At 40.2% G+C, this 288,358-nt stretch overlaps 3 protein-coding genes and 3 pseudogenes across 5 annotated transcripts; all 6 read left to right on the top strand.

Annotated features, from left to right (window-relative positions):
* The first annotated feature begins 10,173 nt into the window (after window positions 1-10,173).
* FAM205C (family with sequence similarity 205 member C) lies at window positions 10,174-25,788 on the top strand. The gene is made up of 5 exons (XM_037798363.1): window positions 10,174-10,320; window positions 10,978-11,023; window positions 20,824-20,884; window positions 21,872-21,978; window positions 25,359-25,788. The coding sequence occupies exons 1-5, from the start codon at window positions 10,174-10,176 to the stop codon at window positions 25,772-25,774; spliced, it is 777 nt and encodes a 258-aa protein (XP_037654291.1). The 3' UTR covers window positions 25,775-25,788.
* Window positions 25,789-50,611: 24,823 nt separating this feature from the next.
* Window positions 50,612-115,341, top strand: LOC119545261 (protein FAM205A-like). The gene is made up of 8 exons (XM_037850781.1): window positions 50,612-50,755; window positions 51,247-51,292; window positions 51,819-51,879; window positions 52,895-53,391; window positions 55,285-55,325; window positions 56,151-56,593; window positions 109,587-109,632; window positions 111,487-115,341. The coding sequence occupies exons 1-8, from the start codon at window positions 50,612-50,614 to the stop codon at window positions 115,210-115,212; spliced, it is 5,004 nt and encodes a 1,667-aa protein (XP_037706709.1). The 3' UTR covers window positions 115,213-115,341.
* An 11,848-nt stretch (window positions 115,342-127,189) lies between these two features.
* On the top strand, window positions 127,190-128,237 carry LOC119545260 (annotated as a pseudogene).
* A 9,332-nt stretch (window positions 128,238-137,569) lies between these two features.
* On the top strand, window positions 137,570-143,337 carry LOC119545259 (annotated as a pseudogene).
* On the top strand, window positions 141,100-278,601 carry FAM205A (family with sequence similarity 205 member A). Of its 3 annotated transcripts, XM_037798234.1 has the most exons (6): window positions 141,100-141,266; window positions 235,745-235,790; window positions 236,044-236,126; window positions 272,840-272,885; window positions 273,388-273,448; window positions 274,709-278,601. In XM_037798234.1, exons 2-6 carry the CDS (start codon window positions 235,745-235,747, stop codon window positions 278,430-278,432), a joined length of 3,960 nt encoding a protein of 1,319 aa, XP_037654162.1. In that variant the 5' UTR covers window positions 141,100-141,266; the 3' UTR covers window positions 278,433-278,601. The 3 variants fall into 3 exon arrangements, with proteins under 3 accessions (XP_037654162.1, XP_037654163.1, XP_037654164.1); XM_037798235.1 differs by lacking the exons at window positions 141,100-141,266; window positions 272,840-272,885 and having other exon boundaries at window positions 235,752-235,790; XM_037798236.1 differs by lacking the exons at window positions 141,100-141,266; window positions 235,745-235,790; window positions 236,044-236,126; window positions 273,388-273,448 and having other exon boundaries at window positions 272,862-272,885.
* Window positions 249,874-250,839, top strand: LOC119505443 (annotated as a pseudogene).
* Window positions 278,602-288,358: the final 9,757 nt, after the last annotated feature.

Below are 288,358 nucleotides of genomic sequence, written 5' to 3'. Positions count from 1 at the left end.
ACTAAAAACCCTACATTGGTAAATTACTATTGTCTAAGCTTCACATTTTATTCAGATTTCACTAATTTCCCCCCAATATCCTTTTGCTGTTCAAGAATACCATTCAGGGTACCACTTATATTTTACTCATCATGTCTCCTTAGCCTCCTCTAGTCTGTGACCGTTTCTCAGACTTTCCCTGTGTTTGATGACCTGACAGTTTTGAGGAGTAATGGTGGAGTGTTTTGTAGAATACCCCTGAATTAGGGTTTGTCTTATTTTTTTTTTTTCATGTTGAGACTAAGGTCATGAGTTTTGGGGAGGAAGACTGCAGAGATGAAGTACCATTATCATCACATCACATCAAGGACATGTGCTGTCAACATGCCTTATCACTGATGATGTAACCTTGATCACCTGGCCGAGGGAGTGTTTGCCAGATTACTCCACATACACACCTCTATACTCTGTTCTTTAAAAACAAGTCACTAAGCACAGCCCCCATACAAGAGGGAGAGAGTTTCTCTCTACCACCTAGAGAAGGGAGTATCTAACCTAAATTATTTAGAATTCTTCTGTAAGGGAGATTTGTCTCTTCTCCACCATTTATTTATTTATTCAATCATTTATTTCATTGTGGACTCTTGAATATTTATTTTATACTTTGAATTATAGTCTAACACTCCATTATTTATTTTGCTGCTTAAATTGTTCCAGCTTTGGTCATTGAGAGTTCTTTCAGGTTGGCTCCTTTGTCCTCTGATATATCCTTTGTTTTCTGAGCACTTCCTTACTTTCTGTTTCTGCAAAATGGTCTAATCACATCTTGCATATTCCATGCCCCAACCTTAGAAGCAGCCATTTCTCTAAGGAGCCCTGGTTCCCTTTATTGAAGAATGGTATTGGAAACCAAGATTTGAGGATTGGGTGTGCTTATTGTTACTGGGATGTCACTGCTTCTAGGCCCTCTCAGCAGAGAGCTAGGAAGTATATGTATGTATGCTAACCCATGTATACACACATATCTATAATTATTTCTGTATCTATCCATCTGTATTTTTATTTGAGCTAAACATAAGTTAAACTTACCTCTAACTCTAATCACAGTCACATGACTCAAGTAGCCTTTCTCATTTGGTTATCTGTAACTTCCCTCTCCAACACAGAGAAACCTAGTTCCTACCATTTATAATCTATTTACTTATTAGTTCACCCCAAGTATATATTAAAACTGCTATAGAATTGTTAACCTATACGCCTGTGTGCTGGTTTGAAACTGTTATGTACTCTAGAAAAGTTCATGTTCTTTTAATCCATTCCTGTGGGTGCAGACTATTGTGGGTGGGACCTTTTGGTTAGGTTATTTCAATTGAGATGTGATATACCCAATTCAAGGTGGGTCTTAATCCTTTACTGGAGACCTTTGTGATAGGATAAAAGGCAGAAAAAGCTGAGAGGGCTTAGAGAGAAAAGCCCCTGAGATGCTAAGAGAGGACTCACAGAAGCTCAGAGAGGAGACCACTGGAACCAGGTGCCGAAAGCAATGAAACCTGGGAGTGAAGGACCGGTTATCTGACAGAGGAACCCCGGATAACAGTGGCCTTTCTTCAGAGAAGGTATTGTCCTGGGGATGCCTTAATTGGGACATTTTCATAGCTTTAGAACTGTAAGTTTGTAAACGAACAAATCCCCATTATAAAAGCCAGCCAATTTCTGGTATACTGCATTCCTGCAGCTTTAGCAAACTGAAACCCCGTGAGAGTCAACTTTACCAACTAAAATACAGTATTTATATACAGTTCATTTTGTCTTTAGTTCTGCAATTCCCAGTCAAAATATTTCCCAAAGTTATTTATTTATTACCACCTCCCACCTCCTACAGTGGTTATGTCATACATTTGTAATATGGTTAGGTACTCTCATCACAGTCTCTATTCCATTCTGGGATTCCCTGAACTCCTAGTTGATTTTTTTAAAATGTGCATACATTAAGGGTCACACTCTTTGTGCTGTAAAGTTCTATGGGTTTTAACAATGAATAGTGTCACGTAACCACTTTTACCCAGAATCATATATGTTAGTTGTCACTCTGAAAAAAATCCCTTATGATTCTTATAATGGAATATTTCTCCTTTTCCAAACAACTGGCAACCACTGATCTGTTAATTAATCAATGTAATTCAATAAAGTAAGAAACTGAAAAGGAAAAACCATATAATCATCTCAGTAGGTGCAGACCAAACATTTGACAAAATCCAACATGGATTCCTGATAAAAACTCTAAGAAAACTACAAATAAAAAGTGTATTAGTTAGGGTTCTCTAAGGAAACAGAATCAATGAGACGTATCTATGACTATAAAATTTATAAAAGTGACTCATGCAACAGTGGATATGCACGAGTCCAAATTCTGTAGAGCAGTCAGCAAACTGTCAACTCCAAGGAAGATGTCCGATGAACTCCTCAGGAAACGAACCGGCAACTTCGAGGAACTCCTCAGGAAATGCTTCACTGGGTAGCCGAAGAAGAAGTGAAGGTCCTCTATCTGTCTCACTTATAAGTCTTCAACTGATTAATTGGATTAAATCCAGCCAATTGCATCCTCTCATTGTGGAAGACACGCCCTTTGGTGAGTCATCAGTCACAGCTGCAGTCAATTGACTGATGATTTAATAAACCAGCCTGTTGGTTTATTAACCAGCCACAAACATCCTCTCAGCAATTGTTAGGCCAGTGTTTGCTTGACCAGACAGCTGGGTACTAACACCTGGCCAAGTTGACACATGAACCTAACCATCACAGAAAGGAAACTTCCTCACCATGATAAAGGAAAGCTACAAAACACCTTCATAAACATGATAACTTAATCATGAATGACTGAATGCTTTCCCCCTAATGTCAGGAGAAAGACAAGATGTCCACTATTACCACTTCAATCCAACATTGTACTGGGCACTTTAACAATAGGAAATTGAAAAAAAAAAATAGGAAATTGAAATTTAAATGTGCACAATTTACAATAGTATCAAATTCACAAAATACCTAGGTATAAATCTAACAATGTATATTCAAGATATTTATGCTGAAAACTATAAGATGTTGATGAGAGAAATCAAAGAGGAAATAAATAGCTGGAAAGATAAATACCTTATGTTCATGGATTGGAAGGTTAAATATAGGTAAGATGTCAACTTTACCCAAATGGTCTATATTGATTCAGTGCAATGGCAGTCAAAATCTCAGTAGGATTTTTAATAGAAATCAATAAGCTAATTTTAAAATTTATATAGAAAGGCAAAAAACTATAATGTCAAAATAACATTGAACAGAATTGGCAAACTCACAGTATCTGATTTCAAGATATCCTGTAAAGCTACCATAATTGAGTCAGTTTTGTATGGAGAAAGGATAGACATAGAGACAGTGGAACAGAATGGATAATTCTGAAATGGATCAGTGTTTATATGGTCAATTAATTTTCTACAAAGGTGCAAACACAATGGAGAAAGGATTGTTTTTTTAAAAAAACGGAGCTGAACAACTGATTATCCATCTGCAGAAGGTATCTCAATTCATACCTGGCATTATATACAAAAATTAACTAAAAATAGATCATAGCTCTAAATGTAAAACATAATACTATGAAACTTCTAGAAATAAACATAGGAGAAAATATCTGTGACATTGGGTTAGTCAAAGTTTTCTTAGATATGTCCCTAAAAGTACAATCTATTAAAAAATGGATAAATTGGACTTTATCAAAACCAGTCACTTCTGCTCTTCGAAATACAGAGAATGAAAAGACAAGCCACAGACTGGGAAAAAATATTTGAAAATCACACAGGTAACATACGTGTTATACTCAGAATATATTAACAATACCCCAATCTCAATAAAAATGCAAACTTCACAATAACAAAATGGGCAATATATTTTAAAAGACACTTCACCAAAGAAGACATGCAGATGCCAATAAACAAATGAAAAGATGCTCCACATCATTAGTCGGTAGAGGAATGCAAATTAAAACCACTGTGAGGTCCCATTTATCTAGTTTTCCTTTTGTTGCTTTGCTTTGAGTGGAAAGTCTAAGAAACCATTGCCTAAAACAAGATCCTGAAGATGCTTCCCTACATTTTCTTCTCAGAGTTTGATAGTTCTGGCTCTTAACATTTAGAGTTGATTTATTTTTGTGTAAGGTGTGAGGTAGGAGTCCTCCATTTTTTTTTTTTTTTTTTGCAAATGCAGAATGATTATACTACTAACTATATGTAGTCTAATCACCATTATTTTAAGTACATTTTAATTGTGAAATTTAACATATATACGTAACAGTGATAACTTTCAAAGTATGATTTAACAAGTAGTTAGAGAGCAAATTTCAAAGAATGTTATGGGTTACATTTCCACAATTTCAGTTATTTCCTTATTGTGAAATATATATACAGAAAGGTGATAATTTTCAAAGTACAATTTAACAAGTAGTTATATAGGTAATTTCAAAGAATGTTATGGGTTACAGTTTCATAGTTTCAGTTCTTTATTGTGAAATATAAGATATATACAGAAAGGTGATAACTTTCAAAGTACAATTTAATGAATAGCTCTAGAGCAAATTTCCAAGAATGTTATGGGTTGCAGTTTCACCATTTCAGTTATTTCCTTCTAGCTATTCTAATACCCTAGTGTCTAAAAAAAATTTATATAAAGATTCAGTATGCATAATCCTTTGTTAAATCCTATCTTGTCTGTTGCTGCCCCTTCCTCTTGTTTAATCACTTTCTCGATCTTCAGTGGTGTCAAGGCAGTGACCACCCTAACTTGTTCATATTGAAAAGGGGTGTCGATATTATGGGAAAGGGGGCTGCATCCAGTTGTTCTTAAAGAGGCTGTTGCCTCTGGGTTTTAGGACATGTCTGGCATAGGAACACTCTGGTGGATTTAAGTTTCTGAGAGATAAATTTAGTGAGTGAAACTTTCATAGAATCTCAGGCAGGGACCTAGGTATTTGGGGACTACTTTTGATAAGAGCTTGGCATACTAAGGCCATTTGGGATATCTAGCTGGAGCCTGCATAAGAGTAACTTCCAGGATAGCCTCTCGACGCCATTTGAAATCTCTTAGCCACTGTAACCTTATTTTGTTATCTTTCTTTTCCCTCTTTTGGTCAAGAAGGCATTTTCAATCCGTCGATGCCAGGTCCAGGCTCATTCCTGGGAGTTGTGTCCCATGTCACCAGGGAGATTCACTCCCCTGGGGGTCATGTCCCACGTGGGAGTTAATGAATTTATTTGCTGAGTTGGGCTTAGAAGGAGAAAGGCCACAACTGAGCAACAAAAGAGGATCCCTGGAGGTGCCTCTTAGGCATAATTATAGGAAGGCTTAGTCTCCCATTTACAGCTCTAAGCTTCACAAGAGCAAGCCTCAAGATCGAGGGCTTGACTTATTAAGTAGGGGGTTCCTAATTTCACATAGCATATATTCTTCTAAGATAATCAGTGTCTCATATTATTTTCACTTTGTTGTACAATCATCATCCCTCTCAATTTTAAACAATTATCATAACACAAAACATCCCAGAGCTCCTATCAGCTGTTAATTATTCATCCCTAGTATTAGTGTAGAAAGCACCATTATTGAAGAGACTATTCTTTCCCAATGAGTGGTCATTGCCTCCTTGTCAAAAATCAGTTGGCCATAAATGTGAGGGTTGATTTCTGAGCTCGTAATTTGATTCCATTGTTCTATGTGTCTGTCCTTGTGCCAGTATCATGCTGTTTGATTACTGTGGCTTTGTAATAAGTTTTAAGTGTAGTACCTCAAATGACTTTATCATGAAAGTAAAATGACAATTTACACAATGGGAGAAAATATTTGGAAGCCACATATCTGATAAAGGTTTAATATCCAGTGTGTGTGTGTATATATATGTATATATGTACATAAATATAAAGAAATCCAACTTAACAATAAAAAGACAAAAAATCCAATTTAAAAATGGGCAAAAGGCTTGAATAGACATCTCTCCAAAGAAGATAAATGCAAATGGCTGAAAAGCACATGAAAATATGCTCAACATCATTAGCTGTCAGAGAAGTGCAAATCAAAACCACAATGAGAAACCATTTCATACCTACTAAAATGGCTATTAAAAAAAGCAGAAAATTACAAGTGTTGGAGAAGATGTGGAAAAACAGGAACACTCATTTATTGCTGGTGGCAAAGTAAAATGGTGCAGCTGCTGTGGATGACAGTTTGGTGGTTCCTCAGAAAGTTAAGTATAGAATTACCATATGAACAGACAATCCCACTTTATATATTTACCCAAAAGAAAGCAGGAACTTGAACAGATATTTGCACACTGATGTTCTTAATGGCATTATTCACAATTGCCAAAAGGTGGAAGCAACCCAAGTGTCCATCAACCGATGTATGGATAAAAAAAATGTAGTATATACACGCAATGGAATATTACTCATAGAAAGGAAAGACGTTCGGATACATGAGACAACATGGATGAACCTTGAAGATATCATGTTGAGTGAAATATGCCAGACCACAAAAGGACAAATATTATATGATCTCACTGATGTGACATAATTAGAAAAGCAAACTCATAGAGTCAGAATCTAGAATGTAGGTTACCAGGGGATGGGGTGAGAAGAGGGAATAGGGAATGAAGGCTTAAAATGTACAGAGTTCCTATTTGGAAAGATGGAAATGTTTTGGTAGTGGATGGTGGTGATGGTAGCTCAACATTGTCAACGTAATGAACAGCATTGAAATATATATCAGAATGTGGTTAAAAAGGGCAAATGTTTGGTTGTATATATGTTACTAGAATAAATTAAAAAAAAATCCATGGAACTTCACTACACAGTTAACCCTAGTTAAATCAGGACTATATAGTTAATAGTTTAATCATAAAATGAGCTTTTATCAATTGTAACAAATGTATCACATCAATGCAAGGTGTTAATAACAGAGTGGTATCCTATTATACAGGTGGGAATCCTGTATGTTATGCGTAATTGTTCTGTAAACCCACAACTTCTCTCCTAATAGGGAAAAAAAGCTGCAATGAAATGCCAGTATATACCTATTAGAATGGCTTTTAAAAAACAAGACCAAAAGAAGTACTGACAAGGATGTGAAGCAACTGGAGATATCATACATTGCTAATGGGAATGCAAAATGGTAGAGCCACTTTGGAAGACACTTAAGCAGTTTTTGTAAAGTTAAACATACACTTACCATACTGTCCAGCAGTCTCACTCCTAGATATTTACCCAAGTGAACTGAAAGCCTATCTTTCCACAAAAATCTGTATCTGAATGTTTAGGAAACAACCCAAATGTCCCTCAACTAGGGAATTGATAAACTGTGGTGCATCCGTGCGATGGAATCCACTTAAAAAGTAGAAAGAATGCAATACTGATACACAGAACAAGGGGATGAATCTCAAATGAATTATGATAAATGGAAGAAGTCAGATACCAAAGGCTGTATACTGTATGATTCTATTTATGTGCCATTCTGGAAAAGGCCAAGCTATAGAAACAGAGAATAGATTAGTGATTCCCAGGGGCTAGAGTAAAGTGAGGGTCTGACTGGAACTTTTGGTTTGATGGGTGTGTACTTTCTGACTGATTGTGCATGCAGAACTGCACACTAATTTATTGTATCTAAATTATACTTTAATAAAAAGTGTGAAAAATTGCTTGGAAAATGTCTCTGTGCCTTTCAAATGGAGGAATGGATGCTGGAAGGGATGCTAGAGACCGAGACCCTTAGCCCAAGAATTCTTTGGTTGAGAGTCATTCTCAGCAGGACAAGATCTTCATATGAAAATTTAGACATTCTAGTATTAGAGGATTATCCACAAGATGGATAGAGACCAAGCAGGTAACATAAATGTTTGAATTAGGGAGAGATGGTAGGAAATTGAGTTCTGAAAAAGAATTGGAAAGCACCTGCCCTGCTTAAAAGTGTTTGTGGTAGGCAGAGTTCTAGCATGGCTCCAAGATCCATCTCCCCCCGGTGTGTACACCCTACATAATTCCTTTCCCTTGGGTGTTGGTGGGACCTGTGACTATGATGGATGTCACTCCATAAGGTTATATATGGCAAAGGTGAATGGATTTTGTGGATGTGAAAAAGATCAGTTTGATTTTGAGTTCATCAAAAGGGAGATGATTGTGGCTGGGCTTGACTTAAATCAGGTGAGACTTTAAAAGAGGACTTAGGTTCTCTGAACTCAAAGACTTGAGCAACAGAGACCCTGTTCTGCTATTCCTGAAGAAGCAAATATACATGAGTTCTGCAGCTACAAGGAAATCTGTTCTCCTAACAACCACATGAGGTTGGGAGAGAACCACCCCCCCACCCCCCATCAAGCCTCAGCTGAGAGTACAGCCCAGATGACAAGTTGATTGCCGCTTTGTTAGACCCTCAGCTGAGAACCCAGTTAAGCTGCGCTCATACTCCTGACCCGTTGAAACTGTGGAATAATAAATGGGTGTTGCTTAAAGCTGCCAATTTTGTGGTAGTTTGTTATGCAACAATAGAAAACTAACATAGTATTCAAATTCAAGTTTAAAATCTCCCATGTTTTCAACCATATAATAGTAAGTCCCCAGTTTGTGGTCCTTAGTCAGAAGTCTGGCCAGAAACCCATCTCTGTAGGTAGTCATCTCCCTGAGCAGGCAGAGTGCTGTAACTTGGGTTGAGAGATCACTGTAAAGAAAACCAAGCCCTGAACAGACCTCTAGAAGTAAGCCTAACTGATGTGCCTCTATAGAAGGCAGTATTTATAATCTCTTCCCACCCAACTGCAAGCTTGACCTCACAGAGTAGGAAGCATCCTTTCTTTTCTCCCACAACATCATTAATCCTTGGCCTTTCCCTTCCACATCAGCCATGGTCTTTTTCCTGCACTACTGCTTACCAATCACCCACTGCCTGTATTATCAAAGCTGTTTCCAAGCCTTTGCCAGACTCTGCCACCCTAACCTCTTCTGTGCTTTTTCAGATATGTGTCCAGTTCTAGTGGGGAAGTTGGAGATTCCTCTGTATCGGCCACTCTTTCTTTTCTTTCTTTCTTTTATTGTGATAAAATATATATATAACTTTAAATTTACTGTTTTGATCATTTTTAAGTTTACAATTCAGTGGCATTAAGTACATTAACAATATTGTGTAATCATCACCATGATTTCCAGAACTTTTTCATCATCCCAAACAGAAACTCTGGAAACTCTTATACCCATCAAGCAGTAACTCTCTCTCCTTCCCTCCAGCCCTTGGTAACCTCTATTCTACTTTCTGTCTCTGTATACTTGTTCTAGATACCTCATATAAGTGGAATCATACAATATTTACTCTTTCGCATCTTGCTTATTTTACTCAACATAATGTCTTCAAGGTTCATCCATGTTGTAGCATTTATCAGAACTTCATTCCTTTTTGTGGCTGAATAATATTCTATGTATATTACCACGTTTTGTTTATTCATTCTTCTGTTGATGGATGCTTATGTTGTTTCCACCTTTTGACTATTGTGAATAATGCTACTATGAACATTGGTGTACAAGTACCTGAGTCCCTGTTTTCAATTCTTTTGGTTATATACCTAGGTGTGGAATTGCTGTGTCCTGTGGTACTTCTATGTTTAACTTTTTGAGGAACCGCCAAACTGTTTTCCATAGTGGCTATGCTATTTTACATTCCCACCAGCAGTGCATGAGGGTTCCAATTTCTCCACATTCCCCAGATCACTCCTTCTTATAAGGTGCCTTGTGTGCCTAAACACTCAGTTCTCTGGGATGGGTGACCAGACTATTGTTATAATGGAGACAGAGGAGCCATCAGGCTAGTGTAGGGTGTGGAGAGTGAAGAGATAATGGAAGTATAGACGCTGCCTGTGACCATGGCACTCCAGGCTTTTTAACCCTCACAGATAACCAGATGCCCTCATCTACAAACTGAATCACCACAAGAGCTTCCCTAAGACAGGTAAAGAGAGACCCTACACCTGTCTTGTGAAACAGGAGGGCTTTGTGATGCAGTCTGGTAGCCTGGTTCCATCATCTGTGAGGTGGAGATGACAATATCTAACATCTGGAGGCATCAGGACAAGACCTTTATCCCAGGAGTATGGATTGTTGGTCTCCTCATGCTGATGGGGTTTAGACCATGTTGAGCCCTACATATGTCCACTGGGATATAACTGAATATTCCTTATATAACTTTGGATCCATCTTCATTATTGTCCTAATTATTTGGCAGGTCAAAAGGATTCACCATGGATTAAGGTTGAGACATAACAGGAGCTGCTGCTGGGTAGGAAAACATTGTGACCACAATTGGCCTGGTAAAGCCTTAGACAAGAAATTTTTATTCCTTTGATTTCTCTCCTTACCCCACTTTCACAACCCAGCCATTTTTGGTTTTATTTTTGTCTTAACGGTACACTTTGTTACTCTTGTCTAGTCTGTTCTTTTCAGAGCCTGGAAATAATTCCTTACCAGGCTCTCCCTGCAGTGTACTCTAATTGAAAAGCCAAGAACCTGACTTAGGTTGAGGCCTATAGGGTATGAGTTCTTCCTCACTGGATCTCAGAACCCCTCCCCATTTGGGTGATTTTTTGACTTAGTGTTCCTTGAGGGCCTTTGAGAGCTAAAACTCTTTGACTCCTAGAACCACTCACCCTTCATTTAATGTGCTCCACTTCCACCTGTCTCAGCCTAAGCACCTTCCAACCAAATTCTCCTGGGAATGGTGTAGTAGGTCCTAAGGAGTTTGAAAGAGCCTTAACGTGAGTTAAAAATGAACAGAGATGAACATGTTGGGGTGAAAAAGGTAGATTTGGAAAAGGAAATGTAGGAGAGTGTATAAAATTGGTTTATAGAAAATGGGAAAAGAGAATGGGGTTGTCCCATTTTAGACATGATAAGAAAATGGTGTCTCAACTTCACACTTTAACTTTTTGTCTTTAAGCGTCACCGAAAAGTGAGACAAAGGGCTAGAGATGCAGCATCAAGAGGTAAAATTCCAATCTTTCTTCTGACTCCTTTCCACTGTGTGTGAGGTTCCCATGGATCCTGAACTTCTTTGACCCTGGGTTGCTCAGGATCCAGGTGCTCTCACCATTGACAAATTGATAAATTGTCACAGAAACTTTTTTGGATGGGAAATCAGAGTCCGGGAATATTCCAAAATTCTCTACCGTACTCCCCTAGGAATGAAGAAACAAGGAAATAAAACAGAAGTCCTTAACTGTGTTATATACTAGTTTTATGACCCTATGAAAATCACATCATCTCAGTCTTGTTATTGATACACTAAATTTAACATTGACACTCCAGCCTTACTCACACTGTGGTTGTGAAGATCAAATGAAATTACAAATGAGAGAGCACATCATGAATGTTTAAGTTATACACAGACATCCCTTAGAACATTGACTCTTGAGGTTTTCAGTCTCCTTTCACTCAGAGTCAAAGGCCTTACTATTCAGTATCCTAGAGGATGCCCCTTGTAATGGGTTGAATTGTGTCTGCCAAAAAGATATGTTGGAGTCCTAACCCCAGTACCTTATAATGTGACCTTCCTTAGAAATAGGGTCATTGCAGATGCAATTAGTTAAGAGGAAGTCACACTGGAGTAGGGTGGGTCCTTAATCCAATATGACTGGTGTCCTTATAAGAACAGGAGGAGAGACACAGACACACAGAACACCATGTGAAGATGGAAACCGAGATTTGTGTGATACATCTGCAAATCAAGGAGTGCCAAAGGATTGCACACAACTCCAAACTAGGAGAGAGTCATGGAACAGAGTCTCCCCAGATGCTCAGAAGGTGCATAGCCCTGCCCACTCCTTGATTTCAGATTTCTAGCCTCCAGAACTGTGAGAAAATAAATTTCTGTTGTTTTAAGCCAACCAGTTTGTAGTAATTTGGTATTGCAGTCCTAGGAAACTAATACAGGTTTTGGTACCAGGAAGTGAAGTGCTGCTGTAATAAATACCTAAAAATATGGACATAGCTGTGGAATTGGGTACTGGATAGAGATGGAAGAGCTTTAAGGCACTTGATAGAAAAAGCCTAGATTCCCTTGAAGAGTTGGGTTGGTAGAAACATGGATGTTTAAGGTGCCTCTGATGAGGTCTTAAAAGGAAATGATGAACAAGTTATTGGATACTGGAGGAAAGGTGATCCTTGTTAACAAGTGGCAAAAAAACTTGGCTAAATTATGTTCTACTGTTTTGTGGAAAGTGGAACTTGTAAGCAATGAACTTGACTATTTCACTGAGGAGATTTCCAAGTAGAGTGTGGAAGGTATGGCCTGTTTTCCTCATAAAATGTGTGAGGAAAGAGATAAATTGAGAATAGAATTGTTAGGTAAAAGGAACTAGCACTTGATGATTTGGAAAATTCTCAACCTATTCCCATATAGTGTGCTCTGGAAACAGGGCCAAGGGTGTGGCGAGACAACCATTTGCTGAAGAAATTTGGCATGTGACTTCAGAGCCAATCAACCATCTCAGCAGAAACACTGGCAGCTTGGACTGACGGAGACAGAGATGGAGCTAAATAAAGGCTATCAGACTTCTGTGATTCTATAGGCATGAAACAGGCTGATAGAGCTACTTGGTTGTGAACATATGTTAAGTTATTCTTCAAGAAAAGGGAAGAATGTCTCAGTGTAGCTCGGAGGCCACTGGGGCTGCCAGTACCACCATGAGCTTAAAAGGTACAGGCCCAGGGGGAAAGGCCACTTCCCCTTTAGTTGCAGAGGTTGGGCCACTGCCTTGAGTGTAGGTGGTGGAATCCTGGCTATGGAAGGCCCAGAGGACAGAGCATCAAGTCACAGAGAATTACTCTCACATCTAGCAATCTAATGGAATTTGTCCTTACAACATGCTGAGGACTAGTGGCTCTGTTTTTACTTCCAATTTCTCCTTTTTGGAATGGGCATTTCTGTCTTATGCCTGTCACATCATAGTATTTAGGGAACAGATAACTTGTTTTACAGGTTTCACAAGTCCACTGATGGAGAGGAATTTTGCCCCAGGATAGACATACCCAGAGTCTTATCCATACCTGATTTAGAAGATAAGATTTGGGACTTTATTTTTCGTTCTTTAACAGCTTTATTCATATATAATTTACATATCATAAAGTTTATCCATTTAAAGTATATAATTTAATGAGTTTTTAGTGTATTAATGCATTGTTGCACTATAACTATCACCATAATCTAACCTTAGAACATTTGCATCACCCCCAAAAAGTGACCCTTTAGCAGTCACTCCCCATCTTACCCCCTTTTAGCTCCTGGCAGCCCTAATCTTAAAAAAACTTTTTTTTCTATTGATGCTTAGTTTTATTTACACTTCTTCTAAATAATTTATTCTACTCTTACTTGTGCACTATAATTTTTTTCTCAAAGTTTTTATGTTGAAATAATCTCAAACTTACAGGAGAGTTGCAAAAATAAGAACTCCAAGATATTCGCCCCCCCCCCCCGCCCAGATACCCAGATCCACCATTCTCAACATTTTGACACATTTGCCCTTCCTTCCTCTCTCCCACCCTCTCTCCCTTCCTTCCTTATCTATCATCTATCAGTCAAATATCTTTTTCTATTTTCTAAACATTTTAGAGTAGACTATATACATCATGCTCCTTGAACACATAATATGCCCATATACATTTCCTAAGTACAAGGTATTCACTTACATAACCACCTTAAGAACAGTTATCAAGTTCAAGAAATTTAACATTGATATAAAACTTACAGTATATTATAATTTTTCCATAAATCTTAAGAGTATCCTTCTGGATCTTTTCTCCTCCATTATCATTAAATCTAGTCCAGGACCATGTATGCATTTAATTGCCATTGTCTCTTTAGTTGGTCTCTGTATTAAACTGTGGAAACATATATACAACATAAACTTTCCCATCTCAACCACTCTTAAGCATACAATTCGGCATGATTAATCACATTCACAGTGTTGTGCTACTCTCTCCACCATCTGTTACCAGAACTTTCCCATCCCCCCAAACAGGAACCTGACATCAATTATGCATTAACTCCCCATTTCTTCTCCTCCCAGCCCCTAGTAATCTGAAATGTACTTTGAGTTTAATATTTTAGCTTTTTCATATAAGTGGAATCAAACAATATCTGTCCCTTTGTGTCTGACTTATTTCATTCAACATGATGTTTTCAAGGTTCATGCATGTAGTGGCATGTATCAGAACTTCATTTTTTTAAGGCCAAGTAATATTCTATTGTATGTATACACCATATTTTCTTTATCCATCCTCTGCTGATGGACACTTGGGTTACTTCCATGTTTTGGCTACTGTAAATAATGCTGCTATGGACACTGGTGTACAAGTATCTGTCCAAGTCCCTACTTTCAGTTCTTTAGAGTATATACCTAGCAGTGGGATTGCTGGGTCATTATGGTAGTTCTATGTTTAAATTTTTGAGGAACCGTCAAACTGTTTTCTACAGCGGCTGCACAATTTTCACCAATAATGAAGAAGTTTTCCCATCTCTCTGCATCCTTGCCAGCTCCTGTTTTTGGTTTTGTAAATAATAGCCCTTCTAGTGGGTGTAAAGTGGTATCTCATTGTGGTTTTGATTTGCATTCCCTAATGGCTAATGATTGAGAAGCTTCTCATGTGCTTATTGGCCATTTGTATATCTTCTTTGGAGAAATGTCTATTCAAGTCCTTTGCCCACTTTTTTTTTTTAATTTTTATATTCATTTTATTGAGATATATTCACATAACCATGCAGTCATACAAAACAAATCGTACATTCGATTGTTCACAGTACTATTACATAGTTGTACATTCATCACCAAAATCAATCCCTGACACTTTCATTACCACACACACACAAATGACAAGAATAATAATTAAAGTGAAAAAGAGCAATTAAAATAAAAAAGAACTCTGGGTGTCTTTGTTTGTTTGTTTCCTTCCCCCATTTTTCTACTTATCTATCCATAAACTAGATAAAGGGGAGTGTGGTCCTTATGGCTTTCCCAATCCCATTGTCACCCCTCATAAGCTATGTTTTTATACGATCGTCTTCAAGATTCATGGGTTCTGGGTTGTAGTTTGATAGTTTCAGGTATCTACCGCCAGCTACCCCAATTCATTAGAACCTGAAAAGGGTTGTCTAAATTGTGCGTAAGAGTGCCCACCAGAGTGACCTCTTGGCTCCTTTTGGACTCTCTCTGCCACTGAAGTTTATTTCATTTCCTTTCATTTCCCCCTTTTGGTCAAGAAGATGTTCTCCATCCCACAATGCTGGACCTAGATTCCTCCCTGGGGTTCATATTCCACGTTGACAGGGAGATTAACTCCCCTGGGTGTCTGATCCCATGTAGTGGGGAGGGCAATGATTTCGCCTTTCAAGTTGGCTTAGCTAGAGAGAGAGGGCCACATCTGAGCAACAAAGACCTTTGTCCACTTTTAACTGGGTTGTTTCTCTTTTTGTTATTGAGCTGTAGGAGTTCATTATATATTATGGATATTAAACCCTTATCAGATAATATGGTTTCCATATTTTCTCACATTCTGTTGGTTGCATTTTTAATTTCTTGTTAATGTCCTTAAATGCACAAAAACTTTAAATTTTGATGAAGTCTGATTTATCAATTTTTCTTTGGTTGCTCATGCTTTGGGTTTAAAGTTTAATTAAGAATACATTGCCTAACACAAAGTGCTGCAGCTATTTCCCTATATTTTTTTATAAGAAATTTTATTTTGAGATAAATTCAAACTTACAGGAACAGTTGCAAAAACAGTACAAACCTCATACATAGAACTCCAGCATACCCCGACCCCCCCTCCTCTGATACCCCATCCACCACCGTTAACATCCTGTCACACCACCATTTCTTTCTTTCTCTCCCTCCCTCCCTCTCTCCCTCCCTATCATCCATCATCTATTGCTCTGTCTTCTGAACATATGAGAGCAAGCTGCACATGTCCTTGAAAAAACAATATAATTCACATATACATTTCCCATGAACAAGAACATTCTTTTATGCAATCCCATTAAACGCAGCTAAGAAGTTCAAGAAATTCAACCTTGATACAAAGCTTACATTCTATATTTCCTTTTTTTTTTTTCCTTATGTCCCATCTGTGTCCCTTTGAGTCTCCTCTCCTCCATCCTCAGATCCCATACAGGATCATCCTTGGCATTTAATTATCATCTATTTAGACTGTCTTTTTTTTTTTTTTTTTTCAATCGTGGTAACATATATACAGCCTAAATCTTCCCATTCCACCCCCTCCCTAGCATTTGATTAGTGGGATTAATCACATTTAGAATCTTGCAATGCTGTCACCTTCCCACCATCCATTTCTAGAAGTTTCCCTTCACCCCAAACAGAAACCCTACACTCATTTCTTAACTCCCCATTGCCCCTTCCCCCACTTCTCGGAACCCCCCTACTCTACGTTTCATCTCTATGGTCATATTCTCTGATACTTTCTTTGTGTTTACCATGGGGCTTAAATTTAACATCTTAAATCTATAACAATCTTGTTTTTCTTCGATACCAACTGAACTACAATATGACACATAAACTGTGTTCCTGTACTCCCTCATTCCCCCACTTTTATGTAGTTCTTGTCAAAAATTACATATTTTACATTGAGTCCAAAACCACTGATTTATCATTACAGTTTATGTATTTTAGATCCTGTAGGAAGTAAATAGTGGAGTTACAAATCAAAAATACAGTAGTATTGGTATTTTTATTTCCCATGTGATCTTTAGTGGTACCTTTTATTTCTTCATGTAGTTTCAGTCAATTGTTTAGTGTCCCTTCCTTTCAGCCTGCTCAACTCCCTTTAGCATTTCTGATAGGACTGATCTACTGGTGGTGAAGTCCCTCAGCTTTTTTCTCTGTCGGTAGGACTCCCTTTAGTATCTGAAGTAGGGCAGGTCTTTTATTAGCAAAATCTCTCAGCATTTGTTTGTCTGTGAAAAATTTAAGCTCTCCCTCAAATTTGAAGGAGAGTTTTGCTGGATAAAGTATTCTTGGTTGGAAATTTTTCTCTCTCAGAGTTTTAAATATGTCATGCCACTGCCTTCTTGCCTCTATGGTGGCCGTTGAGTAGTCACTACTTAGTCTTATGCTGTTTCCTTTGTATGTGGTCAATTGGTTTTCTCTTGCTGCTTTCAGAACTTGCTCCTTCTCTTCAGTATTTGACAGTCTGATCAGAATATGTCTCAGAGTGGGTTTATTTGGATTTATTCTATTTGGAGTTTGCTGGGCATTTATGCTTTGTGTATTTATATTGTGTAGAAGGTTGGGAAAGTTTTCCCCAACAATTTCTTTGAATACTCTTTCTAGACCTTTACCCTTCTCTTCCCCTTCTGGGACACCAATGAGTCTTAAATTTGGACGTTTTATTTTATCTATCATATCCCTGAGATCCATTTCGATTTTTTCCCCATTCTTTCTTTTGTTCTTTCATTTTCTGTTCTGTAGTCCTTGAGGAGGCTGAGTTGTTGTTCAACTTCCTCTAATCTTGTATTATGAGTATCCAGAGTCTTTTTAAATTGGCCAACAGTTTCTTTTATTTCCATAAGATCTTCTATTTTTTTATTTACTCTTGAAATTTCTTCTTTATGCTCTTCTAGGGTCTTCTTTATGTCCTTTATATCCTGTGCCATGCTCTTCTTCATATCCTTTATATCCTGAGCCATGCTCTCATTGGCTGTCTGTAATTCTTTGATGAGTTGTGCCAAGTACTGTGTGTCTTCTGATCTTTTAATTTGGGTGTTTTGGTTTGGGTTCTCCATATCATCTGGTTTTATCATATGCTTTAAGATTTTCTATTGTTTTTGGCCTCTTGGCATTTGCTTTACTTGATCCCTAATTTGACAGAACTGCAGCTTGGTGGTGTACACTTTCTCTAACTAACCAGCAGATGGCGTCCGTGAGTAACCTATTCCCCTCAAGTCAGTTCTCCCTCACTTTGTCTTTGTGGTGTATGGAGGTCTGATTCTTGTGGGGTCCAGTTGGTGCACCAAGTTTGGGTGTGTTGCTGGTGCTGTCTGCCCTGAATGTGGGGCGTGTGTCTGGGTGGTTAGGCAGGCAGGGCAGCTTTAATAATCAAACCTCCCAGGTATTCCCGGAGATTTAAGGCTGTTGCCAGAGCCTAAGCCTTCATTTCAGTCTTTCCACGGATTGGCTCTGCCACTGACCCACAAGTCCTTGGTGTTCGCTTAGGGTCCCTGGAATTTCCAAGCGGTTCCCCCTTCCCAGCTGTGTTCTTCCAGGACCTCTGCTGAGGGAGGGTCACGCCGTGTCACTAGTGCGCGCCAGCCCGCCAGGGAAGCCCTGGGTCACTGGGCTGTGCAGGGGCGCTCCCAGCCCGCTTCAAGGATGGTTGAATGGGACACGTTAACTTCCCCCTTTTCGCACTGCTCCGCCCTCCCAGCTCTGGGACAATCAGCTGTGGGTGTATTAAAGGCCGCTGTCCACGGCTGATATTGTGGCTTGTGTGTAGTGCTGTGGGAAAGATTCCCCATCACACTGGGTTTCTTGGCGTGGCTCTGGGCTGTGGATCTGGCCCTGGGCAGGAGCGTCCCCCACCCGCTGGGGAGATGGCTGCAAGGAATGCAGTTTTTTTCTCCTTTTGGCTCCCCTCTGCTCCTCTGGTCTTGAGACAATCAGCAGCAGGTGTGGGAAGGGGTATTCTCCATGCCAGACACCAAGGCATTAGCCCAGCCTGCTCCCACCGTGCTTCACTGAGCAGCTCTCCCCATTGTATCTGCAGCCGCTCCTGGGCTTTTTTTTTAAAAGAACTAGTCCATCTCCAAACACCAGCCCACCATTTCCCCACACCACAGCGTGGCCATGGGACTTTCAACTGGCTCACTCATTCGTTGCAGAATGCAGGCTCCTGGTTTCACCAAATGCACGTTCCCTTAGCAGACCTTGTCCGGCTGGTTCATCGCTAGCAGTGGTGTTCTGGGTCACTTTCTGGTTTTTATCTAGTATTTTTCATGGAGGTGTTTTTTTCCCCTGTCTCACCTAGCTGCCATCTTAGGTTCTCTTTCCCTATGTTTTATCCTAAGAGTTTTACAGTTTATATCTTATATTCAGGTAAATGATCCATTTTGAGTTAATTTTTGTGTACAGTGTTGGGTAGGGGCTCACTTTCATTCTTTTGCATGTTTTCCCAGCACCAATTTTTGAAGATACTGTTCTTTAGACATTGTGTGGATTTGCCTCTCTTGTCAAAATTCAATTGGCCATACATGTGTGGGTTTATTTCTGCACTCTCAATTCTATTCTGTTGGTCTGTGTGTCTATACATGTACCAATACCACACAATTTTGATTACTGTAGTTTTGCAATAGTTTTGAAATTGGGAAGTGTGAGTCCTCTAAGCTTGTTGTTCTTTTACTTTCAGATTCTTGAATTTACTTTCAGATTGTTCATTGCTGGTGTATAGAAACATGACTGATTTTTGTGTACTGATCTCATACCCTCCACTTGAAGTTACTAGCACTACTAGCTTTCTTGCAAGTTCTTCTGGATTTTCTCTAAATAGGATCATGTCATCTGCAAATAAGGAAAGTTTTACATTTTCCTTTACAATTTGCATGCCTTTTATTTCTTTTCTTTTTCCAGCTGCTCTGCTTAGAACTTCAGTACAAAGTTGAATAGCAGTGGTCATAGCAGGCATCCTTGTCTTGTACCTGATATTAAGGGGAAAGATTTCAGTCTTTCACCATTGAATATAATGTTAGCTGTGAGTTTTTCATATATGTCCTTTAACATGATATGGAAGTTCCCTTCTATCCCTATTTTCTAGTATTTTAATCAAGAAATGGTGCTGATTGTGTCAAATGCCTTTTCTGTGTCAATTGAAATGATCATGTGGTTTTTTTCTCTTTCATTCTATTAATGTAGTGTATTTACATTGATTGATTTTCGTATATTAAACTATCCTTACATTCCTGAGATAAATCTCACTTGATCATGGTCTATAATCCTTTTGGTGTGCTATTGGATTAGGTTTGCTATATTGTTGAGGATTTTGCATCTATATTCATAAGGGATATTGGTCTGTAATTTTCTTTTTTTGTGATACCTCTATCTGGCTTTGATATTAGGATGATGCTGGTTTCATAGAATGAAGATTTGGGACTTTTTGAGTTAAATATATTTTGATGAGATTTTAGGCCTAGAGTTAATGCTGGAATGGGATAAAACTTTTGGGGATGTTGGGATTAGCTGAATAAATTTTGCACTTGGGAAGGACAAGAATTTTGGGAGACGTGAGGATGGACCTTTATGGGTTGAATTGTGTCCACCAAAAGATATACTGAAGTCCTAATCCCAGTACCTCAGAATGTGACCATATTTGGAAATAGGGTAATACAGGTGTAATTAGGTAATTTGAGGTCATATTGCAGTAAGGTGGGCCCTTATTCCAATATGACTAGTATCTTTATAAGAAGAGGAGAAGAGAAACAGACACACAGGCAGAACACCACATAACAATGAAAAAGAGATAGGGGTGATGCATCTACAAGTCAGGGAATGCCAAAGGACTGCCTATAACCACCAGAAGTTAAGAGAAAATCATGGAACAGTCTTCCCTAGACCCTCAGAGGGAGCATGGCACTGCCCATACCTTGATTTCAGACTTCTAGCCTCCAGAATTGAGAGAGAATAACTTTCAGTTGTTTCAAGTCAACCAGTTTGTACTAATTAGGAAACAATCACATGTCTGAATCCTCTCCTGTCCCATGTAACACTGTCCCCTGGTTTCTCAGCTAGGAGAGCTTCCCAGAAAGAAGCTGAGAAGCCACGGAAGCTGCTCTTTCTCATGAAAAGGTAATCTTTTGCTTAGGCTGTCTTCCAACCCCCATCCTGACCTGTGATTAGTTCTCACCTAGGCCTGGGGCAGGTATGAGGAGAGGGATGATGGCTGGGAAGGAGCCATACAGAGTAGAGGTTGGTTCAGAGTTTGAGGGGGTTTTCAGTACAGAGGGGTTTAGACGTCTCAGGAGGGAAGTCTCCCAATTCCACTCCTGGTGCTGGAACCACAGTATTCCTGGAATTCAGGGGCTGACTAGTACATACTTCACAAAAGACTCTATGGGGGTTTTAACTCAGCCATGACACAGTTATCCAGTCAAGAAATGGATTTTACATATACTTTTTTCCCTATACCTTTATAAGGGTAGATTCTTCTGAGTCCGACTAGACCTTGATGACATTCCTTTCTCTGGTCAGTCTTTGGCAAGCCAGTTCCTGAGACTGCCCTCAGAAAGGAGCCTATTATCTTATCCTCATCTTAATATTTCTAGAAAACTGAATTGGTTCCCAAGATATGCTGTAAACAGGACCAAGGACAGCCCCCAGCCCAGAATGCAGAGTTCTCATGCAACAGTCTCATTTTCCATAGTATAGAAACGTTGAATCCAGGCTTTGTTTCTTAACCCCAAAAGAGACTGACCGCAGGTTCTGCCTGGTGATGTTCCTGGTTATGCCCCATCAGCTAACCACGTGGCTCTTCCATCATCCTGATATACTTCTCTTAACTTCAGCTTCTCAGCAAACAACTGTCCCCCAACACCTAGTCCTGTATGAAAGCCCTGCCCTCCCCTGGGTTTTCAAGACCTTCTCCAGCAAGTCCTGACTAGCCCTAACCCTCCGAATGCCATTATCTTAGGGAGAAAAGCAAAGGTGTAGGGTACTGCGGGGTAGGCCTTAGGGCTTACAGGACTAGGGGAGGGCAGCACCTATCCCCCAGGCCACACCCTTCCAAGGAGGGAGAGGGCACTGCTTCAGTAATGGTTTCTCTGTTGCCCTTCCCAGCCAGGGCTGGCTTCCCCAGGAGGGAAGTGTGCGGCGGCTTCTGTGTGCAGATCTCAGCTGCCATGTCTGCAATGCTGTGGCTCTTGAGATCCAGCACCTGCTAGTGGGTGAGAAAACTATGATCTCCCCCATTTCATCGGAGGCATCACTGGTCTCTTCTTGCCTAGAGATTTTGTCCATGTCTAATGGCTCTTTTGAGCAGAGTCTGGAACAGCCTTCCCAGCAGTCTAGAGAGCTTTCACTGACATCTCTAACCTCCACACTGTCACAATTAATGGATCAGAAATCCTTAAGCCAGACAGCTGCCAAGTCACCCAGTATGGTCAGCATCCAAGATTACTGCACTGAACACCTACGGCACAGGCCACTGTCACATGTATGCTGGGGCACAGAAGCTCTGTCTTCTTCAAGACTTGAGGAGCCTAGGATTCCTGTCAACCAGCAGAAGAGGAGGAAGAGCAACTCTGAATTTGTCCAGGAGAAACAAGGTTAGCAGCCCTTGCCTTCTCTGAACCCAGAGTTCACTAGCCTAAACACCCTATGAACCTGAATTCACTGCTCACTTACTTTCCTAGTTCCCAAAGACCTGAGGTTTCACAAGTACATAAATGGATGATGCATTTCCACACTGAGGGCTCCCTAGTTCTTGGAGGAGTTCCTTTGGCAGCTTACATCACCCCCCCCACCACTCTTCAAAACCTGGGAAAAAAAACCAGGTCTTCCCTCTTGAATGCTGCCTCTTAGCCTCTCTTGAAAACATGGGATCCTTTTTTTCCCCTGAGCTTGGTGGGGTTCATAAGAGACTGGCCAGCCTGCACAAGCTTCCAGGCTTTGAAAGGATCCACTATGAACCTAGAACAAAAATATCAAATGTGAGCAATCCCAAATTTCATAGCTGTGTCTCTATCCTCTCCCACTCTTCAGCTTCTAAAAGCCTTGGTCTGATGCCTGGAGACATGCTGAGACCTCAGTGCCACACACAGGAGAAACACAGCCACCTCTTCTGTGGTTTCTCTTCTCTGCACATTGAGTCCTTGGTCTCCCTCTGGAGATTAAGTCCATGAAAGGGAAACCCCAGTTTCTTTCTCTTCAGTGGTTTCTCCTTCACCTCCATACTGCCTAAAATTTCCCACCACTCCAATCAGCACTACCTTCTTACTCACATTCCCCAATTTGGGCTTCTCCAACTGTCCATAAATAAGCCCAGATCAATGCCCTATTTCTCACTGTTGCCATGTGTGAACTTGGAATGGAAACTGCTGTAGAGGGAGCTCCATCTTCAGTGGGGCTTTCCAGCTGCTGTCCAGAGATCTCTGCAGACTCAGAGAACTGTACAACATAAGCCCTGAGACATACTGCATTCCCTTCCCCCAGACCCAGGCCTTCCTAGTATGGAAGCCCATTTTAGTCCTCAAAATGGAACTAGCTTTTTCCTGGAGGATGCCCAGAGGCTGCTGGAATACCACTTCGAGAAGCAGTTGATCTGACAGCCCATCCTGTCCTCTGCTGACCTGCTCCCGCTGCCCAGAGTAATATAACCCTGACCAGTGTGAGTCTCCCCAAGCCTGTAGCCCCAGAGGCCAGTGGGAATAGTGATTTGTTCTGACCCATTGTGGCTGAGGGTAATTCCCCATGCTGCAGATTCTCGTCTAGGCCACTGTTGCAGAGTCACAGTGAGTCAAATGGGGGGAGATCTGCTAGGGTACTGTCTTGCCTATATCTACAGCTGTTGGGACTGAAGAATCACTGAGGACTGAAGTATTATGGGCTCCTGGCTGTGAATTGTTCTCTTTACATCCTATAAAGCAAGCGCTTAGACTTAGGCACAGCAATCAGTCACTACATAGATTAGGAAGTGACACCCTGAATACTGACAGACCTTGGCCAGCAGCAACAGGCCACACCAGATGCTATCCTTGATCACCCTGTGTTGCTCCAGTCCTGTCCACGGGAGCCATTGAGAAGCTAGAGACCAGTTTTGGTTATCTGTTATGGCTGCCTTACTCCCTATTATGTGACTCCAAGGATATGGCCCCAGGAATCAATAGCCAAAATACAATGCAAGAAGTAGTGCCTGAGCCTGTCAGGACCCTTACAGAGCCTCTGACTCAGTATCATCTCAAGAGCAGTATATAAATCCTGAACCAGATTCTCAAAATGTGAATGACACTTGCACAGACAGTGCATAAGAATTCCAAACTTACATGCAGATGGATGGAGATGAAGCCTCTAGAGAGCTAGATAGATCCTGCTAGCTCCTACTCCCTCAAGATGCCCATCTAAGCCAAATTAAATTTCATCCTGAGAAGGAAGACCCTGTGATACATTTGAGAAGTCCCATAAAGTCAAAGGTGTCCAGTGAACAAATTACAGCAGTCTCAGAGAAGTTCGTCACCAAGGGGTCCTTTATGAGTCTAAACAACCAAGAAAAAAGACTGCTTTAGGAACCCACCATCCAACCAGGCATCCCGTGTGCCCCACATTCAGAATAGACCAGCCTTAAAGAACAGCTTTCCAATGAGCAGAAGGCAGTGCAGCAGAGCTAAAGGCAAGCTAGTTTGAGAGAGTGCCCATGGTTCTGCCCAGTGGACTTCCAAGACATCACAGCCCAGGGGGGACATGACAGGAACCCAGACATTTCTGTTTATTTGGAGGCCAGAATGAATAGTCCCAGCCAGGGAGAACAATGCACTGCTTAATCCCAGACCTTTGCAAGTGTAAGGACAAGTCCTTAATACCAGTTTTAATCCAGTAGAGAAGATAGAGAACACAGGGAAACTTAAAGCAGCAGAAGACCACAGAGACACAGGATTAGGGCTCTCCCTAACCAGAGAGACTAGCCAGTTCACTGAGGTTCAGGGGCCAGAACAGTACCTCAAAGCAGAACCCCACATGTACTTCCCAAATGTATCTCCAGGATCTTCTTTCTCAGGTAGAAATTTAGTTTGGCCAAGGTAGGTACATTGAGTTACAAGGGACGAGTCTAGCTCACTAGAGGTACCATGTCCATCCTCAAAGCTTTCAGCTCCCTATCAGCACCTTCACCAGTTCCCCCCTTCATGTTAAAGTCCCAGAGCTTCCCCCAGGATTCCTTGGGGCAAAAGGACCTGATAAGAATTGACATGAAAACAGTTATACCAAGCTAAATGACCTCTCAAACGAGATTATTGAGAATACCAAACGTGGGCTGCCCCAGGCCTGAAAGGACCAGCTCATACAGGACCAAAATATTAGACGATTATATGCTGTGCCAAAATTTTCAGCTTTTGAAGTGCCACATGTTTTTTAGGGCCAAAATTCTTGGAGTCATATGTTTTAGGGCTACAGAGCCAGGCCTTATATGGCAAAACTAGGCCAATATTTTTAGGGCCAGTCTTTAAAAGGTCTAGTTTTCCAGGGTCAGGTTTTACACAGTCAACATTTTCAGGCCCAAGAGTTGCAGGTTTTAATAAGGGCAGCCCATACTCACAGAGCCTTACCCTTCCAGAATCTCCAGAAGCTGGCTTGGGAAATGAGCTGAAGCACTTCCTGCACTGGATTAACCCTGAGATAAAAGGCCAAGAGCACGAGGAATCCACTGTCTACTCTAAGGCTGAGACAGAGACCAAAGCCAGGATGAAAAAGGTTGAAAAGAGCCTGGCCCCCACCAAAGACCCTGCAGGGGAAGCTAAGTTGGAAAACACACCAAGGAACCCCAAGGCCCAGCCTCCCCGCACTGAGGGGGAGAGTCAGACCGTTTTCAACACCCTCCAGTTCCCAGATAATCAGCACCAGCGATGTTCCCTTCAGTCCATCTTTCCTGGGTCCTTGTCCTCAACTGACTTGTGCCACCCAACCAGAAAATCCACTCCAGGTCTCAACTGTTACCTCAGTGGAAGGCATGGATCTACACAAGGAGAATAATCAGTTCAAGCAAAAGGAGGTTGTAGGTTCCCAAACCTTGGCATCCCCCTGGAAATGGCTGCCACTGTCATTTCCATTAATGTGTAGGGGAGGCAGGACTCTCCCAAAATATACTCTATACCTCAAAGAGCCACCTGCTTGTGCCTCCTTATTTTCAATGTGGCATATGATGGAGTGTGTAGGGGAGGTAGAAAGTATTTCCCATCTGGTATAGCTTAAACCCGCATTTCGTATGTGTCAGCATTCCCCACAACTCCCCCCAGCCTCATGCTGGACTATGGAAAAAGAGACTTGAGCAGAGAAGCAAGGCCCTTGCCTAAGGCACACTGAGGTTAGAGGTCAGCCTGGATTCAGTCATGGCTTCCCACGATGTCCCTGGGCCCAAGACAGTGTATTGGCAAGAGGGAGTAGCTGGAAATCCTTTGCATTCTTAGCCCATCCAAAGGCAAAATTCATTCACTAATTCATACCCACAATATGGAGGGAAGATTTTTAGTGGAGTGCTATGTGCTCCATTCTTGAGGAAGTGCTTTTGTGTTTATTGAACACGCATAGTTAATATGACAGATGTTAAAACCAAAATCTCCCCTCTCTGCCTCCTGTTGGTATTGACAGGATCTTTAAGGGTGCTCCCTCTGGGAGCTTGCTGCAACCCTGATGCCTGTTTTCCACTTCCACTGCCTGGCAGCTGCATGAAATGAATGCCTCCTAGAATGAAGACCAGTTGACAAGGAGGTCTCCAAAAGGGTCACAATGAAAATGACTCTGAACTGAGTCTTGAATTCAACAATTCAAATGTTTGATTACTTGCTATGTGCCAGGTACTATGCCATACACCAGGCACTGCAGTGAACAAGACACAGGCCTTGCCCCCATGGAGCTCTTGGTTTCATGGGGTAGATGGTCAAATAAAAAGTCATTATAAAGCAATGTGATAAAAGCTGGTTAGAGGAAGTAGGTGAAGAACACAAGAGGGCACTTACCCTATTTTTTTTTTTTGGGGGGGGTGGTTCATAGAAAGTTTTCTGGAAGAAGCAGTACATCACCTGAGTTTCAAAGGATGAGAAGGAGCTAGGCAGCAGTGGGTGGGGAGTGGTGAGGGTTTTCCAGGGTGAGAGTACAACATAAGAAAAGCATGGTGTTGGGGAAATGGCATGGTATGCGAGAGAGTGGTGACTAGCTGGAGAAGTCCCTGTAATAATCACAAAAATACATGAAATGTTTGAGGGTTCAGAATGAGGTTGCCAAGCTGGAGAAGGGATGGCATACATTCACCCATTCTTTCCTTCCTTCCGCAATTATTGAATACTTACTATATGCCAGACACTTTTATAGACACTGGGAATACAGCAGTTAACAAACAAGTTAAAAAAAACATGTCCACAATAACTTTACATTATGAGTCGGCTAGGGAGGGAGAAAAAGTAAAAATAAAAAATACAGTATATAGAATGTGATCAGATATATGCAAAAATCAGGGTAAGTGAGTTGGGGAGTGTGCTGGTTTGGAGCTGTTATGTGCCCTAGAAAAGATTATATTCTTGTAATCAATTTTTATGGTGGCAGACCTATTGTGGGTGGGACCTTTTGATTAGGTTGTTTCCATGGGGATGTGACCCACCCTATTAAAGGTGGGTCTTAATCCACTTGCTGGAGTCCTTTATGAGAGGATAAAATGAAGATGAAACTCCAAGAGCACAGAGAGAGATTTTGGAGAGACATTTTGGAGACAGCCATTGAAATCAGAGCTTAGGAGAGAAGAACAAGCAGACATCACCATGTGCCTTCCTGTGTGACAGGAACCCCGGATGCCATAGGCCTTTCTTCAGAGACACTGGGAATACAACAGTTAACAAACAAGTAAAAAAAGTATGCCCACAATGACTTTCAGAGAAGGTATCATCCTGTTGATGCCTTAACTGGGACATTTTCATGGACTTAGAACTGTAAATTTGTAACCTAATAATACACCATTGAAAAAGCCAACCCAGTTCTGGTATATTGCATTCTGGCAGCTTTAGCAAACTGAAACAGGAAGGGATTGTGCAGTTTTATATTAGGGAATTAGGGCAGTTCTCACTAGGAAATCAGCATTTGAGAGAATAAATCACACGGACAACTGGAGGAAGAGCATGTTTATCTAATGCAAATGTCTTGGGAGGGTGGAGCATGGTTAGCCTGTTCCAAGGATCAAGGAGACCACTGAGCCTGAAGGAGAATAAGCAAGGGAGAAAGTGACAGAGGATGAGGTCAGTGCAGTAACAGGGCCAAGAAGGTATAGGGCCTGGTATTCTATTACAAGGACGTTGACTCTCAGTCTCAGTGAAATAGGGTAGCTATTAGTGAAACCTATTAGTGAAATAGGGTAGCTATTGCTTTGCTCTGCTCAGCAAAGGATATAAACTGACTTTTGTTTCAGGTTGCTATGTTTAAAAAAAAAAAAACTGTTGGGGCGTGGACTTGGGTAGAAGTGGGATAATTAGATATGAGGCTACTGTAGTAATGGTAGCAGCAGAGGAGATGAGAAATGAGATTTTAGGTTCACTTTGAAGGTAGAGACAACAGGATTTACTGATGGATTGAATGTGGATGGTTAGAAAGAAAAGTCAAGGATGACACCAATGTTTTTGGCTTCATCAACTAGAAAGATGGAGTTACTATTACCTGATGTGGGGAATACTGCAATTGCAGCAGGTTTGGCATGTGTGATTGGGTAGTGGTGGGGGTGGGAAATCAAGAGTTCACTTTTATACAGTTTGAGATGAATATTGGACATCCAAGTGTATATGTTGATTAGGCAATTTGGGCATATGAGTATGCAGTTCAGGAGGGGTCCAGGCTGCAGATAGATAGATAGATGTATTTGAAACCATGAGAAAGGATAAGGTCACTCAGGGAGTGAGTGTAAATAAAGGAGAGGTGTATGGACAGACTCTGGGACTGTCCAATGTTAAGGAATCAAGGAGAAAAGGAGGAACCAATAGTGGAAGAGAATGAGAAGCAGCTGCCAGGGAAGTAGGAAGAAAATTAAGAGTGTGGTATACTGGAATCCAAGAAGAGAACATATTTGAAGGAGAAAGTAATAAACTAAATGAAAAGTTGCCAATCAGGTTAGATGAAGACTCAGAATTGACCATTAGATTTAGCAACATAGAGATCATTCATGATCTTGAAAAGGACAGATTCAGGTGAGTGATGGAGATGAAAGAGTGACTGGAGTGGTTTTAAGAAAGAATTGAAGAGAAGTTAGTGATAGTTAGTGTAATCACTGCCTTCAAGGAGTTTTGTTCCACAGAGGGACATAAAAACGATGCAATAGCTGGAGGGGGAGGTGGGATCAAGAGAGAGGAGTTTTTTAAAAGATGGAAGATATGGTAAGTTAAATGTTTGTTCTGGTTTGCTAATGCTGCCATTATGCAAGACACCAGAAATGGATTGGTTTTTATAAACTGGATTTCTTTGGTTACAAAGTTACAGTCTTAAGGACATAAGGCATCCAAGGTAAGGTATCAACAACAGGGTACCTTCACTGAAGGATGGCCATTGCTGTCTAGAAAACTTCTGTTAGCTCAGAATGCATGTGGCTGGTGTCCGCTTGCTCCCAGGTTGTGTTTCAAAATGGCATTCTCCATAATGTTGCTTTTGGGGCATTTTGTCCTCTCTTAGCTGCAGCTCTCTCCAAAATGTCACTCTCACTTGCTTGGAAGTCCTTCTGTTTGTGAGCCCCTTTATAAGACTCCAGTGAACCAAGCAAGACCCACCCTGAATGGGCGGGGCCACATGTCCATGGAAACATTCAATCAAGAGGTCGCACCCTAATCAAAGGTGTCATACAGTTGGGTGCATCACATCTCCATGCAAACTCTCAGTCAGAAGATTCCAACTTAATCAACACTAATATGTCTCCCCCAACAAGACTGCATTAAAGAATATGGCTTTTTCTGGGGGCACAATATATACAAACCAGCATAATGTTGATGGAAAAGATCTAGTAGAGAGGATAAGTTGATGATGCAGGAGAGAGAAAGGGGAGAATTGCTGAGCAATGTCATGTTGTAGAGGTGTGAGAATTGGAGCAAGTGCCCAAATTGAAGGGCACTTAGCTAAAAATACTTCACTAGAGGTAAGTAGAGAGAAGGTAATGTTAATAAGGGAGTACTTTGTGGATCAGGAAGAGAAAGGTTTTCCCCACATGTGAGAGTGTGGGTAAAGACCAGCACAGTGTGTGAAGGACTGGGAAGAGTCCATGGCTGGAAAGGGCATTGGTAAGGAAGAGCCAAACCTGGACCCAGAGATGGTAAGGGATTCTGAAAGTTACCACAGCAAGTTTCTATTAGGTCCTGAGGAGTAGCTGAGAGCACAGTTGGGTATGAAAAGGTGGTAGAAGTTGCTGATCATGAGTGTGAAGCACGTACTCTTGGAGCACTGGAGCTGGGGGAGACATTGCTGAGAAAGCTGGAGGAGCATAGTCTGAGGAAGAGCGTGGGGCTGGAGAAGAGGAAACAGGGCAGATGTGGCATCCTAGTGTTCAGTGAGGGGCCAGGGAGATTTGAGGTGAGAACTGGGAAGCAAGAAGACAAAGAGGCTGCCTTGGGTGGATGGAATGGACCTCTGTGTTGGCCACCTAGTATCCCTCAGAAGGTACGACCTCTGTATCCTCCTTCTGACCTGCCACAGAGTAGCCAAGAGCTGGAGAAAGGGTAGTGTTCCAGTTTGCTAATGCTGCCATCATACAAAATACCAGAAATGGATTGGCTTTTATAAAGGGGGTTTATTTTGTTACAAAGTTACAGTCTGAAGGCTATAAAGTGTCCAAGGTAAGGCATCAACAATTGGGTACCTTCACTGAAGGATGGCCATTGGCATCTGGAAAACTTCTGTTAGTTCTGCAGGTATGTGGCTGGCATCTGCTTGCTCCCAGGTGGCATTTCAAAATTGCATTCTCCAAAATATTGCTCTTGGGGTGTTTTGTCCTCTCTTAGCTGCAACTGTTCTTCAAAATGTCACTCTTGCTCTCAGGTACCTGTTTGTGAGCTCTTTTTATAGAACTCCAGTGAACTAATCAAGACCCACCATGAATAGGCGGGTAACACCTCCATGGAAAATATCCAATCAAAGGTCTCACCCACGGTTGATTGAGTCACATCTCCATGGAAACAATCAATGGGTTCCAACCAAATCAACACTACTATGTCTGCCCCCACAAGATTGCATCAAAGAACATGGTGTTTTGGGGGACAAAATACATCCAAACCAGCACAGGCAGGAAGTCCTGTGCCTTCCTTATGAAGTGATATAGGGCACTATGGAATGTGGCTGCCTCGTTGCTTCTTAAGGAAATCCAGGACTACTCACCATCCTATCCAAAAAAGTTTCTCAGGGCTTCCTCTGATAGGACCTCAGGGCTTAGCATAATGTGCCTGCAGATAGGTTGCAGAAAAACCAGGATGGGAAGAAGCATGGCTGTGTCCCTGCTGTGAGTGGTGATTCTGTGTTAAAGGGATGGGGACCCAGACCCTGATATGGTCTCCCCAGGGTGGTACCCACACAATCCAGGTGTTTTCCTAAAGAGTCCCCACATGAAATGAAGGGAGATTTTGTGGCAGGCACATCCTGCCTGCCTGATGGGAGTTGGGCAGAGAGCCACAGAGTAGGGAGAGGTTAGAATAACAGCTTGGAGTGAAGGGAAGTGACTGGGAAGGGTCACAAAAGCATCAGGTGGGAAGCCAGGGTTAGTGCGCACATATCCTGACTTAGGAGGAGCAGTTCCTTCCCGTGGTCCCCCACAAGATCCTCCCTACGCCAGCAGATTTCTGGCATAATTTCAGGCACCTAACTACCATGATTGCTCAAATTTTTTTACCTACTCACTCTACCTAGCTGGGAGGTCACAGAATATACAAGCACAGGAGTGAGCGGGTGAAGACAAATCTCCTTGCTTTTGTTCAGTCCTGTCATGACAGCCTTTTGCCACCAGGGGTCTGAGACACCCTAAACATGAGCAGAAGCCTGTACTGCTGGAAATCCCAGTCTCTTGGAGATCCTCAGACACAAGGGCTCAATTATCTTTCTGCCCCTCCTCTCAAATTCTAGTGCCTTTCTTCTGAGGGCCTTGGGGTAAAACAACCCCTCTCACTTGCCCCTAAATCCCCCATCCCCAATCCCTGCATTTTCTGAATGCCATCGTTCTTCATCAGCCCCATCTCTAGCCTATGGAAAACCTTCCCATCACCATCCCATATTTGCCTCTCCCTGTTCAGGCTAAATCTCCGGAAAGATGTTAAGAAAGTATGATCATAGTAGTGAAAAAAGCAAAAATATATTATGATCTCATTTTTGAAATAAAATATGTATTTATTTTTAATCTTTTTGTTAAGGCATTTTCTAATTTTTCTATATTAAAAATTGATTATATAATTTATTAATAATTTTTAAAAATCCAGAGTTGGCAACATTGTAACTTCTGTTAGTTCTATATCTGCTGCTCTGGGCTTCAGTTTCCCTATCTGTTACTAAGTGTAGGAGCAGAGAGGCACAGAGTTCCTTTTTGTTGTAAACATCTGGAATGCTCATGCTTTGTTTCAAATTCTTACAAAAGTTCATGGACTTAAACGGAGCAGGGGAGTGTGTGTGTGTGTGTGTGAGAGAGAGAGAGAGAGAGAGAGAGAGAGAGAGAGAGAGAGAGAGAGAGAGAGAGAGAGAGAGAGAGAGAGAGAGAAAGAGAGAAAGGGAGAAAGAAAGAAAGAGAGAGAAACCTTTGGCTGAGGCTGTTGACCCAGGAGGTTCTTGAAGTAGACTGGATCTATACTGCCCAGATTCCTCAGGAGCTCCAGCTGTGCACTACGATTAGGTGGGAAACGATGTCCCCCATTTACAGTGAGAGGGACAGACAGACAAGAGGGAGAATGCAAAACTGACAAACCACCTTTCCCTGCACACCGCATGACTAGTGACTATTCCCAGGCCCACAGTGTTTCCTCAAATCTTTTGTGGTATGTTTTTCAAATTTTTGACTTGACCCATAGTAAGAAATACAATTAATGACATGTCCCTGTTCACACATATATGTGTTTATAGATCTGTAACTGAACAAACAGTTTTGTGGAACAATCCTATCTTTGCTACATGTGATACTCCCAAATATTTCCTTATATAGGATATCATCTCTATCCTATTTCCTTAAAACAATCCTGATGGTGACTCTCTCAAATGATTTCATGACCTACTAATGGATCTAGACCTGCAATTTGAAAAGCACAGCCATACGATCATTCAAAGTTTTTGGTTAAGAACTACACTTTTTTTCTTTTGATTTAAAGATGGTCATCTCTATGAGATAAGGTATGTAAGGTAAGCTTTGCCCTTGTGGTTCAAGATGAAAAGTATTCTCAAGCTTGTCCTGAGAGTCTGTGTGGTTGGAAGATCTAGCAGAAATGGACAGCTACTAATAAACCTCTGATTGAAGAAAAACTACTCTTTGAACTATAGGTATAAACTACAGGTATAAGAAAAATTTTACTGAAGCATTGTTTACAGTAATGTAAAGGTGGAAACAATCTTAATTAGAGAATAACTTGTGATATATTCATGCTCTAAAATAAAGAAAAAACCTCTAACAGGAACACAAAGACTAGAACAGTGATTCTCAAATGGTATATGGGGTGTATCTTGGGGTGCGTGGGGGTTGTATATCAGAAACTCTGGATGGAGAAAAATGAGTGGATCAAGAAAGCATATCAGTGATATATATATATATATATTTGAGAAAACAAATGTTAAAAGCCATCACAGTTTTTTGGGGTAATACTGACAAGAGAGCTTGACATTATCTTCTTGGTTCTTGGTACAAAAGGTGCTAGTTCTTCAAATAGTTGGGGACAACCCTCTCCCAGAAATTTTGTCAGAATTTTTAGGGAGCCATCATAAGACTTTTACATTTATCAGAAAAAGAATATAGGTTTTTAAAAATTGAGAAACACCTATTAGAAGACCTGGAGTAAACATATTAAGTTCATTTTTGAAAGAATGACTCATTGGAGAAAAATTAATGGTATATATTTGGTTTTATTGGATTTTTCAGATGATGTAAGAGTTATTGAACAAGGTCCAGCCAATTAGGAGGGTGGCTCTATAAGTGAACTGACTCATCTGAATAACTAGCTAACTAACTAACTAACTAACTAACTAACTAGTTTGCATCAGCAAACTAACCATAGGAACATCCCAACACAATACAGTCCTGTTATAACCCATTATTCTCTGTAAGGATAACAAGAATCACTTTAAGCTATTTCAATTGTTAACAAGTTCATCACCTGGTTTTGGCAGTTTGTCCTTAACCTGACATCCACCAGTAAGACAAACAAACATAAAATCCAAAAATACCACTTTCCAGCCCTGACCACAGGCTCTGGGATCACTTCTGTTCCTTTTACCTGTGACAGCTCATTTTCTAGGCCCCTTTATATCTGTAAGGGCAGAAAATATTATAGAGTAGAGCCATTAAAAGGAAAACATCTAAATCCAAACAAGATCCCAAGTCATTTTTTGGATTGAAGTGGCTTTGATTTTGAGAGTAACTTGTGAGGATGCAACAGAATTAAGCTTCACAAATGAACTAAAGTCCTTAATACTTAATGGAGGAGAAGATCAAACATGCGTACAAAGGACACCTTGATTAAAAGGGAGTGTTCTCAAATATCCATGATGTGCCCTGGGTTGTCTGACATATTAACAAAATCAGCTCTAATTTCTAGAGAAACAAGCTTTAGTAATTAGTAATAAGTAAAAAAAAAAAAAATGCCAGTAAGAAAAACCTGGCCTCCCCTGTGCTGGAAGAAGTTCTAGGAAAGAGAGTGAGTTATAAAGATATCAAGTCAAGAATGTGCCACAAATTACAGCTAATGATTACTTCTTTGGTTGGAAACTGGGAATTTATGCTAGCCTAACAAGGATGAAAAGAGAGATAAAAAGATATCACAAGGATAATGTGAATACCAGAGATTTATGATATCTTGGGGAGGTCTTGAAAAGGTCCTCTGGGACAGAATAGGCCCATCCAGCTGTATGAGTAGAGGAAGTCAAAGCGATGACAGTTGCAGCCAAGAACACTGTCTAGATGTGTTTGTCAAGTAGAAAGAATTAATAGATAACATGTGAGTAATTGTGTGGGTACGAAACACATTCTCTGCAGAGAATTTGCTTACGATACAGTGGGATTATTTACAAGGACAAAGTGTAAGGAGGAGGGGGATGCTTTACAGCAGGAGTTAGGAAAGAGAGGGTAGGAAGGCAACTAGGGAACCTCTCTCCCTTAGCTGTCTGAATAAAGATATTAGCTGCAGAAGGTCTGTGGAGCAGCTTCCTTTTTAGACAGGAGCCAGAGCTCTCTCATCCTGCTATGTCAAACGCAAATGTAAAGGATGAGTTTGGTTTCATTTAATTCTTGATATGGGAGTGTTTACATTCTAAGGAAAAAGCTCACAAGTAAATAATATTTTGTTTTCCTTCTGTGTGTGGGCGTTCCCTGGTCTGGCAGACCCCTGAGGGTACAGCATGGACTCTGGCAGTGGTTTCAGCTCTCCCTGCTGCAGCTGCTTCTGGACTCACACCAGCAGCTACCAGGACTTAAAGACCCAGTGCACTTTTTCATTGGTTGAGTTCTTCTTTCTCTTCCCTGTGTTGTTTGGTCTCGTGCAATGCTGAGGGCCCAGTGCAGAGGCCACATCTCATGGCCTTCTACCAAGCATCTATGGGAACATAACGAACCAGTGCACTTCTTTCACTTTTTTTCTTCTTTTTATTTTTGGTTGGTGGTTTTTTGTGTTTTTTTTTTTCTTTCTCTGTTTTATATCTTTGCATCTGGCAGATGCCTGAGTAACAAGCAGGGATGCTGGTCTTGGTTTTGGCCTCAACAGCAGCAGCTTCTGACTTCCTACCAGCACTTAACAAAAGACTTAGAGAGGTATAGAGAGGCAGTGTACTTCATTATTTTTCTTGTGTGTGTGTGTGTGTGTACATGTACACACTTATTTTTTGTGGGTGTTTTTGTCTGTTTGCTAGTAATTGTTTCCTTTTCTTTTTCCCCCTCTCTTTCCTTCCTTTTTTCTTCTTATTGTTCTTAGTCTGGTGGACTGAAGAGTGGGAGACATAGATTTTCAGAGTGATCACAACATTAATACTCAGAATGTCCAGTTCTCAACAAAAACTTACAAAACATGTAAAGACACAGGAGAGTTCGGTCCAGTCAAAGGGAAAAAAATAATTCTATGGAAAATATTCTGGAGTAAGCACAGTCTCTAGAATTACTAATCAAAGATCATAGAACAACTCTCATAAATGGGATCAATGAACTAAAGGAAAACATGGACAAAACTAAAGGAAATCAGAAAAACAATATATGAACAAAATGAGAATTTCAATAATGAAATAGAAATTATAAAGAACCAAATGGAAATTCTGGAACCAAAAGTGTAAGTACTGAAGTGATAAATTTAATAGAACAGTTCAAGAGCAGATTGGAAGAGGCAGAAGAAAGGATCAGTGCACCTAAAGACAAAACATTTGAAATGGTTCAGGGTGAGGAGCAGAAAGAGAAAGGAATGAAAAATAAATGAAGACACCAACAAGCATATCAATATACACAGCGTAGGAGTCCCAAAAGGAGAAGAGAGAGATAAAGGGCTAGAAAAAATATTTGAAGGAATAATGGTAGAAAAATTCCCAAATCTGAAGAAAGATATCAGCATACAAATCCAAGATGCTCAATGAACACCAAACAGAGCTACACTGAGACACATTATGACCAAATTCTCCAGCACAAAACAACTCAAATGTGTATCAACAAATGAACAGATAAACAAATTGTGGTGCATAATTCAACAGAATATTATTTGGCCATAAGGAAAAATGAAGTTAGGAGACAAGCTTCAACATGGAAGAACCTTGAAAACATTACACTTAGTGAAACAAGCAAGACACATAAAGACAAAAATTATATGATATTGCTTGTAAGAAATGACTAGAAATAGCATATTCACAGAGATAGAAAGGACATTAGAGGTTGGGGGGGATGGGAGTGAGGGAAAGATGAATGTTTCTTTGTAAAAATACAAATTATGCTGATAAAGTTTTTAAAAAAGAGTAAATAATAGTGACCTGGAAAATGAGAGGGCTCCATTAAGCAGAAAGGACAGGGGATGCAATCAAAGAGGGTTAAAAAAAGGTAGAAAAGAAGCCCCAGTTTTTCTCTGAGATCAGGAGGGAAGACAAAAATTTAGATAGCTCCTGCTGCCTTCCTCAGAGCATGTGTTCTATTGCCTCTTTGTTGAATGAATGTTGCAGAAGTGACTGGGCAACATAAGTTTATTTGAGGACAGGGTGTTAGTACCCTTCCTTTTCCTCAAAATGGCTCTGAGGGACTGATCAGACCAAATCTTCAGAATCTATGCCTTCCCCAGCTCATCACGTCTACTCTGCTTCCCCAGAGGTGCGGCCTGAGTGGTGAATTGGAGAGCAGGAATGACAACAGGTAACCCACACGGTAAGCCATGTGTGATTTCTCTGACCACAGGGAGAGCTACTAAATTTTGGAATTTAGCCAATTTCCACAACCACAGTGATAAGAGAGACAAACCACTAAAATCAACCATCCCATGTTTGCTATGGCCTGTGGCACTGTGGCCTGGCCCCCAGGAGAGTAACTGCACTAAAGACACATGTTGGAAGTTTGAAATGCATCTCCTTGGTACTGTGTTTGAACTGGAGATATCAGCAAGAGCAGAATATGTTCATAAGGTGAAAAGTTGCAGGAAAAGCGATATACTTAACATAGGAAGTGATCTTCTGCAAGGGTGTAGAAAACCAGCAGAACCAGGGTCTGTAAATAAATGCAGAATATATTGCATTTCATTATTATTGACTCCTTAGTCTCTCTTTTTTAAAATTGTAGTAATATGTACAACATAAAATTTCCCATCTCAACCTCTCCCAATCATATGATAAGGCATTAATCACATTAGGAAAAGATGCCTAAAAGGACATTATTGGGATAACTGAAAAAATTAGAATATGGTTTCTATGCTTTATATCAATGTTAAATTTCCTGAACTTGATAGTTGTACTTGAGATGGTTACACACGTGAAAGTCCTTGTTCTTGGGAAATGTACATAGAAGTGTTAAATGTTAATGGAGTATGATGTTTGCAACCTACACTCAAAGTTTTAAAAAACAGGAAGACAGACACATAGATAGAATGATATAACAAATGTAGTAAAATGCTAATAGTTGATACATTTTGATAACTGGGTGGGAGGGTATGTTGGAGTTCTCTGTATTGATTTTGTATTATTTTTGTAACTTTCTTATAATGTTGAGGTTATTTCAAAATAAAAAGTTTTTTAAAATGCAGAACGCACCTGCAGACACACTGAGCTCACTGCACATCTGGATGTCACTTAACAGTGATGAGACTCGAAACAAAATGCATAAAATAGAGAGTCCCCTTATGCCCTACATGGGAATCTTGGTCTTTGAGAAAGCCCAGGCCCCAAATGGTCCGCATGTTCTCCAGTGACCAGCTATTTCTCTAGGAATCCATTGCCTCACTATAGCGCTCTTGGACCCTGTTGCTACCCAGCCATTTTGTCATCCGATAGTAGCCTACATGTTATTTTTTTTAGTTCATTTTTATTGAGATATATTCACATACCATGCAGTCATACAAAACAAAGTGTACATTCAGTTGTTCACAGTACCATTATATAGTTGTGCATTCATCACCAAAATTAATTTTTGACATTTTCATTACCACACACACAAAAATAATAAGAATAAAAATTAAAGTGAAAAAGAACAATTAAAGTAAAAAAAAAAAAAAAACACTGGGTGCCTTCTTTTTTGTTTTTTTGCTTCCCCCATTTTTCTACTCATCCATCCATAAACTAGACAAAGGGGAGTGTGGTCCATATGGCTTTCCCAATCACATTGTCACCCCTCATAAGCTACATTTTTATACCAATCGTCTTCAAGATTCATAGGTTCTGGGTTGTAGTTTGATAGTTTCAGGTATTTACTACCAGCTATTCCAATTCATTAGAACCTAAAAAGGGTTGTCTATATTGTGCGTAAGAGTGCCCACCAGAGTGACCTCTCGGCTCCTTTTGGAATCTCTCTGCTGCTGAAGCTTATTTCATTTTCTTTCACATCACCCTTTTGGTCAAGAAGATGTCGTCCATCCCATGATGCTGGGTCTAGATTCCTCCCTGGGAGTCGTATTCCACGTTGACAGGGAGATTCACTCCCCTGGGTGTCAGATCCCACGTAGGGGGGAGGGCAGTTGATTTCACCTTTCAAGTTGGCTTAGCTAGAGAGAGAGGGCCACATCTGAGCAACAAAGAGGCATTCGGGAGGAGGCTCTTAGGCACAATTGTAGGGAGGCCTAGCCTCTCCTTTGCAGCAACAGCCTTCCTGAGGGCAAGTCCTGTGGTAGAGGGCTCAGCCCATCAAACCACCAGTACCCTATGTCTGTGAGCACATCAGGAACCATCGAGGTGGGGAAGCCCAACGCTCTTGCATTCTCCATCAGCTCCTCAAGGGGGCTCTGCATATTTTTTTCATTTTTTTTATTTTTATTAACTCTTTTTTCTTTTAAATCAACTATATTAAAAATTTTTTTAAATATACAATAAAAAAAAAACATTTCAAACAAACCATAACAAGGGTGTAATAAAAAGACAACTAACCTAAGATAACTGCTTTACTTCCAACATGTTCCTACTCTACCCCAAGAAAATAACCTAATATAGCAACATTTCTGTGAACTTGTTCCTACCATACCCATCAGAAAACAACAGACCATAGCCATTCCTTGGCATTCCAAGAATGTTAAATTTACCCATGATAGCTTATCTGTTCTTGTGGGTTATCATTTCCCCTTCCTTAATTGCTCTCTATTGCTAGTTCCCCTACATTCTACATTATAAACCATTTGTTTTACATTTTTCAATGTTCACATTAGTGGTAGCATGTAATGTTTCTTTTTTTGTGCCTGGCTTATTTTGCTCAGCATTATGTCTTCAAGGTTCATCCATGTTGTCATAAGTTTCACAACATCGTTCCTTCTTACAGCCGCACAGTATTCCATCGTGTGTATATACCACATTTTATTTATCCACTCATCTGTTGAAGGACATTTGGGTTGTTTCCATCTCTTGGCAATTGTGAATAATGCTTCCATGAACATTGGCGTGCAGATATCTGTTTGTGTCACTGCTTTCAGATCTTCTGGGTATATACTGAGAAGTGCAATTGCTGGATCAAAGGGTAACTCTATATCTAGTTTTCTAAGGAAGTGCCAGAGTGACTTCCAGAGTGGCTGAACCATTATACAGTCCCACCAACAATGAATAAGAGTTCCAATTTCTCCACATCCTCTCCAGCATTTGTAGTTTCCTGTTTGTTTAATGACAGCCGTTCTAATTGGTGTGAGATGGTATCTCATTGTGGTCTTAATTTGCATCTAATAGCTAGTGTTCTAGTTTGCTAATGCTGCTGGAATGCAAAACACCAGAAATGGATTGGCTTTTATAAAAGGGGGTTTATTTGGTTACACAGTTACAGTCTTAAGGCCATAAAGTGTCCAAGGTAACGCATCAACAATTGGGTACCTTCACTGGAGGATGGCCAGTGGTGTCCGGAAAACCTCTGTTAGCTGGGAAGGCATGTGGCTGGCATCTGCTCCGGAGTTCTGGTTTCAAAATGGCTTTCTCCCAGGACGTTCCTCTCTAGGCTTCAGCTTCTCTCCAAATGTCACTCTCAGTTGCTCTTGGGGCATTTGTCCTCTCTTAGCTTCTCCAGAGCAAAAGTCGGCTTTCAAAGGCCGTCTCCAAAATGTCTCTGTAAGCTGAAGCTCCTCTCTCAGTTCCAGTGCATTCTTCAAAGTGTCCCTCTTGGCTGTAGCTCCTCTTCAAACATCACTCACAGCTGCACTGAGTTCCCTCTGTCTGTCAGCTCATTTATATGGCTCCAGTGACTCAACTTAGACCCACCCCAAATGGGCGGAGCAACACCTCCACCACAGCTGGGTGGGGCACAATCCAAAGAAACACTCAAAGAATTACAGTCTAATCAACACTGATAATGTCTGCCCAGACAAGATTACATCAAAGATAATGGCGTTTGGGGGACACAATATATTCAAAGTGGCACAGCTAGTGAACATTTTTTCATGTGTTTCTTGGCCATTTGTATTTCCTCTTCAGAGAACTGTCTTTTCATATCTTTTGCCCATTTTATAATTGGGCTGTCTGTACTACTGTCATTGAGTTGTAGGATTTCTTTATATATGCAAGATATCAGTCTTGTCAGATACATGGTTTCCAAAAATTTTTTCCCATTGAGTTGGCTGCCTCTTCACCTTTTTGACAAATTCCTTTGAGGTACAGAAACTTCTAAGCTTAAGGAGTTCCCATTTATCATCTGATAGTAGCCTACATGTTATTTTTAAAATTATTTTTATTAGAGAAGTCATTTGTTTATAGAAAAATCATGCATAAGATACAGAGTTCCCATATAACATCCTATTATTAACACCTTGTGTTAGCATGGCACCTTTGTTACAGTTCATGAAAGAACATTTTTATAATTGTACTATTAACTATAATCCATTGTTTACAATAGGGTTCACTGTGTTATACAGCCCTATGTGTTTTTTTTTTTAATTTTTATTCTAGTAACATATATACAAACTTAAAATTTCTCCCTTTAACCATATTCAGATATATAATTCTGGACTGTTAATTATGTTCACAATGTGGTGCTACTATCACAACCATCCATTAACAGAACGTTTCCATAACCCAAACAGAAATTATACAATTTACCTATTAACTCCCTAATTTCTACCCCCACCCTCTCCCCTAGTAATCTGTATTTTAGATTCTGACTCTATGAGTTTGTTTATTCTCATTTTTTCATATCAGTAAGGTCATACAATATTTGTCCTTTTGTGTCTGGTTTATTTCATGCAACATGATGTGTTCAAGGTTCATACATGTTGTTGCATTACATGCTATTTTTAGTTTCCTATCTCGTGTAGACCCAGAATGTCTCCATTCACCCTGCTTATTGAACATAGCAGCAATAGTCTTAGTCACCCCAGGAAAACATGGCCACCCTAAATTAACTGAGCTATTCTGGGGTTTCCAGGAACAGAGTAAATTGACTTCCTGGCCTCAGCTCAAGGGGATGAGGCATGGAGAAGGTCCTGCTGTTGTTTAATATGTAATGAAATTCCACAAAGCTCTAATATTCATGAGAACAAAATTATGGCATGATCTTTGGTAGCTGGAAGCCTGGGCTGAGTCTCCATTAAAAGCTACAGTGCTGACATCCCACAGGAGGAGGGTGGCAGTTAAGGAACATCACACCATTAGTGACTGGCTGGTGGACTGCATTTAGCAAGCAGAGCTTCTCAGCAAGATGGAGAGGCACACCTTGTTCTCTGCTATGAGCCCCAGAAGCAGAGTCAGCCCCATTTAATGCAATTATTACACCTTAATTATCATTTACTTGTGTGTTGATTTTACAGACATTTGCTGAGCACAGCCTATTATTTTGAGACACAGATCAGGTGCTTAATAACTGTTGGAAGAATGAACAAATGGAACCTCACTCAGCCTGTAAGACAGCAGTGTGAATATGTGCTTCGTATGGGGCATAACTGGAGGATTTTTTAAAAAAGTGTTGTATAAGCTAAATCTTGAAAGATGTGTAAGTTTCTCCACTGGGTAAGGGAAAAAAGGTCATTCCAGAAGCCAGTAAAAGCACAAAGATAGGTGCATAGCTCTATGGGAACCCTATCATGGCTCAGATTGTATGAAGCCATCCTAGGTGCTGGACAGACATGGGTAAGGAACTCTGCTTTCACATCAGAATTATCAGTAGCTAAATAATTGGTTGGAGAGGGTATGTTCAAAGAATTTCCTCAGAAGGTTGTATTTCAGGGAGAAAAAAAAACTGAGCCAGAGAACTGGATTTTCTCTAAGATGGCTCCCACTGAACCCTGCATCCTGATATTTATGTCATTGTATAATTCCTAGTCCTTGAGTAACTTGTTTCTAGCCAACAGGATATGACAACATTGAAGGGAGGTCACTTCCGAGATTAGGTTACAAGAGATTATTACTTTGTATTGCTAGCAGATTCTGTTGCCTTCTGGCTTGCATGCTTTTATGAAGGAAGATGCCAAGATTACAAAGCACTGGGGGTAGCCAGCAAGGAACTGAAGTCCTCAGTCCAACAGACCATGAGGAGCTGAGTGGTGCCAACAACCACTTGGAAGCAGATCATTCCCCACTTAAACCTGCAGATGAGATTGCAGACCCTGGGATGATACCCTGATTTCAGCCTTGTGAGAGACCAGGAGGCAGAAAAGCTAGTTAAGCCATGCCTGGATTCTTGACCCATAGGTACAATGAGAGAATAAATGTGTACGGTCCTAAGCGTCTAAGTTTTGGGGTAATTGGCTATGCAGGAATAGTAATATAGCCAGGAAGCAGGGAAGCCCTAAGTTCTAGGGCCTCCAGTGAGGAATTACACTGTAATCTTTCCAGAAACCCTGGAACACACAGGAAAATCCCTGCCTCACCACTTCTTTGTGACGTGTGTGAGCACATCTTTTGCTCATTTTTAATTGGGCTGTTTGCTTTCTCATTGAGTTTTGAGAATTCTTTATATATTCTGAATATAAGTCCTTTTTCAGATATTATATGCAAATATTTTCTCCCAGTCTGTGACTTATCTTCCCATTCTTTAGCATGATCTTTTTTTTTATTGAGATAGTTCACATACCATAAAATTATCCAGAAGTCCAAAGTGTACAATCAGTTGCCCACGGTACCATCAAACAGCTGTGCATCCATCACCACAATTAATTTTTTTAATTTTTAGAACATTTTCATTACTCCAGAAAAGAAATAAAGATAAAAAAAGGAAACTCAAATCCTCCCATACCCCTAACCACCCCCACCTTCATTATTGACTCATAGTGTTGGTATGTACATTTGTTAATGCTGATGAAAGAATGTTAAAATACTACTAACTGTAGTATATAGTTTGCAATAGGTATATTTTTCCCTATATGCCCCTCTATTATTAACTTCTAGTTATAGTGTCATACATTTGTTCTAGTTCATGAAAGATATCTCTAATATTTGTACAGTTAATCACGGACATTGCCCACCACAAGATACACTGTTTCATACATTCCCATCTTTTAACCTCCAACTTTCCTTCTGGTGACATACATGACTCTGAGTTTACCCTTTCCACCACATTCACAGATCATACGGCACTGTTAGTTATTCTCACAACATGCTACTGGCACCTCTGTCCATTTCCAAACATTTAAGTTCAACCTAGTTGAACATTCTGCCCATAATAAGCAACTGCTCCCCATTCTTGAGCCTTGTTCTATATCCTGGTAACTTATATTTCATGTCTATGAGTTTACATATTATAATTAGGTCAAATCAGTGAGACCCTGCAATATTTGTGCTTATGTGCCTTACTATTTAGTATCAGGTTTCCCTGAGGGTGAGACTTCTTCCCTGTGAGGCCTCTAGCTGCTGTGCTTTTCCTAACCTGCCCAGCAGGTGGTGCCTGTCAGCCTGTCTCTCCTGACAGGTGTAAGGAGATGTGGCCTGCTTAGTTTCTGTTTTGGCTGTTTTCTCCCAGGCTCTGGGGTCTGGTTCTGAATGGGAGGCTGGTAGTAGAGCTGGGCACCACCTCCTTCCTCTTAGGAAAGATACACCCCCCTAGGGAGTTATCATCTGCATTTAACTAGGTTCTTTGTCTCCTGACTCTGCTATCTTCACCCTTGTCTGGATCAGAGCGCTGTGAACTGAAAATGGCTGTGGCTTTCTCCATTGAGCCACCCAGGTTGAGAGAGAGAAAAAGGGAAAGAAAGCCCCCCTTCAGGGCCAGTCCATGGCCCCCACCAGTTTCACCTGTCATCCAGAGATGGCATCTGATCCTCTGGGCTCCCCCTCCCAGGACAGAGAAGTCCTCCAGTTCCTTAAGGTCAGTCATCACTAAAAGCCTCTGTCTGCTTGTTGGGGATTTGTAGCTTGTATTTAGCAGTCCACGTTTGTTAATTAAAACCCCAGTTGGAGCTGGACTGAGGTATATTTGCTTGTTCAGAGAGTGCTGCTTTCTACCACAGCGAGGTTTTGCGGTTCGGGCTGCCATGGGGGTGGTGGGGAGATCCCGGCTCAGGTTCACAGTTTTTACTTATAGATTTTATGCTGCAATCTCAGGCATTCCTCCCAGTCCAGGTTGGTGTACAATGTGTGGACAGTTATGGTTGTCCCCCTGCAGTTATTCCAGATTATTTACTAGTTGTTCCTGGTTGTTTATTAGCTGTTCCAGGGGGACTAACTAACTTCCACTCCTCTCTGTGCTGCCATCTTCTTGGTCCTTAGCATGATCTTTTGAAGAGCAGAAGTTGTTAAATTTTTGATGAAGTACAATTTATCCATTTGCTTTACAGATTGTAATTTTGGAATTGTTTATAAGAAATATTTTCCTAACCAAAAGTCACAAAGGTTTTCTCATTTGTTTTCTTCTGTGAATTTTATAGTTTTAGGTTTTATATTTAAACTGTGATCCATGATGAGTAGGCTCCAAGTACAACAGATTCAAAGAGATCTAAACCAAGATACATTATAGTGAAATTGTCAAAATCCTAGGACAGAGAATTTTAAACCAACAAGAAAAAAGCAACTTGTGATGTACAAGATATTGCCAATAATATTAACAGCAGATTTCTCATCCAAACCCATGGAGGCCAGAAGAAAGTAAGATGACAGATTTATAAGTCCTTAAAGAAGAAAAAAACTGTCAACTAAGAATTCCATATCCAGTAAGGTTATCCTTCAAAAATTAAGGAGAAATAAAGACATTTATAGATAAACAAAAGCTGAAAGAGTTCATTACCAGAAGACCTGCTCTACAAGAAATGCTAAAGGGAGTCCTTCAGGCTGAGATAAACAGATACTAGACATAGCTTGAGGCCATAAAGGAAAAAAAGAACATTAGAAAAGGTCTACATAGATAAATATAAAATCCAGTATTATCATACTTTGGGTTTGTAACTGCTTCTCCCCCCTCCCAATATGACTTAAAAGACAAATGTATAAAACAATAATTAAAATCTCTGTTAATGGGCATAGTATTTATAAAGATGTAATCTGAGACAATAACAATATAAGGGGGAGGTTGGAGATATATAGGAGTATAGTTTTTCAACTAAATATAAAAAATGTCAGGTATGGAATAATTGAGGAACAAAAACATACAAGACATAGAGAAAACAAATGGCTAAAAGGTAAAAGTAAATCCTTATCAGTTATTAACTTCAGTGTCAGTAGATTAAACTCTTCTATTAAAGGGCAGAGATTGGCAGATTAGATGAAAAACATGATCCATTTTATGCTATCTACAAGAACATCATTCCTCTTTAAGACTGAGTAATATTCCATTGTATGTATATACCACAATTTGTTTATCTGTTCATCTGCTGTTGGATATTTGGGTTGCTTCCACCTTTTGGCTATTGTGAATTATGCTGCTCTGAACATCAGTGTACAAATATCTGTCCAAATCCTTGCTTTGAATTCTTTTAAGTATGTACCTAGGGGTGAAACTGCCAAGTCATATGGTAATTCTAGGTTTAACTTCTTAAGGAACCACCAAACTGTTTTCAGTAGTGGCTATACCATTTTAAATTCCCACTAACAATATATGAGGGTCCCTAATTCCTCTGCTTCCTTGGCAGCACTTGCTACTTTCTGTTTTTAAAATAATACTCATTCTAGTGAGTGTGAGGGAATACCTCATTGTGGTTTTGATTTGCATTTTCCTAATGATCATCTTTTCATGTGCTTATGTGTCATTCATATATATTTTGGGGTGAAACATCTGTACAGATATTTTTCCCATTTTGTTAACTGTCAAAAATTTAGTCATTAGGAAACGCAAACTAAAACCACAATTATACAAGGGTCGGCAAAGATGTAAGAAAAGTGGAACTCTCATATATTGCTGGTAGGAATATAAAATAGTACAACCCAGAATAAAATTATATATGTGTTCATGTTCATCAATTCCTTAGATTTGTTTCTCTAAGGAAATTAAAGAATAACAAATATTTCAAAAAAATGGTAAAACCTTGGAAAACAGTTTGGCAATTTCCTAAAAAAATTAAACATATACCCACTATATGATCTAGTAATTCCATTCCTGAGTATTTACCCAATAGAATAGGGAATATATATGTCCATATAAAGACTAGTACCCAAATAGTCACAGCAGCATTATTTGTAATAACCAAAAATGGCAATAACCCAAATGCCCATCAGCTAGTAAATAGATAAATAAATTGTGGTACAGTCATACAATGGAATACTAATCTGCAATAAAAAGGAATGAACTTTGATAAACATAACAATATGGATATATTTAAATAATTGTGCTGAGTGAAAGAAGCCAGACATAAATGTACATACTATATGATTATATTTATATAAAACTCTAGAAAATGCAAATTAATCTATAGTGACAGAATGTAGATCAGTGGTTGGTAAGGAAAAGGGGAGAGGTAGAATGGAAGGATTACAGAAGGGGCATGAGGGAAGTTTTGGGGATGATGTATTATTTACCATCTTGATTTCAACGATGATTTCAAAGGTGTATACATGTGTTAAAATTATCAAATTGTTCTCTTTAAATATGTGTAGTTATTATATATCAATTATACCTCAATAAAGCTGTCTTAAAATAACTAAAGTTTAGAAAAATCAAAGATTTAAGCAAAAGAAATCAAACCATGAAACTACTCTGAAGAAATACAGTAGGAAGAATTTCTGTAATGTCAGAAGGGGGAAGACCCTTCTAATTGTGACATAAAACACTAAAGATATAACATAAAAGGTTATAAATTAACCATGTAAAATTTTAAAACTTATGAATGGCCAAAATCATCACAAACATCAAAAGACAAATGAAAAAGTGAAAAAAAAGTTTGCAATACATATAACAAAGGGCTTATTTTCTTACTATATAAAAGTACGTATTAATCAGTAAGAAAAAGACAGATAATCTAATAGAAAGATCAGAAAGAAATATGAACAGATATTTCATAGAAAGGTAGTAAATATTCAAAAAGATATACAATCTCCTGTAAAATAAATTTATACAAATAAACTTATACTACAGATAATATTTTTTACCTCTCAAGTGGCCAAAGAGAAAGATTTGGGAAAACTAAATCAATGAGGATATGAGAAGGGAGGCATTTAAAAAAATTTTTTGAGGGTGTGAATTTATACAATTGGAGGACAATTAGACAATATTAGCATTTAAAATACACACTCCATTTGACCCAGCAATTTTACTCTTAGGAATTTTTCCTATAAATATATCCATACATGAGTACAAAGACTTATGAGGTTTATGTCAGCATTATTAGTCAGGGCAAAGACTATAACTAAATATCCATAAATGTGGATACTGAATATAATAATAATCTGAATACTAACTATGCTGAGTGAGAGTATGGTTGAAAGGGGGAAGGCTAGGGTCATGTATGTCACTAACAGGAAGGCTAGAGGGTAAAACATGGGACTGTATAACATAGCGAAACCTATAGTGGGTAATGACTGTGGTTAACTGTACAAGTTTAAGAAAGTTCTTACATGAACCAGAACAAATGTACATCCCTATTACAAGGTATTAATAACAGGGTGGTATATGGGAAAAAGTACAATTAATGCAAACTAAAGACTATAGTTAAGAGTGACATTGTAATATTCTTTCATCAGTTGTAACAAAGGCACTATACCAAAGCTAAGCATCAATAACAGGGTAGGAGGGATATGGGAATTGTTTTTTCAGAGAAATGACAATGTTCTCATATTGATTGTGGTGGTTAACGCATAATGGTGATTATACCAAGAGCCACTGATTGTATACTTCGGATGGATTGTATGGTGTGTGAATAAAACTTTAAAAAAGCTGAAAAAATAGAGCATTGAAGGTAAATTGTGTTACAGCCATATCAGGGAAGAGAGTACAGGAAAGAAAATGATATGCATTACATATATTTATGTTAGTAAATGAAATAAGAGAGAAGGAAATGAGTGTCTGTAGTATGCCTCCATTTGTGAAGAAAAACATGAAAATTCATTTCTTTTTCTCTATGCTAGACTACTTTGGAAAGATACACAAGACTCTAATAGGAGTGACTGGATCCAGGGTATAAAAATGGGAGGTGGGAGACAAGGATAGGAAGGAAATATACTATATACTCTCTTGTGCTTTGTGAATTTTCTACTATATATAGGCATGTTTACTTTTAAGAAATCAATTAATTTCAGTGGTTGAAATAAAATGAACACCAGAGTCTTCCTTCAAGAGGCCTTATGCCTGCTCCTCCAATCTTTTCTTACAGTTCCTCTCCAATTTATCCAAGTGCACCTCTGCTTAGAGATAAACTGCATTTCTCATTGCCAAAGGAAATCCGTTAACCATGCCTCAGTTTTTGTATTTGTTGGTAAGTTTCTCTCCCATCTGGAATGCTCTCCTTTTCCCCACAGCCTGAACTTTAAGACCCACCCTGATTCTCTGAGCTTTCTCTTTCTTAAAAGGCTATATTTTAGACTTGAGCCTCAAAAGTGAAGTAAATTGTTGATTCTTGCTTCATGTGAATTAGTCCTGTGTTTGAAACTAGATTTTTAAGTGTCCTAAGAATAAGCATGCAATAAACTCATCTTTGTACCCTTGACACTGCTCAGCTTAGGGCTGAACACATATTGAGTGTTCACCATGTCTGTTGGGTAGGGGACAAAGGAACAAATAGCCTCTTCAGAGATGTTCAGCCTAAGAATTTTTTGGTTCTGGGATCACTCTATGGACGGATGACCTTCTCAAGGAAATTCAGAAATCGGGAGGTGTTGGGGGTATATCACAGTGTTGACAGGGGCTATAAGTGAACAGTACTGTGTAAATTAGTAGACATAGGAGTGTTAAGGTATTGGATTTGAACAGGAAAAACCCTGCCACACTTAAAATGTTCTAATTCAGATCTTCAAACTCTTTTAGCCAAACATTATAATCATTGCAGATTTGATCAAAGAGCCACAAATTTGCCCTTTAATTAAAAGCCTTGTCAGTAAGGACTGGTACCTTGTTCTTGCGTTGCTACATCAGACATGGTCCTCTTCCTGAACCTCTCAACACTGACACACATTGCCTATGACATCAAAACTCTGTTTCCAAGACTTAACAAGATGCTACCTGCCTTATACTCATGTGTTTTACAATTATCTTCCCTGTACAGGTGATGGAGTTGCTGGAGTTCCTCTAAACTCATCAGTAGCTCTCTTAAAGGGCAAACTGTGTGCTTAAAGACTCAATTATCTGGGATGAATGACTATACTATTGTCATAAAGGAGAGAACTGAGCCATGAGGGTGTGGAAGCATGAGAGGGTGTACGCTACCTGTGACTATGGTACCTTTAGTCCCAGGCTTTGCAACCCACACAAACAACAAGACACCCTCATCTAAACACTGAATCACCACAGGAGCTTCTCTAAGACAGATAAAGGCAGGTGATGCTATGTCTGCCTTGTTAAAATATTAGGACTTGATGATGCTGCACTCTTGTGGCCTGGTTCCATCTTCTGTGAGGCAAACATGACAAGATCTAGAATCTGGAGGCCTTAAGTTCCAAGACCCTAGAAGGCTAGGAAGATGGATAGCTAGTGAGGTTTAGATCATGTTGAACCCTACATTTGTTCTGTGGGATGTTGGATATCCCTTATATACCTATGGCTCCATCTTCATCATTATCCTAATTATTTGGAAAGTGAAAAGGAGCCCCCAAGGATTAAGATTGGGACCTGCCAGGAGCTGCTGCCAGGTAGGGAAATGCTTTAATCATGACTGAACTGATTCTCAAACTAGAAAATTATTATCCCCTCACTTTCACTTGTTACTCTTACCCAGAGCTTTTTTGTGGGGATTTCCATACTGGGTCCCAGAAAACTGCCCATTTGGGTGGTTTTTTTTTTTTTTTTTTTTTTTGGTTGATAGAGGTTTGATGACGTCATTTGGCTTCTTACACTGACTTTTTATTCTGTTCCACTTTTCCTACTACCTCATTCTAAGCCCCTCTGCAGAACTTGCCTTGGGTAGTGGGAGGTATGGAGTATAGAAGAGCATCGAAGTGAATCAGAAAAATCAGAGAAGTGAAATGAGGTGAAAAGGGAGGAAGAGGGAAAGGTAATGCAGGAGAGTATATAAAATTGGTATATTAGAAAAGGATTATGTACTGTTTATGGATTTTGTCTCATTTTACACATGAAAAGGAAATGATGTCCCAGCTTCATATTCTAACTTTTTGTCTTTAAGAGTCACCGAAGAGTCAGACAAAGGGCTAGAGATAGAACATCAAGAGGTAAAGTCCCAATTTCTCCTCTGACTCCCCTCCACTGTGGGTGAGGTTCTTATGGATTTCTGACCCTTGGGTGTCAGGAGTCAGGTGTTCTAACCACCGAAAGTTCCAAGTCCCCAGATTGGAAACTTATTGAAAAAACTTCTTTGGATGGAAATCAGAGCCTGGGAAGATTCCAAAATTCTCTACCTTACATCACTGGAAGGAGAAATGAAGAAATAGGGCAGAAGTTCTTAACTGTGTCATTTATTAGTTATATGACACTATGGAAGTCACTTCTAATCTCAGACTTGTTATAGGCACAACTCTGAAGATCCTATCTCATACACACTATGGTTGTGAAGATAAAAGAAGATTAGGAATGACCACACTGTAAATGTTAAATTGTACATAGACATGCCTCAGAGCGTTGACTCTTGGGGTTTACAGTCTCATTTCACTCAAAGTCAAAACTCTTACTATTTAGTTTCCTATAGTGTGTCCATTAATTCTCTCCCATCTCATGTAACACTGTCTCCTGCTTTCTCAGCTGGAAGAGCTTCCCAGGAAGAAGCTGAAAAGCCACAGAAGCTGCTCTCTCTCCTAAAAAGGTAATCTCTTGCTTATGGCTGTCTCTAACCCCCATCCTGGCCTGTGATTAGTTCTCAGCTTGGAGGCCTGGAACAGGGATGAGGAGAAAGATAATGGCTGGGAGGAAGCCACTCAGTGGAGGCTGGTTTACAGGTTAAGGGGGTTGCCAGGATACAGAGGTCAGACATCTCAGGAAGGAAGATTCTCCCAATTCCACCCTTGGTGCTACAGCTGCATTAGACTAGAAATTCAGGTCTGAGAAGTGCATAATTAATAAATGCCTCTATATGGGGTTGAATTCAGCCATGACACAAGTTATCCAGTCAAGAGAATGGATTTCTCACAAATAAGTCTTCATTGTTGTATTCACTTCTCACCTATTCCCTTTCAAAGGCAGGTGGGCTCACCTGAGTCTGGCTGGACCCTGCTGACATTAATCCTCTGGTCAGTCTTTGGGGAAGACACTTCCTGGCACAGCCCTAGGACAGGAACCTCTTATTCTCTTCATAAGACCTTGAGAGAACAGGATTGGTTCCCAAGAGATGTTGTGTACAGGACCAGGGCAAGTCCCCAGCCTGAGAATGCAGAGTTCTCATGAAAGGATCTCATTTTTCATAGTATGGAAAGGCTGAATTCCAGGCTCTGTTTCATAACCTCAAAAGAGACTGACCCCAGGTACTACCTGGTGGACACTGCATCAGCTAACCACTTGCCTGTTCCATCAGCCTGATTCCCTTCTAATTAAGCTTCTCAGTACAGGTCCGCAAAAACTGATCCCCAACTCTCAGTTTTCAGTTTTACCTGCCCTCCTGGGTAATCTGAGACCTTGTGCAACAAGCCCCAGATCCTCATTCAAGGCAGCCCTAACCCACAGAATGCCATTATCTTAGGGAGAAAAGCAAAGGGGTAGGGTACTGTGGGGTAGGCCTTAGGACTTATAGGACTAGGGGAGGGCAGCACCTATCCCCAAGGCCACACTCTTCCAAGGAGGCAGAGGGCACTGCTTCAGTAATGGTTGCCATTTTCCCTTCCCAGTCAGGGCTGGCTTCCTAAGGAGGGAAGTGTGCGGCGGCTCCTGTGTGCGGATCCCAGCTGCCATGTCTGCAATGCTGTGGCTTGTGAGATTCAGCAACTGCTGGTGGGTGAGAAAACCCTGATCTCCCCCATTTCATCAGAGTCATCACTGGTCTCTTCTTGCCTAGATATTTTGTCCATGTCTAATGGCTCTTTTGAGCAGAGTCTGGAACAGCCTTCCCAGCAGTCTAGAGAGCTTTCACTGGCATCTCTAACCTCCATACCCCCACAATTAATGGATCAGAAATCCTTAAGCCAGACAGCTGCCAAGTCACCCAGTACAGACAGCATCCGAGATTACTGCACTGAACACGTGCAACACAGGCAGGGATTTCGACTACCAGATGTGTCTGGGGATGCAGACCCGCTGTCTTCCTCAAGCCTTGAGGAGCCTAGGATTCCTGTCAACCAGCAGAAGAGGAGGAAGAGCAACTCTGAATTTGTCCAGGAGAAACAAAGTTAGCAGCCCTTGAATACTAGGTTCCCTTGCCTTCTCTGAACCCAGAGTTCACTAACCTAAACACCCTATGACCCTGAATTCACTGCTCACTTACTTTCCTAGTTCCCAAAGACCTGAGGTTTCTCAAGTACATAAATGGATGATGCATTTCCACACTGAGGGCTCCCTAGTTCTTGGAGGAGTTCCTTTGGCAGCTTACATCACACTCCCCACACTCTTCAAAACCTGAGAAAAAAACAAGTCTTTCCTCTTGAATGCTACCTCTCAGCCTCTCTTGAAAACATGGGATCCTTTTATTCTCCTGAGCTTGGTGGGGTTCATGAGAGACTGGACAGCCTGCACAAGTTTCCAGGCTTTGAAAGGATCTACTATGAACCTAGAACAAAAATATCAAATGTGAGCAATCCCAAATTTCATAGCTGTGTCTCTATCCTCTCCCACTCTTCAGCTTCTAAAAGCCTTGGTCTGATGCCTGGAGACGTGCTGAGGCCTCAGTGCCACACACAGGAGAAACACAGCCACCTCTTCTGTGGTTTCTCTTCTCTGCACATTGAATCCTTGGTCTACCTGTGGAGATAAGTCCATGAAAGGGAAACCCCAGTTTCTTTCTCTTCAATGGTTTCTCCTTCATCTCCATACTGCCTAAAATTTCCCACCACTCCAGTCAGCCCTACCTTCTTGCCCACATTCCCCAATTTGGGCTTTTCCAACTGTCCATAAATAAGCTCAGATCAATGCCTTATTTCTGACTGTGGCCATGTGTGAGCTTTGACTGGAACCTGCTGTAGGGGCAGCTTCAACTTCAGTGGGGCTTTCCAGCTGCTGTCCAGAGATCTCTGCAGACTCAGAGAACCTTACAACATAAGCCCTGAGACATACTGCATTTCCTTCCCCTAGACCCAGGGCTTTCCTAGTTGGAGGCCATTTAAAAAAGAAATTCAAATTTATTGAGATATATTCACATACTGTACAATCATCCAAAGCGCAGAACAGTTATTCACAGTAGCAACATATAGTGCATTCATCACCACAATCAATTTTTGAACATTTTCATTGCTCCAAAAAAAAATTAAAATAAGAATAAAAATTAAAGTAAAAAAGAGCACCCAAAACATCCCATCATCCCTTTTATTCATTTAATTTTTGTCCCCATTTTTCTACTCATTTGTCAATACACTGATAAAGGGAGTATGAGCCACAAGGTTTTCACAATCACATGGTCACACCGTGTAAGCTTTATAGTTATACAATTGTCTTCACGAATCAAGGCTACTGGGTTACAGTTCAACAGTTTCCTTCTAGCTGTTCCAATACACTAAAAACTAAAAAGGGATATCTGTATAATGCATAAGAATATCCTCCAGGATGACCTCTTGACTCCATTTGAAATCTCAGCTCCTGAAACTACTTTGTTTCATTTCTCTTCCCCCTTTTGGTCAAGAAGCCTTTCTCAGTCCCACCATGCTGGGTCCAGGCTCATCCCCAGGAGTCCCATGTCCTGCCTTGCCAGGGAGATTTACAACCCTGGGAGTCATGTCCCATGTAGCAGGGAGGACAGTGAGTTCACCTGCTGAGCTGGCTTAGAGAGAGAGAGGTCACATCTGAGCAACAAAAGAGATTCCCTGGGGGTGATTCTTAGGCACAATTTTAAGTAGTCTTAGCCTGTCCTTTGCAGTAACAAGCTTCATAAGGCCTGGGAAGCCCATTTTAGTCCTCAAAAGGGAACCATTTTTTCCTGGAACGTGCACAGAGGCTACTGGAATTCCACCTCCAGAAGCAGTTGATCTGACAGCTGCTTCCCAGAGCAGTAGAACATTGACCAGTATGAGTCTCCCCAAGCCTGCAACTCCAGAGGCCAGTGGGAATAGTGACTTTTTCTAATCCATTGCAGCTGAGGGTAATTCCCTGTTGCAGATTCTCATCCAGGCCAGGGTAATGTTGCAAAGTCATACTGACTCAAATGTGGGAAGATCTGCCAGGCACCATCTCTTCCCACAACTGCAAATGAAATTTAGTTTGGCCAAGTGAGTGCCTGGAGTTAGTAGGGGCTAGCGAGTCTGCCTAGCTCTCTAGAGGCAACATTTCCATTCTCCTGTCAGCACCTTCAATAGTTTCTTTCTCATCTCGAGGTCCAATAACATCTTCTAGGTTTACCTGGGGCAAAAAGACCTGATAAGAATGACGTGCAAATTAACTCTAAAATGGTTCAGAGAAAAAAAAGGGAAATAGTATATACACATATATACATATTGATATTAAACAAATGTGGCAAAATTTAACTATTACTTAATTTGAGGAACAAATATAGGCATATTGGTTGTCCTATTCTTACAATGTTACTGAATTTGAGGAACAAATATAGGTTTATTGGTTGTCCTATTCTTACAAATCTATAGGTTTGAAATTTATCAAACTATAACACTGAGAAAAATGAAACAAATCCCCCCACCCCACCCCAAAAAAAGAATGACATGCAAGACAGTTAAACCAAGCTAAATGACCTTTTCCAAACAAAGAATCAGAGAAATGGTAAATCTGCAGTGCCCAAGGCCTTAAAGGGCCAGACTTTACAAGGCTAACTTGCCGGGCCAAATTTTGCAGGTATAGCATTTGAAGGTACCAATTTTCCAGGGTCAGTTATTTCAGGGCTCACAACTGAAACTTTGCTGGGACAATTTTTGCAAGGCCAGTCTTTAAAAGGCCTAGTTTTCCAGGCTCAGGTTTTACAGTCAACTTTTGAATGGTCACACTTTCTAGACTCAAGAGTTGCAGGGTGTGGTAAAGGAAACCCATACTCACAAAAGCCTCACCCTTCCAGAAGCTGATTTGGGAGATAAGCTGAAGCATTTCCTGCACTGGATTAACCCTGAGATAAAAGGCCAAGAGCACGAGGAATCCACTGTCTACTCTAAGACTGAGACAGAGGCCAAAGCCAGGATGAAAAGGGTTGAAAAGAGCCTGGCCCCCACCAAAGACCCTGCAGGGGAAGCTAAGTTGGAAAACACACCAAGGAACCCCAAGGCCCAGCCTCCCCGCACTGAGGGGGAGAGTCAGACCGTTTTCAACACCCTCCAGTTCCCAGATAATCAGCACCAGCGATGTTCCCTTCAGTCCATCTTTCCTGGGTCCTTGTCCTCAACTGACTTGTGCCACCCAACCAGAAAATCCACTCCAGGTCTCAACTGTTACCTCAGTGGAAGGCATGGATCTACACAAGGAGAATAATCAGTTCAAGCAAAAGGAGGTTGTAGGTTCCCAAACCTCGGCATCTCCCTGGAAATGGCTGCCACTGTCATTTCCATTAATGTGTAGGGGAGGCAGGACTCTCCAAAAACATACTCTATACCTCAAAGAGCCACCTGCTTGTGCCTCCTTATTTTCAATGTGGCATATGATGGAGTGTGTAGGGGAGGTAGAAAGTATTTCCCATCTGGTATAGAAGCTTAAACCCACATTTCGTATGTGTCAGCATTCCCCACAACTCCCCCCAGCCTCATGCTGGACTATGGAAAAAGAGACTTGAGCAGAGAAGCAAGGCCCTTGCCTAAGGCACACTGAGGTTAGAGGTCAGCCTGGATTCAGTCATGGCTTCCCACGATGTCCCTGGGCCCCAGACAGTGTATTGGCAAGGAGTAGCTGGAAATTCTTTGCATTCTTAGCCCATCCAAAAGCAAAATTTATTCACTAATTGCATACATACCCACAATATGGAGGGAAATTTTTTAGTGGAGTGCTACATGCTACATCCTTGAGGAGGTGCCTTTGTGTTTATTGAATGCAGATAGCTAATATGACAGATGTCAAAATCAAAATCTCCCCTCTCTGCCTCCTGTTGGTATTGACAAGATCTTTAAGGTTACTCCGTCTCGGAACTTGCTGCAACCCTGATGCCTGTTTTCCACTTCCACTGCCTGTCAGCTGCATGAAATGAATGCCTTCTAGAATGAAGACCAGTTGACAAGGAGGTATCCAAAAGAGCCATAGTGAAAATGACTCTGAGCTGCGTCTTGCATTCACTGATTCAAATATTTGATTACTTACTATGTGCCAGGTACTATGCCAGACACTAGGCACTGCAGTGAACAAGACACAGGCTTTGCCCCCATGGAGCTCATGGTTTCATGGGGTAGATGGTAAAGTAAAAAGTCATTATAAAGCAATGTGATAAGAGCTGGTTAGAGGAAGTACATGAAGGAACACAAGAAGGCACTTAACCTAGTTTTTTTTTTGGAAGGGGGTTCATGGAAAGTTTTCTGGAAGAGGCAATATGTCACCTGAGTTTCAAAGAATGAGAAAGAGTCAGGCAGCAGTGGGTGGGGAGTGGTGAGGATTTTCCAGGCTGAGAGTACAACATGAGCAAAGGCATGGTGTTGGGGAAATGGCACGGTGTGCCAGAAAGTGGTGACTAGTAGAGAAGTCCCTGTAATAATCACAAAAATACACAAAATGTTTGAGGGTTCAGAATGGGGTTGCCAAGCTGGAGAATGAATGGCATCTATTCACCCATTCTTTCCTTCCTCACAAATATTGAGCACCTACCATATGTCAAGCATTTTTAAAGGCACTAGAGATACAAAAGTGAACAACTTTATTGTAGGGATACAAAAGTGAACAAACAGAATAATAAATTGCCCCAAGGAGCTTACATTATGAATATGCTAGGTGGATAGACAAAATCAGCTGAGGTAAAATATGGTGTATAGACTGTGATCAGATATATGCAAAAATCAGGATGAGGGGTTTGGGGAGGACTTAAATGGGGTGCAGTTTTTAAATGGAAGTCTGGGGAAATTGTCACTAAGAAATAAACATTTGAGCAAGGACTGGAATGTGGTGAGAGAGCAAACCACATGGATAACTGGGAGAAAAGCAAGGAAGACTGAAGCTGACATCCACCAGTAAGACAAACAAACATAAAAACCTAAAAAACTCACATTCCAGCCCTGATCAGACTCTGGGAGCACTACAATGGCTCAATTTTCTAGATTGGTTTATGTCAGAAAGGGCAGAAAATATAGAGTGGCACCATTGAAAGGAAAACATTAAAATCCAAACAAGACCCCAGGTCATTTTTTAATTGAAGTGGCTTTGATTTTGAGAGTAAATGTAGGGATGCAATAGAATTAGGATTTATTAATGAAGCTAGAGTCCTTAATATTTCTTACGGATTGAATCATGGCCTCCACAAAGACATGTTCAAACCCTAACCTCCAATCTTCTGAATGTGAACTCATTTGTACATAGGATCTTCAAAGATCCTATTTTTTTAGGTGAGACCACACTGAGTCAGGGTAGGCTTTAATCCAATATGACTGGAAACCATATAAGCAAAGGAAATTTTGACCTTGTCAGTATATGAGATGGGAGGAGACTGACTAGCAGAGAGATGGCTATGTGGATTGCCAGCAAGCCTCCATCAGAATTTGGAGAAAGCATAATACTGCTGATTTCTAGTCCCTCAAACTGGGGCAATAAATTCCTGTTGTTTAAGCCAATTAGTCTGTGGTATTTGTTATAGCAGCCTGGAAAACTAAGACAATGCTTAATGGAGGAGAGGATCAAACCTGCATATGAAGGGTACTTTGATTAAAAGTGAGTGTATTAGTTAGGGTTCTCCTTGAAAACAGAATCAATGAGAGATGTCTCTGATTATCAAATTGTAAAAGTGACTCACGCAACTGCGGGAGCGCACGAGTCCAAATTCTGCAGAGCTGTCAACAAGCTGTCAACTCCAAGGAAGATGTCCGATGAACTCCTCGGGAAACGAACCGACAACTTTGACGAATTCCTCAGGAAACGAACCGGCAACTTTGACGAACTCCTCAGGAAACAAACTGGCAACTTTGACAAGCTCCCCAGGAAATGCTTCGCTGAGCAGCTGAAGAAAGAAGTGAAGGTTCTCTAACCGTCCAGCTTATAAGCCTCCAACTGATCACCTGGACCAAATCCAGCCAATTGCATTCTCTCACTGTGGAAGCATGCCCCTTGATAAGTCATCAGTCAGCTGCAGTCAATTGACTGATGATCCGACAAACCAGCCTGTTGGATTATTAACCAGCCTCAAATATCCTCACAGCAATCGTCAGGCCAGTGCCACCTAGCCAAGTTGACACATGAACCCAACCATCACAGTGAGTATAGTGGAGAACCTAAGATGGCGGCTAGGTGAGACAGGGTAAAAAAACACCTCCATGAAAAATACTAGATAAAAGCCAGAAAGTGACCCAGAACACCAGTTCCAGTGATGCACCAGCCAAACAAGGTCTGCTAAATCCACAGGGACCATGCATTTGGTGAAACCAGGAGTCTGCATTCTGAAACGAGTGAGTGAGCCAGCTGAAAGTCTGGCGACCACGCTGTGGTGTGGGGAACCATGGGTTGGCATTTGGAGATGGACTAGTTCTTTTTAAAAAAACAAAACAAAAAAAACCCAGGAGTGGCTGCAGTTACGACAGTGAGAACCATGCAGTGAGGCACAGCAGGAGCAGGCTGTGCCAACCTCTTGGTGTCTGCCGTGGAGGATAGCCCACTGCTGATTGCCTCAGGGCCAGGGGGGCAGAGGGGAGCCAAAGGAGAAAGAAACTGCGCCCCTTGCAGCCATCTCCCTGGAGGGCTGGGAATGCTCCTGCCCAGGGCTGGAGCTATAGTCCAGAGCTGCACCAAGAAACCCAGTGTGACGGGGAGTGTCTCCCACAGCACCGTGCACACACCACAATATCAGCCATGGACAGTGGCCTTTAGTGCACCCACAGCTACCAGAGCTGGGAAGACGGAGCTGTGCGAAAAGGGGGAAATTAACACACCCCATTCAACCATCTTTAAAGCAGGCTGGGAAGGCCTCTGCACAGCCCAGCAGCCCAGGCCTTCCCTGGAGGGCCGGTGTGCGCTTGTGACGTGGCACAGCCTTCCCTCAGCAGAGTCCTGGAAGAGCACAGCTGAGAAGGGGGGCCCGCTCGGAAATCCCAGGGATCCTATGCCAATACCAAGGACTTGTGGGTCAGCAGCAGAGACAATCTGTGGCAAGAATGAAATGAAGGCTTAGACTCTTGCAACAGCCTTAAATCTCTGGGAACACCTGGGAGATTTAAAGCTGCCCTGCCTCCCTAACAACTCAGACACATGCCCCTCATTCAGGGCAGACAGCACCAACAACACACCCAAATTTAGTGTACCAATTGAACCCCACAAGAACCAGATCCCCACACATCAAAAAGACAAAGTTGGGGAGAACTGACTTGAGGGGAATAGGTGACTCACAGACACCATCTGCTGGCTAGTTAGAGAAACAGTACGCCACCAAGCTGTAGGTCTGACAAATTAGAGATCAGTGTTTTTTATATCCAGAAAGAACCCTATCAAGTAAAGCAAATGCCAAGAGGCCAAAAACAACAGAAAATCTTAAAGCATATGATAAAACCTGATGATATGGAGAACCCAAACCCAAACACCCAAATCAAAACATCAGAAGAGACACAGTACTTGGCGCAATTAATCAAAGAACTAAAGTCAAACAATGAGAGCATAGCACAGGATATAAAGGACATGAAGAAGAGCATGGCACAGGATATAAAGGACATAAAGAAGACCCTAGAAAAGCATAAAGAAGACATTGCAAGAGTAAATAAAAAAATAGAAGATCTTGTGGAAATAAAAGAAACTGTTGGCCAAATTAAAAAGACTCTGGATACTCCTAATACAAGACTAGAGGATGTTGAAAAATGACTCAGCATCTTTGAGGACCACAGAATGGAAAATGAAAGAACAAAAGAAAGAATGGGGAAAAAATTGAAAAAATTGAAATGGATCTCAGGGATACAATAGATAAAATAAAACATCCAAATTTAAGACACATTGGTGTCCCAGAAGGGGAAGAGAAGGGTAAAGGTCTAGAAAGAGTATTCAAAGAAATTGTTGGGGAAAACTTCCCAAACCTTATACACAATATAAATACACAAAGCGTAAATGCCCAGCAAACTCCAAATAGAATAAATCCAAATAAACCCACTCCAGGCATATTCTGATCAGACTCTCAAATACTGAAGAGAAGGAGCAAGTTCTGAAAGCAGCAAGAGAAAAGCAATTCACCACATACAAAGGAAACAACATAAGACTAAGTAGTGACTACTCAGGAGCCACCATGGAGGTAAGAAGGCAGTAGCATGACATATTTAAAATTCTGAGAGAGAAAAATTTCCGACCAAGAATACTTTATCCAGCAAAACTCTCCTTTAAATTTGAGGGAGAGCTTAAATTTTTCACAAACAAATGCTGAGAGATTTTGTTAATAAAAGACCTGCCCTACTTCAGATACTAAAGGGAGCCCTACTGACAGAGAAATGAAGAAAGGAGAGAGAGATACAGAGAAATTTAACAGACATACATAGAAAGTTACATCCCAAATCACCAGGACACACATTCTTCTCTAGTGATCATGGATCATTCTCTAGAATAGACCATATCCTGGGACATAAAACAAGCCTCAATAAATTAAAAAAATTTTTTGAATATATTCAGAGCACTTTCTCTGACCACAGTGGAATACAAATAGAAGTCAATAACCATCAGAGACTTAAAAAATTCACAACTGGAGGGTAAAAATGGGGAGATGAAAACATTCCCAGATAATCAAAAGCTGAGGGACTTCATCACCAGTAGATCTGTCCTATAAGAAATGCTAAAGGGAATTGAGCAGGCTGAAAGGAAGGGACACTAAACAATTGACTGAAACCACATGAAGAAATAAAGATTTCCAGTAAAGATCACATGGTAAATATAAATGCTAATACTACCGTATTTTTGATTTGTAACTCCACTATTTCCTACCTACAGGATCTAAAATACATAAACTGTAATGATAAATCAGTGGTTTTGGACTCAATGTAAAATATGTAATTTTTGACAAGAACTACATAAAGGTGGGGGAATGGAGGAGTATAGGAACATAGTTTATGTGTCCTATTGAACTTAAGTTGGTATCAAAGAAAAACAAGATTGTTATAGATTTAAGAGGTTAAATTTAAGCCCCACGGTAAACACAAAGTAAGTATCAAAAAATATGACCATAAAGATGAAAAGTAGAGTATGGGTTATGAGAAGTGGGGGAAGGGGCAACGGGGAGTTAAGAAATGAGTGCAGGGTTTCTGTTTGGGGTGAAGGGAAATTTCTAGTAATGAATGGTGGAAGGTGATAGCATTGCAACATTCTAAATGTGATTAATCCTACTAACGGAATGCTAAGGAGAGGTTGGAATGGGAAGATTAAGGCTGTATATAGGTTTCCACAATTAAAAAAAAAAGACAGTCTAAATAGCTAATGACAATTAAATACTAAGGATGATCCTGGATGGGATCTGAGGATGGAGGAGAGGAGGCTCAAAGGGACACAGTTGGGACATAAGAAAAAAAAAAAGGAAATATAGAATCTAAACTTTGTATCAATGTTGAATTCCTTGAACTCCTTAGGTGCGCTTAATGGGATTGCATAAAAGAATGTTCTTGCTCATGGGAAATGTATATGTGAGTTATATTGTTTGTTCAAGGACGTGTGCAGCTTGCTCTCATATGTTCAGAAGACAGAGCAATAGCTGATCGGTGATAGGGAGGGAGGGAAAGAAAAATGGTGGCATGACAGGATGTTAAAGTTGGTGGATCAGGGTATTGGGGTAGGGGGGTCGGGGTATACTGGAGTTCTGTGTATGGGGTTTGTATTGTTTTTGCAACTGTTCCTGTAAGTTTGAATTTATTTCAAAATAAAATTTTTAAACAAAGTGAGTATAGTTGGGTGATGAAAAGTTTTGTAATGGATTGTGTTATGGTAGCAAAACACTGTAAATGTAATTAATGCCACTGAATTGTACATTTAAAAATGGTTAAAATGATAAATTTTATGTTACATATATGTTACCATATTTTTTTTTTTAAAGTAAGTGTACCCAAATATCCAACAAGTGAAACTGGGATGTCAGGGAAAATTAACAAAATCAGCTCTAATTTCTAGAAAAATAAGCTTTACTGATTAGTCAGAATAAATGCCAGGTAAGAAAAACCTGGCCTTCCCTTTGCTGGAAGAAGTCCTAGGAAGAACAGTGAGTTATAAAGAAATCAAGTCAAGAATGTGCCACAAATTATAGCTAACAATTACTTCTCTGGTTGGAAACTGGGAATTTATGCTTCTCTATAAAGGATGAAGAGAGATAAAAAGATGTCACAATGATAATGTGAATGTCAGAGAATTTGTGGTATTTTCAGGAGGGCTTGAAAAGTACCTCAGTGGAACGAGAAGGCAGAATAAGGCCATCTGGCTGTATGCACTAGAGGAAGTGAAAGCAGATGACATTATCTTTCAAAGAGCAGAAGTTTCAAAATTTTGATGAAATACTATTTGTCCATTTTGTATTTAATAGAGTGTACTTTTGGAATTGTTTATAAGAAATCTTTGCCTAATATAAGGTAACAAAGTTTTTCTTCTGTATATTTTGTTTTCTTCTGTAAATTTTGTAGTTTAGGCTTTATATTTAATCTATGATCCATTTTTTCCATTTTTTTATTGAGATGGTTCACAGTAAATGTGAACCATACCATACAATTATCCAAAGATCCAAAGTGTACAATCACTTGCCCATGGGACCAACATACAGCTATGCATCCATCATCACAGTTAGTTTTTTTTTTTCTTTCAATTTTTAGAACATTTTCATTACTCCAGAAAAGAAATAAAGATAAAAAAAGGAAACTCAAATCCTCCCACACCCCTAACTACCCACCCTCCATTACTGATTCATAGAATTGGTACATTACATTTGTTACTGTTCATGAAAGAATGTTAAAATACTACTAACTGTAGTATATAGTTTGCAGTAGATATATATTTTTTCCTGTATGCCCCTCTATTATTAACTTCTAGTTATAGTGTCATACATTTGTTCTAGTTCATGAGAGAGATTTCTAATATTTGTACAGTTAATCACAGACATTGTCCACCACAAGATTCACTATTTTATACATTCCCATCTTTTAACCTCCAGCTTTCCTTCTGGTAACATACGTGATTCTGAGGTTACCCTTTGCACCACCTTCACACCCCATTCAGCACTGTCAGTTATTCTCACAATGTGCTACCATCACCTCTGTCCACTTCCAAATGTTCAAGTTCACCCTAGTTGAACATTCTGCTCATAATAAGCAACTGCTCCCCATTCTTTAGCCTCGTAACTTACATTTCATATCTATGAGTTTACATATTATAATTAGTTCGTATCAGTGAGACCCTGCAATATTTGTCCTTATGTATCTGTCTTATTTCACTCAATGTAGTGCCCTTAAGCTTTCTTCATCAATCCATTTTTTAAGACAGTTTTGTTCACACACCATACATTCCAAGTAAATAATCAGTGGTTCACTGTATAGTCACATATTTATGTATTCACCACCATCACCACTATCTGTATAAGGGCATCTCTGTTTCTTCCACCAAGGAGGAGGAAGAGTCAAAGAAGGTAGAGAGACAGGAGAAAAAGAAAAGAAAGAGAGGAAAAAAAGAAAAGAAAAAGACAGCTAGGAAGCAACAAAGGGAAAGACAGCATTAAACTAAAGTAGAATAAGGAGTCAGACAACATCACCAATGCCAAGAGTCCCATACCCTTCCCCTATGTCCCCACCATATGCATTTTGCTTTGGTATATTGCCTAAGTTATATTAAAGGAAGCATAATACAATGTTTCTGTTAACTGCAGTCTCTAGTTTGGATTGATTGTATTTTCCCCCAATCCCACCCTATTTTTAACACCTTGCAATGTTGACATTCATTTGTTCTACCTCATGTAAAAACATATTTGTACCTTTTATCACAATCATTGAGCACCCTGGGCTTCAATGAGTTATACAGTCCCAGTCTTTATCTTTCCTCTTTCTTTCTTGTGTTCCATATGCTCCTAACCTTCCTCTTTCAACCATACAGTTATTCAGTGTACTTACATTGCTGTGCTACTGTCTCCCAAAGTTGTGTTCCAAACCTCTCACTCCTATCTTTTCCTTTCTGTCTGTAGTGCTCCCTTTAGTGTTTTCCTGTAGAGCAGGTATCTTGTTCAAAAATGTCATTGTTTGTTAGAGAATATTTTAAGCTCTCCCTCATATTTGAAGGACAGTTTTGCCAGATATAGTATTCTTGGTTGGCAGTTTTTCTCTTTAAGTATCTTAAATATATCACCCAACTTCCTTCTTGCCTCCATGGTTTCTTTTGAGAAATCCACACATAGTCTTATCAAGCTTCCTTTGTATGTGATGGATCACTTTTCTCTTGCTGCTTTCAGGATTTTCTTTTTATCTTTGACATTTGATAATCTGATTATTAAATGTCTTGGCATAGGCCTATTTGGATCTATTCTGTTTGGGGTATGCTGTGCTTCTTGGATCCATAATTTTATGTCTTTCATAAGAGATGGGAAATTTTCATTGATTATTTCCTATATTATTGCTTCTGCCCCTTTTCCCTTCTCTTCTCCTTCTGGGACACCAATGACATGTACATTCCTGCATTTCATTTTATCCTTAAGTTCCTGGAGATGTTGCTCATATTTTTCCATTCTTTTCTCCATCTGTTCTTTTGCATGTAGGCTTTTAGGTGCCTTGTTCTGAGTGTTTTCTTCTGCCTCTTGAGATCTGCTGTTGTATGTCTCCATTATGTCCTTCCTCTTGTGTGTAGTGCCTTTCATTTCCATAGATTCTGTCAGTTGTTCTTTCAAACTTTCAATTTCTACCTTATATATGCCCAGTGTTTTCATCATATGCTTCATCTCTTTTGCCATATCTTCCTTAAACTTTCTGAATTGATCCAGCACTAGTTTAAATTCCTGTATCTCAGTTGAACTGTAAGTTTGTTCCTTTGACTGGGCCATAACTTTGCCCCTCTTAGAGCAGGTTGTAGTTTTCTGTTGTCTAAGCATCTGGCCTCATTGGTTACCCCACTCAGGTTTTCCCCCCAGACCAGAATGGGCTCAGGTCTTGGAAGGAGGCAATAGTTTCAGGTCTCTCTGAAGGTGTCTTAGAAGATTGATGCACCCTGTGAGGCCTCAAGTCACTGTGCATTTCTGCCCTGCAGGTGGCACCTGTCAGCCTGTACCTACAGACTGGTATAAGGAGGTGTGGCCTGTGGCTGTTTTCCTCCAGGCTCTGGGGTCTGGTTCTAAATGGAAGGAGGGTAGTAGAGCTTGGCACCACCTCTTTCCTCTTAGGGAAGATATACCCCCTGGGGAGAGGTCATTAGCATTTGAATAGACTCTGAGTCTGCTATCTCCACACTTGCCTGGGTCAGAGCACCGGGAATTTAAAATGACAGGCTTTCTCCACTGAGCCAAAAAAGGGACAGAAAGACCCCCTTCAGAGTCAGTCTGCAGTCCCCCGCAGTTTCACCCATCAGCCACAGACAGCACCTGGTTCTCTGGACTCCCACTCCCTCCCAGAGAGGTCCTCCAGCTCTCCAAGGTCAGTCGTCAAAAGCCTCTGTCTGTTTGTTGGGGATTTGCAGCTTGTATTGAGCATGTGCTAATTAAAACCCCAGTTGGAACTCAGCTGAGCTATATTCGCTTGCTCGGAAAGTGCTGCCCTCTAGCACAGCGAGGCTTTGCAGTTTGGGAGTGCTGCTCTCTAGTGCTGTGAGGCTTTGCAGTTTGGGCTGTGAGGGGAGAGGGCTCCTGGCTCAGGTCCGCAGTTTTTACTTACAGATTTTATGCTGCAGTCTTCGATATTCTTCCCAATTCAGGTTGGTATATGATGAGTGGACAGTCATGTTTGTCCCCCCGCAGTTATTCCAGATTATTTTCTAGTTGTTCCTTGTTGTTTATTAGTTGTTCCAGGGGGGGCTAACTAACTTCCACTCCTCTCTATGCCACCATCTTCCTCCTCTCTATGATCCATTTTTAATAGTTTTTGTATATGGTATAAAATATGTATCAAAGTTCATTTTTTGCATATTGATAGCATCATTTATTGAAAAGACTATATTTTATACACCTTACTCTTTTGCTGAAAATCAGATATCCATATATGAGTGTATATATCTAGATTTTCCATTCTATTCCATTGATCTATTTGTCAGTCATTATGCCAGTACCATACTGGCTTGCGTACTGTAGCTTTATAGTAAGTATTAAAGTCAATCAGCATTAGTTCTCAAAATTAATTCTTTTGCAGAGCTTCTGTAACTAGTCTGGGTCCTATATATTTCCACATGAATTTCAGAATAAGTTTGTCAATTTCAAAAACATGCTGGGATTTTGATTGAAACTGCCTTAAGTATGAATTTAGGGAGAAGTTATAAACAATATTGAGTTGTTTGACCCATGAACAAGGTGTATTTCTCCATTTGTTTAGGTTTCCTTTAATTTCTCCCAGCAGTGTTTTGTGGTTGCAGTGCATTAGTCTTGCACATTTTTATTAGATTTATACCTAGGTATTTCATGTTTTTAATATTTTTAATGATTATTTTTTTAAAAATTCATTTTCCAACTGTTCATTGCTAGTATATGGAAATACAATTGAATTTGTATATTTACAACCTGCAACCTGGCTAAATTCATTTGTTAGTACTAGTACCTTTTTTAATTGCAGATTCTATAGGGTTTTCTACATAAACTATAATGTCATCTGAAAATGAAGACAATTTTACTTCTTCCTTTCCAACCTGGATGGCTTTTATTTCTTTTTCTTACCTTACTGCACTGGCTAGAACCTCCAGAAAATTCTGAATAAAAGTGCTAAGAATCAATATCCTTGTATAATTACTAATTTTAGAGGACATGTGTGCCGGTTTGGATGTATTATGTCCCCCAAAATGACATCTTCTTTGATGCAATCTTGTGGGGGCAAATGTATTAGTATTGATTGGGTTGAAGTCCTTTGTTTCCATGGAGATGTGACTCAATCAACTTTGGGTAAAAGTTTGAATTATTTCCATGAAGATATTGACCCTGCCTATTCAGGGTGGGTCTTGATTTAATCACTGGAGTCCCTCACAAATAGAAGGACCTCAGAGCAGCTGAGAGTGACGTTTTGGAGATGGCCAATGAAAGCAGACTTTTGCTGAAACTCTGGAGATGTTAGCCAAGTGTTTGCTCCAGAGAAGCTAAGAGAGGACAAAACACGCCAAGAGCAACATTTTGAAGAATGCACAGGAGCTGAAGGAGGAGCTGGAACACAACCTGGGATCAACAGACAGCAGCCACATGCCTTCCCAGCTAACAGAGGTTTTCTGGATGCCATTGGCCATCCTTCAGTGAAGTTATCATCTGTTGATGCCTTAGTTTGGACACTTTTATGGCCTTAGAACTGTAGATTTGTAACTTAATAAATCCCCTTTATAAAAGCCAATCCATTTCTGGTATTTTGCTTAATGGCAGCATTAGCAAACCAGAACAATATGCATACAGTCTTTCCCCATTAAGTATAATTTAACTGGGGGGTTTTGTAGATGCCTTTTATCAAATGGAGTAATTCCTTTCTATTCTTAGTTTGTTGAGAGTTTTTATCAGGAATAGATGTAGAATTTTGTCAAATGATTTTCTATTGATCAGATATTTTTTTCTTTAGTTGGTAATATGAACTACATCAAATAATTTTTTTTAATTTTTCTTAATGCATTTTTAATTGTGAACTTTAACATATATACATAACAGTGATAACTTTCAAAGTACAGTTTCACAAGTAGTTAGCAAATTTCAAAGAATGTCATGGGTCACAGTTCCACAACTTCAGCTATTTCCATTATTGTAAAACATAACATATAAACAGAAAGGTGTTAACTTTCGATGTACAGCTCAACAAGCAGTTCTATAGGTAATTTCAGAAATTGTTATGGGTTACAGTTCCACAATTTCAGGTCTTTCCTTGTTATGCAATATAGGGTGTATACAGAAAGGTGAAGACTTTCAAAGCACAATTCAATGAGTAGCTATAGAGTGAATTTCGAAGGATGTTACAGGGTACAGCTCTGCCATGTCATTTACCTCCTTCCAGTTATCCCAATACCACAACATCTAAAGTATATAGATAAAGTTTCAGTATTCATAGATCTTTGTTAAATCTTATCTTGTTTGTTACTACCCCTTCCTCTCACTGAATCTCTTTCTCCATCTTCAGGGGTGTCTAGGCAGTGAGCATCCTAACTTGTTCATATTGAAAGGGGGTGTTGACAATATGGGGAAGGGAGCTGCATCTGATTGTTGTTCTTAAAGAGGGTGTTCCCTCTGAGTTTTAGAACTTGTCTGGCATAGGAACACTCTGGTGGATTTAAGTTTCTGAGAGAAAAAACTTAATGAGTGAATCTTTTATAGAATCTCAGGTAGGGGCCCAGGTATTTGGGGACTACTTTTGGTAAGGGCATGGCATACTTTGGCCATTTGGGATGTCTAGCTGGAGCTTGCATAAGAGAAACCTCCAGGATAGCCTCTTGACTCTGGGATCTCTCAGCCACTGTGACCTCAGCTTGTTACCTTTCTTTTCCCCCTTTTAGTCAAGTAGGCATTTTCAATCCCTCACTCCTGGGGCCAGGCTCGTTACTGGGATTCATGTCCCATGTTGCCGGGGAAATTCATTCCCCTGGGAGTCATGTCCCTCATATCGGGGGGGTGGTGTGGGGTTAATGAATTTATTTGCTGATTTGGGCTTAGAGAAAGGCCACATCTGAGCAACAAAAGGTTCCCTGGAGGTGCCTCTTGGGCATAATTATAGGAAGGCTCAGCCTCCCATTTACAGCCGTAAGTTTCACAAGAGCAAGCCTCAAGTCAAGGGCATGATTTATTAAGTAGTGGGTTACTAAGTCCACTTAATATATATTCTATCCCAAGATAAATGGTCAGCTTATTACATTATCTTCACTTTTCTTAGGGAAGATATGCTCTTTAAGGAGTTATCTTCTACACCTGAATTCCTCCTTTGTCTCTCTGACTCTGTTAACTCTACCCTTGCATGGGTCAAGGCTAACAACTGAAAATGCCTTTTTCTAATGAGCTGCTTAGAATGAAAGAGGAAAAAAAAGGAAAAAGGCAAAAGCCCCTTTTCAGAGCCAGTCCCCAGCCCCCAGTTTCGCTGGTTGACTGGCATTGGTATCCAGTTCTTTATGCCCCTTTTCTTATGACAGTTGTTTTCCAGTATTCTGCACACAGCCATCTCCAAAAGCCTCTGTTTTCATTTATTTATGTATTTTCTTCCCTTCAGCCCTGCCTCCTCTCTACTGGGAGAAACCTCAGGTTTGTTTTCTATTTGCTCCAGGTTTATCTGTGCTTATACCTTGCATTCAGTAGTCCAAATATGTTAATTAAAACAATTGGAGCTTGGCTGAGTTACTTTCCCTCACTCCAGGTAACCAGCTTTTTTTTTCCAGAGGGAAGTATTTTAGCTCAGCCTGCCATGCTGGTGGGGGAGGGGCACCAGCTCTGAATTGGAGGAGGTTTACTTAGAATTCCATGCTGCAATCTCAGCCATTCCACCCATTCCAGGCTGGTATATGATGTCCCCCACCAGTTGTTCCAGACTATATGCCAGTTGTTTCTGGCTATTTACTAGTTTCTCTGGAGGACTAACTAAATCCCACACCTTTCTATGCTGCCATCTTGCCCCACAATACCATGATGTTTTGCCTACTGTGGCTTTATAGTAGGCTTCAAAGTCAGGAAGTGTAAGTCCTCCCACTTCGTTTTTCTTTTTTAGAATGTTTTTATCAATATGAGACCCCTTTTCCTGCCAAATAAATTTGATACCTAGCTTTTCCAAGTCTGAAAAGTAGGTTGTTGGAATTTTAATTGGAATTGCGTTGAATCTGTAGATTAGTTTGGGTATGACCGATATCGTAATGACATTTAGCCTTCCTATCCATGAACATGGAAAATCTTTCCATTTCTTTAAGCCCCCTTTTATTTCTTTTAGCAAAACTATTTAATTTTCTGTGTAGAGGTCTTTAACTTCCTTGGCTAATTTTATTCCTAGGTACATGATTTTTTTCATTGCTATTGTGACAGCAGTTTTTTTCCTGATTGTCTCTTCAGTTAGGTCATTTCTAGTGTATAGGAATATTACTGACTTATGTGCATTAATCCTGTATCCTGCCACTTTCCTGAATTTGTTTATTAGCTCAGGTAGCTGTGTTATTGATTTCTCAGGGTTTTCCAAATATAAGATCATATCATCTGAAAATAATGACAGTTTTACTTCTTCCTCTCCAATTTGGATGCCTTTTGTTACTTTGTCTTGCTAGACTGCTCTGGCTAGAACTTCTAGCACAATGTTGAATAATAGTGATAACAGCAGGCATCCTTGTCTCATTCCTGATCTTAAAGGGAAGGTTTTCAGTCTCTCACCATTGAGTGCTATGCTGGCTATGGGTTTTTCATATAGGCCCTTTATCATATTGAGGAAGTTTCTTTTAATTCCTACCGTTTGAAGTGTTTTTATCAAAAAAGAGTGCTGAATATTGTTGAATGCTTTATCAGCATCTATTGAGATGATCATTTGATTTTTCCTTTTTGATTTACTAATGTGTTGTATGAGTTGATTGATTTTCTTGTGTTGCAACACCCTTGCATGCCTCAGATGACCCCCACTTAGTCATGGTGCATGATTTTTTTAATGTGTCTTTGTATTCAATTTGCAAGTATTTTGTTGAGAATTTTTGAATCTATATTCATTAGGGAGATTGGCATTTCGTTTTCCTTTCTTTTAGCATCTTTATCTGGTTTTGGTATTAGAGTGATGTTGGCTTCATAAAATGAGTTAGATATTTGTGTTGGTTAGGTTCATATGTCAACTTGGCCAGGTGATGGTACCCAGGTGTCTGATCAAGCAAGCACTGGCCTAATTACTGCAAGGACATTTGTGGTTGGTTAATAAACCAGGCTGGTTTATTAAATCATCAATTGGCTGCAGCTGTGACTGATTACACCAATGAAGGGCATGTCTTCCACAATGAGAGAATGCAAGGAGCTGGATTTAATCCAATCAATTGAAGACTCTTAAGCAAGACAGACAGAGAACCTTCACTACTTCTTCAGCTGCCCAGTGAAGCGTTTCCTGAGGAGTTGCCAGTTTGCTGCCTGAGGAGTCCATCGAACATCTTCATTGTAGTTGCCAGTCTGCTGCGTGCCCTATGGAATCTGGACTTGTGCATACCTACGGTTGTGTGAGATACTTTTATAAATCATATATTTATAGATATCTCTTGTTGATTCTGTTTCCCTAGAGAACTCTAACTAATACAACTTGGTATTGGGAGTGGTTCTTGAGAAACAGAATCTTAAAATGGGCAATTACAATTGGTTTTCTATTCTGATTAGATTCAAAGGCACTGATGACTCCATTTCCAGTAATCAAGATGGCACTGACAGTCCATGGCATGAGTTGGCAATGGAGATATGCAAAACAGCACCATTTGATTCTCCTGATCATACTCTTATATGAAGCAAGGCTCTGGGTGACAGTGTTTTTGACACTTTAACAGAGTTTTGCAGAGTTAAGAGGTATAATGATGTTGGCTGGTTGCTCTTAGATACACTGGATAAAGTTATAAGAGAAAGGGACGAGCAAAAGTCTTCAAATTTAAAACTTAAGCACTGTTACGACAGATGTAAAGGTTTCTATGTGTGTCTTGAAAGAAAATCTAATTTCCTATAGCCACAGACTTGAGATTTCTGACAACCAGACCCAGAGTCTCATTGTGTGAGTAGAAAATTTACAATGTAAACTAAAATCTCAACCTCGCAGGGTGTCTGTTGTTAAAGTAAAGGCATTGTTTGGAAAAGAATGAGATCCTGAAACATGGAAAGGGGACATATGGATTGATAATAATGGAAGTGAGGACATTGGAACCCTGGATTCTGCTGAGTCTTTGTTAGATATACCTGCAGTGGTCTGTCCTGAGGAAGCAGCCCTTACTTCTCTGGAGAGAGTAATCCTGTTTCATGAGATGAAACTGCAACAGAATGTCCTGAGGTAAATGGCTTGAATGATACTTCTAATTCTTTTAATGACCTACCCCCCACCAGCAGTCTTTGCTTCAAGACCTATAATTAGACTAAACTCCCAACAGGCCCCAAAAGGTGAGGTACAAAGTGTGACCCATGAGGAAGTATGCTATACTCCAAAGGAACTGTATGAGTTTTCCAACTTATACAGACAGAAATCAGGGGAATATGCATGGGAATGGATATTAAAGGTGTGGGATAATGGTGGAAGGAATATAAAGTTGGATCAGGCAGAATTTACTGATATGGGCCCATTAAGCAGAGATTCTGCACTCAATGTTGTAGCTTGAGGAGTTAGAAAGGGTGTTAACAGTTTGGGTGGTTGGCTGAAACATGGATCAAAAGGTGGCCGGCAAAACCTGAGTCAGAATGCCAGAACTGCCCTGGTACAATGTACAGGAGGGGATTCAATGGCTTAGAGAGATTGGAATGTTTGAGTGGATTTATCATGGAAGACCTGCTCACACACCCTTGAAATGTCCAGAGGACACACCTTTTACCAGGACTATGAGGAATAAATTTGTGAGACTAGCTCCATCATCCCTGAAGAGCTCTGTAGTCACCCTTCTCTGTAGGTCAGATATTGCTGTGGGAACTGCTGTCACTGAGCTGGAATCCTCAAACACAATGGGAATAACTGGATCCCTAGTCGGCAGAAGCCACATGGCAGCAGTTAATTGTCAAATACAAGGTGGGCATGGCTACCATAATGGAAAACAGGCTCAGGGCAGCAGTCAAAATAATCTGACTCGCAGAGACTTGTGGTGTTGGCTAGTAGATCGTACCTAGCAGTAAAATTGATGGGCAGTCTACTAAATTCTTGTTTGAGCTATTTAAGCAGAAAAATTCCAGGTCAAGTGAACAAAAGTTTCCTTTGAGTTACAAAAACAGAGTCATGGCCCCTTAATCAATTCCCAGACTTGAGACAGTTTACAGATCCAGAGCCCCTTGAATGAGGGGAAAGCTGTGTACCCTTGGGGAAGGACCCTGCTACACTGCCAAAAATGTATACTGTTAATCTTTCTCCCAGCCTTCCCCAGGGGGACCTGTGCCCTTTTACCAGGTAACTGTGCATTGGGGAGAAGGAAATTATCAGATATTTTGGGAATTATTAGACACTGGTTCAGAAGTGACATTAATTCCAGGAGACACAAAACATCACTCTGGTCCATGAGTCAGAGTTGGGGCTTATGGGAGTGAGGTGATGGAGTTTTAGCTCAGGTCCATCTCATGGTGGGTCCAGTGGGTCCTTGGACCCATTCTGTGGTTATTTCCCCAGTTCTGGCATGCAGAATTGGAATAGACATACTCAGCAACTGGCAGAATCCTCACATTAGTTCCCTGACTCATTGTCCTAGTTTGCTAATGCTGCTGGAATGCAAAACACTAGAGATGGATTGGCTTTTATAAAAGGGGGTTTATTTGGTTACACAGTTACAGTCTTAAGGCCATGAAGTGTCCAAGGTAACACATCAGCAATCAGGTACCTTCACTGGAGGATGGCCAATGGTGTCCAGAAAACCTCTGTTAACTGGGAAGGCATGTGGCTGGTGTCTGCTCCAGAGTTCTGGTTTCAAAATGGCTTTCTCCCAGGATGTTCCTCTCTAGGCTGCAGTTCCTTAAAAATGTCACTCTTAGTTGCTCTTGGGGTGTTTTTCCTCTCTCAGCTTCTCTGGAGCAAAAGTCTGCTTTTGATGGCTGTCTTCAAACTGTCCCATCATCTACAGCTCCTCTCTCAGTTCCTGTGCATTCTTTAAAGTGTCCCTCTTGTTGTAGCTCCTCTTCAAAATGTCGCTCACAACTGCACCGAGTTCCCTCTGTCTGTCAGCTCATTTATATGGCTCAACTGATCAAGGCCCACCCTGAATGGGTGGGGCCATGCCTCCATGGAAATATCTCATTAGAGTTATCACCTACAGTTGGGTGGGGTGCATTCCAAAGAAACAAATATTCAAAGAATTACAATCTAATCAACACTGACAATGTCTGCCCACACAAGATTACATCAAAGATAATGGCATTTGGGGGACACAATATATTCAAACTAGCACACTCATGCAGTGAGGGCTATAATGGTGCAAAAGGCCAAGTGGAAGTCACTAGAACTACCCCTGCCTAGCAAAATAGTAAACCAGAAGCAATACTGGATTCCTGGAGGGTTTGCAGAGAATAATGCCACTCTTAAGGACTTGGATGCAGGAGTGGTGATTCCCACCACATCACCATTCAACTCTCCTATTTGACCTGTGCAGAAAACAGATGGGTCTTGGAGGATGACAGTGGATTATTGTATGCTTAAACAGGTCATAACTCCAATTGCAGCTGCTGTTCCAGATTTGCTTGAGCAAATCGACACATCCCCTGGTACCTGGTATGCAGCTACTGATCTGGCAAATGCCTTTTTCTCAATAGCTTTTAGTAAGGACCACCAGAATCAGTTTGCATTCAGCTGGCAAGGTCAGCAGTTTACATTCACTGTGCTACCTCGGGTATATCAACTCTCCAGCCCTATGTCATAATACTGTCCACAGGGATCTTGATCATTTCTCCCTCCCACAAGACATGACACTGGTACATTATATTGATGATATGTTGATTGGACCTAGTGAACAAGAAGTAGCAACTACTCTAGATTTGTTGGTAAGGTATTTGCATGGCAGGGGAAGGGAGATAAATCCAACAAAAATACAGGGCCTTCCACCTCAGTAAAATTTCTAGGTGTCCAGAGGTGTGGGGCCTGTCGAGATTTCCCTTCCAAGGTGAAGGATAAGCGGTTGCATCTGGCCCCTCCTATGACCAAAAAAGAGGCACAATGCTTAGTTGGTCTCTTTGGATTTTGGAGACAACATATTCCTCATTTGGGTGTTCTACTCCGGCCTATTTACTGAGGGACCAGAAAACCTTCTAGTTTTGAGTGGGGAGTGGAACACTGAGGCTCTGCAACAGGTCCAGGCTGCTGTGCAAGCTGCTGTCCTGTTTGGACCACATGATCCAGCTGATCCATTGGTGCTGGAAGTGTCAGTGGCAAATAGAGATGCTGTTTGGAGCCTTTCACAGGCTCCTATAGAAGAATCATAATGCAGACCCTTAGGATTTTGGAGTAAAGCTTTCCCATCCTCTGCAGATAACTACTCTGCATTTGAGAAACAGCTGTTGACCTGCTACTGGGCCTTAGTAGACACAGAATGCTTAACCATGGGCCACTAAGTTACCATGAGACCTGAGTTACCTATCATGAGCTGGGTGTTGTCTGACCTGCCAAGCCATAAATTTGGGCATGCACAGCAGCACTCCATCATAAAATGGAAATGGTATGTACAAGATAGAGATTGAGTGGGTCCTGAAAGCACAAGTTACATGAGGAAGTGGCCCAAATGCCCATGGCCTCCACTCCTTCCACCTTACCTTCTCTTTCCCAGCCCACAGCTATGGCACCTTGGGGGTTCCATACAATCAGTTGACTGAGGAAGAGAAAACTCAGGCATGGTTTACAGATCGTCCTGCACGATATGCAGGCACCACCTGAAAGTGGACAGCTGCAGCACTGTAGCCCCTTTCTGGGATATCCCTGAAGGACAGCGGTGAGTAGAAATCCTCCCAGTGGGTAGAACTTTGAGCAGTGCACCTGGTTGTTCACTTTGCTTGGAAGAACTGGCCGGAGGTGCATTTGAATACTGATTCATGGGATGTTGCTAATGGTTTGGCTGGATGGTCAGGGACTTGGAAGGAACATGATTGGAAGATTGGTGACAAAGAAGTCTGGGGAAGAAGTATGTGGATAAACCTTTCTGAGTGGGCAAAAAACATGGAGATATTTGTGTCCCATGTGAATGCTCACCAGAGGGTCACTTCAGCAGAAGATTTTAATAACCAAGTGGATAAAATGACCCATTTGGTACAAACCAATCAGCCTCTTTCCCCAGCAACTCCTGTCATTGTCCAATGGGCTCATAAACAAAGTGGTCATGGTGGTAGGGATGGAGGTTATGCATGGGCTCAGCAACATGGACTTCCACTCACCAAGACCAACCTGGCCACAGCCACTGCTAATTGCCCAATCTCCAGCAGCAGAAACCCACACTCAGTCTCTGATATGGCACCATTCCCTGAGGTGATCAGCCTGCTACCTGACGGCAAGTTGATTACATTGGACCACTTCCATCATGGAAGGGGCAGCAGTTTGTTCTTACTGGAATAGACACATACTCTGGATATGGGTTTCCTTTCCCTGCATGAAATGCTTCTGCCAAAACTACCATCCATGGACTTACAGAATGCCTTATCCACCATCATGGTATTCCACACAGCATTGCTTCTGACCAAGGAACCCACTTCACAGCAAATGAAGTGAGGGAATGGGCACATGCTCATGGAATTCTCTGGTCTTACCATGTTCCCCATCATCCAGAGGCAGCTGGGTTGATAGAACGGTGGAATGTCCTGTTGAAGACTCAACTATGGTGCCAACTAGGTGGCAATGCCCTGCAGGGCTGGGGCAGTATTCTCTAGGAGGCTCTGTATGCTCTGAATCACTGTCCACTCTATGGTGCTGTTTCTCCTATAGCCAGGATTCATGGGTCCAGGAATCAAGGGGTGTAAATAGGAATGGCACCACTCACTATCACTCCTAGTGATCCACTAGATAAATTTTTGCTTCCTGTCCTTTCAAGCTTAAGCTCTGCTGGTCTACAAACCTTTGTTCTAAAAGGAGTGCTTTCACCAGGAAATGCAACAATAATTCCATTGAACTGGAAGTTAAGACTGACAACTGGCCACTTTGGGCTTCTTATGCCTCTGAATCAACAGGCAAGGAAGGGGATTACTGTACTGACTGGGGTGATTGACACTATCAAGGGGGAATAGCACTGCCACTACACAATGGAGATAAAGACTTTTCCTGGAATACAGAACACCTAGGGTGTCTTTTAGTACTACCATGCCCTATGATTAAAGTCAATGGAAAACTGAAACAACCCAATCCAGGCAGGAATACCAATAGCCAAGAAACTTCAGGAATGAAGGTTTGGGTCACCCCACCAGGCAAAGAACCATGGCCAGCTGAAGTGCTTGCTGAGGGTAAAGGGAACATGGAAAGGGTAGTGGAAGAAGGTAGTGATAAATATGAACTATGGCCATGTGACCAGTTACAGAAACGAGGACTATGTTGGCATAAATATTTCCTCCTTGTTTTATGAGTATGTTTGTATTTGTAAAGCAAATATCTTTGCTTTCTTCTCTGTCTTATTCCCTTATCTTATGATATAAGCTGTATTGTTAATTTTGTAGTATTTAAGTTAAAGGAAATCAATTTTAAGAGTTATATGTCACCCAAGGACTTGCACCCTATTCTGGAGAGATTTAGTGCATTTTTGGTTGTATGCAGGACAGTGGAATATTGTTAGGTGAAATATATGTCTGTTATTGTTCTCTTCTTAGAGATAAAGTATGGTTTAAGGTGATGTGTATAACTGCCAAGTTGACAAGGGGTGGACTGTGATGGTTAGGTTCATGTATCAGCTTGGCCAGGTGATGGTATCCAGGTGTCTGGTCACACAAGCACTGGCCTAACCGTTACTGCAAGGACATTTGTGGCTGGTTAGTAAACCAGAAGGCTGGTTTATTAAATCGTCAGTCAATTGGTTGCAGCTGTGACTGATTACATCAGCAAAAGGCATGTCTTCCACAATGAGAGAATGCAGTCAGCTAGATTTAATCCAATCAGTTGAAGACTTTTAAGTGAGACAGATAGAGGACCTTCACTACTTCTTCGGCTGACCAGCGAAGCATTTCCTAAGGAGTTCATCGAAGTTGCCAGTTCATTGCCTGAGGAAATCATAGAACATCTTCATTGGAGTTACCAGTCTGCTGCCTGCTCTATGGAATTTGGACTTGTGCATACCCACAGTTGTGTGAGACACTTTTATAAATTGTGTATTTATAGATATCTCTTGTTGATTCTGTTTCCCTAGAGAACCCTAACTAATACAGTAGTCCATTTTCTTCAATTTTTTGAAAGAGTTTGAGTAAGAATGGTGTCAGTTCTTTTTGGAAAGTTTGGTAAAATTCCCCTTTGAAGCAATTTGGCCCTGGGCTTTTATTTGTAGGAAACTTTTTGATGACTCATTACTTGTGATTGGTTTCTTGAAGTCTTCCATTTCTTTTCTGGTCCATCTAGGTTGTTCATGTGTTTCCAGGAAATTACCCATTTCCTTTAAATTGTCTAATTTGTTGGCAGTTATTCATACTATCCTCTTATGGTTTTTTAAACTTCTTCTGGATTCTCAGTAGTGTCCCCCCTCTCATTTATTATTTTGTTTATTTGGGTCTTCTCTCTTTTTTACTTCGTTAGTTGAGCTAAGGATTTGTCAATCTTGTTGATCTTCTCAAAGAACCAACTTTTGGTTTTACTTGTTCTCTCTGTTTTTTTGTTTTTGTTTTCCATATCAATTATTTCTGCTTTCATCCTTGTTATTTCTTTTCTTCTACTTGCTTTAGGATTAGTATGCTGATCATTCTCTAGCTTTTTCAGTTGTTCCATTAGTTCTTTGATTTTAGTTCTTTCTTTCTTTTTAATGCATGCATTTAGAGCTATAAATTTCCCCCTCAGCACCACCTTTGCTGCATCACAAAAGTTTTGATATGTTGTTGTTCCAGTTTGCTAATGCTGCCTGTGCCGGTTTGAATGTATTGTGTCCCCAAATGCCATTATCTTTGTGGTCTTGTGGGACAGACGTTTTGGTGCTGGTTAGATTTGCTTGGAATGTGCCCCACCCAGCTGTGGGTGGTGACTTCGGTGGGATACTCCTATGGAGGTGTGACCCCACCCATTCAGGGTGGGCCTTGATCAGTGGAGCCATATAAAACATGCTGACTCAAAGAGACTGAACGGAGTGCAGCTGTGAGTGACGTTTTGAAGAAGAGCAAGCTTGCTAGAGAGGAATGTCCTGGGAGAAAGCCATTTTGAAACCAGAACTTTGGAGCAGACGCCAGCCATGTGCCTTCCCAGCTAACAGGTTTTCCGGACGCCATTTGCCATCCTCCAGTGAAGGTACCTGATTACTGATGTGTTACCTTGGACACTTTATGGCCTTAAGACTGTAACTGTATAGCCAAATAAACCCCCTTTTTATAAAAGCCAGTCCATCTCTGGTGTTTTGCATTCTGCAGCATTAGCAAACTAAAACACTGCCTTTTCACAAAACACCAGAAATGGATTAGCTTTTATAAAGGGGGTTTATTTGGTTACAAAGTTATAGTCTTAAGGCCATAAAGTGTCCAAGATAAGGCATCAACAATTGGGTAACTTCACTGGAGGATGGCCAATGGCACCTGGAAAACCTCTGTTAGTGGCGAAGGCACGTGGCTGGTGTCTGCTCCTGAGTTCTAGTTTCAAAATGGCTTTCTGCCAGGATGTTCCTCTCTAGGCTGCAGCTCCTCAAAAATGTCATTCTTAGTTGCTCTTGGGGCATTTGTCCTCTCTTAGCTTCTCCAGAACAAAAGTCTGCTTTCAAAGGCTGTCTCCAAAATGTCTCTGTAAGCTGCAACTCCTCTCTCAGCTCTTGTGCATTCTTCAAAGTGTCCCTCTTGGCTGTAGCAAGCTTGCTTCTTCTGTCTGAGCTTATATAGTGCTCTAGTAAACTAATCAAGGCCCATGCTGAATGGATAGGGCCACACCTCCAGGGAAATTATCTAATCAGAGTTATCACCTACAGCTGGGAGGGTCACATCTCCATGGAAACACTCAAAGAATTACAAGCTAATCAACAATATGTCTGCCCACACAAGTTGCATCAAAGATAATGGCGTTTAGGGGGACATAATACATTCAAACTGGCACAGTTGTGTTCTCATTTTCATTTGTCTGTAGATATTTAGAAATTTATCTTGCAATTTGTTCTTTGGCCCACTGATTGTTTAGAAGTATGTTGTTTAACCTCCAGATATTTGTGGATGTTCTAGATCTTTGATAGTTATTGACTTCTAGTTGCATTCCTTTGTGGTCAGAGAATGTGCTTTGAAAAAGTCTTTTTAAGTTTATTGAGGTTTGTTTTATGCCCCAGCATATGATCTAGTCTGGAGAAATTTCCATGAGCACTATAGAAGAATGTATATCCTGGTAATTTGGAATGTAATGCTCTCTATGTCTGCTAAGTCTAATTCATTTATCACATTGTTTAGGTTCTCAATTTCCTTCTTGGTCCTCTGTCTGGCTGTTCTATCTATAGGAGAGAGTGGTGTATTGAAGTCTCTCATGATTATTGTGGAAACATTTATTGCACCCTTCAGTTTTGCCAATGTTTGTCTCATGTGCTTTGGAGCACCTTAATTGGGTGCATATACATTGATGATTGTTATTTCTTCTTGGTGAATTGTCCCTCTTATTAGTGTATAGTGTCCTTTGTCTCTTATGACATCCTTGCATTTAAAGCCTATGTTATCTAAGATTAGTAATGCTACCCTTTCTTTTGGCTGTAGAATGTGTGAAGTATTTTTTCCCATCCTTTCACTTTCAATCTCTTTGTTTTGCTGGGTCTAAGATGAGTCTTGTAAACAGCATATTGATGGTTCATGTTTTTTAATCCATTCTGCCAATCTGTATCTTTTATTTGGGGAGTTTATTCCATTCACATTCAATGTTATTACTGAAGGCAGTTTTTGAATCAGCCACCCTATCCTTTGGTTTTTATTTGTCAGATCTTCCCCCCCCTTTATTTCCTTTAATTTACCCTTACTAATACTGTTCAATTCTGTGCCCTTCTCCAAGCCTCTCTCTCTTGTCTTTTTTTTTCTTCCAGCCAGTACAGCTCCCTTTAGTATTTCTTTTAGGGCAGGTATCTTGTTAACAAATTACCTCAGCATTTGTGAAAATTTTAAGCTCTTAAGCTCTCCCTCAATTTGGAAGGAGAGCTTTGCTAGATAAAGAATTCTTGGCTGGCAATTTTTCTATTTCAGAATTTTAAAGATGTCATACCACTGCCGTCTCACCTCCATGGTGCCTGCTGAGTAGTCAGTACTTAGTCTTATGTTGTTTCCATTGTATGTGGTGAATCACTTCTCCCTTGCTACTCTCAGAACTTTCTCCTTCTCTTCAGTATTTGACAATCTAATCAGAATATGTCTCAGAGTGGGTTTATTTGGATTTATTCTATTTGGAGTTCATTGGGCATCTTTGATTTGCATATTTATGTCATTTGGAAGGGTTGGGAAGTTCTTCCCAACAATATCTTTGAATACTCTTCATAGACATTTACTCTGCTCTTCACCTTCTGGAACAACAATGATTCTTTTTTCTTTCTTTTTTTTTTTTTTTTTACAGTTTATTTTATTTTATTTTGATATAAATTCAAAGTTACAGGAACAGTTGCAAAAACAATACAAACCCCATACACAGAACTCCAGCATACCGTGACCCCCCTCCCCTGATACCCCAATCCACCAACTTTAACATGCTGTCACACCGCTATTTCTTTCCCTCCCTCCCTCCCTCCCTATCACCCATCATCTATTGCTCTGTCTTCTGAACATATGAGAGCAAGCTGCACACATCTTTGAACAAACACTATAATTCACATATACAATTCCCATGAATGAGAACATTCTTTTATGCAATCCCATTAAACACAGCTAAGAAGTACAAGAGATTCAACAATGATACAAAGCATACATTCTATATTTCCTGTTTTTTTTTTTTTCCTTATGTCTCAACTGTGTCCTTTTGAGCCTCCTGTCCTCCATCCTCAGATCCCATCCAGGGTCATCCTTGGCATTCAATTGTCATCTATTTAGACTGTCTTTTTTTTTTCTCAATTGTGGAAACATATACAGCCTAAATCTTCCCATTCCACCCCCTCCCTAGCATTCCATTAGTGGGATTAATCACATTTAGAATGTTGTAATGCTATCTCTTTCCCACCATCCATTACTAGAAATTTCCCTTCACCCCAAACAGCAACCCTACACTCATTTCTTAACTCCCCATTGCCCCTTCCCCCATTTCTCTTAACCCATACTCTACTTTTCATCTCTATGGTCATATTCTCTGATAATTTCTTTGTGTTTACTGTGGGGCTTAAAATTAAACTCTTAAATCCATAACAATCTTGTTTTTCTTTGATACCAACTTAACTTCGATAGGACACATAAACTATGTTCCTATACTCCTCCATTCCCCCACCTTTGTATAGTTCTTGTCAAAAATTACATATTTTACATTGAGTTCAAAACCACTGATTTGTCATTAGAGTTTGTGTATTTTATATCCTGTAGGAAGTAAATAGTGGAGTTACAATTCAAAAATTATTGACTTCTATTTGTATTCCATTGTGGTCAGAGAATATGCTTTGAATATATTCAATTTTTTTTTAATTTATTGAGGCTTGTTTTATGACCCGGCATATGGTCCATTCTGGAGAAAGATCTGTGATCACTAGAGGAAAATGAGTGTCCTGGTGATTTGGGATGTAAGTTTCTATATATGTCTGTTAAAATTCTCTATATCTCTTTCTCCTTTCTTTGTTTCTCTGTCAGTAGGGCTCCCTTTAGAATCTGAAGTAGGGCCAGTCTTTTATTGGCAAAGTCTCTCAGCATTTGTTTGTCTGTGAAAAATTTAAGCTCTCCCTCAAATTTGAAGGAGAGTTTTGCTGGATACAGTATTCTTGGTTGGAAATTTTTCTCTCTCAGAATTTTAAATATGTCATGCCACTGCCTTCTTGCCTCTATGGTGGTCGCTGAGTAGTCACAACTTAGTCTTATGTTGTTTCCTTTGTATGTGGTGAATTGCTTTTCTCTTGCTGCTTTCAGAACTTGCTCCTTCTCTTCAGTATTTGACAGTCTGATCAGAATATGTCTCGGAGTGGGTTTATTTGGATTTATTCTATTTGGAGTTCACTGGGCATTTATGCTTTGTGTATTTATATTGTGTAGAAGGCTGGGGAAGTTTCCCCAACAATTTCTTTGAATACTCTTTCTAGACCTTTACCCTTCTCTTCCCCTTCTGGGACACCAATGAGTCTTAAGTTTGGATGTTTTATTTTATCTATCGTATCCCTGAAATCCATTTCGATTTTTTCAATTTTTTTTCTCCATTCTTTCTTTTGTTCTTTCATTTTCTGTTCTGTGGACTTCTAGGACACTGAGTCATTGTTCAACTTCCTCTAATCGTGTATTATGAGTATCCATAGTCTTTTTAGTTTGGCCAACAGTTTCTTTTATTTCCATAAGATCTTCTATTTTTTTATTTACTCTTGCAATGTCTTCTTTATGCTCTTCTAGGGTTTTCTTTATGTTCCTTATATCCTGTGCCATGGTCTTCTTCATGTCCTTTATATCCTTTGCCATGTTTTCTTTCCTCGATTGTAGTTCTTTGATTAATTGTGCCAAGTATTGTGTCTCTTCTGATATTTTGATTTGGGCTTTTGGGATTGGGTTCTCCATATTGTCTGGTTTTATCATATGCATTAAGATTTTCTGTTGTTTTTGGCCTCTTGGCATTTGCTTTGCTTGATAGAGTTCTTTCAAGTTGTAAAAAAAAAAAAATACCAATCTAATTTTTCAGAAATACAAGTTGGTGGCATACACTTTCTCTAACTAACCAGCAGATGGCATCTCCGAGTCACCTGTACCCCTCAAGTCAGTTCTCCTCAACTTTGTCCTTGTGGTGTGTGGGGAAATGATTTTTGTAGGGTTCAGTTGGTGAACTTAGTTTGGGTGTGTTGCTGGAGCCATCCACCCTGAATGTGGGGCGTGTTTCCCAGTGGCTAGGGAGGCAGGGCAGCTTTAATATTCAACCCCCCTAGGTGTTCCCGGAGATTCAAGGCCACTGCAAGAGTCTAAGCCTTCATTTCAGTTCTGCCCCCAGACCCTCTCTGTTGCTGACCCACAAACCACCGGCATTGACGTAGCGTCCCTGGGTTTTCCAAGTGGGCCCCCCTTCTCAGCTGTGATCTTGCAGGACCTCTGCTGAGGGAAGGCTGTGCTACATCACAAGTGCATGCCATCCCTCAAGGGAAGCCCCGAGCCGCCGGGCCGTGCAGGGGCTCTCTCAGCCTGATGCAAAGATGGCTGAACAGGGAGTCTCAACCCCCCCCTCCTCACACAGTTCCTCCTTCCCAGCTCCGGGACAACTGGTGCAGCTCTGGGCTGTGGGCACGGCCCTGGGCAGGAGTGTCTGCAGCCCACCGGGGAGCTAGCTGCAAGCAGCGGGGTTTCTTTCTTCTTCTGGCTCTCCCCTCTGCTCCCCTGGCCCTGAGGGAATCTGCAGCGGGCTATTCTCCATGCCAGACACTGAGAGGTTGGCTCAGCTTGCTCCTGCCGTGCTTCACTGCACAGTTCCCACCGTCAACTGCAGCTGCTCCTGGGTTTTTCCCTCTTTTTTTTTTTTTTAAAAAAAAGAACCAGTCTGTCTCCAAACACCAACCCCTGGCTTCTCCACACCGCAGTGCAGCCGCGGGTCTTTCAGCCAGCTTACTCACTTGTTTCAGAATGCAGACTCCCAGTTTCACCAAGTGTGTACAGCCCCTGTGGTTCTAGCTGGTGCTAGACCTTGTCCAGCTGGTGCATCGCTGAAACCGGTATTCTGGGTCACCTTCTGGTTTTTGTCTAGTATTTTTCATGGAGGTGTCTTTTTTGCCCTGTCTCACCTAGCCACCATCTTAGGTTACCAATGATTCTTATATTTGTGCACTTCATGTTGTCCATCATTTCCTTGAAATCCATTTCAAATTTTTCAATTTTTTTCACCATTCATTCTTTTGTGCTTTCAACTTCCATCATCCTGTCCACCAGGTCACTAAGTCATTCCTCTACCTCTTCAAATCTGGTGTTATGTGTCTCAAGAAGATTTTTAATTTGATCAACAGTATCTCTTATTTCTATAACATCCATTATTTTTTTTTACTATTGCAATGTCTTCTTTATGCTCTTCTATGTTCTTCTTCATATCCTTTATATCCTGAGCCATGACATTGTGTTTGCCTGTACTTCTTTGATTAATTGCTCCAAGTTCCGTGTCTCCTCTGGCTTTTTAATTTGCATGTTTGGGTTATCCACATCTTCTGGTTTCTTCATATGCTTTATAATTTTCTGTTGTTTTTGGCCTCTTGGCATTTGCTCATCTTGATAGGGTTCTTTTAGAATATGTAGTATTATTTGAAGATTTATCTGTAATTTGACAGAGCTACAGCTTTGTGAAGGGCACTTTCCCTGATCCACCAGCAGATGGTGCTCCTGAGCTACCTCTTATGCTCAAGCCAGTTCTCCCCAACTTCATCTATGCACTGAGTGGTGGTCCAAACATTGTGGAGGTCCAATCAGTGCACCAGTTTTCTCTGTGCACTGGGGACTGCCAGACCTGTGGGTGGGGGCATGTCCTGTGCAGTTTGGCAGGAGTCCACTCCAGGACACAGTGGTCCTGGCCATTCCTGGAGCTGTGAGTGGAGTAAGGCTAAGATCCACATCCTTTGGTGAATGTAGGAATAGTGCTCAGAAATGATTGTGAATTCCATGTCAGCCTGCAGAACTGTGCATCTCACCTTCTAGCTCAAATGCCTTGACCCCATGAGTCCCTGGGATTGGGGGAGGGCTCCTGGGACTTCCATGCTGTGTCCTTATCTCTAGGTTGTGCACACCATGGGCTTCCATGGAGAAAGAGTGGATACTGTCACAAGCCCACTGAATCTTGAATTCCCTCAAGGAAGCTCTCAGCCACGGGGCTGTGAAGAGTTATCTCCCCAGCTAACTACAAAGATGGCTGCATGGGGCATGGAAAGCTGCCCCCTTCCACACTTGTCTGCCTGCTCCAACCACCAATCCCTGCCATGGGAGTTCCTGACCATGAGTCCATGAAGGGTTATCACCTAAGCCAAATGCTGAGGAGGGTGCATGGGGGATGAAAGGCTGCTCCCCTCTATGCTCATCAGCTGGCTCCAAATGCCCATTCCCTGGCAGCATTCTGGGCCAAACACTCACTGGTCTTAAACACAGTCTCTCAGTTTCTCCAAGTACATACTCACTATGGGTGTAGAAATCCCTGCCCAGCTGGTGGAACCCTGGAACTGCAGTTGTGGAGTGTTTTCTTTCCTTTATCTAGTGTTTTTCACAGAGGAGAGTTCTTCTCTGCCTCTCATAATCCACCATCTTCCCAGAACCAGCAACTCATTTTTGAATGTTAAATCAATCTGGTATTCCTGAGATAAACCCCACTACATCATGATGTATTATACTTTTCATATTGTTTTTGCTTCAATTTGATTGTTAAGAATTTTTGCACTATGTTCATTAGGGATGCTCATAGTTTTGTTTTCTTGTACTTAGCAAAAGTGATTTTGTAGATGTAATTTTTTAAGAGTTTTGAGATGGGGAGATTATTCTGGGGTATCTGGGTGGGCCCAATGTATTCACAAGGGTCTTTATAAGAGGAAAGCAGAAGGGTCAGTGTCAAAGAAGATGTGATCATGAAAGCAGAGACTGGTGATGTGGGCAGAAGCCAAGGATTGCTGGCATCCTCTAGAAGTTAGAAAAGGCAAGGAATGCATTCTCTCTTAGAGCTTCTAGAAGGAACACAGCTCTGTCAATACCTTAAATTAGCCCCATAAGACTCTTTTTGAACTTCTGACCTCCAGAAATGTAAGATGATAAAGTTGTTTAAAGTTTTTAGTATTTGTTACACCAGCACTAAGAAACTAATGCACCATGATCCATAAATACTTCTGTAAACTAGACACTTGTACCTGCCTTAGAAACAGTCTGTGTTATTGGAGGTCTAGTACTTCTTCCCCTCATACTGAATCTCCCATCTTTGGTCCTTTGGGTTGGTATTTGGAATGGAGTAAAGGGTGTAGCAGGTAGCTGTGGAAAAAATATATATATTGGACACTGTACTGGGTTGAGTAGTGTTCTTCCAAAATTTATGTCCACCAGAAACCTGTGAATTTCACCTTATTTGCAAACAGGGTCTTTGCTGGTGCAATCAAGTTAAGATAAAATCATTATGGATTAGGGTGGTCCCTAAATCCAATGCTTGGTATCCTTTCAAGGAGAGAGAGATTTGGAGACAGACATACACACAGAGGGAAGACATCTATGTGAAGATAGAGGCAGAAGTTGGAGTGATGGAGGCATAAGCCAAGCAATGCCAGGATTGCTGGCAACCACCAGAAGGCAGAAAGAGGCAAATAAGAATTCTCCCTAGAAACTGCAGAGGAAGGATGGCCTGCTGACACCTTCATTTCATATTTCTAGTAACCAGAACTGTGAGAAAATAAAGTTCTTTTGTTTTAAGTTCTTTTTTGTTTTGTTTTGTGGTACTTCATTACAGCAGCCATAGGAAACCAATACAAACACTATCAAAAGTTATTTTTTTTAAATCAACTGTATGAAGAATAAAAAAACAAAAAACAAAACAAAACAAAAAAAAATTAAAAAAAAAACATACAATAAAAGAACATTTCAAAGAGACCATAACAAGGGAGTAAGAAAAAGACAGTTAACCTAAGATAACTACTTTTCTTCCAACATGTTCCCACTGTACCCCAAGAAAGTTACCTAATATAGCAACATTTCTGTGAACTTGTTCCTACTACACCCATCAGAAATTAACAGACCATAGTCATTCCTGGGCATTCCAAGAACATTAAATTTACCCATGGTAGCTTATCTGTTCTTGGATTATTGTTCCCCCTTCCTTAATTGCTCTCTATTGCTAGTTCCCCTACATTCTACATTATAAACCATTCGTTTTACATTTTTCAAAGTTCACATTAGTGGTAGCATATAATATTTCTCTTTCTGTACCTGGTTTATTTCACTCAGCATTATGTCTTCAAGGTTCATCCATGTTGTCATATGTTTCACGACATCATTCCTTCTTACTGCCGTGTAGTATTCCATCGTGTGTATATACTACATTTTATTTATCCACTCATCTGTTGAAGGACATTTGGGTTGTTTCCATCTCTTGGAAATTGTGAATAATGCTGCTATGAACATTGGCGTGCAGATATCTGTTCGTGTCACTGCTTTCTGATCTTCCGGGTATATACCGAGAAGTGCAATCGCTGGATCGATTGGTAACTCTTTATCTAGTTTTCTAAGGAACTGCCAGACTGACTTCCAGAGTGGCTGAACCATTATACAGTCCCACCAACAATGAATGAGAGTTCCAATTTCTTCACATCCCCTCCAGCATTTGTAGTTTCCTGTTTGTTTAATGGCAGCCATTCTAATTGGTGTGAGATGGTATCTCATTGTGGTCTTAATTTGCATCTCTCTAATAGCTAGTGAAGCTGAACATTTTTTCATGTGTTTCTTGGCCATTTGTATTTCCTCTTCAGAGAACTGTCTTTTCATATCTTTTGTCCATTTTATAATTGGGCTGTCTGTACTATTGTCATTGAGTTGTAGGATTTCTTTATATATGCAAGATTTCAGTCTTTTGTCAGATACATGGTTTCCAAAAATTTTTTCCCATTGAGTTGGCTGCCTCTTTACCTTTTTGACAAATTCCATTGAGGTACAGAAACTTCTAAGCTTGAGGAGTTCCCATTTATCTATTTTTTCTTTTGGAGCAACACACTCTTAAACAACCAGTGGGTCAAGGAAGAAATTACAAGAGAAATTGGTAAATATCTTGAGGCAAATGACAACGAAAACACAAAATATCAAAACTTATGGGATGCAGCAAAGGCAGTGCTGAGAGGAAAATTTATTGCCCTAAATGCCTATATTAAAAAAGAAGAAAGAGCAAAAATCGAGGAATTAATGGGCTCACCTGGAGGAACTAGAGAAAGAACAGCAAACTAACCCCAAAGCAAACAGAAAGAAATAACAAAGATTACAGGAGAAATAAGTGAAATTGAGGACATGAAAATAGAATCAACAAAACCAGAAGGTGGTTCTTTGAGAAAATCAATAAAATCAATGGACCTTTAGCTAAACTAGGAGAGAGGAAGAGAGAGAGAGAGAATGAATATGCAATAAATAGTATCAGAAATAGGAAAGGGGACATAACCACTGACCCTGCAGAAATAAAGGAGATAATGAGAGGATACTATGAGCAACTGTATGCTAACAAACTGACCATTTAGATGGATGGACAACTTCCTAGAAAAGCATGAACAATCAACATTGACTCAAGAAGAAATAGATGACCTCAACAAACCAGTCACAAGTAAAGAGATTGAATCAGTCATCAAAAAGCTCCCAAAAAAAGAAAAGTCCAGGATCAAATGGCTTCACATGTAAATTCTACCAAGCATTCAGGAAAGAATTAGTACCAATCCTGCTCAAACTCTTCAAAAAAAATTAAGGAGGAGGGAAATCTACCAAACTCATTCTATGAAGTCAACATCACCCTAATACCAAAGCCAGACAAAGATACTACAAAAAAAAAAAAAAGAAAAGAAAATTATAGACCAATCTCTTTAATGAATATAGATGTAAAAATCCTCAACAAAATACTTGCAAATTCAATCCAGCAACACATTAAAAGCATTATACACCATGATCAAGTGGAATTTATTTCAGGTATGCAAGGCTGGTTCAACACAAGAAAATCAATTAATGTAATACACCACATCAATAATTCAAAGTGGAAAAAACACATAATCATCTCAATCAATTCAGAAAAGGCATTTAACAAAATCAAGCATCCTTTCTTGATGAAAACACACAAAAGGATAGGAATAGAAGGGACTTTTCTCAATATGATAAAGGCAATACATGAAAAACCCACATCTAACATACTCAATGGGGAAAGACTGAAAGCTTTCCCTCTACAATCAGGAACAAGACAAGGATGCCCACTCTCATCACTGTTATTCAACATTGTGCTGGAAGTTCTAGCTAAAGCAAATAGGCAAGAAAAATAAATAAAAGGCATCCAAATTGGAGAGAAAGAAGTAAAACTTTCACTGTTTGTAGAACATGATCATATATTTAGAAAATCCAGAAAAATCTACAGCAAAACTATTAGAGCTAATAAATGAATACAGCATAGTGGCAGGGTACAAGATCAACAAACAAAAACCAGTAGTGTTCCTATATACCAGTAATGAGCAACATGAAGAGAAATCAAGAAAAAAATTCCATTTACAATAGCAACCAAAAGAATCAAGTATTTAGTAATAAACTTAACAAAGCCACAAAAGACCTATACACAGAAAACTACAAGAAAATGCTAAATGAAATCAAACAGTACCTTAAAAAAAAATGGAAGAACATACTGTGTTCATGGATTGGAAAACTAAATATAGTTAAGATGTCAATTCTACCTAAACTTATTTATATATTTAATGCAATACCAATTAAAATCCCAAAAACTTACTTTGCAGAAATAGAAAAACCAATACCCAAATTTATTTGTAAGGTCAAGTTGCCCCAAATAGCCAAAAATATCTTGAGAAAGGGGAATGAAGTGGGAGGTCTCACACTACCTAATGTTGAAGCATATTACAAAGCTACAATGGTCAAAACACATGGTACTAGCATAAAGATAGATACGCCGACAAATGGAATCAAACTCAGTGTTCAGAAACAGATCCTCTCGTACACAGACAGTTGATCTTTCATAAGGCAGTTAAGCCATCACAACTGGGACAAAGCAGCCTCTTCAATAAATGGTGTTTGGAGAACTGGATATCCATGTCCAAAAGAATGAAAGAGGACTCCTATTTTACACGGTATACAAAAATTAACTCAAAATGGATCAAAGACTGTTTTAGTTTGCTAATGCTGCAGAATGCAAAACACCAGAGATGGATAGGCTTTTATAAAACGGGGGTTTATTTCACTACAAAGTTACAGTCTTAAGGCCACAAAGTGTCCAAGGTAACACCTCAGCAATCAGGTACCTTCACCGGAGGATGGCCAATGACGTCTGGAAAACCTCTGCTAGCTAGGAAGGCAGCTGGCATCTGCTCCAAAGCTCCGGCCTCAAAACGGCTTTCTCCCAGGACGTTCCTCTCTAGCAAGCTTGCTCCTCTTCAAAACATCACTCCCAGGTGCACTCTCTTTCCTCCCCCCGGAGTCAGCTCATTTATATAGCTCCACCGATAAAGGCCCACCCTGAATGGGCGGGGCCACGCCTCCATGGGAACATCTCATCAGAATCATTGCCCACAGCTGGGTGGGGCACATTCCAAGCAAATCCAACCATCACCAAAACGTCTGCCCCACACAAGACCACAAAGATAATGGCATTTGGGGTACACAATACACTCAAACTGGCACAAAGACCTAAACATTAGAGCTAAGACCATAAACCTTTTAGAAGAAAATGTAGGGCAATATCTTAAAGATCTTGTGATAGGAGGTGGTTTCCTAGACCTTACACCCAAAGTGTGAGCAATGAAAGAAGAAATAGATAAATGGGATCTCCTCAAAATTAAACACTTTTGTATTCAAATGACTTTCTCAGAAAAGTAAAAAGGCAGCCTATGCAATGGGAGACAATATTTGGAAACCACATATCAGATAAGGGTTTAATATCCAGAATATATAAAGAGACTCTACAGCTCAACAACAAAAAAGACAAACAACCCAATTAAAAAATGGGCAAAAGATATGGACAGACACTTTTCTGAAGAGGAAATACAAATGGCTCAAAAACATATGAAAAGATGCTCAACTTCACTGGCTATTAGGGAAATGCAAATCAAAACCACAATGAGATATCACCTCACACCTACTAGAATGGCCGTTATTAAAAAAAACCAGAAAATTGCAAGTTCTGGAGAGGATGTGGAGAACACTTATTCACTGTTGGTGGGAATGTAGAATGGTGCAGCCACTCTGGAAGATAGTATGATGGTTCCTCAGGAAACTAAGTATAGAATTGCCATGTGTCTGTTATTAGGTATATACTCAGAGGAAATGAAAGCTTAAGGCACAAATGGACATTTGTAAACCGATGTTTATAGTGGCATTATTCAGGATTGCCAAGAGATGGAAGCAGCCCAAATGTCCATCAACAGAAAAGTGGATAAACAAACTGTGGTATATACATACAATGGAGTATTATGCAGCTGCAAGACAAAATAAAAACAGAGTATATAACAATGAGAATGAATCTTGAGGACGTTATGTTGAGTGAAATTTGCCAAAAACAAAAGGACAAATACTGTTTGGTCTCACTAATATGAACTAATATTAATGAGCAAACTTTGAGAGTTAAAGCTGAGAACACAAGTCATCAGGAGATAAAAGAGGGTAGAGATCAGGCCTTTGATGCTGAAGGAGTATAGAATGTTCAACAGGATTGACCATATAAATCCAGGAATGGATGGCACAACACTGTGTGGTGGTAGGACAATATTGTAAGTACACTGAACAAAGATGACTGTTAATAAAGTTGAAAGAGAAAGGCTAGGGACATGTATGACACCAGAAGGAAAGATAGAAGATAAAGACTGGGACTGTATAACTTAGTAAAATCCATAGTGGTCAATGATAGTGATTGAATGTACAAATATATAAAAATGTTTTTACATGTGGGATAACAAATGAATGTCACCTTTGCAAGGTGTTAAAAATAGGGTGGGATTGGGGGAAAATATAATCAAGGAAAATGAGAGTATGTAGTTAACAGTAACATTGTAATATGATTCCATTAATTGTAACAAAGGCAATATACCAAAGCTAAATGTCATAAGAGGGGGATATAAGAGAGGGGTATGGGATTCTTGGTGGTGGTGGTGTTGTCTGACCTTTTTATTTTATTTTTAATTTTATTTTATCCTTTTTATTATTCTTATTTTAGTTTGTTTTTTTTGGGGGGGGGTAATGAATGTGTTCAAGGGCTGATTGTGGTGATGAATGCACAACTATATGATGATACTGTGAGCAACTGATTGTACACAATGGATGATTATATGGTATGTGAATATATCGCTATAAAATTTCAGGGGAAAAAATAAACAGGGATATAAGTGCTGGAGAAAATGTGTAGAGAGGGATGTACCTATTCACTGTTGGTAGGGATGTAGAATGGTACAGCCTATCTGGAGGACAGTGTGGTGGTTCCATGAAACTAAGCATGGGGTTGCCATAAGATCCTGCAATGTCATTACTGGGTATATACTTGAAAGAACTGAGAACAGGGATTCGAATGGACATTTGCACACTGGTGTTTATGGTGGCAGTATTCATGATTTGCAATGGATGGGTGTGGCCTAAGGGTACATCGACTGATGAACAGAATGGTGAACTGTGGTGTATGTATACAATAGAATACTGAGTGGCTGCAAGAAGGAATGAAGTTGTGAGGCATGCAACTAGGTAAATGGATCTTGAGGGCAACATTTTGAGTGAAATAAGCCAGAAATGAAAAGTCAAACATTATAACACCTCACTAATACAGACTAACTATCATGTGCGAACTCAAGAATTGAATCTTAGAGCACAGGTTATCAGGGGAAGGCTTATTATAAAGGTCCCTAGATTATAAGCTCTTACAGCAGTCACATGTATTCCTGAGTTGTAATGGTTATCTCTAAATTCTGAGATGCTGAGCTCTTTGTGTATAACCTGGTTTGTCCCTAGAACTTTGAGTATCTGTATGACACCTGAGACTCAGAGTTAGAGTTAGACAGCTATGAATGTCAGTATTATCCCATACAGCAACTGTTAAAAAGCTGAAAAAGAGTTCATAATTCAATTAGATATGAATGAATTGGATCTAGTTAGGACTAAGGGAAGTCAGACTAAAGGGTAAAGGATGATATTGATTGTTTTAAAACTTCAAACTTTGTGTGAGACCAAAGGAAGATATATTTATTTGGTGCAAAATCTACATTTTCTATATAACACCAGATAATTTAACTTGTACTGTCAGTTTATTCAAATACCATAATTACATGGAACTTTGAATAGGGAGTGAGATCTAGTTGGTTTGTACAGGTTAGTGTGAAATCCTGATATATCCCAAAGTAATTTGGGCAGAGAATAAAAATGTATTTGCAAAGTGTCTCTAAGGGATGGGGGGGATATGTGGAAATATTAAACTTCTCCACCTGGGAATTACTGATATTCTCACAAGCATTGAGGACTACCAATTCAGAAGGCCAAGCCCTCGATCTTGGGGCTTGCCGTTATGAAGCTTGTTACTGCAAAGGACAGGCTAAACCTACTTATAATTGTGCCTAAGAGTCACCCCCAGAGAATCCCTTTTGTTGCTCAGATGTGGCCTCTTTCTTGAAGCCAACTTGGAAGGTGAACTCACTGCCCTCCTCCCTATGTGGGACATGACTCCCAGGTGTGTAAATCTCCCTGGCAATGTGGGAGATGACTCCCAGAGATGATCCTGGACCTGGTATCATGGGATTGAGAAAGTTTTCTTGACCTAAAGGGGGAAGAGAAATGAAACAAAATAAAGTTTCAGTGGCTGAGAGATTTCAAATAGAGACGAGAGGTCATTCTGGAAGTTATTCTTTTGCATTATATAGATATCCCTTTTTAGTTTTTGGTATATTAGAATAGCCAGAAGGAAATACCTGAAACTGTTGAACTGCAACCCAGGAGCCTTGATTTTTGAAGATGATTGTATAACTATATAGCTTACACTAAGTGACTGTGTGATAGTGAAAACTTTGTGGCTCCCACTCCCTTTATCCAGCATGTGGATAGATGAGTGGAAAAAGGGAGACAAAAATTAGATGAAGAATAGGGTGGGATGGAGGGGATGGAAAGATTTAGGTGTTCTTTTTTTGCTTTTATTTTTTATTTTGTAGTAAGGAAATTGTTCAAAAATTGATTCTGGTGATGAACGCACAACTATATGATGGTGCTGTGAATGTACACTGTGGATGACTGTAGGGTGTGTGAATAATCTCAATTAAACTGTATTTTAAAAAAGTAAATGGACAGTGTGGGGAGGATGGGAATGGGATGTTTTTGATGTTCTTTATTTTAATTCTAATTTTATTTTTTGGAGTAACAAAAATCTTCAAAGTTTGCGGTGATGAAAGCACAACTATATGATGATACTGTGAACAACTGATTGTATACTTTGAATGATTGTATGTTATGTGATTATATCTCAATAAAATTTCATAAAAAATCAAAGGCAAATACTTTTTCAGATACACAAGCTGAAAGAATTCATCACCAACAGACTTCACTAAAAGAAATGCAAAGTAAGTCCTTCAAGCAGAAGGAAAATAATAGCATATGGAAACCAGAAATTAAGACAAAGGAATGAAGTGAACCAGAAATGTACATGTGTAAATATAAGGACTGCTTTTCTTAATAATTTAATCACCTTTAAAAGATAATTTTCTATTTGAGAAGAAAAATAATAACAGTATGTTGGGGGTTTATAATACATGTAGCAGTAAAAATCTAAAAACATTTTCACAAAGGCCAGCCTGTTATAAGGTTCTTACATTATAGGTGAAGTGGTATAATAGCACTTGAAGATAAACTGTGATAAATGGAAGACATGCCAACATATTCTATGAAGCCAGCATTCCCTGATACCTTCTTGTGCCTTTTGAATTTTCTATGTATAGGCATATTTACATTTTTTTAGAGAAGTTGTAGGTTTAAAGAAAAAATCACATATAAAATTCAGAGTTCCCATATAACACCCTATTTTTAACACTTTTTATTAGGGTGGCACTTTTGTTACAATTCATGAAAGAACATTTTTATAATTGTACTATTAACTATAGTCCAACATTTAAAATAGGGTTCAGGTGCATTTACTTTGAAAAATAGATTAATTGTACTCATTGAAATAAAATAAATGCCAAGGCCCTCTTTCAAGTTGCCTTATGCCTGCTCCCCCAATCTTTCTTGACAATTCCTCTCTTCTCCACCCAACTGCACCTCTGCTTAGAGGTAAACTGCATTTCTTATTGCCAAAACAAATCCATGTGCCATGCCTCAGTGTTTTTGTTTGTTGATAAGTTTCTCTCCTACCTGGAATGGCTTCCTTTCCCCCACAGCCTGCACTTTTAGAACCCTACTCCAATGTCATTTTTCCCAGTACCCCTTTCTGGTCACCCTGATTCTCACTGAGCTTTCTCTCCCTTGAAAGATTATGATTGAGACCTGAAACTCAAAAACGAGTAGAGAGATGAGTTGGAAGAAGATGGCAGCATAGTGAGGAGTGGAAGCGAGTTAGTCCCCCTGGAACAACTAATAAACAACCAGGAACAACTAGTAAATAATCTGGAATAACTGCAAGGGGACAAACATGACCATCCACTCATCATACATCAACCTGGATTGAGAGGAATGCCCAAGATCACAGCATAAAATCTAAGTAAAAACTGTGGTCCCACAGCGAGAGCCCCTCCCCCACAGCAGCCCAAACTGCAAAGCCTTGCTGTGCTAGAGAGCAGGACTCTCTGAACAAGCAAATATACCTCAGCCCAGCTCCAACAGAGGTTTTAAATAATAAATGTTGACTGCTCAATACAAGCTATGACTCTCTAACAACCAGACAGAGGCTTTTGGTGACAACTGACCTTGGAGAGCTGGAGGACTTCTCTGGGAGGGAGGGGGAGCCCAGAGGACCAGGTGCTATCTCTGGCCAATGGGAGAAACTGAGGGTGGCCACAGACTGGCCCTGAAGGGGGGCTTTCTGTCCTTTTTTCAGCTCAGTGGAGAAAGCCAGAGCCATTTTCAGTTCCCAGCACTCTGACCCAAACAAGGGTGGAGATAGCAGAGTCAGAGAGACTATTCAAATGCAAATGATATCTCCCCAGGGGGTGTATCTTCCCTAAGAGGAAAGATGTGGTGCCAAGCTCTACTACCCGCCTTCCATTCAGAACCAGGCCCCAGAGTCTGGGGGAAAACAGCCACAGGCTACACCTCCTCACACCGGTCTGGACCAACAGGCTGACAAGCACCACCTGCTGGGCAGAAAATCACAGTGGCCTGAGGCCTCAAAGGGTGTATCAATCTTCTAAGACACACTCTTTGGGAGACCTGATACTATTGCCTTCTTCTGAGACCTGGGCCCATTCTGGTCTGGGAAAACCTGACTGGGGTAACCAAGGAAACCATGCCTAGACAACAGAAAACTATAGCCTAACACTAAGAAAAACAAAGTTATGACCTACTTCAACTGAGATACAGGAATTGAAACAACTAATGCTAAGTCAATTCAAAAAGTTTAGGGAAGATATGGCAAAAGAGATGGAGCACATAATGAAAACACTGGGCATACATAAGGTAGAAATTGAAAGTTCAAAAAAACAACTGGCAGAATCTATGGAAATGAAAGGCACAACACAAGAGATGAAAGACACAATGGAGACATACAACAGCAGATCTCAAGAGGCAGAAGAAAACACTCAGGAACTGGAAAACAAGACACCTGAAAGCCTACACACAAAAGAACAGATAGAGAAAAGAATGGAAAAATATAAGCAATGTCTCCGGGAACTGAATGACAACATGAAATGCAGGACTGTACATGTCATGGGTGTCCCAGAAGAAGAGAAGGGAAAAGGGGCAAAAGCAATAATAGAGGAAATAATCAATGAAAATTTCCCATCTGTTATGAAAGACATAAAATTACAAATCCAAGAAGCGCAGCATACTCCAAACAGAATAGATCTGAATCAGCCTACGTCAAGACACTTAATAATCAGATTATCAAATGTCAAAGACAAAAAGAGAGCCCTGAAAGCAGCAAAAGAAAAGCAATCCATCACATACAAAGGAAGCTTGATAAGACTATGTGCGGATTTCTCAGCAGAAACCATGGAGGCAAGAAGGAAGTGGTGTGATAAATTTAAGATACTGAAAGAGAAAAACCACCAACCAACCAAGAATCCTATATCCAGCAAAACTGTCCTTCAAATATGAGGGAGAGTTTAAAATATTCTCAGACAAACAGACAATGACAGAGTTTGTGAACAAGATACCTGCACTACAGGGAACACTAAAGGGAACACTACAGAAAGAAAGGAAAAGACAGGAGTGAAAGGTTTGGAATACAATTTTGGGAGATAGTAGCACAGCAATGTAAGTACACTGAACAAAGATAACTGTGCATATGGTTGAAAGAGGAAGGTTAGGAGCATGTGGGACACCAGAAGGAAAAAGGAAAGAGAAGACTGGGACTGTATAACTCAGTGAAACCTAGGGTGCTCAACAATTGTGTTAAAAGGTACAAATATGTTTTTACATGAGGGAGAACAAATGAAGGTCAACATTGCAAGGTGTTAAAAATAGGGTGGGATTGGGGGAAATTACAATCAATGCAAACTAGAGACTATAATTAACAGAAACATTGTATTATGCTTCCTTTAATGTAACAAAGGCAATATACCAAAAAAAAAAAATGTATGTGGGGGGAGACATAAGGGAAGGGTATGGGACTCTTGGCATTGGTGATGTTGTCTGACTCTTTATTCTACTTTAGTTAATGCTATCTTTCCTTTTGTTGCTTCCTAGCTGTCATGGTTTTTTTTTTCATTTCTTTTTCTTCTTTTGTTTCTCTACCTTCTTTAACTCTTCCTCCTTCTTTGTGGAAGAAATGGAGATGTCCTTATATAGATAGTGATGATGGTGGTGAATATATAAATACGTGACTATACAGGGAACTATTGATTGTTTACTTAGGATAGAATGTATGATGTGTGAACAAAACCATCTTAAAAGATGGGTTGATGAAGAAATCTTGAGGGCACAATATTGAGTGAAATAAGACAGACACATAAGGACAAATATTGCAGGGTCTCACTGATATGAATTAGTTATAATATGTAAACTCACAGACATGAAATGTAAGTTACCAGGATATAGAACAGGGCTAAAGAATGGGTAGCAGTTGCTTACCATGAGCAGAATGGTCAACTAGGGTGAACTTAAACATTTGGAAGTGGACAGAAGTGATGGTAGCACATTGTGAGAATGATTAACAGTGCTGAATGGTCTGTGAATGTGGTGGAAAGGGTAAGCTCATAGTCATGTATGTCACCAGAAGGAAAATTGGAGGTTCAAAGATGGGAATGTATAAAACAGTGAATCTTGTGGTGGACAAAGTCTGTGAGTAACTGTACAAATATTAGAAATCTCTCTCATGAACTAGAGCAATGTATGACACTTTAACTAGAAGTTAATAATAGAGGGGCATATAGGAAAAAATATACCTATTGCAAACTATATATTACAGTTAGTAGTATTTTAACATTCTTTCATCAACAGTAACAAATGTACTACACCAATACTATGAATCAATAATGGGGGGGTGGTTAGGGGTATGGGAGGATTTGCGTTTCCTTTTTTTGTCTTTATTTCTTTTCTGGAGTAATGAAAATGTTCTAAAAATTGAAAAAAAAATTGATTGTCATGGTGGATGCACAGCTGTATGATGGTACCATGGGCAACTGATTGTATACTTTGGATCTTTGGGTAATTGTGTGGTTTGTGAACAATCTCAATTTTAAAAAGTATTTAAAAAAATGAGTACAGAGGTGATATCATCAACAGGGCAACATAATCAGCTACTGAGAACCTCTGCCCAGAAATTCAGAGACTAAAAGGACAATTCTCACTTGTTCAGAATTCTGGAGGAAGGTAGGCTGGAGAAGGATCCCACAGATGCTGAAGCAAAGAAAGAGAAAAATATCAGGGAGGAAACTTCCATCCTCAACAAGCCAGTCCTCTCCCCTTCCCCTCACTCGGTCCCACACAGCTTGGTCCCAGAGGAAGCAGCCCAGATCCTTCCCACCTCCCACCAGGGACACAGACTATAAAATATTTCACAGAAGTGAGACAGATCCCCACCTATATCCAGACACAGAGATCCAAACCCACAGGGACCCATGGCAGGACGTGAGCTGTGGGGGAGGGCAGAATACAAAAGGGAAGCAAGGAAGAGTATCCAAAATGGAGGATCAGCGAGGGAACTGCAAAATCTTCCCTAAAATCAGCAAGTAGCAAGGCAGAAACTACCCAAATCAACTGTTTGGGGACTTGAGGGACAGGGTAGGACATTTCAAGGCCTAGGTCAGTGAGGGACGAAGAGTTTGAGAAAATGTGGACAGAGACTGTGTTTCCAGCCCCAGGTCCTAGTGGCCCACCCCCCCACACACACTGAGGAAAACAGCAGCTGGAGGCCTGATCCTTGCCGGGGCAGGGGGGGGGGGGTGCTGGAGACTGGGGCAACTGGGGGAATCCTCCACCACAAGTAGTGGGAGATACAGCCCTACATTGAGTCAGATTTTGGCTGGCAAAGTGAGGGCACAGGAACCTCACAGTTTCAGGCCCTCCTGGTCAGATGCTGCCAGGGCTTCAGGAGGTTAACAGCTTCTGAGGACAATTAAGTCACCGAACAGTGTCATCTGCTGGGCAGGCTGGAAAGTGCAGGGGAAATGCAGGGCTTTTCAGAGCCTCTCCAGACCTTATCCGAGGCCTATGGAGCTGGTCTGAACCCCCTGCATGGGTTCTCAGCCTTGTTTTGGCTGAGGAATATGGACAACCCAACTGTCAAAGCAGTACTCTAATACAAACCCAGGCAACAACTAAATCCTAGACAAGAGAGAGAAATTGACCTTCAGAATAGACCTATCAAGATAATCAGATGACCAAATATCAGCAAAAATTATAAGGCATACTAAAACTAAATATGAAATGGCCCAGTCAAAGGAACAGATCAAAAAGTTGGAGGAGATACAGAATCTGGAAAAACTGATCAAAGACATGCAAATAAATATCCTGAATCAATTCAAAGAAATGAAAGAAAATGTATATAAAGAGATAAAGGATATTAAGAAGACACTAGAAGAGCATAAAGAGAAATCTGAAAGAATACATGGAAAAATAACAGATATTATAGAAATAAAGACACTGTAGATGAAATTAAAAATATACAGGAGACACACAACAGCAGATTTGAGGAGGCAGAAGAAAGAATCGGTGAACTAGAAGGCAGATCAACCAAATCTGAATGGACATATAACAATTGGAGAAAAAAGTGGAAAAATTTGAGCAGGGTCTGGAAAAGATTGACAATACAAAGTACACAAATATTTTCATCATGGGTGTCCCAGGAAATGAGAAGGGGAAAGGGCCAGGAAGAATATTCTAAGAAATAATGGTGGAAAATTTCCCAACCCTTATAAAAGATGTAAATATGCAAACCCAAGAAGCCCAACATACTCCAAACAGAAAAATATGAATAGACCCACTCCAAGAGACATAGTAAACAGGTTGCCAAATGCTGAAGAGAAGGACAAAATTCTGAAAGCAGCAAGAAAAAAGTGATTCACCACATACAAGGGAAGCCAAATAAGACTAAGTGCTGATTTCTCACCAGATATCACGGAGGTGAGAAGGCAGTGGTATGATATATTTAAGATACTGAAAGAGAAAAATTGCCAGCCAAGAATTCTCGAACCAGCCAAGCTGCCCTTCAAAAATGAGGGAGAGTTTAAAATATTCACAGATAAACAAAAGCTGAGAGAATTTGTTAATAAGAGACTGTCCCATGAGAACTACTAAAGGGAGTCCTGCCAGAAGAAAAGGAAAGACACGAGAGAGAGGTCTGGAGGAGGGTACAGAATTGAAGAATATTAGTAAGGGTAACTTAAAGGATAAAAAGAGAGAGAGAAAATAGAACTGATAAATAAAAACAAAAGGATAATATGGCTGAATCAAGAACTGCCTTTACAGTAATAGCTTTGAATGTTAATGGATTAAAATCGCCAATCAAAAGACATAGTGGCAGAAAAGATTTAAAAATACGATCTCTCTATATACTGTTTACAAGAGACTCATTTTAGACCCAAAGATGAAAATAGGTTGAAAGTGAAAGGATGGTAAAATATATTCCACGCAAATAGTCACCAAAAGAAAGCTGGGGTAGCTATACTAATTTCAGACAAAATAGACTTTAAATGCAAAAATGTTGTGAGAGATAAAGAAGGACATTATATAGTAATAAAAGGGGCAATTCAACAAGAAGAAATAACAATCATAAATATCTATGCTCCTAATGAAGGTACCCAAAGTACATTAGGCAAACACTGACAAAACTGAAGGGAGTAATAGACAACTCTACCATAATAGTGGGAGACTTCCACACACCACTTTCTCCAATTGATGGAACAACTAAACAGAGGATCAATAAAGAACCTAAATAATATAAATGAACTAGACCTAAGAGACATGTATAGAACACTGCATCCCAGAACAGCAGGATACACATTCTTCTCGAGTGCTCATGGAACACTCTCAAGGATAGACCACATGCTGGGGCACAAAACAGGTCTTACTAAATTTTAAAAGATTGAAATTATACAAAGTACTTTCTCTGATCATAATGGAATGAAGGTAGAAATCGACTGGAAAATACACAAATAAATGGAGATTAAACAATACACTCAAACAAACTGTGGGTCAAAGAAGAAATTGCAAGAGAAGTCAGTAAATATCTCAAGATGAAAGAAAATGAGAACACAACATATCAAACCATGGGATACAGTGAAGGCAGTGCTGAGAGGGAAATTCATAGCCCTAAACACCTAATTAAAAAGTAGGAAAGAGCTAAAATCAATGACCTAATCGAACAACTGCAGAAAGAACAGCAAACTAATCCCAATGCAAGAAGAAGGAAAGAAATAACAAAGATTAGAGCAGAAATTCATGAAATAGAGAATTAAAAAATAAAGAGACTCAATAAAACCAAAAGTCGCTTCTTTGAGAAGAGCAATAAAATAGACAAACCCTTAGCTAGACTGACAAAGACAAAAAGAGAGAAGCTTCAAATAAATAAAATAAAAAATGGGAGGGAGGGCATTACCGCAAACCCCGAAGAAATAAAAAAGATCATAAGTGGTTACTATGAACAACTGTATGCCAACAAGCTAGACAACTTAAATGAAATGGACAACTTCCTACAAATGAAATGGACAACTTCCTACAACTTCCTACAAATATACAAACAACCTACACTGACTCAAGAAGAAACAGAAGACCTCAACAAACCAATCATAAGAAAAGAGATCAAATCAGTCATCACAAACCTACCAACAAAGAAAAGCTCAGAACTGGACAGCTTCACAGGTGAGTTTTACCAAGCATTCCAAGAAGAATACCATTCCTGCTCAAGCCTTTCCAAAAAATTGAAGAAGGGGGAACCCTACCTAACTCATTCTGTGCAGCCAACAACAAGCTTGGACAGGCCTAATACCAAAGCCGGATAAAGATACTACCAGAAAAGATTTCAGACCAATCTCTCTAATGACTATAGATGCAAAAATCCTCAACAAAATACTTGCAAATAGAATCCAACAGCATATTAAAAGAATTATACACCATGACCTAGTGGGTTTTATTCCAGGTATGCAAAGATAGTTCAACACAAGAAAATCAATGTAATACATCATATTAATAAATTAAAAGGGAAAAACCACACGATCATTTCAATTGATGCAGAAAAGGCATTTGACAAAGTTTAGCATCCTTTCATGATAAAAACACTTTGAAAGGTAGGAATTGAAGCGATACAGGGTATATATGAAAAACCTCAACATGATAAAGGGCATATATGAAAAAACCCACAGCTAACATCATACTCAATGGTGAGAGCCTGAAAGTGTTCCCTCTAAGACTGATAACAAGACAAGGATGCTTACTGGCACCACTGCTATTCAACATTGTCCAAGAGGTTCTAGAGAGAGTGATTAGGCAAGAAAAAGAAATAAAAGGCATCCAAATTGGAAAGGAAGAAGCAAAACTTTCATTATTTGCAGACAACATGGCCCTATATTTGGAAAATCCAGAAAAAACAACAGCAAAGCTACTTGAGCTAATAAGTTAGTTCAGCAAAGTAGCAGGATATAAGATCGACATGCAAAAATCAATGGTGACTCTATACACTAGTAATGAGCTATCCAAGGAGGTAATCAAGAAATAATTCCATGTACAACAGCACTTAAAAGAATCAACTATCTAGGAATAAACTTAACCAAAGATGTAAAGTACTTGTAGAGAAATCAAAGAAGAGTTCATAAATGGAAATATATTCTATGTTCATGGATTGAAAGATTAAGTGTCATTAAGTTGTAAATTCTACCCAAATTGATCTACAGATTCAATGCAATACCAATAAAAATTCCAACACACTAATATGCAGAAATGGAGAAGCTAATTATCAGTTCTATTTGGAAGGGTAAGGGGCCTCAAAAAGCCAAAAATCATCTTGAAAAAGAAGAGTGAAGTGAGAGGTATCATGCTTCCTGACTGTAAAACATATTAGAAAGCCACAGTGGCCAAAAAAGCATGGTGCTGGCATAAAGATCAATGGAATCGAATTGAGAGCTCAGAAATAGACCCTCAGATCTAAGGTCAATTGATTTTTGACAAGGCTCCCAAGCTCACTCAACTGGGACAGAACAGTCTCTTGAATAAATGATGTTGGGAGAACTGGATATACAGAACCAAAAGAATGAAAAAGGACCCCAACTCACACCCTATTCAAAAATTAACTCAAAATGGATTAAAGACCTAAGTGTAAGAACTAGTAAAATAAAACTCTAGAAGAAAATGTAGAGAAATATCTTTAAGATCTAGTGATTGATAGGCTTTACACCCAAAGCACAAGCAATGAAAGGAAAAAATAGGTAAGTGGAAATTCCTCAAAATCAAACACTTCAGTGCTTCACAGGATTGTGTCAAAAGGTGAAAAGGCAACCAAGTCAATGGGAGAAAATATTTGGAAACCACATATCTAATAAGGGCTTGATATTCAGTATATATAAAGAAATCCTACAACTCAACAACAAAAGGATAAACAATCCAATTATAAAATGGGCAAAAGATATGCATAGACATTTCTCCAAAGAGGAAATACAATGTCTAAAAAGCACATGAAAAGATGTTCATCTTCATTAGCTATTAGGGAAATACAACTCAAAACCACAATGAGATACCATCTCACACTATAAGAATGACCACTATTAAACAGGAAACTGCAAGTGTTGGGGAGGATGTGGAGAAATAGGAACACTTATTCACTGCCGGTGGGAATGTAAAATGGTACAGCCGCTGTGTAAGACAGTTTGGCATTTCCTCAGAAAACTAAATATTAAATTGCCCTATGACCCAGCAATTCCACTACTCATTATATACCCAGAAGATCTCAAAGCAGGGACACAAACAGACATTTGTACACCAATGTTCATAGTGGCGTTATTCACAATTGCCAAAGGATGTCCAAGTGTCCATCAACAGATGAGTGGATAAACAAAATGTGGTATATAAATACGATGGAATACTATGCAACAGTAAGAAGGAATGAGGTCCTGAGGCATGTGACAACATGGATGAACCTTGAGGAAATAATGCTAAATGAAATAAGACATACACAGAAGGACAGATATTCTATGATTTCACTAATATGAACTAACTAGAATATGGAAACTCAGTCTGGAAACATAGACTATAGGGTACCTAGAGATAGACAGAAGCTAGAGAAGGGGGAGTGGTTACCTCATATGTACAGAATTTTAACAAGGTTGAACGTAAACATTTGGAAATGGAAGAGGTGACAGTGGAACGTTATTGTGAGAATAATTAACAGTGCCAAATGGTGTGTGAGTGTGGTGGAAATGGAAAGTTTAGAGTCATGTACGGCACCAGAGGGAAAGTTGGAGGTTAAAACATAGGTATGTATAACAACAGTGAAGCTTGTGGTGCGCAATGTCTGTGATTAACTGTACAAATATAAAAAAGTTCTTTCATGGACTAGAGCAGATGTACAACATTATTACAAAAGAGTTAATCATAGAGGGTTATATGGGGAAAATGTACCTATTGCAAACTATGGACCACAGCAAACAGTAATATTTTAATACTCTTTCATCAGTAATAACAAACGTACTACACCAATACTATAGGTCAATAATATGGGGGGATATGGAGTATGGGAGTATTAGAGTTTTCTTTTTTATTTTTATTTCTTTTCTGGAGTCTTGAAAATTATGTAAATTTGAGCATGGGGCTGTATGCACAACTATGTGACGAAACTGTTGAACCAGTGATTGTATACTTCGGATGGTTTCTATGCTATGTGAATATATCTGAATAAAAATGCACTTTTAAAAAAAGTGAGTACATAAAATTATTTGAAGTAAATCATTGACCATCACTATATGTGAATTAGTTTGATATTTGAAACTATACTTTTAAGTGTCCTGAGAATGAGCATGCAATCAACTCAAACTTCTTTGTACCCTTGACATTGCCCAGCTTAGGGCTGAGCAAGTATTAAGTGCTCACCACACTTGCTGGGTGGGGGACTGGATGCTAGGGGAAGAACTAAATAGCTTTTTCAGAGATTTCTAGCCTAATAATTTTTTGGCTGTGGAACCACTCTCATTGCAAGAACTTCTCAAAGAAATTGAGAAATCCTGGTGTATTGGAGGCATATCAAAAGGACCACAGGGGAAAAGTAGGAAACATAAATGTGTAAATGAATACGTAGGATATAGATATGAGTAATAGGTACTGGGGCTGAATGGAAAACACCTTCCCTGCCTAAATGTTTTGAAATTTCAAGTCAAAACAAAAGAAAACAAAATAAAATACCAAACACTTACATCCAGAGTAGAGGACTAGATCAAACCATGAGTAATTAGTTTCTGGCCCTTAGGTGAAAGTGGTCACTACCCATCTCTGCAGGCAGAATGCTAACCACCTGTAGAGGTAGCTCTGGAACAGCAAGCTTGGATAGGCCTCAAGAAGTGAGCTTCATTCGTGTGTCTTCCTTAAAGACAGTGTTTACCAGCTCTTGCCCACACGGACTTGAGGCATCCCTTCTCTGCTCCCACAATATCTTTTAAAGATGCTGTTTTCTTGGCCTTTTCCTGCCACGTCAATCATGATCCTCTGCCTTAACCTCTACTTACTAATCATCTGTAACAATACCTGTAACATCAATCTCTGTTTCCAAGCCTTAACCAACTCTAGCTGCCCTAACCTGTTAATGTGCTTTTCAGGTATATAACCAGCACAGGTGGGCAAGTTGGCGGAGGTTCCCCTGTCCCAGCTATTCTATCTTAAAAGGTGCCCTGGGTGCGTAACCACTCAGTTTTCTGGGGAAGAGTAACCAGACTATTGTCTTAAATTAGAGAACTGAGGCATCACCTTAGTGTAGGGTGTAGAGAATGGAGAGAATGGGAACGCAGACTCTGCCAGTGACTATGGCACCTTTGGGCACTGACTCTATAACTCTCATAGATAACCAGATGCCCTCATCTACAGAGGAAAATACTACATGAGCTTCCTGAAGACAAATAAAGGTCTTTGACACTTGTGAAACTGGAAGGCTTTGTGATGCAATCCAGTGGCCTGGTTCCATTGTCTGTGAGGTGTAGATGACAAGGCGTAGCACTGGGAATCATTAGGCACCAGGATCCTGGATGCCTAGATAGAGGGATGGCTGGTCTCCTCATGCTAATGAGGTTTAGACCATGTTGAGCCCGACTTTTATTATATGGGGTCTTGGAAATCCCTTATACACCTATGGCCCCATCTTCATCATTATCCTAATTATTTGGCAAGTGAAAAGGAGACGTAAGGGATCAAGGTTGGAAACTACCAAAAGCTGCCAGGTATAGAAACACTACAACCAAGAATGAACTTAGACAAAAAGCTTTAAATCCATTTTCTCTGCTTATCACCCCCTGCAATTTTTTTCAATATACATCCAGTTACTCTTGAATAGTGCTTTTCTTCTCAGATCCTAGAAATAACTCCTTACCAGGCCCTCTGTACAGTGTACTCTAACTGAAAAGCCAAGAGTCTTCTACCTGGTTGGGTTGAGATGGAGTGTGGTCGAGGATGTAGTCTTTCTCACTGGATCTCAGAAGACCTTCCCATTTGGATGACTTTTCTGGTTGGTGCCTCTTTAAGAACTTAGTAAGCTGAAGCCCTTTGGCAACTGAAAACACCCACACTTTAATTTGTTCTCCTCTCTTCTTTCTCATCCTGATCCTTCCTCAAAACTATTACTGAAAAAAGGGTGAGAGGTATGGAGTATGGAAGGGCCTCAAAGTGATTCAGAAATGGGAAAAGAAAGAAAATGAGGTTAAAAAAAAAAAGTGGAGTGGGGAAAGTAGGAGAGTATATAAACATACAAAGTGATTGGGAAGTATTTATAGGTTTTGTCTCATTAAGAATGTGAAAAAGAGAATGCTGCCACAGCTTCACATTCTAATTTTTTTGTCTTTAAGCGTCATCAAAAAGTCAGAAAAGGGGCTAAAGATGGAGCACCAGGAGGTAAAGTTCCAATCTCTCCTCACACTCCCCTCCACTGTAGGCACCATTCCCATGGTTTCTGACCACTGACCTCTTTGACTCTTGAGTGCCCAAGAGTCAGGTCGTCTAATCACTGAAGGCGCCAATTCCCAAAACGAAACTTCTCACATCCCTCCTTGAATAGAATATCAGAGCCTGGGTATATTCCAAACTTCTCTGCCTTATCTCCCTAGGATTGAAGAGATGAGGGAGTAGGCAGAAGCCCTTAACTGTGTCCTTTATTGGTTTTCTGATCCTGTTGATGTCACTGCATCTCAATATTATTACCCATAAAATAGGCATAAAATTGACAATACTGCCTCAGGCTGTGGATATGAAATCAAATGAAATTAGGATTGAGACGGCACATCATAAATGTTAAAGTTGTGGTTTACACTCTCCTCTCAAAGTCTAATGGCCTTACTACTCAGTGTCCTAGTATATGTATGGGAACTCTCTACCATCCCATATAACACTGTCTTCTGCTTTCTCAGATAGGAGCGCTTCCCAGAAGGTAGCTGAGAAGACGCAGGAGCTTCTCTCTCTCATGAAAAGGTGATCTCTTGCTGTCAGCTCTCTCCCAAACTCTAGCTTGGCCTTTGATTGAGCTGTCAGCTTGATGTGGGGCAGGGATGAGAAAAGCTATAATGGCTGGGCAGGAGCCATGCACGGTAGAGACTGGTTAAGGGGTTGAGAAGGTTGGCAGGGTAGAGGGGTTCAGACATCCCAAAAGGGAAAAGTCTCTCAATTTTGTTCTTGGTGCTAAAGCCACAGCAGTCCTGCAATTCAAGAGTTGACTATTGACTAGTTCATAAAATACTCTACATGGGGTTGAACTCAACAATGAATCAGTTATCCAGTCAAGAAAATGGATTTTGCATGAATAAGTCACCATTGTCATATTCTTTTTGTACCTAAATGCTTTCAAGGGCAGACTCCTCTGAGTGTCTGGACCCTGCTGACATCAATCCTCTGTTCTGTCTTTGGGAAGTCCAGGTCTGGGGCCAGCCCTCAGACAGAAGCCTATCAACTTATTCTCATCTTAAGATCTCTAGAGACATCTCAAGGGAAGAATCTTTCCAAAGGCAAAGATGTAAATAATCTGTATACACACACACATGAAACAAAAAATATACCCATTCCTCAATGAAATACAGACCAGTATTTCCTATGCAAAATAATAAATCCAGATATACTACCTAAGTGGAAAGGTTACGTGTATACACATGATGTGCATTTATGAAAAGTCCTAGAAATTCAGGTTCATTACTGCACACACAAAGTTAAAAAAAAAAAAGGACAGTATTGGTTCCAAAGAGATATTCTGTACATGGACCAGGGACAGGCTCCAACCCCAAGAATGCAGTTCCCACAAGGATATCATTTCCCATAGTATGGAAATGCTCATTACCAGGCTTTGGCTTTGTTAGCCCTAAACAAAACTGACTCCAGTTTCTATCTGATGACGTTCCTGGCAACGTCTCATCAGCTCATCACTTGGTGGCCCTATCTGTCTGGTTACCATCTCCTAATTCAGCTTCTCAACACAGGTCCACAAACAATGGACACCCCAAACCCAGCACTCACTTAGGGCCTTGACTTCTTCTGGGCTGTCCAAGACCTTGTCCAGTAAGTCCCAGATCTTTAGCTCACCCAGTGCTAACCCACCAAGTGCCATTTTCGTAGGGAGAAAACCTATGGAGTAGAGTACTGCAGGGTTCGACTTAGGGCTAATAAGACTAGGGGAGGGCCGCCCCTATCCCCGAGGCCATACTCTTCCAAGGAGGCAGAGGGCCCTGCTTCACTAATGGTTGCCATGTTTCCCTTCCCAGCTAGGGCTGGCTTCCTCAGGAGGGAAGTGTGCGGTGGATCCTTTGTGCAGACCCCTGCTGCCGCGTCTGCAATGCTGTGGCTTGTGAGATTCAGCAACTTCTGGAGAGCAAGAACATTTCATCGGGGGCATCGCAGGTCTCTTCTGGCCTAGAGATTATGTCCATGTCTAGTGGCTCTTTTGAGAACAGTATGGAGCAGCCTTCCCAGCAGTCTAGAGAGCTTTCACTGGCATCCCTAACCTCCACACTGTCACAATTAACAGATCAGAAATCCTTAACCCAGACAGCTGCCCAGTCACCCAGTATCCTCAGCATCCAAGATTACTTGGCTAAACACTTGAATCTAGGACAGGGACTTCCACCATCAGATGTGCCCAGAGGCATAGAGTCTGTGACTTCTTCAAGGCTTGAGGAACCTACGGTTGCAGTGAACCACCAGAAGATGAAGGGAAACTCTGAGACTGTCCAGGGGAACCAAGGCCAGCAACTTCTAAAGTCCCAAGTTCCTTTGCTGCCCCTGAACCCAGAGCTCACTAACATGACACATCCTATGGCTTTGCATATGGCCACTGTCCTCCCTGCCCGCCTGCCTTTCCTCAGTCCTGAAGTCCTGAGGCTTCTTGAGTTACATGTCAGAAAATGGATGCATTTCCAGAAATGGGGGCTCCCCAGACGTGTGGAGGAGTCCCTGAGGCAGCTTATGCCAGACCCACCACTGTTTCACCAGCCTGGAAATAACCACCCAGTTTCTTTCATCCTGAATGATACTTCTAAGGCCTCTGTTGAAAAACTTGGGACCATTTCCCACCAGACCTGGGGTTCATGTATGACTGGCCAGCCCATCCAGGCCTTCTGGGTTTCTGAATGGTCCATTACAGACCCAGAACAAAGACACCACCGACAGCAAACCTCAAACTCTATGGCTCTGGCCTTGCCCTCTCCAGCCCTTAAAGTCCTAAAGGGCATGTGTCCACTGCCTCAGGGACACGCTGATGACTCAGGGGGTCATCTGCAGCAGAAACACAGCCAGTTATTCTGTGGCCACCCTTCTCTGCACAGTGAGTCCTTGGTTGCCACCTTCTTGGGTTCTCAAGGCCTCTCCATGAACAGGAATATGTCCAGGCCCCCCTTGCATGTTCCTTTTCTTTTCAATGAGCTCTCCTTCCTGCCGCTGCTGCCAAAAACTCCACCCCACTCACCCCCTCCTTGTACCCTACCTCCCTCACGTTGGGCCTCTGCATCTGATCATCAACAAGCCCAGATGAGTGTCCCATTTCTGACTCTGGCTCAGTGTGAAGCCTTGGAGTGGCACCTGCTGCAAAGACAGCTCCAACTTCAGTGGGGTTTGCCAGCAGTTTTCCAGAGAACTCAGTATGCCCACCGTGCTGAGCACCGTGACACAGAGCACTGTGACACAGCCCAGTCTCCTGAGACCATAGACCCTCCCTGGCCAGGGAAAAACATCTCAGTCCTCACAAGAGAACTCCTCTTCTTCCCAGACCATGCCAGGAGGCTGCTGGAATTCCACCTCCAGAAGCAATTGATTCACCATCACTGGGGCCTGCCCCAGAAGATCCAGCAGTCCATTCAGTTGCTCCTGTCCCGCACTGACCAGCAGGCCCTGCCCTGGGACAGCACCGCCCTGGCCACTGTGGGTGTCTCCCAGCCTGCAGCCCCAGAGGCCAATGCGTCTACTGATCTGTTCTCACCCAATACAGCCCCAGTGTGGTACCCCACGCCATACGTGCTCACCAAAGCCAAGACAATATTGCAGAGCCACATCGACTCCAAATGTAGGCAGATCCACCAGGGCACTGTCCCTGCCCTTGTGGCTAGCTCCTGGGACTATAGAATTCCTGGGGGCCTGGCAGTGGCTCCCTTACCCTGCATTCCAGAAAGCAAGCCTGGGGAGCTGCAGGCAGCAACTGATCCTGACCTACCTGGGGACGCTATTCCCTGGATGCCAACAGCCCTTGATTGCCAGCAACAGGCCTCACCAGATATCATCACTGAACACCCCAAGCTGCCCCGAGCCCTGTCCGAGGTAGCCATTGAGAAACTAGAGACGACTTTACGGCACAAATATTTGGCCTTCTTGTCAGGGCTGCCTACTCTTTATTATGTGGCTCTCTCCAGGGCCATGATCCCAGCAATCGCTAGTCAATGTACAATCACAGAGATGGTACCTGAGCCTGTCATGTGCCCAACAGAGCCTCAGACTCAGACAATCTCGTGTGAAGACCAGCGTATAGGTCCTGAGCCAGACTTTGAAGATCCCAATGAGACTTGTGCAGAGTTCCAGACTGAAGTGCAGGAGGAAGGTGCAATGGAGATAGTGCCTCCAGAGTGCCAGGAAGATCCTGTTAGCTCCTACTCGCTCAAGACAGCCATCTTGACCAAACTAAATTTCCATCTGAGAAAAAAGGCCCTGGAGATACAATTGGGAATTCCCATAAAGGCAAGGGAGTCCAGGGAACAAACTGTAGCAGTCCCAGAGAAGATATCCACAAAGGAGCCTCTTGAAGAGAGTCTGAACAGCCAAGGGAAAACATTGCTCCAGGAACTCCCCATCCCACCAGACGCTCCATATGCCCCAGACCCACAATTGTCCCACCTGAAAGAAAGGCTGGCCATTGAGCTAAAGGCTGTGCGGCAGAGCCAAAAGCAAGCTAGTTCCAGAGAAATACCCCATGGTTCTGCCCACTGGAACTCCAAGATCTCACAGCCCAGTGGGGACAGGACAGAGGCCCAGGTGCTTTGTGTTCAGATGGAAGCCAGAGTGAACAGCCCCAGCCTGGAGAAAGCATGGAGCCCTGAACCCCACAGCCCTGGCAAGAGCAAGGACTCAGACCAAATTTGCACGTTGACAGTGAAGAGAGAAGATCCAGGGAAACCCAAAACAGCAGGGGGCCATGGAGAAGGGGATGCAGGGTTTGGGCTCTACACAACTGGAGAAAAAAGACACCCTGCTGAAGACCAGAGGCCAGCAGGGACGCTTCTGAACAGGACACACCGAGGACCCCGGCGATGGAGCCATAGCTTACCTCGTGCTGTTCCCGATCAGCACAGCCCCCAGCATCACCCTCAGTTGAAGCTCCCAGAGCAACCTCCAGGAGTCCCTGGGGAGAAAGCATCTGAAAAGAATGACCTGCAAGACAATCAAATCAAGCTAGGTGTCATCAGCAAAGCAGCAAGGATTCCTGAGACTGCCCAGTGTACGGTGCCCCAGGCTTCACAGACCCAGCCTTTCCTGGACCAGCTAATTCAGGGGAAGCCTCTGCATGGTCAGATTTTGCAGGGGCCGGTGACGGTAGCCCATGCTCACAAGAGCCCCAGCCTTCCAGAATCTGGCTTGAGAAATAAGATGAAACGCTTTCTGCACTGTATTAACCCCAAGGCGAAAGGCAAAGGGCACGAGAAGTCCATTCTTTCTGCAGCTGAGAAAGTAGCCAAAACCAGGGAAAAAAAAGTTGGAAAGATCTCAGCCACTACCAAAGACCCTGTGGTACGAGCTAAGTCCAAGAAGACAGCAGGGGACCCCAACTTCCAGTGTCCATGCAATGAGATACAGGTGGGCCTGGCCTTCTTAGATGGCCCTCAATCTCGAGACAATCAGCTCTGGCACTGCTCCTGTCCGGTCCACTCTGCCTCGGGTCTGAGCCAACCCCCCCACTGCCCTCGGCACTGTACTCGAGTGGCTTGTGCTTCCCAATCAGGGCATCTACTATAGGTCCCAATTCTCACCTCAGAGGAAACACTGATCTGTCCATGATGACCCAGTGCCACCAAGGAGAATATGTAAGCCCCCAAACCTCGCATGTTTCAAAGAGGACTGCTATTGTCATTTCATTAATGTGTAGTTGGGCCAGAACACCACACTAAATATACTCTATATCTCTAAGTAGTGTTGCCTGTTTGCTCCTTCTTCTTTCCACAATAGTATCTTAAGAAAAGCCATGAGAGAGATTAAAAGGGCATTCATATCTGAGGAAGGGGCTTAAATCCACATTTCAGATGATCGGCATTCCACAAAACTCCTCCAGGCCACCCTGCACTGTGGATAAACGGGTTGAGCAGAGTGCACCTTGTTTAAGATGCATTGAGGATAAAGGTCGGGATGGATTCAGTCATGGCTTCCCATCACGTCCTTGGTCCCTGGAGGAGCCATGTGGGTGTGATGATAGTATTGACAAGGTTTATCTAAGAGAACCATGGTGCTCCATCCTTTAGAAGACGATTTTGGTTTTTTGCCTTTTGATAGATGTCAAAACCAAAATAGAGAATCTCCCCTCTTCTCTCCCTATTGGTATTGTTGAGATCTTTCTGCAGAACTCATCTGTGAATCTGCTGTAGTCCTGTTGCTTGGTTCCAACTTCCACTACCTTTCAGCTGCATGAATGCCTTCTAGAATGAAAATCAGGGGATGGAAAGAGGTTGTCCCTCCACTCCCAAGGACAGGAAGGGAGAGAAACAGGGAGAGGTAGCATGTAGCTGGGGATGTGAGTATCTGGGAGAGCAGTTTTCATGTGTCATGTTATGACCAGGGCATAATAAGGGAGCAAAGCTAGGCAGTGTGATTTGCAATTAAGAGTTCAGAGACAGGAAGCAGGCCCAAGGCCCAAGTGCTCTTGGGGGAAGGAGATGAATAAACTCTGAGCTTTTCTCTGCTTGCCCATAGTATGAAGAAAGGCACTGAGTTGAGCATGACATTTCTGGGAAAGAACCATAGACTCAAGGGGTTTTCTAGACATGTCTTAGCTTATGAGTTACTACCAGTAGCCTGTCTTTTGCCGTACAGCTGACTCCCAATTCTACACCATATACACTTGGGGTCCTTCTCCACAGCCCTCCTTTCTACCAGCCTTGCCTTCCCAAATATACTTTTATGGTAAGCAATGGTGCTGAACTCTGAACAGCTGTATCCCTTCCTGGGATCTACTGATGCCTTCCTCTCAAAGGATGATTCCTGTCTTTTCCCCACCAAGGACTGCACTAGATAAATCTGCAGGATCCAGCTCTCTCAACTTCAGCTTGCTCCTCATCATCTTTCCTTATCTCTTCATTATGTTTAACTACAGTTGCAGAAGCACCAAATCAGTTCACCTTGACTGCCTAAAGGCTTTAATTCTTGTGGAAAGTACACTGTCCATTATCCAGCTACTGAAAGTGGCCGGAATCTTAGATGCTAATGCCACACATGAGTCTCTAACAACCAGATCAGCTGCTCAGAGAGGGGGTGAGACATGGTCCTTTGCCTCTCTCTGAGAATGTCCAATAATTCGCTGTTTCAGGGAAATATCTGTTTATCCTTAATGGAAATATTAGGTTTAATTCTCTGAAACCCTCGGGGTGAAATGGAGAAACTCAAGAGGGAGGCTGACAGACAAGCTGAGATCTGTAATCTCTGCTAAGAAATTTAAGTCCCTCCAAACAATGTCCTGTGACACGTTCCCTTACACACAGACTAAATGAAGCTCCTCCTGTGGACCTGTTTCCAAGGCTTCTTGGGTAGCTTGCCATACTGGGGCATTCCTAGAGCTCTTTCCTGCTTCCTGTTCAGCCCATCCTGACCCTGACCTACAGTGCCATAACTGGATGGGTCATCCACCACCAATGGCAGCCTTGGAAGCCCAGGCAGTAGAGTCTGACCTCTCACTGGTGGCTGTTAAGTTAATATTCCCTTGAACTCCTAAGGAGACCCAAGTGGACTCTGACCTTCTGTCTGCTGTTTACTAAGTTGTGACAGCTATTGGTCTCTCTTGAAGGAAAACTGGAACCTCCAGACATCTTAAGAAGGCCATGGCAGAACACCAGAGTTGAAGGCTGTGATTGTTCCACTCAGTAAAAGGTTAACAATGGGTAAAAGGTTTGGGTCATCCCCTTCCCTTTGAAAGGAACTTCTGATTGAAGAATCCAGAGAATTATTTCAGGGTGAGATGATATACGGAGACAAAAGGAAGCAAAAACACACAACCCTAGTAAAACACTACAAAATATTTTTATGGTTTTGTGGCCAAATGTCTGACCCTTGGTGGGGATGCAGGTTTTAAAGTCTAAGTCACAGGGTAGAATGTGAGAGAAAATCATCAGGGTTAGAATCATGGCACTGCCATTTGATAAGTCACTTAACATTTCTTAACCCAAGTGTCTTCATCTGGGAAGAGAGGATGAATGTTTAGCCATACCCAAACCTCTATTCCTACTATTGTATTGATGATTACCACATGCCGTTCTATGACCTTGTCTTCTTTCCCAAGGTCCAGACTATACAGCCAATAGTAAGCGGGGAAAACTTCATCTTAGTCCAAAGGTACCAATTTAATTCAAACCTTAAAACATTCTCCCTCCACCCCACCAAACCTTTTTCCAGTGGCAGTCTTGGAGACCCCTGGCTGTGACAGGCATTAACTTTATTTGCTGGCTTGTGGAGAATTTGAGAGGTCTGGGGAAAGAGGTTGGGCTGATCAGGGCAGTGGGAAAGCACTTGTGGGGTTCAAGGAAGTGGCTGCTTACCAACCAGTTTTAAGTTTCTCAATATGTCAGTGTGATCAGTGCCTCATGTTGTGGGCAGGTACAAGAGGAACTTCTCAAATGATGAGGAAGTCCTCACATGGACACAATAAAAATGACCTTGGACTGACTCTTGCATTCAACAATTCCAATATTTGAGTACTTACTATGTGCCAGGTACCATGCCAGAAACAACCAAAAAGTTACAAGCCTTGCTCCCTTGAATCACATGGTATCAAGGGAGTAGACAGTCAAAAAGTCATTAAAAGCAATGTGATGAGATCTGGTTAGAGGAAGTATGGGAAATAACACTGGAGAGGGTTTTAACCTAGTTTTGAGGGGTTCTTATGGAAAGTTTGCTACAAGTAGTGACGTGTAGACTGAGTCTCAAATGATGAGTGGAAGTTAGCCAGGCAGGATATGGGGAACGGGACCCCAATTACAATCAAGACTGAGATTACAACATAACAAAGTATGTCAGGAAAATAGCCATGCCAAAATAGTGACTAACTGGAGAAGTCTCTTTAATAATCATAAAAGGACATTAAAATGTTTTGAGAGTCCAGGACAACATTACCAAGCCGGAGGATGGATGGCATTAATTTGCCCATTCTTGAAGACTTACCATAAGCCAAACATTTTAATAGACACCAGGGATACAGCAGTTAACAAAAGAGACCCAAAAAATAATGTCCCCAAGGAGCTTACTTTGCAGGTGTCTTATGGAGGGAAACAAAGTAAACCTAAGTAAAAAATACACTATGTAGAATGTGACTGGACAGATGCAAAAAAAAATCAGGTTAAAGGAGTTGGGAAAGACTGGAAAAAAGGTGCAGATTTAAACTGAGTTCAGGGCAGATCACACTAGGAAATCAACATTTGAGCAAAGACTTGAAGGAGATGAGAGAGTCAGCCATTCCAATGAGATATTTTAGCTAATGCAAACATCTGGAGGATGGAGCATGCCTAGCATGTTCCAAGGATCAAGGTGGCCATTGAGCCTGACAATGAGAAGCAAAGGCAAAAGTAGTAGAAAATGAAGTCAGAGTAATAACAGGGACCAGATAGTATAGGGCCTGATAGGCCACTGCAAGGACACTGACTCACTCGCAGTGAAACAGGGATGCTAGTAGAGGGTCTGTTCAGCAGAAAAAGATGATCTGACTTTTGTTTTAAGGGGATCACTCAGACTACTGTGTGAACAATAGACTATTAGGGATTTGGACTTGAGCAGAAGCAGGGAGATTAGTTACAAGGCTATTGTAGTAATGGTAGCAGCAGAGGGAGTGAGAAGTAGAAAGATTCAAGATTCATTTTGCAGTCAAAGACAACAGGATTTATTGATGAATTAAATGTTGACATACAGAAAAAATATCAAGGATGACTATTCTTGGCCTGAACAACTAGAAAGATGAAGTTGTCATAATTGATGTGGCCAATACTTCAATTACAGAGGTTGGTTATGGGTAACTGGGTGGTGGTGGAGGCGAGAAGTCAGGAGTTCACTTTTATAGAGTTTGAGATGAATATTGGACATCCAAGTATATCTGTTGATTAGATAATTTGGGCATATGGTATGACATTCAGACAAGGGTCCAGGCTTTCCAAATAGAGTAGACTCATAGGTAGGTAGTTAGGTAGATGAGATAAACATAGAAAAATAGATGACAGATAGGTAGGTTTGTAGGTAGGTAGGTACACAGAAGTAGACAGACAGACAGACAGACAGATGTATTTTAAACCATGAGATACGATAACATTGCCAAGAGAGTGAGTATAAATGAAGAGATCTAAAGACTGGGCTCAGGGACTCCACAACATTAAGAAATTGGGAAGAAAAGGAGAAAGAAGTAAGCTGAGGAGAAAGAGAAGTGGCAGCCAGTGAGACAGGAGGGAAATCAGAAGAGTGTGGTATACTAGAAGCAAAGAGAGGAAAGTATTTCAAGGAGAAAAATGAACTGCATGAAAAGTTGATTATCAGTCAATAGTGAAGATTAACCATTAGATTTAGCAATGCAGCGATCATGACATTGACAAGGACAAACTCAGGTAAGTGATGGAAATGAAGCAGTGACTGGAGTGGTTTCAAAGCAGGATGGAAAGAGAGTAATTGGTGATAGTAAGTATAATCAACTCCTTCAAGGAGCTTTATTCCACAGAGGCTCAGAAAAGCAGGGCAAAACCTGGAGGGGGAAATGGGATCCAGAAGGATTTTTTAAAGATGAAATATATAGTATGGTAAGCAGTGATGGAAAAGATCCAGTGGAGAAGGATGAAATGATGACACAGGAGAGAAAGGGGAGAATTGCTAGAACAATGTTGTGGTTCTAGAGGTGAGGGAATGGGAGCAAGTGCCCAAGCTGAAAGGTTGCCCTTAGCTAAAAGCATAGACACTTTGCTGGAGGTAAGTAAAGAAAGGGTAACATTAATGAGGGATGACTTTGTGGATCAGGAGAGGAAGAGGTTTTCCCCACATATAAGACAGTATGGGTAAAGACAAAGAGAGGTGAGTGAGGACTAGGAAGTGACCATGGCTGGCAGTAGGGAGTACAGAGAACAAAGCTGAAAACCCACAGGTGGAAAGGGATTCTGAAATTACCATCACAAGTTTCTATTTAGTCCTAAGTGGTTGGCTGAGAACCCAGTTGGACATGAAAAGGGGTTGAAGTCACTGATTGTTAGTGTGGAACAGGTGCTCTTGGAGCACTGGAGCTACAGGAAAGATTGCAAAGAAAGCCACAGGAGCACGGAGCCTGAGAAAGAGCATGGCTATGGAGAGGGAGAAACGGCAGGAATGGCATCCTCATGTTTAACATGAGACTAGGTAGTACTGGGGGCAATAACTGGGAAGCAAGAACACAAAAAGGCTACCCTGGGCAGATGGGATGGACCTCTGTGTTGGCCACCCAGGATACCTCAAAGGTCCTTCTGACCTACCATATTGGAGCCAAGAGCTGAAGAAAGTGCAAGAAGTACTGTGCCTTCCTTATGAAGTGGCATAGGGGACTGTGGAATGTGACTGCCTCAGTTTCCTAAGGATATCCAGGTTCACTCACCTCCTATCAAACTAGTAAGAGGTGGTGGTGGCTGGAGTCCCTTCCTCTGAGTGGTGAGGTTTAGCACAATATGTCAGCTGACAGAATTCACAACAGCCAGGATATGAAGAGTCATAAATGTGTCTCTTCTCTGAGTGGTGATTCTGTGTCTAAGATATAGGACCCAGCCCCTACTGTGGCCCCCACGGTGATGCCCACACTCTCAAGATGTTTTCCTAATGGATCCCCAAATATCAAAGGAGGTTTTGTGGCAAGCACATCCTCCCTGCCTGGTGGGAGTTGGGCAGAGAGCCATGAGGCAGGGAGAGACTAGAGGAAGGCCTGGAGTAAAGGGAAGTGACTCAGAAGGGTCACAGCAGCATCAGGTGGGAAGCCAGGGTTAGTGTGCACACATCCTGGCTTAGGGTGGAGCAGGTCCTTCCCATGGTCCCCCACAGGACCCCACCTGCCCCAGCCCAGCATGGGCTCATACTGCTGATCAAAGTTCCGAGATCAAGGGCTGGGGACAATGACATGAGCTGGAACTGAAGCCTTCAGGATTCTGAGTTCTCAGCAAAGTCAAGAGCTGAGAGAAGATGGGGTCAGTTCCTATGAATTCATACAGGATGTTGTTGAGGGGGTGGGTGATGCCTTGTTCATCATATCCCATAACCCTATCACAACCCCACCCTCCACCTCCTCGAAGGCTCAAGAGGTAAAATCAGAACAAAGGCTGCATGGCAAGGCACAAACTCCAGAAGTTTATTACCCAAGAAATGGTAGGTGCTAGGTCCTTGCTTGGGAACTTTTATGTTCATCTCTGGCCCTTTGAAGGAACATCAAATCATGGTGAACATCCCTGACCTGCTAGACCATTCCCTTGGACTCCCAAGACATCTCAGAATTCTATCAAGGTAATTTCAGGCAATGTACCACTAGCAGTGGGAGGAAAATGGCTTTCCCAACATCATTTCTCCTGTTAAATGCTGAGCTTTTGAAAATACAACCATGGCTGCTTCACTTTTCTACCTGCTCACTACACCCCAGCTAGGGAGGGCAAAACATGCTGAGCAAAGGAGTGAGGGGGTGAGACCCCATTGAGATGCTGCTTCCTGTACCTTGGGAAAGGTAGATGGGCCTCTGCTGCTTTACCGGAAGCTCCAAGTCTTAAGGCTCCACCTGGGATCAGGTGCCCAAGTAACTGGCTGAGGCTATCATGAGGGCCCATAACGCCTCCTGGGCCACTGCTGGGAGAGGAAAGGAGGATGGGCTGCCTTGAGCTGGGGTGGAAGGAGGTGAAAGGGACACTGTGCAGGCAGGTAAGGTGCTGGGGGACATGGAGTACCAGATACCAACAGGACTGGCTGGGTTGCAGAGATTTTCATTCCTATTCCCAGAAACAGTGAGTCGAGGCCCCTGAAAACTTAGTCTGGAAGAGAGCATGGGGAGAAAGAGGGCCTGGGAAGAGGCCAGACGGACATCTCTGTTTACAGAAGGAGGAGTGGGTGCTGCCAACTGCCCACCCTCTTCCCTGCCTTATTCCTCTCCTCCACCATAACTTTTCTGGGTCCATGGCCAGGCAAGGAGCATGCCGGGGGTTTCCAGAGTATATTATTCCCAAGGTCAGGCCTGCTACAGAGGCTGCAGGGGCAGGACCCTGGGCAGGCAGCCTGACCCCCCGGGAATCCAGAATGCGGGAAGGAAGCCTATCCTTTTGGTAAATAGTGCTGGCAGCTAGAGTGCGTCAGGGAATGGGGGGAGGGTAGTGAGAGGCTAGGGCAGAATCTCACCAAGAGACTTGGACTCATAGCCACCCAGTCACACATATACATAAAGACAGAGACACAAGTTCAAAGAAGCCACTTGGAAACTAATACAGAGTACTACTCAGAGACACGTCGAGGGAAACACACCTACAGAGACATAAATACCCTGAGTCAGACATGCTCAGGCAAACCCAAGCACAAACAAATATGCAGACACAAGATACACTTGCAAAACACACAGCCCATCTCACAGTTCAACAAACACAAATGCAGTCTGAATCCATCCTTCAAAGCCCCTCTCCTTCATAAAGAATCTGAGACCACCTCAGACCAGGTCTGTCTCTCTGTCTTCTCAATGCTGTCTGCAATTTCTGTTCTGTTGCTTGTCCTTTAATAAGAATAGTCTTGGACCATTCTTATTAAAACAACTTGGCTGTTTGCTCTTAAAGAAATGTCAAGGGCAGGGAGTGCCCACTGCCACCTTCAGCTGCCCCATCCTTCACCTACACACCCCCATCCACAGGGTTCCCAATTTACTGCTGGCTGCATCCCTGCAGGGTCCTAGCCCCTGTCTCTTCAACACAGCAGACACGAACTCCAAGGGAAGAACAAACCATACAGACACACCCTGCCAAGAGCACCCTCGGGGAACCACGAAGAACCAGGTTGTGCTTCCTCAGGAGAGAGACCCTGACACAGGGCACTACACCACAGTCTCATCCCTATTAACCCTAACTCTAATCCCAACTCCCACCCTATTCCTAAAAACAATTCTAAACTAGCCATTCTAGTGTGACCTTTGGACCAGATGTACCTCAGGAAGGTGATACTGGTAAGGGTTACCCAAAAAATGTTTCTATGGTAAATATTTGGATACAAAACCATGATGTTCCCTCTCCCCAGGAGCTGGATGACTACCTTTCTCTAGTTGACAATCATAGCTGCAGGGGCCACTCATACTCCTCAGATGCGGAAGGCCAGGAAATGGCCAAGAACCTCTCATCACAACCAGATCAATGCCATTCAACATACTTTAGCCAAGTCCATCTCTAGACTATTTTAGAAGCCAAAAGTTACCCACAACACAAAATTTTTCTCCTAGGCCAATCTTAAACCCAATCCTAAACCCAAACAATGCCCAAATCCAACCTTAACACAATTCTAATCCAAGATACACTAACTCTTATCAATGTGAATCACAAAACCTATTCCAAACTCTAACATCACCATGATTCCAGCCCTGTGCTTACCTCTAATTCCAATCTGTAACCTATACATCAGTGCTTTCTATTCTAAGCATAATCCTGATCTAACCCTAACCCTAACCCTAACTCTAAGTGGGTATATACACTAGTAATTTAACATAAATTACTCAGTGTATATATGCACACAAATACCAAATCCTTATTATATACATCATGTCTTTTGCACCCCCAGAAACTTAACTAGCTCCTCAGAATGGCTACACAGTCCACAGGGCAGCTTGTCCCTCGAGGGCTTAATGCTCTGCTGGGAGCCCAGGAGCACCAAGGCACCCAATCCCTGTGACCCTTGTGAGACATTCAGGCCCATAGGGGCCCAGCCCACCCCAAGCCCTGTTCCAGGAGTAGCCCAGCCTCTGAGCTGAAGTTCCCACCATTCCCCTTCCCAGGCCCTGCCTGCCAAGCTGGGAGCCTCTGCTGCCCTGGAACCCTCTGCAGGTAGGAGCATATGAGCCTGGGGTCTAGGGAAGGAGGAAATGTGGCTACTTCTCAATGTGGGGATTTCCAGACTCTTGTAACATCCACACCCAGGACCACTACCCCAGAGCCTGACCCAGGTGCCCATCCTGATGAAATAGTGGGCTGGTTGGCACTATCAACCCAGTGTCATGAATCAGAATTAGACATACCACCTTTCCCCCCTCCAGGATCTCAATCTCATGACAGAGTATGTTGGTTCTGCTCTCATCACCAGGGGCAAAATTGAAGTCAGCCTAGTGTACCTCCCTCACCTCCCACCTCTAGGTATCAGGGTCCCTGATATAGCACACCTCTGCACCTTGGCCACCCCAGAAAGATTTCCAAAACACTACCTAGGCTCTTTTGGAAGGTCTTCAAGCCAAAGTCTTCCCCAAAAGGATTGCAACTTAGGTGGATACTCACATCTCAGAGCAGTAGCCATCCAAATCTTCGTGTCTCCTCCACCAATGTCTACATCCTCCCTGGGCTGAGGACCAAGATAGAGGCTCGTTTCAGGTCTGCAAGCTCCAGACCTCCATGCCCAACCAAGGAGTGCAAGCTGGATGGTGGGGTGGGAGGAACCCCGGTCAGCAGCCGAGATGGAGGAATGGGTGGGTGGGAAGACTTTGGGTCCCAGAAAAAGGTAAGAACTCTCCTCACATTCTCTGCCCCTCTCCTGGGGAATGAGTCTATATATTGCTCCACTCCCTTTCAGGCTCCCTCATGGCCTCCCCTTCATGCCTTTACCCCCACCAGAGTCTCAGACACCTGCAGCCCAGGCTAGGGGTAGGGTCTTGCTATCACCTTCCTGCTCTCAAGGCAGTTGTCTTCTGCCCTAGTGTTCTGTTCAACCACATATTGACTTCCATCAAAGCCCCATGCTTCCCTCCCTTCCCTCAGGGCCCCTAACTTAAGTTCTAAGTCCCAGGACCAAGCAGGGAGGCCCCAGTAGCTCCCAGGATAGAACATCTCCCTGAGGCTGGGCCATGTCTGCAGGCTCAAGTTCAGAGGTAGGTGCTTAGAGTAGAGGTAGGAAGAGCTTTCTGAATCCAGGAAAGGCATGTGAGGATAGGACCTGGGCAGCTGTGGGCACAAACAGAAGGCCCCTCTTGATGGCAGGCACAAGGATAGAGGGACAGGCAGGGTGTTTTAGGAAAGACAGAGAGGTTGACATCTTCACAGTCCCTTCCTATTCCCTACATCTCTCCCCTGGCTTTTCCCACATGCTATGCTAGGCTCTGAGGGAGCTTCTTTCCCCAGACTACCTTTGTTTCATTCTACTGGCTCTGTGCCCCTCTGGAGTTTGGGATGGGGAGCAGAATAGGCCCAGGTGGGTCACCCTATCCCATCTCTCCTAATACTGTGCTGCCTGCACATGAGAATTTCTGGACAACCTGGTAATGAACATTCTTTTGTCCCACTCTGATGATATTCTATTTAAGGACTGATATAGGGCCTCTAATTCGGTATTTTTAACAAGCTTCTCAAGAGAATCTGAAGAGCAGTCATGTTTGAAAAACTGTGGTCTGTTGTGATATTATATAACACATTCACGTAACAACGCCCCTCCCCCCACACACCATACACAAGCCCATGCCATCCTTTCCTTCTGGGAATGAGGAAGAACTGCTAATGGGTACAGTGTCTCTTCTGGGGGTATGAAGATGTTCTGGTATTATATAGGGGTGATGGTTGCTGTGCTGGTTTGAATCTGTTATGTACCCCATAAAAAGCCATGTTCTTTAATGCAATCTTGTGGGGGCAGACCAACTGAAGGTGGGACCTTTTGATTAGATTATTTCTATGGCGCTGTGACCCCACACATTCAGGGTGGGTCTTGATTAGTTCACTGGAGTCCTTAAGAGAAATTAGAGCCAACACAGAGCCAGACACCTGGACATGCAGACAGAAAGATGCTTAAAGGTGCTAAGCTAAGAAACAAAGCCCAGAGTTTGCCCCGGAGAAGCTAAGAGAGGATCCCCAGACGTTTAGAGAGAAACGCCCTGGAAGAACAAGCAAGGATGCACAGGAGCTGAGAAAGAGAAACTAAGAGACACAGAAACCCAGAGACATTTTGGAGAAAGTCATTTTGAAGCCAGAAACTGGGAGCAAAGGACCAGCAGATGCCAGTCATTTGCCTTCCCAACTGACAGAGGTGTTCCGGGCACCATCAGCCTTCCTTCAGTGACAGTATCCTTTTGTTGATCCCTTAGTTTGGACACTTTTATGGCCTTAGAACAGTAAATTAGTAACTTAATAAATCCCCTTTACAAAAGCCAATCCATTTCTGGTATTTTGCATAATGGAAGCTTTAGCAACCCAGAACAGTTGCATTAATTATTCCCTTTAAAAGGGTAATTTTTATGGCATATGATTTATATCTCAATTTTAAAAATGAAGGCAAAATAAAAACTTTTTCAGACATAGAAAAACTGAAAGAACTCATAACCAAAAGATGTGCACTATAAGATATGTTATAGAAAGTCCTTGAGGCAGAAGGGAAATGATGCCATATGGAACTCTGGAGCTACACAAAGGAATGAAGAAAACCAGAAATAATAACTATATGAGTAAATAGAAAATGTCTTCTCTTTATTTCAAGTTACTTTAAAAGATAATTGAGGGGTCTCATGGCATCTATGTTCCTTCTCGGCTGCACGGCTCGCTCCGAGCGGATGGATCCAATCCACAACTTCTGAGTGAAGCTGCCATCTCTTGCTGTCATCCTAGACAGGGAGAGGCCAGGCTGCAGCTAGCGCTGAGTGGAGAAGAAACTAACTTTGAAGATTACCCCAGTGAGAATTTTACATGACCTGCATTCAGAAGTCCAGCCTCTAAAGTAAATGATCAAGAAGGCATTAACTCAAGAAGTCATTAACCCAGAGTTGACTAAACACAAAAATCTTCAAACGCCTGATATGAAGGATGATCTGTTTGATTCTACTTTACCAAGCAGTTCAGTTTCTGATACACCTCCACATAGTCCATAACTTTCTGATTTTGGACTTGAGTGCCACATGATATCTCAGGTTCTACCAAACCATCCACAGGCAGTGAATAATCATCAGGAAGAACCAAAAATTTTAACTTCACCTACCAATCACCAACTAAAGTACTAAAAACTCCAAAATGTGCACTAAAGATGGATGATTTTGAGTGTATAACTCCTAAATTAGAACACTTCGATATCTCTGAATATACTATGTGTTTAAATGAAGATTATACAATGGGGCTTAAAAATGTGAAGCATAATAAAAGTGAGGAAGTCATAAAAAAAAAAAAAAAAGCAATGTCCAATGATCATTTCTTTGCCATTCCTGGCCCCATAATCCAGCAGTTGAGAACAAATGATACCGAGTACACGAATTCACCCTTGGCACCTACATTCTGCACTCTTGGTTTGAAAATTCCTCCCACAAATAACAGTACAGCTTTGGTAACCACAAATTATCCATTATCAAAAACAAACAGTTCATCAGATGATTTGGAAATGAAAAGTTTTAAATTCAGAGGAGTGCTTTAAAGATCTTGTGGACCCTTCTCCTAAAATTTCTTATGAGGATCTGCTCAGAACACCTACACCTCCAGAAGTAATTACAATTTCAGAAGATATTATCCAGATTTTGTCAAAATACAATTCAAACCTAGCTACTCCAGTAGCAGTGAAAGCAATGCCACCCAGCAAAGAACATTCAAGATGTTTCCAGCAAAGAAAACTCGTAAAACTTTTCTGCATGTTTCATTCTCTGAAATCATCTTCTTTTACCACATGGCTGCTGGCATCTCCCAAGTTCACCACTACCTTGATCATTCAATAGACTGAGCCTCATTTCCTCTGGTTCCAAATTCAGAAATCTTGGGGAAGTGTTCTCATTGACTCATCTTGGGCCTGATGCCCTACCCTGGACACTCAACTGTAGCCAGAGAGAGGAAGTAGAAAACTATATACCTTTAATGCTACCTGATAGCTTCAAATTTCCCTTTTAGGTCAAGCCTAAGATCTTTCCAATATAAGTATAATTGGAAAAGTATTTTATCTAATTATAAGTTCATGAAAGTGCTGTTAGAGAACTTTTCAAATTACAACCAATAGGAAAATAATGACCAGGCTTCATGTGGAGACCGGTTAAAATTTGGGAAGAAGCATTTGACAAGTATCATGACAGGGTTCTTCAAAGGCTCAAGACGGGCTTTGGGAAATTTGGTGCAGTAAAAATTACCCTTGTTTATGACTGTTCCTTGAAAGCCAAATGTGAAGTGACAACTTGTCATATTTATGCTCATATTTTGTCAGAAAATTGTCACCAAAACAAATTAACCAACTGATTTATTCTTTGTTCTAGGAGTGGGTAGTTATAATTTAATTTTTGTTAAATATGAGGTTAAAGAAATTATTTTCAAGATATTCAGTTTATTTTCCAAGGTAAAGCTCTAGTCAACCTATATATGTTAATGATTCTCAAAATTTAAATCAACATCTCTTCCACTCTTTTCCATAAGATATATGTATTTAAATCCACAAAATTGGATGAGTTGCTTAAGGATGGAGTGTATTCCTGGAGTTCTCCAAACTATAGAAGATAAAAATAGGCAAAGTAATATAGCTAACGAGATTGAGACGAGGCCAGTGAAGCAGGAAAATATTTCAAGGAGAACGATCAACTTTATTTTTTCAAGCGTTGTTGAGAATTCAAGTAAAAAGAGGCCTGCAACTTGATGTTATTTACACCCCTGACAAGATTAATTTTGGTAGAGTACTGAGGACAGAAGTATGGAGAACACTGAAGAGAAAACAGACATAAAGACAGTGGATTCAGACAGCTCTTTCAATGAATTTTGCTAAAGAAGGGGAAAGAAATGGTGCAGCAGCTAAAAGGGAACATGGAATCAAAAATTTTTTTTTAAAGGTAAATGAAGAATATTGAATTAAGAAAAAAGATAATTGACTGTTTAGATAAAAAATAACCATGTATTTGAGGTTTGTAAGAAATGGAGAAGTAAAATGAATGACAAAAGCATATAGGCCAGGAGAAGAGAAGTATAAAAGAAATTGTAATGTTCTTGTAATGTGGTATACTACTTGAAGTTTGTATCAGTCAGAGTTCAATCCAGGAAGCACAATCAGTAGGGAACAGTTTATATAAATAAGTCTAAATATATATGTTCATGGATTTGTGGCAGAGATTTGACCTTATTTAAGTGTGGGAGCTGATTAAGGAGTCCTGTAAGGCTGCTGTCTTCATCTATGATGCTGGAGATTGAAGTACACAAGACAGGCAATTGGAAGGAAAGATGCATATAAAGTGTTGGATAGAAGAACAAGCTGGAACTCACAAGTACAAGCTGGATCTCATGAGAATGGACTGAAAACAATATCAATTCTGTTGTCAATTGGTAGTGTGGGTGTCCTGCAGAAGCCAAGCCTCTTCATCAAGGAGCTAAATACAAAACACCTGAGTGGGAGAGCTAATGGAGGATCAAGGGAAAGATGGAGTACTTGCCTATAACCAACCTGCAACCTGCTGCAACCAACCAGCCTGCAGCCAACCAATGAGTTAAGCCAGCAGATAAGTAAGTTAGCTATGAAATGGCTGCTGCTTCACTTCTGCTCTTCAAATACCCATAAGAATCTCTCTGTTGCCCATCAAAATCAGAAACATAATGGGAAGGGAATTCTGGGAAATTTAGTTCAAGCCAGCAAAGTTAACACATTAAAAAATCACCACAAAAATAATTTAAATTTGTATAAGCCCTAAAACAACCACTGTAAATATGAAACATAACAAAATAGAAAATGATATAGGTAATAAGCCAACAAAGGATGGATTAATCAAAGTGGATTTCAAAGTAAAGAAAACTACCAGGCTAACAAGGATCATTTTAGAATGATAACAGGCTCAATTAATCAAAAAGATATAAAAATCCTACACATTTAAGTACCTAGAAGCACAGCTTCGAAATACATGAAACAAAAACTGATAGAACCATAAGGAAAAATAGATGAATCCACAATTGAAGTTGGAGATTTCAAAACCCCTCTCATAATAATTGACAGAAAAAGTAGAGAGAAGATCCTTAGGCTGCAGAGGACTTGAATAATACTACCAACCAACTTGATCTAATTGACATTTATAGAAGACTTCATCCACATTCTTTTCAAAGGCTCATGGAACATTTAACATAACAGACTATATACAGGGCCATAGAACAAGTTTATATAAATAAATAAATTTAATAGGTTTTCAATCACACAGAGTATGTTCTCTAACAGTATGAAATTAAATTAGAAATCAATAACAGAAAGATATCAGAAAAATCCTCAAATATTTGGAAACTAATATAACACATTTCTAAATATCTTAAAGATCAAAGAAGAAATTAAAAGGGGAATTAGAAAACATTATGAACTGATGAAAAATGAAAATGCAACATATTAAAAGGTGAGGGATGCTGCTTTTATTAGTCAGTGTTCTCCAGAAAAACAGAACTGACAGGATATATATATGTAATGTGTGTGTATATATATATATGTATATGTATGTATATGTACATATATGTAAATACATAAATATTATGAGGTTTATTATAGGATTGGCTCATGCAACCATGGGAATGGGTAAATCCAAATTCTGTAAGACTGCAAGTTTAGAACTATGATGAAGGTTTCAGTGAATTCCTGAGAAGTTGGCTGGCTGAAACAGAAATAGAAATTCTTCTTTCTAGCTGCCAAAGTCAGCAGTTCTTCCCTTAAGGCCTTCAACTGATTGGATGAGACTTCTCTCATTGCTGAAGGCAGTCTTCTTTGTTGATTGTAGATGTAATCAGCCACAGATGCAATCAACTGACCAATGTTTAAATCCATAAAATAACCTCACAGTAGCAATCAGGCCAGTGCTTGCTTGACCAAACTGGACACTATAACCTAGCCGAGCTGACAAGTGAGCTTAACCATCACATAGCAGTGCTTAAAGGAAAACTTATAGCAATAAATGCCTATATTAAAAAAGCAGAAACATCTCAAATGAATTATCTAAGATTCCACCTTAAGAAACTAGGAAAGGCATCACCTCCCTGCTAAGGGACCACCTCCGCAGTGCTGGTTCCACTTCACTATCGTGGGCACTCAATCCTGGTTCATCACAGACCCCTTGCCAGAATTCACAAGGATCCTGCTTTTACAGACACTTGGAGAGGTTCACACTGCTAGTAAGAGAGACAGCCATGCCTGGAGCTATGGTCTGTCTCACCCCTTTCAGCCCCCAAAAGGGTATCAGAATTTGTGGAGAGGAGCAGTCGTGAGACTTTTATATTCATCAGAAAGATAGTATGGGATAAAAGGGCTTAGAAACATATATTTGGAGACCTGGAATAAATATACTAAATCCACTTTTTCAAGGCTGAGTCACTGGAGGAATATCAAGGCTATGAATGTGTAAAACAAACTAATAAACAAAAAACCACAGAAACAAAACGAACAAAAAAAGCCACTTTGTGGCCCTGACCACAAGATCTGTAAGGGCAGAAATCTAGAGTAGAAACATGAAATGAAAATGAAATCTAAACAATAACCATGTAGATTAACCAAGTCATTTTTAAATTGACATAAATTTAATTTTTTCTCTTAGGCAATTTTTTGGTTTTTGCATGATTTTTTTTATTTCAAAATTCCTAAAATTTACAAACACTCTGTACCCACCAAGAAACAACTTCTCCTTCCCTCAGCCCCCTGTAACCTCTAATCTACTTTGTGTCTCTACAAATTCCTAGTTCCAGAAATTTCTTATAAGTGGAATCATATAGTATTTGTCTTCATTGTGTCTTATTTCACAACGCATATTTTCAAAGTTAATCCATGTTGTAGCATGTACCAGAACTTCATTCCTTTTTACTGCTGAATAATATTCTACTGTGTATAAATACCTCATTTTGTTTATCTATTGTTCTGTTAAAAAAACTTGAGTTGTTTCCACCTTCTGGCCATTGTGAATTATGCTGCCATGAACACTGGTGTACAAGTATCTGTTCGAGTCCCTGCTTTCAGTTCCTTTGGGTATACACCTAGGAGTGGAATTGCTGAATCATATGGTAATTCTGTACTTAAATTTTTGAGGAACCACCATACTGTTTTCTACATTGGCTGCACCAGTTGATATAGCTTTAATTTGGAGAGGAAACTGAGGATGCAACCAAATTAAGCTAAAGCCCTTTGTGCTTAATTGAGAACATCAAACTCATATTACAAAAGATACTTCAATTAAAAGAGATGATGCTCCCACTGAACTATATATCTGAAAATGGTTAAAATGGGACATTTTTATGTTGTAAATATGTTACCACAATAAATTAAAAAAAAAAAAAACCTCAGAATTGTTCAACACAAAAGTGAACCCTAAAGTAAACTTTGGACCATAGTTAAGAAATAATTATAACAATATTAGTTCATCAATCATAGCAAAGGTACTACACTAATGCAAAATGTTAACAATAGGGACAACTGTATGGGGGTATATTGGAACTCCGTACTTTCCACATGATTTTTCTGTAAACCTACAATTGCGCTAACAAAAATTTTTTTTTAAAAAAATGGAAGCATCAACAGTCTCCATAGCAAGAGTCAGCAAGCCCCAATCATGAGACGGGAGAGCCTCACACATAGTAGGCTTTTTGTTTTTTCAATAAATACTTGTTGAATTTTAAAAAAGAGATAGTAGTCCAAGATATGCATATGAAGTGTTTGAGAAATTAACAAAATTAGTTCTAATTTCTAGAGAAATAAACAGTAATGATTGTCAAGAACTGTGCAGGGTCTAGATTTAATCCTACTATCCTACTTGCAAGCTAACAAGCTAGCCTATCACTCTTTCATGAATGAAATGAATGCTGGCAGAAGACAAAAGACTACTGGGTCAGAGATAAAGGACTTTATTCCTCACAGCACAGCTGTAGCCAGATTGTCAACATGGTTGTTTGCATCAGTTCCCTGTGTATCCCAAGTCCCATGAAGTTCACACAAGGCCCCTCACAGATGCCTGCACATGCAATGGGCTGCATTATAGGAGAGGAACACTGAGCTTCAGGGATTCACCACCTTATATTAAGCAGAAACAAGACTTATTTCTCAAGGTTGCTTTTTGCATATACAACCCTGATAAATAGCCCAGATAAATAACAAACAGGGCCTTACATTCTTGGCATATCCAACAAGAGCATGCAATGATGCTCAGGGCCCATGGCAGACTGCCTTTGCCTTTGCCAACAGTGATTAATGATGGGTAGAAACAAATGGTTGGTGAGAAAAACTGCTAGCTTTCTCTGTGCTAGAAGAAGTCCTAAAGAGACACTCAGGATAAAAAAGGAAATCAATTCACAAAGACCCCCACAAATTACATTTAATGATTACTTCTTTAGCTGGTAGGTAGACCTGCGTGTTCTGTCTCTTTATTGGAAGAAAAGGGAAATGTAAGATATTATCACAGGGATAATGTAAATTTCAAAAAATGTATAGTAACTTGAGAGGGCTTTATAAAAACTTCAGGTGTAGTGGCAGGTGGTGATACAGACAGTGGGACAAGAAAAGAGAATAGGCACATCTGGCTGAATGAACTGAAAGAGATGGAAGCAGAGGACAATCTAAAACTTGCCTTGGTATTGTTTGTGACTGACAGTCTCTAAGGTGGCCCTCCATGATCCTTATCAACTGCTGTTCACACTTTGTGTAATACCCTCCTCTTAAGTGTAAGTGGGACCTGTGACTTGATTCTAATCAATAATATGAGAAAAGTAATGGGATGTCCCTCTCATGATTACATTACATATATAAGACTCTTCAGAAACTCTCCTTTCTGGCTGGATGAAGTAGCCATGTTGGGAAAGCACACATGGCAGAGAACTGCAGGTGGCCTCTAAGAACTGCAGATGAACTTCAGGAGCTAACTATGGTTTTCAGCCAACAGCCAGCAGGAAGCCAAAGCCCTCAGTTCTACTGCCTCAAAGAAATGAATTCTGCCAACAACCTGAGTGAGCCTAGAAGTGGATCCTTCCCCAGTCAAGCCTTCAGATGAGAATGCAATCTAGCCAACACCTTGAGAGCAGCCTTGTGAGACCACAAGCCAAGGATGAAGCTAAGCTATGCCTGGACTCCTGATTCACAGAAACTGTAAGAAAATCAATGTGTATTGTTTTAAGCCAAGTTTATGATAATTTGTTAAGCAGCAATAGAAAACTAGTACACAGCCACAGCCAAGAAGGGAAGAAAAGGTGTCTACACATGTTGTCAGGTAGTAAGGCATGTGTGGGCAGCTTGGGATGTATGTGTGGGAATACACAGCAAATTCATTCTCTACCAAACACCTGTTTAAAGTGCAGTGGGAATATTTACAAGGGCAAATGATATTACGAGGAAGAGGAGGCTGCTCCACAGTAGGAACTAGAGAAAAAAAGAGATGAGAAAGCATCTAAGGAACCGGTCTCCCTCAATTCTCTCTATAAAGATACGTAACTATGGAGAGTCTGTATGTCTCATAAAAGGCTAAAACCCCTTCATCCTCCATATTAAATATAAAGTACCCACACATGCCTTCATTTGGCTCTTGATATAAGAGAAGCCAATGTTTAGAAAAGGCTAAGAATGTAGCTAACAGTGATCTTGTAGAAGGTGAGAGGGTTTCCCCAGGCAGTAAAAAAGAAAAAAAAAAAATCTCCAGAAAGGGAACGTTGGAGAAGCAACCAAAATCAAAGGATTTAACAAGTGGAAAAAGGAAGCTCCAGATTACTTTTGAGCTGAGGGGGAAGGAAAAATCAAGATAGTATCCACCACTTACACAGAGCAAATTTTCAATAAATCCTTGTTGAATAAATGCTACAAAGATGACTGGAAAAAACAAAAGGGTTATTTGAGATCATAGTGTCAGTACTGTTTCTCTAGTTCAAAATGGGTCAAGGGGCTAAGAAGACCAATTTCTAGAGACTATAGTCACCACATTCACTCTGCTTCCTCAGCGGTGCAGCCTAAATGATAAGTCAGGGCAAGCAGGGTGAGAACAGGTAACCCATAGAGTAGCTATGGGTGATTTCTCTGACCACAGAGAGAGCTACTAAATTTAGAAATTTAGCCAATTTCCACAACCACAATGATAAGAAAAGAGACCAACATTAGCAAAGTTAACAGTCCTCCTCATTTATGTTATGCCCTGTGGCACTATGTCCCGGCCCCAGGAGAGCAGCTGTCCTAAAGGCAAAAGTTGGAAGCTTGAAAATGCCTCTCCTCTGTCTGGTCCTAGGTTTGATCTGGAGGAATGTAGCACAAGCTGCACTTGTACATAAGGGTAAAAATTTGCAAGGTAACAAACAGTTGGCTTCTAGAAGCATGTGCCTCAGTAACAGCCACTTACTAACACAGAAGTTGTGCTGGTTTGGTTCTATTATGCCCCCCAGGGAAAAGCCATGTTCTTTTAATGCAATCTTGTTGGGGCAGACCTATTGTGGGTGGGATCTTTTGATTAAGTTGTTTCCATGGAGTTGTGAGCCACCCATTCAGGATTGGTCTTGATAAGTTTACTGGAATCCTTTAAGAGAACTCACGGAGAGAGGGAGCTCAGAGAAGCTGAGAGAGACATTTTGGAGAGAAGCTAAGATAAGTAATCCAGAGTTTGCCCCCGGGAGAAGCTAAGAGCTGACACAGACTGAGAAGCTTGGATATGCAGACGGAAAGTTGTTTGGAGATGCTAAGCTAAGAGATGAAGCCCAGAGTTTGCCATGGAGAAGCTAATAGAGGACCCCCAGATGTCTAGAGAGAAACAACCTGGGAGAACAAGCAAGGATGCACAGGAGCTAAGAGAGTGAAGCTAAGAGAGACAGAAGCCCAGAGACATTTTGGAGAAAGCCATTTTGAAACACAACCCGGGATCAAAGGACCAGCAGACGCCAGTTACATGCCTTCCCACTTGACTGAGGTGTTTTGGACGCCATCAACCTTTTTTTGAGTGAAGCTTTAGCAAACCGGAACATAAGATAACTAAAGGGCTATAGAAATTAGCATAACTGGAGTCTCTAAAAAAAATGTAGTATGCTCACACAGACATCCTGAGCCCACAGTACACATTTGGGATTCAGAGCACGGGAAGCTAGAAGTGTGGTCAGCTCACCCAAAGGATATGAACAAAACTAATGTGGCAGAGCAATGGCACGGTGGTTAAGAATGTGACTGCCAAAGAAGGCACAGAACAGTAGTTGAATTTCACTGACACCTAGAAAAAGGCATACTATACATTAATTCCTCTAGATACTCAGTAAAGCTGTAATTTTCCCCTTATGTCATTTACTTTTTATAGTAAGTGATTAGAGAAATGCATTTTGATCCCATATGAACTCCTCAAGAGCAAGGAACTCTCCTAATTATCTAGCATAGTGCCTGGCAAGTAGGTAACACTTAGTAAATGTATCTGGGTCTCTGAGGGGACTGCTGGAAAGGAGGGTTGGGGACGGCACGGAAGTTACAATGAGAAAACTATTCATGTCTCCAGCTGGACACTGATGGTCTTGGTTTCTTGATCCAAAGTTGGCATGCAGCTTCTGTGAGAACCATTAAGATTGAGGGATGCAGTGATAATGATATTCCCATCAGAATAAATCAATTTGAGAAATAAAGAAAACAGAAACCACTTTGAGAGAGAGCCAAGTGGAACTGGGAGATAAAAGATTGTATAGCTGAAAAGAAAGGAAACTATTTGTATGAATGAGATCCACATAGAAGGAGGTATACTGGGAAAAGGCAAGGAGTACAGGAAATGGATCTGGGGAGGTCTTCCTGTATATGTTTGAAGGGAAAAAAATACATATATACACATATATATATATGACAAAGTGGAAGAAAGAAAACCGTAAGAATGTGGTCAGAGAATATGTGGAAGATTTCTGAGAAATCCAGACAGTAATGAATAATGGTTCAGCTTAAAAATGAGTACATTAGGCCACCTTTGAGCAGCTTCTTGGCATGGCAGGCCAGTCTCTTCTTTCCTCGCACAACCAGGTGGCCCCTGCTCAAGGCCCATGTCACCATGACCGCAGTTCCCAAGTTACTGCAGCAGCTGGAGGAGGACAGCAGCAAGATTTGGCATAGTTCACATTTTCTGGCACTGCCGTGTAGTCTGGAGAGAAAAGTGTATAATTTCCTGAAAATTGCTGCTTTTATTAACTAACCTGTGGCATTCATCTTCTGCCTAGTGAGCTATGGTTTGCTTGGGTTGTTTCTGAAGAACACACCCTAAGCCTTCATTCCAGTCAGGCTGAGATCTGAATGTCTATGGACCTGAATATCTGTGGACCTGAATGTCAATCCCTCGCTTCAGATTGACATACCTGATACATTCAGTGAGAGTAAGTCACATTAACAATGCACACCAAGACTACACTATCCACATTTCAGAACCCAGAGCTTTCTGTTACAAGGCAACACAAAGATTCTGTGTGATTGCATGACCCTCTTATTGAAACAACAGACTATGCTGGGCTTACTATCCCACCTGTTTATCCACAAAACCTGACTTTGATGACCCCCAAAAGAAGATGCAGAAACTGAGAGGGGGTGAAGGGCCAATAATCAAAGAAGAATTTGCTAGGATGAAGCAAGAACTGGCAGCTGAATATCTTTCTGTCCTTAAGAAGATTGTATCCTTCCATGAGGACTTTGTTCAGCAGCTTTCTTCTCACCCTGTTCTCAGTAAATATCACAACTTTCTTGTTTTCCTGGAATATGATCAGGATCTGTTAGGCAGAAAAATACCAAAGAGATGTTTGGTGGCTGTGTTGGTTTGAATGTATTATGTCCCCCAGAAAAAGCCATATTCTTTGATGCAATCTTATGGGGCAGATGTATTAGTGGGGATTAAGTTGGAACATTTGGATTAGGTTGTTTGCATGCAAATGCGCCCCACCCAACTGTAGGTGATAACTCTGATGAGATAATTCCCATGGAGGTGTGGCCCCACCCATTTAGGGTGGGCCTTGATCAGTGGAGCCATATAAATGACCTGACAAACAGAAGGAACTCAGTGCAGCTGAGAGTGGCATTTTGAAGAGGAGCTACAGCCAAAAGGGACACTTTGAAGAAAACACAGGAGCTGCAGATGAGAGACATTTTGAAGATGGCCTTTGAAAGCAGACTCTTGCTCTGGTGAAGCTAAGAGAGGACAAATACCCCAAGTGCAACTAAGAGTGACATTTTTGAGGAACTGCAACAAAGAGGAATGTCCTGGGAGAAAGCCATTTTGAAACCAGAGCTTTGGAGCAGATGCCAGCCACGTGCCTTCCCAGCTAACAGAGGTTTTCCAGACACATGGGCCATCCTCCGGTGAAGGTACCTGATTGTTGATGCATTACCTTGGACACTTTATGGCCTAAGAGTGTAACTGTGTAACCAATTAAACCCCCTTTATAAAAGCCAATCCATTTCTGGTGTTTTGCATCCTGGCAGCATTAACAAACTAGAACAGGTGGCTTTTTCAAAACTGTGGTAAAAAGAGCTGATGAAGTCCTATTTTCTGGAGTTAAGAAGGTAGATGACTTCTTTGAGAAAGAGAAGAATTTCCTTATTAACTATCGCAATAGGATCAAGGACTCACGTGCAAAAGCTGACAAAATGACCAGATCTCATAAAAGTGCTGCAGATGACTATATCCACACTGCTGCCTGCTTGCATAACCTGGCTTTTGAAGAGGCCATGGTCATCAAAATTACCTATTGAAGGTTGCTGAGCTATTTTAAAAACTTAGGAAAGTAGAGAGTCGACTCTCATCAGATGAAGATTTAAAGATGACAGAGCTCCTCCGATACTACATGCTCAACATTGAGGCTGCTAAGGATCTTCTATACATATGTATCAAGCTCTCACTGACTATGAAAACTTCTACAAAGCTCTGGATAAGGCACAGTTAAATAGCAGAGATGTCAAGTTGGCTGAGGCACACCAGAGCAGGAATGCTGCCAAAAATTTTAACATTTTTTGAATCGGCAAAAGAAGAACCGGTAAATTTCAAACAGAAGAGAGTAGCAGCATTTAGAAACTCACCTCTAGATCCAGAGCAACCCTGAGCCACACTCAGAAACCTGGAGATTCCATAGAAATCAGTTCCTGCAGCAGTCTCATCCCCATTAAATTGTCCTCATCCACTTGTTTAAATTATCACATTGACTAACACATAACTATTTGCAGAGCCCTATGCTGGACACCTTAATGCAGCTTTTTAACAAACATACATTCTTATTTCTGTCTCTCCTAGATGTTTCTTCCCAAATAAATTTCGAAAAAGCTTTGCAACTTTGGGCAAATTGCTTAATCTCTCTCTGTCTTGGCTTCCTAATGCTTAAAAAAGGATAATTTCACAAGAAATTAAAAGTTATATGAGATCTTTAAAAATACCTAGTATATTGCCTAGCACATCAGTGCTCAATAATCCTACATATCCTTTTGCTCTTTTTTCAAAGGACTTTCTCTTCCAGGCCTGCCAGAGTCAGCTATTTCATCTTATCTTACTGCTTCCTTCAGGAATGTCAAGCACAGACTCTCAAACCTCCTGTCTTTGTTTCAAAGGCCCAGTGGTTCTCACACCTCCCTAGGTTCCTGTGCTCTTATAGAACTTCTTGCCTCACAGAACTCCATCTTGGAGCCAACTGGGCTAACCTACCTCTTGGCCATGTTGGGGAGACAGATGGCCAAAGTCCTTCAGGCATATGGGAAGTCACTCCTGGTCCCAGGTCTACATGGCAGGATTCCTCTCCCCAGTCAGAAATTCCCTTCAGGCAGTTCTAGGGCACAGTCTAGTGTCCTCCTTCAGGGGGTCCTCTGTGAGATCCATCCCAACCACGCAGGCTCCCTGAGGTTCCCGTGTTCCCAACAGCTCTTCCATAAAGGCAACCCCAGACACCACCAGTGAAGCTCCCGTAATTACAAAGAAGTTTCCCCTGGGATTAGTGTCCCCTACACTGGGGCTCCCTGTGGGGGGGAATGCAGAAAGAGCCCTGGGGAGACCATTCACACAAGGTCCTCTATGGGGGCGCCCCCCCACATCCACTAAGAGTCTCTCCCAGGGAGGCAAGGGCAGTAGATACCCGGGTTTCAGCCACTACACAGGGTCCACCTTGAGGGCGGCTCCCACATAAACACCTCAGAGTCCACGGAGGGCTGCCGCGGGCCGCAGACTCGACCCATGGAGAGCCTGTCCGGTCCCTGCCGCCCCGTCCCCGCTTACCGGGAACGTCCGGGTGGGGCACGCGGATCTAAGGTTGGCAAGCACTGCACCACCCGCCCAGCAGCACCCATGGCTGCCGGGGCCGAGGGCAGGGAGTGGGCGGCGCGGGCGACGCTGCAGACTGAGGCGGCGGCGCGCGCGCCGGGAACACACCCACCCCACTCCCCCGCGGCCCGGCTGCGGCGCGTGCGCCCGCGCGAGAAGCTCTCCCCGGGCAGGTGGGAGCGCGCCCTGCGCCACCTCTCGGTGCCTCCCTTTAGGGCCTCCTCAGCGGGCGGTCGACACGCGGGAGGGAGGCGCTGAGGGAAGGCGGGAGGGCGGCGGCCCTGCCAGGACTCCACGTACGGCTCTATGGAGCCGTCTGCCTGGGAGTCATTGGGGACTGCGCCAGCCCGGCTGCCCGCGACAAGGTCAGTGCCCTCCCGCAGGCGGCGGCTGCTCACAACTAGCATCGGCTCCGGGCCGAAGGACGGGTTCGGATGGGTCCTGCCGCCCGCATCTACTTGAGGTGAGAATGACTCCACTGGGACCTAGGCCGGGGCCCTACTTCTTCCACTAGGCCCGACTGCCCACCCAGGCCCTCCGGACCCACGATCCTGAGGGCTCTCACCTTCATAGTATCCCACCCGCCTCTGGAATGTCCAAATGAGCCTTCACATGATGCTTGGCTGGCCCAACTCTCCAGCTCGCTTTCTTAAATTACTGGTCTTCCATCTCCAGCAGCAAAGCTATACCCTAATGTAATCCATGTTTTGCTAACAGCAACCTCGTTCCTGAGACTATCCAAATAGTCAGCAGTTCTGAGAGCTATAACGTGCATTACACCAAACTAAGTGCTTTGGAGAAAGTGAGGGTAACAAAAAGAATATTAGAAGTCGTAAAATATCTAACAACTAATTATGAAACAATAACTGAAGAAATACAAATGATATGCTGATGATCTATTTAAATTATTTTGTTTATATTTCTATATTTTATCTACATTTCTAATATTCCTCCTGTTTCCAGATAAATTCAATTTTTGTATCACAAATACACATTCACTTCATGAGGAAGATACAAAGAGGAACTCATTTCGTCCTTAATGTTGTATAAGTATATACTATATATTGCTATCATTTTTAAACACAAAGTGCCAAGTCTAAATATTTTATAGAATCATTTAAACTTAACATTGCTATAAAGTACTGTACTTCCATTGTCAACATAATACAGATGTAGAAATTGAAGCACAGAGAGCTTAAACAATTTGCCTAAGGTCACACAGCTAATATGTGGAGTCTAAGTACTCTGACTCCAGAGCCCCTATTCCTAACCATTGATTGTACTGTACTGACTCCAGTACCTCCTTTAAGATATGAGGGATCATAAGTAAATATTTTTTGCTACTATGTACACAATTTGATTAAATATGTATTACAAAATTCATGGGTCCATTTGAGGTATAAAGTTTTACTAATGAGATCTGGATAAAGGTAGAGAAGTGGTACTTATGTATTTGTCTGTTGTCACATCAGTGTACATGAAGATTCTTGGTAATATATAGGCACTATCTCTTCCTGTTCAAGTCTAATTTCCATCTCTTCCTGTCTTTATTGTCAAATGCATCATTCCTGGCTAATTTCACATCTCTGAACCTTGAGAAAAAGCAAATGATGCTGTTATTACTCACAAGGCCTTAGCTCTACAGAACCTGTTTATTTTGGAAACAATATAGATCTTTTTGCCTCTGTAGTTTCCTAATAACATTTATTTAATGCTGGTGATATCATTACTTATGACACTGTGTTGATGATGACCACAAATGCACATCTTACCCAGAGTATGCAGGAAAATGTGACTGATAATTCATTTTCTGGATTGTTAAATTTACCCTTTGGAATTTTATACTGTACATGTAGAACAACTTGCCTTCCAAACCTGTCTTTTCTTGAATTCTTCAGGCTGTAATCACTGCATTCCTAGAATGATCTCTCTCGGTGTTGATCATACCCCTATCATACTCATACTACCACCAGCAAGGAGAATAGGTGAGGAGCCATTGACTGCAGGGAGGGTGATCCCATTGATGCCAGGAATACCCAACCCTCTGCTGGCATGGCTTAAAATCAGCCAGAGAACACTCCTTCATGAAAAAACACTCGACAAACTAGGACTAGAAGAGAACTTCCTCAGCCTGATAAAGGTCTTCTACAAAAAACCGTCAGCTACAGCATGCTTAATAGTAAAACACTGACTGCTTCCCCTTAAGTATCAGAACATGACAAGGATGTCTGCTCTTACCACTTCTATTCCACATTGTACTGGAAGTGCTAGCCAGGGCAATTAAGCAAGAAAATGAAATAAAAGCCATCCAGATTAGAAAGGAGAAAGTAAAACTATCTCTATTTGCAGATGACATGATCTTGGATATAGAAAACCCGAAAGAATCCACTGAAAATCTATTAGAACTAACAAAAAAGTTCTGCAAGTTTACAGGATACAAAATCAATATACAAAAATTTATCATATTTCTAAGCAGGAACAAAGGACAAACCAAAAAGGAAATTAAGGAAACAATTCCATTTACAATGGCATAAAAAAGAGTAATATATTTAGGAATGGATTTCAAAAAAGAAAACTTATACACTTATACTCTGAAAATTGTAAAACATTGTTGAAAGAGATTAAACAAGACATAAATAAATTGAAAGACATCCCATGTTCATGGGTCGGAAGACATTGTTAAAATGGCAATACTTTGCAAATTGATCTATGGATTCAGCACAGTCCCTCTCAGAATCCCAGCTGGCTTCTTACAGAAATTGACAAGCTTGTCCTGAAATTCATTTGGACATTCAGAAGACCCAGAATAACCAAAACAACCTTGAAAAAGAAGAATAAAGCTGGAGGAGTCACACTTTCAGATTTCAAACTTACTACAAAGCTAGAGTGATCAAGAGAGTGCTGTAGGCATATAGATCAATGGAATAGAATTGAGAGTCTAGAAATAAACCCTCGCATTTATGGTCAATTGAATTTTGACAAGGGTACCAAAAGAATTCAATGGGGACAATTCAAGTGGTGCTGGGACAACTGGCTATCCACACATAAAAGAATGAAGTTGGACACTTATGTCACACCACATATATAAAATTAACTCAAAATGGATCATAGAGCTAAATGTAAGAGCTAAAACTATAAAACTCTTAGAATAAAACATAGATGTAAATCTTTATGACCTTCGATTAAACATGGTTTCTCAGATATTACACAGGCAATGAAAGAAAAAAATAAGTAACTTGGACTTCATCAAAATTTTAAACTTTTGTGCTTCAAATGACACCATAAAGCTAAAAGACATCCCACAGTATGGGAGAAGATTTTTGCAAATTGTATATCTGATGAGGGGCTTGCATCTAGATATATGACAAACTCTTAAAACTAATTAAAAAGATAAATCAATTTACAAATGGGCAAAGGTCATGAATAGACATTTTCCAAAGAAGATATGCAAATGGCCAATAAACGCATGAAAAGATGTTCAACACCATTCACCATCAGAAAAATGCAAATCAAAATCACATTAAGATACTATTTCACATACAGTAGAAGATAACTATTATCAAAAAAGGTAATACAACAAGTGTTGGCAAGGATGTGGAGAAATTGGATCTCACATACATAGCTGTTGGGAGTATACAATTGTGCAGTCTCTTTGGAAGATGGTCTAGCAGTTCTTCAAAATGTTAGACAAAGAGTTACCATATGAGTTAAAAACAATTCCTTTTCTAGGTATAAATACCCAAGAGAAATGAAAACTTATATCCATGCAAAAACTTGCATGTGAATGTTCATAGCAGTCTTATTCATAATAGCCAAAAAGCAGAAATAACCCAAATGCCCATCATCTGTTGAATAGATAAACGAAATTGGTTATCCATACTGTGACGGGTTGAATTGTGTCCCCAAAAATGGTATGTTCAAGTCCCAATTAACGCCTGATCCTGTGAATGTGACCTTATTTGGAAAGAGGGTCTTTGAAGGTGTGATTAGTTAAGATGAGATCAAACTGGTTAGGGTGGGCCCTAATCCAATACGACTGGTATCCTTATAAGAAGGGGGATATTTGGACACAGAGACACATAGACACAGGGGAAAACTCCACGTGATGATGAAGGCAGAGAGTGAAATGCTGCAGCTATAAGCCAAGGTAAGGCAAGGATTGCCAGTAAACCACCAGGAGCTAGGAAGAGGCAAGAAAGGATGCTTCTCTACAGGTTTTAGAGGGAGCATGGCCTGCTGACACGTTGACTTTGGACTGCTGGCCTCCAGAACCGGGGGCCAATAAATATTTGTTTTAAGCCATCAAGCTTGTGGTACTTTTTTTGGCAACCCTAGGAACCTACTACACATACAATGGAATATTGTTTGGCAAGAAAAAGAAATACAGATACATGCAACAACACTGATGAACCTTGAAATTATTATGCTAAGTGAAAGAAGTCAGTCACGATGGATCACATAATGTATATTTGTGAAATGTTCAGAATAAGTAAATCTTTAGAGACAGAAAGTATATGAGTGGTTGTCTAAGGATTGGGGGGGATGGAAGGCTTGGGGGGTGACAGCAAAAGGGTATAGCATTTGTTTTTGGAGTGACACATGTTCTAAAATTGTGGTGATGGTTGCACAACTCCGTGAATATACTAAAAGCTATTGAAATTGTACACTTAAATAGGTGAACTATATGATATGTGAATTATATCTCAATAAAACTAGTTAAAAAAAAAAGATTGAACAGATAGAGCATGGCATCACAACAATGATTAGGGGCAAGTGAAAACATTGACTAGAAGGATCTGTTGGCATTGCAGCACAACAGTCCTGAAAACCCTCGGAGGCTATAGGCATGACCACTTCTGAAGACTACATGTCCCATGGTTCTGAGTTTACAAAAGGGGTGAATGATCCCTTTGGGTACCAGAGGCAGGAGGTGTTCAGGTGAAAGGATCTTGGTCCCTTGGGTGCTGAAGACCAGAGATAGCACTGTAGTCAGAACATAGGACAGACCCACACAGGTAGCTCAAACCCAAAAGTTGGCAGTGAATGGTAGCCCAGAGTCTGAACTTCTCTTGTGTCTGAAGTGAGTTTGTCACCTAAAACAGCCTGGAAACACCATTCTGACTGCCCAGTCTCACTGTTTCCCCCCACAAAATTAGCATATCCACACAAAAACTTACACACAAATGTTCATAGCAGCATTATTCATAAGTCAAAAAGTAGAAACAACCCAAATATCTACCAACTGATGAATGGATAAACAAAATTTAATATATCCATATAATGGAATATTATTCAGCAAAAACAGGAATAAAGTACTGATACATGGTACAACAAGGATGATCTCAAAAATATTATGCTAAATGAATGAAGCCAGTCACAAAAAACATATTGTATGATCCCATTTATGAAATGTCCAGAACAGGCAAATTTATGAGACAGAAAGTAGATTAATGGTTGCCTAAGGCTGAGGGGAGGGAGAAACTGAAGGAGTGGGGAACAAGGCATGACTGCTAATGTGTACAATTTCTTTTGGGGATGATGAAAATATTCTAAAATTAGATTATGGTAATGGTTACACAACTTTGTAATTATACTAAAAACCATTGAATTGTACACTTCTAAATGGATAAACTTTATGGGATGTAAATTACATTTCATTAAAGCTGTTAAAAATAAATAAAAATAGACTGGCCAGCAGAAGTGATCCACCTACCAAACCATTCTCCTGGAGCTCTGAGATGAGCCCATAGGTTCAAATCCCAAAGCACCTTGGGCATCTGAATGACCCCAGGAGAAGGGGTGGGAGAGAAGGGAGAGAAGGGTTGGAAACTGCCAGATAGGGGAGAAATGGGGACCTAGGCCTACTGGATACCAGCTGGGGCTTGGAGCACCCCTCCCAGATGGCACCACCAGCACAGGGAAGTCTCAGTCACCAGAGATGGACTTCAAAAATTTCAAGGAAGGCACTCCAAAGCATGGAGCCTCCTGAGGCATAGGGCCTGAGGCAAGGAACCCATATGCCTGGGTCTAAGGATGGTACTGACTACCGCCACACTAGGAGGTATAAGAATTAAAAGAAAGTGCTAAGGTTATACAGTGTGACCATGTGATTGTGAAAACCTTGTGGCTCACACTCTTTATCCAGTGTATGGACACATGAGTAGAAAAATGGGGACAAAAAGTAAATGAATAATAGGGGAGGAATGGGGGTATGGGATGTTTTGGGTGTTCTTTTTTACTTTTATTTTATTTTTATTCTTATTTTTATTTCTTTTGGAATAATGAAAATGTTCAAAAATTGATTGTGGTGATGAATGCACAACCATATGATGATATTGGGAACAATTGATTGTACACTTTGGATGATTGTATGGTATGTGTATATATCTCAATAAAATTGCATCAAAAAAAAGTGCAAAGGGAGCACTGAGAAAAGCATTGAAAACCACAAAGAGTGCAGATGAGAGGAATTTTCCTGTCTGGTTTTGGAGAAAAGCCATTTGGACAAAGAACTATAATGTGAAGTAGAAAATGAATTGTGCTCAAGAGAGAGACAAAATGCAATGGAAGTTTGGAGGAGGAAAAGATAGGAGGGTTTGTTGATTAAGGAAGATGAATAATGAACATTTAACTCATTGATTAAAGTATCAAACAATAATCTAATTTATCAAATATTTTTACTTTTTCTACTATGTGTAACCCTTCTCTCAAGTTCCAGAAAAGAGAGCTTTTTACTGTGTTGCAAACAGTATTGAGGAGATTGTTTGGAAAAGGAAGAGGTTAATCACAGCAAGCTTTTTGAGGTGGTTTACCCTATCTCCACAAGTGGTGGACACAGAATATAGGGGTACAAGATAATTCATTCAAGGTCAAAGTGGCAGCAGGAAAAAAAGCAAGGTGGGGAATGAACAAAGTGGATCTAGGGAACTTCAACTCTGAACTAGAAGGGGTCTCGCAAAGTAGAGACTGTGTTTTCGATTTATTTCACATCTCCCTCATTTATGGCAAACACATGCGCCACATTTTCTGAGATAGTTCAGAATTCAAGTATACGGTCAAATTACACCCATAAGTGCTTGTCAAAGGGATTAGGAAATATGGTCACCATATCCATGTTAGTGCCTAGTTAGTGAGAGCATTGTACATGCAAGCAGTGTTTAATCAATTTGAATAAATAAGGAAGCTGGAAAGGCAAAAGGGGCTGTTTGGTAAGTAACTCCAAGTGCTTGGATGTTTCATCATGATAGGGAATCAGAAACCCCTACAGGTTTTTGGGCATTTTAAAAACCATTAAGCATTATTTCAGTTTGCTAAAGCTGCCAGAATGCAATATACCAGAAATGGGTAGGCTTTACAAAGGGGGTTTATTAGTTTACAAATTTACAGTTCTAAGGCCATGAAACAGGATGATACCTTTTCTGAAAAAAGGCCAATGGCATCCAGGGTTCCTCTGTCAGGTGGCAAGGCACATGGCCAGTGTCTGCTGATCCTGCTCTCCTGGATTTTGTTACCTTCAGATTCTGGCTCTTTCAGTTTCTGTGGGTCCTTGCTTGCTTCTCCTGGGGCTTTTCTCTCCAAGATCTCTGGATGTTTCTTTCTCTGAGCCCTCTCTGTATTTCTCTGTCCTTTATCCTCTCATAAAGGACTCCAGTAAAGGATTAAGACCCACCTTGAGTGGGATGGGTCACATCCCAATTGAAACAACCTAATCAAAAGGTCCCACCTACAATAGGTTTACACCTACAAGAATGGATTAAAAGAACGTGGCCTTTTCTGGGGTACATAATAGCTTCAAAACAGCACAAGCATTTATAAATATTATCTCTTTTTTTTGTTTTTAATAAGTTTTATTGAGATATATTCATGTATCATACAATCCATCCAAAGTGTACAAATCAGTAGTTCAGTATCATCACCGAGTCGTGCATTCATCACCACAATCAATTTTAGAACAATTTCATTACCCTCCCCCCCAAAATAAAAACCACATCCCATACCCTTTACCCCCCCCATTCTTGACTGTTAACATTGATGTGGTACATTTGCTACTGTTGATGAAAGAATATTAAAATATCACTGTTAACTATAGTCCGTAGGTTGCAGTAGGTTGCATTTTTTCCCAAATACCACTCTATTATTAACTCCTTGTAAGAGTGATGTACATTTGTTCTAGTTCATGAAAGAACATTGTTATACTTGTACTATTAATCACAGTCATCATCCACCATAGTGTTCACTGTGTTATACAGTCCCCTTTTTTATCCTCTAGCTTTCCTTCTGGTGACACACACAACTCTAAACCTCCCCTTTCAACCACAATCACACACATAATTCAGTGCTGTTAATTACACCCACCATATTGTGCTATCATCACCTCTATCTGTTTCCAAACATTTAAATTCAACCTAGTTAAAAATTCTGCATACATTAAGTATCTGCTCCCCATTCTCTACCCTCATTCTATTTCCTGGTAACCTAGATTCTAGATTTTAACTCTTCAGAGTTTACTTATTATAATTAGCTCATATTAGTGAGATCACACAATATTTGTCCTTTTGCATCTGACTTATTTCTTTCAACTTAATGTTCTCCAGGTTCATCCATGTCATCGCATGCTTTAGGACTTCATTCCTTCTTACTGCGAAATAATATCCCATTGTATGTATATACCACATTTTGTTTATCCATTCATCAGTAGGTGGACACTTGGGTTGTTTCCATCTTTTGGCTATTGTGCCACTATGAACATCAGTATACAAATGTCTGTTTGCATCCCTATTTTCAGTTCTTCTGAGTATATACCTAGTAGCAGGATTGCTGGATCATATGGCAGTTCTATACTTAGCTTCCTGAAGAACCGCCACACTGCCTTCCAGAGTCCTGGTGTTGGAAGGAAGGGAAAATTTGAAAGTGACAACCTGGAATACTTAGCTGAGGAGATCTCCAGACTACGTGTGGAGGACATACCCTGGCTTCTCCTTGCAGCTTATAGTAAAATCGAGCAGAGAGAGATAAACTTAGAACTGAACTCTTGGGTTCAAAGAAACCAGAAGCTGATGGCTTGGAAAATTACGGGCTTCCAGGGGGTGGAATCCCAGAAGCTACAGACCAATATGAGGAGGTAATCAAACATGGAACCCAGCTGCCATTTCAGTACAAGCCAAGACTGGAAAAGGAGTTACGCAGAAAGGATTTGTGGAAAGTCCTACTGTCTGACGGGTTTGACCCCTGTGTGCTTCATGTGAAGACAACAGCATTTTTGCCAGATCTTTATAGATGGAGTCACTGCCGGTCTGGACTGAAGGAAACAGGCAAGGAACAAACTGAAGAAAAGATTTCTTCAAAGACAGAGCCATGGAGGTTGAGGTCTGGAGTCAAGAGGTCTTGGGCTGGGAGAGCGGAGCAGCCCACACGCATGGAAAGGGTGGTTTGCCCTGGAGGTCAAGGGCAGGCCTTCCTCCTTGCTGATCAGGAAATGTTCTGCCACCCCAAGCCCCAAAGAGGGTGGAGCACATTCCCAGGGAATTGGGGAGAGCCTGGATGCCACCACACTGTACTGAAGGGGTTGAACGTGTGCCCCAGAGATGGAAGGGAATCTGGGTGCTGTCCCAATGTTTGAGGAGGATGGGGCCGAGAAGGTGGTCTCCTCAGTGTGTGGATATGTGGAGCACTCACCCAAGCATTTGGAGAGGAAAGGGCTACCACAAAGGCCCTTAGGAAGGGTTAGACTCCCACTCTCTCAAGCCCAAAGGATGCAACATTGTTCTGTTAATGACTCTCAGACTTTGAAATTTAATGGAGTTTGTCCTGTGGGTTTTAGGAACTGTTTTGGTCCTGTTAAGCCTGTTTTCCTTACTCTTTTCCCTTATGGCAGTGGGAATGTTTAGCCTATGAATGTCCCTCCTTTGTATATTGGAAGCACATAACTTGTTCTAAATTCACAGATCCACAGCTAAAGGAGAATTTTGCTTTTGGACACACCAAACCTGTAACTGATTTAATGGGGTCTTGTACTTAACTATTGTTACTGAAATGATTTAAGTTTCTGTGATATTGTGGGATGAATGTATTTTGTATATGGAAAGATAATGCCATTTTGGGGTCCAGGGGGTGGAATGTGCCAGTTTGAATGTATTATGTCCCCCCAAACTCCATTATCTTTGATGTAATCTTGTGTGGGCAGACCTATCAGTGTTAATTAGATTGTAATTCTTTGAATGATTCCATGGAAATGCATACCACCCAACTGTAGGTGATAACTCTGGTGAGATAATTTCCATGGAGGCGTGGCCCCACCCATTGAGGGTGGGTCTTGATCAGTGGAGCCATATAAATGAGCTGACAAACAGAACGAACTCAGTGCAGCTGGGAGTGGCATTTCGAAGAGGAGCTACAGCCAAGAGGGACACTTTGAAGAAAGCACAGGAGCTGCAGATAAGAGACATTTTGAAGATGGCCTTTGAAAGCAGACTCTTGCTCCAGAGAAGCTAAGAGAGGACAAATACCCCAAGTGCAACTAAGAGTGACATTTTTGAGGAACTGCAGCCTAGCGAGGAATGTCCTGGGAGAAAGCCATTTTGAAACCAGAACTTTGGAGCAGATGCCAGCCACGTACCTTCCCAGCTAACAGAGGTTTTCCAGACACCATTGGCCATCCTCCAGTGAAGGTACCTGATTGCTGTTGTGTTACTTTGGACACTTTATGACCTTAAGACTGTAACTGTGTAACCAAATAAACCCCCTTTTATGAAAGCAAATCCATCTCTGGTGTTTTGCATTCTGGCAGCATTAGCGAACTAGAACAATCCCCTTTTCTCTCCTTCTGTGTTTTGGATTGAAAGAATAAATATTGTTAGGATGTCAATTCTACCCAAAGCAATTTATAAATTCAGTGCAATCCCAATCAAAATTCTAACAGCCTTCTTTGCAGAAATGGAAAAGCCAATCATCAAATTTATATGAAAGGTCAAGGGGCCCCAAATTGCCAAAACTATCTTGAAAAAGAACAAATTTGGAGGACTCACATTTCCTGATTTTAAAACTCACTACAAAACTACTTTAATCAAAACAGTGTGGTCCTGGCATAAGGACAGACATATAAGCCAATGGACTTAAATGGACATTTCTACAGAAGGTATACAAATGGCCAATAAACACATGAAAAGATGGCCAACATCATTAGCTATTAGGGAAATGCAAATCAAACCCACAGTGTGATACCACTTCACACCCACTAAAATGGCTGCTATTTTAAAAACAGAAAATAATAAAGAGGTTGTGGAGAAATAGGGACACTCATTCATACAACACAAACAGTAAACCCTAAAGTAAACAATGGGCTATGGTTAATACTATAATTACAATAATTTTGTTTCATTAATTGTGAAAGGTGTCACACTAATGCAATGTGTTAAAAGGGAGAACTGGGGAAGAGGGAAATGGGAACTCTGTGGTTCTACATGATTTTTCTGTAAACCTACAACTTGCCTAATAAAGAAAAAAGAACCTTCATTCACATATCACTTCTTTCCCCAACCATTCTACCTAAAACAGGAATCTCTACATTCTTTCTTCTCTTATCCTTTTTTATCTTTTTTTTCAGAGCCCTTATTAATGTATGACATATTTTATTGTATTTTGCTTATTTGTTTATTGTCTAACTCCCTCCACTAAAATATAAGATCTATGAGTGCAGGAATTTTGTTTTGTGCATCACTATATCCCCAGCACCTAGAGCAAAGTCTGATAGGAAGTAGACACTCAATAAATATATTTTATATTGGTCATTGTCATTATAGCTACATTTATACATTTATTCAGCACCTCCTATGTACCCTACATTGCTAGATACTTTATAGGCATTGTTTCATTTAATTTTGTTCAATTCACACACCAGAAACCCACATGCAATAACAGAGTTGTTATTTTTCCTACAGTCTTTCCATTGCCAAACTGTACTGTCAGGTCCTCCAATGTGAAGGATAAACTCCTAGTCCTAGCCCACTCCTACCTCGGGATCCTCTGCCATAAAGCTCAAAGCCCAGCCCAGTTAGGTTCCTGTACCTCCTCCCTCTCTTGTTTGTGCTAAAGGCATGGGGCATCAGATGGGAGCATTCTGCTGAACTGTACTGACTGAAGCTAATGACTGAGGAAGATTAAGTACTTTGATGATAGCTTTTTTTTATGTGTCAGTGAATGCCAGGGCTGCATGTACTTGGTACCTTGCCTTTTTTTTTTTTTTTCAATTCCAGTACCCCTGGCAAGGAAACAATGATTCAGCAACGTGTTATTTCACAATAGTTACTTAGGCTTTTCTGGACTACAGAGGGAGGAATGTTCCCTTCCTATTCAGAGTTTAGTAGGAGAAGGAAGGGAATTCTGTTTTGAAAGGTATATGTCCTTCTCCCTGCTCTTGAGCTTAATTATGTATGAAATTCAGGGATTTTGAAAGGTTCAGGCAGATCGCTTTTTTCCTATTAGTGTCAGCATTCAACCTTTGCTGATCACCTGGGAATATTGGGGAGGAGGACTTCAGCAGCTAGGGGACTGAGGGACAGCTTCTCAGTAGTGTCTGAGAAAGTGGGAGGTTACATTGTTGATTGAGATGGGGTGATTAAACTCCCAAAGTGAATTTTGAGAGACAGCTGCACACAGAATAGAGACCGTGATTAGAACTAATTACTGTTTTTGTAAATGTTTTGCATTTCTACAGCACTTTGCATTTACAATTAATTTTGTAATCACTTATTAATTCTCCCCACCCCACCCCCAGCCTCGTGACATGGGCAAGTTGCTACAGATGTGTGTATTTGTCCTATAGGAAGAAAGCTGATTTGCTTTGGCCATATACCAGGACTGAGGATTCAGAATTCTCACTGCAGCTCAATTACTCACTCACTGTGTAACTTTGAGAATCCAAATAATGAGAACTTGAACATTGTCTTAACCTATGATTTTATTATGAAGAATAAATTTAAAAGATAAATGTGTGTACATAATAATAGTGACCTGCCTAAATTTCAGTTTCCTCAACCTTTTTTAAAAATAAAATTTAAAAATAGTGTTTATATCATAGAATTTTTATATATCAGGTGCCTAGCATATTTGCTTAATAAATGTTGGTCATTATTAATATGTAAGAAAACCCATGTAATATTTTTATTCTCATTGCCTACACTTGATTACTTTAGCATTCCTTCAATGGATGAAGATGCATACAGATATACATTCATTATTCAACAATATTAATAGAAAAGATACCATTTATTCAGGCATTGTTCTTGGGGTTGGGGATGCTGTGGTGAACAAAAAAAAAAGGAGATCCTGCTTTCCTACAGTTTATCTTCTGGTGGGGGGAATGCCCATTATCATGTTGGAGGGACTTATCTTTTAGTGGGAATTAAACCAGGATAGAGAAGGTAGAGTAGTGATTACGATGTGCTTAGCCAGAAAATGTTTCAGTATTCGTAGACCTTAGTTAAATATTCTCTTGTTTGTTGCTACCCCTTCCACTCACTTAATCTCTGTTTCCATGTTCAGGGGTGTCTAGGCAGTGACCACCCAAACTTGTTCATATTGAAAGAGGGTGTCAACAGTATGGGAAAGAGGGCTGCATCTAATTGTTGATCTTAAAGAGGCTGTTGCCTCTGGATTTTAGGACTTGTGTGGCATAGGAACACTCTGGTAGACTTAAGTTTCTGAGAGATAAAACTTAATGAGTGAATCTTTTCTAGAATCTCAAGTAGGGACTTAGGTATTTGGGGACTACTTTTGGTAAGAGCATGGCATACTGTGGCCATTTGGGATGTCTAGCTGGAGCTTGCATAAGAGAAACCTCCAGGATAGCCTCTCAACTCTATTTGAGATCTCTCAGTCACTGTAACCTCAGCTGGTTACCTTTCTTTTTCTCCCTTTTGGTCCAGTAGACATTTTCAATCCCTCACTGCCAGGGCTAGGCTCATTCCTGGGAGTCATGTACCACGTACCAGGGAGACACATCCCCCTGGGAGTCATGTCCCTTGTGGTGGGGAGGTTAATGAATTTATTTGCCAAGTTGGGCTTAGAGACAGAAAGGCCACATCTGAGCAACAAAAGAGGTTCCCTGGAGGTGCCTCTTAGGCATAATTATAGGAGGGCTCAGCCTCCCATTTACAACCCTAAGTTTCACAAGAGCACACCTCAAGTCGAAGGCCTGATTTATTACATAGTGCATTCCTAATTTCACTTGATATATATTCCATCCCAACATAAACAGTCAGTTTCTTACATTATCTTCACTTAGTTGTACAATCATCATCACTCTCAACTTTAAACAGTTATTATAACATAAAACATACCAGAGCTCTTATCAGCGGCTAATTGTTCATCCCTAGTATTAGTGTAGTGTTGGTAAGATGTTCCTATTAAATAAAGTCTATAATATGTAATGGGTAGTTTTTCCATATACCACTCTGTTGTTAACTCTCTGAACCAGTGTCATACCTTATAAGTATATCATGCTAACACTTATTTAGGTTTGTGTTGCTACTCTGAGGGTTACATGCCTTTAAACAACCATTTACGAACATGTTCACCTTCAATCCATCACTGATACTTATAATCCCATTAATGATCCATAGTCACACATGATCATTCCCATACCATTAAGTTCCCCCTCATTATCATTTCTGTACATATTAGATTATCATTCGCCCTTCACTAGCATCTATCTCTCATTTTCCTATATTCTACATTATAAGACACTTATTTTTCATTTTTCATGGAGTTCACATTAGCATAACATACAATATCTCTCCTTTTGTGTCTGGCTTATTTCACTAAGCATTATGTCTTCAAGGTTCATCCATGCTGTCATATGTTTCACAACCTCGTTCCTTCTTACTAATGCATAGTATTCCATGTTATGTATATACCATATTTTGTTTATCCACACATCCATTGAAGGACATTTGGATTGTTTCCATCTCTTTGCAATTGTGAACAATGCCGCTATGAACATCAGTGTGCAAATATCTATTCTTGTCACTGCTGTCATATCTTCTGGGTATATACTGAGACATGAAATTGCTGGATTGTAGGGGAACTTGATATCTAGTTTTCTGAGGAACTGCCAAACTGTCTTCCACAGCAGCTGTACCATTATTCTGTCCTAGCAGCAATGAATAAGAATTCTAACTTCTCCGTATCCTCTCCAGCATTTCTATTTTCCTGTTTGTTTAATGGTAGCCATTCTTATTGGTGTCAGATGATATCTCATTGTAGTTCTAGTTTTGCATTTCCCTAATAGCTAGGGAAGATGAACATTTTTTTTCTCTTTTTTTCTTTTTTTAGCCATTTGTAGTTCCTCTTCAGAGAAATGTGCTTTCATATTTTTTGCCCATTTTATAATTGGGCTGTTTGTACTATTGTCATTGAGTTGTAGGATTTCTTTATATTTGCAAGATTTCACCTCTTATCAGATACATGGTTTCCAAATATTTTTTCCCATTATGTTGGCTGCTTCTTCACCTTTTTGTCATATTCCTTTGAGGTACAAAACTTTTGATTTTGAGGAGTTCCCATTTATTTTTTCTTTTGTTACTTATGCTTTGGAGATAAGGTCTAAGAAGCAATCTCCTAATAAGATGATTCCTTATATTATCTTCTAGGAGTTTTATGGTACTGCCTCTTATATTGAGGTCTCTCCTCCACTTTGAGTTAATTTTTGTATAGAGTGTGAGGTAGGGGTCCTCTTTCATTCCTTTGGATATGGATATCCAGTTCTCCCATCCCCATTTGTTGAAGAGACTGTTCTGTCCCAGTTCAGTGGATCTGGAGGCCTTATGAAGGTCAGCCAACCATAGATCTGGGGTCTATTTCCAAATTCTCAATTTGATTCCACTGATCAATATGTCTATCTTTGTGCCAATACCATGCTGTTCTGACTACTGTGGCTTTATAGTAGACTTCAAAGTCAGGAAGTGTTAAGTCCTCCCACTATGCTTTTCTTTTTTAGAATGTTTTTAGCAATTCGAGGCCCCTTTCCCTGCCAAATAAATTTGATAACTAGCTTTTCCAAGTCTGAAAAGTAGGTTGTTGGATTTTGATTAGAATTGTATTGAATCTGTAGATTAGTTTGTGTAGGATTGACATCTTAATGATGTTTAGCCTTCCTATCCATGAATATGGAACATCATTCCATCTCTTTAGGTCCCATTTTATCTCTTTTAGTAAAGTTATGTAATTTTCTGTGTAGAGGTCTTTTACATCCTTGGTTAAGCTTATTCCTAGGTACATGATTTTATTAGTTGCTATTGTGAATGGAATCTTTTTCTTGAGTGTCTCTTCAGTTAGGTCATTTCTAGTGTATAGGAACATTACTGACTTATGTGCATTAATCTTGTATCCCACCACTTTGCTGAATTTATTAGCTCAAGTAGCTGTGTCATCAATTTCTCAGGGTTTTCCAAATATAAGATCATATCATCTGCAAATAATGACAGTTTTACTTCTTCCTTTCCAATTTGGATGCCTTTTATTTCTTTGTCTTGCTGGATTGCTCTGGCTAGCACTTTTAGCACAGTATTGAATAATAGTGTGACAGTGGGCATCCTTGTCTCATTCCTGATCTTAGAGGGAAGACTTTCAGTCTCTCACCATTGAGTACTCTGCTGGCTGTGGGTTTTTCATATATGCCCTTTATCGTATTGAGGAAGTTTCCTTCAATTCCTACCTTTTGAAGTGTTTTTATCAAAAAAAGGATGCTGAATTTTGTCAAATGCTTTTTCAATATCTATTGAGATGATCATTTGATTTTTCCCTTTTGATTTGTTAATGTGTTTTATTACATTGATTGATTTTCTTATGTTGAACCACCTTTGCATGCCTGGGATGAAATCTACTTGGTCATGGTGCATGATTTTTTTAATGTGTGTTTGGATTCAATTTGCAAGTATTTTGTGGAGAATTTTTGCATCTATATTCATTAGGGAGATCAGCTTGTTGTTTTCCTTTCTTGTAGCATCTTTATCTGGTTTTGGTATTAGAGTGATGTTGGCTTCATAAAATGAATTAGGTAGTGTTCCATTTTCTTCAGTTTTTTGAAAGGGTTTGAGTAGGAATGGTGTCAGTTCTTTTAGGAAAGTTTGGTAAAATTCCCCCATGAAGCTATCTGGCCCTGGGCTTTTATTTGTAGGAAGCTTTTTGATGACTGATTGGATTGCTTTACTTATGATTGGTGTGTTGAGGTCTTCTATTTCTTCTCTTATGATTTTTTAAAATTTCTTCAGGATTCTCCTTAATGTCCCCCCTCTCATTTATTATTTTGCTTATTTGGATCTTCTCTTTTTTTTTACTTTGTCAGTTGAGCTAAGGGTTTGTCCATTTTTTTGATCTTCTCAAGGAACAACTTTTGGTTTTGTTTATTCTCTCTATTGTTTTTCTTTTTTGTTGTTGTTGTTCTCCATATCATTTATTTCTGCTTTAATCCTTGTTATTTCTTGTAGTCTACTTGCTTTAGGATTGGTTTGCTGATCATTGTCTAGCTTCTTCAGTTGTTCCATTAGTTCTTTGATTTTAGTTCTTTCTTTCTTTCTCATGTATGCATTTAGAGCTATAAATTTCCCCCTCAACACCGCCTTTGCTGCATCCTGTAAGTTTTGATATGTTGTGTTCTCATTTTCATTCATCTCTAGACATTTAACCATTTCTCTTGCAATATCTTCCTTGACCCACTAATTTTTCAGGAATGTGTTGTTTAATCTCCAGGTATTTGTGTATGTTCTAGATCTTTGATGGTTATTGACTTCTAGTTGCAGTTCATTGTGGTCAAAGAATGTGCTTTGAATAATTTCAATCTTTTTAAATTTATTGAGGCTTGTTTTATGCCCCAGCTTATGATCTATCCTGGAGAAAGTTCCATGAGCACTACAGAAGAATGTATACCCTGGTAATTTTGGATGTAATGCTCTATATATGTCTGTTAAGTCTAATTCATTTATCATATTGTTTAGGTTCTCAATTTCTTTATTGGTCCTCTGTCTGGCTGTTCTATCTGTAGGAGAGAGTGGTGTATTGAAGTCTCCCATGATTATTGTGGAAACATCTATTGCTTTTTTCAGTTTTGCCAATGTTTGTCTCATATATTTTAGAGCACTTTGATTGGGTGCATAAACATTTATGATTGTTATTTCTTCTTGGTGAATTGTCCCTCTTATTAGTATATAGTGTCCTTCTTTGTCTCTTATGATATCCTTTCATTTGAAGTCTATTTTATCTGAAAGTAGTATCACTATCCCTGCTTTCTTTTGGCTGTAGCTTGTGTGGAATTTTTTTTCCATCCTTTCATTTTCAATCTCTTTGTGTCACTGGGTCTAAGATGAGTCTCTTGTAGACAGCATATTGATGGTTCATATTTTTTAATACATTCTGCCAATCCATATCTTTAAATTGGGGAATTTAATCTATTTGCATTCAATGTTATTACTGTGAAGGCAGTTCTTGAATCGGCCATCTTATCCTTTGGTTTTAGTTGTCAGATCTATTTTTCCCTCTCTCTCTCCTTATTTCCTTTAAGTTACCCTCACTAATACTCTTCATTTCTGTTCCCTTCTCCAGGCCAGTTTCTCCTGTCTTTTTTTCTCGGCCAGTAGAGCTCCCTTTAGTATTTCTTGTAGGATAGGTCTCTTGTTAAGAAAACCTCTCAGCATTTGTTTGTCTGTGAAAATTTTAAGCTCTCCCTCAATTTTGAAGCAGAGCTTTTCCGGATAAAGAATTCTTGGCTGGCAACTTATCTCTTATGTCATACCATTGCCTTCTTGCCTCCATGATGCCCGCTGAGTAGTCAGTACTTAGTCTTGTGTTGTTTCCCTTGTATATAGTGAATCACTTCTCCCTTGCTGCTTTCAGAACTTTCTCCTTCTCTTCATTTGACAATCTGATCGGAACATGTCTCTGGGTGGGTTTATTTGGATTTATTTTATTTGGAGTTATTGGGCATCTTTGATTTCCATATTTATGTCATTTAGAAGGGTTAGGAAGTTTTCCCCAACAATATCTTTGAATATTCTTCCTAGCTCTTAACTCTTCTCTTCACTTTCTGGTATACCAGCAATTCATATATTTTTGCACTTCATGTTGTCCATCATTTCCCTGAGATGCATTTCAAATTTTTCCATTTTTTTCACCATTCATTCTTTTGTGCTTTCACATTCTATCACTCTGTCCTCAAGTTCACTCATTCTTTCCTCTGCCTCTTCAAATCTGCTATTATATATCTCAAGAATATTTTCAATTTGATCAACCATATCTTTTATTTCCATAAGATCCATTATTTTTTCATTTACTCTTGAAAATTCTTCTTTATGCTCTTCTAGGGTCTTCTTGCTGTCTTTTATATCTTTAGCCATGACATTGATGTTTGTGTGTACTCCTTTGATTAATTGCTCCAAGTTTTCTGTCTCCTCTCACTTTTTAATTTGGATGTTTGGGTTATCCATATCTTCTGGTTTCTTCATATGCTTTGTAATTTTCTGTTGTTTTTGGCCTCTTGGCATTTGCCTATCTTCATAGGGTTCTTTTAGGATATGCAGGATTGTTTGAAAATTCATCTATAATTTGGCAGAGTTACAGCTTGGTGGAGTGCGTGTTCCCTGTCCTACCAGCAGATGGCACTCTTGAGCCACCTCTTGGCCTCAAGACAGTTCTCCCCCCAACTTTGTCCACTGAGTGGGGGTCCAAACCATGTGGAAATCCAAGCAGTGCACTAATTTTCCATGTGCACTGGGGACTGCCAGCCCTGTGGGTGGGGGTCATTCCCTGTGCGGTTTGGCATGGAGTCCACTCCAGGAAACAGTGGACTGTGGGTGGAGTACTCTGGGGCTGCAGAGCTGTGCGTCTCATATTCCAGCTCCAATGCCCCACAGTCCCTGTCTGCTGTGCACCTGTGAGTCCCTGGGATTGGGGGAGGGCTCCTGGGACTTCCTTGTGTGCCCTTGCCTCTAGGCTGTGCACACTGCAGGCTTCTATGGAGGAAGAGTAGATGCTGTCACAATTCTACCAAATCCTGGATTCCCTCAAGGGAGCTCTTGGCTGCAGGCTGTGAAGGGTTATCTCCTCAGCCAACTGCAGAGATGGGACTTAGGAAACTGCTCACTCCATGCTTGGTGGCCAGTCCCCAGCTCTTCAGCTGCAGGGCTGTGAAGGGTTATCAGCCTAGCCAGCTGCTAAGATGGCTGCATGGGGTGTGGAAAGCTGCCCCCTTCCATGCTTGTCTGCGTGTTCCAACCACCAGGCTCTTGGCTGCGGATCTGCAAAGGGTTATCACCCCACACAAGTGGTGAGGACAGTGCATGGGGCATGGAAGGCTGTTCCTCTCCACGCTAATCAGTCAATTCCAACCACCTGTTCCCCAGTGGCATGCTGGGCCGAACACTCACCAGTCTCAAATGCAGTCTCCCAGATTCTTCAGCTACATGCTCACTATGTGGTGTAGAAGTCCCTGCCTAGCCGGTGGAACCCTGGAACTGCTGTTCTGGAATGCTTTCTGTCTTTATCTAGTGTTTTTCATGGAGGAGAATTTTGCTGTCTCTTCTAATCCTCCAGCTTCCCAGAAGTCTCCCTGAATTTTTAAAATAAAAAATAGTATTTCATTATAACTGTAGGTAAGAATGTATTTATAAGCTATACATTTATATAACATCATTTAAATATATGCTTAAAATATTTTTATTTTAAAACAAATATACTTATGAATTTATAAAATTTTTGAAAGAAAATATTACTTTGTTATTATACAAGTAATAATACCACTTACTGAAATTTTGAAAAATGGAAAAAAATTACCCATAATTTCATTATCAGTATTATCCCTCTTAAGCCTCCTTAGCATATGCTTATACGTAGTTTATTCAACACACATTTTGAGCATCTATTTTGTGCCAGGTACCTAGTCCATATGAAATTCAAGAGTGGTTTGGTTAGGCTATTGAGACTATGAGTAAAGTTTATAAAAGATAATTATGGCATCTCTTTCCCTAACATACCACACCAAAAAATACAGCTACTGGGAACTGCCCATATGCCCTCTGATGAACCTTAGGGCTGGAAGAGATCAAGTTTACCGTACCCAACTTTCTTTTCTTTGCTTGAACCTCTTACAATGTCTCTGCAGCTCTAGCTGCTTCAGCATGGGAAACGTGGCTTTAGCTTCCTGACAATAGGGCATGGCTTGGGGTTGTAGACATCTCAGCTGGAATAGCAGCAGCAGAAGAAAATATCACATAAAAATGTTCCAAGCCCCTTAGCTCGGGGTCTCCTTTGAAGGGAAGAGATAAAGGGAGAGGAATATTGGCCTTGCTGAACGAGAGCAGAAAAAGCTGAGCAGATTGAGGCAAGATTAAATCCCTGGGACATGGTAGGCACCTGGAGACCAGAGAGAAGGTTCTGAAGTAGATGAGAGCCTCAAGTTCTCCTATTGCCTTCTCATCCTTGGGTGATTTGTAGGGAAATAGCAATACTTACCCACAACATAAAGACTTAGACTTTTCTTTCTTTTAGGGTATTGGTTTATGGATTTAGATGGAAGCCCGAGTCCCTTACAAGAGAACCTTGAAACAAGTTAATTTTGAGTTCTACAGGCTGTGGGTTTGGCCTCTTGCCCTCTTTCCCAGCTGCTACCAATGTCTTCCTAGGCTGGGTTCTTGCCTAAATACTTGTTAAATTGGGATGCAGTTTCCTAATTTATTCCTCATCTTCAGATACTGAAACAAGTTTATGAGCCATTTTTATAGTTTTAAGGTTAGCATTAGAATTGTAAAAATTGAAAACGATGTCAAAAAGGTTATCTGGGCCAGTTCCTGTCCATGTTCCTGACATTACATGAAAGGTTTGTCAGTTTCTGTGCGTTAAGACATTAGATCCCTGATGGCAAGATCCATACAACAGTCACGCAATTACTAGAGATCTTCAGAAATACCAGGAGTCAATGTCCCTGATCTTTATGAAAATGTGTTTGGGTCTCTTCTGCTTCCTTCAAGCCCCTTTCCTGACATATCCCCTTGCTCCTGATCTGGAGGTGAGTACTAGCCACGAAGGCCCTGTTCCAGTTTGCTAAAGCTGCCAGAATGCAATATACCAGAAATGGATTGGCTTTTATAAAGGGTATTTATTAGGTTATAAATTTACAGTTCTAAGGCCATAAAAGTGTCCAAACTAAGGCATCAACAAGAGGATACCTTCACTGAAGAAAGGCTGATGGCATCCAGAACACCTCTGTCAGCTGGGAAGGCATGTGGCAGGTGTCTGCTGGTCCTTTGTTCCCAGGTTCTGGTTTCAAAATGTCTTTCTCCAAGTTGTCTCTGGGCTTCTGTCTCTCTTAGCTTCCCTCTCTCAGCTCTTGTGCATCCTTGCTTGTTCTCCCAGGGCATTTCTCTCTAAGCATCTGGGGATCCTCTCTTAGCTTCACTGGGGCACACTCTGGGCTTAATCTCTTAGCTTAGCATCTCCAAATATATTATATTTCTGTCTGCATCTCTTAAGAGTCTAAGTCTGTGTTAGCTCTGAGCGCTCTCCTCTCTCTCTCTCTCTCTCTCTCTCTCTCTCTCTCTCTCTCTCTCTCTCTCTCTCTCTCTCTTTCTCTCTCTCCCCCTGAGCCATCTTAAGGATTCCAGTAAACTAATCAAGACTTACCTTGAATGGGTGGGGTCGTAACTCCAAGGAAATAATCTAATCAAAAGGTCCCACCCACAATTGGGTGGGTCACATCTCCATAGAAACAGCATAATCAAAAGATTCCACCATAATAGGTCTGCCCCCACAAGATTGCAGTAAGGAATATGGCTTTTGTGGGGGACATAATAGATTCAAACCATCTCAACCCCCCACCCTAGCTGTCTTTATTCTGGACACTTGGCTGACAGGATTCCTGGTGCCTCCTTTAGTGAGGAGGACTCCACATTGCCCTTCTGTTGGAAAGTCTTGTAAGAGTGAGTTAAATCATTTGTATAATTAACATTTTAGGAGACTCCCAAATGGTGTCTTTGATCTTAGGTTCCTTCTGTTTTACCAAAGAAAAATTGACCAGGTCATCCCCTGACATAAAAGAGCCCAGGGATAAGTCTATGGTAGCACTTAAATATACTGAGAAAACTACACAAGCAAATGTCTCATCTCAGAAACTGAGAATTTAAAATTCAGGCTTGGGGTAAGCCTCCACACCTTTTAGGGAGACAACCAACAACATTTCTTAATTTCACTTGCAAAAGAGAAGACCAAATTGTCATTTTTTATAATTAAGATGTTATAATAGTAGAAATGTAGGAGTGTGAAATTTGTAATGTTATAGGCAAATTTAGTATGAAACACAAATATCACAGCAGTGTGGGCTGGGTATCCAGATTTCAGCAGAAATTCTCTGAAAGGCTTCCAATGGCTAGCTAATTCAGCTGACTGAAGGGCCCCAGTGTTAGGGAGAAGAAGAGGGTAAAAAAGGGGGATGGAGTTGGGGGACAGTCTAAACCGTAAAATTTCTTCAGCTCTTCTCAGGAACTGTTGATGGATTAGAATATTTACAGAAGTGAATTCTCCCACTGTGGCATATGTACTTAAGAGTTTTTTTAATAACTTTTGGGAGATAGTACAGATGGCTGCTTATGATGACCATGGAAGTTTGAAGACATTATTTAACCTGAAAATCTTATTGCTTCAATCCTCTGCTCAAAATCCTCCAGTTGATCCTACTGTCAATAACATAAATCATTCATCATTCATTTACTCATCTCATTACTTTATTTTTCCCACAATTATTTACTGGGTAACAGGCTCTGTGGTAGGTGTTGGAGATACAATAACAAAGAAAAAGACAAGGGAGTTCCAGCATTCTTGGAGCTTACATCTTGTGGTGGACACAGAAAATAACCTAATAATTTTGATATTTTGACACTAAACTAATCTATGTTTTCCCTGATATCCCGTCTGCAGTCACATTCCCAGTATCTCATTATGTTCCTTTTGCAGCCATTCCAGCAATATAGTCCCAGGAAAGAGGGGTGATGAATGCCTTGTAAGGAAGGAGCATACAATAAAAGGGAAACCCCATCCAGATGGGAAGACCAAGTAAAAGGAAGCGCTTTTTGTTGAGAGCTGAAGTATGGAGACAGGAGGATGTGACAGAAATCTTCAGATAGGGAGGATGGTATCCTGAGATCCTTAGAGCTTGGTGGCAGAATACAAGCCCAAAAGCTCCATATTTGATATGGGGGATGTGTACAGTGTCCTATTCCTGCTATAACAAATAATCATAAATCTGGTAGCTTAGAACAACAGAAATGTATTCTCTTACAATTCTGGAGATCAAAATTCCAAAATGAGTTTCATGGGATTAAAATCAAGGTGTCAGCATGGCTGGTTCCTTCTGGAGGCTCCAGGGGAGGATCCCTTCTTTGACTCTCCTAGCTTCAAGAGGCTGCTCTTGGCTCCTTCCTCCATCTTCAGAGACAATTGTGTAGCATCTTCTTTGATTTCCTGCCTCCATCTTATAAGGACCCTTGTGATTACACTGGGTCCACCCAGATAATCCATGATAATTTTCCCATCTCAAGGTCCAAACTTAACCACATCTGCAAAGCCCATTTTGCCAATGAAGGAAACACATTCATAGATTCCAGGGACTAAGACGTGGACATCTTTGGGGGTCCAGTATTCAGCCTACCATAGGGTGGGAGTGGACAGTAGCACAACATCCATAAAGGCAAAAGTCTAGATAGAACTCTGGAAGTAATGCTGCTGGTTCCTGGTGGTCTATATCTGGAAAGCAGATTCAAAAGTTCCTTGTGGCCTGAGAATGCTGAGAGGACAGCAAAACCAAAGGATCCCTGGACCACTGAGATGATGGCGTACACCCAGTGGTCAAGTGAATTTCACAACAAGAGAGGCTAATAGGCAGAGATGAAGCAGAGATAAGTAGGATGTGACAGTTCAGCTGGAGGGCATTGGAAAAAGCACCCCCATGTTGCCAGGGAAGCTAGCAAACTTGCCCTTACACCAGCACACTATGCAAGAGAAGGAGGAGGGGGAGAGGAGGAACATTCTCTTGAAGGCTGAACTTGACTTAACACTTAACAAAAAGAGACCATTGCACGTGAAAAACCAAGAAGCAAAGGAGAAAAAGAGAAATGAGGTTGCCTACAGATAGGAAGGGCTTAGTGCATGAGAGTCTTTTTTCAAGAATTCCTTTTCTTTTTTTTCTTTTCTTTTTTAACAGTTTTATTCACACACCATACAATCCATCCTAAGTGTACAATCAGTGGCTCCTGGTATAATCACACAGTTATGCATTCACCACCACAATCTATTTGAGAACATTCCAATTTCTTCCAAAAAAAAGAAAAAAAAATCCCATACTCCTCCTTTATATCCCCCTATTATTGACATTTAGCCTTGGTATAGTGTATACTTAACTTCCTGAGGAACTGCCACACTGCCTTCCAGAGCAGCTGCACAATTCTGTAAAGGAGAATTTTAACAAATACTTGTTGATTGTTTCAATAGTTTCCCATTGCACTTAGAATAAATCCTAAATCCTTAATAGGACCTAAAAGATTCCATGATAAGTGCCCCTGCCCTCCTCTCTAGCACTTTCTAACACCCCTTGTGCTGGTTTGATTCTATTATTCCCCCACAAAAGCCATGTTCTTTAATGCAGTCTTGCGGGGGCAGACTTACTAGTCTTTTGTTTAGGGTGGAACCTTTTGATTAGGCTGTTTCCATGGGGATGTGACCCACCCAACTGTAGGTGAGATCTTTTTTATATCATTTCCATGGAGGTATGACCCCACCCATCCAGTGATTACTTCACTAGAGTACTTTTAAGAGAGCTGATGGAGAGGAGGAGTGAGAGAAGCCAAGAGAGACATTTTGGAGTGAAGCTAAGATATGTAATCCAGGGTTTGCCCCCAGGAGAAGCTAAGAGCCCACACAGACCCAGACACTTGGAGATGCAGACAGAAAGACATCTGGAGATGCTAAGCTAAGATGAAGCCAAGATCTGCCCTGGAGAAGCTAAGAGAGGACCTCCAGATGCTTAGAGAGAAACACCCCAGGAGAACAAAACAGAGAGCTAAGAGAAGCTAAGAGAGACAGAAGCCCAGAGACATTTTGAAGAAAGTCATTTTGAAGTGCAACCTGAGAGTAAAGTACCAGCAGATGCCAGCCACATACCTTCCCAGTCGACAGAGGTGTTCTGGATGCCATCGGCCTTACTTCAGTGAAAGTATCCTCTTGTTGATGCCTTAGCTGGACACTTTTATGGCCTTAGAACTGTAAATTTGCAATCCAATAAATCCCTTTATAAAAGCGATCCATTTCTGGTATGTTACATAACAGCAGCTTTAGCAAACCAGAACATCCCTTCATTCTGGTCCCATCAGCCCTAATAATGAGCTAAAGTTCATCGAATAATTAATTACTCTCCCCACAACCACTATGTGAGGTAGGTATAAATAAGGAAACCAAGGCCCAGATAGTTTTTAAAACTGCCAAGAGTCACACAGTAAGAGGGGCAGAGCTGGGATTCTAGAGCTGGGCTCTTTACCACCACTCTGTACTGCCTGTTTCAGTTCGTCATAGGTCAAGAAGCTCTTTCCCGCTTCAATGTCTTTGTGCTCATTATTCCCTCTATCTAGAATGCTCTTAACCCTGCTCTTCCCCTAAGAAACTCACTCTTTAGGTCACTTCCTCTGTGAAGTTTTATTTGTGGTTACCATGGGGCTTAAATTTAACATTCTAGATCTGTAACAATCCAGAGTATAAAAATGTTAACTCAATCCCCCACCTGCTCTATAATCACACAAATAAATTTGGCATTACTAATGCCACAAATAAAATTTCAGAGAATATGCAAACTCATAGAGACAGAGAAGTAGAGTACAGGTTACCAAGGTTGTGGGTGGGGGGGCAACGGGGCATTAATGCAAACTAAGTGTAGGTTTTCTATTTGAGGTAAAGGAAAGTTCTAGTAATAGATGATGGGGAGGGTACTGTAACATAGTGAATGTGATTAATCCCACTGTAGGGTATGCTTGGGAAGGGCTGGGATGGGAAGATTTATGATGTATAGCTGCTTCCACAATTTAAGAAAAAGATAAACTAAAGAGATGATGGTTAAATTCAATACATGATACTGGAAAGGATCTAAAAATGGAGGAGAAAGGGCTCAAAAGGATATTATTAGGATATTAAAAAATTTGGACTATAGAATGTAAGCTTTATATCAGTGTTAACTTTCTTGAACTTAACTGCACTTAAGGTGATTACATGGTGTATATCCTTGTTCATAGGATATGTTCATGGAAATATTATGTGTTCAAGAAGCATGATGTATGCAATCTCTCAAATATTCAGAAAAAGATAGATAGATGATAGATAAATAGATGATAGGTGGATAAATGGGAAGAAAGATATGGCAAATGTAGCAAAATCTTAAAATTTGTGAATCTGGGTATCTGGGGGTTTGGAGGTATGTTGGAGTTCTCTGTATAGCTTTGTATTATTTTTCCAACTGTCCTATAAGTTTGAAATTATTTCAAAATAAAAAGTTACAAAAAGTTATATACTCTAAGTTGTATGTGCATAAAATCAGCTTTTTCTTTTTTTCTTCAACTGATTTTTTTTCTTCAACTAATCTTGCTTTCCAGCCCCTGCCACTTTGTTGGTATTTCTGATTTTTGTTTTGGTTGAAGTTTTGAGAAGGCTCTTAAACATATAGATAAGTACTTGTAAATTGTAACATTTCATTTTTAACTACTAACCTTGCATTCTCAGGGTATTCTTCAGTTTACACCAACAGAGCCTGTCAGAGGAGAAGCTTTATTCCAAATTTTACACAAATTAATACTTTGATAGTCTAAAATGTGTTAAAAAATGGTAGAGAGCACATGTAAGTGTGTTTACTGCTGTGTATTCACTTTTTTTTAAGTTAAAATATATTTCAAAGATGAAAGTAAAACCAAATATTTGTGAAACCCCTGAAACACTTTTACTGAATTTTGCAGAACATAACATGGAAAAAAAAAAAAAAAACTGGTCTACTTGGTATAAATGATTCATAAGTTAATTCTATCTCTAATAGTCTGTATGTCTTCAAAATTGGTCTTAATCCTTTCACTGTCTTCAAAATTGTAAGTTGCTTAAAAAAAATTGTATCTTACTGAGAGGATATATTCATTTAATAATCATTCAAAAATCGGAGAGTTTTCATTTGGTTTCATTCTATCTGTCTTCTATGCCAGGGAGGACTCTGCCTTCTTTGCCACCAGTTAAAGATCTGGAATACAAAACAGGACAGTAGAAGCCATCAATAAATTTACTACAAGGGATAGTTGTGTGGTGCTGTCCTGTATCTTTAACATAGAAAATTAAAGGTCAGAAAATGGAAACTTCCACACTTGCAGAGTTTGAACTATGTACTGACCATGATATCTCTTTGCACCTACTGTATCATCTTCTGGTACTGGTAGTGGCTGAACCTTGTTCAAACCTGTTGAGATTTCCTCCAGTCGTCTAACTCCTTACAAGACAAAAAGGTCTTAGTATAATAAATATATTTCCCCCTGACATACTCTGTGAATTCTGACCTGGTAAAATAAACAACCATTTCCTTTTCTCTGAAGAATGAACTCATAGCTGAGACCATCACTGACAAATTGCGCTCCCACCCAGTATGCACTTTCACTTGCACACATGCAAAATCATATAATTCATTGTATTTCAAGCAAACTTAATTAGAAGGCAAGATGCCTCCACTAGCTGCAGAAGCTAGTCTATTTATGGACACTCTTCCCTAGAGAATATTTCAGATTAAAAGGGTGTTGCAGGAGGAGCTAAGATGGTGGCATAGAGAGGTGTGGAATTTAGTTAGTCCCCTGGAGCAACTAATAATGAGGAACAACTAATAAATAATCTGGAACACCTGCTGGGGGACAACCATGACTGTCCACACATCTTACACCAACCTGGATTGGGTGGAATGGCTGAGATCACAGCAAAAAATCTGTAAGTAAAAGCTGTGGACCTGCGCCAGGAGTCCCCTCTCCCCAAGGCAGCCTGAGCTGCAGGACCTCATTGTGGGAGAAAGCAGCATTCTCAGAGCAAGCAAATATAGCTCAGCCCAGGTCCATTGGGGGTTTTAATTAACAAATGCAGACTGCTGAATACAAGCTACAAACATAGACAAACCCCTAACAAGCAGCAAAGTACACTAAGGTCGCTCCCAGGAGAGAGGAGGTGGGGCTGACAGAAAAACAATTTTAAAAAAAAGAAGGAGACATACAGAGGCTTTTGGAAGCTGACCTTAGAGAGCCAGAAAATACCTGTGCCCTGGGAAAGGGAGCCCAGAAGACCGGGTGCTCTATCTGACCAACAGAAAAAACTGGGGGGCCATGGACTGGCTCTGAAAGGGGGCTTTCTTTCCCTTTTTCTCTCTCTCAACCTGAGTGGCTCAGTGGAGAAAGCCTCAGCCATTTTCAGTTCACAGTGCTCTGACCCAGACAGGGGTGGAGTTAACAGAGTCAGAGAGACAAAGATGTAATGCAAATGCAGAGGATAACTCCCTATGGGGTGTATCTTCCCTAAGAGGAAGGAGGTGGGGCCCAGCTCAAGTGTCTTCCCTCCCCTCAGAACTCAGACCCCAGAGCATGGGGGAAAACAGTCAAAACAGAAACAACCTAAGCTAAGAATTAAAGGGGCCACACCTCTTTACACCAGTTGGGAGTGACAGACTACAGGTGCCACCTGCTGGGCCAGTTAGGACAGGCACAGCAGCTAGAGGCCTCACAGGAAAGTCTGCCAATCTTCTAAGACACACCCTCAGGGAAACTTGACTCCGAATATAGCCCCCTTCTGAGACCTGAACCTGGTCTGGTCTGGGAAAATCTGATTGGGGTAACCAAGGAAACAAGATGCCCAGACAACAGAAAACTACAAATTACATTAGAAAAAACGAAGATATGGCCCAGTCAAAGGAACAGACTTACACCTCAATTAAGATACAGTTGAGATATTGTTTCACTTTAATGAAACAATTAAAGATTTTCAAAGAAATATAAGTCAAATCAAAAGCCAAATCAAAGAGTTCAGGGAAGATATGGCAAAAGAGATGAAGGATATAAAGAAAACACTGGGTGAGCAGAAGGTAGAAATCAAAAGTTTGAAAAAACTACTGGCAGAATCTATGGAAATGAAAGGCACAACACAAGAGATGAAAAACACAATGGAGACATACAACAGCAGATCTCAAGAGGCAGAAGAAAACACTCAGGAACTGGAGAACAAGACAACTGAAATCCTACACACAAAAGAACAGATAGGAAAAAGAATGGAAAAATATGAGCAGTGTCTCAGGGAATTGAATGACAACATGAAGTGCATGAATAGATGTGTCATGGGTGTCCCAGAAGGAGAAGAAAAAAGGGGCAGAAGCAATAATAGAGGAAATAATCAATGAAAATTTCCCATCTCTTATGAAAGACATAAAATTACAGATCCAAGAAGTACAGCGTACCCCAAACAGAATAGAGCTGAATAGACCTATGCCAAGACATTTAATAATCAGATTATCAAACATCAAAGACAAAGAGAGAATCCTGAAAGCAGCAAGAGAAAAGCAATCCATCACATACAAAGGAAGCTTGATAAGACTATGTGTGGGTTTCTCAGTAGAAACCATGGAAGCAAGAAGGAAATGGTGTGACATATTTAAGATACTGAAAGAGAAAAACCACCAACCAAGAATCCTGTATCAGGCAAAACTGTCCTTTAAATATGAGGGAGAGTTTAAAATATTCTCTGACAAACAGACAATGACAGAGTTTGTGAACAAGATGCCTGCACTATAGAAATACTAAAGGGAGCACTACAGACAGATAGGAAAAGAAAGGAGTGAGAGGTTTGGAACAGAATTTTGGGTGACTGTAGCACAGCAATGTAAGTATACTGAACAAAGACAACAGTGAGTATGGTTGAAAGAGGATGGTTAGGAGCATGTGGGACACCAGAATAAAAGGGGAAGGATAGACTGGGACTGTATAACTCAGTGAAACCTAGAGTGCTCAGCAATTGTGATAATATGTACAAATATGTTTTTTCATGAGGGAGAACAAATGAATGTCAACCTTGAGAAGTGTTAAAAATAGGGAGGTATTGGGGGGAAATATAATCAATGCAAACTAGAGACTGTAGTTAACAGAAACATTCTATTATGCTTCCTTTAATTTAACAAAGACAATATACCAAAGCTAAATGCCTATAAGAGGCAGATATAAGGGAGGGGTATGGGACTCTTGGCATTCTTTTATTCTACTTTAGTTTAATTCTGTGTTTCCTTTTCTTGCTTTTTAGCTGCCATTTCTTTCTTTCTTTTTCTTTTTCTTATGTCTGTCTACCTTCTTTGACTCTTCCTCCTTCTTGGTAGAAGAAATGTAGATGTCCTTATATAGATAGAGGTGATGGTGGTGAAGACATAAATACATGATTATACAGGGATCCATTGATTGTTTATTTGAGATGGAATGTATGGTGAGTGAACAAAACCATCTTAAAAAAAAAGGGTTGACAAAGAAACCTTGAGGGCACTATATTGAGTGAAATAAGTCATCCACAAAAGGACAAATATTGCAAGGTCTCACTGATATGAACTAATTATAATATGTAAATTTATAGACATGAAATATAAGTTACTGGAATATAGAACAAGTCTCAAAAATGGAGAACGGTTGCTTATTATGAACGGAATGTTTAACTAGGTTGAACTTAAGTGTTTGAAAATGGACAGAGGTGATGGTAGCATGGTATTGTGAGACTAACTAACAGTGCTGAATGGTGTGTGAATGTGGTGGAAAGGGGATGCTTAGAGTCACATATGACACCAGAAGGAAAGTTGGAGGTTAAAAGATGGGAATGTATAAAACAGTGAATCTTGTGGTGGACAATGTCCATGATTAACTGTACAAATATTAGAAATCTCTTTCATGAACTAGAACAAATGTATGACACTATAACTAGAAGTTAATAATAGGGGGGTATATAGGTAAAAAATATACCTATTGCAAACTATGTACTACAGTTAGTAGTATTTTAACATTCTTTCTTCAACAATAACAAATGTACTATACCAATAGTATGAGTCAGTAATGGAGGGGGGGTGGTTAGGGGTATGGGACAATTTGAGTTTTCTTTTTTGTTTTTATTTCTTTTCTGGAATAATGGATGCACAGCTGTATGGCGGCACCATGGGCAACTGATTGTGCACTTTGGATGATTGTATGGTATGTGAACAATCTCAATAAAATTGAATTAAAAAAAATTTTTTTAAAAAGGGTGTTCCTACTTATGCAAGGAGATTACCCACAGAAGGTGCTCTAGCACTAACTTAAATAAAAAGGAAACAGTTGTTGAATCCAGGAGCTTCTGGCTGCTTGGAGGCAGTGTTGGAAAGCTATCTCAAAACTTGTGCCCAAAATATAGATTAAATAATTCAGTGAGTGGACAGAGAATTTGACTAGTATCAAAGAAAATGTTTGATGATACCTGAGGATTATTACAAATTGGCTAAAAGAAGAAAGGCAATAATATATATCAATTAAGTTAAACTGGAGTTCAGATTGTATTCCAGAAACTACTATTTACTTTATTTGGTACTCTCTATAAAGGAACGTAGAGGTCATTAAGTCCAGTGCCCTCCCAGTGTAGTATTCCATTTTCTGGAAACTGTAGAAAATAACATTAGGGAACTAATAAAGATGGTCAAATTCTAAGTCCCCAAATATCACCAGAATAACTTGTTGACAAGACAAAGGTGATTTTACTGCTTACAATGGTAAGAGAGAACCCTGCCTCGAAAGAGTCTAACAGTTTCTCAGAGGGGAAAAGACAAAATCAGATTTATTGAGATTCTGAAATCTAGTTTAAGGCAGGTCCATCAATGCAGGGGTAGGCAGTAGGGGAAGGGCATAATTAGGATTCAGTAAGGATCATGATATAATGTTAGGATTAGTAGAAAGAGGAATGATGATTGTGAGGCTAGGGGTTCAAAGAGTCTTGGGATTTAAACTGTTGATGTTTTCTATTGTAAAGTGATGAGTCCTTCTGAAAGTTCCTGAAATGAATGATAAAGTTATTTTCTGTAATTACTAAAAAGTTTTGGAGAACCTAAGATGGTGGCTAGGAGAGACAGGGCAAAAAAACACCTCCATGAAAAATATTAGATAAAAACCAGAAGGTGACCCAGAATACCGGTTTCAGTGATGCACCAGCTGGACAAGGTCTGCTACAACCACAGGGGTGTACACTTGGTGAAAACGGGAGTCTGCATTCTGAAATGAGCGAGTAAGCCAGCTGAAAGCCCCGCAGCCACACTGCAGTGTAGGGAAGCCAGGGGTTGGTGTTTGGTTCTTTAAAAAGAAAAAGGGGTGGGGGAACCCAGGAGCGGCAGCAGTTGCAATGGTGGGAACCGTGCAGTGAAGCACAGCAGGAGCGGGCTGAGCCGGCCTCTTGGTGTCTGACATGGAGGATAGCCCGCTGCAGATTCCCTCAGAGCCAGGGGAGCAGAGGGGAGAGCCTGAAGGAGAAAGAAACCCCACTGCTTGCAGCTGGCTCCCCGGTGAGCTGGAGACACTCCTGTCCAGGGCCATGCCCACAGCCCAGAGCTGCGCCAGTTGTCCCGGAGCTGGGAAGGAGGAACTGTGCGGGGGTGGGGGGGTTTGAGAAGCCCTGTTCAGCCGTCTTTGCATCAGGCTGAGAGCGCCGCTGCACAGCCTGATGGCCTGGGGCTTCCCTTTAGGGATGGCGCACACTTGTGACATAGCACAGCCTTCCCGCAGCAGAGTTCCTGGAAGATAACAGCTGACAAGTGGGGCCCGCTCAGAAAACCCAGGGACACTACGTCAATGCTGGTGGTTTGTGGGTCAGCGACAGAGAAGGTCTGGGGCAGAACTGAAATGAAGGCTTAGACTCTTGCAGCGGCCTTGAATCTCCGGGAACACCTGGGGGGTTTGAATATTAAAGCTGCCCTGCCTCCCTAGCCACCTGGACACATGCCCCACATTCAGGGTGGACGGCTCCAGCAACACACCCAAACTGAGTTCACCGACTGAACCCCACAAGAATCATTTCCCCACACACCACAAGGACAAAGTTGAGGAGAACTGACTTGAGGGGTATAGGTGACTCGCAGATACCATCTGCTGGTTAGAGAAAGTGTACGCCACCAACTTATATTTCTGAAAAATTAGATTGGTATTTTTTTTTACAATTTGAAAGAACCCTATCAAGCATACCAAATGCCAAGAGGCTTAATGCATATGATAAAACCAGATGATATGGAGAACCCAATCCCAAGCACCCAAATCAAAATATCAGAAGAGACACAGTACTTGGCACAGTTAATCAAAGAACTACAATCGAGGAACAAAAACATGGCAAAGGATATAAAGGACATGAAAAAGACCATGGCCCAGGATATAAGCGACATAAAGAAGACCCTAGAAGAGCATAAAGAAGACATTGCAAGAGTAAATAAAAAAATAGAAGATCTTATGGAAATAAAAGAAACTGTTGGCCAAATTGAAAAGACTCTGGATACTCATAATACAAGATTAGAGGAAGTTGAACGACGACTCAGTGTCCTGGAAGTCCACAGAACAGAAAATGAAAGAACAAAAGAAAGAATGGAGAAAAAAATAAAAAAAAATTGAAATGGATCTCAGGGATACGATAGATAAAATAAAATGTCCAAACTTAAGACTCATTGGTGTCCCAGAAGGGGAAGAGAAGGGTAAAGGTCTAGAAAGAGTATTCAAAGAAATTGTTGGGGAAAATGTCCCAAACCTTCTACACAATATAAATACACAAAGCATAAATGCCCAGCAAACTCCAAATAGAATAAATCCAAATAAACCCACTCTGAGACATATTCTGATCAGACTCTCAAACACTGAAGAGAAGGAGCAAGTTCTGAAAGCAGCAAGAGAAAAGCAATTCACCACATACAAAGGAAACAACATAAGACTAAGTAGTCACTACTCAGCAGCCACCATGGAGGCGAGAAGGCAGTGACATGACATATTTAAAATTCTGAGAGAGAAAAATTTCCAACCAAGAATACTTTATCCAGCAAAGTCTCCTTCAAATTTGAGGGAGAGCTTAAATTTTTCACAGACAAACAAATACTGAGAGAGTTTGCCAATAAAAGACCTGCCCTACTTCAGATACTAAAGGGAGCCCTACTGACAGAGAAACAAAGAAGGGAGAAAGAGATATAGAGAATTTTAACAGACATATATAGAACCTTACATCCCAAATCACCAGGACACTCATTTTTCTCTAGTGATCATGGATCTTTCTCCAGAATGGACCATATGCTGGGACATAGAACAAGCCTCAATAAATTAAAAAAAAATGAATATATTCAAAGCACATTCTCTGACCACAATGGAATACAAATAGAAGTCAATAATTTTTTATTTGTAACTCCACTGTTACTTCCTACAGGATATAAAATACATAAACTCTAATGACAAATCAGTGGTTTTGGACTCAATGTAAATATGTGATTTTTGACAAGAACTAACTACAGGTGGGGGAATGGAGGAGTATAGAACATAGTTTATGTGTCCTATTGAAGTTAAGTTGGTATCAACAGAAAACCAAGATTGTTATGGATTTAAGAGGTTAAATTTAAGCCCTACAGTAAATACAAAGAAATTATCAGAGAATATGACCATAGAGATGAAAAGTAGAGTATGGGGTTATGAGAAGTGGGGGAAGGGGCAATGTGGGAGTTAAGAAATGAGTGTAGGGTTGCTGTTTGAGGTGAAGGGAAATTTCTAGTAATGGATGGTGGGAAGATGATAGCATTACAACATTCTCAATGTGATTAATCCCACTAATGGAACACTAGGGAGGGGGTGGAATGGGAAGATTTAGGCTGTATATATGTTTCCACAACTGAGGGAAAAAAAAAAAAAAGACAGTCTAAATAGATGACAATTGAATGCCAAGGTTGACCCTGGATGGGATCTGAGGATGGAGGACAAGAGGCTCAAAGGGACACAATTGAGACATAAGGGAAAAAAAAAAGGAAATATAGAATGTAAGCTTTGTATCAATGTTGAATCTCTTGTACTTCTTAGCTGCGTTTAATGGGATTGCATAAAAGAATGTTCTTGTTCATGGGAATTGTATATGTGAATTATAGTGTTTGTTCAAGGATGTGTGCAGCTAGCTCTCATATGTTCAGAAGACAGAGCAATAGATGATGGATGATAGGGAGGGAGGGAGGGAGGGAGGGAGGGAAAGAAATAGTGGTGTGACAGCATGTTAAAGTTGGTGGATTAGGGTGTCAGGGGAGGGGGTCAGGGTATGCTGGAGGTCTGTGTATTGTTTTTGCAACTGTTTCTATAACTTTGAATTTATTTCAAAATAAAATTTAAAAAAAAAGAAAAAGAATTTTATCTTCCTGGGCAAGAGTCTCCTAGAATAAAAAAGTTACTAAGTTATGAATACAATGCATGGTAAAGTCATGCTACTGTAGACAGTAAGTTGTGTAGGGGTAGGTGGTTTCAGTTCTCAATATTAAGAATCCAGAGAAGGGAAGATGGATTTCAACAAGCTGTTGGGCCCTTTCATGAAATCTGTGGATAAGATGGAGCAATGTGGCTTGCTTGTTATTGTGCTTATGACTGAACCTGCTGGTCTTGGTTGGGGCATCAGCCAGGAATCTCAGTGTTAGGATTGAAGTTCCAGGGACTGATCTGAGATGGGACTACAAGGAGGAGGAAGATCCAAAAAGAGTGCCAACAAAATTCTTAAACAAAGCCTAGAATTAAGCTGAAAAACAAAGATCAATTTAGAATTCTGGAGACAGGAGCCAGGCTGGCAATAAGAAAACAGGCAGATGAGAAACTGGATAGAACTGAAACAAAATACAATGGTTGAACATGGTCTGAAGCTAAATCAGGGGGATCCAGGTGTTTACTAGAAATGGAGCTAAAGTGTCTGAGATTTTGTTTTTTTTCCCCTGTTGGCTTTCAGGCATGTAGTGCTTAGATAAGTCATAAGTCAGACTGGCATAAGATTCAGGTTTGGAGCAGAGAGCTATCGCTCCCCCCGCCCTTTACATTCCCCGCCAGCCCTAAACCCTACTTTCACACTAGTTGTGGCCTCTCCTAATTAATATTAGGGTTGGGTCTAGGGCTTACTCAACTTTTTGTTTGTACAAGGCTTTGGCATGTATGGGATGCTCTTAAGGTAAGAGCTACTTCCTATGTATTCTGCTTTTCTAAACCAGACCCTTGACCCTTTCTCAGGAATTAGAGTGGTCTGCATTGCAATTGGAAGTATAGTACTTCTACCTCATGTTCAGCTCCCTACTTTGGTTGTTAGGACAAGTCACTGGGATGGTAGGCAGGGTGTGGAAAATCAGAGTTGCATTGATGTTGCAATTGCATTGCATTGGATCTGCATCGACGTTGTATTTGTAGGCACTTGGCATTTGAATATCTCTGAAACCTTGAGTTGGGCTAAGAAATAATCCTCAAGTTTTCATCAGTGGAGTGTGGGATTTGAGGGGTGGTAGATAAAATTACTAGGCAATAAAGGGGTTATGGGTAGAGTAAATTCAGGGTTGAGGATTGTATCCCTACCTGCTTATGAAAACAAACCACAAATGATTATTACAGAAAATTTCTGAGGACACTTCCCCTTGTCCCTCCTTTACCCCACTTATCCAAAATCACTCATTCTTGCTCTTGTCATTCAGTGCTCTGACCTATAATCTTCCACTGATTTGCTAACTGCCTTGGTGACCCTTCACTAACAATAATCCTCTGAGCATCTCAATGAGTTTCAGAAGTTTGGAGACTTCATTTATTCCGTCAGTTTTCGTATTTCCTGTTTCTTCAAGAAAGAATCCCCCATGCCAACCCCAGCTCATACATACCACTTCCTTTCCCATTGTGAGGTAGAGATTTGGACATTTTGCCTAAAACCCAGGGTTTGGGGAGGGTTGCAATTTCATCCATTATCTTCTTCCCATGCCTGAGAAATGAAGCATCAAGGGTAAAAAAGGGGAGACAGATGCTGTACTTATAAACTTGTCAACTGAAAGAAGAGCACAATCCACTGGCTCATGTCTAGTTACTGCTTTCTCTCCGGTAAAGAATGTGGGGTGTAACCTAACAGACTTCCCAACTACCTCCTCCAATGTTTCATATAGGACTTCTCTGGCCTCTAGTTTGCAGTCAGCGTTGCTAGATTTAGGAAATAAAAATACAAAATACCCAGTTAAATTTGAATTTCAAATAAACAGCAAGATGCTCAGTTAAAATTGAAGTTCAAATAAACAAAGGATAATCTTTTATTATAAATAAATAATATGCAGTATTTGGGACATTCTTATATTAAAAATTATCTTTTGTTTATCTGAAATTAAAATTTAACCAGCATTCTGAATTTATTGGTAACTGTATTTGTAGGCAAATTCTAGCAGGTGACTTTTCTTGCATTAGGCTTATTTAGAAAAAGCTCAATAGTGGGCAGAGCCTAACCAAAAACAGGAGACTTCTCTCCATGGTACTACATTGTATTCCTGGCTCTCATGTAGAACCAGCCCTACACACCAAGTCATGGCAAATCACATTTGAATTGCTGCAGCAGTAGCTGGAACGAAAAAGACTCTGCTCATTTCAGGGAAAGCCTCAGGAGGGCACTTAAAATTGAATTATTCCTTGAGGCTGACCTCTCTGCCCCACCCCACCCCCAATCTAAAGTGTTACTGATATTTTTTTTGTTTGAGCATAAATGAATAATTTTGGTCTTGAAATGGAAGCAGGAACTCATACAATTCACCAGTAGCTGATAGGGCTGCAGGAATCTATATAATTTAAACTAGCTGTTGAGGAAAGCCACTTTATTTGTGGGCATATGGCCTGATAGTTGCGGGGGAACCAATTTATTCATTCAGCAAATATTTATGGAGCATCAACAATGAGCAGAGTACCGTTTTAGGCACTTGGGATTCATCCGTGAACAAAACAAAGATTCCTGACCTTATTGGGAAAGGGACAGATAATAAAGAATAAAATGTGTAAAAAGGTGCTACTACAGAAAAAAATAAAAGGTTCATCAATTGGGAGATCAAGGGTAAGGGGATCTCTCTCTAGCTAAGCCAACTCGGCAGGTGAACTCACTGCTGTCCCCCCTACATGGGACCTGACTCCCAGGGAGGTAAATCTCCCTGGCAACGCAGAATATGACTCCCAGGGATAAATCTGGACCCAGCAAAGTGGCATTGAGAAGATCTTCTTGACCAAAGGGGGGATGCGAAATGAAACAAAATAAAGTCTCAATGGCTGAGAGATTTCAAATGGAGTCGAGAGGTCACTCTGATGGACAGTCTTACTATATAGATAGCACTTTTTAGGTTTTAATGTATTGGAATAGCTAGAAGAAATAACCTGAAACTATCAAACTCCAACCCAGTAGCCTTGACTCTTGAAGATGATTGTATAACAATGTAGCTTACAAGGGGTGACAGTATGATTGTGAAAGCCTTGTGGATCACACTCCATTTATCCAGTGTATGGATGGATGAGTAGAAAAATGGGGACAAAAACTAAATGAAAAATAGGGTGGGGGGGTGGATGATTTGGATGTTCTTTTTTACTTTTATTTTTTATTCTGATTCTGATTCTTTCTGGTGTAAGGAAAATGTTCAAAAATAGATTGGGGTCATGAATGCATAACTATATGATGGTACTGTGAACAGTTGATTGTACACCATAGATGACTGTATGGTATGTGAATACATATAAATAAAACTGAAGTTAATTTAAAAAAAAAGAGTAAGGGGAACGGGAATAGGTGTTTGTAATTTTAGATAAAGTAGGCCTCATTGAGAAATTGACATTAAGCCAAAATTTGAAGGAGGTGAATGGATAAACAAAATGTGGTATATACACACAATGGAATATTATTCATCCATAGAAAGTAATGAAGTTCTGACATGTGAAAACATGGATGAACCTCAAAGACAGCATGTTGAGTGAAATAAGACAGACACAAAAGACAAATGCTATATGATTTCACTTATATGAAATACATAGAGTAAGCAAATTCATAGAGATTATAGGTTACCAGGGGTGGGAGGTGGGGGAATGGGGAGTTACTGCTTAGTGAGTAAAGAGTTTCTTTTTGGGGTGATGAAATAGTTTTGGTAGTGGATGGTAGTGATGCTAGCACAATATTGTGACTGAATTGGACACATGAGAGTGGTTAAAATGGGAAACTTGTGTTGTATATATTACCACAAAAACAAGTTTAAAAAAAAATCAAAAGGAGGTGAGGGAATAAGCAATGTAGTTATATGGGGGAGTACTCAAGTGCAAAGGCAAGAGTGTGCCTGGCATGTTCAAACAGCAAAAAGACCAATATGACTGAAATAGAAAGAATAAAGAAGAAGTAGAAATAAGGTCAAAGAGATAATGGGGAACCGAAACATACAGATCAGCAGTTCTCAAATTTTTGATCTCAGGATGCCTCTACATTAAAAAAATTATCGAGGATCCCAAAGAGCTTTTGTTTATATGATTTATACTTATGGATATTTACCAAATTAAAAATAAAAGCTAAGACATGTAGAAAATAGTTATGTGTTAATACATTTAAAATAGCAATAATATAAAATTATTCCAGTACCATGAGTTGAAAAAACCATCATCTTTGTTGAAAATTAATTGATCATAAATGTTTGGATCTTTTTCTGGGCTCTCTATTCTGTTCCATCAACCTTTATGTCTTATCTTTACATCAGTGACATACGGTATTGATTTTTATAATTTTATACTAACTTAAAATCACATAGGATATGTTCCCCAACTTCATTTTTTTTTAATTTTTCTTCATTCTTTTTTAAATTTCTTTTGCCCCTTCTAAGTCCTTTGCATTTCCATATAAAATTTTTGAATCAGTTTGTCAATGTCTACCAAAAAACCAGCTAGTGTTTTTATTGCATTAAACCTGTACAGAAATTTTGAGAAAATAGACATCTTAACAATATTGAGTCTTGTGATACAACACTATGATATATCTCTTCATTTATTTATTTAAGTCTTTTTTTCATTTCTCTCAGCAATGTTTTATAGATTTCATTGTACAGGTCTTGCACATATTTTGTTAGATTTATCATGTGTTATGCTTACCTTGTATTATGCACAAAAATTAATTAAAATGGGTAATAGATCTAAATGAAAGGGCTAAAACTATAAAACTTCTAGGAGAAAACAGAAGATAAAATATTTGTGACCTTTGGTTAGGCTAAGAATTTTTATATAAAACACATCATGAACTGTAAAAGAAAAAAGTGAAACATTGAATTTCATCAGAGTTAAAACTTTCACTATTCAAAAGACACTGTTGAAAAAGTGAAAGGCAAGCCATGGACAGGAGAAAAGATTTGTGACTTGTATAACTGATAAAGACCTTGTATACAGAATATTTAAAGAAGTCTTACAATTCAATAATAAGATGACACAACAACTCATTTTTACAAATGGGGAAAAGATTTTTTATAAACTCTTTACCAAAGAAGATATGAATATCAAATAAGTACTTGAAAAGATGTCCAACATCATTAGTCATTAAAGAAAGGCAAATTAAAGCTACATTATAGATACCACTATTACATATACTAGAATGGCTAAAATTTTAAAGTTTGATAATATCAAGTACTGGTGCAGATGTGAATTAACTGGAACTCTCATCCATTGCTCAAATGGATGCAAAATGGTACAACCACTTTGGAAAGCAGCTTGGCAGCTTCTTATGAAGTTAAACATGCACTTGCTATGTCACAGCAATCCCACTCCTAGGTGTTTACCCAAAGTGGTTTCCATACCCCCTTCCTCTAGCTCCTTCAGTGCAGTGTTCTACCAGGATAAGGAAGATCATGAAAATGAGCAACTTTGCTGCCAGAAGGAGCTGACTAGATTTGGAGCAGAGCAAGGAAAATTCTCCACGTCCCTGGCATTGTCAAAAATTAAAATGATCCAAGTGGCAAATAATTGGGGAGGACTAACATCACAGCTAACCTGAGGTTGAGATACTGTTTGGAGCAAGAAACAGACCAGTAGACTAGGCAGAAATTTAACAGGGAGAAACAGGAATGAGACAGCCATAGTGGGCCTTGATAAGCTTACCCATATTCGTGGTGGTCTGGAAGGCTGTGCACACACTCAGGAAAGACTGGAGGGGGGCCTTCACTATAAACTTGTTCCTGGTGTCCTTGAGGCCCTTGTACATGCAGAGGGAACAAGAGAAGTTCTGGAAAGACTTGTAAACCACCTGATTTTTTATAGTGTTCCACAACCCATGCACACATCCATTAGCAATGGGTGGAAACCTTGCTGGCTCATGGTTTAAGCACAACCTCTTACCAATGACTGACTGACCACTCAGCTATGCTGAACCAGGAGTAAGGACCAGATTTAAAGTAGAAACAGGAATTTTTTTAAAACTGAGCAGAGGCATCAGTGGCTACACACTGCAGGGAAAACAAACTCTGTAGAATTAGTCCAGGCAAGTTAATCAACAAATTCACAAACAAACATCAACCCCCTGGGGTTGGAGTAGGGAATCAGAATCCAGAGTTGCTACAGTATGTTATCTAAAATGTCCAGTTTTCAACAAAAAGTTACAAGACATGGCAAAAAACAGGAATGTGTGAATCATACAAAAGGAAAAAACAGTCAATAGAAATGAAACTTAGCAGCTGAAGAATTCAGGGCAGCTATTATAAAATATGTTGATAAAGTAGTTTAGGTAATCTCAGGGCAGCCCGGTTGAGAATGTATGGCTCTCTTTAACTTTAAATGAGGGATTGAGGACATTAATAGTGGCTGTAATCCCAGAAAAAAGGAGCAAGTCCTTAGGCGGTAGCTTGAAACTTGAATCAGGTATGCTACTGTCCCAGGACTTTTACACTGATAAAAATGATAGAAAATATGGCATTTTTAAACACCAGCCTTTTACTAATAAATGTTGTATTTTTAGAAAGAGAAATTCAGAGACCAATGGGACAATCAATAATCAACTCCTTAAAACAATAATGGTCTTAGTAGTTCCACACTTAGGCTTCAGAGCAGAGGTTCTTTCCCTTTCCCCTACTTCTTCCTCCCTTCTCCTTCCTCCTTCTCCCTTTCCTTCACATTTCTTCAAAACTGTCTGTGCATACACCCACACTGACCAAAAAATCTGTGTACAGAAATTCACCCACACAGATGTTTACATCTAGAAAAACAAAAGACCCATCTCCACAGTTTGTGTCTGCGAGATGCCTAAAAATGCACCCAAAAGTACCTATAAACTCAGCTCCTACAAAAAGATATAATGGAATCTAGGCCCACTAAAATGCAGTCAAATACATACAAAATAATATGCACCCAGAGAAAAATAAATATTTCAGGAAAACTTCTCTTCTCGCCACACATTATCATTACATACAGACACACAGCTTTATTCATGCTGCTTCATCCATTTAGATCACCCCTTCTCCCAATTCCATGTATTAAAATTCTCCTGCTGCTGCAACCACCAGCTTAAATGTCATCTTCCACATTAAGCTTTCCCAGATAATTTCATCCAAAAATAATCTCTCCTCCCTATACAGCCCTATAACTTTTATCTGTACCAGACACTCGGAGTATTTTTGTCTGTCTACATCCTCTCAACATGATTGGAATGGAGGTGGCAAGGTTTAGTGGAGTTTAGAGAAAATTTTTTTCTCCACCACCAGTTGCTACATGACCTTGGGCTAGTTACTACTTCTCTGTGATTCTGTTTTCTCATATATGAAATGGAATAAGAATATATGCTTCCTGGTTGTGAGGACTGAATGGTGATGCATATAAAGGCCTGGTGTATAGTAATGGTGCCCAGTCAGGGTTAATTCCTCTTTCCATTCTTGGAATTCTAGAATTCTTCAACCTCCATTTATAGATTCCTGCCTAGGCTGGGTCAATGTGAGACATGGCCAAACTCACCCATGACAGGGGGATTTTTTCATAATTTCATCCACAGTGAGTAGCTTTAAGTTTTATGTGCCGCTTGCTATCACAAACCCTAGTGTTGTCACACACAAACACAGTGAATTGTGAGAGCACTTTTCATTCTTAACTGAAACCCACCCAAAATAGTTTTAAAATTTCTGAATATTTAGAACCATTTATTTAAACAGGAAGAAGGTTATACATGCTGAAAATTTTTCAAAAGCACCCCTGAAGTTTCCTTTTTACAGAATTTTCTTTAAGATGTTTTATATAATACGGATTGAAATGCAATTATTTTCTTTAGTTGAGTGAATAATTTTCAAGAATTTTTTTAACAGAATGGTGATACATGTTATATAACAAAAAGAATATAAATTCTTTTTTGCAATTATATTAATATGCATATTTCTTGTAATACAAGAATAAAATTTAATCACATGTAATAGGAGACATTTTTACATAGTATGTTAATTTCAGAGAATTTTTACATATGTTTATGTGTTTATTACTTTATACATGCTCCTGTTTTGTGATTTTTATTTTATTGATAAAGTGTTTTAAAAATTTATTTTGGGAAATTCTTTAATTTTTAATGGAGTTTTTATTAAGAAAAACTTTAAATGTATTACAAAAGTAAAAAGAATCAGCAAGTATCAGTCAATCTCACCAAACTTATTTATTCTATACTCTTCCTTCCCCACTCCATTATTTTGAATCAAATTCCAGAGATTAGATGACTCCATCTAAATATTTCAGAATACATTTCTAAAATATAGGAACTTTTTAAAAAACAATACCATTAACACTTTAAAAGTTCACCTCAATTCCTTAGTATCACCAAATATCTAATCAGTGTTCAAATTCCCTAATTGGCTCATACATTTTTAAGGAATTTTTTGTTTTTTACAGTTTGTTACAATCAGTATCCAAATAAAGTCCATACATTACAATTAGTTGATATGTCCCTTACATCTCTTTTAATCTGCTCAGTCTTTCTCTCTTTCCTCTCCCTCTCACACTTTTTCATTGAGGAAACCAGATTGTCCTATAAAGTTTACTGCAGTCTTGATTTTGCTGGCTGTATCCCTGCTGTTTCCCATGTTCCTCTGTCCCTTGTTTCCTATAAATTAGTAGGTAGATTAGAGGCTTGATCAGATTCAGTTTCAATCCTTTTTTACTAGATTACTTCACAGATGTTGTTGTGTACTTCCATCAGAAGACTTGGTTGTCTGTTCATCATGTTAGATTTTGTTTAATAAACCCATTCATTTACTAGAGATTTCAAAATGGTAATTTTCTAAGTCTGTCCTTCTTCATTTAGTACCAGGAATATTTCTATAAAGAGAAACTTCTTGGGAGGTTCATTCCATCCCAGCGTTTTAGTCAGAAAATTTTCAACCATTAATTAAAGTTAAAAGAATTTTATAGTAAATATCTATGTACCCACCACCTAAATTAAGCCGTTAACATTTTCTTATACTTGTTTTTTTTAAATTCAGTTTTATTGAAATATATTCACATACCATACAATCGTCCATGGTATACAATCAACTGTTCACAGTATGATCATATAGTTATGCATTCATCACCACAATCTATTTCTGAACATTTTCCTTACATCAGAAAGAAGCAGAATAAGAATAAAAAATAAAAAGTGAAAAAAGAACACTCAAACCATCCCCCCCATCCCACCCTATTTGTCATTTAGTTTTTGTCCCCATTTTTCTACTCATCCATCCATACACTAGATAAAGGGGGTGTGATCCACAAGGTTTTCACAATCACACTGTCACCCCTTGTAATCTACATTATTATATAATCATCTTCAGGAGTCCAGACTGCTGGGTTGGAGTTTGGTAGTTTCAGGTATTTACTTCTAGCTATTCCAATACATTAAACCCTAAGACGTGTTATCTATATAGTGCATAAGAATGTCCACCAGAGTGACCTCTCGACTCCATTTGAAATCTCTCAGCCACTGAAACGATTTCGTCTCATTTTGCATCCCCCTTTTAGTCAAGAAGATACTCTCAGTCCCACGATGCCATGTCCAGATTCATCCCCGGGAGTCATATCCTGCATTGCCAGGGAGATTTACACCCCTGGGAGTCGGGTCCCATGTAGAGGGGAGGACAGTGAGTTCACCTGCCAAGGTGGCTCAGTTAGACAGAGAGAGAGGGCCACATCTGAGCAACAAAGAGGTACTCAGGGGAAGACTCTTAGGCCCAATTATATGCAAGTTTAGCCTTTCCTTTGCAGTAACAAGCTTCATAAGAGCAAGTCCCATGATGGAGGGCTCAGCATAGAAAACCGCCAGTCCCAATGTTTGTGACATCAACACCAGTCCAGGTGAGAAAGTCCAATACTTCTGCACCTTCCCCCAGCTCCTCGGGGCTGGGTGGGGGGGAGGCTGTAAATATATTTTTTATTATCTGCCCAAATTACTTTGGGATGTGTCACTATTTCACTCTAGCCTATACTAACCTACCGTATCTCACTTCCTATTCAACGTTCCATGTAATTGTGGTGTTTGAACAAACTGACTGTAGAGTTGTACTGTTTAGAAAATATAGATCCTGTACTGTGCTGGTTTGAATGTATTGTGTCCCCCAAATGCCATTATCTTTGTGGTCTTGTGGGACAGACGTTTTGGTGCTGGTTAGATTTGCTTGGAATGTGCCCCACCCAGCTGTGGGTGGTGACTTTGGTGGGATACTCCCATGGAGGTGTGACCCCACCCATTCAGAGTGGGCCTTGATCAGTGGACATGCTGACTCAAAGAGACTGAATGGAGTGCAGCTGTGAGTGACGTTTTGAAGAAGAGCAAGCTTGCTAGAGAGGAACGTCCTGGGAGAAAGCCATTTTGAAACCAGAACTTTGGAGCAGACGCCAGCCACATGCCTTCCCAGCTAACAGAGGTTTTCTGGACGCCATCGGCCATCCTCCAGTGAAGGTACTTGATTACTGATGTTTTATCTTGGACACTTTATGGCCTTAAGACTGTAACTGTATAGCCAAATAAACCCCCTTTTTATAAAAGCCAATCCATCTCTGGTGTTTTGCATTCCGCAGCATTAGCAAACTAGAACATGTACCAAATAGACATCTCTTCCCTTGGTCTCATATGGAAGTTGAAGTTTTAAAACACAGTCAGTTTCACAGGTGAACTCGCTGCCCTCCCCCCTACGTGGGACCCGACTCCCAGGGGTGTAAATCTCCCTGGCAACGCAGAGTATGACTCCCGGGGATGAATGTGGACCCGGCATCGTGGGACTGAGAGTATCTTCTTGACCAAAAGGGGGATGCAAAATGAGACAAAATAGTTTCAGTGGCTGAGAGATTCCAAATGGAGTCGAGAGGTCACTCTGGTGGACATTCTTATGCAATATATAGATAACACCTCTTAGGCTTTAATGTATTGGAATAGCTAGAAGTAAATACCTGAAACTACCAAACTCCAACCCAGCAGTCTGGACTCCTGAAGACAATTATATAATAATGTAGATTACAAGGGGTGACAGTGTGATTGTGAAGACCTTGTGGATCACACCCCCTTTATCTAGTGTATGGATGAGTGGAGGAATGGGGATAAAAACTAAAGGACAAATGGGGTGGGATGGGGGAATGATTTGGGTGGTTTTTTTTTTCACTTTTATTTTTTATTCTTGTTCTGGTTCTTTCTGATGTAAGAAAAATGTTCAGAGATAGACTGTGGTGATGAACGCATCACTATGTTATCATACTGTGGACAGTGGAGTGTATATCATGGATGATTGTATGGTGTGTGAATGTATTTCAATGAAACTGAATTTAATTAAAAAAAAAAAACAAAAAACACAGTCAGTTTCAACCTTAACCCTTTGGTCCAATTTGTCCTAGTCTTAACCAGACCTGCTTCATTCATATCACTAATTGAAGTCTGGGCTCTTTTTCAGCTTTTTTTTTTTCTTTTACTTGTTTTACTGCATATTATCAATCTATCCATACCTCATTTCATCCATTAAACCATCTTATTTTTTATGCATTTCAAAATAAATTGCAGTCATCAGTATACTTTCCTCAAAATACTTCATCATACCAATCATTAATTAGTTTTTATTATTTGTCTCTAGTTTTTACTTCTAATGTAATATTTATATTTTATTAAAAAAACAAAACTGTAAGGATTTATCAACTGAGTGGTTGACAGCTTTACTGAGATACAATTAAATAAAATAAACCAGATGTATCTAAGGTATACCACTGGGTAAGATTGACATATGTATACACCCATGAAGCCATCACAGCAATCCAGATAATAAGCATATTCAACAATCCCAAAAGTTTCCTTGTGCTCCTTTGGAATCCCTCTCTGCTGCCCCTCCTCAAACTCCCCCTGCCTTCCTGTCCGCAGGCAACCACTGATATGTTTTCTGTCACTATAAATTCAGCTGCATTTTCTGGAATTTTCTATAAATTGAATCATATAGTATGCATACATTTTTTGTATAGCTTATTTCAGTCAGCATAATGATCAAAATGAACCCACTGAGATTCATCATGTTGTTGTGTGTATCAATCTTTCATTCTTTATGCTGAATAGTATTCCATTGTATGAACATTCCACAATTTGTTTAACCATTCACTGATTGATGGACATTTGGGTGGTTTCCAGTTTACAGGTAAAGCTGCTATGAACATTCATGTAGAAGTCTTTGTATGGCTATGTATTTTCTCTTGCCTTGGAAAAATACCTAGGAGAGAAAAGACTGGGTTATATAATAAGCTTATGTTAAAAATTTTAAGCAGCTTCGACATAGTTTTTCAAAATGGTTGTACCCTTTTACATTCCCACCAATTCCTCCACATCTTTGCTAGCATTTCATATGGTCTGTCTTTATAATCTTAGCCATAAGAATAAGCTTATAGTAGTATCTTGTTGTGGTTTAAATTTGAATTTCTCTAATGACTACTGATGCTGAGTGTACTTTCATGTGCTTATTTGAGAGCTATGTAACTTCTTTGGTGAAATGTCCATTCAGATCTTTAACCTGTTTTTAAATTGGGTTGTTTGTTTTCTTATTATTGAGTTTTGAGTTTTGAGAGTTCTATATATATATTCTGGATACATGTCCTTTATCAGACATGTGGTTTACAAATACTTCTCCAAGTTTGTGTCTTGTCCTTCATTCTCTAAATTGTTTAACAGTGTCTTTACAGAGCAAAAGTTTTCAATTTTGATAAAATTCAATTTATCAATGTTGTCTTTTAAGGATTGTAGTTTTGGTGTTATATTTAAACAAATATTTCCCTAACTTAAAGTTATAAAGTTCCCTTAAGTTTTTTCTACAAGTTTTATAGTTTTATGTTTTACATTTAGTTCTATGATCAAATTTGAGTTAATATTTGTATATGGTGTGAGATACGAATCAAGTTTTTTAAAGAATATGCAATTGTTACAGCTCTATTTGTTGGAAAGACTATCCTTTCTCTACTAAATTGCTTTTGCAACTATATCAAAAATTAGTTGTCTATTTATGATTGGATCAGTTACAATAGCACTATGTTTTGATTACTATGGCTTTATAAGAAGTCTTGAAATCATGTAACATTAGTCACCCAAATTTGTTCTTTTTCAAATAAGTTTTGATATTTTAGATTGTCTGTATTTCCATATTAAATACTTTAGAATAAGCTTATAAATTTGTACAAAACAAAAGCCTGATAGGGATTTATCGGAATTGCACTGAATCTGTACATTGATATCTAATAATAATTAGCCTTCCTACCCACTAACACAGTACATGTTCCCATTTATTTGTCTTCTTTAATTTTTCTCAGCAATATTTGTAATTTTCAGTGTAGAGTTCTTGCACATCTTTGTCAGATTTATTTTGAAACTAATATAAACATTTTAATTTCCATTTCTGGTTATTCATTGCTAGTATATAAAAATACAGTTGATTTTTGTATATTGATCATCTTTCTTGCATCTTTTCTAAATCCAATTATCACATTTAGTAGCCTTTTTGAAGATCTCATTGGATTTTATACATAAATGACCATGTTGTCTGAAAATAAAAGCAACTTTTACTTCTTTTCCATTTGGATGCTTTTTATTATTATATAATTTTATTATTTATTATAGTTATAGGTTTACAGAAAAATCATGCATGTAATGCAGAGTTCCCATACACCACCTATTACTAACACCTTGCATTATTGTGCTATGTTTGTTACAAATGTGATAACACATTTTTATAATTGTACTATTAACTATAGTCCATGGTTTACCTTAGGGTTCACAGTTTGTGTTGTACCATCCCATAGATATTATTTAACTCTTATTCTTTAATATATATAACCTAAAATTTCCCCTTTAACCACTTTCAAATATATAATTCAGTGCTTTTAATTACATTCACACTGTTGTACTACCATCACCACCATCCATTACCAAAACTTTTCCACCATTCCAAAAAGAAACTACATAATTTAAGCATTAACTCCCTTCTCCCTACCCCCAACCCATCCCCTGGTAACCTATATTCTAGATTCTGACTCTATGAGTTTGCCTATCCTAATTATTTCATATCAGAGAGATCATACAACATTTTTCCTTTTGTGTCTGGCTTATTTCACTCAATATGATGTCTTCAGGGATCATCCGTGTTGTCACATCTATTATTCCTTTTTACAACAGAATAATATTCCATTTTATATATTTCCCACATTTTGTTTATTCATTTATCAGATGATGGAGACTTGGGTTGTTTCCATCTTTGGCCAATTGTGAATAATGCTGCTATGAGCATCAGTGTGCAAATATTTGTTCGACTCCCTGCTTTCAATTCTTTGGGGTATATAATTGAAAGTGGGATTGTCTGGTCATATGGTAATTCTGTACTTAACTTTCTAAGGAACTGCCAAACTATTCCACAGTGGCTGCACCATTTTACATTCCCACCAACAGTGAATGAGTGTTCCTATTTCCCCACATCCTGTCCAACACTTGTAATTTTTTTTTATTAATAGCCATTCTAGTGGGTGTTAAGTGGTATCTCATTGTGGTTTTGATTTGCATTAGCCTAATGGCTAATGATGTTGAGCATCTTTTCATGTGCTTTGTGGCCATTTGTATATCTTTCAAGAAATGTCTACTTAAAATCTTTTGCTTGTTTTTAAATTGATGTGTCTGTCTTTTTATTGTTGAGTTGAAGGATTTCTTTATATACATATATATGTATATGTGTGTGTGTGTGTGTGTGTGTGTGTGTATATACATACACACATACATACCTTTATAGAGTACGTGGTTTCCAAATATTTTCTCCCATTGTGTAGGTTGTTGTTTCACTTTCATGATAAAGTTCTATGAGACACAAAAGTTTTACATTTTGATGAGGTTAGGTCCCATTTATCTATTTTTTCTTTTGTTGCTTATGCTTTGGGTATAAAGTCTAAGAAAACTTTGCCTAATACAAGGTCTTGGCAATGCTTCCCTATGTTTTCTTCTAGGAGTTTTATCATTCTGACTCTTATATTTAGGTCTTTGATCCATTTTGAGTTGATTTTTGTATATGGTGTAAGGTGGGGGTCCACCTTCATTCTCTTGTTTATGGACATCCAGTTTTCCCAGACCCATTATCGAAGAGACTATTCTTTCCCGATTGAGTGGTCTTCACCCCCTTGTCCAAAGTCAGTTGGCCACAGATGTGAGGGTTGATTTCTGAGCTCTCAATTCAATTCCATTGGTCTGTATGTCTGTCCTTCTGCCAGTACCATGGTGTTTTGATTACTGTGGCTTTATAATAAGTTTTAAGGTTGGGAAGTGTGAGTCCTCCAACTTCGCTGTTGTTGTTGTTGTTGTTGTTTTTCAAGTTTGGTTTGGCTATTCAGGGCCCCTTACCCTTCCATACAAATTTGATGATTAGCTTTACCAGGATGGATGGCTTCGTGGGGAAGTTTTACCAAACATTCTAAGAAGAATTAATACCAGTCCTGCTCAAACTCTTCCAAAAAATTGAAGAGGAGGGAACACTCCCTAATTCGTTCTATGAAGCCAACATCACCCTCGTTTCAAAGCCAGATAAAGATACTACAAGAAAAGAAAATTATAGACCAATATATCTTATGAATACATAGTAGCAAACTAAACCCAAAAACACATTAAAAGAATTATAGACCATGATCAAGTGGGATTTATCCTAGGTATGCAAGGGTGGTTCAACAAAAGAAAATCAATTAATATAATACACCACACTAACAGAATGAAGGAAGAAAATCACATAATCATCTTAGTTGATGCAGAAAAGGCATTTGACAAAATCCAGCACTCTTTCTTGATAAAACATGTGAAGACTAGGAATAGAAGGAAACTTCTTCAACATGATAAAAATCATATATGAAAACCCAAAGCTTACATCATACTTAATGGTGAAAGGCTAAAAGCTGTCCCTCCAAGATCAGGAACAAGATGAGGATGCCTACTGTCACCACTGTTATTCAACATTGAACTGGAAGGTCTAGCCAGAGCAATTAGGCAAGAAAAAGAAATAAAAGGCATGCAAATTGGAAAGGAAGAAGTGAAACTTTCCCTATTTGCAGATAACATGATCCTATATGCAGAAAATCCTGAAGAATACACAATAAACCTACCAGAGCTCATAAATGAATTCAGCAAAATGGCAGGATACAAGATCAACACCCTAATATCAGTAGCATTTCTATACACTAGTAATGAACACTCAGAAGAAGAAATAAAGAAAAAAAAATTCCATTTACAATAGCAACTTAAAAGAGTCAAATATCTAGGAATAAATCTAACCAAACATATAAAGGATTTGTACACAGAAAACCATGAAACATGGGCAAAACAAATCAAAGAAGACCTAAATAAGTGGAAGGACATTCCATATTCATGGGTTGAAAGGCTAAATATTGTTAAGATGTCAATTCTACCCACAGCAATTTACAGAGTCAACGCAATCCCAGTCAAAATTTCAACAGCCTTCTCCCATTTTTGAAAGAAAGTGTTGCTGGATATAAAATTCTTGGTTTGCAATTGTTTTCTTTCAACACTTTAAATATTTCATACCACTGCCTTCTTCCCTCATTGGTCTCTGATGAGAAATTTGCACTTAATCTTATTGGGATTCCTCTGTTCATAACTCATTGCTTTTCTCTTGCAGCTTTTAGAACTCTCTCCTTGTCCTTGGCATTGGGCAATTTGATTACTATGTGTCTGGCCATGGTTCTCTTTGAGTTTATCTTCTTTGGGTTTCATTGGGGTTCTTGAATGTGCATATTCATGTCTTTAATTACATTTTTGAGTTTGTGGCCATTATTTCTTTGAATATTCCTTCTGCCCCTTTCTCTGTTTCTTCTTCTGGGACTCCCATAATGCATATATTGGCATACTTGATGGTGACCCACAGGTCTCTTAGGCTCTCTGGTTTTTTTAATTCTTTTTTCTTTCTGCTCCTTTTTATTCTTTTCCTTTCTGCATTTCAGTTGCCTTGTCTTCAAGATCACTGATTCTTCTGCCACCTCCAATCTGCTGATGAAATTGTCTAGGGAATTTTTCATTTCAGTTATTGTGTTCTTTTATTCCAGTATTTCTGTTTGGTTCTTATTCAGAATCTCAAAGAGATACTCATATTGTTCATTTATTGTTTTCCTCATATCCTTCAGTTCTTTCTCCATGTCTTTTATCTCCTTGAGCATATTTAAGATCAGTGTTTTAAAGTCTCTGTCCAGTAAGTCCAAAGTCTTGTCCTTTTTGTTGATGGTTTCTGCATTTTTATCTTCTTCCTTTGGATGGGTCATCATTTCCTGTTTCTTTGAGTTGTAATCTTTTATTGCACACTGTGAATTTTAATACTTTAAAGTGTTAACTCTGGAATTTAGTCCCAGAGTTTTCTGTTCCTTAAGTTTGTATTCAGATAGTGATATGACAGAGATTTTCTTTAATGCCTGGAGCTAATCAAAACAAACAAACCAAAGCAAAAAACACCTTTCATAGTCTTTGCAAGTTGGCTCTGCTTTGGCTAGTGGTTTCCTTGTGATCTTAGCCTTCCTATCAAGAAAATCAGCCCAAGGCTAATGTAAAGTACTGGGTCTTCTCTGTCTTATCTGAGGTTGTGTGGGGCCACAGAGCCTGCTTGTTTTTTTGAACCTGTGCTTGCTAGATGCCTTAGGGATTCCAAGGTTTGCAGTTTATAGGCATTCAATGAATGCCCCCTCTACTACCTTTGAAATAGACTTTCATCCCCTCTTGGGTACTTTCTTTAGTGAGTTAATTCCTTTTCCCCAGGCCACTTCAACTTAACTGTTTCTCACACTGTCCCAGCTGTCACCAAGTCACTTCTTGACCCTCAGAACAAATTCTGGGAGGGGAAGCCCAAGACAAGTTCTTTGGGTCAGTCTCTCAGACTTCCACCCAATAGATTGGCACTGACATACCCAGTATGTGCACAGGAGCCAATCTGCTCCCTCTGGAACAGGACCAGAGACCCACAATGGGAGTGTAAACTGGCTCAACCCTGCAATGTGGAGGGGCTGGGGAAGGGGGAAGCAACGGTACCAGGAGCTTTGTCTATGGCTTTTGAAGCTGCATTTTCTTGATTCGGCACTTACCCAATTAATGAAGCCCTTTAATTGTTTTGCATAGTTTTAAAGAAGGTTACTGTCTTTAAGATTCCTCTGTCATCTTTGCCCAAGGGGGATTAGAACAATGGCTGCCCTCACAGTTGGCTCCCAGCAATCTGGAGTAGCTTATCAAAAGCAGGGGTCAGTGATCAGACCACAGACCCCAGGATTTGGAGGATTAGGAATTTATGTCCCACCCTGGCACCAGCAAGCTATTCCTCACAACTGTCTGCCACAAAGCTGTGGGAAGGGGGATGTTAGGAGCTGCAGGGAAGGTGAAACTCACCAATATTTATAGCAATTTGTCAACTTTTTCCTCCTACTCCTCCCTGGATGCTGCAAAATGTTTATTAGACTGCAGAGTATATTCAGACTGTTTCTGCCAGTTCAATAGTTGTTTTGGTAGAGGGATTGATTTCTGGAGCTTGCTACTCTGCCATCTTCTCACAATCTGGATGTTTTTTGTTTTTTGTGGTTTTTTTGTTTGAGTTTTTGTTTCGTTTTGCCTTGTTTTTGCCTTATTGCACTGGATAGAACATCCAGTACAGTGCTGAATACAAATGATGATAGAAGACATCCTTGTCTTGTTCCTGATCTTAGGAGGAAAGCATTCAGTTTCACCATTAAGTATGATGTTATCTATTTCTTTTGTAGATTCCATTTATTGAGTTTAGGAAGTTCCCTTCTATCTTTAGTTTGCTAAGTTTTTTTTAAATCAAAAATGGTTGATGAATTTTCTCAAATGTTTTTCTGCCTCTAGGCAGAAAATTTTTCTATTAAGAAAATCAGATAGCTTTTCATTTTTAGTTTATTTTTGTGAATAATATTGATTGCTTTTATTTTTTTTTCCTTTTCAGTTGCTGTGTGAACTTTTTTTTTTAATCTTCATTTTATTGAGATATATTCACTTACCACGCAGTCATACAAAACAAATCGTACATTCGATTGTTCACAGTACCATTACATAGTTGTACATTCATCACCTAAATCAATCTCTGACACCTTCATTAGCACACACAAAAAAATAATAAGAATAATAATTAAAGTGAAAAAGAGCAATTGAAGTAAAAAAGAACACTGGGTACCTTTGTCTGTTTGTTTGTTTGTTTCCTTCCCCTATTTTTCTACTCATCCATCCATAAACTAGACAAAGTGGAGTGTGGTCCTTATGGTTTTCCCAATCCCATTGTCACCCCTCATAAGCTACATTTTTATACAATTGTCTTCGAGATTCATGGGTTCTGGGTTGTAGTTTGATAGTTTCAGGTATCCACCACCAGCTACCCCAATTCTTTAGAACCTAAAAAGGGTTGTCTAAATTGTGCATAAGAGTGCCCACCAGAGTGACCTCTTGGCTCCTTTTGGAATCTCTCTGCTACTGAAGCTTATTTCATTTCTTTTCACATCCCCCTTTTGGTCAAGAAGATGTTCTCCATCTCACGATGCCAGGTCTACATTCCTCCCCGGGAGTCATATTCCACGTTGCCAGGGATATTCACTCCACTGCGTGTCTGATCCCACGTAGAGGGGAGGACAGTGATTTCACCTTTCGAGTTGGCTTAGCTAGAGAGAGAGGGCCACATCTGAGCAACAAAGAGGCATTCGGGAGGAGGCTCTTAGGCACAATTATAAGGAGGCCTAGCCTCTCCTTTGCAACAACCATCTTCCCAAGGGTAAAACCTATGGTAGAGGGCTCAACCCATCAAACCACCAGTTCCCTATGTCTGTGGTCATGTTAGCAACCATGGAGGTGGGGTAGGCGAATACCCCTGCATTCTCCACAGGCTCCTCAAGGGGACACTACATATTTTTTTTCCTTGTTTTTTTTTTTTTTTTTAACCTTTTTTTCCTTTTTAAATCAACTGTATGGAAAAACAAAAATTAAAAAAAAAAAAACAAAAAACAAAAAAGAAAAACATACAAGAAAAGAACATTTCAAAGAGACCATAACAAGGGAGTAAGAAAAAGACAACTAACCTAAGATAACTGCTTTACTTCCCACCTGTTCCTACTTTACCCCAAGAAAGTTACATAATATAGCAACATTTCTGTGAACTTGCTCCTAATATATCCATCAGAAATTAACAGACCATAGTCATTCCTGGGCATCCCCAGAACGTTAAATAGCATATCTGTTCTTCTTGGATTACTGTTCCCCCTTCCTTAATTGCTCTCTATTGCTAGTTCCCCTACATTCTACATTATAAACCATTCGTTTTACATTTTTCAAAGTTCACATTAGTGGTAGCATATAATATTTCTCTTTCTGTGCCTGGCTTATTTCGCTCAGCATTATGTCTTCAAGGTTCATCCCTGTTGTCATATGTTTCATGAGGTCGTTCCTTCTTATTGCCGTGTAGTATTCCATCGTGTGTACATACCACATTTTATTTATCCACTCATCTGTTGAAGGACATTTGGGTTCTTTCCATCTCTTGGCAATTGTGAATAATGCTGCTATGATCATGGGCGTGCAGATATCTGTTCGTGTCACTGCTTTCCGATCTTCTGGGTATATACCGAGAACTGCAATCGCTGGATCTAATGGTAACTCTATTTCTAGTTTTCTAAGGAACTGCCAGACTGACTTCCAGAGTGGCCGAACCATTATACAGTCCCACCAACAATGAATAAGAGTTCCAATTTCTCCACATCCCCTCCAGCATTTGTAGTTTCCTGTTTGTTTAATGGCAGCCACTCTAATAGGTGTTAGATGGTATCTCATTGTGGTCTTAATTTGCATCTCTCTAATAGCTAGTGAAGCTGAACATTTTTTCATGTGTTTCTTGGCCATTTGTATTTCCTCTTCAGAGAACTGTCTTTTCATATCTTTTGTGCATTTTATAATTGGGCTGTCTGTACTATTGTCATTGAGTTGTAGGATTTCTTTATATATGCAAGATATAAGTCTTTTGTCAGATACATGGTTTCCAAATTTTTTTTCCCATTGAGTTGGCTGCCTCTTTACCTTTTTCAGAAATTCCTTTGAGGTGCAGAAACTTCTAAGCTTGAGGAGTTCCCATTTATCTATTTTTTCTTTTGTTGCTTGTGCTTTGGGTGTAAAGTCTAGGAAGTGGCCACCTAATACAAGGTCTTGAAGATGTTTTCCTACATTATCTTCTAGGAGTTTTATGGTACTGTCTTTTATATTGAGATCTTTCGTCCGTTTTGAGTTAATTTTTGTGTAGGGGGTGAGGTAGGGGTCCTCTTTCATTCTTTTGGATATGGATATCCAACTCTCCCAGCCCCATTTGTTGAATAGACCATTATGACTCAGTTCAGTGACTTTGGGGGCCTTGTCAAAGATCAGTCGGCCATAGATCTGAGGGTCTATCTCTGAATTCTCAATTCGATTCCATTGATCTATATGTCTATCTTTGTGCCAGTACCATGCTGTTTTGACTACTGTGGCTTTATAATAAGCTTCAAAGTCAGGGAGTGTAAGTCCTCCCACTTCGTTTTTCTTTTTTAGAGTGTCTTTAGCAATTCGAGGCATCTTCCCTTTCCAAATAAATTTGATAACTAGCTTTTCCAAGTCTGCAAAGTAGGTTGTTGGAATTTTGATTGGGATTGCATTGAATCTGTAGATGAGTTTGGGTAGAATTGACATCTTAATGACATTTAGCCTTCCTATCCATGAACATGGAATATTTTTCCATCTTTTAAGGTCCCCTTCTATTTCTTTTAGTAGAGTTATGTAGTTTTCTTTGTATAGGTCTTTTACATCTTTGGTTAAGTTTATTCCTAGGTACTTGATTTTTTTAGTTGCTATTGAAAATTGTATCTTTTTCTTGAGTGTCTCTTCAGTTGTTCATTTCTAGCATATAGAAACATTACTGACTTATGTGCATTAATCTTGTATCCCGCTACTTTGCTAAATTTGTTTATTAGCTCTAGTAGCTGTATCGTTGATTTCTCAGGGTTTTCTAGATATAAGATCATATCATCTGCAAACAATGACAGTTTTACTTCTTCTTTTCCAATTTGGATGCCTTTTATTTCTTTGTCTTGCCGGATTGCCCTGGCTAGCACTTCCAGCACAATGTTGAATAACAGTGGTGACAGCGGGCATCCTTGTCTTGTTCCTGATCTTAGAGGGAAGGCTTTCAGTCTCTCACCATTGAGTACTATGTTGGCTGTGGGTTTTTCATATATGCTCTTTATCATGTTGAGGAAGTTTCCTTCAATTCCTACCTTTTGAAGTGTTTTTATCAAAAAGAGATGTTGGATTTTGTCAAATGCCTTTTCAGCATCTATTGAGATGATCATTTGATTTTTCCCTTTTGAATTTTTAATGTGTTGTAATACATTGATTGATTTTCTTATGTTGAACCATCCTTGCATGCCTGGAATGAACCCCACTTGTTCATGGTGTATGATTTTTTTAATGTGTCTTTGGATTCGATTTGCAAGTATTTTGTTGAGGATTTTTGCATCTATATTCATTAGGGAGATTGGCCAGTAGTTTTCCTTTTTTTAGAATCTTTGCCTGGTTTTGGTATTAGATTGATGTTAGCTTCATAAAATGAGTTAGGTAGTGTTCCATTTTCTTCAATGTTTTGAAAGAGTTTGAGTAAGATTGGTGTCAGTTCTTTCTGGAAAGTTTGATAGAATTCCCCTGTGAAGCCATCTGGCCCTGGGCATTTATTTGTGGGAAGATTTTTGATGACTGATTGGATCTCTTCGCTTGTGATGGGTTGATTGAGGTCTTCTATTTCTTCTCTGGTCAGTCTAGGGTGTTCATATGTTTCCAGGAAATTGTCCATTTCCTCTACATTATCCAGTTTGTTGCCATACAGTTGTTCATAGTATCCTCTTATAATTTTTTTAATTTCTTCAGGATCTGCAGTTATGTCACCTTTTTCATTCATTATTTTGTTTATATGGGTCTTCTCTCTTTTTGATTTTGTCAGTCTAGCTAGGGGCTTGTCAATCTTGTTGATCTTCTCAAAGAACCAACTTTTGGTGATATTTATCCTCTCTATTGTTTTTTTGTTCTCTATGTCATTTATTTCTGCTTTAATCCTTGTTATTTCTTTTCTTCTACTTGGTTTAGGATTGGTTTGCTGTTCATTTTCTAGCTTCTTCAGTTGATCCATTAGTTCTTTGATTTTGGCTCTTTCTTCCTTTTTAATGTATGCGTTTAGTGCTATAAATTTCCTCCTTAGCACTGCTTTTGCTGCATCCCATAGGTTTTGGTATGTTGTGTTCTCATTTTCATTCGTCTCTATATATTTAGCAATTTCTCTTGCTATTTCTTCTTTAACCCACTGATTGTTTAGGAGTGTGTTGTTTAACCTCCAGGTATTTGTGAATTTTCTAAGTCTCTGATGGTTATTGACTTCTAATTGTATTCCATTGTGGTCAGAGAATGTGCTTTGAATAATTTCAATCTTTTTAAATTTACTGAGGCTTGTTTTATGTCCCAGCATATGATCTATTCTGGAGAAAGTTCCGTGAGCACTAGAAAAGTATGTGAATCCTGGTGATTTGGGATGTAATGTTCTGTATATGTCTGTTAAATCTAATTCATTTATCAGATTGTTTAGGTTTTCAATTTCCTTATTGGTCCTCTGTCTGGTTGATCTATCTATAGGAGAGAGTGATGTGTTGAAGTCTCCCACAATTATTGTGGAAACATCAATTGCTTCCTTTAGTTTTGCCAGTGTTTCTCTCATGTATTTTGTGGCACCTTGATTGGGTGCATAGACATTTATGATTGTTATTTCTTCTTGTTGAATTGCCCCTTTTATTAGTATGTAGTGGCCTTCTTTGTCTCTCAAAACATCCCTGCATTTGAAGTCTATTTTATCTGAGATCAATATTGCTACACATGCTTTCTTTTGGCTGTAGCTTGCATGAAATATTTTTTTCCATCCTTTCACTTTCAATTTCTTTGTGTCCCTGTGTCTAAGATGAGTCTCTTGTATGCAACATATTGATGGTTCATTTTTTTTGATCCATTCTGCGAATCTATATCTTTTAATTGGGGAGTTTAATCCATTTACATTCAACGTTATAACCGTGAAGGCATTTCTTGAATCAGCCATCTTATCCTTTGGTTTATGTTTGTCATATATATTTTTCTCCTCTCTCTATTAATATCCTTTATTGTACCCATACCGAATCTCTTTAGTACTGAACCTTTCTCCAAGTCTCTCTGTCCTTTCTTTGTTTCTCTGTCTGTAGGGCTCCCTTGAGTATCTCCAGTAGGGCAGGTCTCTTGTTAGCAAATTCTCTCAGCATTTGTTTGTCTGTGAAAAATTTAAGCTCTCCCTCAAATTTGAAGGAGAGCTTTGCTGGATAAAGTATTCTTGGTTGGAAATTTTTCTCACTCAGAATTTTAAATATATCATGCCACTGCCTTCTTGCCTCCATGGTGGCTGCTGAGTAGTCACTACTTAGTCTTACGCTGTTTCCTTTGTATTTGGTGAATTGCTTTTCTCTTGCTACTTTCAGAACTTGCTCCTTCTCTTCTGTGTTTGACAGTGTGATCAGAATATGTCTCGGAGTGGGTTTATTTAGATTTATTCTATTTGGAGTTCGCTGAGCATTTATGATTTGTGTATTTATGTTGTTCAGAAGATTTGGGAAGTTTTCCCCAACAATTTCTTTGAATACTCTTCCTAGACCTTTACCCTTTTCTTCCCCTTCTGAACACCAATGAGTCTTATATTAGGACGTTTTATATTATCTATCATATCCCTGAAGTCCGTTTCAATTTTTTCAATTTTTTTCCCCATTCTTTCTTTTATGCTTTCATTTTCCATTCTGTCGTCTTCCAGGTCACTGATTCGTTGTTCAGCTTCCTCTAGTCTTGTACTATGAGTGTCCAGAATCTTTTTAATTTGGTCAACAGTTTCTTTAATTTCCATAAGATCATCCATTTTTTTATTTAGTCTTGCAATGTCTTCTTTATGCTCTTCTAGGGTCTTCTTGATATCCTTTGTATTCTGTACTATGGTCTCATTGTTCATCTTTAGTTCTTTGAGTAGCTGCTCTAGGTGCTGTGTCTCTTCTGATCTTTTGATTTGGGTGCTTGGGCTTGGGTTATCCCTATCGTCTGGTTTTTTCATATGCTTTATAATTTTCTGTTGTTTTTGGCCTCTTGGCATTTCCTGAACTTGATAGGGTTCTTTTAGGATTTGTAGACCAGTTGAAGTCCTTATCTCTAATTTATCAGATCTACAGCTTCATGGAGTACACTTTCTGTAACTAACCGGCAGGTGGCGTCCACGAGCCACCTGTTCTCCACAAGCCAGTTCTCCCCTGCTTTGCCTTTGTGGTGAGTGGGGGAGTGAGTCTTGTGGGGCCCAATTGGTGTACCAAGCTTGCGTGTGTAGTTGGTGTTGCCCGCCCTGTATAAGGGGCGTGTTTCTGGGCAGTCAGGGAGTGGGGGTGGCTCTAACAATCAAATCTCCCTGGTGATCCTGGAGTTTTAAAGCTGCTGCAATAGTCTAATCCTTCAGTTCAGTCCTGCCACAGTTTGTCTCTGCCACTGACCCACAAGTCCTTGGTATTGGTGTATGGCTCCTGAGACTTGCAAGTGGGCCCCTCTTCCAGGGCGTGCACCCCCTGGTCCTCTGTTGAGGGATGACTGTGCTATGTCACAGGTGAGTGCCGTCCCCCCAGGGCAGTTCTGGGCTGCTGGGCTGTGTAGGGAGGCTCCCAGTCTGCTGAAATGATGGCTGAATGGGACTTTGTTAATTCACACTGCTCCACCTTCCCAACTCTGGGACAATCAGCTGAGGTTGCAGGGAAGGCTAATGTCCACGCCCAGTTTTGTGGAGTGTGCCTGTTATTTGAAGCACTTCCGTCACACTGGGTTGTGTGGGGCAGCTCTGGGCTATGGGGCTGGCGATGGGCAGGAGTGTTTCCTGTCCACCAGGATGATAGCTGTGAGCGGACACCCCCCTTTTCTTGGGAAGTTGTGGTGTTTAGTGAAATTTCTCAGCCACTGGATTATTGCCTTTTGTCTCAGAGCTCTCTTAGTTCTGCTCTTGTCTTGACCTGCCCAAATTGCAAGTCTTTGAAGCTTTCTGTATTGGGCTTCTTAGAGTAATTGTTTTAGAAAAAGACAAAAGGATTAAAAAAAAAAAGGGCCCTCCTCAGAGATCTAATGGGTTATTGAAATGCTAAGAGACAAAGCAATTAGGGCCATTAAGGAAAGTTCCACAGGGCAGAGAGATCAGCTTTTCTTCGGGATTTGCATATGAGCCTGAGGGCCTGAGCTCTGCCTTTCCCCTTTCTATGTTCACCAGAACTCCAAAAATCCTCCACTTTTATTTTGGAGTTTTTCGTGCTGTTTTTTTTTTCTATGTCTGTCTCCTCTCTGCTGGGCTGGCTGCTCTCAGATTCTCTGGTGTCTGGTCTCAGTCTATCTATGGTTGGAGTTTGGATCAGTAGAATGAGTTTCCGATAAGGGCTGCCACTGCAGTTCTCCCTTCTCCTTCCCGGAGCTGACAGCCCCTCCTCCCACGGGATGAGCCTGGCAGGGAGGGGCGCGGGTCCCCTGGCCGCAAAACCTTACAGATTTCGCTGATCTCAGCAGTTCGACGTGTTCATGAGTGTTGTATGAAGTATGCCCAAAGTCAGATTGCTCTGTGGTGTCCAGTCCACGCAGTTCCTGGCTTTCTACCTACTTTCCTGGAGGAGTAACTAAAACATACAGCTCACCAGTCCGCCATCTTGCCTCGCCTCCCTGTTGATTGCTTTTAGAATGTTAAACTTTCTTTGCATTCATGGTATAACCTTATTTGATTATGATGTATTATATTTTAAATTTTTTAATTAACATACAGTAAAAATGGACTTATTTGGTATTAAGTTCTATGAATTTTATATAGAGAGATTCATGTAACCACCACAATAAGGATACCAGAGAGTTCTGTCACCTCCAAAAAATTCCCTCATGCTGCCCCTTTGTAGTCTTACCATACCCCTAGTTCTACCTGCTACCAACCACACTTCTGTTATCCTTCACCATAGATTTGCCTTTTCCAGAATGTCACATAAATAAATTTATACAGCACATAATGTTTTTTTTGTTTTGTTTTGTTTTAAGTGATACAAAAAAAAAGGTTTATTTGTTATATGCTCACTATAAACAAAAGATAGGGAAAACAGGAATAAAAATGAAGAAACAAGAGTGTGATGTTTAACCCACTCTTTCCAGCGAAGAGACCAGCAAGTCAGAAATGAATGCCTGAGTCCTCTATCCCTTCCCCACCCCACCACCACCCCCCCAAAAAACCACACCAAGAACATGGGAATAATTTCATGGGGGAAAACCCAAAGTTTGAAGAAAATATGGTACTTGCTAAAATGTTTCTAAATGCTAGAAAACTCAGGTTGTTTGGAGGAAGAGAAGGAAGCCAGGGTTAAAATTAAGCCAGGGTTAATTTTATTGAGAAATTAGAGAAGCCGCAGTTTAGAGTGTTTTAGAACAACAAAAGTGAATGAGGTCTTATGTGTAGAGGCAGAATGACAGCAATAATTCTTGTCCTGTCCTGGGTTCATCTCTGACTCACAGAGATGCTGTTTGAGCCCCATATCACAGGTGGAATGCAGCACAAGTGCCTCCAGGTTACTCTGGATTTATATTTATTAACAAGGATTAGTTGACCTGGACAGAATGCTCCTTTCCTACAGGTACAGTGTTCTTAAGAAGGCTCTATGAAAAAATCGTCTTTCAGAAACTTTCACACAGCCTCCACCAAAGCAAAACTTTGCATATATTTAAAAATCAGTTTAAGTTCTCTCTCACAGACACATCATTTTTCATATTGTCCTAGACTTCATTTCTCTTTCTTTTGGGAGAATTTCAACACCAAGGGGAGCCATTGACATTGCAATTTATGTGGTGGGCTACCCAAATCTCTACACTCTCTGTCTTGTTGAGCCCTCATATGCTGTTTTAATTTTTTCCTTTCATTCTTTTTTTTTTCTTGAAATAAATTCAAAGTTATAGGAACAGTTGCAAAAACAATACTAACCCCATACCCAGAACTCCATCATACCCTGACCACCCTCCCCTGATAGCCCAATCCACCAACTTTAACATGCTGTCACATCGCTATTTCTTTCCCTCCCTCCCTCCTTCCCTATCTATCATCCATCATCTATTGCTCTGTCTTCCGAACATATGAGAGCTGGCTGCACACATCCTTGAACAAACACTATAATTCACATATGCACTTCACATGAATAAGAACATTCTTTTATGCAATCCCATTAAGCGCAGCTAAGAAGTACAAGAGATTCAACAATGATACAAAGCTTATATTCTATATTTCCTTTTCCTTATGTCTCAACTGTGTCCCTTTGAGCCTCCTGTCCTCCATTCTCAGATCCCATCCAGGTTCATCCTTCCATCCTTCGCATTCAATTGTCATCTATTTAGACTATCTTTTTTTTTTCAATTGTGAAAACATATATACAGCCTAAATGTTCCCATTCCACCCCCTCCCTAGCCTTCCATTAGTGAGATTAATCACATTTAGAATGTTGTAATGCTCTTTCCCACCATCCATTACTAGAAATTTCCCTTCACCTCAAACAGCAACCCTACACTCATTTCTTAACTCCCCATTGCCCCTTCCCCCATTTCTCTTAACCCATACTCTACTTTTCATCTCTATGGTTATATTCCTGATAATTTCTTTGTGTTTACTGTGGGGCTTAAAATTAAGCTCTTAAATCCCTATCAATCTTGTTTTTTTTTGATACCACCTTCACTTCAATAGGACACGTAAACTGTGTTCCTATACTCCTCCATTCCCCCACCTTTATATAGTTGTCTAAAATTACATATTTTACATTGAGTTCAAAACCACTGATTTGTCATTAGAGTTTGTGTATTTTATATCATGTAGGAAGTAAATAGTGGAGTTACAGTTCAAAAATTATTGGCTTCTATTTGTATTCCATTGTGGTTGGAGAATGTGCTTTGAGTATATTCAATTTTTTTTTAATTTATTGAGGCTTATTTTATGTCCCAGCTTATGGTCCCTTCTGGAGAAAGATCCGTGATCACTAGAGAAAAATGAGTGTCCTGGTGATTTGGGATGTAAGGTACTATATATGTCTGTTAAAATTCTCTATATCTCTTTCTCCTTTCTTTGTTTCTCTGTTGGTAGGGCTCCCTTTAGTATCTGAAGTAGGGCAGGTCTTTTATTGGCAAACTCTCTCAGTATTTGTTTGTCTGTGAAAAATTTAAGCTCTCCCTCAAATTTGAAGGAGACTTTTGCTGGATAAAGTATTCTTGGTTGGAAATTTTTCTCTCTCAGAATTTTGAATATGTCGTGCCACTGCCTTCTCGCCTCCATGGTGGCCACTGAGTAGTCACAACTTAGTCTTATGTTGTTTCCTTTGTATGTGGTGAATTGCTTTTCTCTCGCTGCTTTCAGAACTTGCTCCTTCTCTTCAGTATTTGAGAGTCTGATCAGAATATGTCTCAGAGTGGGTTTATTTGGATTTATTCTATTTGGAGTTTGCTGGGCATTTATGCTTTGTGTATTTATATTGTGTAGAAGGTTTGGGAAGTTTTCCCCAACAATTTCTTTGAATACTCTTTCTAGACCTTTACCCTTCTCTTCCCCTTCTGGGACACCAGTGAGTCTTAAATTTGGATGTTTTATTTTATCTATCGTATCCCTGAGATCCACTTCGATTTTTTCAAATTTTTTCTCTATTCTTTCTTTTGTTCTTTCATTTTCTGTTCTGTGGACTTCTAGGACACTGAGACATTGTTCAACTTCCTCTAATCTTGTATTGTGAATATCCAGAGTCTTTTTAATTTGGCCAGCAGCTTCTTTTATTTCCATAAGATCTTCTATTTTTTTATTTACTCTTGCAATGTCTTCTTTATGCTCTTCTAGGGTCTTCTTTATGTCGCTTATATCCTGGGCCATAGTCTTCTTGATGTCTTTTAAATCCTTTGCGATGTTTTCATTCCTCAATTGTAGTTCTTTGATTAATTGTGCCAGGTACTGTGTCTCTTCTGATATCTTGATTTGTTTGTTTGGAGTTGGATTCTCCATATCATCTGGTTTTATCAAATGCATTAAGATTTTCTGTTGTTTTTGGCTTCTTGGCATTTGCTGTGCTTGATAGGGTTCTTTCAAGTTGTAAAAAAAAAATACCAATCTAATTTTTCAGACATACAAGTTGGTGGCATACACTTTCTCTAACTAACCAGCAGATGGCGTCTGTGAGTCACCTATACCCCTCAAATCATTTCTCACCCTTGTTCCCGTGGTGTGTGGGGAAATGATTCTTGTGGAGTTCAGTTGGAGAACTCAGTTTGGGTGTGTTGCTGGAGCCATCTGCCCTGAATGTGGGGCGTGTGTACGGGTGGCCAGGGAGTAAGGGCAGCTTTAATATTCAAATCCCCCAGGTTCCCAGAGATTCAAGGCCACCACAAGAGTCTAAGCCTTCATTTCATTTCAGCCCCAGACCCTCTCTCTTGCTGTCCCAAAAATCACCGGACTTGGCGTAGTGTCCCTGGGTTCTCCAAGCAGGTACTCCCTCCCAGCCATGATTCTCCAGGACCTCAGCTGAGGGAATGCCATGCTACATCACCAGTGCACGCCTTCCCTCAAGGGAAGCCCCGGGCCACCAGGCCGTGCAGGGGCGCTCTCAGCCTGATGCAAAGATGGCCGAATGGGGTGTCTCAACCCCCCTCCTCACACAGTTCCTCCTTCCCAGCTCCAGGACAACTGGCAGGGCTCTGGGCTGTGGGCACAGCCCCGGGCAGGAGTTTATCCAGCCCTCCAGGGAGCCAGCTGTAAGCAGCGGGGTTTCTTTCTGCTTCCGGCTCACCCCTCCGTTCCCCTGGCCCTGAGGGTATCTGCAGCAGGCTATCTTCCAGGCCAGACACCGAGAGGCCGGCCCAGCCCCCTCTTGCTGTGTTTTACTGCATGGTTCCCACTATTGCAACTGCAGCTGCTCCTGGGTTTTTCCCTTTTTTTTTTTTTAAAAGAGCCAGTTGGCAGTTTGATGTGCTGAGCCCTCAATCATGGGACATGCCCTTATAAAGCTCATTACTGCAAAGGAGAGGCTAAACTAGCATATAATTGTGCCTAAGAGTCTCCCCCTGAATACCTCTTTGTTGCTCAGATGTGGCCCTCTCTCTTTCTCACTGAGCCATCTCAACAGGTGAACTCGCTGCCCTCCCCTCTACGTGGGACCCGACTCCCAGGGTTGTAAATCTCCCTGGCAATGCAGAGTATGACTCCCAGGGATGAATGTGGACCCGGCATCATGGGACTAAGAGTATCTTCTTGACCAAAAGGGGGATGCAAAATGAGACGAAATAGTTTCAGTGGCTAAGAGATTTCAGATGGAGTCACGGGGTCACTCTGGTGGACATCCTTATGCACTATATAGATAACACGTCTTAGGTTTTAATATATTGGAATAGCTAGAAGTAAATACCTGAAACTACCAAACTCCAACCCAGCAGTCTGGACTCCTGAAGAAAATTATATAATAATGTAGATTGCAAGGGGTGACAGTGTGACTGTGAAGACCTTGTGGATCACACCCCCTTTATCTAGTGTATGGATGAGTAGAAAAATGGGGATAAAAACTAAAGGACAAATGGGGTGGGATGGGGGTATGATTTGGGTGTCCTTTTTTCACTTTTATTTTTTTATTCTTGTTCTGGTTCTTTCTGATGTAAGGAAAATATTCAGAGATAGATTGTGGTGATGAACACGTAACTATGTTATCACACTGTGGACAGTGGATTGTATACCATGGATGATTGTATGGTGTGTGAATGTATTTCAATAAAACTGAATTTAATTTAAAAAAAAAAAGAGCCAGTTGATCTCCAAACACCAAGCCCTGGCTTCCCCACAACGCCGCGCGGCTGCGGGTCTGCCAGCCAGCTTACTCACTCGTTTCAGAATGCAGACTCCTGGTTTCACCAAGTATACGGCCCCTGTGGTACTAAGAGACCTCGTCCAGCTAGCGCATCACTGTAACTGGTATTCTGGGTCACTTTCTGGTTTTCATCTAGTGTTTTTCATGGTGGTGTTTTTTTGCCTTGTCTCACCTAGCTGCCATCTTAGTTTCTCCTCAGCACATAATGTTTTGAGGCTTGATTCTTCCATTCAGCATAATGCCTTTGAAATTCATCCATGTTGTTACATATATCAATATTTCACTCCTTTTTACTGCTGAGTAACATTCCATTGTATGGATATACCATAACTTTTGCCCATCCACCTACTGATGGACATTTAGGTTGCTACTAGATTTTGGCTATTACAAATAAAGCTGCTACAAACATTCTTGTACAAGTCTTTGTACTGACATATGCTTTTACTTCTCTTGGTTGAATACCTAGAGTGGAGTGGCTGGATCATATGGAAGTTCTGTTTAACGTTTTAGAGACTGCCTGTTGGTGATTGAATCATGTCCCCACAAAAGACATGTACAGATCCCTACCCGAGGTCCTTTGAGTTCCATTTGTACATAGGACCTTTGAAAATGTTATTAGTTAAGGTGTTCCAAACTGAATGAGGTTAGACCTGAATCAATATGGCTGAAGTAGTTTTAAGCAAAGGAAATCAGATACAAAAAGAGAGAAGCCATGGAGAACAGTCAGAAGCTGGAAGTTAATGGAACCCAGAAGGGAAAAAAACCTTTCCTTTCCCATGTACATGTCACCATGTACATTGCCATGTGACAGAAAAGAAGAGGACAAGGATGCCAGCGGCCAGCCCCAGAATGCCATATTCTTCAGGGAGAAACCATTGCTTTGCTGTACCTTGATCTTGGACTTCTCCTAGTCTCAAAACTGTAAACCAGTAAATTCCCATTGTTTAAGTTGACCCATTTTATGGTATTTGTTTTAGCAACTAGGAAACTAAAACACTGCCAAACAGCTTTCCAAAGTGTCTGTACCATTTTACATTCAAACCAGCAATATGTAAAAACTCAATTTTTCCATGTCACTGAAGTTAGTATGACCAGCTTTTTCCATTTTAGCCCCGCTAATAGGTGTATAGTGGTATCTGGTTGTGGTTTTGTTTTTCATTTCTTTAATGGCTGATGATGTTGAGCATATTTTCATGTTTTTATTTGACATACATATAGCTTCTTTGATGAAGCACCCGTTTTTAAATTATGTTCTTTGTTTTCTTATTATTAAGCTTTGAGAATTCTTTATATTTTTAAATACAAGTCCTTTATTAGATATATGATTTGTGATCTGTGGTTTTTCTTCTCATTCTCTTGACAGTATCTTTCAAAGGACTGAGGTATTAATTTTGATGAGGCCCAACTATGTGTTGTAGGTGTTGTATCTGATAAATTTTTGCTAACCCAAGATCCCAAAGATTTTCTCCTATAAGTTTTTTTGTTTTAGATTTTGCATTAGGCCTTTAACAGTTAATTTTTGTATATGATGCAAGGCATGTATCAAAATTCATTTTTTAATATGGTTAGCCAGTTTTTCCAGTGCCACTTGTTTAAAAGATTATAATTTCTACATTGAATTGCATTTGTACCTTTCTTTGAAAATCAGTTTTTCAAAGATCTATTGGTCTCTTTCTGGACTATCTATTCTCCTTCATTCAACTATCTATACATACACCAATATCATACTGTATTGATTAGTATAGTTTTATATTAAGTTTTGAAATTAGTGTTATTTCTCCAAATTTTTCTTCCTTTTCATTGTTGTTTTGATTATTCTAGGTCCTTTGAATTTTCATATGAAATGGTAATAGCAGTCATGTATGCCTTTTTCCTGATCTTTGGGGGAAAGCTGGCCAGTCTCTATTAATGTCAAACCTAGCTGTTAGCCTCCATCAATTGATAGCTGATTGCTTGGTTGTTTTTAACAATACTCTGGGCATAAATATTCCACAGTCTGATCCAATTAAAGTAGGGCCTCTTTGCAGGAACAGGGTGTTGCCAGTATTTGAGGCTGCTTCAGTCCCAAGAGGACTCTTCCAGGCTATTTCCCTGGTTCTCTCTGTTGAACTTCTAACTGATATGCTCTTTTGCTTGTAGCTACAAGTATCATGGAGCTACCAGTTTCCTCTTACTTGCTTACCACCAAAATCTCCACTGTTTACAACAGTGCCCTTAGGCATGGACTTCCACACACTCTATCCCATATAAAGTCAATCCTCTTTGGCACAGCTTTGAAGCTTTTTGTTCTAAAGGCCTCTCCCCCTGGGATGAAACTTTGTACCACTACAGTGTAACAGGGAGCAGAGACAGCAACCCACTTCTCCCATAGTGATACCCCTGCTCTATGAGTGAGGCTCTGAGCAGGGACAGTAGGCTCTGGTCTTCTTGGCTTGCTCCTCCTTGTGTGGAACATCCTTGTTATTAGCAAGCTTAAAGTGTACAAATAATGTGTACAATTCAATGGACTTTTAGGTGTATAGTGGTATCTGGTTGTGGTATATTTACAGATTTTGTAACCATCATCACAATCAAATTTATAACATTTTTGCATCCCCAAAAAGAAATCCCATACCCATTAGCAATCACTCCATTTTTCATCAAAACTTCCCCTCCCCTGGAAACCACTAATCTACTTTCTATCACTTTAGATTTGCTTATTCTGAACATTGTATATAAATAGAATCATATATATGTCATTTTTTTGGACTGGCTTATTTTCTTAGCATGTTTTCATGTTGCAGCATGTATCAGTAGTTCATTCCTTTTTATTGCCAAATAATATTCTAGTGTATGGATACACCACCACAAGTGGATATACATCAGTCAATGGGCATTTAGGTTGTTGCTATTTTGGGGCTATTATAAATAATTTTACTATAACATTCATGTACAAGTTTCTATGTATACATACGTTTTCATTTCCCTTGGATATATACCTAAGAGTAGAATTTCTGACTCATTTGGGGACTCTATACTTAACCCTTTAAGAAACAAGGATTCATTTTTCTTTAAATAGACTATTTTTAGAATACTTCTTAAATTACATAAAATTTGAAGAGATAGTACAGAAAGTCCCTATATACCTCACACACATTTTCCCCTATTTTTAGCATCTTACATTAATGTGGTACATTTATTATAAATTAGTGGACCCAAATTGATACATTACTACGAACTAAAGTCCATAGTTTATTCAGATTTCCTAGTTTTTACCATGTCCTTTCTCTGTTCCAGGACACCAGCCAGGATGCCACATTACATTTAGTCTTCATGTCTCCATAGGCTCCTCTTGGCTGAGACAGTTTCTCAGATTTTCCTTGTTTTTGATGACCTTGACAGTTTTGAGGGTATTTTGTAAAATGCCCCTGTACTGGGATTTGTTTGATGTTTTTCTCATGATACACTGGAGTTGTGGGTTTGGAGGAGGAAGACCAGAGAGGTAAAATGGCATTTTCATCATATCACATCAGATACATATCATCCACATGATTAGTCACTGTTGATGTTGACCTTGATCATCTGACTGAGGTAGTGTTTGTCAGATTTCTCCAGTGTAAAGTTACTGTTTTCCCCCTTTTCCATACGTACTGTTTGGAAGGAAGTCACTATGCACAGCCCATAGTTAAGGAGTGAGGAGTTATGCTCCCCCTTTGTGAGGGTGTACTGTCTGCTGTATACTGTTATTTGGATAAAGAATTCTTGGCTGGCAATTTTTCTCTTTCAGAATCTTAAATATGTCATACCACTGTCTTCTCACCTCTAAGGTGCCTGCTGAATAGTCAGTACTTAATCTTACGTTGTTTCCCTTGTATGTGGTGAATTGCTTCTCTCTTGCTGCTTTCAGAAGTTGCTCCTTCTCTTCAGCATTTGACAATCTCATCAGTATATGTCTCAGAGTAGGTTTATTTGTATTTATTCTATTTGGGGTTCATTGGGCATCTTTTATTTGCATATTTATGTCGTTTAGAAGGTTTGGGGAAGTTTTCTCCAACTATGCTTGAAACACTCTTCCTAACCCTTTAAACTTCTGTTCTGCTTCTAGGACACCAGTGATTCTTGTATTTGTTCACTTCATGTTGTCCATCATTTCTCTGAGATCCATTTCAAATTTTTTTATTTTTTTCCCTATTTGTTCTTTTGTGTGCTCGCATTCAATTACTCTGTCCTCAAGTTCACTTATCCTTTCTTCTTCCTCTTCAAATCTGCTGTGTGTCTCTAGCATATTTTTAATTTGATACACAGTGTATTTTATTTCCATAAGGTCTGCTATTTTTTATTTACTCTTTCAAAGTCTTCTTTATGCTCTTATAGAGTCTTCTTGGTTTCCTTTATGTCTTTAGCAATCTTGTTGAAGTTGTTTTGGAGATTTGTTTGTACTTCTTTAATTAATTGCTCCAAATTTTGTATCTCTTCTAGCTTTTTAATTTGTTTGGCTGGTCTCTATCTTCTAGATTGTTCAAGTGCTTCGTAATTTTCTGTTGGCTTTGGGGCATTTGCTTGTCTTAATAAGGTTATTTTGTGATATACGGGATTGTTTGAGCATTTGTATATAATTTGGTAAAGCTTGCTAGAGTGCAGTTTCCCAATCCTACCAGCAGGTGGCACTCCTGAGGTACAGCTTGCTGGAGTGCAGTTTTCCTAACCTACCAGCATGGCGCTCCCAAGTCTCTGAACTTGTCCTGTGTGATAAGCGGTGTCCAAACGGGGTGGGGAGCCAATCAGTGCACCAGTTCTCCATGTGCACTGCTGACTGCCTGTCCTAGGGATGCAACATGGGCCCTGAGCAGGTCAGCAGGGAGTCCACTCAAGGGCACCCCACAGATGGACCATGGGCCCTGCCTGCCTGCTCCCTGCCTGTCTTGTGCCCATGAGTTTCTAGGGTGTGGGAGGGGCTCTTGATCATGGGTATGGCACCTCTCCCTTCCCTACTTCTTGCTGGTGCACCATCTTCCCCCACTAACATGGGGGGAGAGTAAATGCTGGCTGCTGGGTTCCCTCCTGGGAGCTCCCTGCCATCTGACTATGGAGGCTCACCCCCCAGCCAACTGTCAGGGTAGGTGCATGGGACTGGAGAGCTGCTGCTCACTCCCTTTCCTGGCAGTGGTCTTGCTGCTGCCAGCTGGGAGGCATCTGGCAGGAACAAACTCACCCCATCCCTGAAACTGCTGACTCGCCCACAGTTTTGTCACATACTGTGAAGGACCCTTTATGACCGGTCACACCCTGAAACCGTGGTCCTGGATGTCCTCTGGCCTCTCTCTAGTTACTTTCATGGAGGAGAAGCCCATTCTGCCTCACCTACTCTGCCATCTTCCCAGAATTCTGCATAAATTACTTGTAATTCTTCTGCATGGGAGATTTATCTCTTCTTCCCTATTTATTTATTTACTTATTTATTTATATCAGTATGAACTCATGAATATTTATTTCATACTTTGGGTTATAATTCAATACTACTTTATTTATTTTGTTGCTCAAATTTTAGCAGCTGTAGCCATTAGGAGCTCTTGTAATTGGCTTCTGTGTCCCTTCAACGTACCCATACCCCTATCAATGTGGGTTATTTTTTTTTTTAGTACATGTTTATTTTATGGCACTGCAAGAGACTCCAGGCTCATTTTGTGTATTTTCTTCTCCAGTCCCTTATTGGAGAATGGTATTAGAAACCATGATCTGAGCACAAGGTACGTTCATAGCTACTGGGGCTTCATATCTCTAAGACCCTCTCCTCTGACAGAGCAAGGAAATATATGTGAGTATATTAACTCTTTTATATACACATATCTGTAAACATTTCTGTAAGTAACCATTTGAATCTCTATTAAGGTAAACATGAGTTCATACTGATATTCCCAACTCTACTCCATTATTATATAGTTCATTCTAGCCTCCTGCCCTTGCTTATCTGTAAACTCCCACTCCAACAGTGAGAAACCTGGTTCCCATCATCCATCATCCATTTACTTAATTGTTCATTGGGGATTCATTTTTAATGTATACTTTTAATAGAATTTTGAGATAAAATGTGTATTTGTGTCTAGAAAAGAATATTTTCAAGTTAATTTTTATTTTCCTACTGATCTTTCCTATTTTGTTGTTCTTTAAACATTTTAATTCATTCTCCTTTAACTGTTTATTTTTAGTAAATTTTGTTCAAATATGCTCAAGTGGCTATTACTCTATAAAAGGTTTTTATCAGATCTTATTCTCTCCAAGACCTGTCATTTAGGTTATTTCTAATTTTCCTCTTATAAATTTTTTAATGACCATATCTAGGGACTAAATATTTTATATGCACTTAAAAGTTCTAGAAGTAGAATTACAGAGTCAAAAATTTTGCATCTTTTTAAGCCTTTGATATTTATAGCCAAATTTCCCTCCAAAAGAGTTGTTACAATTTACATTCCCACCAGCAAAGCCTTTTATTTATTGTTAACTGATCCCAGGTTTCAGTCTCAGAGACTTTAACTTAATTCAATGTAACAGGTCTTTGAGCTATATAGATTTTGAAATCTGAGCTGAAACCTAGTAAAGTAAGGCTGACTTAGTAATTGGAAATGAGAATCAGTTATGAAATTAGATTTCTTAGTATCTAGCACCTGGTGTTATTTATTGGTGATTGTCTTGATGAATTACCATAATAATTCTTTAATTTTTATCTCAAATTATAGCATGCCTCAGCAAATCTCAGAAGGAACATGTTATTGATCTATTTGATTACCAGATCAGACAACCTTGACCTTGAAGAGATATAACACAAAATGCTTTCTTTGGAGCAAGTTGTTCTGGGTTTGACCCTGTGTTCAGGCCTAAATTCTTAAAACCCCAAACTGGCTGCTGTCTCTCTAGTACGTACAATCAAAATCTTTCTCCCAGTTGTTTACAGTGATAGAATAGTTCTGTACCTTGATTGCAGTAGTGGTTATACAAATCTACACATGTGGTTTTGCTAGCTTACCATCATTTGATAAAATGTAACCATTGGAGAAAATTGGGCAGAGGGTACTTGGGATCTCTCTGTACTATCATGGCAACTTCCCATGAGCCTATAATTATTTCACAACAAAAAGGTTTTTTAAAAATCTTTCTCCAAGATTTTCCAAAGGAAACTTTTAAATTTATTTTTTGCAAAGGAAATGCATTCATTCAAAAGTCTTGGTCCCTCCCCTTTCTTCATCCAACCCCTTACCACCACTCCATCTCTATTGCTTCCCCCAACTTGAATTCTATGTCCTTCCAGCACTTTTTAAATGCATTTTTTATAATGAACTTTAACATATATACATAACAGTTTTAACTTTAAAAGTACGATTTAACAAGTAGTTAGTAAATTTCAAAGAATGTCACAGGTCACAGTTCCACAACTTCAGCTATTTCCATAATCGTAAAATATAACATACATACAGAAAGTTGTTAACTTTGTACAGCTCAACAAGCAGTTATATAGGTAATTTCAAAAATTGTTGTAGGTTACAGTTCCACAGTTTCAGTTCTTTCCTCATTATGGAATACAGGATATACACAGAAATGTGAAGACTTTCAAAGCACAATTCAATGAGTACCTATAGAGCAAATTTCAAAGAATGTTATAGGTTACAGTTCCACCATGTCATTTACCTCCTTTCAACTATTCCAACACCCCAGCATCTAAATATGTGTGTGTGTGTGTGTGTGTGTGTGTGTGTGTGTGTGTGTGTGTGTGTGTGTGAATTTTCAATATTCATAGACCTTTGTCAAATCTTACCTTGTTTGTTGCTACCCCTTCCTCTCACTAAATCTCTTTCTCCTTCTTCAGGGATATCTAGTCAGTGACCACCCTAACTTGTAAATATTGAAAGGTAGTGTCGACATTATGGGGAAGAGGGCTGCAAATGTTCTTAAAGAGGCCGTTGCCTCTGGATTTTAGGACTTGTCTGGCATAGGAACACTCTGGTGGATTTAAGTTTCTGAGAGATAAAACTTAGTGAGTGAATCTTTTCTAGAATCTCAGGTAGGGACTTAGGTACTTGGGGACTACTTTTGGTAAGGGCATGGCATACAGTGGCCATTTGGGATGTCTAGCTGGAGCTTGCATAGGAGAAACTTCTAGGATAGCCTCTCATTATATTTGAGATCTCTCAGCCACTATAACATCAGCTTGTTAGCTTTCTTTTTCCCCCTTTTGGTCCAGTAGACCTTTTCAATTCCTCACTGCCAGAGCCAGGCTCATTACTGGGATTCATGTCCCATGTTATCAGGGAGATTCATTCCCGTGGGAGTCATGTCCCTCATGGGGGGGGGGGCGGTTAATAAATTTATTTGCCAAGTTGGGCTTATAGACAGAAAGGCCACATCTGAGAAACAAAAGGTCCCCTGAAGGTGCCTTTTAGGCATAATTATAGGAGGGCTCAGCCTCCCATTTACAACCCTAAGTTTCACAAAAGCAAGCCTCAAGTCGAGGGCATGATTTAAGTTGTGGGTTACCAATTCCACTTAATATATATTCTATCCCAAGATAAGTGGTCAGTTTCTTACATAATCTTCATTTAGTTGTACAATCATCATCACTCTCAACTTTAAACAGTTATCATAACATAAAACACACCAGAGCTCTTATCAGCTGCTAATTGTTCATCCCTAGTATTAATGTAGTGTTGGTAAGATATTCCTATTAAGTATAGTCTGTAATATGTAATGGGTAGTTTTTCCATATACCACTCTGTTGTTAACTCTCTGAACCAGTGTCATACCTTATAAGTATATCATGCTAACACTTATTTAGGTTTGTGTTGCTACTCTGGGGGTTACATGCCTTTAAACAACCATTTACAAACATGTTCACCTTCAATGCATCACTGATACTTATAATCCCATTAACAAACCATAGTCACACCTGACCATTCCCATACCATTAAGTTCACCCTCATTATCATTTCTGTACACATTAGATTATCATTCCCTCTTCACTATCTTCTGTTTATCTCTAGGTCCACTATATTCTACATTATAAGACACTTACTGTACATTTTTCACAGTTCACATTAGTGGTAACATACAATATCTCTCCTTTTGTGTCTGGCTTATTTCACAAAGCATTATGTCTTCCAGGTTCATCCGTGTTGTCATGTTTTCCAACCTCGTTCCTTCTTTTATGTATAGTATTCCATCGTATGTATATACCACGTTTTGCTTATCCATTCTTCTGCTGAAGGACATTTGAATTGTTTCCATCTCTTGGCAATTGTGAACAATGCCTCTGTGAACATTGGTATGCAAATATCTATTCTTGCCTTCTTTCAGATCTTCTGGGTGTATGCCAAGAAGTGAAATTGCTGGATCATAGGATAACTCAGTATCTAGTTTTCTGAGGAACCACCAAACTGTCTTCCACAGCAGCTATACCATTATACAATTCCACCAGCAATGGATAAGGTTCCAATTTTTCCACATCCACTCCAGAATTTGTTGTTTCCTGTTTGTTTAATGGCAGCCATAATTATTGGTGTGAGATGATATCTCATAGTGGTCTTGATTTGCATTTCCCTAATAGCTTGTGAAGATGAACACTTTTTCATGTGTTTTTTAGCCATTTGTATTTTGTTTTCAGAGAAATGTTTTTTCATATCTTTTTCCCATTTTATAATTAGGCTGTTTGTATTATTGTCATTGACTGTAGCATTTCTTTGTATGTGCAAGATATCAGTCTCTTACCAGATACATGGTTTCCAAATATTTTCTCCCATCACATTGGCTGTCTCTTCATCTTTTTTACTAATTCCTTTGAGGTACAGCAGCTTTTGATTTTGTGGCATTCCCATTTATCTATTTTGTTTCTTTTGTTGCTTGTGCTTTGGGTATAAGGTCTAAGAAGCAACCTCCTAATTCTAGGTCTTGAAGATGTTCCCCTACATTATCTTCTAGGAGTTTTATGGTACTCTCTCTCTCATATTGAGGTCTTTCATCCACTTTGAGTTAATTTTTGTATAGGGTGTGAAATAGGGGTCCTCTTTCATTCCTTTGGATATGGATATCCAGTTCTCCCAGCACCATTTGTTGTACAGACTGTTCTGTCCCAGTTCAGTGGATTTGGGAGCTTTATCAAAAATCAGTTGACCATAGATCTGGGGGTCTATTTCCAAATTCTCAATTTGATTCCATTGATTAATATGTCTATTGTGCCAATACCATGCTGTTTTGACTACTGTGGCTTTATAGTAGACTTCAAAGTCAGGAAGTGTAAGTCCTCCCACTTTATTTTTCTTTTTTAGAATGTTTCTGGCAATGCAAGTCCCCTTTCCCTTCCAAATGAATTTGGTGACTAGCTTTTCCAATTCTGCAAAGTAGGTTATTGGAATTTTGATTGGAATTGCATTGAATCTGTAGATCAGTTTGGGTAGGATTGACATCTTAATGATGTTTAGCCTTCCTATCCATGAACACAGAGTATCTTTCCATCCCTTTAGGTCTCCTTTTATTTCTTTTAGTAAAATTATGTAATTTTCTGTGTAGAGGTGTTTTTTTTTAATTCAGTTTTATTGAGATATACTCACATACCATACAGTCATCCATGGTGTTCAATCAACTGTTCACAGTACCATCATATAGTTATACATTCATCACCCCAATCTATTTTTGAACATTTCCATCCCACCCTATTTTTCATTTAGATTTTGCCCCCATTTTTCTACTCATCCATCCATACACTGGATAAAGGGAATGCGAGCCACAGGGTTTTCACAATCACACTGTCACCCCTTGTAAGCTACATTGTTATATATCATCTTCAAGAATCAAGGCTACTGGGTTGGAGTTTGGTAGTTTCAGATATTTACTTCTAGCTATTCCAAAATATTAAACCTAAAAAGTGTTATCTATATAGTGCATAAGAATGTCCACCAGAGTGACCTCTTGACTCCGTTTGAAATCTCTCAGCCACTGAAGCTTTATTTCATTTCATTTCGGATTCCCCTTTTGGTCAAGAAGATGTTCTCAAACCCACAATGCTGGGCCCAGATTCATCCCCAGGAGTCATACCTTGCATTGCCAGGGAGATTTACACCTCTGGGAATCAGGGTCCCATGTGGGGGGGGTGTCAGCGAGATCACCCGCTGTGGTGGCTTAGTTCAAGAGAGAGGGCCACATCTGAGCAACAAAGGCACTCAGGGGGAAACTCCTAGGAACAATTATAAGCAGGTTTAGCCTCTCCTTGCAGCAACAAGCTTCATAGGGGCCAGCCCCAAGACAGAGGACTCAGCACATCAAGCCATCAGTCCAAAATGTTTGTGAGAACATCAGCAACAATCCAGGTGAGGAAGTCCAACATCTGTGCAGAGGTCTTTTACTTCCTTGGTTAAGTTTATTCCTAGGTACATGATTTTTTTAGTAGCTGTTGTGAATGGAATCTTTTTCTTGAGTTTCTCTTCAGTTAAATCATTTCTGGTGTATAGGAACATTACTGACTTATATGCATTAATCTTGTATCCCGCCACTTTGCTGAATTTATTAGCTCAAGTAGCTGTGTCATCAATTCCTCAGGGTTTTCCAATTATAAGATCATATCATCTGCAAATAATGACAGTTTTACTTCTTCCTTTCCAATTTGGATGCCTTTTCTTTCTTCATTTTGCTGTATTGCTCTGGCTAGAATTTCTAGCACAATGTTGAATGATAGTGGTGACAGAAGGCATACTTGTCTCATTCCTGATCTTAATGAAAATACAAGTGAATATGAATATATATTCTTATTTTTTTCACCTTCCCCCACAAAGGCTATGTGTTAGTCCAGATCCTCTGAAAAGCAGCTTCCAAAACAAGATTAATGTGCAAGAAATTTATTAGCAGAACCACCTTTGAGAGAAAATGGGGAGGGACCTAGAGGAGGCCAGGAGAATGGTCAGACCATAATGCAAGTCTGACCTCACATAAACAAGAAAGGCAAGGAAGGAAGGTGGAAGTGTCTTGGGCTGCAGTACAATTCTAAGGAAAATTCAGCAAGGCCATCGGGCAATCCTCAAACTAAAGTCAAAGGAATCTTGCACCTCCCAGGAACCTGACTGTTTTACTATCCCTGCCACACTCAATCATTGTCTGGGAGCAGTATGTAGGGAGCTTGGCCTCAGTGATACCAACAGTGATAGATGTCAGAGCACAACAGCTAGGGCCCTTTGTCAACTGCACTCCCAACAGGTACAGAACCAAAATGTTCATTCTCCTGACTGCCACAGGTTAACATACCACATACGCAGTTCTGCCCCTTGCTTTTTTCATTTAATATGCCTTGCCAACATTTCAGTTTCAGAACACAGAGAGCTTTTACATTCTCTTCCTTATTAACAGGAATATAGTATTACATTGTGTGGATGTACCATAGGTTCTTTAGTCAGTCCCTCTAGAAGGACGCTTGGTGTTCCAAGCTTTTGTTATTAAATAGAATATCATAATGGTACGTTTGTCATTCTTACCATATACTTGTATATCTGTGATAATAATTCCCAGAGTTGGGTTCTTGGGTCCATGGAAAATGTATTGTGATTTATAATAAATATTTCTTAAATTGTTCTCCACTTTGCACTTCTGCCAGCAAAGTATGGAATTGCGGTTTTTTCCTCACCTTGCCCAAAGAGCATGCTGTGAAATTTTTTTAATATTTTCAATCTCCTGTGTGAGAAATGATTTTAATTTTCATTTCCCTTACTATGGGTAATTTTGATCATCATTTCATGTCTTTAAGAGTCAATAGTATTTCTTTTTCTATGAACTGCCTGTTCATATCGTTTGCCAATTTCTAGGAAGTCTTTCTATATAAGGGAGATTAGCCTTTTGTCTGTAATAAAATTTACAAATTTTTTCAGGTTGTAATTTGTCTTTTGGCTTTACTAATAACGTGTTTTGCCATGTGGACTTTTTTATATATCAGAATTAATTAATCCTTTATTTTATAGTTTCATAGTCTTAATTAAAAAGACATTCCTCTCTCTAAGGTTATAAACAATTGTTCTGGGTGTTCTAGTATTTTTATGGGGTTACACTTTTTAAGAATGATTTTTAAAAATTAAGTCTTCTATTGATTTGAAATTTATCCAAGCGTATGGTGCAACATATGAATTTATCCACATTTTTCAAGAAGATTACCCAGTTGTCCCCAAACCATTTAAAAGATGCGTGTTTATTTTACTGATCTGATGTGCTGCCTCTATTACATACTGTATTACCATATGTAATTTGTTCTATTTATGGATAATTTATTTGGTTTCATTAAGCTGTCTGTCTACTCATGCACAAGTACCACATTGTTTTAATTATTAAGCTATATAAGCATTTTAAATAATGTGATAGCACTAGTCTTGTATCATAGTTCTTTCTTTTGAGAGTTTTCCTGTCTATTTTTGTTTATTTTTCACTATAAATATAAAATCATTAAATTCATTTATGATTTTCACCTCCCCAAAGAAATCTGTTGGCATTTTTGGGGGGAATACATTAATTTATAAATCAACTTAAGAAGAATTGTTGAGTTTTCCTATCCCTAAGAATGCAGTATATCTTTCTATTCAAGATTGCATATGTGTCTTTGAAAATGTTTTAAAGTTTTTCTCAAAGAGGCTTTGCGTATTTTATTTCTAGGTATTTATTCTTTTGTGTCGCTATTGTAAAAGGGATTTTCTCCTCCAATGTATCTTCTGATTGTCATTTGTATATACAAAGGCTTTTAATTTCTACCCTACTGAATTGTCTCCCTCCTTCTCTCCCTCTCTCTCTCTCTCTCTCTCTCTCAGAGGATTAGTAGTAGTTGTACTAGAAATTTTTTTGTTGATTATCTTGGATTTTTCAGTCATACAACCATGTCACCTTCCAATAGTGACAGTTTTACTTTAACCTTATACAATTTTTATGCTTTCAATTTCTTCCTATTTTCTAATTGTGTTGCCCACCCAAACCCTAACCTGTTGAGGACCATAAAAAATAAGATAAGGTAGTCAGAGAGGCTAGATAAGGCCTTTGATGAATGTGATCCTAAGTTTGTGTTTTGTCATATCTTCTCTTCCACTATAGCTACTGATTGTGCCAGGCACAATGCTAAACTCTTAATTACAAAATTCTATTTAATCCTTCAAGCACTCTATGAGGTTTGCTATTGCCATCTTCATTTAACATATAAGAAAAACGAGAGGAAAAAAACTTAACCAAAGTCGCAAAGAAAGTGGTGAAACAGACACAAATCCAGGTCTGTCCAATTCCAAAGAAACCACTCTTCACTGCCATGCTATTTGGGTACACCTGAGGGTAGCATAAAAAAGTCTTTGCTGAAGCTTCTCAGAATATGAAGGATCTGGCCTTGCAGAGGACGCTATCTCTAAACTGTGGTCTATCCAGTCTCAAGTTTCCCAACCAGTTAGCATGGGCTTCCTGGGGTGTCCATGAATAGATTCCAACTGCCCATGACCTCTAAGATGGAATAAACTTTTGTATGTGGTGTGTAATTTTTTCTTTAAACTTTTTTTTTTAATTGAAGTCCAGAGGGACAGTGGAGTAGTTCATGAGTGTGGGAGATACACGCAATATGTCAGCCATTCCTTGCTGCCCCACTCATAAATAGTGTTCACAGTGCCCCACAGACACAGAATTCTGGTGGACCCATGGTGTGTGGGAATTCAGCAAGACTCAAAGTGAGTACAAGGTAAACATGTTATGGAAGTCACCAGCTTCCATCATGTTGGTAGATATAGTTGAGTTAGCTTCCTGCAGCTTTTCCACTGATCTGGTAAGAACAAAATACATATGCGTGAATGAGCTATAAAACATGAATTGTGTAATGTTGGTGATTCTCCATACAAGTTAAATGCTCATATATTTGCATTCAAAACTGGAATATCACAATGTAAAGATGAACAATAAAATAACCTAAAATTTTAATTTCTTTACTTAGAATCACATTAAATATGAAATTTAAAAATGACAAGTCAGGAGAGAGATGGCAGAAAAAAAGGAAAAAGCTTAAAATGTGCCTTCAATAGCACAGTGCCTTTAATAGCACTTTTTTCCTACATTTTTTAAGAAGAGCCTCGCATTTTCATTTTTCACTGGGCTCCGTGAAATATGTAGTCGAATCTGTTTTTGACAAGCCTCCCAGTGATTCCCGATGTAAGGCCAGATTGAGAGCCGCTGGAGCAGACTACCTTTTAACGTTCCTGTCCCTGCCGAGAAGCCCCAGGACTGGGAGTATTGGGTAGGCAGGAGCTGCCCCCTAGCGCCTCTCGCTGCCATCTAGCGATACTCCGCTGCTCTGCATAGTGCAGTGACCTGCTGTGAGCACTGAGGTCTTGCTCCTGAGCTTTCTGTCGGTCACCATGGAAATCTTAGCTCTTGGGTATCTACAAAGGTCCTTGTGTATAAACACATTGCTGCTAAATGGTAGGAACTCTGTTTCTTTCTACCAAACATCTAGTGTAATGCTTGGCACATCTTAGGTGTCATTAGCATTTCCTGAGCAGGAGACACAGTGAAACTCCTTGGTAAACTGAGGCTTGTGTGCAGGGACAATACTCACATCATTGGCATGTCTGTCAGAATTTTTCTTCACGAGGCTGTGGTAGGACCCATGGTGCATATCAATCAGTAACCAAGAACAGTTTCCTGAAGAAATTCTACCATTAAAATAATTGTGGCACTATAGCAGTAAAACGGAAGCAGGGTCTGGTCTTTGGCTTAAGCATGTTTTCTAAAATCAGATGAATATGGATCCTTTTTAGTTGTTTAACCCTCCATGGTGCAGTCTTTTCATGTATTTCATCTCCCTTTTATGCTGTTCACTGAAACCATAAAGCAAGAAGGGCAAATGTGATTATCCACACCCACATCATTAAAAATGACAGATTTAACTGTGTCCTTTACCTGAATGTGCCCTTTTTTAGGAAGACACTGATCCCACTGCCCTATCCACACAAGCACCCTCTATCAATGAGCTCCGAATCAATAAACAACCTATAGTAAAGGTCTACTCTGCAAAAAAAAGATGAGACTGTCTTTGGTTCAAATGGCACAAGGGGAAGAGAGAAGCAGTGAGACTTAAAAAGCTGCCAGAAGTTAAATATCAAAAAAGTTAAATATCAGATTCTTTATTACATCGTTTTACCTTCATCATTTAGATATACTGTCCAACTGAAGTTGAATTCTGTGTATGGTGTGAGGTAGAGATCCTTTCCTCTTTTTTTAAGCTTTGGATATTTGAATGACCTAACTGCATTTGTTGAAAAATCTCTTCATTTCTCCATTGTTCTGCATTGCTACATTTGTCATAAATCAGGTATCCATATATGTATAGATCTGTTTCTTCACTCTCTATTCTGTACCATTGTGTCAGTTTGTCTAGTCTTGCACTGGTATTATATTGTCTAATTACTGAAGCTTTATAATAAGTTTTGATATCTGGTAGACAGTGGCCTCCCGTTTGTTCTTCTTCAAGTTTCTCTCGATTATTCTTGGTTCTTTGCATTTCCATATACATTTGAGACTCTGATTGTCAGTTTTCATACACACACACATACAAAGACTACCACTGAGACTTAGACTGGGATTGCATTGGAACCATAGATCAATTTGGGGAAAATTGACATCTTTATAATATTGAACTTTTTCAATACTTGAACATCTTCTTTCATTTATTTGAGTCTTTTTTAACTCCTCCAACTAATATTTAATAGGTTCTGCATGGAGCTCTTGCACAATTTTTGTTAGATTTATTTCTCAGTATTTGATGATTTTTGATGCTTTTGTAAATCATATCATTTGTAAAGTTTATTTTCTAATGGTTTGTTGCTGATACATAGAAACTCAATTTATTTTTGCATAGTTTATCTTCTATATAATAAATTTATAAATTCATTTACTAATTCTAAGTTTTTGGTTGTAGGTTTATTTGTATTTTCAACATATAAATCCTGTTATCTGTGAATTATGGCAGCTTTAGTTCCTCTTTTCCCTATACCTTCTTTCTTTTTCATGCCTTATGTCATTAACTACGACCTCTGGTATACTATTAAATTAAAAGGGTGATAGCAAGCATACCTGTCTCATCACTTATCTCAAGGGTAAAGTTTTCAACACTTCACTTTAACTATAATATTTGCATAGTAGATATTATTTATCAGAATTCTTCTATTCCTTGTTTTGAGAAAAGTTTTATCAAAAATGATGGTTAATTTTTTAAAAATTCATTTTCTGCATCTATCAATATAAACATATGATTTTCCCCTAATTTTCTTAATGTGAATTACATTGATTGCTTTTCCAATCTTAAAACTGCCTTGCATTCCTAAAGTAAATCCAACTCCGTCATGGTGTGTTATTGTTTTTATGTATCATTAGGTTAGTTTTGGCAACATTTTGGTTAGGCTTTTAGTATCTATGTTCATGAATGAGATTAGCCTGTAATTTGCCTTCCTTGTACTATCCTTGACAGGCTTTGGTATCTTCTGGCAGGTAGCTAAGCTAGAGCATTGGCAATCACAGATCACCATAGTTCAGTCAGGGACTGAGATGATTCAAAGTGGATCCAAGTGAGGGCTGGTCTATTTCCAGTTTATACTTACTGCTAAGATTTAGTCGTTCAGGGTCCCAACCAAAGCCTTGGTGCTTACCAGAGGCCCTCCTCCTTATCATGCCCTAAATCCAGTTTTTGTTAAGCTATGAATCTGTTATATGTTCTGCTCAGTATTTCGTCATCTTAGCCCTGGTAATTGACAGTAGCCTTAAGGGGAAGGTCAGCCCCAAATATTGGGCTCACCTCTCTAAGCTAACTGTCCCATCCAAGTCTTGGCTCCACAACTCCTCACTGCTTTGTTAGCTATACAGTGCCTTCAAACAGAATTTTTAAAAATGTTTTTTCAAGCTTTACTAGTTCTTAACAGGAGAGATGGTCTAAAACAACTTAATCTATCATTGGATTGAAAGCCTCCTAATTGTTTAACTTTGAAACACTTTTTTTAAGCTACAGAAGTTCAGTCACACATACATATTCAGAAGAATGGGAAAAACCCTCACAACTTTACCACACTAACAAACACTGCTATCAGTGTGGGTTATTTCCTTCTGGTCTTTTTTCTCAATGTTTCAGTTTTGTACAGCTATAATCATGAACTTCAAATAATTTCACATGCTGCTTTTTTTACTTAATCTTATCCCACCAGTATTTTACCTAGATATTTCTTATTGTAAATTTCAACTATTTCCAAAAGCTATTAAATTCCTTTTTCTTATTATTCTCCCAGGAGGACTTCTCACACCCTATGAACCAGATAGCCAATGCAAGGTGAAGCTGAGTGGTGAGTGGAAAATAGAGTAGCCCACTCTGCTGGTCCTCTTGCATCATGACTTGGCCAGTGAAGCTAGGAAGCCAGGGCAGGGGCAAGCAGAAATCAGAAGTCTGATGAGAATTAACAATACGCTAGGTGGAGGGACCTGATACTGAGCTTACTCCAGCTTCTCCCTGCCCTCTCCTTTGCTCTGAGTCATAGAGGTTAGTCTGCCAGTTGGCTGCTCCTTGTTCTAATCCCTCCTCTGCTTCAGTGTGCTTAGTACACCCACCCTGCTCCTTTAACATCCATCTGAGCAAGGCACCAATTTTTGCCCAAGCCTTCCAGCTAGAGGGTGGGCCTTGTCTCTTAAGCCCTTTGCTAATTTATTCCTGTCAAGTTGCACCTACCCCTTGCTTTTTGTTCAGCACCTGTCTGGATGGTTGAACAGGTGATTAATGAGTATGTCATGGGACTGGATAAAAATCCTTGCCAAAGCATGATAGATGACACCCCTCATCTCCTGTATCTATCAGGAATGTTCCTGTGCCAAAGATTACCTTATTTTGGCGGAACCTGTTCTTTAGAGCAGCAGCTCTCCCTCTTTTTTTATGCCATGAGACATTTGACAAATGATATTCAAATTTGCATTATACTACAGTGCACATTTTCAGCTATATACTGTAACTCTATGCCTTTTTCTCCCATGCAACAAAGCATGTCTGAGTGGAAGAGTGAAAATGGTATTATCTAGAAATAAAGTTAAATCATATTTATTTTTCATGAGGTAGAACATTGGCAGATTTTGGCATGATATTTTTTCATAAATAATCACCAAAGTTGAAAACCACTGCTTTGGAGAGAAGTCGTGATTCTTCTCGTCTTCAGAAAGCAGTAACTGAAACAACTTCTGTGTGCAGAGCATTGATCCTGATAGTAACCCAGTGTGTGGTTAGTCATTAGCAAGTTAATTTTGTTATAGTTTTTACCCTGAATATAAATTGAACTTGCAGCTCCATGATTTGGTGAGTTACACCTTTCGCACTTTTATATATGGGAAGGTTATAGGTTCTTCACAATCCCAAATCTGTTTTTCTCTCCAGTTGACTTTCCATTCTCCATTGTATTCTCCATTGATACAATTCCCAGAATCACATATTCTAGTTGAGCTTTGCTATACACTGACTACTACTTGTTTCCATCCCCTGATCTTGGATACTTTTGTCAGTTTAGAATTGAGATTGCTAGGGGAAAACAGGGAAAGAGTGAGGCAGGGGCCAGCCATCTCCCAAAGGAGAAAAGGGCAACTGCTTGTCATGCACCCATACAACACCTATACAGTAATGCAAATCCTTTGCTCAAACTCAAAAAGAGTTATAAATATAAAAAAGATACTTCTAGAATACTTGAGTAGCCCTCCCTGACATAAGATTGTTGAGTAATGTCATGGGTCTTTCCCAAAATCCCAGGTAAGGGCTAAGAATTGCTAAAACAGTTATTTCCAGGAGATAAGTGCAGATGAATAGAGATGGCTAAATACTTTAAAATTCCTTTCTGTATCTATCTAGACTGATGAGGGCAATGTAAACTTTAGGATTTAGTACAGTTGTAAATAATCCTCTTTAATGGAAGAAACCCTTGGGGGCCTTTACTCCTTTCTGTGTTCAAAATTCAAATTTTCCCTTCTCTATTAAATTGTGAACCCTTTTCAGTGTAAAAATTGGTGCTAATCTAAAGGTGTTTATAGAGTTTACTACTTTACAGCATTGTAATGTCATGTGTCAGGTAGATAAAGATTAAAATATTTCTAAATACCTTGTGATTTTGATAAATGAAATACTTTTGGAGAGCATTTTTATCTAGAGATGATAGTCTTTGAGCATAAGGTGCACACTTGTCAGGGGCTTGGGGAAAATGTATAATATAGGTGAGAGAATATATCTTTACTGAAACTCTCTCATAAAGGCTGCTGCCTTTAACTGTATCCCTGTCACAAGCCATATTTTCATTAAAGTTTTAATTAGACCAGAAAACTTTCTGTAAAAGATGAGAGAGTAAGTCTTTTAGATTGGCAGGTCTCTGTTGCAACTATCCAACTCTGTCTTGTAGCAAAGAAATCAACAAACAGGCATGGCTGTATTCCAGTAAAACTTTATGAAAACAGGCACCCCAAGTTTACCAATACCTGAACTATACTGTAGTCTCATAAAGCATGCCTTTATTACTGGTGAAAGTCGTGATAAAGTGACGTGTGACTGTTTTTAAAATGCAAATGTTCAATGCAAATTTGTATAAATAAAGTGCACTACTTTGTGAAGAAATGCCAATTGTCACTTGACCATGTGGGTCATCTCTGAACAGGCAGTAAAGAAGCACTGTGCCTCACAACAATCTGTTAGAAGTGAGGAATAGAGAAAGAATTCGTCTGTCTATCTGGTAGCCAGTTTTCAAGATGGCCATAAATGATCCTGCCTCTCAGTGTTCACACCCTTCTTCAGTTCCCTTCTGCATTGTACCAGATTGGTTTATCTATACTTAAGTGTGTATCCCATTCCTTTTTTTTTTTTTACAAAAGTGGGAGCATAGTACATACATGTGCTTGTTTCATTTATATACACATACAAATACAAGAGCATATATATCTACCACATCCTTTTTAATGGCAACATAATATTCCATTGTATGGATAAATCATAATTTATTTAATCAGTGTCTTAGTTTGCAAATACTACAGACTGATTGGCTTAAACAACAGAAATGTATTGTCTCAAACTTTGGGAGACTAGAAGTCCAAAAATCAAGATGTCAGCAGGATCAAGCTTCCTCTGAAGTCTATAACATTCTGTGGTGGTTTGCTAGCAATGTATTACTCAGTCTCTGCCTCTATCACAAGGCCATCTGTCTCCTCTCTCCTTCTACTGTGTCCAAATTTCCTCACTTATAAAGACTCTAGTCATATTGGATTATGGTTCACCCTGATTCCATTTGGCCTCACTTTAATAACATTTTCAAAGATCCTATTTCAAATGAGTTCACATCCACAGGGATAACACATAACACAGAGAGCATAACTTGAACATGTCTTTGTGGGAGACATGATTCAATCCATAACAACAAGTCTAATGTTTAGCTGGTTTCCACTCTTTCATTATTATGATACAATGGAACACGCTTGTATGTAAGTCTTTGTGCAAATGGGCTTGTTTATCTATTGGGTAAATTGCTAGAAGGGAAAATGCATTTAACATTTCTGTAGGTACTCCTAAATTGCATTCTAAAAGTTTGTTCCTATTTATGTTCCAACCACCACACCTTACATCTTTCCTATTATATTTTATAACCAAACTTTTATTTTTGTCAATCTCAGAGACGAAAATGGTATCTCATTGTTATTTAAATTTGTACTTTCATATTAAGAGAAAGATTGATCAGTTTCAAGATGGTGAATATATAGGTTTCTTCCCCCTTTGCTATAAAATCACCTCAAAACAATAAGGAAAATAAGAATTGAAAACTGAATCTTGTATGAAACTATAAAATAGTTATAACCCAGAACCACAGTGCATAATGATGAAAAGTAGTCGTAAGAAATACAATTGCTCTGACCCAGAGAAGGTAGTCAAATACAGGAAGTTCCAAGGCTACTTTAGGAGTTTATTGATGTCATCAAACATCCAAGCACTGTCCATTCTTCACTGTCATCCTCAGATCTTGATGTTTTATCCTCTGACTTGTCATGTCATGATCACAAGATGGCTGTTCCACATATAAAAATTGTCTATACATCCTGTTCAAAGGCAGGAAGCAAGGGAACACATTTTGGGGAGCTGTAGGCAAGTTCTCCTCATATCTTGTTTCTTTTATCAGAAAACAAAATCTTTCCCAGAAACTGTCCCCTCCGCACACACACACGCACACACACACATACATGCAAAATTCCCGTTCTATCTTATTAGTCAGAACTGGGTTCATATGTCCATCTCTAAATGCAGAGGAGTCTAGAAATTGAGAATCTGGCAAAGGAGCCCCAACTACTTTCATATCTATTGCTGATTAATAAACCACCCCAAAAGTGAATACCTTAAAAGATTATTACAGTATTTTATTATTAGATCTCATTGTTTAATGGATTAACTGGACACAGCTAGGCAGTTTTGTTAGGAGTCTGTTCACAGTTGCAGTCACTTGATACTGGTGCTAGAATCATCTGAAGACGCTCAGTTGCATATCTGGTGCCTAGATTTGGAAGATAAACAACTGGGGTTGGAATAACTGGGGTTCCTTGGGTATCTCACTCTATTTCTATGTAGTTTCTTCTCATGATCTCTCCAGAATGGCAGCTTCCACGTGGCTGGATTTCTTACATGGCCACTCAGGCTTCAAGGGCACATGTCATGAGGCATGCAACCAGGTGAATGAAACTTGAGAACAGTATGTTGAGTGAAATAAGCCAGAAACTAAAAGACAAAAATTATAACGCCTCACTAATACGGACTAACTATAATGTACAAACTCTGAGAATTGAATTTGAGAGTACAGGTTATCAGGGGAAGACTTATTGTAAAGTTTCCTAGATTGTAAGCTCTTACAGCAGTCACATCTATTCCAGAGTTTTAATGGTTATTTCTAAATTCTGAGATGCTGAGCTCTTTGTGTATAACCTGGTCATTCCCTGGAACTTTGGGTATCTGTGTGACACCTGAGACTCTGAGCTAGAGCTCTGAAGCTATGAAAGTCAGCATTACTCCATACAGCAACTGTTTAAAACAAGCTGAAAAGGAGATCAGACTTCAATTAGAGATAAGAATGAAGCTGGTCTGGTTAGGACTAAGGCAAATCAGATGAAAGGTAAAGGACAATATTGACTGTATTTTAAAACTTCAACTTCTGTGTGAGACCAAAGGAAGAGATATTTGGTGCAAAATTTATATTTTTTGTAGCACACTATCTAATTTAATTTGTATGGTCAGTTTATTCAAACACCATAATTACATGGAACTTCAAACAGGGAGAGAGACGTTGGTTTGTACAGCTTAGTGTGATGCCCCAATATATCCCAGAGTAATTTGGGCAGAGAATAAAAAAGTATTTGCAAAGCCCCCTTGAGGGACTGGGAGAAAATGTGGAAATATTAAATTCCTCACCTGGGGAATTCTCAATATTCTCACAAGCACTGGGAACTACCAACTTAATAGGCCAACCCCTCAATCTTGGTGCTTGCCCTTATGACACTTATTCCTGCAAAGGAGAGGCTAAGCCTACTTATAATTATGCCTATGAGTCACCCTCAGAGAACCTCTTTTGTTGCTCAAATGTGACCTCTCTCTCTAAACCAACTCCGCAGGTAAACTCACTGCCCTCCCCCCTCTGTGGGACATGACTTCCAGGGATGTAAAATATCCCTGGCAACATGGGACATGACTCCCAGGTATGAGTCTGGATCTGGCATCGTAGGATTAAGAGAGCTTTCTTAGACCAAAAGGGGGAAGAGAAGTGAAACAAAATAAAGTTTCAGTGGCTGAGATATTTCAAATGGAGTTGAGAGGTCATTCTGGAGGTTATCGTTATTCATTACATAGAAATCCCTTTGTAGTTTTTAGTGTATTAGAATAGCTAGAAGGAAATACCTGAAACTGTTGAATTGTAATCCAATAAGCCTTGATTCTTGAAGTTGATTGTATAACTATTTAGCTTATACAGTGTCATTGTATAATTGTGAAAATCTTGCAAGTGACACTCCCTTTATCCAGTGTATGGACATATGAGTAAGAAAATAAAGTAAAAAAATAAATAAATAATGGGGGGGTAAGGGGTATGGGATGTTTTGGATATTTCTTTTTATTTTTATGTTTGTTCTTATTTTAATTTTTTTGGAGTAATGAAGGTGTTCAAAAATTGATTGTAGCAATGAATGCACAACTACATGATGATACCATGAACCACTGATTGTACACCTTATGATTATCTGGTATGTCAATATATCTCAATAAAATCGCATTTAAAAAAAAGGCACATGTCCTGTGCTGGTTTGAATCTGTTATGTACCCCATAAAAGACTATGTTCTTTTAATCCACTCTTGTAGAGGCAGGCCTATTGTGGGTGGGCTCTTTTGATTAGGTTATTTCCATGGAGATGTGACCCACCCGATTGTGGGTGGGACCTTTTGATTAGATTTTTCCATGGAGATGTGACCCTGCCCATTCAAGGTGGGTCTTAATTAGTTTATTGGAGCCCGTAAGAGAGCTCAGGAAGAAAGGGCTCAGAGCCAACACAGACCCAGATGCTTGGAGATGCAGACAGAAAGACGCTTGGAGATGCTAAGCTAAGAGATGAAGCCCAGAGTTTGCCCCCAGGAGAAGCTAAAAGAGAAGTTAAGATATGTAAACCAGAGTTTGCCCCTAGAAGAAGCAAGAAGGACCCACAGGAGCTGAGAGAAGCTAAGACAGAAACCCAGAGACATTTTGGGGAAAGCCACAGAAACCAGAAGCTAAACCCAGGAAAAGACCGGCAGACTCTAGCTATCTGCCTTCCCATGTGACAGAGAAACCCCAGATGCCATTGGCCTTTCCTCAGAGAAGGTATCTTACTCTTGATGCCTTACTTGGGATGTTTACATGGCCTTAGAACTGTAAACTTGTGTACAAATAAACCCCCATTGTAAAAGTCAATTCATTTCTGATATATTGCATTTTGGCAATTTTAGCAAACCAGATCATGTCCCAAGAAAAATAGCTAGGGAGAAGCTATATTGCCTTTTCTGACCTAATCTCATAAATCATATAACATCATTTACCCCATCTTCTGTTTGTTGAATGAGTCACAAAAGCCTGCCTTGGTTCAAGGGCAGAGGAAACAGACTTTACCTCTTGAAAGAGAGTGACAAGTTTCACAAAAAGCATATAGGACTAGGAATATTGTTGTGGCCATTTTTGGAAAATACAAAATGCCTCAGTTGGCTTTTACCAATTGTGATCCACTCTAAGGAACTGGGCATATAGAAGCCCTGAATAAAAATTATTGTCCATTATACAATGCTGGCAGGAATATAAAATGGTGTAGCCACTGTAGAAAAGAGTTTGGTGGTTCCATAAAATATTAAACACAATTACCATATGATCAAGCAATTCACTCCTAGGTATATACCCAAGAGTGCCGAACACAGGTGTTCAAATAAAAATGTGTACAAAAGGTTTCACAGCAGCATTGTTCATAATAGCCAAAAAAGTAGAAACAACCCAAACACCCATCAACTGATTAATGTTAAATAAAATGTGGTATATCCATTCAATAGAATATTATTACTCATCCATGAAAAGAAATGAAGTACTAATGCATGATATAACATGAATGAGCCTTGAGAACATTATGCTAGGTGAAAGAAGGCAGACATAAAAGGCTACATATTGTATGATTCCATTTATAAGAAATGTTCAGAATAGACAAATCCATAGAAACAGAAAGCATATTAAGGCTTGCCAAGGGCTGGGGAGTGAGGGAAAGGGAAATGAAGATTAACTGCATAATAGGTATAGGGTTTCTTTTTGGGATGATGAAAATATTCTGAAATTAGATGGTGATGATGTTTACAAAGTGTGAATGTACTAAAAGCCACTGAATTGCACACTTTAAAATTGTTTAAATGGTGGATATATGTTATGTGGATTTTACATCAATAAAAAATATTACAGTTCCGTTAGCTAGGAACAAGTGGGAGAATCACTGGTTGGCAGCCAACTTCCTGTTTTATAAGGAAGAGAAACCCTATTAGTTGGAAAAAGTCTTTATTTTTTCCTTCCTTATTCAAACATATTTTTATTTGGTATAGAATTCTGGGTTGGCAGTTTTTTTCTTCCAGCACTTTAAAGATGTCACTCCCCTGTCTTCTAATTTACATAGTTTTTTATGTGAAGTCTAATGCAATTAGTATTTTTGTTCCTCTGAACATAATGTGTCTTTTTTCTCAAGAAGCCTTCAAAATCTTCTCTTTGTTTTTAGTTTTCAGCAATTTGAATATGATATGTCTATATGTTTGTATTTTTAGATGTTTATCCTGCTTGAATTTGTGAACTTCTTGGGTTTGTGGTTTGGTAAGTCATCAATTTTGAAAATTTCTCAGCCATTATTTCTTCAGATATTTCTTCTGTCCTATTCTCTCTTCTCCTTCTCCTTCTTCCCTCCCCCACCTCTCCCTCCCCCCTCCTCCTCCTCCTCCTTCTCCTTCCTCTTCCTCTTCCTTTCCTTCTTTGCCAATTGCACATGTTAGGATGTTTGATATTGTCACACAGCTCTTAAATGCTCTGTTCTGACTTACTCCTCACTTTGTTTCTCCTTGTGTTTCAGTTTGGATTACTTCTACTGAACTATATTCAGGTTCACTGATTCTTTCCTCTGCTGTGTCAAGACTCCTGATGAGCCTGACAAAGGTGATATTTATCTCTATTATTGTGTTTTCTGTTTCTAGCATTTCCATTTGATTCTTCCTTAGAGTTTACATTTCATGAAGGCTGTCCACCTATTCTATTATATCCTTTAATGTATTGATCATTGTTCACTTTTAATTTCCTAGTCTGATAATTCCAATATCTCTAGCATATCAGAGTATAGTACCATTGATTGCTTTGTCTTCTAATAGTGTGTTGTTTTTTCTCACTTCTTTGTATGCCTTATAATATTTTGTTGAAAGCTAGACATCTATTGTAGGGCAGTAAAGACTGGGATAAATAGTTATTATACATGGAAATGGATGCAACTTTCCTCCTGTTAGGACTTCAGAGTGGGAGGTTGAGTCAATCTCATTAGGAGCTATGGGTTTTGTTGTTGCTGTCATTCCGTCAGTGCAAAACAGGCTTCAAACTCTCTAACATTACCTTATGTTTACTTTTGAGGCTGATTTGCCAGAAGTTTTCTCAATGTCTGCTCCATGCTCAGCTTTACATCATACCCTTGTCCCTCCTCCTCAGAAAGAGTGTTCACCATGCTCTTGGTGCTATTTCATGGTAGATTGCTGTTACTTGTTACTCAATGCTTATTATCCTGTTGGGGGATGGGTGAAGAAGTGGGTGTTCTATGTGTTTCTAGACACTGTGTTTTTCTAGGCACTGTATCCCTGGGTGTCAGGGATGGAGCCCTCTCCATAATCCCACCTCACCTTCAGCTGAGGGACTTCTAATGGTCTGGGCCCCACAGAAGTAGGGGGTTTTCCTTCTTTTCCCTTTCTCCAGCTGCAATGGACCTTCACCAGTGCATGAAAGGTTACAGGATTTTCTGCTCTTCACCAGCAGCTTAGGGCTATCATTCCATAGATAATATGGGGAGAAGGGTCTGGGCAGGGCTTGGTGCCTTTCCCTGCAGTGGCTGCTCTTCCTTTCTTCAAGGACTGCACCCCAAGAGAGACTTTCTCAGGATTCTCGCCCCACTCCCACCTTTCTTGTGAACACAGTTAGGTCCATAAAGGAGAGGCTGCAAGTGAGTGTGAATTCCCCTTTTACATGTAGCTCCCAAAATTTTTATATTCTCACAATAGCCCACTTGCCTTTAGCAATTCATCAAAAATTTTAGCATAATTCTTACAGGCTTGATGGTGTCCAAGAGTCTGTGCCCCAAAGCAGGGGCTCCTTTGCCATATATCCTTGAAGGAAGCTGTTTTTCCTTAGGTTAGTTGATTGCCCTACAACCTCAGCTCTGAAAAGTTGTGAATTTTCAGATTGTCCTATAGTCTCTTTTGTTGTAAGAGTGAGAGTGGTGTATTTCCAGATTTCTGTGTCCTAAGCAGAAGTCAGAAGTCCTCAAACTTCTATTTTGTAGTTGAATCACTATAACATGTACCTGAATACAGCTCATAATTAATACAGGAACCAACTTCACTCATTACCCCAAAGTAAATTCTAAATAGAGCAAAGATGTAAACATAAAAATTGAAACTATAAGAGTACCTGAAGTAATCTCATGCAAAATGGTGGAACAGGAAGCTCCAGGAGTTATACCCTACACTAAAGCATCCAGAGAGCTGGAAAAGTGATTGTAATAAACTATTTTGTAACTCTGGAACCTGATCAGTCGCTTTATAACAACCAGAGAAGTGCTTGATGAAAGGAGAAGTTGCTGATCATTCAGAAGTGAGCCAGGTACACAAACCAGTGGTCTTTCCCATTGCTCAATCTAGCAGGCTGGTGCAGTGACAGTAGAGAACTTGTCTTGCAAAATTTGGGGGTTGCATGTTTTGGTCAATCTGATGGATCCCTAATGTACTGGAACAGATGCTTGCCTTGATTTTGGCCTTCTTGGGCTGCACTGCTTGCCCTGGTAGCATCTACTGGAAGATTTGAAAAGATAACATTTCTTTTTATTTCTTTTCTTTGGGGTCAGACAGTTAAGGAAATCTTTGTCAGGTTACTGGGTGACCACACATAGAACAAAAACTTCATTGACAACACAAAACAAGGAATTCTTACTTTGCAAAAATAAGTAGTTCAGAAAAGTTACAAAGGACAGATTCAGCCCTCAACAACAAAAACCAGAAATCCCTGAAGAATGAGAGAACCGGATTTCCAGAGTTATCACTTCACAATATTCAGAATGCCCAGTTCCCAACTGGAACCATAACTAAGAAGCCCAAGCATTGGAATTACTAGTCAAAGATGTTAAATCATCAGTCTTAAATATGATAAATGAGCTAAAGGAAACAAGGAACAAAGAACTAAAGGAAAGTAGGCAAACAATGTATGAACACAATGAGATTATCAATAAAGAGACAGAAATTATAAAAAGGAATCAAACAGAAATTCTGGAGCTGAAAAGTAAAAGAACTGAAATGAAAAACTCAGTGGAGGAGTGTAACAGCAGATCTGAGCAGGAAAAAGAAAGGACCAATGAACTTGAAGATGAGACCATTGAAATTATCCAATCTAATAAGCAGAAGGAAAAATAATGAAGAGAAATGAACAGAGCCTGGGGGACATGTGGGACACCATCAAGCATGCTAAAATATGCATCATGGGTGTCCCATAAGGAAAAGAGAGAGAAATGGGCAGAAAAAAATATTTGAAGAAACAATGGCTGAAAAATTCCCAAATCTGGTGAAAGACATGAATATACACATCCAGGAACCTCAGTGAATTCTAAGCAGAATGAATTCAAAGAGATCCACACCAAGATAAATCATAGTGAAACTGTCAAAATCCGAAGACAGAATTTTAAAGCAGCAAGAGAGAAATGATTCATCATATACAAGTAATCCTCAATGAGATTAACAGCTGTTTTCTTATCAGAAACCATGGAGACCAGAAGGTAGTGGTATGACATATTTAAAGTCCTGAAACAAACAAGCAAACAAAAAGCCTGTCAACCAAGAATTCTATATTCAGCAGAACTACTTTTTAAGAATGAAAGAGAATTTAAGAAATTACCAAATAAACATAAGCTGTGGGAGTTTATTACCAGTAAACTTGTGCTACAAAAATTGTTAAAGAGAGTTCTGCAGACTGAACTGAAAGGACACCAGACAGTAATTTGAAGTCATAAGAAGAAACATAGGTAAATGTAAAAGCCAATATTATTTGGCTTGTAATTCCCCTTTTTTCTATGTCATTTAAAAGGCAGTTGCACGAATGGCCTGGGAGGCGGGGCAAGATGGCAGACTGGTGAGCTGTATGTTTTAGTTACTCCTCCAGGAAAGTAGGTAGAAAGCCAGGAACTGCGTGGACTGGACACCACAGAGCAATCTGACCTTCGGCAGACTTCATACAACACTCATGAAAACGTGGAACTGCTGAGATCAGCGAAATCTGTAAGTTTTTGCGGCCAGGGGACCCGCGCCCCTCCCTGCCAGGCTCAGTCCCGTGGGAGGAGGGGCTGTCACCTCCGGGAAGGAGAAGGGAGAACTGCAGTGGCAGCCCTTATCGGAAACTCATTCTACTGATCCAAACTCCAACCATAGATAGACTGAGACCAGACACTAGAGAATCTGAGAGCAGCCAGCCCAGCAGAGAGGAGACAGGCATAGAAAAAAAAAAAAAAAAACAACACGAAAAACTCCAAAATAAAAGCAGAGGATTTTTGGAGTTCTGGTGAACACAGAAAGGGGAAGGGCGGAGCTCAGGCCTTGAGGCGCATATGCAAATCCCGAACAAAAGCTGATCTCTCTGCCCTGTGGACCTTTCCTTAATGGCCCTGGTTGCTTTGTCTATTAGCATTTCAATAACCCATTAGATCTCTGAGGAGGGCCTTTTTTTTTTTTTTTTAATCCTTTTTTCTTTTTCTAAAACAATTACTCTAAGAAGCCCAATACAGAAAGCTTCAAAGACTTTCAATTTGGGCACGTCAAGTCAAGAGCAGAACTAAGAGAGCTCTGAGACAAAAGGCAATAATCCAGTGGCTGAGAAAATTCACTAAACACCACAACTTCCCAAGAAAAGGGGGGTGTCCGCTCACAGCCACCATCCTGGTGGACAGGAAACACTCCTGCCCATCGCCAGCCCCATAGCCCAGAACTGCCCCAGACAACCCAGTGTGACGGAAGTGCTTCAAATAACAGGCACACACCACAAAACTGGGTGTGGACATTAGCCTTCCCTGCAACCTCAGCTGATTGTCCCAGAGTTGGGAAGGTGGAGAAGTGTGAATTAACAAAGCCCCATTCAGCCATCATTTCAGCAGACTGGGAGCCTCCCTACACAGCCCAGCAGCCCAGACCTGCCCTGGGGGGACGGCACTCACCTGTGACATAGCACAGTCATCCCTCAACAGAGGACCCGGGGTGCACGGCCTGGAAGAGGGGCCCACTTGCAAGTCTCAGGAGCCATACGCCAATACCAAGGACTTGTGGGTCAGTGGCAGAGACAAACTGTGGCAGGACTGAACTGAAGGATTAGACTATTGCAGCAGCTTTAAAACTCTAGGATCACCAGGGAGATTTGATTGTTAGGGCCACCCCCACTCGCCGACTGCCCAGAAACACGCCGCACATACAGGGCAGGCAACACCAACTACATACGCAAGCTTGGTACACCAATTGGGCCCCACAAGACTCACTCCCCCACTCACCAAAAAGGTAAAGCACGGGAGAACTGGCTTGTGGAGAACAGGTGGCTCGAGGACGCCACCTGCTGGTTAGTTAGAGAAAGTGTACTCCACGAAGCTGTAGATCTGATAAATTAGAGATAAGGACTTCAATAGGTCTACAAACCCTAAAAGAACCCTATCAAGTTCAGCAAATGCCACGAGGCCAAAAACAACAGAAAATTATAAAGCATATGAAAAAACCAGACGATATGGATAACCCAAGCCCAAGCACCCAAATCAAAATACCAGAAGAGACACAGCACCTAGAGCAGCTACTCAAAGAACTAAAGATGAACAATGAGACCATAGTACGGGATATAAAGGAAATCAAGAAGATTCTAGAAGAGCATAAAGAAGACATTGCAAGACTAAATAAAAAAATGGATGATCTTATGGAAATTAAAGAAACTGTTGACCAAATTAAAAAGATTCTGGACACTCATAGTACAAGACTAGAGGAAGTTGAACAATGAATCAGTGACCTGGAAGATGACAGAATGGAAAATGAAAGCATAAAAGAAAGAATGGGGAAAAAAATTGAAAAAATCGAAATGGACCTCAGGGATATGATAGATAATATGAAACGTCCAAATATAAGACTCATTGGTGTCCCAGAAGGGGAAGAAAAGGGTAAAGGTCTAGGAAGAGTATTCAAAGAAATTGTTGGGGAAAACTTCCCAAATCTTCTAAACAACATAAATACACAAATCATAAATGCTCAGCGAACCCCAAATAGAATAAATCCAAATAAACCCACTCCGAGACATATACTGATCACACTGTCAAACACAGAAGAGAAGGAGCAAGTTCTGAAAGCAGCAAGAGAAAAGCAATTCACCACATACAAAGGAAACAGCATAAGACTAAGTAGTGACTACTCAGCAGCCACCATGGAGGCGAGAAGGCAGTGGCACGATATATTTAAAATTCTGAGTGAGAAAAATTTCCAGCCAAGAATACTTTATCCAGCAAAGCTCTCCTTCAAATTTGAGGGAGAGCTTAAATTTTTCACAGACAAACAAATGCTGAGAGAATTTGCTAACAAGAGACCTGCCCTACTGGAGATACTAAAGGGAGCCCTACAGACAGAGAAACAAAGACAGGACAGAGAGACTTGGAGAAAGGTTCAGTACTAAAGAGATTCGGTATGGGTACAATAAAGGATATTAATAGACAGAGGGGAAAAATATGACAAACATAAACCAAAGGATAAGATGGCTGATTCAAGAAATGCCTTCACGGTTATAATGTTGAATGTAAATGGATTAAACTCCCCAATTAAAAGATATAGATTCGCAGAATGGATCAAAAAAAAGGAACCATCAATATGCTGCATACAAGAGACTCATCTTAGACACAGGGACACAAAGAAACTGAAAGTGAAAGGATGGAAAAAAATATTTCATGCAAGCTACAGCCAAAAGAAAGCAGGTGTAGCAATATTAATCTCAGATAAAATAGACTTCAAATGCAGGGATGTTTTGAGAGACAAAGAAGGCCACTACATACTAATAAAAGGGGCAATTCAGCAAGAAGAAATAACAATCGTAAATGTCTATGCACCCAATCAAGGTGCCACAAAATACATGAGAGAAACACTGGCAAAACTAAAGGAAGCAATTGATGTTTCCACAATAATTGTGGGAGACTTCAACACATCACTCTCTCCTATAGATAGATCAACCAGACAGAAGACCAATAAGGAAATTGAAAACTTAAACAATCTGATAAATAAATTAGATTTAACAGACATATACAGGACATTACATCCCAAATCAGCAGGATATACATACTTTTCTAGTGCTCACGGAACTTTCTCCAGAATAGATCATATGCTGGGACATAAAACAAGCCTCAATAAATTTAATAAGATTGAAATTATTCAAAGCACATTCCCTGACCACAATGGAATACAATTAGAAGTCAATAACCATCAGAGACTTAGAAAATTCACAAATACCTGCAGGTTAAACAACACACTCCTAAACAATCAGTGGGTTAAAGAAGAAATAGCAAGAGAAATTGCTAAATATACAGAGATGAATGAAAATGAGAACACAACATACCAAAACCTATGGGATGCAGCAAAAGCATTGCTAAGGGGGAAACTTATAGCACTAAACGCATATATTAAAAAGGAAGAAAGAGCCAAAATCAAAGAACTAATGGATCAACTGAAGAAGCTAGAAAATGAACAGCAAACCAATCCTAAACCAAGTACAAGAAAAGAAATAACAAGGATTAAAGCAGAAATAAATGACATAGAGAACAAAAAAACAATAGAGAGGATAAATATCACCAAAAGTTGGTTCTTTGAGAAGATCAACAAGATTGACAAGCCCCTAGCTAGACTGACAAAATCAAAAAGAGAGAAGACCCATATAAACAAAATAATGAATGAAAAAGGTGACATAACTGCACATTCTGAAGAAATTAAAAAAATTATAAGAGGATATTATGAACAACTGTATGGCAACAAACTGGACAATGTAGAAGAAATGGACAATTTCCTGGAAACATATGAACAACCTAGACTGACCAGAGAAGAAATAGAAGACCTCAACCAACCCATCACAAGCAAAGAGATCCAATCAGTCATCAAAAATCTTCCCACAAATAAATGCCCAGGGCCAGATGGCTTCACAGGGGAATTCTACCAAACTTTCCAGAAAGAACTGACACCAATCTTATTCAAACTCTTTCAAAACATTGAAGAAAATGGAACACTACCTAACTCATTTTATGAAGCTAACATCAATCTAATACCAAAACCAGGCAAAGATGCTACAAAAAAGGAAAACTACCGGCCAATCTCCCTAATGAATATAGATGCAAAAATCCTCAACAAAATACTTGCAAATCGAATCCAAAGACACATTAAAAAAATCATACACCATGACCAAGTGGGGTTCATTCCAGGCATGCAAGGATGGTTCAACATAAGAAAAACAATCAATGTATTACAACACATCAAAAACTCGAAAGGGAAAAATCAATTGATCATCTCAATAGATGCTGAAAAAGCATTTGACAAAATCCAACATCCCTTTTTGATAAAAACACTTCAAAAGGTAGGAATTGAAGGAAACTTCCTCAACATGATAAAGAGCATATATGAAAAACCCACAGCCAGCATAGTACTCAATGGTGAGAGACTGAAAGCCTTCCCTCTAAGATCAGGAACAAGACAAGGATGCCCGCTGTCACCACTGTTATTCAACATTGTGCTGGAAGTGCTAGCCAGGGCAATCCGGCAAGACAAAGAAATAAAAGGCATCCAAATTGGAAAAGAAGAAGTAAAACTGTCATTGTTTGCAGATGATATGATCTTATATCTAGAAAACTCTGAGAAATCGACGATACAGCTACTAGAGCTAATAAATTTAGCAAAGTAGCGGGATACAAGATTAATGCACATAAGTCAGTAATGTTTCTATATGCTAGAAATGAACAAACTGAAGAGACACTCAAGAAAAAGATACCATTTTCAATAGCAACTAAAAAAATCAAGTACCTAGGAATAAACTTAACCAAAGATGTAAAAGACCTATACAAAGAAAACTACATAACTCTACTAAAAGAAATAGAAGGGGACCTTAAAAGATGGAAAAATATTCCATGTTCATGGATAGGAAGGCTAAATGTCATTAAGATGTCAGTTCTACCCAAACTCATCTACAGATTCAATGCAATCCCAATCAAAATTCCAACAACCTACTTTGCAGACTTGGAAAAGCTAGTTATCAAATTTATTTGGAAAGGGAAGATGCCTTGAATTGCTAAAGACACTCTAAAAAAGAAAAACGAAGTGGGAGGACTTACACTCCCTGACTTTGAAGCTTATTATAAAGCCACAGTTGCCAAAACAGCATGGTACTGGCACAAAGATAGACATATAGATCAATGGAATCGAATTGAGAATTCAGAGATAGACCCTCAGATCTATGGCCGACTGATCTTTGACAAGGCCCCCAAAGTCACTGAACTGAGTCATAATGCTCTATTCAACAAATGGGGCTGGGAGAGTTGGATATCCATATCCAAAAGAATGAAAGAGGACCCCTACCTCACCCCCTACACAAAAATTAACTCAAAATGGACCAAAGATCTCAATATAAAAGAAAGTACCATAAAACTCCTAGAAGATAATGTAGGAAAACATCTTCAAGACCTTGTATTAGGCGGTCACTTCCTAGACTTTACACCCAAAGCACAAGCAACAAAAGAGAAAATAGATAAATGGGAACTCCTCAAGCTTAGAAGTTTCTGCACCTCAAAGGAATTTCTCAAAAAGGTAAAGAGGCAGCCAACTCAATGGGAAAAAATTTTTGGAAACCATGTATCTGACAAAAGACTGATATCTTGCATATACAAAGAAATCCTACAACTCAATGACAATAGTACAGACAGCCCAATTATAAAATGGGCAAAAGATATGAAAAGACAGTTCTCTGAAGAGGAAATACAAATGGCCAAGAAACACATGAAAAAATGTTCAGCTTCACTAGCTATTAGAGAGATGCAAATTAAGACCACAATGAGATACCATCTAACACCGGTTAGAATGGCTGCCATTAAACAAACAGGAAACTACAAATGCTGGAGGGGATGTGGAGAAATTGGAACTCTTATTCATTGTTGGTGGGACTGTATAATGGTTCAGCCACTCTGGAAGTCAGTCTGGCAGTTCCTTAGAAAACTAGATATAGAGTTACCATTCGATCCAGCGATTGCACTTCTCGGTATATACCCGGAAGATCAGAAAGCAGTGACACGAACAGATATCTGCACGCCAATGTTCATAGCAGCATTATTCACAATTGCCAAGAGATGGAAACAACCCAAATGTCCTTCAACAGATGAGTGGATAAATAAAATGTGGTATATACACACGATGGAATACTACGCGGCAGTAAGAAGGAACGATCTCATGAAACATATGACAACATGGATGAACCTTGAAGACATAATGCTGAGCGAAATAAGCCAGGCACAAAAAGAGAAATATTATATGCTACCACTGATGTGAACTTTGAAAAATGTAAAACAAATGGTTTATAATGTAGAATGTAGGGGAACTAGCAATAGAGAGCAATTAAGGAAGGGGGAACAATAATCCAAGAAGAACAGATAAGCTATTTAACGTTCTGGGGATGCCCAGGAATGACTATGGTCTGTTAATTTCTGATGGATATAGTAGGAACAAGTTCACAGAAATGTTGCTATATTAGGTAACTTTCTTGGGGTAAAGTAGGAACATGTTGGAAGTTAAGCAGTTATCTTAGGTTAGTTGTCTTTTTCTTACTCCCTTGTTATGGTCTCTGAAATGTTCTTTTATTGTATGTTTGTTTTCTTTTTAACTTTTTTTTTCATACAGTTGATTTAAAAAAGAAGGGAAAGTTAAAAAAAAAAAAAGAAAGAAAGAAAAACAAGAAAAATAAAAAAGATGTAGTGCCCCCTTGAGGAGCCTTTGGAGAATGCAGGGGTGTTCGCCTACCCCACCTCCATGGTTGCTAACATGACCACAGACATAGGGTACTGGTGGTTTGATGGGTTGAGCCCTCTACCATAAGTTTTACCCTTGGGAAGATGGTTGCTGCAAAGGAGAGGCTAGGCCTCCCTATGGTTGTGCCTAAGAGCCTCCTCCCGAATGCCTCTTTGTTGCTCAGATGTGGCCCTGTCTCTCTAGCTAAGCCAACTTGAAAGGTGAAATCACTGCCCTCCCCCCTACGTGGGATCAGACACCCAGGGGTGTAAATCTCCCTGGCAACGTGGAATACGACTCCTGGGGAGGAATGTAGACCCAGCATCGTGGGACGGAGAACATCTTCTTGACCAAAAGGGGGATGTGAAAGGAAATGAAATAAGCTTCAGTGGCAGAGAGATTCCAAAACGAGCCGAGAGGTCACTCTGGTGGGCACTCTTACGCACACTTTAGAGAACCCTTTTTAGGTTCTAAAGAATTGGGGTAGCTGGTGGTGGATACCTGAAACTATCAAACTACAACCCAGAACCCATGAATCTCGAAGACAGTTGTATAAAAATGTAGCTTATGAGGGGTGACAATGGGATTGGGAAAGCCATAAGGACCACACTCCACTTTGTCTAGTTTATGGATGGATGAGTAGAAAAATAGGGGAAGGAAACAAACAGACAAAGGTACCCAGTGTTCTTTTTTACTTCAATTGCTCTTTTTCACTCTAATTATTATTCTTGTTATTTTTGTGTGTGTGCTAATGAAGGTGTCAGGGATTGATTTAGGTGATGAATGTACAACTATGTAATGGTACTGTAAACAATCGAAAGTACGATTTGTTTTGTATGACTGTGTGGTATGTGAATATATCTCAATAAAATGATGATTAAAAAAAAAGGCAGTTGCACAAAACAATAATTATAAGCCTATGATAAGAGGCACACAATGTATCAAGATGAATCTGAGACAATAATAACGTAAAGGCAGATGGAGGTGTATAGGAGTAGAGTGTTTATATACTACAGCTGGTAGTATTTGAATTTGATTATTACAAGTTTAAGGTTTTAATTGTAATCCCCAAAGTATCCTCTAAGAAAATAACTAAAAATATGTATAAAAGGGAAGGAGAGAACCGAAATGGTACACCACAAAAAAAAAATCAACTAAATACAAAAAAAGGCAGTAAAAGAGGAATTGAGGACCAAAGTCATATAAGACACACAGAAAACAAATAGCTAAGTGGCAATAGTAAATATTTCCTTATCGGTAATTACTTTAAACATAAATGGATTAAACCCTCCTTTAAAAGACAGAGATTGTGTTCAGGTTAAAAATGGTACTGACTACTGGGTCCCAGGTTTCTGGGCTGCTAGCTTGGTTCCAGCCTCAACTGGGGCATCCTATGTCAAATAGCACCTCATGGTGAGGAGGGCTCAGCATGCATGTGGAAGGCCCTCACGTACTGCATCACACTTCCTGTGGTGGGAGTGAGTATGCTGAACACCTTCCTGAAGTATGTGAGATGCAAGATCAATGCCTACCTCCATTTCCATGTCAGGTACAAGCTCTTTCCCTGGAGAGATGAGAACCATACTACATTCCATAATACTCATGTGAATCCACTTCTGACTGGCTATAAAGATAAATAAAGAGAACCAAAACTGAGGCACTGGAGACCACAGCACTGATTTGGACCATTCTTCTGCACATAGATCAGAAAAGTGTACCAAACACTATATTCACCTTTACGTTCATCAAATGATGACCAAATGATGATGATCTTCCATCCTTTTACTTGTGGCAGGAGATGGCTTAAATAAATAACTTGTCTTAGGGGAAAAAAGGCAGAGTTGGCAAATTGGATTAAAAGGCACAAAAAGGTTGCAAATAAAAGGATAAAAAATATATTCCATGCAAATAATAACTAAAAGAGAGCTTAAGTAGCTATATTATTTTCAGACAAAAATAAACTTTAAGTCAAAAAATGTAACAAGTGACAAAGAAGGCATTATATATTGATAAAAGTTTCAATCCAGCATGAAGATATAAAAATTATAAACATAGAAGCACTCAACAACAGAGCTACAAAAGATATAAAGCAAAACTTGACAGATGTGAAGGGAGAAATAAATAGTTCAACAATAATAGTTGGAGACTTCAATACCCTGCTTTTAATAATGGTTAGAAAAGCCAGAAAGAAAATAAATAAGCAAATAGATGAATTAAACACACCATAGACCAGTTACACCTAATGTACATGTATAGAACACTCCACCTGACCACAGCAGAATACACATTATTGTCAAGTGCACAAGGAACAAGTCTCCAGCAAAGACCATATATTAAGCCACAGAAGTATTAATACATTTAAAATATTTAAATTACACAAAGTATCTTTTATGATCTCAATGAAATGAAACCAGAAATCAATAATAGAAATAAAACTGGAAAATTCTCAAATATGTGAACACCAGTGGGTCAAAGAAGAAGAAAACACATGGAAATTCGAAAATACCTTAAGACTTATGAAGCAAAAAAAAAAAAAGCAAACTACCAAAACTTATCAGAAACAGCAAAAGCAATGGTAAGGGGGAAACATAGCTGAAAATGCCTACATTAAAAAAGAAAAAAGATCTCAAATCAATAAGCGTATAGAAAAAGCAGGGCAAACTAAACCCAAAACTGACAAAGGAAAAGCAATGACAAAGATTAGAGTGGAATTTTTAAAAATGGAGAATAACAAAACAATAGAGAAAAACGGTTCTTTGAGAAGATCAATAAAATTGACAAACCTTTAACCAGATTGACTAAGAAAACAAGAGAGAAGACTCAAATTACTAAAATCAGAATTGAAAGTGGGGACATTACTATTGATTTGACAGAAATAAAAAAGATTACTGGAGGATACTATGAATCATTATATTGCCAAAAAAAAAAAAAAAAAAAAAAGGATAACCTAAATGGAATGTACAAATTCCTAGAAACAACAAACTCCCAGAACTGACTCAAGAAGAAATAAAAAATCTCAACAGACCTAAAACAAGGAGAAAGATTGAATCAATAATCAAAAACCTCCTAACAAAGAAAAGCCCAGGACCAAATGGCTTCACTGGTGAATTCTACCAAACTTTATAGAAGAATTAACTCTAATTCTTCTCAAACTCTTTCAAAAAAATGGAAGAGGGAACATTTCCTAACTCATTCTATGAGGCTAGCATAGAATACCTGACATCAACAACACTACAAGAAAAGACACTACAAGACTAAGACACTACAAGAAAAAAAAACTACAGACCAATATCCCTTATGAATATAGATGCCAAAAGTCCTCAACAAAATGCTAGCACATTGAATTCAGCAACATATTAAAAGGATTATGCACCATGACAAGTGAGTTTTATCCCTGGAATGCAGGTGGTTCAACATATGAAAATCAATCAATTTAATATGCCACATTAATAGAATGAAGGAAAAAACCACATCATCCCCTCAATTGATGCAGAAAAGCCATTTGAAAAATCCAACACATGGACTGCACCAGGCTGGTGATGGCGGGAGCAGGCAGTGCTGCTGGTCAGCAGTAGCAGGGGACCCGGTGGGCTGGGCAGCCTGGGGCACCCCACTGAGCTGAGCCATGGGACCCCTGTGTGCACAGCCAGCCCAGCTGCTCCAGAGGCAAATGAAGATAAGACAATGTTCACCAACCTAAAATACCTTTCCTTGGGAATTTTGGTCTTTCAGACTACCAGTTTGGTTCCAACAATGCCTTACTCTAGGACTTTAAAAAAGGAGGGACCTCATTATTCTACTGCAGTGGTTATGCTAAACTTTTGAAGATTAGGGCCTGCATTATACTAGTCTACAAAGGCAGCAAATTTAGTCTAAGAGCACTGAATCGAGTACTACATGATGAAATTCTTAATAAACCTATGGAAGCATTTAAACTTGCTATTCCATCAGGGATATATACTCTTCAGAATATTTTATTCTATGTGGCATTGTCAAATCTAGATGCAACTATTTATCAGGTCGTATATCATTTGAAAATTCATACAATAGCATTATTTTCTGTGTCTATGCTTAGTAAAAAATTAGGTGTGTACCAGTGGTTGTCTCCAGTAATTTTGATGACAGTAGTTGCTTTTGTTCAGTGGCCCTCAGATTCACAAGAACTTGATTCTAAGGAACTCTCAGCTGGCTCTCAATTTGTAGGACTCATGGCAGTTCTTACAGTGTGTTTTTTAAGTGACTTTGCTGGGGTTTACTTTGTGAAAATTTTAAAAGACACCAAGCAATCAGTGTGGACAAGAAACATTCAGCTTGGTTTCTTTGGGAGTATATTTGGATTAATGGGTGTATACATTTATGATGGAGAACTGGTATCAAAGAGTGGATTTTTTCAGGGATAAAATCGACTGACCCAGATAGTAGTTGTTCTTCAGGCACTACATAGACTTGTAATAGCTGCTTTTATTAAGTGTGCAGATAATATTTTTAAAGGATTCGCAACTTCTTCATAGTATTATCAACACTGATATCCTAATTTTGGCTACAAGATTTTGTGCCAACCAGTGTCTTTTTCCTTGGAGCCACCCTTGTAATAACAGCTACATTCCTATATGGTTATGATCCTAAACCTACAAGAAATCCCACTAAAGCATAGCATTATATGATCTTAAACTGGTTTTTCGAGATGGTGCAGTAGAAATCTCAACATTAATCCTGCACGAAGGACTTCATACATATTATGTGAAGATATCATGCCAAATCTGATTATATTGTTCAAATTGTTTGAAATTATAAAGTTTAAGGAAAAAAACATGTATAAATAAAAATTACCTATTGCATCTAGAAATCAAAACTTGAGAGTATTTCTAGGGTTAGAATACTTTAATTAGAGGAAACTTGAAATCTGTGTTTAAAAAGATTTTACCTTTTTTATTGCTGCAGAAATGTCCTATGTACTCTTTGCAAAAAGCATACAAATGTCAGATATTAATTTTGCAAATCAGATCTATGTAATCTTTTTAAATGTTTTTTTATCTTACTCTTCTTGTACAGATATATCAAATCACATATAATATTCAAAGTTTGAAAATTGTAATTATATATAAAACTGTGAAGAATTAGAAGTATATATGATTTGAAAAAAACATTTTCACGTATCTAAGATTTTTATATTTACACAAAAGATCACTAAACAAAGGATTGCTAAATGTTATTTGTTAAATTACATAAAAATTGATAAAGTAACATTATGGTTTAATTTATCAGAGAATGAAATTCATATTTAAATTTCATGTAGAGAGAGACACATCTATTCCTCTATATGTTTTAAGACCTTCTAGTGCTTCAAACCACTGAAAGCAATCCAGTTGCTCCTGTGCTAGATAGGAGCCAGTGATTTTTACACTAAAGGAGTTTTGCCTTTAATCTCCAAATTCTATTTTTTTCTGTAACTCAGATAAATCCTTAACATTACTTTAAATTAAATTTGTATATGTGTTAATTTCCATTCAAGTTTTAAAATGTAATTTAAAGGACTAAATGCTCATTTAATGATTTAAAATAAGATTATTGTTGTCTATAAAATCTCCATTTGGAGAATTTTGGAGTATTAAGCATATACTATACACAACTAGGACATTTTATATGAAAATTTGGCTTATTGATCTCTAAAAACTTCCTTTAATTCTGCAACTATTGACAACAACAACAACAAAAATAGTATCGATGTCTGAGTTGAAACCAGGATGACTTTTCTTGGAGACATTCCAGGTTGCCATGGTATTACATTATTTTAAATGATACTATACCTTTAAATTTAAGGCTCCTCAGAAGAACTTTTGAGGCTCCTCATAAAGCCAGTGCCCCAGAAATGCTCTGATCAAATGTGTAGGAGGGGCTGATAAATCCTGAGTTCCCTTTCTGTAGTTTTAAAGAGCTGCTGGGAAAAAGTCACCACTTTGCTTTAAAATAGTAGTTTCTTTTAAATAGTTCAATTAACACTGGAGTTGAGGTTGAAAATTACAAATTATTTTAATAATCTAGTTAATGGGAAAGATAAATGGTAAGATGAATTAGTGGGCAAAAATTCTTTCTAAAATTGGAATATGGGTTTAAATTTAATTATTGAGTATAGGAAGAATTACCTATTAAGTATAAGGAATATTTTGATTTATGTTTTGATTTATGTTTTCATTTATACTGTATATATTTTTAAAGTCTCCTAATAGATATTAAAACTATAAAAAAAACCAACACACTTTCATGATTTAAAAAAACACCCAAAAAATTAGGAATGGAAGAGAAATTAATCAACATGATAAAGGCCATCTATGAAAACCCACCGCTAACATTCTACTCAATGTGAAACACTGAAAACTTTTCCCAAAAGACCAAAACAAGACAAGGATTCTCACTTTCACCATTTCTCTTCAGCTTAGTACTAGAAGTTCTAGCCAGAGGAATTTTGGCAGGAAAAGAAATAAAAGGCATCTAAATTGGAAAGGAAGAAGTAAAATTATCTCGGTTCACAGACAAAATGTTCTTATATGTAGAAAACCCTAAAGAATCCACACACACAAAAAGCTAATAAATAAATTCAACAAAGTTGCAGGATACAAAATCATCATGCAAAAATCAGTTGTATTTCTATACACTAGCAATGAACACTCCATAAAGGAAATCAAGAAAACAATTCTATATACAATAGCATCAAAAGGAGTAAAATACTTAGGATAAATTTAACGAAGAAAGTGAAAGACTTGTACACTGAAAACTACAAAACATGGCTGAAAGAAATTAAAGACCTAAATTGATGGAAAGACAGCTTATGTTCATGATTTTGAAGACTTAAAGATGACAATACTACCCAAAGTGATCTACAGATTCAATATGATCCCTATCAAAATCCCAGAGGTGTTTTTCGTAGAAATAGAAAAACTGATCCTAAAATTCCTATGGAATTCCTATGGAATTTCAAGGACCCTAAATATCCAAAACAATCTTGAAAAAGAACAAAGTTGGAGGCTTCACACTTACTGATTTCAAGCCTTACTACAAAGCTGATCAAAGCAGTATGGTACAGTGAAGCATGCAACTAGGTGAATGAATCTTGAGGATATTATATTGAATTAAATAAGCCAAAAAGGAAGGGACAAATATTGTAAGCCTCACTAATATAAACTAACTATAATGAGCAAATGTTGAGAATTGAATTCAAGAGCATAGGTTATCTGGAGATAGAATGGGGGCAGAGTGTGGGCAATCAATGATTAAGAAGTACAGAATGTTCAATAAGGCTTATTGTAAAGGTTCTTAGATTGTAAGCTCTTACAGCAGTCACATCTATTCCTGAGTTTTAACAGTGATTTCTAAATTCTGAGATGCTGAGCTCTTTGTGTGTACCCTGGTAATTCCCTGGAAATGTGGGTATCTGTGTGATACCTGAGACTCAGAGTTAGAGTTCTGCAGCTCTGAAAATCAGCATTATTCCATACAGCAACTGTTAAAGAAGTTGACAAGATCAGACTACAATTAGAGATATGAATGATATGGACTTGGTTAGTACTAAGGTAAATTAGAATAGATTGTATTTCAAAACTCCAACTTCTGTGTGAGACCAAAGGAAGAGAGATTTATTTGTATTTTCTGTAGCGCACTATCTAATTTAACTTGTATGGTCAGTTTATTTAAACAATGTAATTACATGGAACTTAGAATAGCAAATGAGATGTTGTTATTCTGTACAGGCTAATGTAATCTCCCAATACATCCCAGAATATTTTGGACAGAAAATAAAAAAATCCACTTGAGGGACTGGGGAAAACGTGGAATTATTAAACTTCTCCATTGGGGGAATTCCTACTATTCTCTTAAGCAATAGGGGCTCCCATTTAATAAGCCAAGCCCTCTATCTAGAAGCTTGCCCTTGTGAAACTTCTCTCTCCAATGGTGAAGTTAAGCCTACTTATAACTATGCCTAGGATTCAACCCCAGAGAATCTCTTTTGTTGCTCAGACATGACCTGTATCTCTAAGCCAATTCTGCAGATTAACTCACTACACTCCCCCTATGTGGGACATGACTCCCAGGGGTATAAGTCTCCTGGCAATGTGAGACATGACTCCCAGGAATGAGACTTGCCCTAGCATCATGGGATTGAGAATGCCTTCTTGACTAAAATGAGGAAAAGAAATGAAACTAAGTAAAGTTAGTAAAGGCTAAGAGATTTCAAATATAGCCAGGAGGTCATTCTGGAGGTTATTCTTATGCATTATATAGATATTCCTTTAAGTTTCTAGTGTATTAGAATAGCTAGAAGGAAATACCTGAAACCGTTGAACGGTAATACAGCAGCCTTGATTCTTGATGATGATTGTATAACTATATAGTTTTTATCGTGTGACCATGTGATTGTGAAAACCCTGTGGCTGACACTCCCTGGATCCACTGTATGGGCATATGAGTAATAAAATAAAGAAAAAAATAAATAAATAATAGGGGGAGGATAAGGGGTGTGGGATGTTTTGCATGTTCTTTTTTATTTTTTATTTTTATTTTTTATTTTGATTTTTTTGAGTAATGAAAATGTTCTAAAATTGTGGTGATGAATGCACAACTATATGATGATATTGTGAGCAATTGATTGTATACTTTGGATGAATTATATGATGTGTGACCATAATCTCAATAAAATTGCATTTTAAAAAAGTATGGTCTGGCACAAGGATATACACATAGATCAATGGAATAGAATAGAGGGTCCAGAAATAAACACTCACATAGATGAACAATTGATTTTTGACAAGGGTACCAACCATTCAATGGAGAAAAGTCAGTATTTTCAAGAAGTCATCCTGGGAAAACTGAATATCTACATGCAAAAGAATGAAGTTGGACCCTTTCCTTAAACCACATATAAAATTTAACTCTAATTCCTGAGTTGTAATTGCTATCTCCAAATTCAGAGATGCTGAGCTCTTTGTATATAACCTGGTCACTTTCTGGAACTTTGGGTATCTGTATGACACCTGAAACTCAGAGCTAGAGCTTAGCAGCTATGAATATCAGTATTGCCTCATAGAGCAAGTGTTGAAGAAGCTGAAAAAGAGTTCAGACTTCAGTTAGAGATATGAAAAAGTGGATCTGGTTAGGAATAAGGGAAATCCCGATACATCTCAAAGTCATTTAGGCAGAGAATAAAAATGTATTTGCAGGTGCCCCTTGAGGAATAGGGTAAAATATAGAAATGTTGGACTTCCCCACATGGGTTGTTACTGATATTCTCACAAACATTGAGGACTGCCAATTTAGTGGGCTGGGCCCTTGATCTTAGGGCTTGCCCTTATGAAGCTTGTTACTGCAAAGAAGAGGCTAAGCTTACTTATAATTGTGCCTAAGAGTCTCCCCCAGAGAACCTCTTTGTTGCTCAAATGTGGCCTCTCTCTCCCTAAGCCCACTCGGCAAGTGAACTCACTGTCCTCCCTGCTACATGGAGCATGACTCCCAGGGGTGTAAATATCCCTGGCAATGCGGGATATGACTCCCAGGGTTGAGCCTGGACCTGGCATCACTGGATTGAGAAAGTTGTCTTGACCAAAAGGGGGAGGAGAATTGAAACAAAATAAAGTTTCAGAGGCTGAGAGATTTCAAATGAAGTTGAGAGGTCACTCAGGAGGGCATTCTTATGTGCTATATAGATATCCCTTTTTAGTTTTTTTTGTGTTTTGGAATAGCTAGAAGGAAATACCTTAAACTGTTTAACTGCAACCCAGTACCCTTGATTCTTGAAGTTGATTGTATAACTATATAGCTTTCATGGTATGACTATGTGATTATATAAACCATGTGGCTCACACTCCGTTTATCCAGTATAGGGACAGATGAGTAGAAAAATAGGGACAAAAATTAAATGCAAAATAGGGTGGGATGGAGGGGGGTAGAATGCTTTGGGTGTTCTTTTTTACTTTTTTTTTCTTATTATTTTTTTTTTGGAGTGAAGAAAATGTTCAAAAATTGAGTGTGGTGATGAATGCACAACTATATGATGTTACTGTGAACAGTTGATTGTGCACTGTGGATGACTGTATGGTGTGTGAATATATCTCAATAAAACTGAATTAAAAAAAATAACTAAGTGGATCAAAGATGTAAATTTAAGAGCTAAAACTTACAGCACTCAAAAGAAAATAAAGGGAAAATTTTCACGACCTTGATTTGCCAGTTGTTTCTTAAGTATGACACCAAAAACAAGGTAACAAAAGAAAAATAGAGATATGGGACTTTTTCAAATTAAAAACTTTTGTGCATCAAAGGCACTATCAAAAGAGTGAAAAGACAACCTGCAAAATGGGAGAAAACACTTGCAAATCATATATCTGATAAGGGTTTAATATTCAGACTATATATAGAACTCCTACAATTCAACAACAATAAAAAAACCCCAAGTAGATTATAGATTACCAAGGACAAGGGGCAGGGGAGGGACTTATTGCTTAAGGGTACAGAGTTTCTATTTGAGGTGATGAAAAATTAGGATAATTGATGTTGGTGATGGCAGCAAAATATTGTGAATGTAATCAACACTACTGAATTGTGCATTTGAATGTGATTAATATGGGAACTATATAAATATATTTATTTACATATATATGTAACTGCAATAAAAAGTTTTCTTAAGTGAGCAAAGGACCTGAGTAGACATTTCTCCAAATAAGAGATACAAATGGCCAAAAGGCACATGAAAAAATACTCAACATCATTAGTCATTAGGGAAATGCAAATCAAAACTACAATGAGATACCATTTCATACCCAGTGGGTTGGCTATTATAAAAAAAAAAAAAAAGTTGGTGAAGATATGCCTTGATGGTGGGAAGATAAATTCAGCAGCTTTTGTGGAAAACAGTTTGGTGGTTCCTCAAAATGATAAACATAATATTACCATATGACCCAGCAGCCCTACTTCTAGGTGCATACCCAAAATCATTGACATTAGGACTCAAATAGATAATTGCACAGCAATATTCATAACAGCATTATTCAAAATAGCCAAAAGGTCAAAACAACCCAAATGTCCATCACCAGATAAATGGATAAACAAACTATGGTATATATCCATACAATAGAATATTATTCAGCCATGAACATATGAATTTCTGACACATGCTACAACATGGATGAATCTTGAAAATAATTACATTAAGTGAAAGAAGTTAGACACAAAAGGATAATATTACATGATTCCACTTATAGGAGGTAACAATAATATGCAAATTCACAGAGAAAGAAAGTAGATTAGAAGTTACCACGGGCTGGGGAGAGAAATGAATGAGGTGTTATTGCTTAATGAGTATGGAGTTCCTGTTTGGAATGATAAAAGTTCTGGAAAATAATATGCATCATTGTGAATATACTTAATGCCACTGAATTGTACACTTATAAATGGTTAAAATAGTAAATTTTCAGTTATGTATACTTTATCATAATAAAAAAAAGAAAAAGAGTACCTGAAGAAATGGGATGAACTTTTTTATAATCTCAGACATGGAAAAACCTTTCTAAATGTGACTTAAAACACAGATGCCATAAAATAAAAGACTAATGAATTCAACTACATGGAATGCAAAGCCTTCTATGTGGCAAAAAAAAAAAAAAAACACATCATAAACATTAAAAGACAAATGAAAAACTGAGAAAAGATAGTTGCAATATGATGACATGATCCTATATTTGGAAAATTCTGAGAAATCTACAACAAAGCTACATTAGCTAATAAACAAATTCAGCAAAGTGGCAGGATACAAGATCAACATGCAGAAATCAGTAGTGTTTCTATACACTAGTAATGAGCTAACCGAGGAAGCAATTAAGAAAAAAATTCCATTTACAGTAGCACTTAAAAGAATCAAATACCTAGGAATAAACTTAACCAAGGATGTAAAGGACCTGTACACAGAAAACTACAAAACATTGCTAAAAAAAAATCAAAGACCTAAGTAGGTGGAAAGACATTCCATGTTCATGGATAGGAAGGCTAAATGTCATTGTGCTGGTTTGGATCTGTTATGTACCCCTAAAAGACACTATGTTCTTTTAACCCAATCTTGTGGGAGCAGACCTATTGTAGGTGGGACCTTTTGATTAGGTTGTTTCCATGGAGATGTGACCCCACCCATTCAAAGTGGGTCTGAATTCCCTTGCTGGAGTCCTTTATGAGAGGATAAAAGGCAGAAAGACATTTTGGAGAGAGCTCAGAGAAGCTAAGATATGTAATCCAGAGTTTGCCCCCAGGGGAGAAGCTAAGAGAGAAGCTAAGACAAGAGCCCAGAGACGTTTTGGAGAAAGCCATGGAAGCCAGAAGCTAAACCCAGGAGAGGACCAGCAGACTCCGGCCATGTTCCTTCCCAGGTGACAGAAGAACCACAGATATCATCAGTCTTTCTTCAGAGAAGGTATCATCCTATTGATGCCTTAATTGGGAAATATCCATGGCCTTAGAACTATAAATTTGTGAACTAATAACCCCCCATTGTAAAAGCCAATCCATTTCTGTCATATTGCATTTTGGCAGCTTTAGCAAACCAAAACAGTCATTAGGATGTCAATTCTACCCAAATTAATCTACAGATTCAATGCAATATCAATCAAAATTCCAACAACCTATTTTGCAGAATTGGAAAAGTTAGTTATCAAATTTATTTGGAAGGGAAAGGGGCCTCAAATAGCCAAAAAACATCCTGAAAAAGAAGAGTGAAGTGGGGGAACTTACACTTGCTGACTCTAAAGCTTATTATAAAGCCACAGTGGTCAAAACATCATGGTACTGGCACAAAGATACACATATTGATCAATGGATTCAAGTTGAAAGTTCAGAAATAGACTCTCAGATCTATGGTCAATTGATTTTTGTCAAGGCCCCCAAATTCAATGAACTGCAACAGAATAGTCTCTTCAATAAATGGAGCTGGGAGAACTGGATATCTGTATTCAAAGGAATGAAAGAGGACCCCTACCTCACACCCTATATAATTAACTCAAAGTGGACCAAAGACCTAAATATAAGAGCCAGTACTGATAGGAGAACCTAAGATGGCGGCTAGGAGAGACAGGGCAAAAAAACACCTCCATGAAAAATACTAGATAAAAGCTGGAAAGTGACCCAGAACACCAGTTCCAGCAATGCACCAGCTGGACAAGGTCTGCTAAATCCACAGGGACCGTTCACTTGGTGAAACCGGGAGTTTGGGTTCTGAAACAAGTGAGTAAGCCACTGAATATCCAGCAGCCACACTGCAGTGTGGGGAAACTGAGGGTTGGTGTTTGGAGGCGGACTAGTTCTTTTTTAAAGAAACCCAAAAGCGGCTGCAGATATGGCAGCAAGAACTGCACAGTGAAGCGCGGCAGGAATGGGCTGTGCGAATGCCTCAAAATCTGGCATGGAAGATAGCCTTTCACACACCCACTGCTAATTGTCTTGGAGCTAGGAAGGCAGAGGTGAGCCAAAAGGGGATAAAAACCATGCCCCTTACAGCCATCTTCCCAGTGGGCTGAGAACACTCCTGCCCAGTGCTGGAGCCACAGCTGAGAGCCACACCAAAAAAAACCAGTGTGACAGGAAGAGTTTCCAGCAATACACACACACACCACAATATCAGGAGTGGGCAACAGCCTTTCGCACACCCATGGCTAATTGTCCCAGAGCTGGGAAGAGTAGCTGTGCGAAAAGGGGGAAATTAATGTGCCCCATACAGCCATCCTTACAGCAGCCTGGGAATGCACCTACATGGCCCAGTGGCCCAGAACTTCCCTTGAAGGTCGGTGTGCACTTGTGATGTAGCACAACCTTCCCTCAGCAGAGGCCCTAGAAGGGCATGGCTTGGAAGAGGGACCAACTCGGAAATCCCAGGGACCATACGCCAATACCAAAGACTTGTGAGTCAGTGGCAGAGACAGTCTGTGGCAAGACTGAAATGAAGGTTTAGACTCTTGGAACAGCCTTAAATCTCCAGGAACATCTGGGAGGTTTGATTATTAAAGCTGCCCTCCCTCCCTAACTGCTCAGACACACACCCCACATTCAGGGCAGACGGCACCAACAACACACCTAAACTTGGTGCACCAATTGGACCCCACAAGAATAAAACCCCCACGTACCACAAAGATAAAGTTGGGGAGAACTGACTTGAGGGGAATAGGTGACTCGTGGATGCCATCTGCTGGTTAGTTAGAGAAAGTGTATGCCACCAAGCTGTAGATCTGATAAATTAGAGAGAAGTCTTTGAATAATCCTACATGTCCTAGAAGAACCCTATCAAGTTAAGCAAATGCCAAGAGGCCAAAAACAACAGAAAATTTTAAAGCATATTGTCTCAGTTTGCTAATGCTGGAGAATGCAAAACACCAGAGATGGATAGGCTTTTATAAAATGGGGGTTTATTTCACTACACAGTTACAGTCTTAAGGCCACAAAGCGTCCAACGTAACACCTCAGCAATCGGGTACCTTCACCGGAGGACGGCCAGTGGTGTCCGGAAAACCTTTGTTAGCTAGGAAGGCAGCTGGCGTCTGCTCCAAAGCTCCGGCCTCAAAACGGCTTTCTCCCAGGACGTTCCTTTCTAGCAAGCTTGCTCCTCTTCAAAACATCACTCCCAGCTGCACTCTCTTTTCTCTCTTTGAGTCAGCTCATTTATATAGCTCCACCGATCAAGGCCCACCCCAAATGGGCGGGGCCACGCCTCCATGGGAACATCTCATCAGAATCATCTCCCACAGCTGGGTGGGGCACATTCCAAGCAAATCCAACCAGCACCAAAACTTCTGCCCCACACAAGACCACAAAGATAATGGCATTTGGGGGACACAATACACTCAAACTGGCACACATATAAAACCAGATGATATGGATAACCCAAACCCAAGCACCCAAATCAAAAGATCACAGGAGACACAGTATTTGGAGCAATTAATCAAAGAACTAAAGACAAACAATGAGACCATGGCACAGGATATAAAGGACATGAAGAAGACCCTAGAAGAGCATAAAGAAGAAATTGCAAGAGTAAATAAAAAAAAAAATAGATGATCTTATGGAAATAAAAGAAACTGTTGACCGAATTAAAAAGATTCAGGATACTCATAGTATAAGACTAGTGGAAGCTGAACAGTGAATCAGTGACCTCGAGGACCACAGAATGGAAAATGAAAGAACAAAAGAAAGAATGGGGAAAAAAAATGAAATGGACCTCAGGGATATGATAGATAAAATAAAACGTCCAAATTTAAGACTCATTGGTGTCCCAGAAAGGGAAGAGAAGGGTAAAGGTCTAGAAAGAGTATTCAAAGAAACTGTTGGGGAAAACTTCCCAAACCTTCTACACAGTATAAATACACAAAGCATAAATGCCCAGCGAACTCCAAATAGAATAAATCCAAATAAACCCACTCCAAGACATATTCTGATCAGACTGCCAAATACTGAAGAGAAGGAGCAAGAGAAAAGCAATTCACCACATACAAAGGAAACAACATAAGACTAAGTAGTGACTACTCAGTGGCCACCATGGAGGTGAGAAGGCAGTGGCATGACATATTTAAAACTCTGAGAGAGAAAAATTTCCAACCAAGAAGACTTTATCCAGCTAAACTCTCCTTCATATTTGAGGGGGGAGCTTAAATTTTTCACAGACAAACAAATGCTGAGAGATTTTGCTAATAAAAGACCTGCCCTACTTCAGATACTAAAGGGAGCCCTACTGACAGAGAAACAAAGAAAGGAAAAAGAGATATAGAAAATTTTAACAGACATATATAGAATATTACATCCCAGGTCACCAGGACACACATTCTTTCTCCAGAATGGACCATATGCTGGAACATAAAAACAAGCCTCAATAAATTTAAAAAAAAATGAATTTGTTAAAGCACATTCTCTGACCACAAATAGAAGTCAATAACCATCAGAGACTTGGAGAATTCACAAACACCTGGAGGATAAAAATGAGGGGGAGATAAAAACATTCCCGGATAATCAAAAGCTGAGGGACTTCATCACCTGTAATCAGTCCTATAAGAAATGCTAAAGGGAGTTGAGCAGGCTGAAAGGAAGGGACACTAAACAGTTGACTGAAACTACATGTGTAAAGATCACATGGTAAATATAAATACCAATACTACTGTATTTTTTATTTATAACTCCACTATTTAATTCCTACAGGATCTAAAATACATAAACTGTAATGATAAAAAAAAGAGTTAATTAAGAGTTAATGACAATCAATGTAATATATGATACTAGAGTGGATCTAAGAATGGAGGAGAAAAGCTCAAAGGGGGCATAAGGAAAAATTGGAATATAGAATTTAAGTTTTATATCCATATTAATTTTCTCGAATTAACTTCAGTTAAGTTAATGACATAAGTGAATATCCTCGTTTGTAGGAAATGTACATGGAAGTGTTATGAGCTCAAGGAGGATGATATATGCAGCCTGCTCTCAAATGTTCAGAAGATGATAAATGGGTAGATAGATAATTGATAGAAAGATAATAGATATAGTTGAAAGAAAGACGGGGAGGGAGGGAGAGAGGAAGAAAGGAAGGAAGGAAGGGAGAGAAGGAGGAAGGGAGGGAGGAAGGAAGGAGAAAGAAAGATACTGCAAAGGTAGCAAAATGTAAAATTGGTAGATACAGATATCTGGGGGTGGGGGTGTTGGAGTTCTCTTTATGGAGTTTGTATTGTATTTGCAACTGTCCTATATGATTGAAATTATTTCAAAATAAAATTTTTTTTAAAAAGCCAGTACCATAAAACTCCTAGAAGAAAATGTAGGGAAACATCTTCAACACTTAGTGATAGGAGGTAGGTTCTTAGACCTTACACCCAAAGCACAAGCAATAAAAGAAAAAAATAGATAAATGGAAACTCCTCAAGATTGAACATTTATGTGCTTCAAAGGACTTTGTCAAAAGGGTGAAAAGGCAGCCAACTCAATGGGAGAGAATATTTGGCAACCATATGCCTGATAAGGGTTTGATATCCAGTACATATAAAGAAATCCTACAACTCAACATTTAAAGGACAAACAACCAAATTATAAAATGGGCAAAAGATATGAATAGACATTTTCCCAAAGAGAAATTATAAATGGCTAAAAAGCACATGAAAAGATGCTCATCTTCATTAGCTGTTAGGGAAATACAACTCAAAACCACAATGAGATATCATCTCACACTTATCAGAATGGCCACTATTGAACAGGAAAGTCCAAGTGTTGGAGAGGATGTGGAGCAATATCAACACTTATTCACTGCTGGTGGGAATGTAAAATGGTACAGCCACTGTAGAAGACAGTTTGGCATTTCCTCAGAAAAGTAAATATTGAGTTGCCCTATGACCCAGCAATTCTGCTCCTCATCATGTACCCAGAAGATCTGAAAGCAAGGACACAAACAGACATTTGTACACCAATGTTCGTAGCGGCATTATTCACAATTGCCAAAAGATGGAAACAATCCAAATGTCCATCAACAGATTAGTGGATAAACAAAATGTGGTATATAAATACAATGGAATACTATGTGGCAGTAAGAAGGAACGAGGTCGTGAAACATATGACAACATGGATGAACCTTGAAGACATAATGCTGAGCGAAATAAGCCAGACACAAAAAGAGAGATATTGTATGTTACCACTAACGTGAACTCTGCAAAAAATGCAAAATAAATGGTTTATATAGTAGAATGTAGGGACCTAGTGATAGACAGCAAATAGTGAAGGGGGAATGATAATCTAATAAGAACAGACAAGTTATGGAGGGTAAACTTAATGTCATGGAAATGCTCAGGAACAACTGCAATCTGTTAAATTCTGGGGGGTATGGTAGGAACAAGTTCGCAGAAATGTAGTTCTTTTAGGTCATTTGTTTTTCTTATTCCTTGTTGGGTTATAGTTTGTTTATTTTCTTGGGGCATGGTAGGAACATATTGGAAGCAGTGTAGTTATTTTAGGTTATTTGTTTTTCTTATTCCTTTGTTCGGTTATGGTTTGTTATTTTTGTAGAGTATGGTAGGAACATGTTGGAAGCAATGTAGTTATTTTAGGCTTTTTGTTTTTTCTTATTCTTTTGTTCTGGTTCCATTTGAAATTTTGTTTTTAAAACAATAAATGGGTGTTAAAAAATAGTAAATGAACAATGTGGGAGGAGAGGAATGGAATATTTTGATTGCTCTTTTTATTTTAATTTTTATTTTATTTTTTGAAGTAATGAAAATGTTCAAAGAGTGATTGTGGTAATGAATGCACAACTGTATGATGATACTATGAACAACTGATTGTACACTTTGAAGGATTGCGTGTTATATGAATATATCTCAATAAAATTGCATTTTAAAAAAGAACACTCCAGGCCTCCTTTTCTTTCAGAGTTACACCCTCAGTATGTGGATATCAGTGCTATAGAGATGGAGGGAATAAAAAAAAAAAAAAAAAAAAGGAAGGAATGAGGTCCTGAGACATGCAACAACATGGATGAACCTTGAGGACAAAATGCTAAATGAAATAAGTCATACACAGAAGGACAGATATTCTATGATTTCACTAATATGAACTAACTAGAATATGTAAACTCAGTCTGAAAACATGGACTATAGGGTACCTAGAGATAAACAGAAGGTAGAGAAGGGGGAATGGTTACCTAATATGCACAGAATTTTGAACAAGATTGAACACAAACATTTGGAAGTGGACAGAGGTGACAGTAGAATGTTATTGTGAGAATAATTAACAGTGCTGAATGGTGTGTGAGTGTGGTGGAAATGGAAAGTTTAGAGTCATGTGCGTCACCAGAAGGAAAGTTGGAGGTTGTTCTAGTTTGCTAATGCTGCTGGGATGCAAAACACCAGAAATAGATTAGCTTTTATAAAAGGGGGTCTATTTGGTTACACAGTTACAGTCTTAAGGCCATAAAGTGTCCAAGGTAACACATCAGCAATCGTGTACCTTCACTGGAGGATGGCCAATGGCATCCAGAAAACCTCTGTTAGCTGGGAGGGCACTTGGCTGGTGTCTGCTCCAAGTTCTGGTCTCAAAATGGCTTTCTCCCAGGACATTCCTCTCTAGGCCGCAGCTCCTCTTCAAAATGTCAATCTCAGTTGCTCTTGGGGTATTTGTCCTCTCTTAGCTTCTCCAGAGAAGAATCTGCTTTCAATGGCTATCTTCAAACTGTCTCTCATCTGCAGCTACTCTCTCAGCCTCTGTGCATTCTTCAAAGTGTCCCTTTTAGCTGTAGCAAGCTCACTCCTTCTGTCTGAGCTTATATAGTGCTCCAGTAAACTAATCAAGGCCCATGCTGAATGGGCAGGGCCACACCTCCATGGAAATTATCCAATGAAAGATCTCACCCACAGTTGAATGATCATATCTCCACAGAAATATCCAATCAAAAGTCTCCAACCCAATCAACACCAATACATTTCCTGCCCACACAAGACTGCATCAAAGATAATGGCGTTTTGGAGGGCATAATACATCCAAACCAGCACAGAGGCCAAAACATAGGAATGTATACCACAGTGAATCTTGTGGTGCACAATGTCCATGATTAACTGTACAAATATAAAAAAAGTTCTTTCATGAACCAGAGCAGATGTACAACACTATTATAAAAAGTTAGTAATAGGAGGATGTAAGATGGTGGCATAGAGAGGAGTGGAAGCCAAGTAGTCCCCTAGAACAACTAAAAAAAAACAGAAACAACTAGTAAATAATCCAGAATAACTGTGGGAGGACAAACATGACCATCCACTCATCATACACCAACCTGAATTTGGAGGAATGCCCAAGATCACAGCATGAAATCTATAAGTAAAAACTGTGGATCTGGACTTCTGGAAGATGGCAGTTAGGAGAGACGGCAAAAAAACACCTCCATGAAAAATACTAGATAAAAGCCAGAAAGTCACCCAGAACACCAGTTCCAGCAATGCACCAGCTGGACAAAGTCTGCTAAATCCACAGGAACCGTGCACTTGGTGAAACTGGGAGTCTGCATTCTGAAATGAGTGAGTAAGCCTGCTGAATATCCAGCAGCCACACTGCAGTTTGGGGAAACCATGGGTTGGCATTTAGTGTTGGACTAGTTCTTTTTAAAAACTCAAAAATGGCTGAGGATATGGCAGTGAGAACTGCACAGGGAAGTGTGGCAGGAACGGCATCTCCACAACCTGTGAGTATGCCTCAATATTTGGCATGGACAATAGCCTTTCAAGCACACACTGCTAATTGTCTCAGAGCTAGGAAGGCAGAGGTTAGCCAAAAGGGAAAAAAAAAAAACCATGCCCCTTACAGCCATCTTCCTGGCGGGCTGAGAACGCTCCTGCCTGTTGCCATCACCACAGCCCAGAGGTGCGCCAAAAAACCCAGTGTGATGGGAAGTGTTTCCAGCAATGCACACACATGCCACAATATCTGGCATGAACAGTAGCCTTTTGCGCACCCGCAGCTAATTGTCCCAGAGCTAGGAAGGCAGAGCAGTGCAAAAAGGGGGAAATTAACACGCCCCATTCAGCCATCCTTTCAGCAGGCTGGGAATGCCCCTACACGGCCCGGTGGCCCAGAACTTCCCTTGAGGGTTGGCGTGCACTTGTGATGTAGCACAGCCTTCCCTTAGCAGAGGCCCTGGAAGGCACAGCTTGGAAGAGGGACCCACTCGGAAATCCCAGGGACCATACGCCAATACCAAGGACTTGTGGGTCAGCGGCAGAGACAATCTGTGGTGAGACCGAACTGAAGGTTTAGACTCTTGGAACAGCCTTAAATCTCCAGGAACATCTGGGAGGTTTGATTGTTAAATCCGCTCTCACTCCCTAACCACTCAGACACACACCCCACATTCAGGGCAGACAGCACCAACTACACATGCAAAATTGGTGCACCAATTGGACCCCACAAGAATCAGACCCCCACACACCACAAAGACAAAGTTGGGGAGAACCGGCTTGAGGGGAATAGGTGGTTCGCAGATGCCAACTGCTGGTTAGTTAGAGAAAGTGTATGCCACCAAGCTGTAGATATGATAAATTAGAGAGAAGTCTTTGAATTAGCATACATATCCTAAAAGAACCCTATCAAGTCAAGCAAATGCCAAGAGGCCAAAAACAACAGAAAAATTTAAAGCATATGAAAAAAACAGACAATATGGATAACCCAAACCCAAACACCCAAATCAAAAGATCAGAGGAGACGCAGTACTTGGAGCAATTCATCAAAGAAACAAAGTCAAACAATGAGACCATGGCACAGGATATAAAGGACATGAAGAAGAGCATGACATGGGATATAAAAGACATGAAGAAGAGCCTAGGGGAGCATAAAGAAGAAATTGCAAGAGTAAATAAAAAAATAGATGATCTTATGGAAATAAAAGAATCTCCCTCAGCAGATTCTTTTTATTTTGGTTAAATTAAAAAGATTCTGAATACTCAGAGTACAAGACTAGAGGAAGCTGAACAATGAAATCAGCAACCTGGAATACAACAAAATGGAAAATGAAAGAACAAAAGAAAGAATGGGGAAAAAAATTGAAAAAATCAAAATAAACCTCAGGGATATGATAGATAATATTAAACATCCAAATATGAGACTCATTGGTGTCCCAGAAGGGAAAGAGAAGGGTAAAGATCTAGAAAGAGTATTCAAAGAAATTGTTGGGGAAAATTTCCCAAACCTTCTACACAACATAAATACACAAAGCATAAATGCCCAGCAAACTCCAAATAGAATAAATCCAAATAAACCACTCTGAGACATATTCTGATCAGACTGTCAAATACTGAAGAGAAGGAGCAAGTTCTGAAAGCAGCAAGAGAAAAGCAATTCACCACATACAAAGGAAACAATGTAAGACTAAGTAGTGACTACTCAGCAGCCACCATGAAGGCGAGAAGGCAGTGGCATGACATATTTAAAATTCTGAGAGAGAAAAATTGCCAACCAAGAATTCTTTATCCAGCAAAGCTCTCCTTCAAATGTGAGGAAGAGCTTAAATTTTTCACAGACAAACAAATGCTGAGAGATTTTGCTAATAAAAGACCTGCCCTACTTGAGATACTAAAGAGAGCCCTACTGACAGAGAAACAAAGAAAGGAGAGATATGGAGAAAGGTTCCATAATATTAGATGAAGATGCATTTTTTAAGCCATATAGTGTCCACTGAATATAAGTTTGGCTTTATTATCATTGTTCTAGTTTGCTAATGCTGCAGAATGCAAAACACCAGAGATGGATAGGCTTTTATAAAATGGGGGTTTATTTCACTACACAGTTACAGTCTTAAGGCCACAAAGCATCCAAGGTAACACCTCAGCAATCGGGTACTTTCACCGGAGGGTGGCCAATGGCGTCCGGAAAACCTCTGCTAGCTAGGAAGGCAGCTGGCATCTGCTCCAAAGCTCCGGCCTCAAAACGGCTTTCTCCCAGGATGTTCCTTTCTAGCAAGCTTGCTTCTCTTCAAAACATCACTCCCAGCTGCACTCTCTTTCCTCTTTGAGTCAGCTCATTTATATAGCTCCATCGATCAAGGCCCACCCCGAATGGGTGGGGCCATGCCTCCATGGGAACATCTCATCAAAATTATCTCCGACAGCTGGGTGGGGCACACTCCAAGCAAATCCAACCAGCACCCAAGGGTCTGCCCCACACAAGACCACAAAGATAATGGCATTTGGGGGACACAATACATTCAAACTGGCACAATCATCATACTCATTGTAAGACACAACCCTATATTAAATTATTTTTAATTCCATATTTTAGAGAGGAATAAACAGATGTTGCAGAATGGTGACACTATAAAGGAGAAGACATACTTGGTATCACATCCTATTCCATGCTACCATTTCTTTCACTCTATTTCAAATGGATAACTCAGGTTTATGGTATGGCATTCTTTCTGAAACACCAGAAGTCAGAAGATGAAGATATTTGCCTCACTTTTCTGTCTTGCTGATTGTAAATGTGGTCATCTCACTTAACTTGTGAGATGACTCTTAGTTTCCTAACTGATAAAACAGGAATTAGACTAAGAATAATTAAAAACTATTAAATTTAAGTCTGAAAATATAGACTTCTTTTGAAAATCCAAAGGAATACTCTTGTACTTTTTGAGTGCATTGAAAAATGTGTATTCTCAATTATGTTTTATTGGTTGGTATAGATTAAATGCCATTGTCTGGAGATACGCATGGGATATATAGAGTAAAGGCATGTAGGGAGCAGTGGTGATGAAAATGTCTATTTATATGTGGAGAGATATCTGTTATTGTAGTCATTGAACCACTAAATTTAAGTGGCAATTATTAACTTCTACTACATACACTGAAACAAAACAACATTAACTGTGGACCCAAGATTTGCTATTTATTGCATAGTTAATGGAAAATACTGAACCATTTTAGCTTCTGAGTTCAGATAGAGGATTTGGTTTAAAAAAAAATCTATTTACTCTCTAATCCCTAAGCTTGTATAGTTTACAGTGAGAATTCCTATAAAAAAAAACAAAATTATCTCAATGCAGTTAGTTCCTTGGTTCAGATAAAAATAATTTGAATAGCAAGGGTTATGTGTAGGCATGTTTGTAAATATACAAAGGAGGAAGAAGGGGAAGTATTGATCTGTATTCAGATTTATTCCGCAACCTATGTATGGTGAGAATAGTGCAACAATATCCTCATCTGTAAAATTTATAATATGGCCACTATTTTGTTATATCAAATAAGATGACAATAAATATCTGAAAATTAAATACTATTCTGAAACTTTTAAAAAAATAATACAGGGGCATATAGGGAAAAAATATACCTATTGCAAACTAATTACAGTTAGTAGTATTTTAATATTCTTTCATCAACAGTAACAAATGTACTGTACCAATACTATGAGTCAGCAATGGAGAGGGGATAGTTAGGGGTATGGGAGGATTTGAGTTTCCTTTTTTTGTATGTATTTCTTTTCTGGAGTAATGAAAATGTTCTAAAAATTGAAAAAAAAATTAATTGTGGTGATGGGTGCACAGCTGTATCATGGTACCAGGGACAATTGATTGTACACTTTGGATCTTTGGATAATTGTATGGTATGTGAACAATCTCAAGAAATAAAAAAAAAATTTTTAAGTTAGTAATAGAGGCATATATGGGAAAAAATGTACCTATTGCAATATTGTTAACAATATTTTAATATTTTTTCATCAACAGTAAAAAATGTACCACAACAATACTATGCGTCAGTAATATGGGGGGATAAGGAGTATGGGAGGAATAGGTTTCATTTTTATTTTTATTTATTTCCTGGAGTAATGAAAATGACCTAAGTTGGATCATGGGCCTATGTGCACAACTATGTGACAATACTGTTGAAGCACTGATTGTATACTTCAGCTGGTTTTTATACTATGTGAATATGTCTCAATAAAATTGCATTTTTTTAAAAACTGAGTACATAAAATTATTTGAAGTAATCTTTGACTATTGCTATATGTGAATTAGTTCTCTATTTGAAACTGGATTTTTAAGTGTTCTGAGAATGAGCATGCAATAAACTCAAACCTTTTTGTACCCCTCACACTGCCCAGCTTAGAGCTGAGCATGTATTGAGTGCTCACCACACTTGGTGGGCAGGGGACTGAATGCTGGAGGAAGAACTAAATAGCCTTTTCAGAGATTTCTAGCCTAATAATTTTTTGGCTGTGGAAGCAGTCTCATTAGTGCAAGAACTTCTCAAAGAAATCCTGGTGTATTGGAGGCACATCAAAATGACCACAGGGGAAAAGTAAGAAGCATAAATGTGTAAATGAATACATAGGATATAGATATGAGTAAGGTCCTGGGGCTGAATGGAAAACACCTGCCCTGCCTAAAGGTTTTGAAATTTCAAGTTAAAACAAAACAAAACAAAATAAAATACCGAACACTTCAGGCAAACAGCTTACATCCAGAGTAGAGGACTAGATCCAACCATGAGTAATTAGTTTCTGGCCATTAGGTGAAAGTGGTCACTACCCATCTCTGCAGGCAGAATGTTAAACCACCTGTAGAGGTAGCTCTGGAACAGCAAGCTTGGACAGGCCTCAAGAAGTGAGCCTCATTCGTGTGTCTTCCTTAAAGGCAGTGTTTACCAGCTCTTGCCCACAAAGACTTGAGGCATCCCTTCTCTGCTCCCACAATATCTTTTAAAGATGCTGCTTTTTTGGCCTTTGCCTGCCACATCAGTCATGGTCCTCTGTCTTAACCTCTACTTACTAATCATCTGTAACAATACCTGTAATATCAATCTCTGTTTCCAAGCCTTAACTAACTCTAGCTGCCCTAACCTGTTAATGTGCTTTTCAGATATATAACCAGTACAGGTGGGCGAGTTGGTGGAGGTTCTCCTGTCCTAGCTACTCTTTCTTATAAGGTGCCCTGGGTGCGTAACCACTCAGTTTTCTGGGGGAGAGTAACCAGACTATTGTCTTAAATTAGAGAACTGAAGCATCACCTTAGTGCAGGGTGTAGAGAATGGAGAGAATGGGAACATAGACTCTGCCAGTCACTATGGTACCTTTAGGCACAGACTCTATAACTCTTACAGATAACCATGAGCTTCCTGAAGACAAATAAAGGTCTTTGACACTACTATGTCCTTGTGAAACTGGAGGGCTTTGTGATGCAATCCAGTGGCCTGGTTCCATTGTCTGTGAGGTGTACATGACAAGGCGTAGCACTGGAATCATTAGGCACTAGGATCCTGGATGCCTAGATAGAGGGATGGCCGGTCTCCTCATGCTATTCAGGTTTAGACCATGTTGAGCCCGACTTTTATTATATGGGGTCTTGGAGATCCCTTATATACCTATGGCCCCATCTTCATCATTATCCTAATTATTTGGCAAGTGAAAAGGAGACGTAAGGGATCAAGGTTGGAAACTACCAAAAGCTGCCAGGTATGGAAACACTACAACCAAGAATGAACTTAGACAAAAAGTTTTAAATCCATTTTCTCTGCTTATCACCCCCTGCAATTTTTTTCAATATACATCCAGTTACTCTTGAATAGTGCTTTTCTTCTCAGATCCTAGAAATAACTCCTTACCAGGCCCTCTGTACAGTGTACTCTAACTGAAAAGCCAAGAGTCTTCTACCTGGTTGGGTTGAGATGGAGTGTGGTCAAGGATGTAGTCTTTCTCACTGGATCTCAGAAGACCTTCCCGTTTGGATGACTTTTCTGGTTGGTGCTCCTTTAAGAACTTAGTAAGCTGAAGCCCTTTGGCAACTGAAAACACCCACACTTTAATTTGTTCTCCTCTCTTCTTTCTCATCCTGATCCTTCCTCAAAACTATTACTGAAAAAAGGGTGAGAGGTATGGAGTATGGAAGGGCCTCAAAGTGATTCAGAAATGGGAAAAGAAAGAAAATGAAGTTAAAAAAAAAAAGTGGAGTGGGGAAAGTAGGAGAGTATATAAACATACAAAGTGATTGGGAAGTATTTATAGGTTTTGTCTCATTAAGAATGTGAAAAAGAGAATGCTGCCACAGCTTCACATTCTAATTTTTTTGTCTTTAAGCGTCATCAAAAAGTCAGAAAAGGGGCTAAAGATGGAGCACCAGGAGGTAAAGTTCCAATCTCTCCTCACACTCCCCTCCACTGTAGGCACCATTCCCATGGTTTCTGACCACTGACCTCTTTGACTCTTGAGTGCCCAAGAGTCAGGTCGTCTAATCACTGAAGGCGCCAATTCCCAAAACGAAACTTCTCACATCCCTCCTTGAATAGAATATCAGAGCCTGGGTATATTCCAAACTTCTCTGCCTTATCTCCCTAGGATTGAAGAGATGAGGGAGTAGGCAGAAGCCCTTAACTGTGTCATTTATTGGTTTTCTGATCCTGTTGATGTCACTGCATCTCAATATTATTACCCATAAAATAGGCATAAAATTGACAATACTGCCTCAGGCTGTGGATATGAAATTAGGATTGAGACAGCACATCATAAATGTTTAAGTTGTGGTTTACACTCTCCTCTCAAAGTCTAATGGCCTTACTACTCAGTTTCCTAGTATATGTATGGGAACTCTCTCCCATGCCATATAACACTGTCTTCTGCTTTCTCAGATAGGAGCGCTTCCCAGAAGGTAGCTGAGAAGATGCAGGAGCTTCTCTCTCTCATGAAAAGGTGATCTCTTGCTGTCAGCTCTCTCCCAAACTCTAGCTTGGCCTTTGATTGAGCTGTCAGCTTGGTGTGGGGCAGGGATGAGAAAAGCTATAATGGCTGGGCAGGAGCCATGCACGGTAGAGGCTGGTTAAGGGGTTGAGAAGGTTGGCAGGGTAGAGGGGTTCAGACATCCCAAAAGGGAAGTCTCCCAATTTTGCTCTTGGTGCTAAAGCCACAGTAGTCCTGGAATTCAAGAGTTGACTATTGACTAGTTCATAAAATACTCTACATGGGGTTGAACTCAACAATGAATCAGTTATCCAGTCAAGAAAATGGATGCATGAATAAGTCACCATTGTCATATTCTTTTTGTACCTAAACACTTTCAAAAGCAGACTCTTCTGAGTGTCTGGACCTTGCTGACATCAATCCTCTGTTCAGTCTTTGGGAAGTCCAGGTCTGGGGCCAGCCCTCAGACAGAAGCCTATCAACTTATCCTCTTCTTAAGATCTCTAGAGACATCTCAAGGGAGGAATCTTTCCAAAGGCAAAGATATAAATAATCTGTATACACACTCACATTCACATGCAACAAAAAAGACCAGTATTTCCTATACAAAATATTAAGTCCAGATACACTACCTAAATGGAAGGGTTATGTGTATTCACATGACATGCATTTATGAAAAGTCCTAGAAATTCAAGTTCATTACTGCACACACAAAGGAAAAAAAAGAAAAAGAAAAAGGACAGGATTGGTTCCAAAGAGATATTCTGTACATGGACCAGGGACAGGCTCCAACTGCCAGAATGCAGTTCCCACAAGGATATCATTTCCCATAGTATGGAAATGCTCATTACCAGGCTTTGGCTTTGTTAGCCCTAAACAAAACTGACTCCAGGTTCTATCTGATGACGTTCCTGGCAACATCTCATCAGCTCATCACTTGGTGGCCCTATCTGTCTGGTTACCATCTCCTAATTCAGCTTATCAACACAGGTCCACAAACAATGGACACCCCAAACCCAGCATTCACTTAGGGCCTTGCCCTCCTCTGGGTTGTCTAAGACCTTGTCCAATAAGTCCCGGATCTTTAGCTCACCCAGTGCTAACCCACCAAATGCCATTTTCGTAGGGAGAAAAGCTATGGAGTAGAGTACTGCGGGGTAGGACTTAGGGCTAATAAGACTAGGGGAGGGCCACCCCTATCCCCGAGGCCATACTCTTCCAAGGAGGCAGAGGGCCCTGCTTCACTAATGGTTGCCATGTTTCCCTTCCCAGCCAGGGCTGGCTTCCTCAGGAGGGAAGTGTGCGGCGGATCCTTTGTGCAGACCCCTGCTGCCGCGTCTGCAATGCTGTGGCTTGTGAGATTCAGCAACTTCTGGAGAGCAAGAACATTTCATCGGGGGCATCACAGGTCTCTTCTGGCCTAGAAATGTCCATGTCTAGTGGCTCTTTTGAGAACAGTATGGAGCAGCCTTCCCAGCAGTCTAGAGAGCTTTCACTGGCATCCCTAACCTCCACACTGTCACAATTAACAGATCAGGAATCCTTAACCCAGACAGCTGCCCAGTCACTCAGTATCCTCAGCATCCAAGATTACTTGGCTAAACACTTGAATCTAGGACAGGGACTTCCACCATCAGATGTGCCCAGAGGCATAGAGTCTGTGACTTCTTCAAGGCTTGAGGAACCTAAGGTTGCAGTGAACCACCAGAAGGTGAAGGGAAACTCTGAGACTGTCCAGGGGAACCAAGGCCAGCAACCTCTAAAATCCCAAGTTCCTTTGCTGCCCCTGAACCCAGAGCTCACTAACATGACACATCCTATGGCTTTGCATATGGCCACTGTCCTCCCTGCCCACCTGCCTTTCCTCAGTCCTGAAGTCCTGAGGCTTCTTGAGTTACATGTCAGAAAATGGATGCATTTCCAGAAATGGGGGCTCCCCAGACGTGTGGAGGAGTCCCTGAGGCAGCTTATGCCAGACCCACCACTGTTTCACCAGCCTGGAAATAACCACCCAGTTTCTTTCATCCTGAATGATATTTCTAAGGCCTCTGTTGAAAAACTTGGGACCATTTCCCACCAGACCTGGGGTTCATGTATGACCGGCCAGCCCATCCAGGCCTTCTGGGTTTCTGAATGGTCCATTACAGACCCAGAACAAAGACACCACCGACAGCAAACCTCAAACTCTATGGCTCTGGCCTTGCCCTCTCCAGCCCTTAAAGTCCTAAAGGGCATGTGTCCACTGCCTCAGGGACACGCTGATGACTCAGGGGGTCATCTGCAGCAGAAACACAGCCAGTTATTCTGTGGCCACCCTTCTCTGCACAGTGAGTCCTTGGTTGCCACCTTCTTGGGTTCTCAAGGCCTCTCCACGAACAGGAATATGTCCAGGCCCCCCTTGCATGTTCCTTTTCTTTTCAATGAGCTCTCCTTCCTGCCGCTGCTGCCAAAAACTCCACCCCACTCACCCCCTCCTTCTACCCCACCTCCCTCACGTTGGGCCTCTGCACCTGATCATCAACAAGCCCAGGTGAGTGTCCCATTTCTGACTCTGGCTGAGTGTGAAGCCTTGGAGTGGCACCTGCTGCAGAGACAGCTCCAACTTCAGTGGGGTTTGCCAGCTGTTTTCCAGAGAACTCAGTATGCCCACCGTGCTGAGCACTGTGACACAGACTACTGTGACACAGCCCAGTCTCCTGAGGCCATAGACCCTCCCTGGCCAGGGAAAAACATCTCAGTCCTCACAAGAGAACTCCTCTTCTTCCCAGACCATGCCAGGAGGCTGCTGGAATTCCACCTCCAGAAGCAATTGATCCACCATCACTGGGGCCTGCCCCAGAAGATCCAGCAGTCCATTCAGTTGCTCCTGTCCCACACTGACCAGCAGGCCCTGCCCTGGGACAGCACCGCCCTGGCCACTGTTGGTGTCTCCCAGCCTGCAGCCCCAGAGGCCAATGCGTCTACTGATCTTTTCTCACCCAACACAGCCCCAGTGTGGTACCCCACGCCATACTTGCTCACCAAAGCCAAGACAATATTGCAGAGCCACATCGACTCCAAATGTAGGCAGATCCTCCAGGGCACTGTCCCTGCCCTTGTGGCTAGCTCCTGGGACTATAGAATTCCTGGGGGCCTGGCAGTGGCTCCCTTACCCTGCATTCCAGAAAGCAAGCCTGGGGAGCTGCAGGCAGCAACTGATCCTGACCTACCTGGGGACGCTATTCCCTGGATGCCAACAGCCCTTGATTGCCAGCAACAGGCCTCACCAGATATCATCACTGAACACCCCAAGCTGCCCCGAGCCCTGTCCGAGGTAGCCATTGAGAAACTAGAGACGACTTTACGGCACAAATATTTGGCCTTCTTGTCAGGGCTGCCTACTCTTTATTATGTGGCTCTCTCCAGGGCCATGATCCCAGCAATCGCTAGTCAATGTACAATCACAGAGATGGTACCTGAGCCTGTCATGTGCCCAACAGAGCCTCAGACTCAGACAATCTCGTGTGAAGACCAGCGTATAGGTCCTGAGCCAGACTTTGAAGATCCCAATGAGACTTGTGCAGAGTTCCAGACTGAAGTGCAGGAGGAAGGTGCAATGGAGATAGTGCCTCCAGAGTGCCAGGAAGATCCTGTTAGCTCCTACTCGCTCAAGACAGCCATCTTGACCAAACTAAATTTCCATCTGAGAAAAAAGGCCCTGGAGATACAATTGGGAATTCCCATAAAGGCAAGGGAGTCCAGGGAACAAACTGTAGCAGTCCCAGAGAAGATATCCACAAAGGAGCCTCTTGAAGAGAGTCTGAACAGCCAAGGGAAAACATTGCTCCAGGAACTCCCCATCCCACCAGACGCTCCATATGCCCCAGACCCACAATTGTCCCACCTGAAAGAAAGGCTGGCCATTGAGCTAAAGGCTGTGCGGCAGAGCCAAAAGCAAGCTAGTTCCAGAGAAATACCCCATGGTTCTGCCCACTGGAACTCCAAGATCTCACAGCCCAGTGGGGACAGGACAGAGGCCCAGGTGCTTTGTGTTCAGATGGAAGCCAGAGTGAACAGCCCCAGCCTGGAGAAAGCATGGAGCCCTGAACCCCACAGCCCTGGCAAGAGCAAGGACTCAGACCAAATTTGCACGTTGACAGTGAAGAGAGAAGATCCAGGGAAACCCAAAACAGCAGGGGGCCATGGAGAAGGGGATGCAGGGTTTGGGCTCTACACAACTGGAGAAAAAAGACACCCTGCTGAAGACCAGAGGCCAGCAGGGACGCTTCTGAACAGGACACACCGAGGACCCCGGCGATGGAGCCATAGCTTACCTCGTGCTGTTCCCGATCAGCACAGCCCCCAGCATCACCCTCAGTTGAAGCTCCCAGAGCAACCTCCAGGAGTCCCTGGGGAGAAAGCATCTGAAAAGAATGACCTGCAAGACAATCAAATCAAGCTAGGTGTCATCAGCAAAGCAGCAAGGATTCCTGAGACTGCCCAGTGTACGGTGCCCCAGGCTTCACAGACCCAGCCTTTCCTGGACCAGCTAATTCAGGGGAAGCCTCTGCATGGTCAGATTTTGCAGGGGCCAGTGACGGTAGCCCATGCTCACAAGAGCCCCAGCCTTCCAGAATCTGGCTTGAGAAATAAGATGAAACGCTTTCTGCACTGTATTAACCCCAAGGCGAAAGGCAAAGGGCACGAGGAGTCCATTCTTTCTGCAGCTGAGAAAGTAGCCAAAACCAGGAAAAAAAATGTTGAAAAGATCTCAGCCACTACCAAAGACCCTGTGGTACGAGCTAAGTCCAAGAAGACAGCAGGGGACCCCAACTCCCAGTCTCCACGTACTGAGCTACAGGTGGGCCTGGCCTTGGATGGCCCTCAATCTCGAGACAATCAGCTCTGGCACTGCTCCCGTCAGGTCTGCTCTGCCTCAGGCCTGAGCCAATCCCGCCACTGCCCTCGGCACTTTCCTCGAGTGGCTTGTGCCTCCCAATCAGGTAATCTACCATAGGTCCCAATTCTCATCTCAGAGGAAATGCTGAGATGACCCAGTGCCACCAAGGAGAGTTTGTAAGCTCCCAAACCTCTGTGTCTCTTGAAGAGGACTGCTATTGTCATTTTCATTAATGTGTGGGTGGAAAACCATATACTCTATGAAAACTATATACTCAGAAAACAATATACTCTATATCATTAGGTAGTGTTGCCTGTTTGCTTCTTCTGTCCACCATCGTGTCTTAAGGAAAGCCATGGAGGCATTCCCAGCTAGGGATGAGCTTAAATCCACATTTTAATAGTCAGACTTTCACACAATTCCTCTCAGCCCACCCTGCACTGTGGATAAATAGGCTTGAGCAGAGTGCACCTTGTCTAAGGTACATTGAGGGTAAAGGTCAAATGGATTCAGTCATGGCTTCCCATCATTTCCTTGTTCCCAGAGGAGCCATGTGGATGTGATGATAATATTGACAAGGAGAAGTGGCCGGATACAGGGCAATTTTGGCCCAGAGGCAAAATTCCTTAACTGATGACTTATGTATATGTCCACAATCTGGGGGGAAGGTTTTTCTAAGAGGGCCGTGGTGCTCCATCCTTGAGGAAAGGATTTTGTATTTTGATAGGTGTCAAAACCAAAATTTAGAAGCTCCTTCTCCTCTCCCCTCCCTGTTGGTTCCCATCTAGGAACCTGCTGTAACCTGTGTTCTTGAGGGAAGGAGGTGAGTAAACTCTGGGCTTTGTACTGCTTGCCCAAAGTGTGAAGAAAAGCAGTGAGTTGAGTATGACATTTCTGGGAGAGAACCACAGACTCATGAGGTTTTCTAAACATATCCCAGCCTATGAGTTACTACCAGTAGCTTGTCCTTGACCATATAGCTGACTCCCATTTCTATACAACATACTCCTGGGTCCTTTTCCACTGCCCTCCTTTCTACCAGCCTTGCCTTCCTGAATGTACTTTTAAGGTAAGCAGTGGTGCTGAATTGGGTCAGCTGTATCCCTTCCTGGGATCTGCCACTGCCTTACCCTCAGAGGACGACTCCTGTCTTTTCCCCCACCAAGGAATGCACCAGATAAACCTTCAGGCTCCAGACCTCCATCTCTTCATTATGCCCCACTACATTTGCAGAACCACCAAATCAGTTCACCTTGACTGCCAAAAGAAAACTTTTCCTTTTGGAAAGTGCCCTGAACATTATCCAGCCACTAAATATGGCCAGAAATCGAGAATCTCATGCCACACATGAGTCTCTAACAACCAGATCAGCTGCTCAGAATGGAGGTAGGACTTGGTCCTTTTGCCTCTGAGAATGTCCAATAATTTTGTTTCAGGGAAATATCTGTTTATCCTTAATGGAAATATTAGGTTTAATTATCTGAAACCCTCAGGGTGAAATGGAGAAACCCAAGAGTGAGGCTGACAGACAAGCAGAGATCTGTAATCTCTGCTAAGAAATTTAAGTCCCTCCAAACAATGTCCTGTGATACATTCCCTTGCACATGGACTAAATGAAGTTCTATGGACTTGTTTTCAGAGGCCTCTTGGGTATCTTGCCATACTGAGGCATTCCTAGAGCTCTTTCCTGCTTCTAGCCCAGCCTGAACCCCAACCCCTAGCAACATCACTGGGTGGGTCATCCACCACCAAAGGCAACCTCGGTAGTCCAGGCAGCAGTCTGACCTCCCACTGGTGGCTGTTAAGCTAATATTCCCTTGAACTCCTAAGGAGACCCAAGTGGACTCTGACCTTCTGTCTGCTGTTTACTAAGTTGTGACAGCTATTAGTCTCTCTTAAAGAAAAAGTGGGACCCCCAGACATCTTAAGGAGGCCATGGCAGAACACCAGAGCTGAGGGCAGTGATTATTCCACTCAGAAGAAGGTTAACAAAGGGTAGACGATTTGGATCATTCCCTTCCCTTTGAAAGAAAACTTCTGGCTGAAGAGACCAGAGAATGATTTCAGGGCAAGATGATATACAAAAACAAATGGCAGCAAAACCACAACTCAAGGAAAACATTACAAAATCCTCAAGCAAGCGTTTTCACAATTTTTTAGACCAAATATCTGACCCTTGGTGGGGATGCAGACTTTATGGTCCAAGTCACAGGGATAGAATGTGAGAGAAAATCATCAGGGTTAGAATCATAGCTCTTCCACTTGAAAAATTACTTAACATTTCTGAGCCCCAGTTTCTTCATCTGGGAAAAGGGGATAAATGTTTAGCCATTTCCAAACCTCTATTTCTACTAATGTACTGATGATTTCCAAATGCATTTCTGTGACCCAGTCTTTTCCCCTGAATTCCAGACTGTATAGCCAACAGCAAGGCAGAGAAACTTCCTCTTGGACCAAAGGCACCATATTTAATTAAAAATTTTCACTCATCCTCCACCCTACCAAACTTTTCACCAATTTCAGAGAATGGTACCACTATCCACCCATTTTCTTGCTCAGTCCATGCATCAAGTTCTAATAATGGGTCTAATTCTGATATCTCTTAACATGATCCCCTCTCTATTCCTACTACCTTAGCTTTTCAGCTTCTTATCCTTTCCTGCCTAAATGATTATAATAGAGTCTCATATCTCCAAGTCCTAGGAGAGTGACTGACACTTGGTAATACTTTTACAATAATTGAATCTGTAGCCTGGGGTGTGAGACAAATCCTTACATCAGCATGATGAGTGCTATGGGGAGAGGAGACAAGCATGCCATGGGAGGAAGTTCTCAGCTGATGAGGAGGACCCCAGAAGGGTTTTTGCATTCAACAATTCAAATATTTGAGTATTTATCATGTGTCAGGTACCATGCCAGACACAATATTCAACAAGTCACAGAGTTTGCCCCTGTTAAGCTTATTATCTTATAGCGTAGACAGCCTCATAAGCCCAAACTGTCTAATCAACATTTACACTTGGATGATATCCAATATTCATCCCACACTGTACAAAAGTGAACTGATTCCCTGTCCCCAAACTGCCATCCTATCACATGTATCAACCCTTCTCCAATTCCACTTCTCACCCCCTCTGCTGCTACCACTACTGCAATAGCCACATAACTAATCCCACTGCATCTTCCTGAGCCATACCCCCAACAGTGTATTCTTAGTACAGCAAATGCAGCAGCCTGAGTTATCCTCAGGGAATGTCCTGATGGTAGATGATAGATAGATAGGTAGATAGGTAGTAGAGAGATAGAGATACATACAGACAGAGATAATAGATAAAAATAATGGATGGATGGATGGAGTGATGGTCGAATGTATTTAAAACCAAGAGACTGAATCACCAAGGGAGTGAGTATAAAAAAAAGGAGAGGTCTAGGTACTGGACCCTAGGACTGTCCGATATTAAAAAAAAAATGGGGTAAAAAGGAAGGACCCAATAAGTGGAGTAGACTGAGAAACAGCTAGCAGTCAAGTAGGAAGAAAATCAAGAGGATGATATACTGGAAGCCAAGAAAATAATGTATTTCAAGGAGAAAATTATCGAATTCATGAAAAATTGCCATTCATTCAGGTAAGATGAGGACTCAGAGTTGACCATTAGATTTTGCAACATAGAGATCATTCATGCTCTTAAGAAGGACAGACTCAGGTGAATGATGGAGATGAATGAGTGATGAGTGGTTTCAAGAGAATGGAAGGAGAGAAGTTGGTGATAGCTAGTGTAATCACTGCCTTTAAGGAGTTTTGTTCCACAGAGGAGCAGAAAAATGAGGCAATAGCTGGAGGGGGAACTGAGATCCAGAGAGAGTTTTTTTTTAAAGATAGGATACATAGTAGTTTGGACATTGATAGAAAATATCCAATTCAAGCCATAGCTAAATGCACAGACACATCACTGGAGGTAAGAAGAGAGAAGGTAAGTTTAATGAGGGGAAGACTTTGTGGGTCAGGAGAAGAAAGGTTTTCCCTGCATGTAAGACAGTGTGGGCAAAGACACAGAGGGGTAAGTGAAGACTAGAGAGGAGCTGGAGTGGGGAGTATGGAGAGCCAAAGCTGGGAAACCAGAGGTGGAGAGGAATTCTGGAAGTTACCATGGCAAGTTTCTATTAGGTCCCAAGGAATAGCTGAGAGCCCAGGTGGGCCTGAAAAGGTGGTTGAAGTTGCTAATCATGAGTGTGGAGCAGGTGCTCTTGGAGCACTGGAACTGCAGGAGAGATTGCAGAAAAAGCTGTAGGGCCCAGAGGCTGAGGAAAAACACAGGGCTGGAGATGGAGAAACAGAGTAGGACTGGCATGCTTGCATTCAGCATGGGACCAGGGAGTTTGAGGGTAAAAACTGGGAAGCAAGAAGACAGGCTGCCCTAGGCAGATGGGATGGACCTTTGTACTAGTCACCTAGTATCAATCATAAGGGGCCACCTCTGCATCCTCCTCACCTACCATATTGGAGCCAGGAGCTAGAGAAAGGGCAGGAAGTGCTGTGCCATCCTTATGAAGTGATATAGGGGATTGTGGAATGTGGCTGCCTCACTGGTTCCTAAGAAAATCCGGGTTCACTCACCATCCCATCAAACTAGTAGGTAATGGTGGCTAGACTTACTTCCTCTGATAGGACAGCGGGGTTTATGCGTCTGCAGATAGCCTGCGAAAGTGCCAGGATGAGAAGAAGCATGGATGTGTCCCCGCTCTGAATGGTGATTCTGTACCTACAAGATGGGGGCCCAGACCCTACTGTGAACCACAGGCCAGTGCCAACATTCTCTAGGTGTTTTCCTAAAGCATCCCCAAAGATCAAAGTAGGTTTTGTGGCAGGCACATCCTCCCTGCCTAGTGGGGTTGGGCAGAGAGCCATGAGGCAGGGAGAGACTAGAGGGAGGCCTGGAATAAAGGGAAGTGACTCAGAAGGGTCACAGCAGCATCAGGTGGGAAGCCAGGGTTAGTGTGCACACATCCTGGCTTAGGGTGGAGAGATCCTTCCCATGGTCCCCCACAGGACCTCACCTGCCCCAGCCCAGCATGGGCTCATACTGCTGATCAAAGTTCCGAGACCAAGGGCTGGGGACAGTGAGATGAGCTGGAACTGAAACCTTCAGGATTCTGAGTTCTCAGCAAAGTCAAGAGCTGGGAGAAGATGGGGTCATATCCTATGAATTCATGCAGGATGTTGTTGGGGGCATGATGCCTTGCTCATCGCATTCCATAATCCTATCACAATCCCACCCTCCAAGGCTCAAGAGAGGTAAAATCAGAACAAAGCCTGCATGGCAAGGCACAAACTCCAAAAGTTTATTACCCAAGAATTGGTAGATGCTAGGAGCTTGCTTGGGAAATTTTATGTTCATCTCTGGCACTTTGAAGTAACATCAAGCCATGGTGAACATCCCTGAACTGCTAGACCATTTCCTTGGGCTCTCCAGAAGGGCACTTTGGAATTCTATCCAGGTAATTTCAAGCAGTAGACACCCGCAGTGGGAGAATGGCTTCTCCTCCCCAACATCACTTATTCTGTTAAATGCTGAGTCCTTGAGGATTGGAACATGGCTGCTTCACGTTTCTACCTGCTCACTCACCCCAACTGGGGAAGGCAAAACATGCTGAGCACAGGAGTGAGGGGGTAAGAACCCATTGAGATGCTCCTTCCTGTACCTTGTGAGAGGTAGCTGGGCCTCTGCTGCTTTACTGGCAGCTCCAAGTCTTGAGGCTCAACCTGGGCTCAGGTGCCCAAAGAGCTGGTTGAGGCTCTCATGGGGTAAGGGCCCAGAATGCTTCCTGGGCCACTGCTGGGAGAGGAAAGGAGGATGGGATGCCTTGGGCTGGGATGGAGGGAGATGAAAGGGACACCGTGCAGGCAGGTAAGGTGCTGGAGGACATGGAGTACCAGATACCTAACAGGACTGGCCAGGCTGCAGAGATTTTCATTCCTATTCCCAGAAACAGTGAGTTGAGGCCCCTGAAAACTTAGTCTGGATGAGAGCATGGGGAGAAAGAGGGCCTGGGAAGGGGCCAGAGGGACATCTCTGTTTACAGAAGGAGGAGTGGGTGCTGCCAACTGCCCACCCTATTCCCTGCTTATTCCTTTCCCCCAGCATAATTTCTCTGGGTCCACGGCCAGGCAAGGAGCATGCCGGGGGTTTCCAGAGTATATTATTCCCAAGGTCAGGCCTGCTACAGAGGCTGCAGGAGCAAGACCCTGGGCAGGCAGCCTGACCCCCCGGGAATCCAGACTGCGGGAAGGAAGCCTATCCTTTTGGTAAATAGTGCTGGCAGCTGGAGTACATCAGGGGAGAGGGGGGAGGGTAGTGAGAGGCTAGAGCAGAATCTCACCAAGAGACTTGGACACATAGCCACCCAGTCACACATATACATAAAGACAGAGACACAAGTTCAAAGAAGCCACTTGGAAACTAATACAGAGTACTACTCAGAGACATGTCCAGGAAAACACACCTACAGAGACATAAATACCCTGAGTCAGACATGCTCAGGCAAACCCAAGCACAAACATATAAGCAGACACAAAGACAGACTTGCAAAATAAATACACAGCCCATCTCACAGTTCAACAAACACAAATGCAGTCTGACTCCATCCATCAAAGCCCCTCTCCTCCACAAAGCATCTGAGGCCACCTCAGACTGGGTCTGTCTCTTTGTATTCTAAATGCTATTGATAATTTCTGTTCTGTTGCTTGCCCTTTAATAAGAATAGTTTTGGACCACGTATATGCCCCTAATCTCAACAACTTGGCTGTTTGCTCTTAAAGAAATGTCAAGGGCAGGGAGTGCCCACTGCCACCTTCAGCTGCCCCATCCTTCACCTACACACCCCCATCCACAGGGCTCCCAATTTACTGCTGGCTGCATCCCTGCAGGGACCTAGCCCCTGTCTCTTCAACACAGCAGACACGAACTCCAAGGGAAGAACAAACCATACAGACACAGCCTGCCAAGAGCACCCTCGGGGAACCATGAAGAACCAGGTTGTACTTCCTCAGGAGAGAGACCCTGACACACGGCACGACACCACAGTCTCATCCCTATCAGCCCTAACTCTAATCCCAACTCCCACCCTATTTCCAAAGACAATTCTAAACTAGCCATTCTAGTGTGACCTTTGGACCAGATGTACCTCAGGAAGGTGATACTGGTAGGTGTTACCAAAAAATGTTTCTATGGTAAATATTTGGATGCAAAACCCTGATGTTCCCTCTCCCCAGGAGCTGGATGACTACCTTTCTCTAGCTGACAATCATAGCTGCAGGGGCCACTCATACTCCTCAGATGCAGAAGGCCAGGAAATGGCCAAGAACCTCTCATCTCAACCAGATCAATGCCATTCAACATACTTTAGCCAAGCCCCTCTCGAGACTATTTTAGAAGCCAAAAACTACCCATAACACACAATTTGTCTCCTAGGCCAATCTTAAACCCAATCCTAAACCCAAGCAATGCCCAACTCCAACTCTGACACAATTCTAATCCAAGATACACTAACTCTTATCAATGTGAATCACAAAAGCTATTCCAAACCCTACTTATACATCACCATGATTTCAGCCCTCTGCCTACCTCTACCTAACTCCAATCTGTAACCACTACATCAATGCTCTCGATTCCAAGCATAATCCTAACTCTAACCCTAACCCTAGGTGGGTATACACACTGAGTAATTTATGTAACCACACTATGCACATAAATATCACACACTTATAAACATTACAAGTCATTTGCACCCCATAGAACTCACTAGCCCCCTCAGTCACAGCTACACAGTCCACAGGGCAGCTTGTCCCTGAAGTGCTTAATGCTCGGCTGGGAGCCCAGGAGCACCAAAGCACCCAGGCCGTGACCCCTGTTGGACATTCAGACCCATTGGGGCCCAGCCCACCCCAAGCCCTGTTCCGGACTAGCCCAGCCCCTAAGCTGAAATTCCCGCCATACCCCTCCCCAGGTCCTGCCTGCCAAGCTGGGAGCATCTGCTGCCTTAGAACCCCTCGCCAGGCGGGAGCAGATGGGCCTGGGGCCTAGGGCTGGAGGGAATGTGGCTACTTCTCAATGTGGGGATTTCCAGACTCTTGAAACACCCACACCTAAGACCACTACCACAGAGCCTGACCCAGGTGCCCATCCTGATGAGATGGTGGGTTGGTTGGCACTGGGTTGAGATAGGGGATGAATTAGAATTAGCCTCACCTCCTCTCTCCCCTCCAGGGTCTCAGTTTGGTGACAGAATATATTAGTTCTGCTCTCATCACCAGGGGCAAAGCTGAAGTCAGCCTAGTGTACCTCTCTCACCTCCCACCCCTAGGTACTGGGGTCCCTAGTATAGCACTCCTTTGCACCTCAGCTACCCCAGAGAGATTTCCAGATACCACATAGGCTCTTTTGGAAGCACACCAAGCCAAAGTCTTCCCTAAAAGGATTGGAACTTAGGTGTATATTAACATCTCAGATCTGTAGCCATCCAAATCTTTATGTCCCCTCCACCAATGTCTACATCCTCCTTCAGCTGTGGACCAAGAGAGGGGCTTGGTTCAGAGTGCCAAGCTCCAGACCTCCAGCCCAGCCATGGAGTGCAAGCTGGATAGTGGGGTGGGAGGAGCCCAGGTTAGCAGCTGAGACAGAGGAATGGCTGGGTGGGAGGATTTGGGGTCCCAGAGTAGGATAAGAACTCTTCTCACCATCTCAGCCCCTCTCCTGGGGACTGAGTCTATCTTGCTCCACTCCCTTTCATGCCTCCACCCCCACACCAGAGGTTCAGACACCTGAAGCACAGGTTGAGGGTAGGGTCTTGATATCACCTTCCTGCTCTACTTTTGTCCAGCCAAGTATTCACTTCTAGCTGTGCCCATACTTACCTCCCTTCCCTCAGGGCTGCTAACTTAGGTTCTAAGCCCAAGAAGCAAGCAGGGAGGCCCCAGTATCTCTCAGGATGGAACATCTCCCTAAGGCTGAGCCATCACTGCAAGTTCAAGCTCAGAAGTAGGTGCTTAGAGTAGTGATAGGAAAAACTTCCTGAATCCAGGAAAGGCAGGTGAGGGTGAGGCCTGAGGGGCTGTGAATACCATCTGTGGATGCAAACAAGAGTCCCCCATGATGGCATAAACAAGGGACAGTCAGGGTCTTGGGAGAGAATGGGAGTCTGGGATTTTAGGAGGGGAAGCCGCACAGCCCTTCCTCTTCCCTGCCATCTGCCCTCTAGCTTTTCCCACAGGCTGTGCTAGGGCAGAAAGTCTCTTCCCTTTGGGAGATTTGGGGGACATCACCCAGCTTCTTCCCCTAGACTACCATTGTTCCCTTCCACTGGCTCTGTGCTCCTCTAGAGTTTAGAATGGTGAGAATAAGCCCAGGTGGCTCACCCAGCCCCACTCCACCTAATGTTTGGAATTACTTAGAGGACTTGGTAAAAGTACCAATTCTTGGCTCCATTCTGTGATTCCATTTAAGATGGTCTAGGGTAGTGCCTCTAATTCTAAATTTTTAATAAGCTTTCCAGGTAATTCTGAAGTGCAGCCAAGTTTGGAAACAGTGGGAACAGTCTAATACACTATGACTCTGAAACCATCTACACGTCCCATGCCATCCTTCTCTGTGAATTCTCCAGAGACAGAAAGTTCACTACTTCTTTAACCACTTCCACAGAGGGCAGGGCAGGTGAGGAAGGTGAGATGGAGGAGCTGAGAATCAAAAGTTTTCTGGTAACAGGATCTGCCATCAGACCAGGTGAAAGACCCAAGAAATCTTATCTCCTTGCTTTTGCCCAATCCTGCCCCAAGAATGCCAGCTTCTTGCCAGCAGTGGCACACCCTGCCCTGGTTGGGACCCAACCTGTTCAAAAACTCAACGGCTCAATTATCTCCCCTCTAATCCACTGAAATTCTAGTACCTCTTCTCTGTGGGCCTTGGGGTAAAGCAATCCCACCCCCAACCCCATCCCACAGTATCTGCTTCTCCAACCCTCACTGCCTCTGCATCCCACGCTGCCCTGAC

The sequence above is a fragment of the Choloepus didactylus genome, chromosome 10 (genome assembly GCF_015220235.1).
Source record: "Choloepus didactylus isolate mChoDid1 chromosome 10, mChoDid1.pri, whole genome shotgun sequence".
Lineage (NCBI taxonomy): Eukaryota > Metazoa > Chordata > Mammalia > Pilosa > Megalonychidae > Choloepus > Choloepus didactylus.
This window is presented reverse-complemented; position numbering and strand designations above follow the sequence as displayed.

Bases quoted from the DNA above. Each gene is read 5' to 3' on its own strand.
- FAM205C (XM_037798363.1), top strand. From the start codon at position 10,174: ATGTTGAGCCCTACATATGTCCACTGGGATATAACTGAATATTCCTTA. The intron at 20,885-21,871 runs GTAATCTTTTGC...TGCCCTTCCCAG, and splicing joins CTGCTCTTTCTCATGAAAAG to CCAGGGCTGGCTTCCCCAGG. The intron at 21,979-25,358 runs GTGAGAAAACTA...TTACCCTTCCAG, and splicing joins GATCCAGCACCTGCTAGTGG to AATCTCCAGAAGCTGGCTTG.
- LOC119545261 (XM_037850781.1), top strand. From the start codon at position 50,612: ATGTTGAACCCTACATTTGTTCTGTGGGATGTTGGATATCCCTTATAT. The intron at 51,293-51,818 runs GTAAAGTCCCAA...CTGCTTTCTCAG, and splicing joins TAGAGATAGAACATCAAGAG to CTGGAAGAGCTTCCCAGGAA. The intron at 51,880-52,894 runs GTAATCTCTTGC...TTCCCTTCCCAG, and splicing joins CTGCTCTCTCTCCTAAAAAG to TCAGGGCTGGCTTCCTAAGG.
- FAM205A (XM_037798234.1), top strand. From the start codon at position 235,745: ATGTTTATCCTGCTTGAATTTGTGAACTTCTTGGGTTTGTGGTTTG. The intron at 236,127-272,839 runs GTGATATTTATC...TTTGTCTTTAAG, and splicing joins TCCTGATGAGCCTGACAAAG to CGTCATCAAAAAGTCAGAAA. The intron at 273,449-274,708 runs GTGATCTCTTGC...TTCCCTTCCCAG, and splicing joins CTTCTCTCTCTCATGAAAAG to CCAGGGCTGGCTTCCTCAGG.